Source organism: Dermacentor silvarum, chromosome 2, assembly GCF_013339745.2.
Source record: "Dermacentor silvarum isolate Dsil-2018 chromosome 2, BIME_Dsil_1.4, whole genome shotgun sequence".
In the NCBI taxonomy this organism is placed as follows: Eukaryota; Metazoa; Arthropoda; class Arachnida; order Ixodida; family Ixodidae; genus Dermacentor; species Dermacentor silvarum.
The window spans coordinates 237,463,654-237,732,227 of NC_051155.1; the positions used below are offsets into that span (position 1 = coordinate 237,463,654).

At 45.7% G+C, this 268,574-nt stretch overlaps 6 protein-coding genes across 13 annotated transcripts; 1 reads left to right on the forward strand and 5 right to left on the reverse strand.

The window, feature by feature from the left end:
- Positions 1 to 12,845: 12,845 nt before the first annotated feature.
- Positions 12,846 to 142,962, reverse strand: LOC119442913 (RING finger protein nhl-1). Of its 6 annotated transcripts, none has more exons than XM_037707977.2 (6): positions 142,797 to 142,962; positions 33,573 to 35,679; positions 27,534 to 28,986; positions 18,155 to 18,436; positions 17,273 to 17,715; positions 12,846 to 15,958 (listed from the first exon to the last, which is right to left on the reverse strand). In XM_037707977.2, the coding sequence occupies exons 2-5, from the start codon at positions 35,543 to 35,545 to the stop codon at positions 17,284 to 17,286; spliced, it is 4,140 nt and encodes a 1,379-aa protein (XP_037563905.1). In that variant the 5' UTR covers positions 35,546 to 35,679; positions 142,797 to 142,962; the 3' UTR covers positions 12,846 to 15,958; positions 17,273 to 17,283. The 6 variants fall into 6 exon arrangements, with proteins under 6 accessions (XP_037563905.1, XP_049518412.1, XP_037563904.1 ...); XM_049662455.1 differs by lacking the exon at positions 142,797 to 142,962 and adding an exon at positions 134,637 to 134,765; XM_037707976.2 differs by lacking the exon at positions 142,797 to 142,962 and adding an exon at positions 50,914 to 51,311.
- A 1,055-nt stretch (positions 142,963 to 144,017) lies between these two features.
- Positions 144,018 to 181,627, reverse strand: LOC119442914 (histone acetyltransferase KAT2A). Its single transcript, XM_037707982.2, has 20 exons — positions 181,334 to 181,627; positions 181,037 to 181,234; positions 179,403 to 179,526; positions 178,424 to 178,569; positions 177,784 to 177,873; positions 177,485 to 177,675; positions 176,013 to 176,204; positions 174,069 to 174,178; positions 172,617 to 172,778; positions 169,677 to 169,736; positions 169,120 to 169,193; positions 168,332 to 168,540; positions 165,191 to 165,317; positions 164,356 to 164,466; positions 161,199 to 161,342; positions 160,249 to 160,363; positions 154,698 to 154,728; positions 153,063 to 153,132; positions 152,858 to 152,942; positions 144,018 to 145,228 (listed from the first exon to the last, which is right to left on the reverse strand). The coding sequence occupies exons 2-20, from the start codon at positions 181,217 to 181,219 to the stop codon at positions 145,035 to 145,037; spliced, it is 2,418 nt and encodes an 805-aa protein (XP_037563910.1). The 5' UTR covers positions 181,220 to 181,234; positions 181,334 to 181,627; the 3' UTR covers positions 144,018 to 145,034.
- Positions 181,628 to 198,465: 16,838 nt separating this feature from the next.
- On the reverse strand, positions 198,466 to 202,287 carry LOC119442915 (estradiol 17-beta-dehydrogenase 8). The gene is made up of 3 exons (XM_037707983.2): positions 201,996 to 202,287; positions 199,965 to 200,158; positions 198,466 to 198,948 (listed from the first exon to the last, which is right to left on the reverse strand). The coding sequence occupies exons 1-3, from the start codon at positions 202,144 to 202,146 to the stop codon at positions 198,547 to 198,549; spliced, it is 747 nt and encodes a 248-aa protein (XP_037563911.1). The 5' UTR covers positions 202,147 to 202,287; the 3' UTR covers positions 198,466 to 198,546.
- A 14,588-nt stretch (positions 202,288 to 216,875) lies between these two features.
- Positions 216,876 to 232,465, reverse strand: LOC119442916 (nicalin-1). Its single transcript, XM_037707984.2, has 14 exons — positions 232,165 to 232,465; positions 231,077 to 231,267; positions 230,837 to 230,981; positions 229,168 to 229,262; positions 227,795 to 227,878; positions 227,584 to 227,687; positions 226,620 to 226,708; positions 225,443 to 225,567; positions 224,738 to 224,928; positions 221,944 to 222,064; positions 221,157 to 221,323; positions 220,142 to 220,195; positions 219,969 to 220,047; positions 216,876 to 217,678 (listed from the first exon to the last, which is right to left on the reverse strand). Exons 1-14 carry the CDS (start codon positions 232,337 to 232,339, stop codon positions 217,616 to 217,618), a joined length of 1,683 nt encoding a protein of 560 aa, XP_037563912.1. The 5' UTR covers positions 232,340 to 232,465; the 3' UTR covers positions 216,876 to 217,615.
- Positions 232,466 to 233,158: 693 nt separating this feature from the next.
- Positions 233,159 to 254,787, reverse strand: LOC119442917 (enhancer of mRNA-decapping protein 3). 3 transcript variants are annotated; one of them, XM_049662459.1, is made up of 7 exons: positions 253,792 to 254,119; positions 253,544 to 253,753; positions 253,275 to 253,372; positions 251,244 to 251,612; positions 245,491 to 245,644; positions 240,153 to 240,385; positions 233,159 to 238,052 (listed from the first exon to the last, which is right to left on the reverse strand). In XM_049662459.1, exons 2-7 carry the CDS (start codon positions 253,597 to 253,599, stop codon positions 237,703 to 237,705), a joined length of 1,260 nt encoding a protein of 419 aa, XP_049518416.1. In that variant the 5' UTR covers positions 253,600 to 253,753; positions 253,792 to 254,119; the 3' UTR covers positions 233,159 to 237,702. The 3 variants fall into 3 exon arrangements, with proteins under 3 accessions (XP_049518416.1, XP_037563913.1, XP_049518415.1); XM_037707985.2 differs by lacking the exons at positions 253,544 to 253,753; positions 253,792 to 254,119 and adding an exon at positions 254,174 to 254,787; XM_049662458.1 differs by having other exon boundaries at positions 253,544 to 254,119.
- Positions 254,788 to 254,962: 175 nt separating this feature from the next.
- On the forward strand, positions 254,963 to 261,561 carry LOC119442918 (cyclin-dependent kinases regulatory subunit). The gene is made up of 3 exons (XM_037707986.2): positions 254,963 to 255,156; positions 255,444 to 255,571; positions 261,000 to 261,561. The coding sequence occupies exons 1-3, from the start codon at positions 255,098 to 255,100 to the stop codon at positions 261,077 to 261,079; spliced, it is 267 nt and encodes an 88-aa protein (XP_037563914.1). The 5' UTR covers positions 254,963 to 255,097; the 3' UTR covers positions 261,080 to 261,561.
- The last annotated feature ends 7,013 nt before the right edge of the window (positions 261,562 to 268,574 follow it).

The following is a 268,574-nucleotide window of genomic DNA, read 5'->3' on the forward strand; positions in this document are numbered from 1 at the left end:
GTTGTTTTCGATTAGGAGAGCAAGTGCCGCATTCAGAGCGCAATCGCAGAATAAAGACAAGTTCCCTGGAAGAACAAATTGCGAGACTATACGTTCACTATTTTCTGCGCGACAAAGACCTTGGCCCCTTGTTAGGGAGTGCTGTCGTCCCGGTTTTTCGGAACTGGTGGTGCGTGCTCTGGTCATTTACGAAAAGTTCTAGCAAATTATCGACACATTGGTCTCGTCGATATTGTTCTCCTCTCCAATGCTAGTGCTCAATAAAATAAAGGAAAAGAAAAAGATGAAGGTACACATAAAGTAGGTTGTTCCAGCCGGCGCGCCAATGTTCGATAAATGCTCGCGCTGACACAGGCTGCGCTATCGAGCAGAACGGAGCCGAGACAGATCGCTATTGACCCGTTCCCGTCACTTACTTGCGGGCATTTTGCGATAGTCTCGCGTTAGAGATTGATTCTGTTCCTTACTGAACATTAGAGGCCGACAGGCAGGCTCTCTCAAGGGAAAGGAAGAGCCGGTTCTTTTAGAAGATGGAAGGGCGCCTTGGGTGTGCTTCGCAGCAAATGAGCACCAGGTAATGGCGTAGTGGAAAGAAAAAAAAAGACACGCGTTTACATAAAAAGTAATGAAATAGTAATAAAGAAGTAGCAACGCTCAAATAGCGATTTGCTAGCAAAAACGTCTTGGCATTTCGTGAACAAGAACGAGATCGTATAGATTACTCTGTCACACGCAATGGGTGATTTAGTATTAACTATAGATCGGTTGTACTGGACACGCTCCCTATTATCTCTGTAGGTACTCGCGCTATCCTAAATAAAACAAGCACCTAAGTTCGTCATTATGTCGCACTAGGCGACCGCAAAGGTTCCGCGAATACTAAACTAGGAACAGTAACCCTTGCCCGTCCGTTATGTCCCACTAAATTCTGGCCGTCAATCTATCGTCTGAGAACTGGAGGATGCAGCAAAAGTAGATTTCGTATGGCTATACAGTGTCCACTGTCGCTTGTTGAGTCGTGCACGCCCGCTTATACGGGCTAATTTTTTCGATAAGCACAGTTATACTTTAATTCTGGTTGGACGAAAATTACTTCTGAGGTTTTACGTGCCAAAACTACGATTTGACTATGAATCACGCCGTATGGAGGAACTACAGATTAATTTTTGACCACCTGGGCTTCTGTAACGTCCACCCAATGCATGGTATATACACGGACGGGTTTCGATCTCGCACCCTCGAGTCTGGTTAGATAGCTGATTGTATTCGTTATCTTCAGGTGACGTAAATGTTTATTTTGCGCATGTTAGACCAAATAAGGAAGAGGGAAGTTCTGCTGGCATCACCGTTACTGCCTATAGGCAACTAACTGGTGGCACCTGATAATCATCAGCCAGCAATGGGGAAGGGGTAATTGGGTTAAAGTGCAAGGGCAGAATAGAAGGGAGAGAGAATAGCAAGAAGAAGACAAGCAAGCAGGAGCCATTTACATTATTTAGAACATATACAAAAGCTTCGGGAAGTTCTGCACCCGGCGCTGTCGGAGCTGCGTTTGCTGTCCGTATTCTCGCTGGCGATCACTTTAGGCGACAGTCTCGCTTTCGCGAGATTCCGCGTGACTATAGCACCGGCCGCGTTGTCATATGCGTGTGAAAGTGTTCCTCGCACTGTGCTATAGGGGAGCCCACTTGGCATTCTGTCAAGAACGATGTCACCCGTAGGCGCCGGCGCGTCCGGTGCTAGTCAGCTAGTCACGGAAATCTCGGGAAGGTATCCCCGAAGGTGTTGTGTTCATGAGCAACGGGATATCGAGAGCTTACTGCTCCGAAAAATGCGCACCGGCTGTGGCCTCCTTTATTGTTGTTTATTAACTGCACGCGACAAAATTGGAACATTGGCTACTGGCGAATTCTCTACCCCAAAATCAATTAAATGCTTAGCGTTGGAGTGTTCAGAATCAAAGGAAAAGAACAACAGATGGAAGCCCTCGCCTTTTCTTTTTAATTCTTGTTTCTATGTAAGGCACTTTGTCCTTCGAAGCAAGCTAAACAAATTACAAGTATTGCTAATTGCGGCAGTGCCATACAATCCCCTCCGTTTCGGCCTGCTCACGTTCCCTTACTCCCTATGTGATCTATTAGTACTTATTCATTAACTACTCTGTTTCTTTTTCACTCTCTCTCTCTCTCTCATTGTACATGCCGCCACGTGTTTTTGGTGGCAGAGGGAAGATGTCGTGGTGCATGTATTTTAATTGTTCAGTATGATCACTTTACCTCACCGTCCAGAAAACTGATTCCCAGTTGTGTAAAGAGTTTACTGTACAGCATCGTACATCGCAATGAAAGAGACCTATCCTGTACAGTAATTGTAAAAAAAAGTTAACTGTTTCTCTTTAGATTACAAATGTCGCACATCTTTCTCACTGCACAATTGTTACATTATAAGAATTTATCTTTCTAATATCGCCGCCAAGTGTGTTGACGGCCGCATGTGGCTGGGTTACTGTGTCGCCGTTGTAAACGTCCTCTCTCCTTACATAGTATTATGTTGTATTCAGTTGTACGTACCGCATAGATACACGATAGTGTTTTTGTGGAACGACAACAAGCTCAACTCAGGCCGTGCCACTGAACCATACGTATGCATGCTGAAAAAGTATCTTTGTCGTTACCGTTTGCATAATGCTAACAACTGATCGTTCCCGCTCGTTAAATCGGGCACGCCATTCGTCGTATAGTTTGAACTACCAACGCATAAAGTGTTGTGAAAGATATATGTATGTAAAAGCAACAATATCGATGTGAAAAATAAAAACTGCGTAGAATACCGTGGTGTTCTGCGTGTTCCTTTGCAGTGATATGCCATCCACAGCTCTGTGAATACGTAGGAGGCAAAATCTTAGCCACGTATAATGAGAGCAACGTTAAGATCAGCAACGACTTCACTTCACCCATCGCCATGGTAGCTCACTGGCTATGACGTCGCGCTGCTTGAGCACGAGGTTGCCGGTTCGAATCTTCATTCAAATCAAATAAGTGGAGGCGAAGCGAAAGTACTCAAGCGTTCCACACGCATCTAAAAACTATCCGTGAGGTGTTTTTTATTCCGTTTGCGAAGTAATTATTTAAGTCGCTATAATGCGCTTAAAATTTGGAGTACTCTTAAGCTTCGCCTTAAGAGTGGAACGCGATAGCATTCAAAGATCCCTGGCTGCTTATCAGGCTTTTTTTTTCTCGTATATTCAAATTACAATCCGACGCTATCACGTTTGTAGGTTGTGGTTAAGTCGTACATTACAATTTTTCTGACCAATTTTACTTTGAAATTTTCAATTTTTTGTTCACTAACGCCTTGCGCCACCCGAAGGGCCTGCCCGGTCGGCGTGGTTCGGGGAGATGTGGTTCGGCATGATTATTTTCGCCAGACGCCGATGCTTAACACCGACGCCGACGCCAGATTTTCTGCGACACGGATACAGCGTACTACTTAACATGGAGCCCTTAACGCTGTCGCGTTAAAAGGCAAGCTGAGAAGTGAAACTGCCTTTAGAAAAATTAACTATTTGGAAGTGCGCGGCGTTGCACGCCTCTTTCACCTTCAAGCCTGTGGTTCATTCGACTGTTATCGTCAATACATTTTGTAGCGAAAGCTAGGCCGGCCGCATTCTCGCCGTTTCGCTGTGGCCGGTGGCAGCACCGCGAGCTGAGCCGTTGCCTAGCAACCACCGCAGCTGGCAGCGTTTCTTTCTTTCTCTATGGTCTGACCACCCCGCGGCGTCTTACCGGCGTCTGACCACGCCACAAGCGGCGTCTGACACGCGTCTTTCGCCTGGCAACTGCTTCGCTGGAGAGGGTCCGGAATGCCAAGCGCGCGAAGCTAGCGTCGGAGACTGAGGAAGAACTAGCCGTTGGGCTCGAAAAATGCTTGGACTTGTCGGCTTATAATTTATACCTGGCTTATATCGATATGGGTGTACCTAAGTATAATAATTACAGCTAAATCAAAGGCTACCCAAGTGAAACCAAGACTTAACCAGGCTAAACCAAGCTTTCGCTTTGCATATCCAGGGTTAGCTGAGCTAAGCCGCAGCCAATTTTTTCTTCGCCTTCCTGCCTCATAGTAAGTCCCAACTTGCGGTGGTCAGGAATCGCAGCCCTATGGCGTGTATATTTCGAGGAAGAGACGACGAAAGTGTATGACTGGGTTATATATACTTCGCTTTACATGTCTTGAACGGGGACAACGCTAATAAAAAAAAAGTTGTCGCAGTTTCACCTGAAAGGCGAAGCATCAATTGCGATAGCAAATTTGTAGAGAGCTATACGGAGTAAGGATAGTAGTTTTATCAGCTCTATAAATTTGGACATGCAGCAGCACCAGCAACGCGCAGAACTGTTGTCGACGCCGTCGGCGTTTTGCCCGCGTTCGCACAAAATGCGTGCGGCGTTGGTGACTGTTGCCAGAGCCTCTGATATAAATAGGCACTTGGTGCCGCAGCTAAACGTCGCCCCCCTTCCCTCCCCCCCCCCCCCCCCCCGCACGGCCTTCCCCGCTCGGAAGAAGGCGCGTTTGCTCTACATATATGGCGATTGTAAAGGAGGAAAGAGATGCCTACTTCTGCAGCCCTTAAGGGAGCAAGGCGCAGAACGCGCGTTTGTTCTCCGCCGTGGGTTCACTCCCCGTGAAAGTGCGCGTCCCTCGCGCCCTTTCACGCGCACATACAGCGTTCGGCGCGCGGCGACGATTTCATCTCCATTGACGTCATACGGAACCTCACGGCGACGGCGACGGCTACGGCGACGCCGACGGCAGAAATCTGCTTTGGAGTGTCCATATAATTGCTATCGCAATAAAAGTCAAGGCAAGAAGAAGCAACACCCCTGTGGTATTGTGCCATTGTGCCAGCGACACTTTGATGTGGCGTCAAAACTTGAATGGGATGCTGTGGACCGACACAGACGCGTTTGCATTTGTACACGACAAACAGTGCCGCGCGTCAACTGAACGGCCCGCTCTTAAAGCAAACACCTGTATGGTGATAAATACAACACAACTGACCAACGTTATGAGAAAAACACGTGTGCCACATGCGATTCATTTGGCAAACATCTATAAACACAAAAGAAATAGTTCACAGGCTTTCCCGACATAGTTGTAGTGGCGTTTGGAATGGTAACTTCGTGTTTCCTTTAAAAGTATCCTACCCTACTTTTAGAGATCGCATCTATACTTAACGCGAAGTAACCGTATCTGCGATGGTCGCACTTTCCTTAGAGAGCGTCCATGCCGGTTTTTTGCGGGAGGACTGAATGAGCGTCCTTCTAGGTTACGTGCGCCTCTTCAACAATTTAATTGCGTGTCACTCAGAAGGCAGAGGAAACTAAGTATTAAGTACGTGGCGTAAACACTAATTAGTAATAGCACTATACTTCTCAGAGATGCGCCTCTTTCTTGTTTGTCCATCAGTTTAAGGACTGAGTGCTTCGCAACACCAAAATGCGTTTGATGACACAGAAAGAATGTATCCAGCCAACTTGCAATATAAGCACGTGCGAAGGTCTTCTTAGAGAGCTCTCAGTGGAGGCCTCGGAAATCGGAAATTCGATGCCGCCCAGAACAAATAGCTTGTTTTCGACGCGAGGATCTCATCGATCTTTGGCTGCCATCGACCGTACGTGTCCCAACTACACTAATGAAGTTGACTTACGACGAGGCATAAAATGTAGGGCGCTTGTCTAACGCAGTTGTCTTGTGTAGACATCAACACCTTTGAACAAAGTCAGAGAGACGGAAAAGTCAGTTGCAATCTATCATGAAACTTTTGTTTATTGGCAATAAATAAATAGCAATAAATTAGCTGTCGTTCTTTATATCTCCCGCACAGGCAAGTGCATGCATGCATACAAAATGACTGACGGAACTAGCTATTTCATTAATTGTACGGCGCCAGCCGACGCGTTTGCTCTATATGTTGGATGGTTTATGGACTTACTACCCGTTCCGTGTCGGAAACGGAAGTTGTCACATTCTAAGCAATGACCTTAGAGAGCGCTATTCATGGTCAATAGTCCACGTGGTCCAGGATGCACGAAACTTCATGTAAGCACTTCGATAATCTCTGTGGTATGACCTTGCCTACAGAAAATTACATTTTACTAGGAAGAGCCGTTATCGACTACGATAGGGGCCGAGCCTACTAATTTATTCGGGAGGCATTGTTTCAGGCACTGCATGGAGCATAACGTAAACCAATATTAAAAATAATGAGAGTTATATCCGGGCAGGCACTCATGAGACCAAACAAACGATGTGCTGGTTCAATCTTGAGGCTTTTAGCCAATGAGTTTCCCACGTAATACTACCAGAGAAAACTGTGACGCTATTGCCTGCAGGAGCCGCAAGCCAGCATGCCAACGATGGGAAGTACATAGAATTTGCATAAACATTGTCCTTTTGGATTCATACGGCTTTGTGACTTCGCGAATTGATCGTTTTTAACGAAATATTGCGGTATAAATGCAACCTTTGCACTTTCAGTGGAGCTATTTAAAAAACTGTCGGCCCTTCCACTGGGGTGGAGATGAAAGACCAGCGAAGCTGTACTATGGTGGGAATTATGTATTTCCAATTATGACTATTAGGATGTGATGGTGTAATTGGTTATTTGAACTATTAAAGACTGAGAAATATATATGATCCGGTGGTTTTCATTTATTTTGTGACCACAGGGACCATGGTCTTATGGTCGCTACGGTACACTGCCATAGGGTGTACGGCAAAGGTTGGCACTTTCTTCATAAACACGTCACCAACGCCACGCGCGTTCGTTGAGAACACGAAAACGCCGCCGCCGTGGACAACAGTTATGCGCGTTGTCGCGCGTTATGTGCGAGTTAAAGCGCGCGTCCCTCGCCCTCGCGTCAGTCGCACATAAGTCGCGTTTGCTCTCCGCCGTGCGTTAGCTCCCCGTGAAAGCACGCGTCCCTCGCCCTCGCGCGCTTTCGCTGACACCTACAGCCTACGGCCAATGAGAGTTCTTTTATTGCGATAGCAATTATATGGACACTCCAAAGCGAATTTCTGCCGTCGACGTCACCGTCGTCGTCGCCGTCGCCGTGAGGTTCCGTATGACGTCAACGGCGATGAAATCGTCGCCACGTTCCGGACGCTGTAAGTAGCCGCGTTTAGGTGAACGCGACAACTGGTGCATCGCATCGCATCACATTAACTTTCTAGCGCATCGCACCCATGTAAACGGGAATAATGCGCTATGAAAGCTGCGAGTGAAAGGGCGCGAGGGACGCGCACTTTCACGGGGAGCGAGCGCACGTCGGAGAGCAAACGCGCGTTCTGCGCCGTGCTCCCTGACTGGACTGGACTGGAAAAACTTTATTTAGGTCCTACAGGACGCGCTTAGGGCGTAGCGGGCGTCTCCCACATAGGGACCGACAGGGAATGCCTGGCGGCCGCTTCGTGGGCCTGCTGGACGGCCCATTGCTGGTCGGCGAGAAGCGAGCTTCTGTGGGATTTCTCCCACTTGTCCGAGGTAGAGTCAGGATGAAGGGCTGCAGAATTAAGCGTCTCTTTCCTCATTTACGATCACCATATATGGGAGCAAAGGCGACTTTTTCCGTCGCGCGAAAGGACCGTGGGGGGACGGGAGGGGAGGCGACGTTTAGCTGCAGCACCAAATGCGTATCTATATAAAAACGTTGCGAGGCGAGAAGGTGGGTAAGATTTCCGACGCAGCTCGACGAGTGTCCTATTCTGATCTCGTCGAAAATCTCCGAGCCGCCCCCAGAGGCACCGGCAACAGTCACCATGCAACGCCGCGCACGTTCGGTGCATACGCGGGCAGAACGCCGACGGCGTCGACAACAGTTCTGTGCGTTGCTGGTGCTGCTGCATGTCCAAGTTTATACAGCTGATAAAACTACTATCCTTACTCCGTATAGCTCTCTACTAATTTGCTATCGCAATTGATGCTTCGCCTTTCCGGGTGAAACTACGACATTTTTTTTTTTTTCTATTGCCGGACGCCACCATCGAAGAGTGAGCCCTTAACAGCTTGGCTGTAAAATAGAAACAGCCCTTAGAGCACTCTATTGGCGTGATTTCACGGTCCGGGCCCGCCGTATGAAGCCAGAGCCGAGCCCAAGCCCGGGCCGGGCCCAGGCCCGCCAAAGGAACTCTATGTGCGCATGCCTTAAAGATGTCACAGCTAAGGTGGTACATCAACAAGCACGACAATAAAACTGCAGTGACAATAAAAATTGCAACAAAAATTGGGGCAGAACTCGTCTACGATTACAATATCCAAGTACGCGAATGGCCGAAACGCGTCATGTATCACGCGTGTACTGCAACCGAGTTCCTGCCTCGTGCTTCCTTCAGGACGCACGGCGCCGTCTAGCGGCACGGCCGCGAAGTCCCGGCGCGGTATGCGAGATGCGAGGCGTGCCGGTGCGTGCGAACACTGATAATTAGTCCCTCCCTAGCCGCAGGCATTGGTGGCGCAGCGAGCCAAAGCGTCCCGCTGCTGTGCTTGAGGAAACCGTGTGGCGCAGATTTGGTTCCGCCAAGCACCGGAAAATATTTTGAGCAATTTTTTTTTATTGAAGAGCGCCGTGAACGAGGTTAGGCCCACATTTTAAAAGCGCACTACTTATGGGATCGGCACAAATTTTTTAGACTTCATTATCTTCGGGATGAGCCCGTATTTCTGGTTCGATAGTTATATAGTCGAAAGAAAACTGGTCTGGCAATGCCAAGAACGCTATTCGCGTAAAAAAAAATTTCAACAGAGCAAGTGAGCAGCTTACATGGAAAAGGCGAAAAAAAGCAAAGGCTGAGTTTCTGGCAATTGCTGGCAAGAATCTTAGTTTCAAGCTCCTGCGTACAAATTATCATATAAACGTTATAAAGATACATATTTGTTAAACGGCTTTTGATTCATAAATAGTTCTTGCAGCAAGGAAAAGATTAAAATATATTAGAAGTACAGAAAGCAATATCATCTCAAGTTTTAATCGCGTATATTCGAACTTCAACATGAAAATAATGAAGGCCACGTACACTATGACCAAGCTGCAAGAATATGATGAGACTGTCACAGCTAACAGCCTCTTCTCATTTCGCATTTGCAATTAAAGGCAGCAATCTTTCTTGTACACACAGCTACACGCACGTATCGAAAGCGATAACATAAAGCAATCGCAAAAGCGGTAACAACGATATCGTAACTAAAGCGGCTTTTAGTATGATTTTGTTTTAATTTAGAGAGAAGAAAGTTTGTTTTTGTAGAAGCCTAAAAAAAGAACTAAAACTTAGCCTTTTTTTCTTTTTGGTTATTTAGCTACGATAATTAAGACCCAGTTTTTCCAACTTGTCACTTTAGCTTCGCACAGAATGCCTTGAATATACGAAGAACATTTGCGTATGCTCGAAACCCAACCGAGGTCAATCAGTGAACGCGCCCGCATCGAGCCCGCCAAAAAAGAAATTTTGCCTGGCCATGCCCGGGTTTTCAGGTAAGCCCGGGCCCGTGCATTGCTCCATGCAGCCCTGCAATGTAATAAAATGTGAAATATGCAAGAATGTTCTAGAATACGCCTGTTATTTATCACACAATCTAGTTGTTTCTACAGCAAAATTCCGGCAGTCACAACCCCAGTTGAGCGCGACGTGACGCGAAGATTTGTTGTTTGGTTAGAAGTAGGGTTCTCACGAATGTCGTTAATTTTCTGTAGCAAACATTGACTGCCGTTGTAACGTGTGTCCGAATTGGTGGTATGTGCATCGGGAATGATACAGTGGTTGTTGAAGATGAAATGTTATATTCCATTGCGGTGTTGGATATGATTACGTACATTATGTTACAATATGGTACACATGTACATTACTTTGCTATTCAAATATTCGATGTCCATTAGTTTACTGGTTTCATTGATTTTATTCATTTGTAGCGGTCGCGTTCGGCGATCCGTTTTAGTTCCAACAGAGCAGCGCGGACCTCAGAGCCACATAACGACGACGAGTGGCTTCGGCGCACTTACACTTACGTTCCTTGAACTCGGCTGGTGTGAGAAGCTTCTTGAGGCGAGGCATTTTGGCTGGAAACCATCCGGGAGATCAACGTCAAAACTCCGCGCAGCTCCAATGGCGCACTCAAGCGGCTAGGAGCGAGCCTCTATTTTATAGAAAGTCCTGACGCCACTTGCGCGCGCCTAGAACGTGTAGCGTGAATCATCACTTAGATTGCTAGACGCCTAGGGCTACCGTCAACGTCAACAAACGCCACTTGTGGAAAAACTCCGGTGAGCTTTTGCAGGAAGCCGAGAGCGAACGTGTCACGTGACATGCGATAGCACACTATTTCGCCGGCACTTCGGGCACTATCTAGGCGTTTGATAACTACCTGCATCGCGAGAACGGGTCCGGCAGATGGCAGTAAGAAACGGGATACACTCGACAAAAATAATTCGCATTCACAACTGCTTGATATCAAGCTGTTTTATTTCACTAAAAGGCTTGCTTAAGATCGCATCTTCCATCTTGCATTGACGAACATACATTTCTTATGCCTCAAACCTGTCTGTAACCGCCTTATAGCTGCTGCAAGGACAAATTTAGAAGGTAGCAAACACGCTAGTGGGTGCAACGACAAAAACAGCTTTCGTATAGGGTGCATATAACATCTTGTTTATGTGGTGCTTAAAGGGGGCAACTGGTGCAGAATGCAACCCTTTCGCTGCCGCCTATGAGAATAGTCATGAGTGTTCGTACCAATGTACCGATGACGACTGTACTCTCATTAACAAACATGCCCCACACAGCGAACTGATGACGATTATAGTCGTCAAACTGCGTCCAGTTGCAATTTTGACACTAGGTGACCACACTTTGAACATGTTATGCCATTATGTATCGCCTGACCTTTTACTGCCGCCTCCTTTGACGCCTGCCCCGGAAAACTGGCTGCCTTCCTGCCGCATATAAATAAACATGCGTACAAAAAGAAGCGCTTTGACGACTGCTGGTCTGAAAACAGCTATGTAGATATTTGCTCGAAAACAGAAGGTGGTGTGTTCTCCTCTGACGACTCGGACGATGACGAACCGGAGGTGCCCGCCACTGTCTTTGAGTGGTTTCCCCACCTACTAACTGTGCATTCAGAGCGGCGGAAAAGTACCAAGTATTCATGTACATATGTTTTGCACCTTTATACTATTTTCTTTTCGTTTTTCTTATTGCATGAAAACGAGGGGTGACTACTTCAGGACGTCAATAAAGTTTACTACCTACCTACCTATTGTATCAATCCCCGCAGGGTGCTGTGCGGCAAGACTTAATTGTCGTGCAGAGAAGCCTTATTCCAACTTTTATTTTACGCAAGTTGCGAAATAAAGCAACCTTACTTAATTGAAAATAATGGCACCGTCCTGTTCAAAAACAAAAAGAAAAAGATAGCTCTACAAACTGAGCGAAAAAAAAAAAGTTCTGATAAATTTGGTACCATTTCCGTCATTTTTAGTGGTACAGAAATGTTTAAAAACACTCTTTTAACAGTGTTTATGTGTGTTAATCTCTCTATAGCTTGGTGATATTCTCGCACCTACCCTTATTATGAGATGCTATGAAGAAATTAGGTGCTAAATAGGTGTACTGGGGGGTGAAAACACACACACAAAAAAAAAACGTTCTGTTAGCACTCTCAAGGCTGTTGAAATGCTTAGAGTGTAGTTTTATGGGAGCGCACAACAACGTAACGTAACAAGCCATGGCATTGCTGCGTGTAGAGAAACACAGACAAGATTAACACTTTACAGTATATTTACAAGAAGCAGACACATCAGCGACCGATACAGGAGCCAGTTCAGGGTAAGGTAAAAATTAAGTGCCACCTCACCGTCTTCCCAGCGGCGGTCACTCGCTTTAACGTCTGCAGAATTAGAGCGACATTATTTTAACTACTACTTTAAGAACCGCAATTTATGTAATTTGAACCTATTTCTTGTTAGGAAGTCGCACAGTACTGAACGTGTCGCCTCAACATTTTAAATGTCTGATCATGAACAATGGTCGCTGTTTTTTTGTTGTTTTTTTTTTCTCGTGCCTTTAAGCTAGACTGATATGTCAAGCTAGTTCTTCCAAATATCACAGGAGATGAAGCCTGTTTTTAATCTATTTTAAGTGAAAGATATTATGTTCAATCCGGTTGAACGGTTGATCAAGATCACATCTGCGTTCGTCGTGGTATTTGAACAAAAAAAAACACATGACTAAGGCCAATCTAGCGCTCTGGAAAATAAATGGCAGATTGCCGCAATAGGACCGGCACAGACCCCATTTTTCAACGAGCCAGTGGGTGTCTGGTCGTGGTGGGAGTTGAACCCCCGACCTCCCATAGCCGAGGCGGAAGCCGTCATGACTACAGGTCATGACTGCAGTACGAATGTACGATTGTTGTTAAAATGGTGACATGTCAGCAGCAATATTTTATATGAGCCATTACTAATGGTACCATGACATCAAACTCTTATTTGTCTCCGGCATGCTTGGTTTTCAAAAAGAAAAGACATGCCAAAAGAAGGACCGAAAGAAAAGGACACAAATGAGATGCAGTGGAAAAGTGTATGAACACACCAAAGTACACCATAGTAATACACAGTCTTGCTCAAAAGCTGTGGCCTTGAATCGATCTTGCATGGCACACGTTGGATAATGAATGCATTCACAAACATACATTTCGTCCTCTCTTCATTCTAATTATCATTCAGATGATTCACAAGCACGACTTGCGCCATGCTGTTCAGCACAACAAAAGGAAAGCAGTGGCAGCAAGAATAAAGGAAACAAATTTATTTTCGTACTCACAACACCGTAGTCGTCGTGAAAGACATCAAGGAACCGTTCAAGAATAGGTATTCCGAGAACCCGATCACAAAAAGATAGAGCACACTTTTCTTCGCTCGTTCTTTTTCTCTTGCTTTACTTTTTTTTTCTCTCTCTTTTTGTAAAAGGAAACACTTTGTCAAATTTTGTCCGAATCTGCAGTCTATAGTCTCATTAATAAGAGCTGCCAGCGCCACAACAGGTCGCTGATTCTGCGCGTCGCGCCAGAAGGACAGAAATGAAAAGAAAGAAGAAAAGAAAATGTGAGAGAGAGCCTGCAACGGATTTCAAAGCATCCCGCAAGATCTCCGCGCACAAAGGAAACTCACTCAACTCTTGCCCACACTCATGCATAAATACAAAGAGCTCTCGCCTTTATTTGTTTGAATCGCTCGAGAAAGAGCCGTCCAAAATATACACTCGCACACATGCACGTTCTCTTTGGTGCCTTTCACAAATGACGAACGCCGAGATACCCGTCTTTCTACGAGCTAGAGGAGAGGGTCATGCGGGAGAAGCTAGCTTACTTCCTGGCGTCTGACGTCGCTAGCCCTACTCTCTAGCTCAAAATAAACGGGACGAGGTACTTCAGCATTCGTCAGTTGCGAAAGGCGGGCTGACTAGATAAGGCTAACACTACGCGAACCTAGCGACGTGAGATGCCAGGAAGTGGATGGTCTTACGCCATTTTTTTTATTACACTTATTCTTTCTGACTATGAGGGGGGAATGAGGAAAACTATGGAGGTACCAAAAAAAAAAAAAAAAACTTCTGTAGCGGGTGAAGTTGCAGACACCGTCTTACCGCGGGCGCTATGGCTGCCTGTCTTCACAAGGAAGCATTCACTACACGACCCCTTATTGACAGTCAAAGAAGCCGGTATGTGCCATGCCCAAATGGCTTCCTTGGGTGGCTTCCTTGGGCCGTAGTTTTTTACATAATGACTGAACATCGAGACAAATGGTACCACAGACCGCGTTAAGTCCACTTTCACTCAAGCCGAGTGTTTTGGTTAGCAGCAGCGACGTTTATCTTTATTTTAGATTATATTGTCAAAGAGTAAAATTATCTGCGCTCTAAACAAGATACCAGCGGCTGGGCATTTTTTTTCTCTCTCTCTTTCATATCGATGCGCCTGCTAATGGCTTCACCTGTCGTTGTCCCATCTTTCCTTGTGACGGCTACGACGATTGGCACTTCAGAAGTCCTTTTTATAACCTCCTTGAGTAAAACCTAGAATAATTTATTTGAATCACGTTTGCAACCACTACGTCGAGATCGGGCTCGGTACGGTTGACAATAGCGACGATATGCAGCACCGCAAGCCTCGTCGACGACCAAACTGAGTTGAGGTAAACGTAAAGGAAAAACAGAACGGCACGTACAAAACAAAACAAATAAGAAACAAGATATCTGTGCGTTTGTGACAAGGAGATGATTACATGCGTAAATGCTGTGCAAAAAAAGAAAAACCACAGGGCCGCCGACCGACGAACAAAAATAGAAAGAAAAAGAAAGTGAATCTGAATACTGAATGCGCGCTGCATTCAAGATCTCGCGAACAGCATGCTCGGTTCGTGATCCAAAGTACACCCAGAACGAGTTTGCTCCAAGCTGCACACTGCCTGGCTATGTCTTTCCAGAAAGCGTATGTTTGTGAGGAAAGTAAAGTGAATCAACTCGCTGTTCCATGTAAATGTGTGCGCGATTGTTGGTTTAGATTTACAGAGGAAATATGCTCGCATCATGGGGTGATGTCGAATTGTTAATACTGCGGCAGTGCGTAGAAAGCAAGCGGCGACAGCGTAGATCGTGGATTGATCAAAACAAAACTCACTGCACTCCACTCTAAAAACAACGCACACGGCCAAACCCGACATTCTGTTGCGAATCCACGTGGGAACAACTGCGATACAGCCAAGTCCTCACTTTCGGCGTACGTTTCTGGGAACGCTGCGACATCTCGAAACTGGAGGAGACGACGTGTTTGGTTGTCAAAAAACAAGGAGGAAACAGGTGTCAAGAAAGTCGAAAACGAAGGTCGCTCAGACAGATCACACATTTCAGCTTCTAAAGGTTGATCACTTCCCAAAACACGAATGACGTCACTGGTGCTAGCTACTTTGCGTACTCAGAAAAAGGCAAAGCACAGTTTTGGCAACCAGTGCAAAATCATCAGATCAAAATAATACGCAATATTGAAAACACGCCATAGTAAGTCAAATACAGCGTCACAATACTCAACACGGCAGGCAGCGTACGCTATATCGTACTCAGGTATCATTGATGTCTATAGACATCTGCATACATGTATAGCTAATTTACGGATATGTTGTACGAGATAGCCTATAGATCCAACCTCCTCAGCAGTAAACTCACTTAGCCTTCCATGTTTTATTATCCTTGATCAAAGATGGACAGATATGAAGGCCATACCGACAACCGTTGCGAAATACACAAGAGTCACTCTACGCGGGGCAATTTGAAGTCATGACCCGCAGACTGACTTCAAATTTCTGCAGGAAATTTAAATGTACAAACTTTTCTTTATGAAGCAACAATATTTTGGGTCCCAATTCTTACGCCCATATACTCCGGGGTGTTCTGTCAGCGACGTTAGCAAGCATCCGAAATAAGCACGTCTGCGACAATTCCCTGCCACGCGCACCAATGTGCCCCCATGTATTTACTATTTAGTTTAATGTTATAACTGTTTTCTTTTTCGCCTTTTTATTATAGTTTGATGCCATATACTACGGCGACGCCACGTATACACTCGAGACACTCATGTCTTTGATCACAGCCTTCGCTTCCATCACCAAATAACAACAACAACAAAAGGAGGGGGGGGGAGAAAGGCGAAACGAATTCTCCGACAGAATATGGAGCCAAGGAAAGTACGACTTCCATCCGTGTTTGCTCCTTGCAAGACGGTTCTCCTTCCGGTCTCTCCTCCCGTCCGGAAACAGGCCCGGTCGTGACACCGAAAGCGGCCCAGCGTCACCCCACGACGTGCGACGATTGCGCAGCAATGCGTCTACGCGTAGATCCGTCTTCTGATCTGTTTGGTAGAGACAGACAGCGATTGGTTCGAGGCGTGATTCATTCGTCTCGAAGGCAAATTGATTCAGTCTTATCCGTTTGTTATTTTTTTCTTTCTGCAACCCTCCTATTACCTCATATCGGAGGCAGGCGCGCGTGCTACCACCTTTATGAGGCGTGTGCCAGCTTATCTCCTAGTGTTTTGTTCATGTTTTTCCCCTTCGATAAGAATAATGATACTTCATTCAGACCGAAAAAAATACTAGTGAACAGGTTTTTCTTTCTATAGCTTCCTTGCGTCACTCCTGTATTTACTCGCTTCAAAAAAGCCACTTGCATGTCTGTAGCCCCTAATTTACAACATATACAGTGTGTCCTTCACAGCCATACGACGTCTTCCTTGACGGTGCTTTTGTGATTACCGACGTCATTGGTTAAGTGATCGATAAATACAAGTAGGCTCTGGAAGAAGTGTTACTATAGCATACGCTTCGGTTTAACTTGAGCGTGCTACTCGTTTACCAAATTCCGTAGAAGTTAAGAAATCCTTAGGGCGCTGATTGGCCACGCGTAAGTCTCAACTGGGTTTGTTGTTCACAATGAAATATTATTTCATTCACCCTTTTCGATTGCGCATATCAAACGCCATTCTTCATTTCAGCTGCGGCAACAGTAAGGTAAGTGTATACACACGACGGTTTCATTAAATGCATTTAATTAAATTAAAATCAGCAGTGTGACTTCCTCCCTGCACAGCGGTTTCCGCATTCCACGATGGGCAGAAGACTGAGAAGGGCCCCAGCAAAATGTGGGAGCAGTCTAGCAAGCATTCTATTGTGTGGTATTCCAATCTCCATAGGAACTTAATATTTGCGAAGCAGCCACGCTAGCCTGATCAGCATGACACAAAAAAAAATGAAATTAAAAACATAAGCTGACCAAGGAGCACGATAATTCGGTCAAGCAAAATATAGCACGAGTGGTTTCTAAACAGCTATGATGTAGATTTGGGCAAGCAGGTAGAGAGAGGGCAAGCTGGTAACTCATACATAAACTTGCAACAGGGCGCTCAAGGCAGGACAGCACCAAAGAAAACACACGCAAACAAAGCTCTGCGTTTCTTTCAATTTCTCGCGCAAACGTTATACAGTTACATGCTGACACTTAGCTTCGCAAAACGAGTTACCCACACTTTAACCTTGGGTTGAGAGTGACGGGTTTAAGAAGCGGTGCCGGAACCTCCTCGATCCTCCCACCATCCCTCTGGTGGCCGCGGCATCGCTCTGGCCAGTGCTCTCGGGAGCGGCGCGTAGAAATTATAACGCTCGCTCACCTGCGTTTTGCTCAGAAGACCTGTATGCGGTGGTTCTCGCGGTCGCAAACGACGATGTTCCCGCTGGGCATGACGGCGATGCCCTCGAGTCCCTTGAACTCGCCGTCTCCGGAGCCCCACTGGCCGAAGGCGCGCAGGAAGGAGCCGTCCGGCTGGAAGATCTGGATGCGGTTGTTGCCCGAGTCGCCCACCATGATGTAGCCCTGGTCGTCCACGGCGACGCCGCGCGGGAACTTGAACTGGCCTTCGTCCGACCCTTCGGAGCCGAAGGTGGAGAGGCTGCGCCCGTTCACGTCGAAGATCTGGATGCGGTGGTTGTTCGAGTCGCTCACGATGACGCGGTTCGTGTTCGACACGGCCACGTAGTGCGGGTGCTCCAGGTGGCCCGGACGCGAACCCAGCGAGCCGAACTTGCCCACGAACGTGCCGTCCGACTGGAATACCTGCGAAGACCGCACGGGAGTCATCAGGAACAGAGTACGCCGCAATATAAGGATCAACTTGCGCATCGCAGGCGCATGGCAGAATGCGGCAAAGGCTAGACAGTAAGCTTAACAAGCACCGGTGTTCGGTTGCGATATATCTATACATATATACATATCAAGGAAAACGGGTACAGAGGAAGAAAGCTGTCCCTACGCAAACGTGGAGCATCTCCTGCTCACGTGTCACACGGTCATCAGATCTCCCCACTCCATTAATCCCCCTCTTATACGCACTGGCGGGCGCGGCTGTCCTAGGCAGCTCACGTCGGTCAGTTGACTCTGGTCCGCTTAGCGGGGGAGCACCTTTTAAGGTGTTAATCTTCAATAAAGTCTTCCCTCTCCCCCATCTGTCCCCGCTATCTCTCATCCTGCAGGTCAAGCCAGAATGCGGACTCACTTGGACCCTGTGGTTCTCCTTGTCGCACACGTAGATGAATCCTAGCGAGTCTGTGGTGATGCCCCAAGGGTAGTTGAAGCGAGCGTCCGTGCGGCCCTCGCAGCCGAACGCCCGCAGGAAGCGGCCCGACGGGTCGAAGATCTGCACGCGGTGGTTGTAGCGATCCGACACGATGAACTGGCCGATGCGGTTCACCGCCACGCCGGCCAGGCAGTCGAACTCGCCCTCGGAGCTGCCGTACGTGCCAAACTCGTGCTGAAAGCGGCCGGACGCGTCGAATACCTGCGCCAGGCAACAGAACGTTCGCAAAGCGAAGGCGGGCGCGGTAAAGAGAACAGCACCTGCCCAACTGGGTGTCACCCGGCTGGAGCAGTTTTGTCAGGACTTACTGAAACGGCTGCGTGCATTCTCTACAGTGGCGAAGAAACCGTCGATCACCCCCCAACGCGACTCTCCTGTTCACAAACAGGGCAGTCACGATTGTCAGGACAGTTGCATATGCGCACATATTGTTGAGTAGTCAAAAAAAAAAAAGAAAAGGAGGACTGAAGGCACTGCTGAAATTTCTTTCGGTCACAAGTACGTTTTGCTGGAGTTCATACTTAGTCACTGATATTAGAAAATAATCAGCGATTATAGACAATATGTCACTTCAAAGACTATGTGCCTACTTCGACAGCCTTAATCAAAGGCCTTGTCATTTGTATTTTTTTTTCTCACCGCAGGGAACACAAATGTTTATTGGTTCTACCTGAAAGTGAGCTGTTTGGTTTCTACACTTCACCGTGAGTTAGAGCGTGAGGCAAAGCTTAACATGAATAAAAAGAGAGCCATAAAAGTAAAAGAAAGACATGGAGGTTAACCAGAAGGTATCTGTGGTTGGTTACCCTGCACTGAAGCAAGCGATACGAAAGACGAGAGAAAATAATGAGAAGAAAGGAAAGAACGAACAACAAGACTGTCTGTATGTAGTTTGTAAAGGTGCCACGTAGTCGCACGCAGTGCCAATGTCGCATACAAACATACAAAGTCACACAGTACAGTGTCACCATCACAATTGCTCGGAAAATATTGTGTAAACTAGCGTACAATTTTTTCTTTAATTTTGTGAGTGAGGAACATTGAGAAAGGTCAATCGTATATACCTATGGAGCAAGTGTTGTCGCTAGAGTAGACCGCCATTACTTACCTTACGATTTAGCTATAAGATGTTTACGTTTTACAGGTTTATTTAATTTTCGGTTTAAAAACAGTGGTAAATGAAACAGCGAAGATATTTTCGATCTCAATCTTCCCAATGCAACCGATGCGAACAGCTGCGTCCAACACCAGGTACAGCACAACTATAAAGAGCAACTTCCACGCCTAGGCTCAGAGGTGATTCACACACTGACACGCGGAGAACACGACGCGCCCTGCATAGCCTGCGCACTATACATTCTAACCACAACATGATACAAGGATTCTAAAACAATAAAGGATCATCAAGCTTTGTACAGCACATACTGTAAAGGTAAAAGCCACTGCCGCATAAAAAAAATCTATTTAAATCTTTATGATGGATTTTGCTTTCGCTTTAATAAATATTCGTGATGTACTCAGCACAATATCATGGTCAGCACAATTATTACGTTCTGATGAATAATTCTGCGACGGTCTTTTAAATAAGAACACTATTTCTTAAAATTGAAATGCGAAGTGAAAGCAAGAAGAGGAAACGTTGGGAGGCCGATCACCAGGCAGCATAAACAAGACTATTGCAGTTTTCATCATGAGTATCGTGGTTTACTTATCAGCTGTCTGAACCCGCGAATCCCTTTTAGTCCCGGCTATAAGAAACTTATTTCCATAACCTATGTGAAGAGCTTTCAAACTCGCAAACTTCGTGAAGAGCTGCGAAATTTCTCGGAAAAGCACGTTTTTCTAGAAGTTCGACTTAGATTCAAGCATCTAAATTGCTTTCTTGCTTGGCTATGGAAAAAATAAAGTATCTACATGTTTTCTTATTCAAAACCTGAATAAATTTTTGCGCTCTTCTTAAATGCGCGCTTTACAAGGATTTGTATCACACTTTTCCAGTCAGCCACTTCTAAGATATGAGCGCCCCAGCCTCCTGTGAACGGCGTCAAATTTAAGGACGTGCTCTTCTTACGTCATTACGAGATTCACTCGCACCCTCCCAGCAGCGCCAGAATTCAAAAGCGATCTGAATACTTCAATGCAGAATGCAAAATGACTGTACGCTTCATTTCTTTTTGTTGCTAACTGTAGTCAAGTTATTTCTTGCTTTCTTCAATACATGCTGTAGACACTTACTGCTCGTGGGAAAAACTAAAAAAACAACATACCTGTCATTTTCAATTCAAGGTCAAGTTCTCGTTAACATCTTGGGATAGCAGGCTGTTCATTAGCCAAACTTCCATACTTTCGCAGTCATTAAAGAAAAACAAATTCTCTTAGGACAAAAAGCGATAATGTTAATGGGGCACTTACCGACAGAACAAGCCGGAGCGCGCGGCGTCTGCCTTGCGCGTCTCGCCTTATAAAGGGGTCTTCCAACACGAGAGTTCTTACAGGAGGTTTATGATCCGCGAGACACGGTGTCCCACGTATTGGTTGGCATAGCCTGCGACCGGTGAACTATACCAACCTAACCGAGACTTGCCCCCTGGATCAGCTCGCGATTTTTCCGAAGGCACTAACCGAGGGCAAACAGGCCGACCATCACTCGACGCATACCCGCACGCTCTTAACGTCTCCTAGAGCGGGCGTTTAATTGTAATACGAGTGTGTTCGCAGCTTAGCGTATTCAACACCGACAGCCCGATAACGCTATCCAAAACAGTTAGTCGCGATGTAGCGGTAAATGCGAGAGGAATGCGTTAGAATTACGTCGCAACTCTTTAAGGTCACGCATCCACGATTAAAGCAGCATTCAACACATTGCGAGATGTTGTTCGGGAGCTCACTCGACACGCGTTCTGTCTCGTCGAGGAGCGAAGTGAAACTGACTGTGGTCCAGAGCAGACCACCGTCATTTGTACTATATATGTCACACGCATACACATTTTTTTTCCACTTTGACACTCCTACGCATTACAAAAAAAAGGGCCCTCCCGTAGAAATCCGTAGTTTTCAGTGCGAACGCGTGTCTGGTCAGTGTGCGTGCTATCAAACGGTCTTTTGTTTGACGTTCGAGCAGTATTAGAAAGTGACCCAAGTAACGCTTCCGGTAAATGAAATAGGAAATCTATCTTTCTTATTCGTGTGTAATTCAAGCACGCCTACGCAAATAACATGTTCGAGAATATTTCCGCGTCATAGCGTCTGTATGTAGTGCAACCGGAATTGGCAATTTATCGCAAGCACAGGCGATGAGCTTCCCCGCACGACACCAGCATCTTTCGCGCTTATAACAACGGATTATTCAATCACCAAGAAATTTCTTTTTTTTTCCTCATACAGACTCCCAACAACGCATGTTTACAATTTAAAATTAGCCAAATTGAAGAAGCACCAACCAAGAAAGGTTATTTAACCTAATTAACTTAATACATATTCATGGTTGCGTGGTGCTTGTTTAATTCATCTAACTTCGATTGTTCTTCAATCAGACTGAGTACAGTTGAAAGTTCACCTTTAAGTCTCTAGAGCTGTGCTTCAGGCTTTGCTCGATATTCAGTACTCACCTTTGGAGAGACGTACCTTTGTCAACAGCTGTGCAGAGTTCATATTCGCCACAAATAGCGCTTCAATTTTCGAAACAGATTGGTACAGCCAGGCTGTACGCTCCCCTTCCACGCCCTGTGCCAACATGAACAAACTGAAACACTTAGGTGTTTCGAAAGCAATTTCAGTGAAAGTAAGAAGGGAGAAAAAAAATATTTGTTCAACCGCAGTCTCCAAGAATTCTCCCATTTCTTGAAGCGGACCTCAACAAGCACCCCTAAGGTTCCAAACCCCGAATGTAAGCCGCAAAAACGCGAGTAAATAACTTGACAAGCTAGGCTTGAGACGCGTGTAGTTTAATTAAATAAATGGATAGTCCACCCGGGAGATGGTGCTTGTACTCAAGGAAAGGGATAACTAAATCTGCAGTTGTATTGACGCATCTATATTAAATACAATTTATTTAACAAATAAAAGGCGGTTCTGCAATAGCGTGAAGGAATTCAGCTGAGTCAGTTGGACATCGGACAGTTTCGCGTAGACATTGTCAATTTCCTGCTTTCCCGCAACCAAATGTCACGTGCCTGTCATTAACAACTTGCCGCACAAAATCTGAGAGAGAGAGAGAGAGAGAGAGAGAGTACACCAGGGACTGCTACGTCAAGGGCATCTTGACAATAGTTAAGTCCAAGAAAAATTCGCGTTGGAAGGCCACAACAGCCACAAAAGATGTGTTTTTCTGGCAAAGTTCTTATTTGTTGAGGCCGCTCATGTCAGTACGAACAAAGATTCCGAATGGATGGTTTATTTTGGGTCTATTGTGTATTCTTTGAAATAACCATCGCCCACACAAATGCGTTGCGGATGAAACGCAGGGAAGTTATTTTATCACCCAATCCCCCCCCCCCCCCCCCTCCTGCCGGCCTGAAACAATAAGAACCCATGGTGCAGGGTAAGGGCCGTATAATATGCGTAAGCTGCTGATCATAAGCAGCAACTATAGAAAGCAGCCGAGCGTCACGGCAGCGACATAGCAGGTTCCTTGGTGGCGCAGAAGCAGCCACATTCCCTCTTTATTATTATTATTATTTATTTATTTTATATTTCCGCATCACACTCTCATTAAGACTTGTAAGCCTTTCTTGTCGCTGCTGCTGTGAGTGTCTGCTGTTACATAGCAGTTAATGAGCCAGCATTAGTCGCGCCAACGCGTCTTACGTAAGCGCGGCATGCAGTAGGGTCAAACACACGTTGACACGTCACGTTAGATCAGTGAAGCGAGACATTAACAGAGTTTAAGCCGTAGATTGGTCACGTTTGTTTATTGAGCAAGTATTAAAGAAAGGGGGACAATGAGAGGATCAAGCCGGTAACGCTGATCGCTCCATCTCCTCGGAGGCCAGCTCTGAGGTCCGAATGATATAGAAGACTAGCTAAAATTGAAAAAAGAAAGAAAAAAACGATAATAAAGAAAAAATGTGCCTAGCTAAAGAACTTCTGCGGCAAAAAGAGGTCACCGCAAATGTTTTTTCTTAAGAACTGTATCTCGTCGAGCCTAATACGATGAAAAAATTTATAAGTTGTTTTTCGCGCTCTTCGAGAAGAAGCGCCGCCTATCCTGAAAAATACACGCCACCGGAAGGCCGTTCTCGATTTTCGTTGCTAATAGCGGAGCGCATCCTCTTTAAAACTGGTACGAACGACCGCAGTTTCCTGAATGCATTAATGGCTCAAATTTCTTCTAAGAAAAGAAAAGCAATGTTCCATTTAAAGCACGTGAATCGACTTAGATTACATCCTCTCAGAAAATAAGCACGCGCTCGCTCTGTCTGGTTCCTATAGAATACGTGTCTGTACAAGCCAGTCCTCGTCTTTGGTCGTCACGAGGCGCTCGGAAAAGTGCGAGAGAGAGATATCTTTTTTTTTTTTTTTTTCCTCGCTGGAGGGGGTATCGGAATTCGAGCGAGGTGAACGCAGGGGATGGAAGTCCGGCTGACGTGGACGGTGACATGCCGTGACGGCATTGCCTTTTTTGAGCGTCAAGTTTGTCACGCCGCAGCAGGGTTGCTAAACACACACACACATGGCGGGTGCGCGCACACAAGCCAGCAGGCGCCGTGGTCACTGGGGCAGCCCTTGCAGGCCACTCGGTTATAGGGTGGGCGGGAGCCAGTCCGGGTGTTAAGCCGATCGCTGCCAGCGCTTCGGGGGAGAGGGGGGGACCCGGCCGCGCCCGATGCCGGCCGCTTCAACTGTGCCGGTGGCTCTGAAATTTGCAAAACGACGCAGGCCGTCAGGTGGGGGGCTACATAGGAGCTTCGTACTAAGAATTCTAGAGGGAAACCTGGCGGTGGGGCCTCTGGTATAACGCAGGGATTCCTTTCACTTGGTTCTTTTCCTATCATCCATCGCTCACGACAGGCTGACACTGGTGACGAGATGACGTTGGCGGAGCACTGCTCGGACCATTCACGAAGCGCGAAAAGGAAATAATTGGAATAGAATCGTTACGTTATTCCGGCCCTGCGGGCTTTTGTCTGTGCGCACCGCCAGGTGTGACAATGAGGATATCGTGGCGAAGCTTCGACCTTACTTGCTTAAAACAAGTCTGAAGCTAATTTGTCATCGTAAAGCGTGACAATAGTCAGCTTCATTATCTCTAGCATTCTACTGTTTTAGTAACACTTCAAACAAAGCGAATTGCTTAAGACACCAAACTGTATTAGCAACGGTGCCCTTGTTCAGATGGTCTGGCCTATGCAGTGACCGGCATGCTGAGTTCAGCATGTGGATTCTAGATGGATGTGATCACAGAGCCCTACTGAACTTCGTGCTGCCCAATGCAGGGCGCCATTCATTATATTTTTTGTTTTTCTATTTTTACTATGACGTAAGGCATCCTTTCTCGAAATTAAACAAAAATGAGATTGCTACTGCCAAATTATCGACTAGCTTCATACGACACATACTCTCCACAGCGTCCAGATTCATTTTAAGTGCCCGAAATTACGTGATAAGCTGCATTGGTTGTGAACAAAAGAAATGCTTACCTGCTCTAAGGAAACGCTTCGATGTAACCACAGGAATCAATATCAGAAGTTGCGATGCGCATTCTTGACGAAGTATTCCAAATGGAAGAAAATCGCATGCACTACCCATGATCCTCATGATGGATGAACGACTGTAGCGCCAGGTTTCCCTCTAGTAGCAATCTTAGTAAAAAAACTTCATTGGGAGCTGCGCGGGACAGGTGTATACCTAAGATTTAATATGACAGTGTTGCAGTTTTCAGCAAGAAGAATAGGGGACTGAGGGCTCGATATTGGTTAGTTACTACCATACGAAGCAAACAGACATGAAGCCAGACATTTCATTCAAAAATGAAGAGTTAATTTCCCCTATATGCTATCTCTGTCTCCATCACCTGTGCATAGTTATGGCAGCGTCGTGTTTCTTTTTTTTTTTTTTTTCGCCTGCTGATGATTCCACTGCACCCAGCTTTACAGCACTGCACGGGCCGATTTTTTTTTTCAGCCCGGGCCCGGCCCGGGCCCGTTTTTACGTTGGGCTGCCCACCCGAGCCCGACCAAAAGTTTTATGGCGAGACCCGGGCCCGGGACGGGCCCGGGTCTCGCGTACGCGTGCGCGCTTGGGTCCGTTTGTGGTTCCGCACGGAGTGCGATTGAGGTTCCGCTTTGAAAAGCGCATTCACACCATCGCCCGCCTTCTACGGGTAACCCACCACCCAAAATGAAACATTACGCAGCTCGAATATTGTCCAAGAACGGTCAACAAGTCTGTTTAAGATTCAATTCATTAGTGTTGTCAACTACCGAAGAAGAAGAAGTTGTTCCGTTGAAGAGCAGCGCCCGGAACATGGGTACGAGCCATAAACTGAAGGCGACGACAACAACAGCGCTCGTTCCCCCGATCGACTTGGCCTGTATACCTGCAGATCAGCTTGAGTTCTTTTCCGCGGTAAAACTTTCAATTTCCCCACCGAAGGTGTCACTTCAATTAGCGCTTTACGATTACTTTCTTGCGAAAATTTCGTAATAATTATAATATGCTTCACTGTAGTCGTTGAAATAGGCACACTTGTAGAAAACATGCTACCCAGCCCCGTACGCATCAGTAACGTAAAGCTAACCTGCGCTCAACAAATAGAAAGATCCTCGATCAAAAACAGCTGAAGCAATACAAATAACATTTAGCATCGTGTTATTTCGCTTTGCCCCATTTTTTTTTTCTTTTGCTCGAACTTTCAATGTTTCAAAGAGTTTAGTGAGGACAAAAACAATAGCTTTAGGAGGGAAGTCAGTGAATCTAGGTGTGGGATAATTGAGCAATTGATTAGCACTTAAAGGCTAGGGTTACTTTGTCTATGTACAGACAGGAAGAAGGCCGCCGTCTTTAGGTAACAGTCTCACCTTTTCTTTTGCGAAATCTTGGTCGCATGATCGAAGGTTCTGCCACTGCAATGCTGCACTGGATCAATGCGTGCATTGCCACACCACTTACCTACGTATTGTTGCGACAGACGCCTTTAGCATTTTAGTTGTGCCGGTAGTGCAACCAGAATGCATAAGATTTAACTGAACATACACGCGCCTCTACAAAGAACGGGACACAAAGAATAAAGTTCGGGTATTCAAGGCAAATATGCATGACAAAAGACATTGTTGCTTTAAAGGTCAGTTAATGGAATTGAAAGAAATTCAATTTTCATGCCGGCGATGGACGTTTTTCTTAGTGGACACTGCTGCGCTGAAAACGCTCTGCTTTGAACCAGAATATTTCGTATTTATTGCGAATTTTGCGCAATCTAGAAGTGTGAAATGCGTTTACACGACCATATACGCACTTGGAAAGTGATGCTAGATAAGGTTCGTTGTAATTATGGCGTGATTATCACGGCATTTTAGCATGAAAATAACTGCAGCCTTCCAGCCAAATTGAAGACGGCTTGTAGTGAATGTACCACGTAATTTAAACTGAACTTTTAGATGCTGTTGTGTTTTGCAGATGAATGAATTAAAGCCGGATTGGTCACCGTTGTCTGGAGCGACTCAGAACATTTGTCTTTTTCTTGCAGTGCATTTGTGCACAATTTTACTTGAAAGTTGTAGAGGTCATCTAACAAACGCTTGATCTATAGTTTTCATGAAGTTATCACGCGCGGCTAGTTCTTTCAGGCTGTGAAAAAACGGCCACGAAATACGAAAGTAGGAAATAATAACAGTAACGTGGATATGATCCTATACGTATATAGTAGTGCAGAAAAAGAGGGGTACGCAGTCTCAATCACCTTTCATGGCTGACCTACCTTTGCCCTGACGCAGCACGTGTACGACGGAAATGCTCACACGTACCCCCCCCCCCCCCCCCTCCCAATGCACACTTCCCACTTCATTCATCTCTTCGCTCATCACTCCTACTTAGCCAGGGCGAAGTGGCTGACTCAGTCTACCACCTAGCAAAAATAATTGCATGGCACATAGGTATTGTGAGTTGCTCGAGACAGCTGCACGAAATGCACAGTTGATCTCGTCCATCAAGAACCGGCTTTTCTTCAAAAGCTTGCTTCGAGTTGGCTCAAGCATCCTGTAGACAAATTATGAATTCTCCAGACTTACGCAACTTGCGCCGTCCTTAGCCACCGTAGCCGATAGAGACACGACAACGCCAAGCGTGTCGCTTGCCAACTCACCTGGACCCGATGGTTGCTGCTGTCGGCAACCACGATCGAGTTGTCCGGTCCGACAGCGACACCCCTTGGCCACGTGAAACAGCCGGGTTCAGTTCCTCGCGTGCCGATCTTGAGCTGCATACGGCGCTTTTGAAGGTACATGCTTCGAGGGAAGCCGTAGCTGCCGTACTGTCCATCGTGGCGCGACGAGGCACTGCCGCCGTCCAGGCCGCGACCCCGGGCGGGAACCTCCTCGTCCTCCGAGCTGTTGTCGTCGCTGCCGCTGCGGCTGTAGACCGCGTGCGAGCTGCGGGACCGGGATACGCTCTTGGGCCCGTACCCCGCCGAGGCGCCCGGACCGCTGGCTCCGCGGGAGCCGTACTTGTTGCGCAGGTACTGGGCCCAGCTGGATGACGTCCCGGGCCCACCACCGATCGATGAGCCGCCGTAGTCCCCCGCGTCCGGTGAGCTGTCCTTGACCGCGTGGCTGCTTTTCGAACGGGACAGAGCGCTGCTGCCTGCAGCGGGAGAAGAGGTGCTCTCAGGCTGACCGTAGCGACTTCGGTACGACGGCGACGGCAGGTTGGCCTCGTCGCCGCTGTCGCCCTCTCCAGGCAGCACCTCGTTGGAGCTCTTGCTGCGAGTCAGTCGGCTCCTACGCAGCGCTGCTGCCGAAGACGACGTCGGGTTCACCGCCGTCGACCTCGCCGTCGTGGTGGCGTTCTCCTGCTGACTCTTGCGCCGGTCGGCTCGCGGTTCCGGCTGATCCATGAGCGCCGAGCTCCGGCTGCGGCTCAGCAGGCGGCTTCCGGGACCGCTCTCCTCCCCTCTCGGCGGGTCTTCGTCAGCGCCGCGCCTTCGGCTGGCCAGGAAGGAGGTGCCGCCGTATCGGGAGGAGGACACCATGGTGGGGTCGTCCACCGACGATGACGGCGTGTCTCTCCAGGACTGCAAGCGGCTCCTGGTGCTCTCTTCTTCCTTGTCCCTCGCGTACTGCGAGTGCCTGCCCGACGTGGGTGTCGAGGAGCGCACGTCCTGGCTGCCCCGCCGCGCCTGGGCGCTCCTGTTGAGCAGCGCCGACACGGACGAGGTCATATCCTCTTCCTTCTTGGGCGCCTGTTGCGTCGCCGAGATCTTCCGCGTGGGCGTCGTGGGCGTCTTGGGTCTCTCGGGCTGCGCCGCCACCGTCTCCTCCTCTTCCTCGTCCTCTTCCTCGTCTTCCTCCTCGTCTTCCTCCTCGTCCGAAGTGTCCTCTTCTTCGGTGGACGCCTCGGACTCGGTGTCTTCCTCTTCGCCGATCTGCGCTTGCTGCGGCCTCAGACGGCTGAAGAACGACGACTGGTGCGCGGCAGGAGACGGGCCGCCCAGCGATCCGGCCCTCGTCATCGCTTCCTCTTTCTTCCTGTCATCCGTCGGTCGGCGGCGATCGTCGTGGTCTAGAGATACGGCCTTGGCCAGCGGCGCGCGAGTGCACCTGCAAGCGGCAAACACAGATCGGAGCTCTAACCTGCTGCCAACTGAATCGCCTCTCGCGAGTACTGCAAGCAACTGAGACCCTAGTGGTGCACATGCATATAGGTTGCATTTTAAAGCCGAAAAAAGAAAATTAGTTGTATTATGCTCCTTAAAGGCTATCCTAAAAACTGCTTATGTTGTCTTGCGTGACAAAGTGTCAATATGATCGTGTAAGGCATATATGCCTTTTATTTTTCTTGCTCTTCCAGCAGGGTAAGGTAGCAAACCAGAAGCTTCTCTTCCGGTTAAACTCTATGTCTCCCCCCCCCCCCCCCCCCACCATCTCACTTCTTTCCCTCTACTCTAGATGGTGGAATGTCGGCAGAAGTAACCTTAGTCAAATACCCTATGTGCCGCTTACACGCCGGTAAAATACATTACAATTCCTTGCATACAAAGCTGTAGGGTATTTAGAATAAGCATCAGTGACTGTTAAGTAGAAGCGATTACTTTAATTTTATACTCCCTAACCCTCGAAACACTAAGGGTATTGAGTGAAAAGCTGCTTCTTTATCGTGAGCAATATTATGTGTACGTATAAATACTCTGAGAAGGACTATTTGCGCAGTGGTTCTTGCTTACTAAAAGGCCACCAACTTAGCTTGACAAGGTGTCCTAGTGTGATACAATGTTTTTACAGATAATAGTCAGTCCGTGTGGCTCCTGGAAAAGACTAAGGACTTCTCGTTGTTGTTTTATATTACTTTTAATCTAGTTTCTTTGATACCTTTAGTTGCGAGCAGCTAGTGACGCAGGTCATCATGCCATGCTGATTAATGGTTCACACTTTCGGGGTTTGCAAATAGTTTATTAGTTTCATGTGGTGGAAGCAATACAAGACGCGACGGGCGCCGTGTGGCTCTTGGCCGAGTGTCCGTTGTCTTTCCAAAGCCCGGGGCTGAGAGCGTGTAGAGGCATGCCACTCATGCGCATGCGCGCCAGGCGCCGCAGGAGAGTGAAACAGCCGCGTTAGTGCTATGCCACTCGCCTGACGTCACTCGCTGAGGAGGGGACTGAGACTGAGACTCGTAAAACTCCAAGGAAACTCGTTAAGCAACTGCAGTAGTAACTCCCCTAACCGAGCGTTGCGTCATGACGCAAAAATAGGAAAGTAAATGTGGTTGCATAACTCTCCCCTTTTCTGCCTCTGCCGATATTAGACAGCTGGCGATATTAGGAAATGCTCACGATAAAATTCTAGGCCTGGTGCTTCACCAGACACGAGCAACCTTGCTCGTTAAACCAGACCATTTCCGAGGCATATAGGCTCAAGAATAGTAAGAGCTGAATGTGCGCAATTATTTTATCAATACTATGAGTCTAAGCTAAATAAATTTCTTCTTTAATTAAAGGTAATAAAACAGAAAAAAATGAAGTGAGTTTCGAAATAGAAGATTTGCGTTGATGCGGGAAAGATTAATGATATTTGTGAGCGCAATGTTACTTTATCTAAACCTTTTTTTTTTCGATTTTATTGGCGCAGTACTGTCACTCAAACTGTCTGCTTTAGGGAGACATAGGTTACGACCTGGGCAAAAAAACGCACTGAATTGCAGCAGTTGCAAAGAAACGGATCGTTGCATGTTAAATTTTGACATTCAATCTCTGTATCTTTGTCTTACTTGCATACGTAACGAAATAAAAAGCGTGTAGGCAGAGTAAAGATTCTCAGAAAACGACGGGCTAGCGTTTGCACGCCTTATCGCGTCGCACAAAACTTTTTTTTTTTCGCTTGTGTGTATAATATGGATAGTTCAACGCACAACAGGCAACGACCATCTATTTGAGTAAACAAGTGTACGTGCTTCGGCGGCCTCGCAGAACAGCACAGGGTTCACACACTCGTTTTGATGGGATGGTTATTGAGAGGCAGATTAGGTTATTCGTGTGGCGAGTTAACTTGAACGAAAAGCAGAATTCTTCGATAGCATCAGGGGCCTCTAACCTTTTCGTGTGATGCGCCTTTCGCTTTCCTTAACGAATACCGAAGGACCAGTTGACGAAGACTTCCACTGTCGCCACGGAGCCCGAAGTGTACCTTCCATCTACGAAAACGGAAAGACCACCAAAGACATTCCGTCGGCGTCTTCCTTGCAGCTGGAGGGGTCATTGCTTGCAATGCGTCCACGTAATACACGCCCCATATTCCATGGAGCGTGTATACTTCGCTGAAAGTTTCCGCCTGGAATCGACTCCGTTCAACGCCGCTAACGTTCACCGTTGAGTGGTGGCTTTCTAATACAGCACTCGGAGAAAGTGCCGAGCACGAGCGGCCGGTACGCATAGCGATTTCGGTGTGCTTTCAAAGCCAGCGCGTCAGATGTGTCTGTGGATGAGGAGGCAAAGGCAACGATGACATATGTTGAGAATGGATTGTGAAAGAATGGCAGGAGAAGAAGAAGAAGAAGGAACGTAGTCTACGGAGATTTCCTAAAAAATAACTCTATTCTGCTTTATTGTGTTCTCTTGAGCAACGTCCCTCTGGTGCTTCTATGCGGATGCGCTGCCAAGTCTTGAACGTGGCGGGTTCCGTGGACAGGCGCGGCGCTTTACATTCTCTTCGTCTCCGCCGACAGCGGTGGCAGGACGAAGAGAAGGCCCGTCGCCGAGTTGGCGCTGCGGCATAAGCAGAACGAGGCTCTTACCAAATCGTACTCGACGGTCAAGCACGCGTTTTTTGTGCTAAGGCGCTCGTTTTCACGCAGAATACGTTTTATGCATAAAGGGGTAGTCTCGACAAAAGGAATAACTTCATAAATGCTGCAGAACTGAAGCATTACCGAAACCGGCATGAAGTATATGGAGGCGCCATTGGACATTGCAAGTTTGCACCATCAGCCGACGTTCCTCAAACGTTGAAAGGTTTAGCATAACAACGAATGGAATCATATGTATTATAGCTTCGCGCGCTCTGAACTAATAGACAGGTATATCGATGCTCTCTCTAGTCGGTGTACGCCGGAGAAGCAGTGACACCAAGCTCACCTTTGTGGATAGTGTGACTGAAACACACAAGAGGATGGCGAATATCGAGAAAAATGTAGGGATGGTCGACCGGCCAACAAGGACATGGAAATGCAATCCGCAATGTTTTCCCGTGGAAGCGAGATGAGGATTAAGTTGACGCAGTACGTTCCCGAGGTGCCTGCTGATTGCTAAGCCAAGTAGGCATGTAGCTGCCAAACCAAATATTTGTATAAAAAGTCGCGAAATAGTGACGCATAGTCTCTCTCTCTCTCTCTCTCTAGTTCCCCTAGATAAAACGTTGGCACCCCTTGTGTCGCTGCTTCAATTTATATGTAGCGTCTCTGATTGGGGATCGCAGTACTAAATGCTGTGTCTCTCTTGGGTTACATAAGCACGTGTACCATTTCTGATCCTTATCGCAACGAGAATAAGTCACAATTCTTTCGTAATACCCCGAAGCATAAAACGTATTCTGCGTTTCCTTGTTCCGCGGTCACTCAGAAACTGGTAAGAGGGATGATGCGAGCATTACCTTAGCTTAGTGATTCTAGCTTTACTTTGTAAAATGCACTAGCAATTTGCAATCCGCGCGTAAGGAAAGGTCTCAAGAAAAGTTCGTTTAAGTTGCTTCAGAAACCGCATTTATTTCACGTGCCATCCGAAGATAGCATGCTTGAATCACTCAAATCTGCTTATGGCTTGAAGAATAAAACAACCATGTAGACGTGTTCTGACGCTAGCCTTTACTTCTACTTTATATGAAGCATCGAAGCACACATTTCGATTGCCATCTTACAGGAACCGCCAGTACAGGTTCGTTGCCGTAAAGCATCGAAAGCTTTACGGTTGCCAACCGGTAGCAGACAAAAATGAACATGGCGTGAGTATCTTGGCGACATTCGTAACAGGCTCCAACACTGAAAATTATTTGCATCAGCATTCGCTAAGACAACAATCAGTCCCGACGGCTCTGCGAAAACTTGTCAGCGGTTATTGACGCCAGCCCCTCCCCTACCGAGTGACACAGGACTAAACGACTCGTCGCTGTTGTGGCACCTTCGGCGGCGAGACGAACGCGCGCTCAGCGAACCGCGGCGAACAGCGTCGAGACACAGTTTCACTCTCCCTGTCGGACCACGGCCCGGCACCTCTCGGGGTTAGAATCAGCTCGCCCATGCCAACGGGAGATTATTGCAGGCAAGCCTACTTGGGTCGGCCACCAGCGCCGAGCGCCAGCTTGGGCTTCGGTCTTCCAGGCCGGCACTCGAGCCGAAGCGTGACGTCCGGTAGCGGTAGTAGTCCGGCCTGTGCAGGCTCGTCCACCGCGAGGGTGCCGGGTCGTCGCCGCTGCGACCAGCGCGAGGAGTCCAACTGAGGTCGTCGAAGCAGCGACGAGTCACCACGGCCGGCGGCGACTTGTCGCGCCTCCGCACCACGTAGTCGGTGCACGACCGGCGGTACGGGCAGTGGCGCGACAGGGGACGCGACACTGGCAACACTTCCTCCTCCTCCTCCTCCCCCTCAGCCTCGCCCTGCTCCGCCGAGCTGACAAGGCCGCGAGGCGGCGAAAACACTGACCTGGCGGGCGTCGAAGGCTTGGGCGCCGGCGAAGACAGCTCCCGTCGCGACGGCGGCTCCTCCTCGATGCCACGGCGCTGCCGCGACCGCATCGAGTCGCTGGTCGCCGTCGTCGTGCTGGCCGTCGTGTCTTCGGAAGCCGTGGAACTCCTCCTGGACTGCGTGGGCGTGCTCTCGATGGAACTCTGGCGAGGCGTTGGCGTTCGCGGGGAGTCGGGGGGCGTCGCTCGCGACGAAACGTCGTCCTTGGGCACGAGTCGTCGGAGCTGCGACGGCCTCGTGTCCAGGGGCGGCGGAGGGGACGTCGCGGACGCCGAGGTGGTTGCGGCCGCAGCTTGGTTGGCCGCCTTCTTCTGCTTGTCGACTTCGTCCTCGCTGAGCTGCCTCGACGGGGGCCTCCTAGGTGGCGGCACGGGAACCACCGGAGCAGGAGGCGGCTCGTTTTCCAGCCTCTCCTTTTCGGCCTGCTTTTGCTTCTGTCTGATCTGGTTTTCGTGGAGACGCTCCATGAATTTGGCCGAATCACTAAGCTTTACGACGCCGCTGAGCGGACCGCGAGTGGCGTCATCTGTGTCAAACACTTTCTCCCGCGGAGGCGGTGGTTCCTCGAAGCGCACGTTCCTCGTGTGGCTGCTCAGTCCTTCCGAGTCGTCGTCCATAAGCTCACGCGCGTAACGAGATCTGAAATTATGATGACCTCCACCCGTGCCTTCGTCTCTCCAGGATCGGTCTTCGAACCGACTTCCATAGCGATTTGAGAGTCGGCTGTCTGCACTATCGCTATCCCTGCCACGATCAGGACCGTACCTTCGAAGAATAGAGTTCTCACTATTGTCCCTACCGCGATTTCTAGAGTACATTGAAGAAGGACCCTCAAAGCTGCCATCTCGGTCGGAGTCACTGAGATGGCCGCCGTATCGCTGACCAATGTCTAGCATTGACCGGGTAGAGTCCTGCTTCTTTTGGAATTGCACTGCGAGTCGGTGGTCGCTCTGACTGCGCATCAGTGCGTTGGCCGTGCCGCCTCCGGACGAACCGAGGTTAAGCTGGGGTATGTTGAGACTCGAGGATGACTGCGTGATAGGGGTGTTGAACTTGAGCTCTCCCAGATTGGCCAACGTGCGATGCAGTGCGTCAGGGTCCGTGTGGATCTGGAGCTTGACCCTTCTCGTGAAATCCGACGTGTCCGGATCGAAGTTCCTCAGGAACTCGAGAGTCTTGGAGAATATCTCCTTGTACTCCACGAGCTCCGAGTCAGTCCATTCGGTGTCGTCGTTGACGTACTTCTCGACGACGTCGCAGTTAGATGTAATGTTGTTAACTTCTGTCTCGACATCTTCGGAAAGCGCCGACAGCTGCTTGAGCTCCTGCTGCAGGTACACGTCTATTTCGTTCTTGAGTTTACTGTGCACCAGCTGCAGGTCTTTGATGTAGCGATTGATGAGGTCGTCCAGCTCATCTTTCACGAGCGCGCAATTCTGCGATAGCTTGTCCTGGTTCTTGCTGTTCTGGGAGAGGTGGTCGTTCAACCGGTTCAGGCACCTGCGGACTTGGTTGCAGATGCGGCTGATCTCCCGGCGCATGATGTCCAGGTGCGCCTCCTTGCACGTCTCGCAGACCTTCTTCTCGCAATGCGAACAGCGGCTCACGTAGCTCTTCTCGCTGCATACGTGGCAGCGCTCCATGGACGAAGGCAGCGGCTCGGGTTCTTCGCCCGTGATGTCTCGGTGCAGCTCGAGGAACCGCATCAGCGTCACGTTGGTGGGGAACGTCTGCACGCCGTTGTACGGGATGCGGTGCTCGGCCCGGCATTCGGGACACTTGATCTGCCGCCGCGCGTAGTCCTGAAGCCCTTCCAGGCAAGGGTCGGCGCAGAACGAGTGCTGGCATGGCAGAAGCTTCGGGTTCCGGTATCGGTCTAGACAGATTGCGCACGTGAGCAGCTGGTCCAGCTGGCTCCACGCTGAAGTCATGGTGTCGGCGCTCTCAAGTCGAGTCGGCTTTAAGGATTTCGGCTATTTAGGCGTAGTCGTTCGTTGCTCTGGCCTGAGTGGGACCTGCGTTCATTCTGGCTGCTGTAGCCGAGGCGACGCGGGGTGGTCAGCATCTGGAAAGAGATAAAGACACTCGCGAGATTACAAACCGTGCCACCAACAACGCCGAATTGTTTTCTTTATCGGGAAGAAAGAGTAACTGTTAAGCACAATAAAATAATGGCATTATATCACAAGTGATTTGTTATTCACTTTAAACATTATTGGGTCGATAGCGAAAAAAGCAAAAATGCACTGTAATAGCATTGACAGCATGCTTTGAGGACAGTTGTTGGGCGCTATTATCGTGTAGTGTAATACATACCCCATACGATCCTCTGCAACGAATGTTAGGTAAAGAAGTGTTTTGTTCATATAACTGTTTTTTTTTTTTTACTGTGCCGAGTAAAGTAGTTGTCTCTTTTTTGTTTGCACTGTTGCTTAAAGGATGCCTTTGTAATGTTGTGTTGTTTTGATTTCTATTTAGTAATGACATTACGTGTTCAATAATTCCTACAATCTCGATCTTCTACCCAAACCATGGGCGCAAGCGTATATATACTATAATAGTATATATGTGCGTAACACTACGTGTCCGTGAATACTGAAAGAAGCAATAGCAGCCGCCTATTTGTGCGCCAACAACTCATTTTTATTATGTCAATAAATATCATGCATTTTTACCTTTTTCTTTGTAAACAACACGCATGTTTACGCGCGAATTTTACGAACATGAGCACTCAACCGAGATAGCACGCGTATAACTTGTTCTGTGCGTTCTTCCTATTTCACTTAATATGGCAAATGTTAAAGACAAACGACAAACTAGCCCGACTTCGTATTCTCTTGAGTTTGAGGACAAGACACGAAATACGCGCGGTCGCATATATTGAAAGCATCCTGTTTATATTCGGTTCATGCATTCCATATTCAAATGCACGAATATGCTCTGTGTCAAGTGGTGAAATGTACATGCTACAGCGGGCAGGCCAGGCGCTAACCGTTGGTGAGTGAAAAGGGGGCCACTGTTAATAACAAAAAAAATTATACTGGCCCTATCTTCATCGGGTACCTAATCCACGCCTGTAGAATTATCGCAGGGTATAGATACTTACCGAGAGTTTCTCATTTGAAACTACGGTAAGTATTTAAACTGCATGATTGCATCAGCCGCTCCCCAAACTTGCCTTGCTTAAAATAATTACAATCATCCTCAGACCCACTTCTTTTATAATAATGTCCTCCGTTTCTAATCGGCTTCACGTGCCGGAATATGTCTGTTTGCCAATTTGCTTTCGTTTAACACATTGTTCCTAACTCACTTCAGATAACCATGCGTTTGTTCCGTTACTTTATTTTCCTTTCGGAAAGTACAAATTGTTATGGTTCGTCCTTTTCCAACATTTAAAAGCAACTAGAACGACAAACCGCGTCAAACACAGGGGCTAACAACTTCATATTTTCGTATTCGTTCACTCTACGGACGCCATTCCGAGCACAGTCGCCGACGGAATGTTTAGTGCATTGAATGAGCTGATGTATTTGGACCTTCTAAACTTCACTTAATCCCCGTAGCCAACTTAATCTCTCCGCCACGGTGAAATAGAACGATAATGGAGATTAGTAGTTTTCAATCTGCTGCGCATCTTCTCCGTCCGCAAGCTATCTGCATGCTTCGATTTTCGAGAGGTCTTAAAGAGTATGCAAAAGAGAACTGCGGCTAAATGTGAGCGAACCTGGTCGCAAGCATTTCCTCTCTCACTCTGTACAGACGGAGTTGTAATGAACAAAGTGGTGAGAGCAAGGCTATTCCCTAATACCTCCAATTACCTCCGCGAAGGCCTTCGAGCAAAGCACTCATAAGCGGAGAGAAGAAACATTATACGACTTAGAAATTACGAGAGCCCGAGGGACAAGCGTGTGGAGAAATGCACTGGAGCTGCCTGTATCACGTGGATTGTATATGCTAAAATCTCTTTTGAAGTCTGTAAGAACCTACCTAAGTTGTCGCACATGCTGCCACAACGCAACGCATTATCATCCATGAAAAAGCGGAAACGTGATTGTTTCGCGTGGGATGTCTCAGCAAACAGATCGATGTGGAGCAAATTAACCCCGTACTCCAAATATTGACGTTTCTCTTTCACTTTGTTTTTGTTTGTGTTTTTTATTACAGAATTTGCAATTGCGCACGCGCGAGCCCTTCAGAGAAATCTCCATTTTATCTCGCACCCAAGGTCTACCATTCGACCCAAGGTGTAACAAGCACCGTTCTACCAACGACGGAAACGCTAGCAAAGTACTGAAGTGAAGTCGTAAGAGAGGCGACCTCGTAAAAATATAGCTAGAGGCTTTCGATATATTTGTCGCATAAATCTTATGAAGTACTCAGCTACCCTAAAAAGTTTATATTTTGCTGACACACAACATCTAGACATCCTACAGACAACGCTTAATCCAAAATTAAAGGCCCTTTGTCCACATAGTGTCAAAATACATGTATACGGAGCTATGACCATATATATATATATATATATATATATATATATATATATAATATTAGTTCACAGTCAACATAGTTTTGTATATATACCAATAAGGATTCTGCCCACAACAGCCATAAGAATGGTAATATTGGTCGCCAGGTATTGCAGTATTCACCTTGATTAAAGGGGAATCGTATAAGGGATGAATGAAACCACGCATACAGACAAGAAAAAAAAAGACGAGTAACCTGCATTCGCAAGTACCTGGTTGTCCTCTCCGAGCATATAGTATTCTCTCGTCTGTATTGAGGCTTTAATCATCCTGAACAACGCTGTAAACAGCCTATATAAACCTGTACAAAAGCTCTCTACGTAAACGTCTGCAGACTTTCGATAGTGTACCAAGATACACTGCGCTCATAGGCGAGATAGATGCGCTGCCATGACCAAGCATCCAAACCACGCTTGACAGTAAGGTCGCGCAAGAAAAGTCAACACGACAGCAAGTAGACAGGACCAAGCGTGAGGCAGGAGAAGTGTCGCTTAACGACGCGTGCACTGCTAAGCTAGATCCTAACCGACCCCAGTGTCTCTCCATCTGCTCATCCGAGCCTCTGGCGTTCCCCGCCTTTTGCGCTAGCCTCACATGGTGCGTCATTCAGTCTATTTCAAAGGTGGGCTCACATCGGACGACGGAACGCGCGCGTGCTTGCCCCGCTGTTGCGCTCATTCTCGCGTCTTTTTTTAGGCGGAAGTGAAGCAAGCTGGGCCGAGCTACGCAGCCCGCGAGGAGATGCCAGGCCTTTCTCGAGCGTCTCGTGCTTCTTCTTACTTGGCTCGCGATCCTCTCGGCATGCTCTCGCACGACTCGAGAGGAGACACAGCCGGCAGCGAGGGAGACGTATCTCTCGATGCCATGCGCGCTTTCCCCGACGGGGAGATCGGGACGGGAGCGGCGCACTGCCCGACCCAGAATTTTAATTGCTCGTCTCCGTTCCGGCAAGGAGGCGGCGCACGGAGCGATAACGGAACGAGATAAGTCTGGATTGCTAATCCTGGGGTTATCGCATGTTTCTATGTCTTCTTTTTTTCATGTGTGCGTGTGCGAGAGAGAGAGACAGTGCGTGAGTGTGTGTGGAAGTGGTGTGCATTCCTCGGAGAGGGTCTCCTTTCAAGGGAAGGGTAAAAATAACTGGGCAAACCTAGTTTGGTATGTACAACTTGTGGAGCAGCAAACAGGTCAGTCTTTCCATTGATCGAGGACTCCGTGAGCGAGAAAGGATGCAAAAGCGAAAGGCCACGCGCGTGGCGAGGCCAACTTGAAATTGCCTTCCAGCTATTTGCTGTGAAGCCATCGATTTTGATAGCGCCCGATCAGCGGCTTGTTCGTTGCGCGTCATTAAACAAAAATACATATCGCGCACAAAAAGAAGACACAGACTCAGCCGCCCCGAGTCAGTGACTGTGCTAAGCAACGCCACTGCAGTGCACTTTTTTCATGACCTAGCAGCCCAATCATACAACCGAACAAATGTTTACGTAAGCCATGCCCAAGTTCAGTTCAGTTCATTTTCTTAAAGGCCCCTTTATCAGGGTGTTACATATGGGGTGGGGTACATCATGAAGCGAATAATTCAACGTAATAACTATGGGACATTTTAAAAATGGTAGGTACACTGTGCAAACAAACACACGCGATAAATGATGAATTCGTATAAGAAATAGTAATTATTTTGGCAAAACAGAATAAACATCGGCGATGGACAATTCAACGTGATAACCAATGTAACAACCGAGCGCACAAATGGTAGGCTCGGTGGCTTCGCCACAACGCTGTCATCTAACATGCTGATTTTCACAGTGCAGACGATCACCGCCGTTGTTTGCCACGTGCTGCTGCCTCCATTGCAGACGGCTTGCGCCATGACACCAATGGCGCATGCGCCATCGCTCTACCGATACCCAAACCAGGTTGACGTACCGCCTACCTTTGCTTCGCCGGAGGAACGTAGACCGTCACACTGAAACTGGTTGCTCCAGCCAGCGTAGGATCACGCATCGAAAGGGACACTCTCAAGTCCGTCAACTATGGGGCTGACGCGCTGGAGTTTTGAAAGTACTGTGGCGCAGCCTGGTGGCGTGCAATGAAGTTGGCTGGGTAGGTTAAGATGGACGACGTCCCTTGAGTTACAGAGGTCTCGCTCGCTTTGTGCGTCGTATTGAATTCTTTGAGTAGTTTTCAGACTCGAAAAGTGCTTGAAACGTACGCACGACCTTGTGCGTTGCCGCCTGCATCGTCGCATATGGAAGCCGAGCACTCTGTTTCGACAAACGGCGTCGAAAGCAGGGGAAACCTGACGATTACGCTGAGCAGCGCGCGGTCCCGAAGCGCGGTAGCCGCTGTTATTGCTGCTTGGTAAATTGTCATGAACGTGAGGGTCGTAATCCTGATGTGTGGTTCTATTGGTTCCCCGGAAAGCCGTATCAAGCGGACGACGGAAGCGCTGCAGATACGTGCTGTTCGACGCGTGAAGTACGCAAGAGAAACGTCATCTGCTACGTATACATGTGAGGTATTTACAACCCATACATGTAGGGTAAGCAACGCGGCTCGTTCACCTGCCGAGCGTCCCGAGCGAGTTAATGAGGTTAACCAGGCAATGTTAACAAAGGGCTCCGTCAAGACCAGCGAATACCGACCCAAAGTATTTTCGGAGCGCGCAGCCAACACGGGGCAGATTGCAAAGCCACTGCTGTCAGCATGCGAATTTGCGAACTGCCATCGCGCACATACACAATTTGAAGAATTTTGCGGAGACAAATGTCGGAAATTACGCCTAACTGCCGTGCATATTGCAAAAGTGCTTGCGCGATTGACTGTGCTGCAGAAACGGTATAGACCCACGGCCGACGGCCGCGCGCAGCAGTCGTCGGTGGATCTTTCACGATTCCGTTTCTTCGTTTATTGCAGATCATTTTGGGTTTCTTAAGAGCCATCTCTTCGTCCATTCATTGTCGCTAATCGCGCGAACATGCCTCATAGACCTTTCCTGAATTTCAATGTCGTATGACATTCGCTGAACTTGCGAGTGGCAGCGCGCCGAAATAGTCCCTGCGATCTCCAGCACGTCGTAAACGTACTGGCCGTTAAACAGCTTCCTGCCTTTTCAACGAGTGCTTGGCCTGAAGAATTCTTGCACGCCTGAAATTCGCAGAAATCCAAAGCGCTCCATAGCGCCCCCGAGCTTTCAGGAGCATACGGCCACCTTTGCCACTACTCGAAACCAACGAACTCGTCGTAGGGGGCGCTGTTCAGCGGCGCTATTGCAGCGCCGCCTGGGCACCGAGTCTTTCCCTAGCAACCATCGCGACCGCCTTGTGGGCTCGGTGGCTTCACCACAACGCTCTCGTCTAACATGCTGGTTTTCACCGTGCAGTTTGGTGCGAAATACAGTCTTTTCAGTAAGAAATGCAGCGATTATTGTTTAGTGCAGCTCCTGAGCCCACAGTGCTACCTCGCTCTGCTTGGTGAATGTGTGCATGTCATTCAGTCATTGCTGATGCTGTCAGGCGATGTGGAAATCAATCCAGGGCCTAGTATAAATGACGTTCTCGCTGAGTTACAGAAGCTGAAAGTTGAGCAAACTATATATATCACTGAGATACAAGGCCTAAAGGATCAACTTTTGAGCGCCGATGAAACACTAACGGATTTAAATAAGTGAATGATGGAACTTGAGCAACACTACTAGGCACTGATTCCCCTACGAAGTGTATCAGAAGCTGTGCACGCAGCTACCGCTGAGACTGGTCGCCTGGTATCTAGCCTCGAGAACCGCATAGAAGATGCTGACAACCGTTCCCGTAGGAACAACTTAATGTTGTATGGCATTCCTGATTCCAGCCCTTCTGAAACTTTTGCTCAATCAGAAAAGCTATTTGTTGATAACATTCGTGAGCACATAGGCATAAGCCTCGATCCGAAAGAAATTGATCGCGCCCACCGGTTGGGACGCTATCCACCTGGCCGTAACCGCCCAATCATCGTTAAGTTTGCGTTCTATAAAACATGTTGTTCTTCACTTGAGCGCCACAGTGCACCGCGGTTCGGGTTATCGATGACACGGTGAAATTTGCAGGTCTCCTATTTAACAGATTCACGAGTGAGGAACATCTCCTGAACAGCACATGCAGGAAAGATTGTGACGGCCGCGGACTTTTGTGCGGGGACTTTGGTACGAACGCAGGCATGCGGCGAGTGTCCGAGCTTGAGGTTTGTCCGCGCTTCAGTTATACGCTGGAGGTCGGATGCGAGCATCCAGGAAACCAACATAGCGACGTCGTAAGTCTCGGATGCCATGGATTGGTCTGCGCTCTCCACTTGGTTGAGTACAACGTTCGCTCATTTCGCAATAATTACTACTTGTATTGCTCGCTTATCTTCCTCCACCTTTGAATGAATGAATCAATCAATCAATCAATCAATCAATCAAAAGCAGGCGACATCACAATGACGTGATTACTTTGACTTCGAAGCAAAAAGAAAGCGACTATTTGGAGTTATTCCTTGAAATAATGTTCTGAGCGCAATGTACGTGTCAACTGACTAAATGAAGCTAAACTGAAATCTTCAAGAAGCTGCAAGAAGCGTCCCTACGAGAATTAAAGCACCAGTACGCAACATGGAAGCACCACCAAGTGTGTAATGCGCCTAGAAAAGCTTTGTAACGTTTTCAACAGGAGACTATACTTCGCCCCTGATGAGTGGGCCGCATGTTTAGCACAATATCGATAAAAACGACGAAATGCGCTCCTCTCACACCGGTTGCCCACTTCGCACAAAGAAGTTTTATGTCCCGCTTTTTGACCTCAAAAACATTGTGAACGACGTCGTCCAGCTCACAGCCAAGTTGTAACAGAACCTGATTTAAATATTATCCAAGAAACATCCTTCCTTGATAATCCTCATAATCATTATCCTAGTCGCGTTATCATTATCAGTATCAGTATCAATTTTACGGTGCTAAGCAGTCAAGGGCTCGGTATCATTTTACCCATGGTATTAAGACATTAAAAAACAAAGCACTCCCTCATAGATCATGCATTGCTCAAACTTGCCTATACTATAAAATTATTTGAGCGCATCATTCTACATGATTATCATCCACCCTGGTTTACTATCTTTCCCTTGGCAACCATTGTTATTTCTGTGATAAATCACCTGTTATCAGTTCTGGGCATCATGTGATCTCCCTTAGCTCGATTTGTTCCTTTCACTTTCAACTAGAATATTACCCACACTAGCGTTCTGTCCCTAATCAACACTGCTGTCTTTGTATCGCTTTCTCGATCTCCATACAATAAAGCGTAGCAAGCTCCGAACCCCAGGCCTACACGATGATCGAACCTTCGTTCTCCTGAATCGAGACTTGCGCTGCACCGTATGGGCTACGAACAGCCAGGCTTATGAGATGAATGCAAAATTAGTACGAAAGAAAGAAAGAAAGAAAGAAAGAAAGAAAGAAAGAAAGAAAGAAAGAAAGAAAGAAAGAAAGAAAGAAAGAAAGAAAGAAAGAAAGAAAGAAAGAAAGAAAGAAAGAAAGAAAGAAAGAAAGAAAGAAAGAAAGAAACAAACAAACAAACAAAGACCAACATCGTCGAAAGTTGAGGATTTTGACTTGATGAGATAATAGTTTTTACTGGCGCAAATATTTTTATTTGTGTGGTCGATGACTGGGGTGAGTGACCTCTCAACGAATTCAGTTTCGAAGATAAAGATGAAGCTCACAGCAGGTACTCAGAATAACGGAGTCCTCAATTAATGAAAGGCGAGACGATGTACATTGCTAAGCGCTTAAAGTAACATTTATTCACGCCATAATGTTAATGTCAGACTAATTCAAGTACATGTAATTTAAAGGATTCGTAGCAAACGCAGCAGCAACCCTTGATTATTCATCCCCCTGTGGTTAGACAAAACTCTTTTTTATTGCAGAAATGTCACCGGTTTTTCGTCTCAAGTTATACAGCCTACGCCATCCTACTTAATCCATGTTCGAAAGACGAACGTATTCCCCATGTCAGGAAGGTTGCCAGCTCCATCATACAGCGATTCTTCCTTTTCCCTATCTTTGCCCAGAACCACACACAACTATGGAGACGGTCGAAAACATACAACGGAAGCCTTCACCTCTCGGTCTTTGGCGTATGTTATGTGTTCATATGCCTGACAAAAGCTGTCACGACATGCGTACCAATGCCGCAAAACAGCAAGAAAGAACAAAAAGGGCTATTTACCTACATAAAAACTTTCGTCCCCCGGCCGATGTAGGTATAATAACGCATAAATAAGTAAGAGGTACAGAATCACGAGACATAACCCGGCAGAACGAAAAGAAGAGCTGAACGAGTCGTTCACTTACGCACTAGCTACTCACTCCTTCACTAGTGCACATATTAGCACTATATATGTGCGTCCCCTCCTCCTGTCCTAATCATCATATTTCATTACTCTTCTTGCCCCCTTTCCTTTTTCCCCTGTGCCGAGTAGCAGGCCAGAGCATACAAGCCTACGCCGAAGGTAAACATTCTGCAGATATCTGCCTGGTTGGGGACAACTGAATTGAAGAGTTTACACTCAAGCTCTATGAAAAGTGACTGAGCGCCTGTCAAAGCGCCAACAACGCACATAAGCACTGCTACGCCTCAAGCCATCTCACCCTTGAAGGGGCCGGTCGGGCTACGAAACGCCAGGTTCTATATAATAAGTTTTGTTGGAGCTTTCCTTCTTAGTAATCAAGCTCAGGCCGACCTCTATGCACTTCATCTAATGAACTATCTATCTCTCTCTATTAGTACTAGCTTCGCCGTCCGTTCATGTGACTCATTGTTATAAACGGTCTGGGCTGCAGGGTAACAGCTTCGCACTGCCACTGTGGACTTGCTGAATTGTGAAACTTGGATTCCCGGTGAGCAATTCCATGAATGCAAAACGAGTTAAAAGCTGCCGTTCCCAGGTCTTCCGGTGACATCACAGCGACCGGTCAGAACTGGTGAGCTAGACGTTTAATGTATACATATATACAGGATATTAAAACCACTACGCATCGCTTTTTTTTCTATACCCTGCAATTCAGTGCGCGAACAATTTATTTACGGTTGTCCGAGGTAATATATATGGCACGAAATTTCCTGACCAATACAGAACCTGCGGAGGGTGTTTGCACTCCTCTGACAGTTTATTCACGGAGTGTACTACGTCCCGACAAAGAAATGAGGAACTATTACCATTCGTTTGCATGTCTTTGTGTTCCCTTTTACAACATTGAGGGCAGCAAACTAGATATTCTTTCCCAAATAACCTTCTTGCGTTTTGTATTTCATTTCCGGCCGGCCGTCCATTTATTCATCGATCTCAATTCTGGCACTGACACTGGCGGCGAGCTATCTGTTAGTATATCTAGGTATCTAGTTATATCTATAGCTATGGAAGCCGCCTTTATCATTCCACAGCCGTACTCCGCGTTCGCTCTAAAGGAGTTTGGAGCCCCAACGCGTTCGTTCCGAAACACGCAGCCATAGAACATGATAAATATATTCGTTCGTAATAACCAAGCATTTGTTATAACTCGAGTTGTTATCAGTGGGCTCCATTGTGTATGCCTTTTTCCACATTTAAGCTTCCTGGATCTCTTGGTTCCTGTCGCTAGTCACCCTAAAACTGGCAGGAGTGATTAACGTGCGTTCGTACCTGACCTCTGACGTGACTATTGTACAGCAAGCAACGGCGACAGTTTTGCACATGATAAACTTTGACTCTAATACCAGGCGCAAAACATCGCCAATTTTAATAGAGAATCACATCTTTAGCCATTGACAAGATCTGGAGGAAACCACTGACGACCAAAGATAAATGACCTCCCGCAAATACGCGATACAGCTAATTTTACGACGGCCGAGTGTTCTAGAATTTTCTGAGACGCAATTATAACGTAAGTACGTTTAACAATTTCATTTCAGAATCATTGCAGATAACCGCGGAAACAATACTCTGGTGAGCGTTCGCAAGAACCCATAGATTAAGTTAAGTATACTACGCTAAATGAGTACGATTAAGATGCGTGCGAGCGGCGGCTTAAAGGGACACAAAGGAGCAATGCTCAATCGTTTACACCAATAAAGTATTATTTCAAAACTGTATTTTAATTCATCTAAAGGAAAAAAGTTTGAATATTACTTTTGTGTTTTCTTAGAGACACTGGTCTTGATGAGACACTTTATAGTTGAGCGTTGATTGTTGTGTTTTCTGTATGCCGTTTATCTGTGTTGTGAACTGTGCCCATCATTTCATTTTTCATCCTATTCATCTGAAGTTGCACGCTAGGCATGCCGCCAAAAAACCTCTCCAGGAATCATTAAATCTCTCTCCCTCTGTCTTCTTTTTTTTAATTCCGCGCCAAAACCTCGTGACCACTTCGTCAGAGTTACGTCACCAATTTCAATGTGTTTTCTAGTATTCGGACCCTTTTGGAGAGAGGATATGCTCTCAGAACTTGCTAGGTCGAACCTTTTGTTCCTTTAGAATGCAATGTAATCCTTCTTCGGCCCAATGCAGACGCTTTCAAAATCAGCGACGTAACGGCAAGATGACACCGAAACTCCATGATGGTTCCGTTCATCGTATTTCGTTCTCGGATTCATTTCTGGGTTACAAAGCCTCCTTTCATGGTAAGAGAGGAAGCCGCTTCAAAAGTGTAATTAGCTAGCATAGGTCTTAACTAAACGTCAAGTTTCTCTCTTTCAGAAGCTAAATTTTCTAGGCAACTTAACTTGATACTCCTCTTAAGGTATGAGACCATGTTGAAAACACAATTTTTCTTTTTCAAGATGCCACATTTTCTTGTTTTTATTTACTTCGATGCACAATTCGTCGAGGAGCATTTCGCAGAAAAAAAATGTTATTCCTAATATTGTTTCGTTCAAAAGATATCGCAACAAATGTAACCCTACCCGGCACCTGTGAAACCGTAACTGAAAGTGCCTGTCTCGTGTGAAACACGAAACTGCTCAAATTCTGCAGTTTTTTTCTCGCATTACTATTATGTGTGAACAAGTAATAATGCTCTAAGGGCATCTTCAGCAGGTTTTCATCGTTAACAAAAATTAACTCTCACGAGAGAAACGAGATAATTTGAACACGTTGTTTACGCTCTGGAGGTTCTTTACGGACGTCAAAGAAGCAGCGGATTGTCTTGTTTAACGGTGTTTACACGCTTTCGTCTTCTCTTTCATACTGGTAGCCACAGTATGGGGAAGTTCAGAGCGCAGAGGTGAGGAAAAACAAATGTTTTGCGGTAATCAACACAAAGACGTAACAGCGCACGGCGGACCCGGCGTCACAGTACTGGGCCGCGATTTTGTAGCGATGCCTTCCGCTCGATTATATGCCACTCGTATTATCCACCGTTCAAGGCCGGCTGATCACTTTGATGACGCGGGCGGGACGTCGCTCTGACCACTGACAAAGCGCGAAAAGTGCGAAAAGGAATATCATCGGTGAAGGAATCGCTACAAAATGGCGGCCCTGGGGCTGCAAAACAAGCTAGAAAAAAAATACGAGGTACCACGCAAGCAAAAGCAGACAAGAACAAGACTCAGGACGAAACACATTACAAATATGGGGGATTTTAACTCGCCTGAATGCATTTTATGTGCGATTGAATTCTTTGAAATCTATTTCGTTGATTTTCTCAAACCTATTTTTGTTTTTGCAATTCTTCCATACGCGAAGAAGCGTGACTTTTTTGCAAATAAATATTTTTCAGTGAGACTTTCCACACCTATTTCTCACATTGATTGATGTGCAATAAACCACAATAAGCAAATTCGTGCAACAAGTTTTGATATGGCTCCCTGTTATAGCAAGGCGTGTCAATTGGAAAAGCATATTTTTTTATTTAATCAGTGCTTCGAGGATTAACTGTATCTGATTAGTTTTGATTTATTGCACAACTCAAGGGCTCACCTATATTGCTGCCGAAAATTAGTTTGTTCTGATGAGAGAAGTTAAAGTTGTGCGTGTTGGCGTGAGACCCACATTTACTCATTTTGTTCTACAAAAAATATTTCAAATATTGTTACACACATTATTGTCGTGTGCCTAAAAAAAGTATGCTCTATAACATACGCTAGTAGTCTGTATTCATTATCTTCTGCTAAATGTATTTTACTAGGACTTGGCCTCATACCTTAAGTTTCACTTTAAGCTTCATTATGCTCAGCAGGAACATTTGGGACATCTAGTAATATAACGCCGCAGGGTTGAAACAAAAGTACCAGCACTGGAGTGCACATAAATGAGCGAAGAAGACGAAGAAGGCGCGTGCGAGACAGGTGGGAAGTATAAATAAAGAGAGCAAGTGCAAACGGCGAGCGCGGTTGGGATAATTTTGGTTGCACCGCGGCGGCGGCGACGGTGCTGAAATTTTTAGGCGGCTGCGAAATAACTTTTTTTTTTCATCCTTCTTCACTGACTCAAACGCGTTCCATCGATGTAGATTAGTTACCGATTTTGACCGAAACTTGGTGCGAAGCCTACAAAGCAATTTTGGGTTGAAAAGAAGTACGAGTACGGTATGGAAAGGGAAGAAACTACGGGCATAAAAAGAACGCGAAGAAAAAAGAAAGTCAGTAGAGGTATGAAGTGAAACAAAAAACAAAATAATTAGCCACAGCTTTCTTCTCATTTTTGCATTTTTTTTATATTTCGCTCGTACTGTATTATTCTGTTTCCATTCAGTTACATTATTATCAACATTAAGGGAACTCATACGCGCTGGTAAAACAGCTTGCTTCTTGGCCACTCACCTGTAGCAGGTAAGAGCCATAGTTTGCAAATAAAACAAGACAAAACCGCGCCCAACTGTATAGAAATATCACACTTTCATTCCTCGTGTCAGTGATGGAGTTTCGTTAAACGAAAGATTTTGAAAGGAAATTCGTGAGACACCAGCCCCAAAACACTTCGGCGTTAGAGATCTGCGATAAGGATTCATTCAAAAGAGCTCGTTGGTGGCCTAATTGGATGCTTGCTGAAGGACGCAGTTGCGGTTAAAAGGACGCGCACATAACAGAGACAGAAGAACACTGAAGAAGACGATACAGGCGACACCATGTCTCTGCATCCCTGACACAAAAGCCTACGCGCCTTGAACAGTACAGGTGGTGGCAATGATGTGAACGACGAGCAAGTCCCCGTCCTCTTAGCGACTATTATTCCCCGGCCAGCACGCTGTCAATTCCTTAGCAATTCGGCATATAGATTTCAAGAAAACAAAGGCCTTTATTTGTTATGATAACGGTGATAACTGGACGTTACATACTGTACTTTACGGTTGACTCAGTGGTCAGTGTTCGCCCACATAAATGTGCCGGTCCTTCACGGCTTTCTTCACTGTATAAGTAAATTAAATTCTGGGCTCTTACGTGTCAAAACCACGATCTGATTACAGGGCACGCCATAGTGGGGGGACTCTGGCTTAATTTTGACCATCGTGCATTCTTTAACGTGCACCCAATGCACAGCACACGGGCGTTTTTGCATTTCGTCTCTATCGACATGCGGCTGCCGTGGCCTGGATTTGATCCCGCGACCTCGCGCTTAGCAGCGAAACGCCATCCCAACCACCATGGCGGGTCTCATAGAACAGGCTTGGAACGCATTGACTATTGCATGTGTTGTAATAACAGGCTTCAGGTGCCAATTACTTATGTCCATAAAAAGATTAACTTCGCCACATTCATTATGTCTTCCAAATTATGAGAAGTGTACAGTTGCACAAAGTATTCGTAATTTTAAATTGTTCAGCAAGCTTTTCATTGAATCCTTCTCGCATATTTTTAACACAGAAGCGTCTTGGGGCTAGGTGTCTCACGAATTTCCTATCAATATAATATATCGTTTACCGAAACTCCTTCATCACAGGCACGTTTACAGAATGAGGACTCTATGCGAGAAGTCTCCACGGAAACTTCAGATATCCGAACATTAACTATTTGACGTTTAGTATGCCTGGAAAGCACGTACTGTCGACCAAGAAAGTTTACGGACCACGGGATCTCAGAAAACGCTAAATATCCGAGCAGCCTTTAAAAGTAGCCAGTAAAACCATACATCACAATGGTGTTCGCATATACCGGTAGAGGCTGGAAATGGGAATACCAGGCTGTGTTTTGAGGCTGCGGAGATATTCAGCTATTTGTCAGATCTATTGGTCTGTAAACTTTTTTGGTCGATAGTACATATCCAGCGACTTGAAAAAATACCAAATGTGAAACATAGTAAAACACAAAGAAGTGAGCCCGCTACATTACGACACACTGGCACTGAAAGCAAACTTTCAACTCGTTTTACTAAAAAAATTTATACATATTCTTGGATCTTGCAGCTGAGATCTAATAAGAAATGTTTCAAGATGTATGCTACTCGTTTTCAGTATCGTTACCTTTATCAGTGCTATTGTGTATCACGCACTGTCTTGGCGCCCACAATTGTGCGCACAGTGCGTGACAGGAAGAATTCCTGAGTACACAAATCTCGGTGATGTAAGTACGATTGAATATCGCATCACAATAGTGAATAGTGCCCATGTATATCCCGATTTTAACTATCGGTCGTTCAGCGCTTGCAAGAAGCCAGACAGGCCAAATGACGGCTGCAAGTTCGATACCACGTCCACAAATGCAAACGTTGATCACACTGAACCCAAAATACTTTTCTCATTCGAAAGCACAGGAGCTGGATCTCAAACCCGAGCTGCTCACCAATGGTCACGCTGACGACGTAGCGTCGTGCGACGCGCTCACGGCCAAAGCCACGCTGAGAGGATGTCCATCTGTCGAGATATTCCCGTATGCAGAGCGAATTTCGTTGTCGCGGCACAAAGTAGCAAAAATGGTATACGTGAATCCGGTCACCACCTCCTCGAGGAGGACACGGACTACTTCTGCACAGAGCTGCCGGTGGCCGACGGCCAATCACAAAATCGACACAATCACAGATGAAACGTTGCCTGCTTCACAAAAAAAGCTGCTTTGCAAACTATGTACAGGCAAGGCGCCGTTATTCTACGAGCGTCAACCCGGAGCTCGCGACTCTCTTCTACTGAACGGGCCACAGGAGGCAGCGAAGAGCCGAGCGGCTGTCCTGCCGAGGCTCTGGTGTCTGGTTTCGAGGATGGCGGTGGGAGAGGAGAGAGAGCCTCGGCACTCATTCCTTGCCGTCGTGACGTCACGAGGCTGCGCAGGTCTTCGGGCGCTCGCCAGGAAGGGCCCAAAATAGCGGCCCATACGGGTCAAGTCCCGAATCGCGGCCTCGAGGCTGCAGCCCCGCGCTCTTTCGTCAGCAGCAGCAGCGCCGCCGTCGCAGCATTAGCAGCCGTCGCCAATGTGACCCGTCGCCAAGTGCAAGACGACAGCCACCTAGTAGACCCGGCTGTTCCTATTTCTTTCTTGAGCCTCCAAGCGCGCATCCGCTTCACGCATCGAACGGTCACAGGCCCCGGGTTCACGGCGTGAGTCAAGGCCGCGGCACTAAATCCTGCCGCGCTGTCTCATTATGACGATACTGAACCGCGTGAATCGGAGGATCATCGTCCCACATCTGCAAGACGTAACGGTTGCACCAGGGTCGTTTTCTCGAGGAAGAGAAAAAGATATTGCGCACGGACCTTCCCCCGGGACATCGCATCGCCCTCGACAGTAAACAAAGCCACACTGTGATGAAGCGAGAATTACTATATTCTGTGTTGGCGAAGCACCATCCGCGCATAGTTGCCTGCACGCCGCGATGGCCCAGTAACTTTGTGGTTTGGGTGCTGCTGAGCACGAGGTAGTGGGTCGGATTCCCGACTACGGTGGCCCAGGGGTATGCGGTATGCGAAGAGATTGTGTACAGAGATGTCCGTGGGCGGTAAACAACCTCCACCTCCACAAACAGTCCCTGCCCGTGCATTGCTTTGGGACGTTAAACACCATGAAGCCTTCAACTTATGGCTATCTTAAGACGCTGGATGGCGCAAGAACAACACGCGTTATCAAGCCTACGTCTCGCTGAGAGTGCGAGAGCCAGCAATGGAAATAATTACACCTGCAGGTATGCGAGACAGAGGAATGCAACAAAACTTCATACTGTAGTTGTCGTCGTGGTATCGCCGTTTGACAGCAATGCTGAAAACACGGGTGACATTGTGCAGCAAAGCGGTGGTGCGTTCACGCTCGAGCGAAGCCTGCGCCAGCTTTAGCCTCGGCACCGATCCCTCCGAAAACGTCCTTCGCCAACCTGACGTTTATGCATGCCAAGGACATCTTTTAATGGTGCAGAAAAGGAGCAAGTAAAGGCGGAGGTGACAAACCGTCCGTTTACCACTACGACGCCAAGCTGTCACGCGAGGCGACGACGCGCACCCTTGAACGAAGTTTTCGATCACTACAATGACAAGCAGGAGTAGGGCTTTCGATTGCCACAGCTGCTGTCCTTACTTGGCAATGTCTCTCGAATATTCGCTGTATAGATTAAGGCTAAGTATACTATTGGTTGCATATATTTTTACCTAAATGTGCAATGGCATTATGATACGATTTGCACGAGCATACACGGGTAAATTCTGCCGTAATACCGAGTGTTAGGCGTTCGAGTGCGAACCAAGGTTTTCACCTTGAGTAATCATATATGCTTGATTCTGAGTCTCAAGATCCCACGGTTACTGTTAACCCGAAACCTAGAACTATAACTCAGTGTAACTATGCCTATCTGTGAATCTTCATCTTGTGACGACGAATGAGTCCAGGACCGCAATGGTATTGATGACGTTTAAGCATCGAAGTCGTGCGTGGATACAAGAAAGTCATCAGGACGTAGTGATGGGAAAATTGGTGCACATGCATCGTAAACTATAGCGATACATAGCATACGACCGCCAGAAAGGGACACGACTTATGTAAGCAATTCGGACCACTTGGCGTCTTTTTCTTTCTCTCTTTCGCTCTCTTTTAATTTGTGCTACAGCACCTCTACATCCTGATATTGCAAATAGAATGTGCCTATTACTGATGTCCACCACTGCCGCCATGCGGTTTCAGCCAAAAGCTGTTCCCTCTAATAAAGCGCGATATTCTCACATTTTCACGTCGAAACACAGGTCTATAAGCACTGCTCTGGATGGCATGGGTTCTTTCTTTTTCTATTTTTCTTTTTTTATCACGTAGAGAATCGCCAAAATAAAGAGATTCATTTCAGCCAGCTGAAGTTCCCGTACAAAACGGTACGGAACAATAAGCAGGGCACCCAGCCTACGTCTGGCACGCTAGTGACGTCGCACTGTTCCTGCTTCCAAGAATGGAGGAGGCCTACACAAACCAATTAACCATTTCCGTTTTCAGTCAATCATACGAGCTCCAATTTGCTAACCTACATTAGAGCTAAGGAAAAAAAAGCGCCTTAAGGCCTTAGACGTGTGAAGAATGTTTATCTTGTGGCTATCTCTTGCAGCAAGCTTTCAAGTTACCTTTTGTCTTGGTTTCTTTCTTTCCTTTTCGTTACCGTTGGGGAAGGGGCAATTACGCTCTACGACAAATCATACAATACACTCAGGGTATATATAGCAAAGTTGTTATTGGAGAGTAGATATACCCACGATAACAATGACGCTATACAGGGTGCCCCAACTATCATGCCTACACACACGAATCAAATATAATTCCGCACCCGTTGTATCATACTGCGTCCGCGTATGGAAGTACTTGCGGTCACCTATAATGACATTTACATGCCAATTCATACGCAGTACGTCAGTGGATGCACGAGTTCGCAGCTATAAAGGCAAAATACTTTTCACTTCGCGGTGCTTGCTGATGAACACAGTGCTTGCTGATTCAAGCTAAAAGGCGAGAGTGTGAATTCACAGAAAGCAGGTGAGAAAGAGAGAGAGAGAAAGCATGGAGAGGAAAGGCAGGGAGGTCAATCAGACGAGCCTCCGGTTTGCTATCCTACACTGGGGATAAGGGATAAGTGGAAACGGAAAAAGAGGAAGACAGTGAGCACTGAGTGCCCGTGGAAGGACGCAGAGGAGCGCGATTTTCCAAAAAAACGAACTCAGAAAATGGATGACGGCACGCCTCCTATAACAAACAAAACAGGCCCGTTAGAAACAAGTGCGCGAAGAGGACAATCTGGAAGTGTGTGGCTCAGGTGCCCACCACCAGCCGAACGTTGCGAGGGTGTAGTTAGGTCGCCGCGCGAGGGGTCGACTCGGATCCGCGCGTCCTCTCACGTCGTAATTCCCGTCACGGCCCTGTGCGCGGCGCGCCAACTGTGAGCGACGTGATGTGAGCGACGACCCGATCGATTATACGCCGCAGACCTTATTACCGACCGATGCGTCATAGTCCGCCAGAATAACTGCGTGCCATCGAAGAGCGCATGGAGTGCGAACCGTAATTTACGGTCTCCCGTTACTACACCGCTGCAACTGTCAAACTGTCGTGACGCGCCCGTTCTAGGAATCTATATCTATAACCTTAACACTATCAATTAACTGCGAAACTTTAGCGCATAATTCTTTTTTCCGTGGGCGTGGGATTCTCCCGTGCCAGCAACATCACGGAAAACTTACAGCGGCAGAAAGCCGAGCTAAGTTGATATGACTTGTGGTATGATGTGCGTAGGCGTATAGAACACAGACTCAAAGGAAAATAAATGGCAACACCAGCACCGTCTATCGATGTCATTTTTGTTCTTTATGTTCCTCTCGAGTCTGCATATTGCACGCCTACACTTTAATAAACCCCGAATCAAACTACGTATGCCGGCGTTTGTGCGTGGGTGGTTAGGTTATCTCTTTCATTCTTCTTATGTACACGTTTTATGCGTCTATACCTTGTCACGAATCTCGGAAATGTCACATCATTAACAGTTTCGCATATTGTCATATAAATATGTTTTGTTTTGTTTCCTAAATGTACCTTGCAACAAGTTGGGACACGTGGTATATTATATGGAAGGCTAAAAGTTGAGCTCCCCTGAATCGCATGGCTTCCATTCCAAAATTTGCGTTAGTGCATCAACGTTGTCGCAGTAACAAGACCACATTGCCATGAAATCTGTATTAACCGATGGCTTATTGAATGTTACTACTACTATAACGGGGCATTTTCTATCACCCCTCCCCCCTCCCGCCTTCAAACAAAAAGGAAACGGAGACATCTATAACGATAACGAGAAGTTGTTTTTCCGTGAGCCACCAGAGCGGCAGGTAAGCTTAAACGAAGAAAAAAAAAGTTTCTTTGCAGGCAAGGCACTGCTCCGGCGCCACAATAACTCCAAGCGAGTGCGATTGATTATTTTATTCGCACATCTGCCAGGCATCACATGTCATGCTCAGCGCGACAGCGAGCGATGCTTCGATATTATACCATAAAGTCGTTGGTCGGACGAAATCTCGTCCGGTCAGGAAGTATCACGACGAGAACACGAAACAGACGCCGACTAAGGTGAATTAACTTATTTTTCCTAACTTAAAAACTTAATTTAAAAAATATTCACCTTGGTCGGCGTCTGCTTCCCGTTCTTGTCATATTATATCATGTGTGCATTTGGATATTCAAGTCCATGCAGTCCATGTTTTTAGTCGATGTTACGCCTATCAGTTTCCTTTCCGTCACCCGCTTGGCCGCCCTTAACGACGCCCATTCTGTACAATCCATTACACAGAACCCATTTTCCCGCGAGGACGTCAGAGTGCTGGTCTCGCACATCGTTTAGTGAACGAGAGTTGCTTTTTCTTTTTTTTTTCTTTTTTTTTGGACCTACCGGGATCGTAATGGTACTCCACTCTTTATCGCATCGAGCGTTAGTGCACCCACAACGTCCCCCGAGGACCGGCCAATCACGTTGAGGGCGCCATTCATCGGTTGAATACTTCGTGTGTATATCCTACACCATGCAGATTTCTTTTTTTTTTTATTGTTCTTTTAGGAAAGGGCGATTCAGTTCAGCGCTGTGCAACGAGTGCAAACCACCTGGTAGCATCGTGCCGTAATCAAATACAGAGGCGCTATAACGTAAAGCTATTCCATTCTTTTTCTATTCCATTTCTGCCACTAGCCCTCCACGATTGGTCAAACATTTTTCGGGCCACCTCCACTTCGCCTCTCTGTTACGCGGTGGCATGTAAATACTAAACATTAATTATTATGCCGAACAAAAGTGTATTTCTTTTTCTATGAATAGCCGGAGACTGCCCCGTTCCAAAAGGACTAAAATATGACGGTCCACCCATTGCTTTGGCACTGTATACTCGGATTCCTCAATGGATTCCTCTGCCTATAATAAAAAATATTTGGGTAGCAGTATAATGTTGCCGAGCCCTTTCGGCAGTATACAGCATCGCTCTGCCAACTCTTCGTCGCTGAGAATCTGTTTTAGCAGTATTTTTAATATGCCATTGCACGCCGCCGCAATTTTCGACCAGTCAACCCAAGCTAAGCAAGGGGAAGCGGACCAATCGCAGACGCCGGCACGGTCTTCCTCATGCTGGTATCTACTTTCACTGCGCTTTCTCGGCCCCCACCGAATCCCTCTCCACTTGAACGCGCTCCTCCGCTCTAGTCAGCAAGAAAATAAGATGCTGTCAAAGTAGGCGATGCTATTCGCTTTCAAGGTAAACAAAAGTGACCTCCTATAAACGAGGATTCTGTTTGATTAGACTGATCAAATGACGCTGCGGGTCCCGGCTCGATGCTTGCGTCAGCGGTAACGTAAATTTGACGTCAGGAGATTGGCATAAAGTCAGAATGGAATAGCTTTACGTTATGTGGCTCCAGGCTTCTGATTTCTTAGGGCCCTCCGAAAAAATTGAAAACGCAATCTGAGCCACGAAGGCCCTGCTGGTATACTTACGCCAATCAGGTCCCTTATAGACATTCTTAGATTTTTTTTTTTGTCTTCTCCACCTCTTGTCTTTTTCTCTTTGCGTAATCTCAAACACGTCATCTGATGTAGTAAGCCCTGCGTGTAATGCTGACACATTCAGTTTCCATTAAAATTATCTCTCTCTCTTGCGCGTGCGTGTGCGTGTGCCAGTTTACGGGAACAAGAGGCACGAGACCACGGCCAACACACGAGCCGGCAAATTTTCGTCCATGCTAGCTTTCTTATCATATAAGCACATGTTTGCGAACGTTGCAATTTTTCGCTAAGGCGGCCGCGTTTTTATAGGTCTGCAGACAAAAACGACGTCCAGGTGCTCAGGTTTTGGCACAATCTAAGATAGCCGCTGTGTTCAAAAGTAATGGAAAGCCCTCTATTACAGCTTTTGCAAGTACATATAAGCCACGTCCTGTTGTACTATCACTTTAGAGATTCTGCAATTACCTTAGCAACTGACTTAGTTAGCTTAATTAACTCAATTAACTACAATTAATTTATTAATCAACTTCGCACGGGATATCTTTAAGAAAACAATATGTCTACATGACAAAGGTAATTACTAAGCGATAACTGAAGCTATGAATGCATTCTTTCCTGTATTTGAACCAACTTTCCAATATCATTCCGTTAACAGCAACTGGACACACTTCAAAAACAAAGTGAACTCACAAACAAATTAATTTCAAACGTCACCATTCGTTCCTCTCAGCAAAAACCATGGTTAATAAAAGCCCTAAAACGCCTAGAAAATAATAAAAAAGCGTCTCTATCGCGCCGCCAAGCAAAGGCGACGCCCATGAGCATGGGATAAGTATTACGAACCTGAACAGAGCTACGTTGACGCACTGCGTCACGCTAAACGCTCATTTTACCACAATGATCTGCCAAACCGATTATTTAATAACCCGGGGCAATGTTGGAGAGTGTTGGCTATACTGTGTTCACTAACGAATCTGATGCACCTCCCGTTTCGCCATCGCTTAGTATAAAGTCTTCAAAGCCACCCATCGCTTTCAATGTAGACGAGATTTGTGCAAGCATCGACAAAATCAAGTGTTCATCATCTCGCGGCATGGACGAGATTAACTAAATTTTTTTTTAACACAAAGCGGACTGCCGCAGCATATCTGTCTGATATTTGACCAGCCTTTCTTCAGGTTTCATTCCAGATGACTAGAAAATTGGAAGTCGTTCCTGTCCATAAATCAGGTAACAGGAACTCGTCGCTAAATTACGGCCCCATCTCCATAACGAGCGTCCCTTGCAAAATCATGGAACATGTCATCTACTGTCTTATCATAAATTTTCCGAGTCGAATCACGTTTTTCATCCTGCTCAGCACGAATTCCGCAAAGGCTTCTCGTGTGAAACTCAACTGGACACCTTCCCACACAATGTTCACACTAACCTTGACATTAACATACAGACTGTCATAATTTTTGCTGCATTTTTCTAAGGCCTTCGATAAAGTCCCTCATCGGCGTCTAATATTGAAACTTACAAGACTTGATTTGCATCTAATGTTTTGAATTGGATTATAGACTTTCTTAGTAACAGCTCCCAATCTGTCATTATAAATAATCACCTATCTATTCCTGTGCCAGTAACATCAGGCGTTCCTCAAGGATCGGCTCTTGGCCCTCTTATTTTTATTATATATTAATGACTTACCTTCTCATGTGTCCTCTGACATCCGAATGTTCGCCGATAATTGTCATTTATCGCACTGTACGTAGGCCCTCCAATCAAACAGTCCTACAGAAAGACCTCGCCAACGTACTAACATGGTGTGACGTACGATTGGTCAATGACACTTAATGCAAAGAAATGTAACGTTCCGTCATTTACTCGAAGCAGTAATCCCCTAGTATTTCTTTACCAAATCAGAAATATACCTCTCGAACTAGTAGAGTCATATAACTACCTAGTTGTCACTGTGTGCAATGATCTGTCCTGGCATAAACATATTTCTAATATGATATTGAAGCAAGACAGAAACCGTCTTTCAATAACGCGCGCAGGTTCGTGCGCCCTCCAAGAGGACAACGGCGTATTGGCGAGAACAACAAAGACGATGACGTAATGGAACGTGCATTCACCGCACGCACTCGTATCATACGTGGCCGTTGTCGGTGAACAATATAAGAAAAGGAAGTGAAGCGCCGCTTGAGGAAAAGAAAAGAAGGCTTCTTGATCTATTGCTTGGAACGCTGCAGTAATCTTATTTATTCACTTGCCGGGCATCCCCCATTGTGACCCTCTTTCTTCCCCTCTTCCCTTACGTAGAGTAGCAGGCCAGATGTTCCATTTTCCGGCCAACCTCTCTACATTTTCAAATCATTAAACTACTTCTTGCCGGGCACAAGTTAACCCACAATAAATAGTTATCTTAGGATTCCTTGAACCCTTCGTTACAATATAATCTGCTAATAAGACGCTAGGTTTTTTTAAGGCGTAATCTCCGTCAGGCCCCACAAAACGTACAACTGCTTGCCTAAAAATCCCTTGTTCGATAAAAACTACAATATGCATGTGCCATCTGGAGCCCACATCAAACGTACCTTATCAACTCGCTTGAATCTGTTCAGAGCCGCGCTACTAGGTTCAATCACTCACAATATTCATACGATGTCAGAATCCGGATTAACGCTACTATCTAATCGCCGACGCACTGCTAGTCTTAAGCTGCATATCACAAGTTTATTTTTCAGTACCCTTCATCATGCGCCATGCATCTATCCCGCAGGACACGTCTCTCACCACACCAGTCATCCGCAGCAAGTCGCACGCCCTAGTGCCCGAACTGCCCATTTTTCCGCCTCGTTCATTCCTCGAGCTGCCAAAGACTGGAACGACCTTCCCGCTGACATTGTTGGCATCGCTTACGCGTCTGTGTTCCAACAGTGTGTGATTGATCACTTTGCACATAGCTAATGATGCGTACATAATGTGGAACTTATGTAAAACCCGTCCCTTATGTAATTCCCCCTCCGGGGGTGCTTAAGAACAATAAATTAAACTGAACTGAAGTAAACAGTCAACTATCCCGTGATGCTACGATTCACACATTACAAAGTTTGGGCGCAAAAAACGTTCCACCGCACGGAGGAAGTTTCCGTCAAAAATATCGCCAGTGTTTCCTATTACTGCTTACAGACCCACTGCGCAAGGAAAATCAATGTACTGTACTGAAGGAACTTGCCACAATGCTCGTGGAAGTAGAAGAAGACGACAAGAAGCGCTTGCTCGCCCGCTTCGCTATAGCTCCTATTAAAATACTCTGCAAAACAGACATTCCAAATAACAGACTTGAATCATTTGCTTTACTCTTGGGACAATCAACGGGGTCCCACACGTAAATTGGAAACCTCCCTCACAAAATTACAATGCCATATTCTACCACCAAATTCTTATCTACACAGGTCTGGCCTGGCGCTCTCCCCTCCATGTCATTTCTGCAATAAACCTGGAACCATCGATCATTTTTATTAACCTGTCGTCGATTCACAATCTAGAGAAAAAGATACTTGGAAATTCCAATCCCGAAAATTAGGTATTGCTGTAAACAATAAAAATATTCTCTCCTTTGGGGCATATACATTGGGTTTTAGCCACAGGGACGTATGCAAGGCAAGTGTGCGAGTTCCTTTGTGACACAAGGAGAATTCCTAGTAAATTTACCGATTTATTACTTATTTTACAAAATTCCACTTTAGATAGATTAAAACTTATTACCTTCTAGCTTGGCCCCCTTTCAAAATAGCCCACGTTTTCCTATAAGAAAAATAAATGTATCTAATGTCTAATGTTTGCTTCACTGTATAACTTCAACTGTTCCCTCACATAGAATTTCTCCCTCAAGTTTTCTGTAAGGACCCATGTAAGCGCCTATAATAATTGGGACGACCTGGCCAAGCTCACTAATGTGATCTTTTACTTGACGGACGTGGCGAACCTATGGTTCCGAAATCATGAATCCGATCTTGCCACCTGGTCGGCTTTCACGACACCTTTGACAAAGGTCTTCGGCCGTACCACCGTTCGCCGGCTTCGTGCTAAGCAGCGCTTGCGTGGTCGAGCTCAACGCAAGAACGATAAATTTACTAGTTACATTGAAGACGTGCTCTCGCTGCAAGCGCGTCAACTCATATATATGGACGAAGCAGACAAGATAAAGCGCGTCATGAAAGATATCGATGACCATGCATTCCAGATGCTCGTCGCCAAGAGTTCCCAGATGGTTGCCGAGGTAATTCAGCTCTACCAGCAGTACGACGAGCTGCACAAGCAGCGTGCCTCAACACGTGCTACTCAGCATGACACAGCGGATTTGGATTTCAGCCGCGACGCCGCTGACATTTCTGTTTTAATGCCGCAGAAAAAGCAGTTCCTCCGCCAGGAAGTCGCAGGTCAACTCTCTCTGGCGAATAGCACACCGAAACGTTGACATTCTTGGCTCCTTCACATAGTCACGTAATTCAGACGCAAGTTGCCGAAGCGCTGCCACCTGCCCCTCCTCAGCAGTCAGTATAAGTCACTGACTTATACGCTAACGTTGTCGCCCGGCCATATGCTCCTCCTGCTCCTGACGCCTACCGGACCACGGCACCTTCCATGTACCGCCGCCACCTTCACGTCCGGTTCCCGTCCCCTCTCGCCAACCCGTGGCGAACACCTGATAACCGGCTAATATGCTATTCATGTGGTTTCCCAGGCCACGTGGCACGATTCTGCCGCCGTCGCACCTTCCGTTTTCCAGTCAGTGGGGGCGCCTCAAGCCACATGCTTGCTCGACTTCCGCCTCATGACTCGCTAATCTTCCTCCGGACTCGTCCTCCAGTCGCCGCCCCTTCGATTCACGCCGGACGCCTTCCCCACGTTGCCGATCCATTTCCCCGATGGTTCGCCGACCCAGTCCATGCCCGCAAGAACTGAGTTTTCGTCGAACATTTAAAGACCTAATTTTTCTCCTGCGAACGAAATTGAACTGTCCGTAGACGGCGTCGCCGTACATGCACTTACTGTCACCAGAGCAGCCAGTTCTATTATTAGTGGAAAGCTTTGCCGCAATTTCAACAAAGTGACCACTCCACTTATCTATCTATATCTGGGTACGGCAACCTCGCATTCAGCCTTCAGCATCATACACAGCCCGGGTCGTCATCTAAAGTGTTATGTACGTTGTCGAATTTGTCGTCCTTTCCCGTTCCTCACTCGACGTCATTCTTGGATGGAATTTCCTATCTGCCAAGCAAGCTCTTGTCGACTGTGCTCGTGCCGAACTTGTGTTATCAGTGCCGTGCTTTGACCCTAACGACCACCGTCCTCCTGGCGTTGTTGCCGCCTCTGACATCGACGTCGCGCCTTTCTCAGCCGCTCTGGTCCCTGCGTTGTGTAACTCTGCCGCGAACACATCTGTTTTGTTGTCGCCGTCGACCACTTGTGTGCGCCGTCGGAACTTTCGGCTTCGGTTTATTGTCGTCCCTTTTTGCGACGGTTCTGCTGCCCTTTACGTGTGCAAATCCTTTACGTGTGCGAGGTCACCAGAATGGCTCCTTTTTCAGTGGAGGAGGGGAGGGGGGGGGGGGGGGGGGGGGTGATTGTACTGAAGGCACTGGCCACGGCGGTGGGGAAAGTAGAAGACGACGACAAGAAGCGATTGTTCGCCCGCTTCGCTTTAGCTCCGATTTGTTGAAGCCTACCGCTGAAAAGTACATCAAGTGCTGCTAGACAAACACCCCGATCGAAGTACATTCCTAAATTAAATTCTGGGTTATTAAGGGCCAGAACCACGATTTGATTATGAGGCACGCCGTATAGTGGGTAACTCCGTATTTATTTGGGCCACCTGGGTTTTTTTTTTTTTCGTGCACCCAACGCATGGTACGCGGTCGTTATTACATTTTGCCCAAATCGAAATGCGGCCGCCGCGGTCGGTTTGCGATCCCGCGACCTAGTGCTTAGCAGCGTGACGCCAAAGCCACTGCGCAACCACGGCGGGTAAAGTACATTCTTGATCATATGTCCGGCTACGATTATAAAAAGGTGGCCCGATCGAAACTCCTTGAGCTTGTTAAAAATGAAGGAATCACATTTAGGCTTGCGCGTGCAGCGAGCCGCCAGGTCACGTAATAACCCTGCGACCGCAACCCAATACGCAGAAAATATCTCCTTTAATTGTCGCTTCTTGTTTTCCCGCAGGCAAGAACTTGCAGTATATAAGGTGCTTCAGCGACGACTATGTCTAAATATTAAAAGTAGCGAATTCGAGACATAATGCTCTTGAAGATTGGCAACAAGGGCAGACAAGAGAAAACTCCCTCTTGGACGATTTAGCGGCCTAATTAACTACGATTCATTAGCGAACTAATTAGTTTTCAACTCTAGGCAGTCAATGCCGATGTGACATTTATAGCTAATGGCAAGCTCAGAACAAATAGGTTTTCGAAACCGATCAAAAGCCCGCTGGCACGAAGACCTCCGATTTTTTTTTTCAGCGCGAAACCAAAACCGAGCGTATCAGGAGGTTGCGTAATCATGCGCAGAAAGTACGCGTATTATAGTGTATTGAGTCCCCTATTATAAGCATGAAATGCTTTGAGCTCCCGTTGTAGGCGACCTTCAAGTTACCTTGAGCCAAAAGCCAGAGCCACTATCCCGGCACTCTAAACGAGAACATGCCGGCAAGTTGCGAGAACAAAACGAGATCATCCGCGCAACCATTCAAAACTTAACAAAATGCGGTCTCTGGCTCGCCACCCTTTGTCCAGGTCGTTACTCTCCAAACAATTAAGTTACAAAACATATTGCTTCCGAGTTCTTCTTAATGTTTCTTCACAATATCACTCAAGCTGTAACTTCGAGTGCGCTTAAGTTTTATTTGTCATTTCCAATAGCGACGTTCAAAATGCAGATACAGGGTACCTAAGGCCGCATATTTGCAGCCGACCACTTCGATGCGACAAGAAGAAAAAGTGGCGGCAGACGCTGAGAGCGTTGGACTGGTGCAAGAAGAAACGCGGTTGAAGGCGGCGGCACCACAGGCAGCAAAAGGCGTCATACGGTAGCCATTTCATGCTTATATCTACTCTCGATTACGGGAGAACCAGCAATTTTTCTTTAATAATTAGAAACAGTCGTCGCTGAAAGATGCAGTACATCGGAAGAGCAGACTCTGTGCAAGCAGCAGCCGGACAAGATAAGATAGACATATTGACAGATTTACTTGTCTGATTGTGTTAATAGTTAGTATTAGTAAATAGCACCTCCAACTAAATTTGTGACGGAATCAATGTGTAGGCAATGCTTACTATAGATATATGTATATAGGTAAAGGACTCCAGAAACGAAGTAGTACGTGAAGTGTTGACAAGTGGCTTATAGAGCACGTGAAGGAAAATTTATTAGCGAAGCGCCCCAACACGATTATAATATCCAGCATTTTCTTTTCCTGTTATTGCAGCTGTTAACACCCACGAGCTGCTGCTCTCGAAGCGCGCGGTCTGTCGCGTTAGCATTTGTAAATAATTTATTTGTGATCGGTGTTTGATGACACTTTATTTGTTTTCCCTTTCAGTTCATGGGTGTCCTGAAAGAACATAAGCAACTTTCGGTATTTTTCAGACCCGAATTTCATTGCGTAAGTAGTACGTGCGCCGTGCTTCAGACCCTGGGCCTCGATCCAAGAAACCGGCGTGACGCGTGCGTAAGCAAGGGATCGAGCTTGCCAAAAATTTGACATTAAGAAACACTTGTGCACTACGCATCGTGACGGTCGAGATTAAAGCGAGCCTTCCCGGCCAATTATTAAATAAGAAGCGAAAGGATTGGCGTTGCACGCTGAGCTGAAAGCGCTTTCGACTCGCCACTGCCACACCGTCAGCAGCCGCACCTTCCGAGGCGCTGCCTAACGTTGCTTTTTCCGAAAAACAGAACAACTGTGCAGGTCCACCAGAAACGTTGGAATCTAGGTGTAGCAAAGCTTTAGTGAATCGGTTCAGCAAATGCTTTACGGCTAACTGCGATGCGTACAATTTTGTTTACTTTCAGCCATATGCAACGTGAAATCTTATGCAATGCTTCTGTTCGTGCACCACAAGGGCTTCCAGTTTAATTCTCACGCAATATTTACGTTGATGCTTTACACCGCCCACAAGCTATACCGAAATTCAAACACCAAATCAGGCGGCTGCACTGGCAGCGTGAGATGTCTACGCGGTGCGTCTCGAGGATGTATGAAGCTGGTCGAAGGAGAACAGAGATGACAGGTGTGTAAGCCCAGACAAGTATGACACACATACCCAGCCGCATTTAAGGATCGCGTACTTCTTGCGTCACAGTGACACATACACATTTTGAAGGATTGACCAAGAACGGGCTCAGACACACACAGTGGCACTTACCCAATGGCTAAATAAAAGAAGAAAATCAAGTACACCAATTAATATGTTAAATATGAAGCGCTATTTCATTAACAGGTTGGTGTGCTTTAGAAGATACCTCTGAGCAGGAACTTATTTTTCTGTTTCGAAGAACAGAGGTGCGCTTGCCCGCACTACTTTGTCGGTCAGCGTGCAAGGGTTATGTCCCACGTAAACTTTAGGCAAACCTTTAAAACATGCAAATGCCACGCAGCTGGACAGGACCAAGGTGATGTTGTTTGCCGTCGCTTGGAGATACTCGGATTATTTAATGCATTCCGCCTTATTACATAATTAGTCTTAATTAATTATTCAACTTCTCAAATTTTATAGTTAGATTAAAAGGGTCAATGAGAAAATTGTAGAGCAACATGGAAAACTCCCGATACAGCTTTCTGTTGTTCAATGCGTGCTGCACAAAAGTGTTTTTCCGAGTGTGAAAGAAGCCCGCGAATACACGCGGAATTGCCACGCGACTGGCCGCTCGAGGCACTTTGCGTGTGTTCGCGCGCATACTTTGCGTGCATCCGTAAAGGCTGATTCACACTAGGCCGACACGGCACCGATTTTGGTCTGCCGACTGTTGGAGGTAGCGTTTTCCTTCCTTTAAACCGTTGGCCACAGCGTTTTCCGTCCTGTAAACCTGCTCGTGTCATCAGTCGGCAGACCAAAATGGTTCTTGTGTCGGCGTAGTGTGAATCAGCTTAAGGCTGATTCACGCTGCCATCGCGGACACTGCGACCAGGTATTGAACCCGCGACCTTGTAGTTGATTTCTTTCTTTCTTCCCTCCTCCTCCTTTTTCACGAAGCACGTTACGTAATTGCTTTTTCTTTTCTTGTCCTACATTTTTTTTTCTTTAGCTATCTGAGGACAGGAGAACACAGCACTTTTTGAGCCTTGGGCGTATTGCCTGAGGCTGCATCGGCAGTTGCCTGGAGCCCCGGCGTTGAAGAAAATTGCTTCCTGAACAGTATATGCAAGAGTGCGCAAAGATCGAGCGTATTTGCTGTTCCCGTGGTAGCGACCGTTCGCGAACACCCCCGAATACAAGGTCACCGTCCACCCTCTCAGGATCACAATTCTAGCGTTCGCTTCGAGGCTATTTCGCGACCGAACTGGAGGAGGTGGGAGGCCATCGAAACATCTCGGGAAAGCGCACGACCACTCCTGCTGGCACAATGGCGGTGTCATTTCCGAAAACACGCACTGACACGCCAGACAGCGGGTCTGACGATGGCCAGGGCGACGAGACGTTCCCGCCACACACGACGCGCTCGAGATTTTTCGAGATTTCCAGTGACGTCCAAACGTTCTCGCCTTTTATTGCAGGGCTACGGCGCTGCCCGGTCAAGTTGAATCAAAATATGGAACTGTCTCGAGTCTTCCGTTCTTTGTTCATTTCGTCCATTTCCTCCGTGTCTGCAAAGTGAACGGCCGCTGTTGCCGTTGGGGAGCGAACGTACATATAAGGAAAACGTCAGTATACGACTGCCTCCGAAGAACGGCCGTGCTTTCGCAATAAATATACGTAAACGGAAAGGGGAGAAATGAAATAACATTTCTCGGAGGAAATCCTGACAAGTATTACGCGCGCCGCATCTCGTCTATCTGGCACTGATGGACGCGCCGGGACCAGAGCCGAGAGGGTCCATGTGGCGCTTGCCAGCGGCGAGGGCTTTTCGGGGTCGGTGTCGAAACCGCCCCGCGCAGACGCAGCATCCGCTCGCTCGCACGCTGGGCCGGAGATTCGCACCGTCGAAACTTTCGACGGTTTGAGCAAACAAACTCCTAAGGATGGGAGGGGGGAGTGCGCTGGGGGAGCAAGCTTTCGTAACTAAAACGAGGGGCGGAGTGGGGGCGGAGGCAGCGATAGAGGAGAGGTGCACACGGACGCGCGCTGGGCTGCCAGTGACGTTGGGAGTCCCGGGTTCGCGCTCGCGTGACGTATAGAACGGCTCGAAACCAAAACGGCACCCTCGCTTCGAGGCGTGGGAGGAGAAGGGTGCTGGCGGCCACAATCGGAAGGTCGCGCGTTTCTTTTTGCGCCCGAGATTTGTTTTGGGGCCGCGTTTCGCCACCTCCGCGAGGTGAGCGTGGGACGACGACGCCCTTGGCGGACGTCGTATGAGTGTATACCTTCGCGCCTTCGGAGAGAGAGGAAATTCGAGGCACAGTGTGCACCGAAGAACAGAAAGCGTAAACGTTGCGCATCGCAGGCACACGCTAGCGCAGCTGAATCGGAGCGCTATGTATATAGGTATAGCCGTCGAAGCGACATTTCGACGACATCACGTGATAACGTGACGCCGGATGTTAGAGGGCGTCCCATCGGCGGTTTCAGCGCGGTTCTTTCGACACATACGCAAAGAGCCAATTTCTTCTTTCTTTCAAAGTTCCTCACCGTTGTTACTTTTCTTTTTTTCTCTTTTCCCTTCGGGCCTTTTTGACGTCAACACGAGCTACCGTTAAGGCGCGTCGGTCCTGTTTTTCAGCCGGGCAAACGCATCTCTCGACGACACTGGGGACGCTCCTGCCACTCCGGTTTGCTCTACCAGACAGTTTATGCCCTGGCTGTCCGCCGCGTTGGCATTCTCCGCCCGACTCGTTAACAAGATTAGCGACGTACCCACGCTGGCGCTGAAGTGATATTCCCTTGCCGTATCATTGCCGAGAACGTCAGTGACAGTTGCGTCATGTCGGCTCTAGTTATATACATGGAGCTGCGCAGGCCTTCGTGCAGGCTGTGAGAAGTTTGCGCGTTCGACGTCAAGCAACCTTACTGCACGCGCACGTGAAACACGCTACACGCGCCAGAAGTTGCGCGAAGATCGCGAGAAAACGCGCTTTGAATATTTTGCTCATGCCCGTCGCGGTGTTTGACATCCAGTGTTCGAAGTGCTCCCCAGCTGTTGAAGTTCGCGCAAGCTGATATGGCATAATGTTCGCGTCCATGGGGAAAGAAATTAAGCGGGGAAAAAATATGTTGAAGGTCTCGGCCTGCGGAAAAACCCTTCAGCGTACAAAATACAAACTTAAGACAGCCCGCTGAAACTTACTTGTGTAACTTACAAGACATGCTTGCAAAATAGGTATCGAACGAGTCATTGTAAGAACTTGGCGTAGAAGTAAGTCGTAGTTCGACCTTGATAAGCGAAGTATCTGTCAAAGCTGCTGTCTAGACGAAAGTCTTACATATGCTTATGAAAGATAAGTATTGTTGAAACGTACATATAAGATGAATGTATTGGCCCGTATAAGTTTCCAGCATGCAATTCACAACGTCAAAGAGGTCAGAAATTATTTCTTTCGCAGAATATAAAACAGAAAAACCGTGCGATATTAAGACGAAGAGCAAAGTAAAAGACAGTGCGAGTGCTTTGTCCTTAGTCTCTCGCTGGCGCTGTTAATTTGTTAACATCAGTTACCAACTAGCCCAGAACAACACTTTGCTGATTATACTTCAGACAAGGCAAAATCCTTTTAGTGCGCAAAACGTGGAAGTGAGGAAGGAGGCGACAGGACGGAGTGCACACTAACAACAAAGTTTATTGCTCACATTGCGTAAATTTAAGTAGCGTTTGAGGGAGAGGAGGAGAGGGGTATAGAGGAGGTCAAACTACTACGTAGTTCCCGCCATCTGAGTAATAAACTTGTTTGTTAGTGTGCTTGTCACCTTCTTTCTTAATTCCAAGTTTTGCGCAAAAAAAAAAGTAGTTTTCCTTGCCTGAAGCAATCTTTCACTAGCCAGCCCTAGCAATCAACCTCACCCTTTTTGCTATGATTAGAGTTGAGATCTCCGGGAGGCATGTCCCGGTTTCCCAAAATGTCCCCATGTTAGTGTCGGTTATATACGTAGAAGCACCTACAAACTGCTTGCACCAAGTTTTAAGCAACATTGCTGTCCCGAAATGCTTCGAAATTACTAGGGTGTCCCGGAAAATCATATATTTTGATTATTTATTAGACGTTCTTATACTCGCTTTGCCATTCAACTACTGGTAATATTTTAGCCGTGTCAGGAAGACCTAGGTGCTTCCCCTGCTTGTGTGCCCATGGCGTCCCCCCGAATCACTGTGCTGCAAACTGACTTTCATTACTTCAATATTGCAAGAACTGTGAAAGTACCACATTTATTTCACGTGGCGCCTACTACAGTATAGTTTATGACAGGTATGCGTCCGCTTTCAGAGCAACTCTGAAACTGGAATGTCGACTTTATCGTCACTACATAACTTCATTTTCATTCCAGGCACTCAACTATCAAATGCCAGAGGTTTGCCGTAAACGCATCCGACCAATGCATCTTGGCCCGCGATGCTTTAAAGTGTCCTGTAGTGTATGCTGCACGGAGTTCTATACTATACCGAGGTGTGAAGTCATTCCAGAGTTTTCGATGGGGCTGGCAATGAAGTCCCGCAATGTCGCATACAATTATCCCATGCGAGAAACAAAAGCAGCATCTGTTTGCAGACTTCTTAGCTCCCCTCCCTCCGAGCATGATATCCGCTCGACGTGTGCGGACACACTTATGCAGCTTCGCGAACAATCGATGAGTGTGGATTTACACCGAGTTCAACTTCGAGGCTGTAAACAGCGGGGCTCGATGTGGAGGCGCAGCTTGAAATCTTAGATTATGTAGCAGACAAGATTAATGGTCCCGGTAAAGAAAAACTCAGGAGGAACCCTGACACTGAGTGGGTGCGCTCGCCAAGAACAGTGAATAGGGATTACGACTTGCACGTAAAACGAGCACTCGGGTTTTTACGTTTCGGCTGTGTAGAAACGTAGCTATATATATATATATATATATATATATATATATATATATATATATATATATAAAGGTTGAGCGAGCAGCCGCTTGAGATGTTCTTGACAATTTACGTCAATGGTAGAGAATAAAGCATCCGATGTTTCGGCGGCCAGAACTTGGAAAACATCTTGAAGCCAATAAAAACAAACTGAACTTATTTTGGCACTCGATGCATTGTCCCGAAACGTGCCCCAACATTTTTTTTTTATTTTATGTCTAGATTTTGTCAAGATTTTAGTAATGTTTCTGTCCAGGTTTCCCCAACTCTAGCTATAACACACAGAGCGTGGGGAGTGAACCAGTACGTTAAAATACACATGGTGGAAAAGCTCCACATTACAGAAATGAGAATATGCGCTGCGGCGTACTCACACAGATCGCCCTGGACTAACAGGTCAGGCGTCCTTTTCCCGAGCTCATTCTAAACGGGTCGTCTGAAAATCATTCGCATACAGAAAACAGGACGCGACGTCCACTTCTCTACAATCTTCCTTATCGTTGCTGTTTTTCCTTGTCAGAAAGTCGTATCGCAATAACACCTTGTTTCATGTGTTACTTATATGACAAGATCAACTCATCATTTGAAGCCATTGTCAGGTCGACTATCAACTTATCAATATGTCAACTCATGCTGCCACATAAGTTGTTCTACACTTTCTGTCACATGCGCGATACAGTTTTTAATCCGCCAAACCGTTTTTCCCGTCGCCTTTCTAACAGTCTGTGCTTTGAACGTTTACACTGTACTACCACTGCGTTTAGCAAATCTTTCTTTACCCTTGAATAGAGCAGTGAAATGCACTGCCAGATCAGCTCGTTCACGAGCGTGACTTAAACAAAAAATTAGAAAGCTACTATTACAGCCTTTCAACCCTTAGTCGCCATTACAACGCCACCAGAAGTACTCACTCACCGCGCCAACTTACATAGAAATGTCGTCTTTTTGCGTAATTGGTATAAGGAACGTATTCTTTGCGGTTCGTTGTAGTGATGACCACGCGTATTACTGTTCTTGCTCCCCTCTACGTAATACCCCGCAAGGGGTCCTTAAAAGTCAGTAAATGATGATGATTGGAAACAAACCATGGTTCTCCTCGAGATAAGGAAGGATGCGAGACGCCCTGGAACGGTGCAATCACCTCACCGTGTTTTTCTTCGGTAACGCTCCCTCCCCTCCATCTCACGAGAACGCATGCGCATACATACACTCAGACATAAAAAAAAAAACACTCATGCACACGAAGAGAAAACGCGTAGCGGAAAGCCAGGAAACTAAAAGCGCCCTGCGACATCGCACGGCCCTGTGAGGGATGACAAGCCGCGCGGGATTCCAGCAAAGTGTGTTCGCAATCGTCGCACGTGGCTCTGCCCCGACACAACAACCGCGGTGGCAGTGCGAGGACAGAAAAGCGGCAGCGAAGGAGGGCCTCGAGAAGTGGGAATCTCGAAGAAGAGTTTCGCAAGCGACGGCGACCGGACGGCCGTTGGCCCCGGCGACGAAGCACATGCAGGGTCCCCGGGAATGCATAAACCACAAAGTGGCGAAATATGCGCGCCGTGACGACAGGTATCTCGTCGGCGAAGCCAGCATGACGGCGCAGAAAGGCGCCTCAAAACAAGGTCTAGCGGGGACGCACATCTTTCGACAAGCCAGACGATACGCCGAATATAACCTCGTGGGCGGCCGGGGGTGTTATTCTGGACAATGGAGTTTGTCTCCCTTCTCCGTGTTCTGGGCGCTGTCAAATTCCTCCATATTGTGGAATCCGCTATCTTGTCAGCTCCTGATTGGTTCACAAGGCTGCTATGGCCTCTATGATTGGCTCTAGACGCTAACGTACCAGAATCCGCTAACATGGAGGAATTTGACAATGTCGAAAGTAGTACTGCTGGTTCGTCGCTCGGATTCGTTATTGGCCAGGGCACTCGCTAATTAGCCTAATTAGCACTATTCGCGGGCGCTTGTATTTTTCGATGTACACGTGTGCTCTAGTTTGTGAATCATAGCTGATCGGCAGCAAACTACAAGGAGATGATGAAGTGGTCCCCCTGTTTGTATACGCACACTGAAAGGGAACACGCCGAGAGCTTCATTGATGGTGTCGATCAATGATCTGTGGATATCGATCATGACACGCAGTGGCAGAAATTTAAGGGCGTTCTACCGTTTAACATGCACCTTTCGCCACGTGCACTTTTGTAAGTTGACAGCGGGCCGATAAATATATCAATGCGGAATGTGCTACGTTAGCTTATGTTACGGCAGCCGATGCCTCCTTTTTCTTATATGGGGTGTCCCAGCTAACGTTAGCCAAGCTGTTCGAAGAAAAAAAATTAAAATACACTGTGCAAGATGCGATTTTAAGACCTGCGATGTTGGGTCATCAGACCTCTGACGATCGAACCCCGTGGGCCTTATAATCGTATCTTGCATGCACAGAGATTTTTTTTCCAATAGTTGGGCTAACTTTAGCTGGGAAACACGGTATATCAAGCCGCGAATGTCGGGATGTAAGCGTACTGTGCAACATTCTCGGCGGCGAACTAGGAAGATTTACCTGCCGCGCCTGCAGTGTATATACCAGCTGCCTCCCCTCCCTTTCCCCCCAAACCGCTCTTTTGTTTTTCTTAGCATCACACTTTGCTCTAGCTTTCAAATTTGGCCACAGCGCATCTTCATCGGTACAGAGCGAGGGCGCTGGCGTGTTATCTTTCCCAAAATTCATGACTGTACGTATGACCACCACCGTAGATTTCGCAGCAAATATTTAATCATCGCAGCAATAGGCATAGTAAACTTCGTTCTTAAAGGCAGCGCCCGGACTGAAACAGGCTCGCGAACGGTACTGAGCCGCATAGCAACGTCCTGCTTTCGAAGGCAAGTGTTACGTTCAGGGAACAAAGATGGCATTGTAACGAAAAAAAAAAAGTATACGTGTTGCGAAGGCCACCTCCTCATCGCTCTCAGAATTCGTTTGACGGTCGCGAAACAGCCTGTCGTCCAATGTTGCTACACTTCTCGCCACCATTTCGTGCCTTGCGCAAGCATCGTGCCACCAGAAAGAGCGAAAAAAAGTTCAACGTATTCGGCCCGCCTATAAAAGCGCCTAGGCTCTCCTATCCTATGGCTCAGCGATAAGCGCTTTATTTTTAGCCCACAGGCAACATCGCTAGAAGGATGACGAGGACAAAGCTCAATGACTAAGGGCGACGCCAAGCTTTCACTTCCCGAACGCTCCCCGATACCGCGCATCAGCGTTCATCGTTGTCTTGAACGGTGACGTACGCGGTTCTGGCGCCACGTTAGGTTTCGGGCACTTCAAAACGGTCTTGTGCTGCAGCGTAAACTTTGCTTACACGAACGCCTCGGCGACATAAATATGGCAAGCGCAAATACAATGTCGTAAACAGCGACGTCTATCCTGGCGGACAACTTTCCATGACAGTGAAGGCAAATCTGCGGAAGCAAAACGTGAACGAGTAAGCACGCTTCTGATAAAGGTCCCGCATTTTCGTCCGCGTCACTTTAAGCTGCGGTAGAGAAAACATAAATACCTGGTTTGCGACACCGAAAGATGACGAAATACGCCATCTGAGTGCTAAACTCGACTTATTTTTCTGCATTTCTCTTTCGCGCATTGGGAAAATCCGACACCAGTCGCAAGTGAAAGCTACGCTGATTTCATGATGATGTCATGGTGCCACAGGATAGATGAAAGCAGTTGCTTCTCACACACAAGCTTCTCATTTGAGAGAACGCTCATTAGCGAACGAGGTTACGTGCATTTAAATATTCCTGCAAGTAAGCCATGTAAATAACGTAAATAAGCCTTTTTCACCTGGAGGCCTCTAGGCTGACTTATATTTCACAGCGTTCATAAATAAAATATTCGCCATTCGATTAAATATTCGGAGGTCGTTTTCATATGTTATTAATATTCGATTTGATTCGGAAATGTCACTATTCCAACACGCCTAGTTCAAACCTAATAGCGAAAAAATAATTTGGCGTATACGCTTTACGGCATTTTTATGTTTTAACGTGAAACTAAATCTTATAGGCGTATGTCCAGTGCCCTACGCTGTTTTATGTTCGTTATGAGTCTCTTCTACGTCGTCCTATCTGTTACGTACATTTTTTTTCAATCTTCTCGGCTTTATATACCTGAAAACAGTGGGCCTTCGTGCCACGAAGACCATCGGACTACTATTCTTGGCTCCAAAGGCCCAACCACCAACGCCTACTGACATATTGCCGAAACTGGCTTAAACTTCTATATATAATCATTTATGCCGTTGGGCGTACTTCCGAAATACAACGAATTATTTAACTGAAAGAAAACGAATGTGAACGTGAATGGAACACGAACACGAATAGAACTGTCTACTGACATGTGAGCGCGATGTGAACGCGGAACGGGCGTTCCAGATTTTATTTTGTTGCTTCAAAGCAGCGCGAGCAATGAAAAGAAAGAAAGAAAGAAAGAAAGAAAGAAAGAAAGAAAGAAAGAAAGAAAGAAAGAAAGAAAGAAAGAAAGAAAGAAAGAAAGAAAGAAAGAAAGAAAGAAAGAAAGAAAGAAAGAAAGAAAGAAAGAAAGAAAAGCCGAAGTAGGCTTCCGCACTCTCGTGGCCAATTCACATTCGCCTTACACGCACCCCATCCTTCACAGACTTTTCGTGCATTTATTTTTCAGCGCTGGTTGAACTTGTGTGCGAGTCTAGACGTACATGCTTTCGAAACTTTTGCACCGGGAAAAGAAAAGATGCTTCCAGTCTTCAGAAGAAGTTACATAGGCAGGCAGATCAGTATGCTATGTTTAGAGCCCGTCACCGACTATACAGGGTATTTCATTTTAGCTGCACAATTTTTTTTAATTGTCTGTGGCAGATAGGACAATTATAATCATTGATCTAAACTACTCGATGAGGTGGCCATTACTTACACGAGAAATAAAAACGCCTAATTGAATAATTAACATAATCACGCTAATTAACTTTTAGTTATTTTACGGTACATCTTTCAATCTACGAATTACAGCCGCTGAGTTCACGAGGCGTATCCACTTGGAACGAATTCTCAGGACGGAACCTGTTTCGAGATATTATTTTGCAAAGTGTCCGTCGAAATGCATGGGCGTTCCAGTTAACTTTTTGAAGAAAACGCTGTTTTACGCATCGAAGCACAAGGTTAACTGGAACGCCCATGCATTTCGTCGGACACTTTGAAAATTAATATCTCGAAACTGGTTCAGTCCTGAGAATTCGTTCCAAGTGGATACGCCTTGCGAACTCAGCGGCTGTAATTCGTAGATTGAAAGATGTGCCGTAAAATAATTTAAAAAGTTAATTAGCGTAATTATATCAATTATTCAATTAGGCGTTTTGATTTTTCGTGGAAGTAATGGCCGCCTCATCGAGTAGTTTAGATCAAGAATTGTAGTTGTGCTATCTGCCACAGGCAATTTTGAAAATTTTGGTGCAGCTTAAATTAAACACCCTGTATATACTGCCCATGCCATCGCCCCGTGTTTATATTGGACAAGGGAAACCAATGCCCGTGGAAGAGCTCGTATTTTCGATTGGAGACATTGTGCTGGTGTTTTTTGTTTGTTTGTTGCTGGTATTTTTTTTTTTTTTTTTTTTTTTTTTTTGCAGCGAACGTCGAGCCTCGGCTCAAAGTTCGCCGTCGCCGTAACGCTGCACCAGAGCACGCTGCATGCAGGGCGGGCACAAGTGGGTTTGAATGCCACCCAACATTTCCGAGAATGCGTGGGCCCGCGTCGTCCCTATAAACGGACAATGCAAACGCAAGGCATTCATTCCTAATGAAAGCACTCTACCAGGAAATAGCTGAAGGGCACGTCAATTCACTCAGTGCACCGTAAGAAGGCCATTTTGTTTGCTATGTGAAGCGGAGTGGCTTTTCAGATGTTTTGTTCCGTAAATACCAACGGGATCCGAGATTATTATCGAAGCGTGGACGTCGAACTTGCCCTAATAACGGCAGTACAAAAGAGAAAGTGCCGAAAACGCCCGACAAACTTGTGGCGAAAATCGAAGGGAAAAAGAAAGCTGCAGATCCATCGAGTTATAATCTATATACAGTGAAGCTTTGGGTGAGTCCATAAAGAGTCGAAGCACGAGTTTGTGTTTATTGAATGTCCGCACAAAGTGACACAGAAGGCTTTATTCGGGCATTGTGGAGATGCTAATGCAATGCCTCCGCCGCTGCTGCGGACGCGCAAAGGCGAGCTTTCTGGTTCTGTTTAATGCGAAAACATTATTGTTTGAACAGTTAGCAAACAAAATCTTCGCAAGAGAGATGTTAACCGCACTTCTTGGTGCAGCATGTTATTAGCAACAATCCACAGCAGGGCCAAAGAGCCTCCCGTTCCAACAGGACAAGAGGCCGAAATTTATAAGCTGCTGCACCAGAATATAGCACCCATACAAATCCTAAGATAGGGCGTATATACATTTTGTAAATCATTAAAAGCAGGGCTCTTCGCATTCCTGATTGACTGTTGCATAGTTTTTGTAACATTCTAACCACTCTCACTCCTTTTTTAGCTAGTATAATTAATGTGGCCACGCCAGCTAAGGGAGACGTCATAAATTACACCCAGATACCTGAGTCTACTTGTGGTTATATTATCTAGGCGATAGGTAAGCGATATGTTCACCGGATTTCTCACAGGAACAAAACTAAAGTAGAACACTTCTTAACATTTATGAAGAGCCGATTTTTTCTAACCATTCTTCAATGGCACACAAATAAAATAAAGGTTTTGTAAACAGCATTGAAAAGTATGTGTGTCATAACTCACTTTGAAGATCAATGTGCGTAATGGGCGCACATCATGGGATCGGTGTTTGACAAATCGCACTACATTAGGGGCCACATCCACTCCTGTGAAGGTGATTGGTCAGCGAATTGGCGGTGACATTTTGCGCAATACATTGATCAGGCAGACATACGAGTACGTTTTAAACGTATTGAAATTATTGAACGATTTTACCATTTCACCTTTTGAAATTATAGAGCGTGTGACTTCGAACAATGTCTTGTCTTCAGTTGTCTGCTTCTTCAAATTATTGGGTTCACCCCCTACGGGGAACCGAACAAGAGCGCATCTGTTGAAGGGTGGTTTGTAAGGTTTAGGGGAACGTTCGTATAAAACGTTTTATTCAACGTAAAAACTTGAAATAAGTCGATATTCATTGTAATAATTAAAGTTAAATATAATTGTGCGATAGTACAGATAGAGTATTTTGGATTATAGAAATACGTTCTTGTTCTTTGTGATGTACGCAACTTACTTTTTGTATGATATAGTATTTCATTGTTGAATATAACGCCCATAGACAGTGTTTAGCACTTTTAGACTCCCCCTTTTTAAGTGAGATAGATTTATTAAGTTGAAATGCATAGCTTTACGAAACCTTTTATTCGCAGCTGTATGGCCAAATGCTTATGCGAATTTTTTTCCCTGAGGTGGTTATATACATTTTAGTATTTTTAAATATATTTGATTCGGATACTATTGTTGCATCATGTTCATTTTCATTTGCTTTGTGTAAAACAGTCCCATTTGTTTGTTTCCATCGTCCTGTAGGACAACGTCCCAGCACCTACCTGCCTAACGTGACTGTTTGAGATTATACCTTCAAATTTGAGGTCTCCTGGCAACATTTTTTTAATCAATATTTAGGCCACAGCTGAGGAGGCAGTTGCTGTGCTAAAGGATTCATGGTTTTCAGATTCGATTACTCGTTGTGAAGGACATGCATGGGGATTGATCAACTCCAAAACTTCTACAACTGATGTCACGAGCGCAATAACGCAGTGCCACCCAATGATACCTGAGCGATTTCATTTTACCAGTACATTTGCGGTGCTGCCATATAGGGCACTTGTCTGCAGTGAATCCTGTGTTAAACAACGTGACGTCGTGGTTGCGTCGTCGTTGTTTTCCAGCAACTACCTTATTTTTGGCGCATCATCTGTCGTGGGCATGTGCCATGTTTGAGTCACATCATCGTCATTGTCATGTACGCCTCCTATGTGTTGGTGACGCTGTTTTCACGAGCACGACAAAAAAAGCATTGCACGCAAATATACGTACAACCATAGTGTCAAGAACAATTTCAATGCGATGTACTAGCGTAATCCTCATTTACTATAGCATTGCTCGTTCCGGCCCCCGAAGTGCATGCAGAGACGCCACTGCTCTCAGAGTCTGCGGCAGCGCAAAGCCTTGCACTAATTGTCCAGCACTGTCGTTGCGCTAAGCTCAGTGGTTAGCGCGCTCGACTCCCAAATGCACATTGCTTCACTGGCATGGGCTCAAATCCCAGTGGAGGTGGTTGACGACAACGGTCAGCGTAACAGAACGGACGGATAGACGGCGCAGACAGACTGACAAGGCAAACCCAATTTCGAGCACTTAGCTGCTGTCGCAGTAGAAGAAAGTGGCAATGAGAGGGCGTAATGAAGCACATTTATACAATATGACATGAAAACGTTTCGAGACTGGCTCGGTTTTGACGAAAGTAATTTATTTATGTGCATTATAAAACACTGACCTCGTTAGTAGCCCCATTACAGAGCAAAACAGCGCACCCAGCGTTCATGGCATAGAAATAGAAACGATTGCTAAGGTTAGCGAGAACATTACCTAATGTTGGTGATGCAGTCGTATATACGTTTGGAGCCTCTTGGGGCTTCCGGCATTTCTGCTATTAATATTGTTAAATATTATTTATTAATCAGCATAAACGTCTCAGTTCCAGCTTATTCATGTGCGTCACACGTCATGTACACTGCGTTCAACTGTTAAGGGGAACATAGGAGTGCACAACATGAGTGAATTTTTCGCTCTGATAACTTAACAATCATCCGACTTCGCAGCAAGTGACTTGCACCTGGTGGCGCTTGCACCTTTTTACGCTCCATTGCATTCCCGTAGCTTCCGGTGGCACTTGTGGTTGAAGTGTCATAAATGTGCGTGCCGGAGTGTTCCCTTTAACAGCGGACGGCGACGTACATTTAAATCGGGTACGTAGTACGTCAGAGCATGGGCTACGCTAGATCATCCAGCTGAACGAATTGATTTACTTGCGGGTTTTCGCCTCACTTTCCCCTGCTTTACAGGGGCTCGGTGAAATTTTTTTCGTGGGTCTATTCGCAGTCTCGCGAGTCGGACGAACACCGCGCTCCTAAAGCACACAAGTGAGCTTTGTATTGTTGGATTCTTGCGGTAGTGCGGTTACAACATGCCCAGAATAGCGTTAGGCCTTCATCCGCTTCGAATTATCCGCCAGCCTACTGCTCAATCCACGTAATTTAATACCACGCTCCCGAAACTCGCCTACGTGCCTTGATTCCAAGATGAATGTCCTCGTTGTATAAGCGGATACCTTCGTCTGTTATTTTTTAATGTTTTCTTTATATTAGTGTTACCTGCGTTGATTTCATTGTGTTCCTACTTGCGTACTTTGTCGTTGTTTTACTTAGTCCTTGGGATGGGTCATCTTGTCTTTTGTTCCTTTCTTCCTATCCTCAATACCTATGTTTATATCTCCTACTTCCTGAAGAATATATAAAAAGGCGGTGTGCCCCTTTCGGTGGCATTTGCTGGCCTGCTTATTCCTTTTTTTTTTAATCATTCAAATGCATCTATGTTTCGAACCGAATAATAATAAGAATAGCCCTCACACACCTAGTTCTGTGCCCTCCTTAACGCATTTTTTTTTATCAAAGGAAATGTATTCGGCGCAGTATGGCAGCTTTGTTGTATTAGATCAGGTGAATATTAACGAGCAGAGATGAATGGCACGAATATTAGCCCAAGATGTATTTATTGGCCTTATGCGTACACTAAGAACCCGTACACTCAAGAAGCGATGGCGATCGTTGTTATACACGCACTAACAAGCTCGATACAGAGCGACTGACTCAATGCTTCCGTCGAAAAAAGGCGCCACTTTGAATTGAATTGCAATTGTTGTTGTTGTTGTTGTTTTTTTTTCACGTTAAACGTATGAAGGACGATGGGAGGGAGCCGCACTAAAGCAGCTAGTCTAGCTCCCGCCACCTACCCATAAGGGCAACAAAGCATTGGTTGTTCGTAAAAAGAAAAAAGAAAAGAGAAGAAATGAAGGAAAGAAAGAAATACGGGTCATGAATTGAACAGACGAATAGTACAGTAAAAAACAGCGTCTCTCATAATCCACATAACCAGGAAACTGAGACGTGAAGCTCGCCGTAAAAATTTCCTCAATATGATGGTTCTAAATGACCAGGTTCCTTTGTTCTTTTTCTCTTATCATTCACCGACACGACGAAAACCACTACACGCTTTGCATTTCCACGTATACGACAACGTTCTCAAGTCGACCTATGCCACCACATTGATTCGGGTGCACATGGCGTGGCCGGGTGCATCAGTTATCGCCACTCGGCGCCAAATCGGACAACATACACTCCAGAACATACGTGGCCGTTGGAATAGCGCCCCAATATTGCTCTTATATACCGACTTTCCCGGAATTCAGTCGAACACATCATACGCACTCGTGCATTCAGAAGAAAACTAAGGCGTTCCGTCAAATTAATCGTCTTTTTTTTTTTTGTGACAAATGTTCCCAGCGTCCGGCGGTCTTAGCGGGGAACATGGTACAGCAGCTGCGGCTGTCTCATAAATATCTGCAGAGAATTGAAGATGGAGGGCAGGATAACCCGCTTCTAACACCGCCATCGCTGCATTTCGCGTTTTGAAGTGTTTGCCGCGCTCACTGCGTCCGCACCGCCGTGTGGAATCCCTGTTCCTCGTGTGCGATCAATGATTCCGTTCGGTGCCATTCGTCTTCTACGGGGATTCGCGAAGCGCAGCTGCTCGCGGTAGCCGTTGCGCAACACCGCCGTTCACATCCCCATCTTTCTATGCTTGCTTGCTCTTTATGCCGTGGCGCTTACCCACTACGAGGGATTGGCCAATAAGCCGGCGGGTAAACGGAGCAGGGGAGATAAGAGGAAGTAAGGCTCGGTAAGGCGGAAATTCTACGAATAATATTAAAATAGGCGAACTTTAAGAAGACAGATTTTTTTAAGGAAATGTATTATTTACATGTTGAAATAAGTTAGGCATAAATTAGGCATAAATTTGGCAGCGTTAAAATGATTTCGAATACGCGATATAGGCAATTTCGTCAACAATCCGGATATTATTTCAGGAATTTAGCCACGCATTCGTTTTGAGCGAGATCTATTCGCAAGTGGCCATGCATACGTTCCTGTGGTTAAAGCCCAATGCAGAGGCCCCGAAGGAAAGAATACGCTGAGAATTTTTCGTTCGGAACAACAGGGCCCGTTACGCGTTGTGTTTGGATCTACCGAAAAGGTTTCCATCGATTCTTCTGAAATTTCGAGCCTTAAACTTTTATCTCGTCATTTCTGCTTGGTCGCTCGGACCGCGCCAATTCAGGCGTTAAGCTCATTCCCGAGAGTTCAAGAAGGGAGAGAGAGAGAAAGAAAAAATAATGCGCTGCAAAAGCGCAGTGGTTCTGTCCTTCCATAGCGTCGAGACGTGTTGATTATTACGCGGTCTCGTTGTTCTTATGTATGCGTGAAGACTCGTGTGGACTCTTCCACTCCTAAGCAATGGGTGCCGGTGCCCGTAGATACATTCTTCGTGCGCTTTTGTCCGTGCGTGTATTGTGTTTTTTGACATTTTCTTTTCTTCCTTTTTTTTTTTTTTTTTTGTTGTTGCTCGAGTAACGAATATGAGATTTTGGGTTAGTCCGCTCTGTCGTAGACTACCTTCCCATGCCTCTACATCTAAATAAAAAAAGTACGTGCTTTATTCTCGAAAATACCGAACAAACGGCAATAATGAGCGTCGCGGTGAGAGATAAGAAGACGGCAGTGTGATCTGGAGAGCAAATGCGAGTAGCTGAAACCTCACTTTTTAGGTCAGGAAAAGGTGCACTTGAGCAGGTCCAGCGCATAAGAGTTTTAAAGTAGACAAAATATATATTATTGTCGTTGTCGCAACCGATGTCGAGGGTTGAAAGATGTGTCCGGTCCATTTCGCCGGTTTCTTTATTCTACGGCCTGGCCTATAACGACATACATAAATGAGGTGTTACATCTTATACTACATATACATGCAAGTAGCTTTTGTAAATAAACCTTCACTGAGCACCACAACGCGCTTGCAGATGGGGACAGGCACGCTGTAAAGTGCCACGCCTTTCGGGGTGTACCGTTTGCCGTGCACCAATAATCGTCATTTTTACGGGCATATTGAATTTCCGTAACATTCTGCGCTTGACGCCATCCTCTAAAGAAAGGCGGGTAGCCATGCGCAACCGACCATACACAAGGCATCACAAGGCACACGCGGGACGTCAAAGATTTTTGTAATTTGCTCAAGTTCATCTGAACAAATATTTACCAAATTTGCAGGCGTTTAGAAAAAGCGTTCCTTATTTTCCCAATAAGCTTAGTTTGAAAATGTTGGGATGTGTTGTAATTCTAACCTTTTATATTTATCCATTCTAATAATTTTGTTAAGGAACATTTAAAAATTACTTAAAGTAATTAGTGCGTTGAAACTGCTGTCAAATATTGTTCACGAAGTGGGATATTGACTGAACTAAAAAAATTAACGTTCACATTGTAATTCGCTTCAAAATAAAATTTCAATCTTCACAGCCCCATATAAGGGCAGTTTGGTTGCGAACATTTGTTTATTTAAGAAATACAGGAAATATAACAAGATTGTTTTAGTTTAGTATATGCATAAGACAAATTGCAAGAATTGGGCAAAATCTAGCGCTGAACGTTTTGTTAGTTGCGGAGATGTTAGTTGTGTCAGCAAAAGCTGCGTTTCCTGAAATCCCAGCATCAAGCCCGAAATTCATCAGCGTCATAATTTCCCACATCATTTACAATGCATTCCTTTGCAAAATCATTCTTGGCAATTGCTCTAGCTTTTGTTTTTGGATTGCTTTTGAGCAATTGAGTGAAACACCAGCGATCCTCATCGGGCTCGCCCTCGTGAACGCGGCTTGACCACTTTGTTGACGCAGATAGCCTACCGGTTGCCGCATCATGTTTTTTTTTATATTTTTCAGGTTTAATGAGAAATGAAGTATTGCTGTCTCAAAAGACAGCAATACTTCATTGAGGGTTGCATGTGAACCATGATAAAAATAAATTACTGGTGCACAAACCAGCGCGCTGCCGCCAACGGTCACTAATGTCATTTTCGGTGAGTGTTCCAAACTCTGAAAAGTTGAAACCAGTTCCAAAGCCACAAATCTTAATTGTAAAATGAAATAAAAATGTTATACATCCTTCTAGCTCATTTAAAAAAAAGCGTTGCGTGAAATCGCTATTAAGCTAACATCATTTTCATATGGTGGGGGTTACTTTGGTGTCATGTTTGAAGCACTTCTAGTGCTCGTTTTTGGCATGAAATTTGGAGCACATATTCTTCATTACGTGAAGTATATTGGTATCAAAATTATAAAAACGCTTTTCTGAAGGTAACTGCCCCCCCCCCCCCCTAAATACTTCATTCCCGCACACTAGAACGTGCAAAGACCTCTACTGCAGCTCTAGGCATCTTGTATTGGGCGAAGAATGACAGGCGTAAGCTTCAGCCGCAAAAATCATTGTTTTCCAAAGTGAATGCGCGCGAGCGATGTTTCATGACTGCGAATGAACCGTGTCTCCACTTGTGGGACAACGATAGTAATTAAGCAAGATGGCGTGGTAAGGGACAGCGAGCACCGTTGTTCTCTGCTGACATAAAAACTTGAAGCATCGTCGGGACTCTGTATATAGGTAGGACAGGGTAGTCAACCCTAGAAGGCATAGCTTATTTTTTCATCTAGTGTTACATATCGTAATAGAAGCTGAAGCGCTCTCCAAGGCACCTTTTATTTTCCGAAACGCTCACTGAAAGCCTCCAAGCAACAGCGTAGACAACAGTAGATAGTGCGAACGTATGTTACACGAACTGCGCACTGTTGCAGACGCACAGAAAGGCCAAGGACTTCGCTGTGAGAAAACCGATAACAATTGGATCATGCTTACTTGTATACCTTATATACTGTAATCTACATTAAAATGACAAGAAGATTACTGCACCCCGGGTATAGCTCGTACGGTCACGTCACTTTAGCAGAGAAAAGCGGGCATTGTTAAGTTGGCTAAATAGAAAATTCGACGAAAACGGCTCAGCTGGCCCGTCATATCTGTTGCAACACGCTGAATGAGATCGTGAATGCGAGCTCCCCACGAGCTTTGCCTATTCTCCGGACTTCGTCCCATAATGCAACTCTCGTTTCGTCATTTCCTAGAGCCACCTGTAAGAGCAACAGTTTCTAGAATGCGAGGATCTGAAGGAGGCCCGCAGTTACACAATATCTTCAGACGTATAGCAGAAGGCTCTCGTGCCTTCAAAAGTTGGAGGACTTTCGCAAACGACATCTATGGCGATTTGCAAGGGCTTCGTCGCAGACGTTTTTGCAATAGGTGATCGGTTATTTTCATATTCGTTCGGCTTGAGTTTTTGAGTTCTGCTGCACAACCTGAAAATGGAAGGTGCAGCGAGGCCGTCAATCCCGTAAGTTTACAGAGCTCGGCTTTTCCAGGAAACAGGCGCTTACTGCTCGAAACAAATGTTTTGATAGTGCCCTTTTTTATGACTTCTCTGTTTGCTGTCTGACAGGAATACGAAGGAATGCGATATTGTGGTGTACGCGCTATCGCCCCCGAGCATGCGTGTATAGACGAGCGTAAGTGCAGACATGTGCACGTTGCTTTTCGCAAGCGGCGACTTGATAAGCGCCTTCGCTTTGCTCAATCTGAGCACTATTAACCAGAGGGCGCTATTGACTGCATCGGTTTAAAGTCTTTACATCGCTCTCTGCCGCGCGGTCTGATACCCCATGGGCCGCGAGCAATATATCGCGCACTCATTGAATGTTTAGATATGCGGTTACCTGACAAGTGATAAAAGCAAAGTGCGAAATTATTCTGCAAGTTCAATATCACTTCGTGCGCATGCGTGCGTGCGTGCGTGCGTGCGTGCGAAAAAAGAATCGTGCAAACGCATTCTTGTTGGTCTGGGTGCGCTCAACTTCAAGTAGTTCGAGTAGTTGATTTAATAGTTTCATGCAGATGATGATATATAATAGGGCGCAATAAAACGCTTTGACCTATGTGTCTCTCGTGGTTATCTAGTGCCTGGTACCTGGTGGCAGCAACAACTGCGGTGAGACGATCAGGCATCTCGTCTGTCACTGGCCTCGCTAAAGTGTGCCAGGAAGAGCTCTAGAGTGCGCTTGATAGACTGGACTATCACCTCTTGTAGGATGAGAGAATCCCGGGATCAAACCGCCCTCAGCACAGAAGGACATAGTTGTTCCACTTATTGAGGACAAACGGATTTTGCGATATACCTTGAGTAGCCGCGCGTTGCGTCCCGCTTTATGCGCACATTTCTAACGTGATAGCGTTAAGGGCCCCGTGTCACAGAAAATCCAGCGTCGGCAACCGGCGTCGGCTTCCGATGCGGGTGGCGGAGAAAATCATCCCCAACCACCCCGACCACCAAAACCTTGCACGTGGTGCAAGGTTTTGGTGAACAAAAATTGAATTTCTCGTAGTGAAATCCGTCAGGAAAATGGTAAAGTACGACTTTACCATTGGGCGTCGGATTCGCCGTCGGATTGTTTACCAATCGGCGTCGGATTGTAATTTTAATGTACGACAAAACCTAATTCTGCTACGAGGAAACTCAAGCACAAACCCCTTTTCCAGCATTTCTACCAGACCTATACAGCCGCGCGTTGCGATCCCCATTATAACGCTATCGCGTTCTACTCTTAAAGGCGAAGCTTAAGCGTCCCCCAATTTTTCTTTCTCTCTCTCTCTCTGCTTATACCATTTCGTCTCTCCTTCTATCACCTTCAATTTCCTTTACCCCCTTACCTCAGTGCAGGGTGCCCAACTGGCTAACCTCCCTGTCTCTCCCTCATATTCTCTTCTCCATCCTCCCGCAAGTGCCGAGAAAGAGGCGCAGCGTGCAAAGACTCTCGGTGCACTATATACTTCAATTCGTGAGGCGTAAGAACGTTGCCTGTGTTGCTTCAACGATTGAAGACTGCTTCTCGGAAAAGAACTCGACATTCTCTCCGTCATCCGTTTGAAGCTGTCGCTCGTGGCTCTTCAGAACTGGGACTGTAGGCTGGAACCCAGAGGCCGGGACCCCCAGCCCGCCTCCCACCTCCCTGATGGAGAAGACGTCGCTCACGTTGTAGTCCTCTATACAGTCTTGCCATCTTGCCCTTGTCAGGCAATGCCCTTTACTGTGTGCTGGTCTCTTTTCCAACGTGTCAAGGTTGTTCCATTACGTAGTCGTGACGTGCTACTGCTGGCTGTCGCCTGCGGCGAACAAAGTGGGTCGCGAACTCTGCGACCGAGGGTCGCCGACCTTCAAGCGACAAGTATAGGCGCGAACTTGGACCTGCATTCGGGTCCACCTGTATCGCTCTGAGGAAAACAAGAAGAGCGAGAAACCGAGAATAAAAAGACGTAGCTAAGCGACGTAATTAATAACAAAAGCGAGAGAGAGAGAGAGAGAGAGAGAGAGACGACGCTAGAGCACTCCATCATCGCCACGCGACCGCAAGCTATATAGGTCTATTGTCGCATGGTGCTCCCCCCTCCAGGGTGAGTCTATACAGTACACGAAGCTGCATATTTCACGCCATGGTGATATACGGCGCCTCCGCCCTGCGAAAAGGAAGCCGTTGCGCCACCCGAGAACCTCCCGCGCTTCTTCATTTGTTTTCCCTGTTTACGCTCGCGTCTTCGCGCCGCTCAATGCTCGTTTCTTTCCTTGCTGGTATTTTCTCGCCGTTTGGCGCTTGTGCGTATTATTTTATAAGCGGCCCTGTTATACCCACCGCGTCTTTTTTGGTGTCCGTGTTAACCGCTCCTATCCGTGTATATGTTTTCGTTACCGGATCACGCAACTAATTAATGGCCTTGTTTATATTGTCGCGCGTACATAACTGAGCACTTTGCCGGTGGCCGTTTTTCCTTCCCCGGATTATCACAGTAAACCAGTTATCGCTCGGCGCAAGACGCGCCTAATGTTATAGAAATAATATTTGTTTGTAATTTTGTACAGCCCATTTTGTAACTAGAAGTCTTGCCTAATTTGATTGCTCGCAATCAAATTAGGCAAGTATCAAAGTATACCCGACGTGTACTTGTATACTTGTATCAAAGTATACCCGACGGACTTGACCCGCGAGTTCAGATTCGATGAGCGATGACGGTGCTGATTACTAATTTGCATGGTATACATGAAGCCCTCAAGGAATACGCCAAAGCCATCACAAAAAAATCACATTATAGCGTATCAGTAAATACCGGGACACTGCAATATTCCTGGGAACACTGCAGCGGACGTTACTGCCAAACAGGGGCACGAAAATGATTATACATTAAATCTCCCTCTTAACCATGGTGAAGTGCTTCTCACTTTTTTTGTTCTTTCAGTTTTACTTTCCCTGCGAAGAGGAATAGCCGGCGGCAATAAAGATACCTACCTTCCCTTTTAATTACATATGAATGAAGGATAAATTGTGTTTGCCACTATCATTGTGGTCGTTGTATTCATCGTCTTTCTGGGCGCAAATTGGCCCAATAACCAGTTAAATTTTCAACTCGCATGTCCAGCAGTTTTGGCTTGCTCTCCACCACGATGACATGACAACATATGTATACTTATATACGATCGTGTCGAGTTGTAGATTCACCTTTGTTGGAACGTTTTATACGTATACGGCGGAAATGAGAAATTCCAACAACAGAGTTATACTTTTCCTTACAAACCTACATTCAATGGACGTGTTTGCTGGCGCCAACACCTGCGTCATCCTAAACAAACCTATAAGTTCCTAACCGAGTGACAGAAAGAATTAATGAACGCGCAAACTGTACTAAAGAGAAACAGTTTACCTAATGAACTCCTATTTACATACACGGGAATGGAAAAGCCGTTTTGTTCGGCATCTACTTTACCAAATTTGACAAGGTTGTTGGATATATGAGAATTATGTAAGTTGCATCTATTGATAGATCTAAATCAGGAAAAATTAACGTATTATACGCAGTTCTGAAATATTTTACTAATGTGTGAGTAGCACTTTTCCGAAACCCTCGTAAACTCTAATAATTCAGCGTAAGCTCTAATTTCATAACACTTAAGTCCGCTTAAGATGCTCTGTAACAGAACTGCACTATAATGCTCTAAATCACTGCACTATAACAGAAGCAGTTTGGAGAACTACAATGTCTATATTTGGTGCCTAGTTACGACTTTGTAAACTCTTTACCTAAGCTCTTTTCTTTTTCTTTTAACTTGCCAGTTTTACGGTAACCTTTGCTGAAACAGTATAAGGCCTTAAACCAAAATCCTGTTTCCTACAGTGGAAAGAATTCAACTTTATCTCTTCAAGCTTCTTTCAAATTGGTTCCAGTGATAGCGTCTCTGCGTTCCACATCTATTTGCATGGAGAAATTGGAGTTGGTCTCGAGGGTAAAGCACCCTTTAAAAACCCATCCCGTTTTCACCCGCGTTCACGGTGCTTTTCATATTTCCTTCAATGATGTAATTATGGTGGGTTTTGCAAACATCCTCCAGAGATAAAAAAAAGAGTTTAAATATCATCATTCTGTGCTGGCAGTGTGCGGCCCCTTACATCGCCAGCAGTCTCTTAACTTTGTTCTCTCTCTCTCTCTCTCTCTCTCTCTCTCTCTCTCTCTCTCTCTCTCTCTCTAAAGCGATACTATGGGCTACCCCTTCCTTCAGCCCAATGTATGAGGACGACACTTAACCACACGAATGCGTCCACTACCTCGAAGAAATTGGGGTAATATGCTCCTGAGACGTCCTTGGATGGGAACGGAAAACAAAAACGCAAAATCGCTCTGTTCCTCAGCGACCAAAGTTCTCGCGAAATGTAAAAAAAAAAAAAAAATCACCGCATATCCACGGCGTGAATGATGATGAGTGGGCGAAGCTCCGGAGGGAATCATCGGTAAACCGTGAATCTTCCGTGTAATTCGCCCAGTCTCGCCGCACTAAATCGAACGATTGACTTCCACCAATGACACGCGCCATATGTGACGTCATTCCTATTTTATAACAGCGCCCTTCATTATAATTGCACCATCTCCCGCTTAAGGGGACGCTAGCACAAACGCGTTAGAAACGTGCAGTACTCTCTAGTAAGGGGGAGAGGCCACAGCGTCTTACGCAGCCGTTTACACATGCCGGAACGTGCACCGCCTTTGCCGACGCCATCACATGACTGCTGAGAGAGTATAACCCCCGTATTCATAAACGCTCCTCGACTTGAACTTGACTTGCCACCGCCTTCAACGCGTTTCGAACGCGCTGCCCAAGGCGGTGGCAAGTCAAGTTCAAGTCGAGGAGCGTTTATGAATACGGGGGTAAGGCGGAGAGGCCACAGCGTCTTACACCAGCTTCTTACACGGGCCGTAACGCGCTAGCACAAACGCGTTAGAAACGCGCAGTCTTTCGTTAATGTTGGGTATTTATTGTCATCGTGGTGCGTGAGTCCATGTGTGCTTCGTGGCGTAGTGGTTAGCGCCGCGCGTTCGGAAGCGAGGGGTTCCTGGTTCGATTCCGCGCTACGGACACAACTTTCGGAATTTTTTTGTAGCGTTAGCTACACTGGCCTAGCCAAGCCCGTTTCGCGCGGCACATCAAGAGCCGTGCTGCGCATGCGCAAGGATCAGTGATGTCACACGGCTTGCGCACCGGAGCCACCGGAGCCGGCACCTCTCGCGCACTCCGCCGCCGGTCTGCGCATTCCAGAGGAGTGACGTCGTAGCCGTGGTAGACGCACTGGTGCCGGCGCGCGCTCGCTGTGCAGTCGCCGTTTGACACTGCGCTGGAGCCGCTGCGCTTCTGACTGGCGTTTGTGTGTGTCATTGGAGCAGCAGTAAGCATGACAATCAAGCTAATCCTTGACAATCTAGACAACCAGGAAAGCTAAGAGTAATCAGCTGAACCTTTGCTAACGCTACGTATATCCTGGCATAGCCGAGCTAAGCCACTGCAACATTTTTTTTTTTTTCATAAAAGTAGACGTGGCTACCTACTACTACTACATACTACAGAGGAGGGACAGACCCACACCCTAAGGAGCTTCGCCCCTAAAAAAAGCCAGCCGAGAGAGAAGGTTGTCTCTCCCATGCGCGCCGTGAAAGTTCATAGGGCAGTGAACCGGGCTCCGCTGCGTTATGTTTTCGTTTCACGAGAAGCAATATTGACTTGTCTGAGAATCCCTGACAGTTCCCACCCACTCCGGCGCCTCAGTCTCGCTCCCTCACCCGTTCCTCTGCAAAGGGACACGCGTATAACTTCTCGGAGAAACGTAACAGCGTCTGCATTTTTATTACCGCGTGCGATCACTTGACGTGTTGGAGTAAGCTACAGGGGGATGCGATCATAACGGTCGCCATTGGAAGCCAGCTCGTTGTCTTAAAGGCAGAACGCAAGTTCGCGAGTTGGAGCGGAAATCGCGCGTGATGTTCACCGTTTTTCTCACCAACGCGCTGTTCCGTCTACAGAATGGGCAGCCGTCATGAGTGATACTCTCGAAGATTTCAACAGCGCTCGGGCGACTAAAATCGAGGCGCAAGAACTCGAACGCGCGCGCGCGCATTTGTTGCTGCGCCGAGCTCGCGAAAGCTGTAACTGCGCGACCATTAGTATTATTACCATTATTTGTTTTGAAAACACGTATACGCTTGACAGGGGAGGGCAAAGCGAGGAGAAGGCTGGCAACGTTGACCGGAAGGGGCACGAGGCCTGCCTGTACTCTTCAGAAAGGAGGAGACATGATCATTCTCAGAGGAGATCCCCTCACTGCCACTCCCGCCCTACATATGAATTCGCCGTGTATCAAATAAACGACCCGGAAGTGCAATCACTGCGAGGGCCGTCCCAATCCTTCACGGCGAAAACAAATCATTGCATAGCAATGCTATATCGTACTTCACCCATTTCTTTACGGCAGGGTAACTGTATAGACTTAACTTTTTGTTACCGCCTTCCCATCTAAACGCCTTTGCGGGAAATTTTCTACGACTGATTCTTGGAGACACGAGCAACACTCTGCTTTTCCTTTTTTTTTTTTCGTTTTGCTGAGCGTGAAATGAAAACGGGTATCGCCTGCGCATAATGCGTCTGACTGTTTCAAGCGGAGCTCCACTTTGAGACGCTCCGTTATGCATTTCCTCGAAGCGAGCGCTCATGCCTTCCGTCCTGTATTTCTTTCCCAACTATTACACGACGGCAAACTTGAATCTAGGATTTTCTTTAGTACCGGAACCGCTGTATACCGCCTGACGCAACAGTCATCAAGGCGAAATTGTATCCGGCTACTTTAAACTTTCGATTAAACACTTCAGCTTTCGTACTATCACACACAGCGAAACGAAAAAGCGCAACGTAACGAAACAGTTACCCTCCGAAACATGAACGCTGCTTTCATATACAATAGACCGCCTCTACAACGAAATGACCTGCATAACGAACGAATACTCGTAATTCTGTCCCGGTTCTATTGTGAGCTGTGGAATGCACGACCTTTTTAAGATAAAGTTTTTTTTTTCATTTTTTTTTTCATTTTACAGCTAGAAGTTCCAATCGCAGTGTTTGAACTGTAAGCCAGACGAAACACGCAGATGAAAGTATCGCAAAATTCCTGATTATAATCCTTTCTTGTAGCGCCTTGTTTGCTTAAACATGCAAGACATTCTACGTAGGAGCAATAATAAAAGAGAAAAAAAAGAACGACTCGTTCAGCAGCACCACATACTACGACGCTTGCACCTGCACGCGTCTTGGCGAGCTCCTTAAGAAACGCATCGTCTGTCGCTCGTATGTGAACGACTTGGCAAACAGTAGCGGTATGAAAGGGGGCACGCCACAGCGCATGTCGTACAAGAACACCGATAAATTCGCATGATTCGGAAGCTGATGTACTCTTGCCGATTTTATACTGTGTCTGAGCACGTGTGCATACTTTTCTTTTGTTTCTATCTCTATATACAAATGCTGCACGACTCCCAATTGCCAATACGTACTAGGGTGAATCGAGCGCGTCGGGGCAAGCACAATGCACAGGGACAAACTTCACTCAACATCAGCGTGGAAAACGAAGGGAAGGCTCGCCTCTTGAACTTCAATTTTGTTGCAGACTCGAGCAGCCAGGGACACCGTCGTTTGCGTTTCGTTAGGTACTCGTAAATAGCCTGAAACGCGCTTCTCTTGTTTGACGTTCTTTTTCTTCGACCGTTTTCCTCTGCACTTTATTTTACTATCACCAATACTCGCTGAAGTAGTAGAAAGGGCAGCCGACGACGTTTCGTTATTACTCTCGGCACGCGTTTTTGTCTCTCTATATGCCCAACTACGTCGCTATTTTTATACGTGACCCCGCTAGAAAATACTTCGCGCAAGCAGCCGCAATACGCCCGCCCAAGATGCAGCGCTGTTGATGCCCTCAAGGTGCGCTCTTAAAATTAAAGCACAGCGCTTGTTATAAAAAATTTCTTACTGCCAGTTGTCATCGTCTCAAATGTTTTCTGTTACATGCAAGCTCACTCCCTTCTATACACGTCCATGTACAATGGATTCCAGGCCATCAAGGATTGCGAGGAAATTTAAGAGCACACCAGGTCTCCCGCGCAGAGAATCCTGGACCTCGTATCCTTTGACCTGTCGAACACACTTACAGCACCAGAAAAGAGCGGAAGACGCAGTGGAATGAGAGGCTACATATTTTGCAGCCTCGCAGGGAAGCATCGACACTTCTCAACACAACATTCTTCGCGCATACGTAAGAAGATGCCTCGACCATACGACAAGTACAAACACACACATAACTCGCACCACACTATACGCATTACATATATTAACAGGGACCCAGACATTTCAGACAGGCAGACCACTTGAAAACACTGATGGGCCTATCCATCAAATAAACACACCTTGTGAGAGTGCCCCGCCAACTCCATCTTCAAAAATACAATACTTTTGAAACTACCACCCGATCAGCGTCTCGGCAGCTGGCAGGAGTGGACCACTCCCCACGAAAGTTTGAAAAACTATGGTGGCCGCGTCCAGTGCAGCACGTCAAGAACGTGCAGGCGGCATGAGCCACCTGGAGGCCCGGACTGGGGCCTTAGTTCCTTCGGCAATAATAAATGTTAGTTCTCTCTCTCCAAAGGTTTATTTCAACTAGCAAAAAGAGAACAATTAAAGCCGATCGTTTACTTCGTTTCATCTAAACACGTGGGCGTCGTTCGCTGGATACATATTTCAGAGTTATTCTGGTTAACCTCCCTGCCTTCTGCCTTTCTCTTTCCTCTCCCTCCCCAGAGTTATACGATTCAGCGCAGCCCTGGCTGTCGGTCTGATCCCGTACGAAGCAAACACCTTAAAGGCACAGTAAAGGGCATTGTTAACATGCATTCGTAAATTACACTTCCGGATTACGACATACGTCAGTCTATACCATGTGGGAACATGGTTAAGCCAGAAAAGTCGCAGTAACGAAAGACGGGCTTAAGTTACCGCGGGGGCTCTTCGTGACGCCACGAGATTTGGATAGCGTCTGCTTGGGGCATTTAACTATTTTAACTACAAATTATTTAATATGTGATAGTTTTAATCAATAGGCAAAAGAGAGAGAAGAAAGGAGAAAGGCAGGGAGGTTAACCAGATGGGAAGATTCAGTTTGCTACCCTACGCTGGGGAGAGAGGAGAGGGGGTAGTAAAGTGACAGGAAAGTAGAGCACTGGGGCTATAAAGGAGCCACGGACTCAGCGTACTGAATTTCGGGAACATTAATTTCTGAAAGAGAACAATAATAGCATTCCTTATATTCTAAAAATAAAAAATAAGAAAATACAGCCCTAGTGTGCGAAAATTCTTTGAAATCCGTGACATCATACTAGCCAACCATCGCTGACAGTTCGGCGCGATTCAAAAAATTAAAGTTTGCCAATAATTTCATCAGCTGTTAACTAACCTTCATCCATCAAATGGATACAGGTCGAGTCACGGAATATTACTTCATCAAACTGATCCAACAGAATAAAAGAGCGGCCATTGTTGCTGTCTCTCCGTAAACTAATAAAAATGTTTAGGTGTATAGATGTGAAGAGCCTTAATCTTTAACCAAAAAGCAGCAAAACAAACGACCACAAATAGAGGGCACAATGAATGAATGAATGAATGAATGAATCTATAGCTCAGCTTACCATACTCTGAAGCCATCATTTGGAAGCTTTGTACTTTTACGACAACGCTACGTGGGTGTCAACAGAGATAGCAACACGTTCTCATCATGATTGGGGCTTAGTCCGAGCACATCGATTTCCTTTAATAACTGCTGAGCGGCGCGCAACATGTCGAAATACGAAATGCCATCAGTGTATAAAAAGGTGTGCGCCCGCGAAGTCCCAAAGCTATTTCCTTAATCTGCGAAGTTCGAAAAATATCTATGACTTCTGAGCTGTAAACGGCAACTGCGTGAGCGGCTAGAACTGGGCTTTCCAACAAATTGCTTCGAAAGACTGTGCATATATACCACTCGTTCGGCGCTGTCGCTTCAAACACGTTTTCCATTCAACCTCGCCGGTCTGCTTTGTCCAAATGAAGGTGCAATTAGCGCGAAGTCACCGCGCTCGAGACTCATTTCTGAGTTGCCAAACACCGCCACCTTGTTCGCCGTCGCGCCTGATTCAACATTTCGTCACTTGATTTTCTCGCCGAACGTTTTCGTAATTCTGTCGGTCATTGGCGTCGCTTCATTACCACTGATCAGCTATATCTCTAGTTTATTTCTAATAAGGGCCCGTCAGGAATTACATGTGGGGAAGCAAAATCAAGAAGGGGGCAGACAGATGGAGTAGCACAGTGTGGTGTAGAAGTTACATAAACAGGGATAAAGTGGCCAACGTTTCGATAGATACGTCCACCTATTGAAACGTGGGCCAGGTTTTCTGAAGCACTGTATCTCTGTTTTATATAACTTCTATACCACAATGTGGAGAACTAGCGTTGGCCAGGAGGCGATACGGCAGTTTGAGCGTGCAGCTAGAGAGACAGAGAGAGAAACGTTAATTACAAGAAAGGCAGAGAAGCTGCACCTCAGGTGCACATTCTTCTAGACAGCTACTCACTCGATGCTCGATCTAACCAGCATGTCGCGTATATGCTGGTTGCCTGGCCATAGATGTATTGAGGGGAATGTGCTAGCAGACCAAATGGCCACATCAGTTACATCGCACGCTATTAATCCTACAGCTGCTGTTCATGCAACAGATTTGAAACCTTCCTTGCTGAAAGAAACTTCGAAGCTACTGGCAACGCCTTTTGGGACGCCGAAACAATAAGCTCCACTTGATTAAGCCACAGTTAGGTTTCTGGACCCTCTGCAACGAAAACACGACGAACCGATGTCCTATTCTGTCGTCTCAGAATAGGACACACATATGGCACCCACATTTTCTTTCTTTTTTTTTTTTTTTTTTTTTTGACTGGCGATGAACTACCAACCTGTGGTAGATGTGGTGAGAGGCTGACCGTCCTCCACGTCCTCCTGCACTGTCGGGAAGCCGAAACAGGGAGAAAGAAACATTTTACTCTAGCATACCGCTATCGTGTCCCTCTCCATCCCGTTATGTTTCTTGGTGAAGAACCGTTTTTTACCACCAACGCAGTTATAGAGTTCTTGGATGACGTCGTATATTACACGTAATTAGCCCGAGAAATGTGTAGCACATCCTCTCGCCAGAGGATGCTGCTGCTATTGTGTTTAGTATAGCACGTGCCTCCAGGCCCTTGTGCTTCAAGGGCTCTGCTTAGGCAGTAGTGCTTCGTGCAAATTTTAGCATCCGACATATTTTATATATCGGAACATTTGTTCGCAATGTGCATTTATAGTTCATAGCGCACATCATTAGTCATTGCCATAATCTTATTACATGTAGATTTTACACACTTTACAGCGACTATTTTTAGGCCCCCTTACAGCCACGTCATATCCACCACTCGTTATCCATCGCTCCAATTCGAACCAATAAACGCTGGCCTGGCACTCTTTGGCCGGGAGGCAGGGAGGCCACTAAAATGGCATTTTTGGGACGATAAATGACGCGCGCCTGTATATCAAAAGTTTGCTTTAGTCTGATGCATCCAGCCTAGCTCAGTCCACGGTCGTGAGAGCAGCAAGGTGCGCATGTACTCCAACACTCTATCCTGCCATCGGACAAATTTAATAACGTTTATAATTTATAACGCAGTATTTTCTTAAAATGGTCGCTTTGCAATGTCACCAAGCCGTTAAAAGCCAAAAGGACGAAGTTTAGGCAAATTCATGTACTGCCCATCATTGTCACGCTTGCAGATCCCGTAGACACTAGCGACACAGTTCCCTCTAGTAATTACTGTATGAAACTATGCTCTGGACATCATAAAATTCCGCCATATTGTCAGCTCTAATTGACCCAGAGGCCTGCTGCGGCGTCTCCAGTTGGCTAAAAATGCCGCCATTACAAAATGCGACAATATGTCAGAATTTGTCCGTGTCCAGAATAGTACCCAAGCACCAATAACTGTTTGCTCCTAGTTTTCGGGTGACAAGCACGAATCAAGGGGGATGGGGCCGCCAGTCGATTAGAGACGTTTGGTGCTGCCGCCGGCGCGACATGTCACGTGTCCCATACGTCACGTGCCTGTGACGTAAACTTAAGGCGGAATTACGATTTACGCGCGCACTTGGTGCGCTAGGTTTCGGTTTCGCGAGCAAAATGAAGCGGAACTCATCGTGCCTACGTGCTTAAAAAATGGCTGTTGATCCGTTTTGAAGACAAGGTATTCTTTTCAGACTTCAGATCGACTTGGGGTTTGTGGAATCTGGGTATCCGGCTGCCACTTTGTGACCACCATCATCAAAATAAGGCGATTCTAGGCCTTCTAGTGCACGTAGGACAACGAAAACGGCGTTAAAATGAAACTTTGAACAAAAAAGACGCACCAAGTTAGCGTATAGAGTCGTGTACGGAGCGGTAATAATGATTAATTAGCGCACAAATGCCGGAATTAAACCAAGATGCGCTCGTTCAAACTGCGCGCGCCTAAAGCCAGAACAGGCAATGCGGCTTTACTAAACGAAAAATGTGGGCTGATCTGGGAGATTGTGCAGACTAAACAACAAACCACGTGGTACACTAATGCGCCAAAGGAGATCTTGTCTTTCTTCGATGTCAACCAATGTTGACTCGCCCCTTTTTTTTTACGATTTGTGATGACCTCGCCATAAGTAACAAAGATCCGATCGATATTGATGGCCAACTTTGATAGTTAGAACGTTAATTAGCGAACCTTAGTTCATTAGGCTATTATACATGATCATACATGGAGTTTTCTTTTGTCCACCCATGTGGCGAATCTTGACCAGCAAGAAATATCATTGTGTCTAGAATCCCCTAGTTTTAATAATTAGAGACCGTACATTCCATACTACCCGCTCGTGCTCGCGGATATATGGAGAATGTACAACACTGCTCGCGACGTGCGCACAATCAGGTCATACCCGCCTCCTTCGCTATAGAATTGGCAACCCGTAATAAACCCGAAGACATTTCGGGCACTGAAGCGCGTCTTGCGCCGAGTGACAACTTGATAACAGTGATAGTCTAGTGAAAAACGAACATCGGCAAAAAAGAAAAGTAAACCGACACACGGCAATACGACAAAGAGATTTTCAGAACTGTCATGTCACTACACAGCAGCAAAATGAAGGAAAGTATAAAAACTGGGGGTCCCCAAGGACACCGCAGGTTCTAACTACAGCTCAAATCACGTACCGCAGCGCACGAACGCACAGAAATTGAATAAACGCACACATTTCTTAGAAAGCGCCACTTCGTCTCCCCCCCCCCCTCCGCCCCCCCTCCCCCTCTCAAGGTATATACACTCCCCTCCTTCTCTCCAGTGCGCTGAATGACGTGCGCATCTGCTGCCATGACTCGTGGTATAGGACCGCGAGCCAGGAGAGCCTCGAAGTCGCGGTGTCGCGGCCAAGCGGCAAGCAGTAGCTGTTGCGCTCACTTTGTGAAAGCGCCCTCCCCCCCTTTTAAACTGCCCCGCTTTTCCCGAAGCCCTCTTGGCAGTGCTTTCCGAGGTGTGCGGCCCCCGGGCCCGCGTCGTGCCGGGCGCGCGTTGGGCGTGACGACCGCGACGTTCCCCGAGCGCTCGCGCGGAAATGAAATGACGGGACTCGATTGGCTCCCCCCGCGTACGCTATTTCAAGCCTCTCTTCTCTCCGGTGCAGAGGTGCAACAGCAAAGAGAGCGCTGGCCCATACACCCTTCCCATCCGTGCCTCTTTTGTCTAGCGTCGTATTCGTGGAAACCCGCCTATATAGAGGAGTCAGGGGCCGTCATCTGTCACTTGCGCGCCATTCTTAACTTATCGACATTTGTCTATGCAGGTGAGTGCTTGTACACGCTCCAGTGATCGTGTCGTCAGAAAAGATATTACCATAACTCGCAGATGTCACCATTCACAATCCCGGTAACGCCGAAAAAGAAATGCGTGCGTGCGTGCGTGGGTGCGTGTTCAATCACGTCCACCCCAATGCAGCCAGTACATTTGCACATTCGTCCACACCTCTATATTCACAAACATGAACACTTCAGAATTCACAGCAAATGCTGGGTGCCTGGTCGCCTCCCGTAAGGGCTTTCTTTCTTTGTTCGTACATATCCTCCCTCCGTGTCACTGTTATCTCGCACTGGTTACGCGAGAAAACGAAAGAGTATGCTGTAGCCAAAATGAATGCCTATCATTTGGCCGGTTAATAGCCAGCTCGTCGGTGTCTACATTATGGTGTAGGAAAACACTCGCCTTGGATCTTTCTTGGTGCCATTCCACTGACATTCAGAAACGAATTCCAACGATGTCCCTTTATTACAAATATGTGACGCCTGAGGCTTTATAGTTCTTGTACACTTTCGCCGAGTAAATATGTCCAACGAAAGGCCTGCAGACTGCGCAGCATGAGCGCACACAGAGGAGTACGCGAAGTCCACGTGATTTCGTGCTCGAGATCGAGCATAAGCCTCCAGCCGAATCGTCGCGTCGCCATATCGATGAGATGAAGGCGAAACTAACCGGAGAAATGGAGCAATAACCGTCACGTTTCTAGAGCATGTGTCTAGAATGTCCCATGCAACGCGGCTCGCTCGCTGCGGTCGTTTCCCCTCCACTCACACAAACTACACGTTATCCTATCGCGCGCGGTGAAAAAAAAAAAAAAATGAGGAACTCGCATCTCATTTGACGCTTTTATTTATTTATTTATTTATTTATTTATTTATTTATTTATTTATTTATTTATTTATTTATTTATTTATTTATTTATTTATTTCACATACCCTCAAGCGCCAACGCATTATAGAGGGGAGTGGGATACATGCGAATAACAATAACAATGATTACTACGGATTTATATAATGCAAGCGACATGTGCAGTGGACGGAATCATTAAGAAATCAAATAACAAGAATACTATGATATTCAAATTATATAAATCTAGCGACATATGAAAGGAACAAATTAAAAAATAGAAAAAATACGGCGCAACAGCGCTTGCGCAAATACAGCGCATGTGGCCACCTGCATGGTCACGGTTGAAAAAAAGCAAACAAGGTTCGGCGGAAAAGTGCGCTGTCTTCGATTGACACGATAGCATCAGGAAGGTGGTTCCAGTCATTCGTTGTATGGGGAATAAATGAATGAAGAAACCTGTTTGTGTGACAAAAAGTGCCTCTTACTTTATGACGGTGATCAACTCGAGATGACAGATAAGTAGGTGCTAGAATGAGCTCATTGCTAAGAATATGATGATGAAATACTTTATGAAAAAGGCATAAGCGAAAAGCCTTTCTGCGCAGTGATAAAGATGGTAGAGACAAGTTGCTTTTCATAAGAGTTATGCTAGAAGTACGATCGTAGTTTGAGTGAATGAAACGACTGGAATTATTCTGAATCATTTCAAGAGAATTAACAAGAGTAGCATTGTAAGGGTCCCAAATGGCAGCAGCGTATTCCAGCTTAGATCTGACTAGTGTTTTATACAATAGTAGCTTCATTGATGAAGGGGATTTGCTAAAGTTTCGCCGCAAGTAGCCTAACATACGATTTGCGTTATTTATTATGGAGTCGATGTGACATTTCCAGGATAAGTCAGATGATATAGTTACACCTAAATAACGGTAGGATGAAACATGTTCTAGCTGGACGTGGTTAAGCATATATGCAGGCACACACACGTCGCGTCTTGTAACAGTCATCAGCTTGCACTTCTTGGGGTTTAGTTCCATGGGCCAGTTTTTACACCAAGCGGCGATGTTATTTAGTTCAGTCTGTAGAATTTCCTGGTCTTTATCATCACGAATTTCACGATGCAGTACACAGTCATCGGCGTATAAGTGAACTGAAGATGACACACAATCGGGCAAGTCGTTAATGTATATTAGAAAAAGTAATGGACCTAAAACAGAGCCCTGCGGAACTCCTGATGCTACGTTAATTAAGGGTGAATCATGACCGTTGACAGAAACATACTGTCGGCGATTGATTAGGAAGTATTCAAGCCAGGTAAGTACATTATGGTCCAGGTTTAAAGAGGAAAGTTTCTGCATAAGCAGCACGTGAGTAACCTTGTCAAAAGCCTTCGAGAAGTCTAGAAAGGCGCAATCGATTCGGGATTTCTTGTCTAGTATAGAGTGCAAGCGGTGAGTGAAAAGAAGTAATTGAGTTTCACAAGAAAACGAACGCCTGAAGCCGTGTTGTGATGATGTAAAGAAAGAATTTGATTCCAAAAAGTTAAAGATATGACTGTACAATACGTTCTCCATCAGTTTGCAAGGGATACTTGTTAGCGAAATGGGCCGATAATTTAATGGAGAATGTTTGCTGCCTGATTTATCGAAGGAATCCGCAAACAGCGCTGCCCGATTTTGGCGCGCACGTGCGCGCCGGTGACATGCGACCGGTAATTCGCCGCTCGAGTCGACGACACACTCGCGTACGCATCATCGCGTCGTTACCCAACGCATTCCCGCGAAACGCCGCGACAGCGGCCAAGAAATCGCGATCCAATCCCGTGATTCTCACGGCTCAAACTGTCGCGCAAGCACGGGACTTGGGTCTAGCTCTTCCTCCGTCTGTTTCTGTCACTCTCGCCGCTCATGAACACGTCTTCTCCTCGATAGCAGTTCCCCTAAGCCGTGTCGAAATCCCACCCCCCTCTTTTTTTTTTTTTCTTCTCCGAAGTGGCGCCGGCAGTCTTAATGATTTCAAAACGGACACGAGTGCCGGTCTTCGCATTAAACGATTTGCGTTGCCCGGATTACCCGCTCATCAATCTGCGGGGCACGGCAGACAACCCGCGTCATTGCAAAGAGAGCTTTGAAAGGAAAATGCCGACGGAACGCGTATTTGTGCAGGGCGAGGACGGACGCATTGAAAACGCGGGCGATGGGCTCCATTGCAGAAGCGACAAAAACCTTTCGGAACACAAGCCGCCCACGCGTCGTCTCGTCTTCGCTGCAGAACCGCGAGCCACCCGATATGCGCCGGCGGCGAGCTTTTGAGGATTCCCGCCCTTGCAAAGCATCCGTCGAACGTCGTCGTTTGTCTCCGGGCCGCGTATCTCCTTTCTTTTTTTCCCGCCTTCCGTTTGGAACTCTGTCGCCGCTTTCCAGCGTCAGGCAGCAATCGACCGTGTGGGAGGAGGATAGTAGACAAGCGCCTGGCCTATCCGCCCGACGCCCAAAGGGCGGCAGTAACGAGGCGCCCTGCCACTTCTAATTCAGTAAAATCACTGATGGCTACGAGGACCAGGAAACTTCAAGAACCCCGCGGGCACCGCGTCCCTTCAGACAGAGAGAGAGAAAGCGTAATAATATAACTGGATAGGCTAGCCTATATAGCCAGAGACTTGGCAGGCTACTTCAGATGTGTATGCACAAGGGATGAGACAGACACACTCACAAAATCTAACGCACACCCAGACACTAACTCGGGGTAATTTACTGTCTTGTCAAAACCTGCATTCTGAAGTAATGGTTAGAGCCTTCGTATAATTATTTGTGATTTGCCATGATACAACAAACTAAATAGAGGAAGCAGGAAGCAAACAGGCTACAATCGAGTGCTGATTGAGAAAAGTGGCAATGGGGGGACAACACAACGCGTGCCTCATAAAAATAGACTCAGTAAAAATGCAAAACGCGCGCTGCATGTCTGCACAATTGAGCGTCGCACGTGCCCAGCAAGCGGAAGCAGGGAGAGGGAGGCCCTTGTATACGTTTCCGGGCATCGCACAACATTTGCGCAGGGGCATATGTTTGAGTCTCATATATAGGCAGCCCACTTGATTAGATTGAAAACTACAAGCTTTGATAGTTCCACCAGTGAAAAGAATGTGGTGTAATATGTCGCCTGTCTTGCGTCGCGGAAGGCGAAACAACGCCTACGGAGGTTGAGGAATGACCTGACGGTCCCATCGAATACATCGTCAGCTGTGTCGTCCCACATAGTCTTTATGAATCATAAATTGAATTGACTATAGACTACTTCCCAGCTTTATTTATTAGCTACCTTTGTGAGCTGATTTCATGGCGGCATATACTTACTGTCAACTGACCGCTTGAAAATTCTTTATGGAGCAAAACTGTATACCCGCTCTTGCTTTCTGGTTCGAAATTGATTTGAAGTATAGTGTTATCGGCAAAGCGATTGATTGTGTGTCCTCGTTAGCCTAGCAATCTAGAGACATATTGCTCGTGTCTTGCTGCAATATTGCAAGTTAGCTGGTGTTAGCTTTCTTTTTTTTTTTTTTTTTTTGCTGTTAGCTGCAATCTATTTCGGCAGGCATATAGCTTGTCTTATACGATATATTACTGTCTTCTAAACGGCTCTGTGATTTCTGTCCAAAGGCCTAAAATTGGTTCAATCTCTTATCTGAAGAAATTCTAAAGTTGACCACCCCTTTCCTAACTCCTGCCCCTATTGAATCGAGTATACTTTGTAGCCAAAGGGAGTACCACTGGATTAGACAAGGAACGTCGGCTGACCTATTTTGTCGCTTACCGGAGCAGCCGGCAAGCATTGTTCGCGATTACAGCTACGTACCTACTAGGAGAGGACAAGCGGGTTTGTTAACTTCACAGTTATTCGTCTCATCGGCTGCATGTGCAAAGTTTAAAATTTAGAACTCGTTCTCTCTTACTTCCGAGCTGTGTACAAAATGAAACTAGAGAGCTCCTCCACATCACAAGCAATACCGCTTTGTTTTATGAGTATTATTTAGACGTAGAACCATGGTAAGGAATACAGCTCTCGCGCATAAACATCGCAAGTTTTCTATACAGGAGACTTGCATACTAAACCATTTTAGGTTAAGGTATACAGTCAAGAAATTCTACGAAATAAATACTCCCACACACATGAAAATTTTTATGAAGCATCACATAGCCTCTATCAGCGTTTATTCCCGGGTGCCTTATCTTGTGTCGTACTACTTCGTTTCGAATAAATACGAGAAATCATCTACGATGGCTAATAAAGTAAGCGAATAGCAGTCTTTAGAGGTGAAAATGAATTTAATCTACACTATATGGGAATTTATTATATGTACACTTCATACAATCTGTATATTTTATTAGCAATCTATCTTATCATGGCTGTGTAATTGGTGATCTTTTATACGTTTTATATCTTATGATGACTATTTTCATAGCGGAACATACCCTATGCCACCTATAAAGTGACCCAAGTTGGCATCACAGAAGTTCATTCATGAGTGACGCAAACCCAGTGACGCATACAAGTTGGTGTTAAGGAGGATCAATGAAGAGCGGCACATGACCTAGGTGGCACATTACCAGTGACCCATGTTCGTTTCCGATTGGATAGCTAGATATATCCGGAAATAAAACTGATCTGACAATGTCAAGAATGCTATTCGTATTGAAAGTCATCAGTAAGATCGCGGTGACATCTATCTAGAGCAGCGTGACTCGTAGGGCGCAGGGATAGGCCTCTGAGATCTCCGCAGTTGAGCAACGTTCCCGGCCAGATGTTTAGCGGATAATCTCGTAGGTGGCTGGGCAGATTTGTGCGGCACCTTGCGGATCAGCTTGAGGGCGAGTACTCGTGTTGCACGCGGCGCACTAATGTTCCAGTCCTGGCGGGAGTGAGATGAGCGATAATCCTGACGTTATTTATTATGCTATTAGCGAAAACTATACCGACCGATGGTAAACGACACTTGCGAACGAAAAGCTTTGTGAATTCTGCCTATGGGCCCATATTCACAAAAACGCGTTAGAACTGTTCGTCACCGCAAATTCCAGCAATTCTGGTGTTGCACGTAACTATTGGTGATGGCAGCAGGCCAATGGCAAAGGGTATGCATACTAACGAAAAGCTTTGTGAATTCGGCTCCTGTTTTGTCCCCGTTGTTCCGTTTTACTCTGCAGCTTGCTCATTTTCTTCCCTTTTAGTCTTCTCGTAGCTAAGATTGCGGGAATGTACCGTCCCTTTAGTGGTCAGACTTGCCATATTCCGCAGATAAACGTAAACTTTGCATACTGTACGTTTGTGGGTATGTTACAATTGTGATCTTAAATACATATATGTGCTGTGAACGTTGTATGCTGCCGATGTAAGGGTCTTCAGGGACTCAGTCAAGCTGCCTAGAGCAGCTTTTAGCCCTGAAGACCATCCAGAATTTTCTGGTGAAATAAACTTTGATTGATTGATTGATTGATTGATTGATTGATTGATTGATTGATTGATTGATTGATTGATTGATTGATTGATTGATTGATTGATTGATTGATTGATTGATTGATTGATTGATTGTAAAACAAGAATCTTGCGAGGCTCAGCGCACCGAGCACGAAAGTTCTCCAACCGTCTTCCACCGAGGACACCAGCAAGGTGATATGGCAAATGGTGGCACGGTCCCGACGTTGCCGTACTTGTCAGCAAGCGTGAGATCCTCGCAGCGTTCTCACCGCCAAAGCGCCGCTGTGTTATTCACTTCGCCAATTCTGTATGCGGTCAACGCCCGCGTTGTGGCCGCAAGCGACAGATGGTGGCTGCCGTTCGGAGAATAACACCGCCGGACAACGACAGCCACACAGTGGAACGCAACGGGAAATATAAGTGGACCCACCAACACCGCCGTGCGTGTTGTCGTGCGTGCGCATTCATTTCTTATACTCAGGGGACGGGTGCCCATAACTCGGCGTATGGGTTCGTCCCACACCACAGATATAGTTCGACTGTCTCAATGTTCGCGTCTGCCAAAATGCACTATGTATGCAGAGTGCATCTGCATTGCTTGTATCGCAGAATCAAAAAGCATGTTCTCTGGACAGCTGTATAACCGTGCGAGGAAAGTTAACGGTGCCATTCTGTTGGCGTTCTGCGCTTTTGCACGCTCGCAGAGAGACCAGTAAACTTCGATATGCATAGCTGCAATGCGAACAATGTACTCGCCGTACACGCTATGCTTATAATATTCACAGCCCATACGCGTATTGTACCACGAGGCGTGAACGCAGTGATTGAAGTCACAACTGAGTTGAAAAGAGTTGTTGAGGACCAATGGATCACTGTTTCATTTATGTATATTTAATATGTGTATTTAATAAATTTTACTACAAGGACCAAGAATCTGGAGGAGCCCGTAGCTTTGAGCCGATTGGACGATAGACTGGACAGGCATTTCTTCCGAAGCTAAGATCGGCTTTATAGTGCATGGTTGTGCACCACGATTGGCTCAAGTATAGCCTTGTTTGACGCAGGCCTGCATTGGCGGTGTTCCGTTTGAAGCGGCCACGTTGAAGTATAAGGTCAGTCGACTGTATCAAGATGAAATGATCAGTCACACGTCAGTATCGTAAATTTCAGTGCACAAGAGAGTGGTCTCGTAGTATTTCTAGGAGGCCCACAGATTATCATATTGATAACAGTTGGTCAATATTAGCTCGAATGCAACTTACGAGTAGGCGTATACTTTCGCCAATATTGACGTGGCAAACACTCTCCTCGGACCACGTGCTGTACGCGGGTTACTGACGTCAAAAACATCAAAGACGCTCTCCATCCTGTCGCCGGGAACACGAGTCCACCTCACGCGAAATCCACGCGTGGCACCTTCTGCGACAACGTCGAGCCCACCTGAGCTTCGCTGTCTCAAGCCACGCCTTATATTAAAATTCACAAAAGTGAGTTATTTTTTTTTCACCGGGGAGGTACTAAAACATTATGGTGCAATCGCACAATGCCGTCCGGAAACAGTATTTCGACCGCAAAAGCCTACAAGCTCCTCTCCATCTGAGTCCTGTTCTTTAGCTGCTATATTACCCTCCTTTCGAAATACCACCGAATGAGAACGTATCCTACGCATCGCTAGCACGGAATAGGTGGCCTATTGTGTTCCCGATGCTGCCGTAATTTTCCGCGCCGTCGGAAACAGCTAGCTTTCAACGCGCGCGTAGTATATATACGCAGGTTTTCGATCCAACGAAAGGCTTCTGCAAAGCCAGAACAAGCGCGTGGGTTGATGACGCAATGAGCGCAAAGCCGAGCCGAGTTACTTCATTGTCCGCAAATATGCGTGTCGCGGACAATGGAGGACAAACTCACGATCAACGTAAACAGGGTACAGAACAAAGAAACCTGCCGTACAGTAAAGACGGGGACTAACAATTGCCAACTATACTCGTAGCACGCACTTGCGCTCGTCACCGCGGTGGTATGCCGCGATAAGCAGCGCATGTTATGATGCAGTGAAGCAGGCGTAACTACCACGTCTATAGGGATCACAGAAGGGACGTTTCTGATGAAACGATAATTATGTGTAGTTGTTTTGATAAATTATCTTACAAAAAAGGTTCAAAAGGAAAACAAAACTTCCGCCCTACATCTCAAATGATTTTTTTTCCCTAAATGACCATTCCTTTTATTTCTACGCAGGCTTCTTCGCACGGCAACTATTACAGAGCATCACGCATGCATCACCCCTGTAATAGCGCCGGCACCCGATGTCACCTCCTCTCCCACGACCCTTCTTCGTGGTTTTGTAATTGCACGACTTCGGTTAGAGTGTCACGATAAACATTACTCATGTGCGTGCGAGCGTGATTATATGAGTGCGTACGCACGTTTCAGATCTTAATGTATAAGCAGAAAAGAAGCGAAAGGGTGCTAAAAATGAAAACCACTCTCCTGTGTATCAGATGAAAACAAAATTCTGGGGCCTTACGTGCCAAAAACACGATCTGGGTATGAGGCAGGCCATATACCGTGGCGGACTCCGGATTAATTTTGACCACCTGAGGTTCTCTAACGCATACGTAATATATCAGGTACGCCGATTGTTCTTGCATTTAGCTCCCATCGAAATGCGGCTCCCGCGGCTGGACTCGAACCCGCAACCTCGAGCTCAGCAGTGTATAACGCCATAGCCACTACAATAGCGCAGCGGTTCTCTCAATCAGGATACTGTCCATGACTGTGAAGTATCGCGTGCGAAAATATAAGGACTGCCCCGTTTAAAGCTTGCCTATACCAAAGAAGAGCGTCAGAGTAGGAGCTCCGATGGGAAGTTACACGTCGCTTATGTCACAGACACGCAATTATAAGAAGGTGAGTAAATAAAGCCAGAGTTTACTTACTCGCCTCCTCTTTCCCTTCGCCCCGTGTCCGCTCCGTAAACAGTGCGGCGCTTTTGCCTCTGCGCGTGTGCTAACAAAGTGACGCACGCCGAGGCCGGATATAGCGCAGCGATCCATGCCCGAGAGGGACGCCCACGCCTCCTCTGCCCGCAGGTCCGCTCAATCGTATCAGCCCGTCCTGATCTTTCGCTTCACGTTGCGTGGCACGGTTCAGTGCACCGCGAGGGAGCAGACATCCCGCAATCTCGCGTACTCATACGTGATGCGACGTTGTTTGCGATTCATAAGTAACGCCCGGGTCAGCGGACCGCGCGCCGCGCAGTACATTTATTGTTGGCGGCAGAGACAAGGCGAGATCAGGGCTCTGCACTCCCTCCCTGCGTGCGTCCTGCGTTCGCCATAGGCTGTGTATTACGGCGCTGTATAGCATACAGGCACGCAATCTTTCAGCACTGGCGGACCAAGGCCCAGGCTTTCACTTTGATGCCGTGTATATACAGTTTGAATAAAAGTCAAATTTCGGGAACAGTAAAATGGACTAATATTAAGGGACGAAGCTTCCCTCCCCATTTTTGTCACTTTAAAACACATTCAATTAATGGCAGTAATAAAACACTCAAGAACGTTTATGTAATCTTCCTCCGCGGGTTGTTCGCTACTCCTACTTTTTTTTTTTTTTTTTAAGAATGACTGCCTGGAAATCGCATAAGCTTTCTTGTCACAAGTTAGCAAAAAAAGTAACAGGAAGAATTGGGAGGGAAAAAACGTGACCTTCTTGGAGGCGGTAAGAAAACCCAAGTTAGTGCCACCGTCGCCATGTATAGTTCCATAAATGTTACATAATTACGGACTTGGAAACAAGTGAAGTTGCATCCCCCGCTTGTCTGCAACAGGAAACATAGGACTGCTTCAACTATATACCGAATTAGTCGGCTTCGTATACATATATATACACTTCAGCTATGAAAACAGACGATATCCCTTTTGTAGAAGATTGTAGCGCACTGGAAGCGGTAACAGACACACAAAAAAAGCACAAGCTCTAACCACTAACGAAGCTTTATATTCAATTGAGCCGAATTTATAAAACGTGACAATAATTATCGCCACGTGACAAACATGAATGACCGCTTCAAAAAATCTGTTAGCTCACTTTCGGAATAATATGCACAGAGGGGGAGTAAAGTTTCGTTGGTTCGTTCTTCTTCTGCGTTCTTTGTTGGAACGTGAAGTCTCTCGTGTGATGATCGGCAGCGATGATCAAACGCAGGCAGGAAGCGAGGCAGACCAGATGAACACGATGTTTATAAATAAACTCTTCTATACTGATACATGGCAGATAAAACAACTTAATTACATATCGAACAGTAGAGAAACAATGTCTCACTCTTCGACTGTCTCAATGACGATTAGAGCCCAGACTACTGTACGGTGCCTCACTGATCTATCAGCAAATCTGATTACAGCCCAGACTCCCTTTAACGTGCATTGTACGGAGCCTCATCGATCTATCAGCTATCCTGATTTCAGCCCAGACTGAGGGACAGGATATCGTCTGGATTATTAAAGCCCAAAGCGCCAAAGAAAAAGGGCGGTAGGGCCGTTGGCCCGTCCCACATGCAGAAGCGATTGCCAATGAGAAGTAAGCGTTTGTTAAGCCCAAGGGATGGGCTTAATGTTAAAAGTAAACGACTTGGAAAAGAAAACTGTTTTCCTTCTTCCTAGAACTCCGTTTCCCTTTCCTACTTCCGCGTAGCGTGTGACGGCCTCAGTGCAACACGCCAGGCACGCACGATTTATCGCTAGGCCATCTCAAACCTTGGTGGCGTTTCCATCCAACAAAGGACTCGGGCGCCGGTGCCACAACACCGCGTCCCGCAGTCTCACTCAAGGTTTGTCCGCGTGGAAAAAAATAATGACCGTCGGGGGCACCCGAACTCGGTGTTTCCCGTTCTCCGAATGTGTTCCTCGCATGCGTTCCGCGCCTCTACAGCGCACACCGTAAGCCGTCACTCGACACCACGCGGGCCCCTCTCGGCGCTCTAAGGACAAAGGTCCAAGTGGCCGCCGCCCGGACGCGTGGGGGTGTGAACCCCCTCTTCGTACACGCAACACGTGGCCACTCTAAACCCCGGCGGCGTTCGTAGCCAGCGCAGGACCCGGGAGCCAGCGCCACAGCACCGCGCACAGTAGTCTCATTCAAGGTCCGTCCGCTTGGACCTATTATGACCGTCGGCGGGATGCAATCTCAGTGCGCACAAGCCGGCGTTCTCCGAACCCGCTCCACGCATCCGCACCGCGACCCCCTGGCGCGCACCGTGGCCCGTCACCCGACACCGCGCTGGCCTTCTGACCCCTCTAGACAGAGACGGTTATAACTCGGACGCGTAGAGGAGTGGACCCCCGCTCCATACACACAACACGTGGGCAACTCGCGACACTTCGAAAATATATACAAAACAAACAGGCGGCCTTACAGGGGGGTTCTCACAAAAGCAGGACCCAATCGAAATCCGCAATCTCTTAACATCTAATCACAACGCAATTAGTTTTTACTTATGCTATTGGCACTATGTGTACAGCATACATCCTTGCGCGAAAAATGGCATTCCGCAAACTGGCCATTGCATCAATTGGCAATTGTGACCGCACATGTAGCAACAGCTTTAACGGCACGGTTGCTAACATTTCTCGCTTCCCAATCCCTTCCGGGGGAGTACGAAAAGTCCACAGCGGAAGTCTTCGCAGAAAAACAAAGCCGAATGAAGGCGTAATCAAACAAGCAGTAACTGTCTTCCAACCAAAAGGCACGCGCGTGCAAGCCTTTTATTGCGATAGAAATTATATGGACACTTCAGGCGCATTCTTGCCGTCGGTGTCGCCGTGATGTTCCGTATAAAGTCCAAGGTCGATCACACCGTCTCCGCGCGCCGTGTGTGCGAGTGAAAGCGTGCGAGGCTCAGCCGACGAACGGGGCTCAATCTCGCACGCACACGGGAGGAAAGCAGGGAGGAATGGGGCCGTCTTCCATCGCGCGCGAGGCAACGGTGGGAGGAGAGGGAGGGGAGGGCGGCGCTGTACTCCGACAGCAACTGCGTGTAGTGAAGGTCTTATCTTGACAACTATCTGCCTTGGGGTAAGAGTCTAGCTAAGTGCAGCCGACGGCTCATATACCTTTGTGCGTGCTGCGTTCTCGCCGCTCAGTTTGCGTTGAAGCGATGGACAGCACGTTGGTCACTTCGCTCGCTGCTGTAGCCGCGCTTCCTCACGCCAGCGTTTAGACAGCGAGTGTCCGCGGTCATCGAGTGTGATGTGTTCATGTTTGCTTGTGCGCGCTGACAGCATGCTTGTTAATGTAATTAATAAGCGAATGTTTGCAACCTTTGTGCGAACAATAAAACTACTATTCTTACTTTGTATAGCTGTCTACTAATTTGCTATCGCAATCAATGCTTCGCCTTTCAGGCGACACTGCGACTTTTTTTTACAGCGAAGCTGTTAAGGGCTCAGTCTCCGATGGTCGTGTCCGCGTGTAGAAAAAAAAATGTCGCAGTTTCACCCAAAAAGCGAAATCAATTGCGATAGCAACTTAGTAGAGAGCTATACGGAGTAAGGATAGCAGTTTTATCAGCTGTGTAAACTTGGACATGCAGCAGCACCAGCAACGCGCAGAACTGTTGTCGACGGCGGCGGCGTTTCACCCGCGTTCGCACTGAACGCGCGCGGCGTTGGTGACGTGTTTATGAAGAACATGCCAACCTTTGCCGTACACCCTATGGCGGTGAACCGTAGCGACCATAAGGCCATGGTCCCTGTGGTCACTAAATAAATGAAAACCACCGGATCATATATATTTCTCATTCTTTAATAGTTCAAATAACCAATTACACCATCACATCTTAATAGTCATAATTGGAAAGACATAATTTCCAACATAGTACAGCTTCGCTGGTCTTCCATCTCCACCCCAGTAGAAAGGCTGACAGTTTTTGTTTCAGTGACATTATAGCTGTAGTAATGAGGAGCAAGGATCACAAGGCATGTGGGACTGCACAAGTCTTCCACATCTTTAAAAAAAAAAAAAAAGCCATCGGCCCCCATACATTGTAAAGATTCCTTTATCTTGATTCTGTTTCTGTGTTGTCACACAACGCTCATGAACGGCCAATCCAGATGATAAAGTAGTCGGAGCGCCGATCGGACCATTGGCGGAGAGGAAGGGAAGGAAATGGAGTAGAATCAATAACTTTATTCCAGCACTTAATTCGCGGGTGTCACCATCGTCGACATTTTTTTCCTTAACTACGAAGTAGGATTACTTGTACCTTCTCTTCTCTCGTAATTCTCCTTTATGTTGGAGTTCTTGAAGAAACAAAAAGAAAGTAAACAACAAAATCCAGACTGTTGCCTTATCTTCTTTAGCCCTAGAGTGGTCTTTGCGGTAGTTAGCACGCACTTCTTCATCTGCTAATCCGGTCAGCTCTTTGATAAATGCAGCGAGTTTCATTGGCGACAGTCAAATAGCTCCCCATTATACGTGTTAACAGAGTCTGTGAAATACAGAACGCGAAATACTGGAGCGAGCGCTGCGTTGAACGATTCAGAACAACCCTTTTGTATACGTTGCGCACTTCTTTCTCAATAATACTTCATGTGTCCCTATAAGTTGAATATATCCATCTGCGAAAAAAAAAAGGGGGAAACACAGCCAATCTCCTCCTCCTCCTCTTTACCATCACCTTACTTTATTATCATTGTCATTGCTCTTACTTCGCTGCCAACGTAATCGCGATATCGCGCTGGCCTTCTGTTTCTTTTTAAACTCCTTCACGGTATGCTCACCTGCCCCGAACTCCCCAGTTGTATCATGTTTCGTATACCGCGCAAGATCACCAGAGAACGTAGACATCTCCCCGTTCCTGCCTGGCATCACCAACACTCAACCGTCCACAGAATACAGTCTTTACAACGCTTATTTTCATGATCTCGATATTTTTTTTAGAACTTGCTGCCATTGTTCTTTCCCGAGTTTCACACGTTGTTCAACTGCCCTTCTTCTCTTTCTTTTGTATTCACCTTGCGCTTTTTGGATGTACTCTTAATTTCAAGCTTGTTCTCTTTATTCTGGTTTTTTTTTTTTACTTAAATTCCCCTACATTTTTATTGCGATAGCAATTATATGGACACTCAAAAGCAGATTTCTAACGTCGCCGTCGCCGTCGCCGTCGCTGTCGCCGTCGCCGTCGCCGTGAGGTTCCGTATGACGTCATTTGGAGATGAAATCGTCGCCGCGCGCCGAACGCTGTATGTGCGAGTGAAAGGGCGCGAGGGGCGCGTCTTTCACGGGGAGTGAACGCGCGGCGGAGAACAAACGCGCGTTCTGCGCCGTGCTCGCTTAAGGGCTGCAGAAGTAGGCGTCTCTTTTCTCCTTTACAATCACCATATATGTAGAGCAAACGCGCCTTCTTCAGACGCGCGAGAGGCCGTGGGGCAGGGGGAGGGAAGGGAGGCGACGTTTAGCTGCGGCACCAAGTGCCTATTTATATCAGAGGCTCCAGCAACAGTCACCAACGCCGCACGCATTTTGAGCTAACGCGGGCAAAACGCCGATGGCGTCGACAACAGTTCTGCGTGTTGTTGCTACCAAAGCCGCTCACCTTACTTCGTATGACATTGCTGTGTTGCTATCGCATTCATTGCTTCGCCCTTAGGGCGAAACTGTGACATTTTTATTGCGATAGCAATTATATGGACACTCAAAAGCAGATTTCTGCCGTCGGCGTCGCCGTCGCCGTCGCCGTGAGGTTCCGTATGACGTCATTGGAGAAGAAATCGTCGCCGCGCGCCGAACGCTCTATGTGCGAGTGAAAGGGCGCGAGGGGCGCGTCTTTCACGGGGAGTGAACGCACGGCGGAGAACAAACGCGCGTTCTGCGCCGTGCTCGCTTAAGGGCTGCAGAAGTAGGCGTCTCTGTTCTCCTTCACAATCACCATGTATGTAGAGCAAACGCGCCTTCTTCCAACGAGCGAGAGGCCGTGGGGGAGGGGGAGGGAAGGGAGGCGACGTTTAGCTGCGGCACGCAGTGCCTATTTATATCAGAGGCTCCGGCAACAGTCACCAACGCCACACGCATTTTGAGCGAACGCGGGCAAAACGCCGATGGCGTCGACAACAGTTCTGCGTGTTGTTGCTACCAAAGCCGCTCACCTTACTTCGTATGACATTGCTGTGTTGCTATCGCATTCATTGCTTCGCCCTTAGGGCGAAACTGTGACATTTTTTTTAATGTATGCGTGCGCCAGCACTCAGACCTCGTGGTTGTTCCTGAGTAAGGTGATTAAATTAGATTAAGTTAGACAAATTAAATAGATAGACAAATTAGACAAATTAAATAGATAGACAAATTAGACAAATTATATAGATAAACAAATAAATAGATAGACAGATAGATAAATAGATAGATAGACATATAGATAAATAGATAGATAGACTGATAGACAAATAGATAGATAGACAGATAGATAAATAGATAGATAGACTGATAGATAAATAGATAGATAGACAGATAGATAAATAGATAGATAGACAGATAGATAAATAGATAGATAGACAGATAGATAAATAGATAAATAAACAAATAGAGAGTTAGATAAATAAATAGATAAATATACAAATAGACAGTTACATAAAGAAATAGATAAATAGACCGATAAATAGACAATTGATTGATTGATCGATTGATTGATTGATTGATCGATTGATTGATCGATTGATTGATTGAACGAGATAGATAGATAGATAAACTTTAATTCAAAGATAGTTTTGTCTTGCCCCAATGGGGCATGGCTAATGGTCGGGGCCCCTAGTCCAGGGCTCCGCTGGCTCTTGCCATCTTCTCTGCTCTCTGGATCAGCTCGAGCTGGTCGTCGAGGGCCGAGCTGGACAGCAGTGCCTCCCATTGCTCCCTCGTGGTGTTCGTGTCATGGTGTTCTATGTTGTGTAGCGTGCACTCCCACGTAATGTGGTATAGGGTTGGTGTGGCCCCACACCACGGGCATTCGTCCCTGTAGGCTGTGGGGTGCAGGCGATGTAATATGCGTAGGTTCGTGTAAGTGCCTGTCTGGAGCCTACGCCAGGCAGCGGCATCCTCCGTCTTTAGTATTCTATGGGGTGGGGGATATCGCAAGCGACTCCCTCAGTGGTAGTTCAGGATTGCTGAATACTCGGTGTCAACTGGGTCAGGGTCATCTGCAGTCGGCGTGATGAGTGCTCTGTTATGTGCAAATTCTCGAGCTGCTCTGTCGGCATACAGGTTACCCGTGATGGCAGCGTGACCCGGTATCCAAATGATGGTTGTGATGGTGTTGTCGTCAGTGTCCTCCTTGGGTATTTGGGCTAGGACTTGTGCCGCAGGTCTTGCGATTCTTCCCTGTAGGAAGTTGCGGCAGGCCTGCTGGGAGTCCGTGAGGATCGTCAGTGGTTTGCTTGCGTGTTGGCCTTCGCGGATGGCTAACGCGATGGTCAGCTCTTCTGCTTCCGTGATCGTGCAGGGGCGGGTCGATGCACTGGAGGTGACGTGGCCTCGGCGGTCGCAGACCACTGCCACTGCGCCCTTTTATTGCGATAGCAATTATATGGACACTCCAAAGCAGATTTCTGCCGTCGGCGTCGCCGTCGGCGTCGCCGTCGCCGTTGCCGTCGCCGTCGCCGTGAGGTTCCGTATGACGTCAATGGAGATGAAATCGTCGCCGCGCGCCGCCGAACGCTGTATGTGCGAGTGAAAGGGCGCGAGGGACGCGCGCTTTCACGGGGAATGAACGCACGGCGGAGAACAAACGCGCGTTCTGTGCCGTGCTCCCTTAAGGGCTGCAGAAGTAGGCGTCTCTTTCCTCCTTTACAATCACCATATATGAAGAGCAAACGCGCCTTCTTCTGACGCACGAAAGGCCGTGGGGGGGGGGGGGGGGGGAAGGGAGGCGACGTTTAGCTGCGGCAACAAGTGCCTATTTATATCAGAGGCTCCGGCAAGTCACCAACGCCGCACGCATTTTGTGCGAACGCGGGCAAAACGCCGACGGCGTCGACAACAGTTCTGCGTGTTGCCGGTGCTGCTGCATGTCCAAGTTTATACAGCTGATAAAGCTACTATCATTACTCCGTATAGCTCTCTACAAATTTGCTATCGCAATTGATGCTTCGCCTTTCAGGTGAAACTGCGACTTTTTTCTTCGTTCCGTACATAGCGACGTCCGTAAAACGGGCCGTGGTATCGAACCTGAATGTTTTCTCTATGTATTGGGCCCTCGCTTTCCTCCTTCCGGAGTGTAGGTTAGGGTCCATGTTGCGTGGTATTGGGGCAATGTGATACCTGTCCTGGACGTGACGAGGTATCGTGCAGGTTTCTTGGGTTCGTGTTGTTGTGACTTTGAAGCCCAAGGTTTGTAGGGCCTGCCGGCCCGTGTGAGTCCGCGCAAGTCTCTGTTGTTGTGAAACGTGAAGGGCTTCTGTGAGTTCGCTGAGGGTGTTGTGTAACCCCAGCGCCAATAATTTCTCAGTCGATGTACTCATCAGCAGGCGGAGAGCGGTCTTGAAAGCCATCCTCAAGAGCGTGTCGGCCTGTTTCGTCTCGGATTGTGTGAGATGGTAGTAGGGCAGGCTGTATGTGATTCTGCTCACCACCAGGCTTTTGACCAGTCGGAGTGTGTCCCCTTCCTTCATGCCTCAATCAATCAATCAATCTATTTATCTATCTGTCTATCTATATATTGATCGAACGAGAGAGGGCGAGAGCCCGCATGGGAGCATCCTGCTTTACTATAAGAACAGCAGCGTGAAGAACAACACTGTCGCTGCAGTGCATAAAAGGACCTCCGAGGTTACCGACTTTTTTTCACCAGCTGGAGCAAAAGGACTAGCGACGCTTGGCTAGCGACCGGCACGGCGCTCCTTTCCTCCTCGGCTGTTCTCTGCCCTCCGAGGCACACTCCGACGTGACCTCCTCCAGCATACTCGAGGGAATTTGACGCGGCGGAAGCCGCAAAGCCCAAAGGTTAAACGTGATTAGCGCGACCAGCGGGGCGCGGCGTTTCCGACTTTGTATCCGTCACGCCAACTCTGTGCAGCACAGCGGAACCCGTCATCCAACCAGAATTATCTGTGTACAGTCTCAGAGAAAGACAGAAACCTTTTCAAGTAACGGCACCTTAAAGAGAAAAGTAAATTGAGCTGTGTTAGAGGGAGAAAGAGTCAATAGTTATAAATATATATACCGGGTGTTTCAGCGAACATCTTCAAAAATGTTTAAAGGTTGCCTGTGACAGATCGCACAATTCTAGTTGATGAGCTGGTCTACTCGAAGAGGCGGACATCACTTGCACGAAAAATTGAAATGCATATTCGACTGAATAACAAAAAAATCACTAATCAAGATTTTACCCAATTGCAATTTACAAATTCTAGCCGGGCAGTTCGTAATTAAGGCGGATCCACTTGAAACGAATTCTCAGCATGATAACAGTTTCGAGATATTAATTCCCGAACTTTGCGGAGAAATGCATACCGAAAAAGTCACTCTCACCGCGAGTGGAGAATTGGTAAGCCAGAACAGACGAAAAAAGCAAATACGGCTGTTGACGCCGTCTTAAAACTGCCCGCACTATAGCTCACCGTCACGTCGTAGAGCTTGAAGGCATCTTAATTTTCCACCGGTAATGATGGGCTCAACTACATTCCAAAAGATCCTTAGACTGAACTCAGAAACTTTCAAGAGCATTTTCTGAGACCACAGTGGTCTAAATACGGGATAATACTTTAAACTCCGTGATGTCACAATAACGTACCGGCACAAATGTATCGGCGCGCAATTTAAAAAAATTGAACTTTGACATTCATATTGTTCTTTAATTGCCAACCTGCTACCGCGAGATTAACTAAAATGTAGCTTTGAAACAATACAGGACAGACCAGATGAGCTCTGGTCTACACGCCGTACGCGTGGCTGTTGGCACGTACCGTCCATGTAGGAGGGTTCCCCATTGTCCATCGCAATTCCGCCAGTCCACAACATTGGCTCAATTGTACACTACTGTACAACACAAAAGTGCACCGCTACAATCGGTGCTCCTTAAGGTTACTGTTGTAAACGCTCATAAGGTTCGTTCTCATAAACGTATCACGTATATAAACATCCCGATCATTGTATTGTGCGGTGAGTTGTTGCCCTGTGTGGTTCGTTTCTTTTTGTACAGTGCAGTTTATTGAACGCAACCTAACGTTCCTGTCATGGCCCTCATTACGTGCCATTATTTAATGGTGCTATAGATATCACTAAACTGCGTGGCAATCCGGTCCTCGTTTTTTCTTTCATCTCTTCACATATGTTTATAGTAGACTTTTGGAACAGAATCGACCTAATTATTTCTTCGCAATGGAATCGCCACTTGTAAGCCAGACATGCTCCACCAACTTGACTGGGTAGCAAATACCACTATATCGGTGCCATTACTATCGTAAACTGACTACCTGCGCTAGTCGTATGTAGCCCTCCTTTGGATAGTGATGCATCTACGAGCGGCTTTATCAACTGTCCTTAGCAGAATCTTAGTCAACTTTGTGACAAGCACTTACTATATTTCGGTTAGTAACCGACGCGACCTTTTTTTCTGTAAGAGACATGTAATACCACGAACGAACTTGCGGCGCACAATGTTTGTTCTCATAGAAACGCGGTTCTCGTTCAGTTGACGGTACCCTTCGATTTCGCTGCACTGCACGGAGTCGGCGAGACGGAAGTGCAAGTTTGGCTTTCTTATCATCGTTCAGCGTCTATTCTCAAGTGGCGTCGAAACAGTGGCGTTGCGGAAATGCCAGTGGAGCGGGTGAAAAAAGTATGTCCTCCTTTTGTTTGTTTTTTCGCCGGAACTTGCGGTATCTTTAGGAAGCAGGGAACGAGGCAATCGTCCAGAGGACGCGCAGTCCGTTGGGATGGGGACTGTGCACGTCGTTCGATCCACCTCATCAACCGCACGTTCCCGCCGCAAGCCTTTTTGTACACTCACGGGCTACTCTTCGAGCTCCTTGATGACCATGATGATGATGATGATGATTTATGATCATCCCCTTCGAAACGGCGCGACGACAAAGAGTCACCTAGCCTGCTTGAGCTAATCAAGTATATATTTCTAGATCTAGCCCGATGCCGTGGGATCAAATCCTAGCCGCGGCGGCCGCATTTCGCCGGGGGAGAAATACAAAAGCGTCAGCATGCCGTGCACTGGATGCACTTTAAAGAACCCCAGGTGGACAAAATTAATTCGGAGTCCCCCACTACGGCGTGTCTCGTAATCTTTTTTTTTTTTTAACTCAAGCCGATTTCCGGTCTCGCGCATGCGCAATTTCGTTTACACTATATGCCTACGGCTACGCTAATCCACTTAGGCTGTGGTAAACGGGCTAGACTGTAAGACCCTTTTCCGCGACAAACATTCCTGGCCCATGGCGCCATGCATGCGTGGCAGGCTTACAAAGTGACGCGGGCGTTACTACACTTTATGAAATTTACTGGCTTCAGTGACCGCTTGCAGGCGTGATGGGCGGCCCCGTGTGTTTAAACTGCTAACGAATCCCCTCCTTCCACGCTATTTCTTTTTTTTTTTTTTTTCAGGCAAACCGCAGTAGGTTGTCCTTCCTACCTCGCCCCCTCTCCCCTCTTCCTCCTCTTAATCCACTTGCTTCAACCATTTTCTCAAACTCTTTAAAGCACTCTATAGTGCCATGTAATGTTATATATGTTGTTAAGCCAAGAGTGTTAACAAACTATGCAAAGAAAACAAGAAATTATTATGTCCCCGATATTTTTAATGAACTTGATGCAACACTGTATGATATAAATTCAAAATTCAAAATCATGAAACAAATGAGGAAGTGTTATTCAACTGTTTATTGTAATATGAGATTTTTTATTTGTATTCTTACGTGACTGGAAAACATAGTATTTATTCTTTGTGTGTTGGAATATTTTCTTTGAAGTTGTATAATTTGAACTAATTCTGTAACGCTTCATATCTCTATTGAAAGATGTACCACCTGCTGCTTGGTCTTCTAACAAGCACGATGTGCTTAGATTGAGCAGTAAACATTATCTGTCAAAATGTATTTGAAATAAAATCTGATTTGATTGATTGATTGATTTGATGTGAAAATAAAGTCGATGGAAACGCTGTCGCCGCTCGTTTAGACTCAACCATGCATGGAGCTCCACTGAATTCGCGGATGAACGCTCGGCGGAAAGACGCGGAACCGATATCCCACTAAATGATCGATTGAGGACGCGACGCTGGCAGCTGACTAACCACGCGGCAAAATAGAGAGAGAGAAACGGTGTGGGAAAGGCAAGGAGGTTGACCGGAAGCGGCAAGAAGTGATGTTAATGGTATGGGAAGAAATGGAATGTGAAAATAAATGGCCCATGGGAATTACACGAAAGCGCCTTCTGATTACGATAACTCAGCGCAAATTGACGGCCAAACACATACAAAAAAAACAAAAAATACAGACGAGGACGAGCGCTACTATGAACTGTTTATTCACAGGCCAATATATATATATATATATATAATATATATATATATATATATTATATATATATCTTATATATCTATATAGTACTGTTTGGTTGCACATGCGCCCCGTCACGATTAGTAAAACAGCTAGGACACTATAGTCGGAAGTCTAGATACCCTACTTGCTCGTAAACAAGAGCACTACCCCATCGCGATAGAGCACAGGTTCCCAAGGGCAGAAAAACAAACAATAAAACAACAAGCATGCAAATTTCCAGCAAGAACACTGGCTGTTCTGAAGCCCTTTCAAGCGGTAGTGGTTATATATTCTGCGGCTTTCACTTTATTTTATTTTGCGTGTGGTGTGCGTGTGCGTGTGCGTGTGCGTGTGCGCGCGTGCGTGCGTGCGTGCGTGTGCGTGTGCGCGTGGTGCTTGCGCGCGCGCGTGCACGCGTGTGGTGCGTGTGCGGGTGCGTGTGCGGGTGCGTGTGCGTGTGCGCGTGCGTGTGCGCGTGCGCGTGCGTGTGCGCGTGCGTGTGCGCGTGCGTGCGTGCGTGCGCGCGTGCGTGCGTGCGCGCGTGTGTGGTAAGCAAGAGTATTTACATATTTCTAGGACGCGTAAGTGCAGAGTAGCTAATATATAAGAAGAAACGGGAATTCATCTATTCATAATATGCGTAAAAGTGAAGGAATGCGTCTGATGTCGGCCAACCATGTGAGCTCAGTGGCTATGGCTTTGCGCTGCTAACTGCGAGGTCACGGGTGGGGACTGAATGCAAGAAACATCTCGTATATCATGCTTTTAGTGCACGTTAAAGAACCGCAGGTGGTAGGAACTGATTCGGGGTCCCCCACTACGGCGTGCCTCGATCATAATCGAATCGTGGTTTTGGCACGTAAAACCCAAGAATTTAAATTTCAGTCTGATGCCCTTTTTTTCCATTGGGGTTTAAACTATGTCCTACATCAATGGCGCACGAAATGAAAAATGGCACCTCATTTTCTAGAAAACGCGTTTCAGTCATTTAATTCTGTCGTCGGTCATGAGTCATCGGTTGAAAAAAAAAAGAAAAGGGCGCAACAACGAATGATCGGAGTTTTATTTTTACGATTGTCTAACCTGGTATAAGCCATTTAGAGTATGCATCGCAACCCGGCCGTGCGGTATGCTAAATTACATCAGGCGTAACTTCAGGAAGGCACCACCGCACGTAAAAGAGCTTTAGACAGACTTGTACGTAACAAATTACGCGTAATAAATTGTAATCAGTTACGTCTTTGGGTAATTTTGTAATTTAACTATTGCTTTGTTGACTCGGTAACGCCTACTGTAGTTCAATTAGAATTGTAGTTAGAGCGCCGCTCTTAGGCGCCCGTCCCTGCGGCAAATGTCGGCGTCGTACCTCGTAAGCAATCGAACGAGCGCAGCGAAGGATGAGAGCGAACGCGGAGAGCAGCGGGGGATGAAAGACGGCGATAGCGAAGAGAGCGCGAGGAGGAGTGTGCAGCGGAACCATGAGCGGAACCATCGACTGAACGCGGCAGGCTTGTAGATTCGCATACGTCTCTTGTAAGTCCGAACTCTGAGCTATTCTCTTATAATTTTTTTTGCTCTCTCTCCTGGAAGCGCTTTTAAGTGAACTTCACTGGTCGCAAGAGTTGCTGCTCAATTTTTTTGCGTAGTGCCGTCTATGACTTTCCTGGTATAGACAGAAGTGTTTGACAGTTAAACGCGTATGTTTCTATCCGTTTGATGTATGCGTGATTCATACACACACATCTTTCGGTGATTGTGACACACGGACGGTATTCTTAGGAATGAATATAGTGCAGCTGTATATTAAATTACATTACAGATCTGGCCATCTTTTCAAGGAAGGTGAACGTTTGCTGGCGTTCGTTACAGTGAACTTAAATGGCCGACCAGTGACGGTCGCTGGTTGGTTGCGATGGCCATTTCAGACGTTTGTGTCAGGGAATTACCGATGGAGGACTTTTCAGTTTTTCACTGGCCCTATCGGAAGCGCATTCCCCTAGCCCCAGCAACAACGAAGCGCTAAGGTTCATAGAGGACCCACACCTGAACATCGCGGTGTTTTGACAAACCACAGTTTTGTGAGCAAGGTGTTCGTACGTTACAACACAGACCTTCCCTCCGTCGCGCACATTGAGCGAGCTTTCAGTGTCGCTGCCAGATATCTTCACAAGAAAAGGAGAGAAAATTATGAAAGAAGATTTTGAAAAGCGATTCTAACTGAAGTTAAATAACGTGTGAAGGGCTGCAGATGATGCTTTGAATGAGCTAGGCGAGCTCATTCTATATATAGTCATATATTTGTGCAATGTTAATAATGATGGGGAGGAAAGTAACGCTAGTGTATAATCGCTTACTTTTCAGTAATTACTCGATTACTTTCGTGGGACAGTAACTGGTAACTGTAATGGATTACATTTTTTGAAAGAATTAATTGTAATCATAATCGCTTACTTTCTGTAACGCGTACAAGTCGGGTTTTAGATTAGGGTACCCAAGCGTTGGGGCACGAAAACCACCGGGTGTGTGCAAAAGAACCCAAAGCGGCACAAAAGAGCGCGAAGGGCCCACAATGGTGTTTGTGTCCCCTAAAGCTCGGCTGTGGCTTGGGTACCCTATTCTAAAGCTCTCTATATTATAAAGTAACATCCGGCCATTCTTAGAATAATGCCTTCGCAGCGTGCGAGCGGCCTGCTTCTGCGTTGTCAGTGACGGTGGAACGTGTTCAGGACTGCGCCGCCCATTTCGCCAAGCCACTACGACTATTGTGGGAGTGCGTCCAAAATAAAGCCTAATCTACCCGACGAAACCATAGAGAAACGTCGCGTGCTCACGTAATTTGAACATTTCTTTCAGATCTGCTTCGGTAAAATGGAAATCAATAAAAACATTCATCTGTAGCTACTTCCACAGCATTCCGCATCTGCCCATCGAGATGATGCTATAGAGGTTCGCGAGTACTTTTGCCGCGCCAATGTGTTTAAACGTGGTTCTTTTTTCTGCTGTCTTTTTTTTTTCTATTTACATACAATTACAATGTGGAATAAGTTGATCCAAGCCGTTAGCGACTGCCATTGTATGCCTACAAATGTTCTAGTTTTCTTGGTTGTGTGCGCTTTGTAGCTTTTCTATATAGTGCATACGCTGGTGTATTTCTATATCTGTTTTCTCGTATGTATTTTCTTTTCGTGTTAGTTACTTGTGTATTCGTACGAAATCTTGTACTGGCCTCATAGCATTTGATACTATATTTCGAGGCGAAACTCGCGGTTCTCGTTTTCTTTGCAATTGTTACCTGTATTCTCCCTATACAATAATATTTGTATGGGGCTGCAGGCTGTCTGTAGTAAAAAAGAAAATAAATAAACAAATAAATAAATAACAAGCGGGTTTAAACATTACGCGATGCTAATTTGTGCACCTAAAATTCCGAATAAACACCCGATAGCGGCATATCAATTCAAATCGTAAATCTGGATTCTGTCGTCCGTACAGAAGTGGAGTGGCTGTTCTATTCGAAAGGAAGGCAGATTTCCGCTGACACCTTAAGAAAATCAGCCAGTGGGGACGAGAGTTTAGTCCTTTTGGAGACAAACCACGCTGCCACAGTTATTGACTTCTTTTTTATAACTAAAGCTTAAAACGCTCACTGCTCTGGTACTTTGAGAAAGAAAACAAAAAAAAGAGACCAACAAGGGAGGGGGGGGGGGGGGGGGGACGCTGCAGCACGTGCTTGTGTTTATCTGTACGGAAAGAGAAGGATAATATACTACTGTATTTAAAATTTGCCGATGACTGCCACTCCATTCCGGAGGCTTTAGGGCCAAATGCGCACAATACTCCGGTTCCGCGGCAATATGCTTTGAATGCAGGGGATAAAGTTAAGTGTTATAAGATTCCGCGACGCAAATAAAAACGAGGACACGTGAACACATTCCACGCGCAGACACATTTACGTGAGCTGTAACAAAAATAAACAAAGATAAAAACATTCCCAGCCCAATCAATGGGAGGCGTTTTATGGGGCCATGGACACGAAGCGAATGAGGCCGTCAGAGGCGCTGTCCCTGGGTGGTGCAAGCGCTTCTCACCTTGGCGACGGCTCGAAATAAGCCCAGACTTGACAGGCGCGTTCACGCTGGCAGAGCTCTTCAAGGCTTTCTCCAATATATATATATATATATATATATATATATATATATATATATATTGTCCTCACCTAACGCTCCACGACGTGGGGCAGAGCCGATATGTTGTGCGGCGCGTGGACGATTGAAATGAGGCAGCTCACGACACATCTATCTATCTATCTATCTATCTATCTATCTATCTATCTATCTATCTATCTATCTATCTATCTATCTATCTATCTATCATATATATATATATATATCCATCTACCCATTAACCTAGCTATCTAACTATCCGTCTATCAATCAATCAGTCAATCAACCAACTAACCAACCAACCAATCATCATTACACCACGCTCTTTCTTCACAGTCACTTTCGCAAGCAATGCGAATAAAGTTTTCCTTGGGCACCACGCCCTTTTCTTAACTCAAATACAAGAAGAAAGAAAGAGCATTCTAATTAGTCAACGGCTGAATTGATTTGAATGAAACGATGCCGGCGTCCCAAGGAATTAAAATCCTGGTCATTTTGCAAAATCGCGCACAAGTTGTTTTTTTTTTTTTTTAGGAACCATAAAGTTCACAGTTACGCGACACCTCAACAAGAACAAACACGTCTGTTTTGTAGACTGCATTTGGAATGAATAGTGGTAATTAATATGTACATTTTTACTAGAAATGGTTTTTAGGCGCAAAAAGTAAGACTCGGGCGACAGAACGAATTCTCGGGATGACGTCAGTTTCTAGAAAGTTAATTCCCGAACTTTGCGGAGAAATGCATTGGCGTTCCAGTTAGTTTCTTAACAAAACGGTTTATGCATTGAAGCACAAAATTAACTGGAACACCAATGCATTTCTCCGCAAAGTTCGGGAATTAATATCTCAAAACTGGTGCCATCCTCAGAACCAATTCCAAGTGGATCCGCCTTGCGAACTCCACGGCTACAATTTGTAAATTGCAATATGGGCCATCAGGTAATTAGTTAAAACCTTAATTAGTGATTTTTTTTCATTAGTCGATTATGCATTTCAATTTTTTGTGGAAATAATGTCCGCCTCTTCGAGTAGACCAGCACATTAACTAGAATTGGGCTATCTGCCACAGGCAACCTTAACTAAAGTTTGAAAGTGTTCGCTGAAACACTCTGTATGATGTCCTCTGCTAGTTCCCGTGCCACCGTATCCTTACTTTTCCGTAATATGCATGTGTTTTCCAATATTACGAAAATATTACGGAAAAGTATAGGATACGGTGGCACGGGAACTAGCAGAGGCGATGTATGTAATGATGAGCGGCAATGCAGCCAGCTGTGGAAGACGACGACCACGAACGCGGGAGCAGAGGCACGAGCGCGTGCCGAGCACGAGCGCAACCCGAGGGGCGCCAACGAGCCGGCTGCGGAAGAATACGACGACGCTCGAGCCAATGCTGATGATGAGACAATTTTCAGTACACAGACTACTTCGCCTAGGCATATACGATTTCGCCTAGACATATAAAGTTTCGCTTTAAATACAGAACCTACACTCTCGGTGGGAGTATAGTTAGTAGCCTATGATTCTCCGTCGGCGATTTCTGAGAAGTTGCCTGAGAAACACCGCTCGATCCGGTGCTTCGGAGTTCGCGATTACGTGCCACCAATAATTGCGCAATCCTAGCTCAGGATACGCGGATGAAAGAATTTGTACTGAAGACTTTATCCTAGCACGGTATACTATACTTGCTTGCTGGTTTCGCCACAGCGCGGAAAGATTATTTGTGGAAGCAGCTGATCATAAACGACAGGGGATGATCGTTGTGCACAAGGACTTGCGCAAGCTTTATCGTAGCTTACAAAATAGCCGATTTTCCGGCGGGTTTCTTACCGATCGATACGCTGAAAATGTGTGTGTCCCGTCTGGCCTCCTCTCCTCTATCTAGCGCCTTCTCCGCCCGCTGCTTTGCGGCACTTCCACAACTTCCTGACCACTGCGTTGACACTGGAAAAATGTATTACCAGCTCCCATGACGTACAATAACCTGCTTATATTTGGTAAATTTCAGTCAACTGCTGTAAGAAAAAGGCCTACTACTCTGCCTTATCACTTGAAATAAGATACAATTGCGCTCATTTATTGTATATTACCACAGAAGTACTCACTGGTGCCACTAAGTAGCACCCTCAAGCCGGCCCTATATTTGCGGGAACGTGGCGCGCTCATAATGCGGGCGTCTAGCCGACTACAGCCCGACGGAGGCTCCGAGAGGGCCGGAGCAGATTAGGGTGCCTAACGTATAAGTCATCCCGTTCGTCGCGGCCTATTCGAACGGCGAAAGAACAGCGTGGCCTCTCAGCCACGATTTTCGCTGCAACTAAGCCACACAGACCTTTCGATGTTTCTAGAACGGCAATATCGGAGATTTATTGAATGTCCGCCTTCAGTGACCCGGCCCTTAATCCGTCTGCCTTAAGGGAATGTCTGGATCCAAATTCTCGTTGTCAAGACAAACTCCTTGCTTTTCATTTCAAAGTGCTCGGTCCTTTGGAGCGACAAGCTTGACGCCATCCTTGCAGCTCCAGGTACCCCAATTCGCGGAATGCCACTTCTGGCCAACTTGCCCTCCACCTCGCATCATTCTATTTCTTATTTCTGTTGTGGTGGGGGCCTTCGCGAGGCCCAGCTGCTCGTTTAAAAGCTATTTATAACTCTTCAAAACAGTCGCACCTCTTCCGTTTCTTTCACCTTTCTTTCAAAAAAATGCGGCGAAGGGAGTCGTTTATAAATAAGAGCCTCAGGAACGAACCAGAGCGTGCCCGGGAATGACAACTGGTGACGTCACTACAGCCGGACGGCTCGGCTGTTTATCCGATCTATACCGCAAAGGCACGCGTAATATCCGCACCGTCGACTTGGAACCCATGCAGAGCAGCGCGAAAAACATTCGCACTTTTTCCTAGCCGCAGGCTAAACTTTAGAAGGTGGAAAAGCTTGGGAAAGAGCCGTATATATCCCAGCCAAGCCACAGAGGCACGCTGTGGACTTTTTGTCCTGCGTAATCCACCTCAGCTTGCGAGAGTCTAGCTGTAGTTTGATTTTGTGAATAGAGGTTAATTTTCGCGGGGAAATCTTTCGAGGACATGATTCGGGATCGTGCCATGGTCTCAGAGGCTACACGTGCGCGCAGCTCGACATCGGCATTCATGCCTCGTGCCAAGGCCTCCGCGGTAGTCCTATCTGCCCTATCTCGGATACCACGCCCATGAGTGTGTAATTATCAAAAACGCCACCACGTGCCTCAAGAAATTCAAGTCCGGTTTTTCTTCTTCCCAAGTTGGATGGAAATATACGTTTCTACGCCATTATCTGGAAACAGATCCTCCCGCAACAGTAGTGGAAGATTCTGCGCTAGATAAAAAAAAATCATAGTATAATTGCTTATAATTTTGCAGTGGAGTCATTCCAGCGTCTAAACTACTGATTCGATATACAGGGTGTTTCAGCGAACACTTTCAAAATTTATTTAAGGTTGCCTGTGGCAGATAGCCCAATTCTAGTTAATGAGCTGGTCTACTCGGAGAGGCGCACGTTACTTGCAAAATAAATTGAAAAGCACGACCAAATCATTAACAATAATTTACTAATTAAGTTTTTAACTAGTTACCTTATGGCCCATATTGCAATTTACAAATTGTATCCGTGGAGTTCGCAAGGCGGATCTACTTGGAATTAATTCTTGGGTTGACACTAGTTTCGAGATATTAATTCCCGAACTTTGTGGAGAAATGCATTGGCGTTCCAGTTAGTTGCTTAACAAAACGGCGCTTTATGCATTGAAGCACAAAATCAACTGGAATGCCAATGCATTTCTCCGCAAAGTTCGATAATTAATATCTCGAAACTGGTGTCATCCCGAGGATTCGTTCTAAGTGGATCCGCCTTGCGAACTCCACGGCTACAATTTGTAAATTGCAATATGAGCCATCAGGTAATTATTTAAAAACTTAATTAGTGAATTATTGGTAATTCTTCAATTATGCATTTCAATTTCTTGTGCAAGTAATGTCCGCCTCTTCGAGTAGACTAGCTCATGAACGAAAATTGTGCTATCTGCCACAGGCAATCTTTAAGAATTTTTGAGAGTGTTCGCTGAAACACCCTGTATACCGCCAGGGCGCCGCAATCTGAGCCATTCTATAAGCTCCGCCGTGGCGCCGAAATCAGCGGTTAGTTGAGAGGTGCGTTATTAAGAGGTTCATAATTTTATCTGCGTGCGATGAAAATGTTGCTATGTTTAATCAAAACGCGTGAAAGCTTTCCACGATCAATTGAGAAGTGTGTTGCCCACACACTCGTGGGCGCGCGTGAATTGCGCTCTTTCGTTGCTCCCTTTCGTTATTCACTTACACAGCGCTGCGAACGGCCGGGAGATAGCGCCACGAGATGCGTGAACTTAAGAGTTACTGTATATGCTACCAAAGATGCATATACAGTAAGTCTACGTGAACTACAACGAATATAAGCAACAGGGTGAGCAATGTGTCCGCACGCTGCAGAAAAAATCCCGAGACAACTCGGGGCATTGTAATGGAACGTCAGATATTCACCCAGCCGTAACCGTTGGGAACGCCTACTTTCAGGAGGCGCTGCATGAGGTTCAAAAATGTTAGGAGCATTAACAGGCCAGCAGTAGAGATAAGCAAAAGACGTTTAGAGTATTCGTGAAAAAATAAAAGCAGCCAAAGCATCGTGTCGGAGTCTTTACAGGCATATTGTAGCGACTTCAGTCAAGACGTACAGGTTTCGAAAAATTTATTTAGGGGCCAACTTGTGCCCAGAGCTAAAGCGGATCACTCTGTTGCCTGCGCAGCAAAGGTACAGTGTACTAGAATTATTCTAGTACGCTGTTACAGTGTGCTAGAATAGCAAAGGTAGTCGAAAACGTTCTCTGTCGCGTGCCGCTGTCCTCGAACGCCGCTCACAGCCTCCCTTGATGAAGTCACACGCTGTCGTTTCCCATTGGTGGGGCAGCTTCTCGGTGGAAGCTCGTGCGCACGCAGGCTGGTAGACAGGCGCACTCCGCGTGTCGTCATGGACGCTGTTGGTGCTCAAAGCGGAGCCCTCCACTGCGGCGTGCCTCATATTCAGAACCGGTTTTACCGTTTTGGCACGTAAAACACCAGAAAGAAGAAGGCTACGTGGCAATATGTAACAATACAATATACAGTATACAGACAGACAAAGCGCTATATTTCAATAGATACACCCGCTTAAACGGGGTGTCATTGCACATCATCATCACTGGAATCCCCACTTCAAGATGATGGCTGAGAAAACTTTTTAGACAGAAGAAGCGCCTTTATCTGTGTAATAGCCTACCGTAATCATACCGCAATATACTGCAAAAAAAATATGCTGCGGCTAATACAAGAGTTTGTACGGTACGTAAAGCAGAAAAACAAGAAAAAACTAAAAGAAAATGAGAACCAGGACCAAAATAGCGATTTGAGCTGGCTTGCGATCTTGTTTGCAACATTCACCTTGCTTCACACACACAACACGCCCATGGTGGCAAAATCACCAAAGGAGCTACAAAAATAGGCGTCATCCACTTCGACGAGGCCCTTTTCGACTTTCTCACTTCCTTTCATTTCAGTCTTCTTGATTTGTTATCTTCTATTATTTTTACCCGAAAACAGTCATTAGTCAGACTCTCACGTCCACGTTAAATCGCTTGTAAGAGATTTCTTTGTATAGAAAAATGAAAAGTGCTCGTGCATACACCACGGAAAACGAAAACGCCTGCATGAGCATAGCTTTACAAACTCTGGTCCTCGTTTCGACTTCTTTCATTGCCTCATCTACATGAGAGTCTGATTCAGATTGTGTAATTTGATTAAGGATTGAAACACACAAACAAAAAGACATTGTTCGCATTTTACGCTCCGGTAGTGCGAACACGCGCGACGACTTGCGTCGGCGTTTTAATAAATTAGCAGGGCGCCTTGGTTAGAAGCCTGTCAGCGCCACCGCTAAGCTTCCCATGCATGGCATCACAGGAGTTGTTGCTACGCGCCGGAAAGTATTCTCTCGCGGTTTTCGAGCAAGCAAACCTGCGAGCACCAGCGCGGCTGATGAATGAAACGCAAAACCAAACAAACAAACAAACAAGGCAGACTGCATGTGGTTTTCATATACCTGCGTGTGTGCGTGTGTGTGACACTATTACGTGATTCATTTACGGGCTCGGTGTGCTAGAGTTTACAAAGTTTAGCGGCCAGCTATACGAGTATACAGTTAACTTGGGCCAAACTTTAAATATACGCAAATACTGCGTAGCTGGACAGAACCAAGGTAATGTTTGCCGTCGCTTGGAGATACTCAGATTATTTCTTGCATTCCGCCTAATTACACAATTATTCTTAATCAATTAATCAACTTCTCAATTACTATAATTAGATTAAAAGTGTCAATGATCAAATTGTAGAGCAACATGAGAAACTCCCGATACAGCTTTCTGTTGCTCAATACGTACTACATAAGTGTTTTTCAGAGCATGAAAGAAGCGGCCAGTCGCGATTGCCGCGCGACTGGCCGCTCGAGGCACTTTGCCTGTATTCGCGTTTCTCATGTTGCTCTACAATTTTCTCATGGACACACTTTTCATCCAATTATAATATTTGAGACGTTGGTTATTTATCTAGTTAGGCGGAATGCAAAAAATAATCTGAGTATCTCCAACCTACGGGAAACAACATTACCTTGGTTCTGTCCAGCTAGGTAGCATTTGCATATATTTAAAGTTTGGTCCAAGGTAACTGAAACACCCTGTATATACAGGGTGTTTTGGTTAACTTGGGCCAAAGTTTAAAAATATACAAATGGTTCGTAACACGACACAACCAAGGTCATGTTGTTTGCCGTCGGTTGGAGATCCTCAGGATATTTTTTGCAATCCGCTTAATTAGATAATTAGTCCTAATTAATTAATCAACTTCTCAATTACTATAATTAGATTAAAAGTGTCAATGAGAAAGTTGTAGAGCAATATGAAAAACTCCCGATACAGCTTTCTGTTGCTCAATACGTGCTACATAAAAGTGTTTTTCCGAGCGTGAAAGATGCCCGCGAATACATGCAAAGTGCTTCGAGCGGCCAGTCGCGCGGCAATTTTGCGTGTATCCGCGAGCTTCTTTCACGCTCTGAAAAACCCTTTTATGCAGTACGTATTGAGCAACAGAAAGCTGTATCGGGAGTTTTTCATGTTGCTCTACAACTTTCTCGTTTACACTTTTAATCTAATTATAGTAATTGAGAAGTTGATTAATTAATTAAGACGAATTATCTAATTAAGCTGATTGCAAAAAAAATAACCTGAGTATCTACAAGCGACGGCAAACAACATGACCTTGGTTTTGTCGTGCTACGAACCATTTGTATAATTTTAAAGTTTAGCCCAAGTTAACTATAAAGCACCCTGTCGACACACACACACGGCGTTGCGATATTACATCGCCCTTTCAAGTAATTACGTGTATACGGGATGCTGCAGTGATTTGATTGTCTCGGTTCACAATTCCATTCCAGCCTCTACGCACTTGCGATGACATCGTCACACTCAACCAGAGCACGCTTTTAACGAGTTCTCGTCTCTCGTACAAACGATGTTCGTTTTCCTTGGTGTCGGGGCTTTCGAAGCACCGCCGTCTTATAATCCGTCTTCTTCCCAAGGCCAGCGATGAGCGTGCTTCACGGTTGGGCCTCTCGATGGTTATGCCACGTGTGTATAAAATGACGCACCCTGTTAAGCATGGTCTTAAGTAGCGCTAACTTTACGAAACAAGAACGAAGAAGGGCGACACACACTTGCAAGCTCTACATTCGCCCTGCTTCGCGGTACGCACCCTGAAAACTGTATAGGAAAGCTGCACTGTCATCCCGGATAGAGCTTAACGCTAATAAGGGTTGTTAAAGGGGCAGTCAGTATATAGACAAACATTAAATCAGTTTAGACGGATAGAGTATTCTTTCAAAACTCCAGGTTTCGTAAATTTTGCCGTAATAAGTTGAGCATTAGAATAGAAAACGGAGACCAAAGTTCCTGTTTCTTGAATTGCCCGCCGAAACCGCGGCACTGGTATAGATAGGTCAGTGTGGAAGTTAAGAAGTTAAGTATTTCTTCGTACTTGAGCTGGTGTGTTTCAGTAAAATTTAATGAAGCTTGCCAAGTTCCGCCTTTTGTTCTTTTAAAATACGATGTAGTCCACCTCTACCGACAAAAAAAATAACAATAATGACCTGCGAAGACGCCTTCGTAACTTATGACGTCACGGCGATCTGGTGCGGGAACTTGAAGGCGCCGCCGCCACTCTTCCTTCATTTCTGCGTCATTTCTACCATAGTCATACTTACCGTTACCAGGTAACGGTAAGTATGACTACCAGGTAACGGTAAGTATGAATTTATTGGTATTGTGCAGTAAGTTAATTAACTAACATAGCTAATCTTTTCTCTCTTTAGTGCCCTTTTAAGGTGCACAAAAACATTAACAAGAAAAATTGACAGTCACTTAAGTATCCTTACGTGATTTGAAGCGAAAGCATGGGGACTTGTCTAAGTTATCAGCTTAAATTAAAGCTCCACCTTAATCCACGTTGCTCTTATTTCTACCAACCTTAATCCACTTTAATCTTTGGGAGTTGGCCAGGTTCGACGCCGTGGCTGTTCCCCGTGGGATTTCGCAGTGCGAGTAGCAGCAGGTCTAACGCCGGGAACGTGACGTCATCACTTGGTCACGTGGGTTTTGGTACCATCGGATGATAACAATGGACGGCGGATTTTCCGCTTCATGGGGCGTATAACGCTTTCGCATTAAAAGCAAATTCTAAGGAAGACGAAGGATCACAGAAACTGAAACAATCACCAATTTCTTGCGAGGCTAGCAACGCCATGAAGTGACGACGAACGGCATCTAAAGAGCACAGCTGTAACGCGTTCAGTTGTCCCTCGGTTCTCAGCGCGGATTTCTTTTCACACATCTATAATGATCAAGTAAGGAACATAATTGTTTGTACTGGAAGCAAATTAGGAGTCTTTGTTTGTTTGTGGGACAGTCTCGTTCACAAAAGAGTGGAATAGAACTTCCTGCAAATGCGCAAGTGAGCTTAGCACACTACACCTTCGCCCAACAACGCCCGCGGAACTCGTTGTTTAAATGAAGACAGAGTGCAATTAATCGCGAGCTAGCACGCGTGCCTTCACTGTGTGAGCAGCGTCTACATTATCCATCTCATAATATACAAACACGCGCGTGCGCGCATGTACTTAAAAACTGGATACACCACCATTATTTTGGCAAACTGCCTAGCAGAAGTGCTGGCTATTATCAAACTATCTAAACTGTGATGAAAAATAGGGTAGCCCTTCAAGAGAGCTGAAGAAGTCACAAGACACGATTTATTTACGTGCAACTAAATGCGTTGCTTCTCTAAATGATTTACCACTAAACCCGTTGCAGTTCCAGTGCTTTCGGAAAATTTAAATGTGGCACGAAAGAAACAACAACAACGACATACACACGACGTTACAGACGCCAAGTCGCATCAAAAGTGTAGAACTATTTACCCGTTTACACCTTATATATTCGAACCGAATGACCGGCCATCTGCAAAGCGGTTCAACGCACCAAAGGCGTCGAGCAAAGGAAGGTGGACTCACACAATGCGTCGGTCAGAGGCGCAGGACTTCTAGGTGCAGTATCGGCGAACCAGCGGGTCAACGATTCAGGGTAAATGAGACAATAGCGGCGGCAAACAATGGATGCGCCAAGTCCAGCAGCGCGCGTGCGCGTCTTGTTGTGGACGCAGCTCCGCATTGCCGCCCAGTCGCGCACACGTGCCACAGGAACGCCTCGTGGCGGAACGCCGGACAGAATGAAGCTCCCTAGAAGGAAGGAACACGTGCGACACCACGCGGCGAGACGTAAGCATGACCTTACGTTCACGAGAACCCGGCGTGTGATAGACGCGAGCTGCGTCTCTCGGCACGTATCGCTCAAAAGACCCGCTGATTGCGTCCAGAGGCAAGCGTATGCGTGCCAGCCGTCATTTACTTCCGCCGCGGGACGCTATAGTCTGCTGGTTTCGCAGTAGCGCAGCAGCCAGTGCTTGTTGAATAACGTGCCGATCGGACGATGTCCACCGGCGAGTGCATGCCACAGAGTAGACGGTCACACCCCTCGTCATAAGTTTGCAGATACGTTACTGCAGTGCCTGCACGGTGCAGAGTTACAAGCTTTGATTTGATTGTCTTTTATCCCGCGCATGCCCTACGGCTACGGTGTAATCCTCCCGAAATAGATAAAAAAAAACGGGCAAGTTCGCACTCGGTCGTGCAAAGCTTAGGCACAGCGAAGCTATCGATCCTCAAGTCTTACTGGATGCTACTGCTAGGTATTAACTTGGTTTAACTTAACGACGCATGTAGAAAGGTATTCTCGAGCGATCATTTTCGGAGGTACCTTCCCTTTCGCGACATTTCGCGTGACTAGCGCTGGACGCGTAGGCGTCTACGAGCGACAGCGTTCCTGGCGTGCCACAAATGCAGGCAGGCTAACCAAGGTTGGCAAAGTGCCAAGAATGCTGTTGCTTGCCGACGCCGAACGCGTTGGAGGCTAGCCGCTCGATATCAATCGGCCAGCTTTTTTTTTTTTTTCTCTCTCTCTCTCTCTTGGCTCAGCGCGCCGCGGAGAGAAGAGAGGCGGGGGTCGGGAAGGGAGAGAGCTGGAGAGGAGACCGCGTGCGCATGACCGCGTCTCCTCCTCCTCCTGGTTTCCATGGCTACGGCGCGGCAGTTTCTCGATACGAACCACAAATTACGGCTGGTTTAAACAGCTTCGCTGTTGAAAAGATTCCGGCGAAGCTAGTTTTTTTTTTTTTTTTTTTTTTCCAGCAGTCGCGGTGCCTCACTTCAGCATTTTGACAGCGAGTGTGCGCGGTCATCGAGTGAGATGTGTTCATGTCTGCTTGTGAGAGCATGACACCATGCTTGTTAATTAGTTTAGTAAGCGAATGTTTACAAGTTTATGCGGCCGATAAAACTGCTATCCTTACTCGTATAGCTGTCTACTAATTTGCTACCGCAATCGATGCTTCGCCTTTCGGGCGAAACTGCGACTTTTTTTCTCTTCTTCTCCTCCATTCCATATAACCTTTCAACAATGTCGAACAACCGACCTGAACCTCATAACTCGGCCCGATCTCCCTGTCTTTTGCCCAATGTACATATACCTCTTTCAACAGTGCCAAAATGTGTAACTGTTTACACTGCCTAATTATTAGCTTCCTTCCTGCTTCTCTTACCAGAAAAGAAGCCGTGAATCAAGCCGAATCTCGAGATGTCCCACTCAGCTGCCGCAGAAACGTAAGGAAACTATCTCTCGTCACCAAAAACTGCACAACACGCCGCGGCTGGGCATCCCCCGGGGCGTCTGCCTATGACATCATGAATATAAACATGAAGCTCGTGACACGTGCTCCCTTAAGTGCTCGTAAATCTTTCGTCAAGTTCGCAAGCAACTACCGTTGTTTGCGTAGGACATTTGCAAATAAATAAAAAGAAGAAAGGAAAAGAAAAAAGAAGACGAAAGTGGTGTGAATTCAATTTCCACTGTGCTTTCGTGAATGCATGCGCCGGGACCGGGAGACAGTCGGGAGCACGGACGAGCCACGCGGCAGCGCTACCAGAAAAGAGAGAGCAAAGTATAAGATCGAGCCGCTCTTTTCACGAGCCAATGCTTACGCGCGGCTCGAGCCAAGACGAGGCCCGTTAGACGTGACAAGAAGGCTGCCGTGCCTTCGGACTGTCTCCTGCGGCTTAAACCAAGCGAGTGTGTAAGGCGGGGCTAATCTCGTTTGGAGCGTGCGACCTCTTGTCCAGCTCTTCCCCTTGGGTATCCCCCGGACGCTCGCGCGATTACTGGAGCGGCACGAGTATTTGCAAGTCTAATCTCGGTTCTGCTGCCGTGTCTGGCACACGTTGTCTCCAGCCGACGCTCGTTGACACAAAATATGAAAGGGGAAAAGAGAGAGAGTGCTTAGTTTGCCGAGGAGCAAGAGGAATGCTCGAGTACAAACGACAAAGTGCAATTGTAGAGGTACTGAGTGGCGTTTGAGAGTATAAGCCACAACGGCGTGTTAGCGTAGGTTGGCGTAGGTTGTCGTTGTATTGTGTCGGCAATTTAGTGCTCCTTGCGGAATACTGCTCCCCGATATGCTACGGGAAGTACCGGCACGTATAGAGGGTGCGTCGCACTGGCAGAATCTGTGACTTTCCCGCAAGGGCAAAAGTCGGTGCTTTTATATCGCTTTTCGCACACGGTATTCTCCGGTTCTTGAACTGCCAGTTGACTGCGCGTGAGGCATTAGATATATAATAATAGTTCCAGCCCATGACATAGCGCTCGACTCAGTGTGCTTTGAAAAAGATATATCTTTCTCTTTCTCAATCGAAAAGCTTTAAAAGCATTGTATTCACGGGCTATATATACCAAGGCCGTAACGAGGAGGCTTAGGGGGCTCTGACAACCACGAAATTATCACCGCGGCGTTATACTGCATAGCATAAGTTACATACCGTATTTACTCGTGTAAGGACCGCACTTTTTTTTTTCTTTGGGAGTTTTACTGGGTGCGGGCCTTACACGAAGCAGGCTTACAGATACTCAATGAAGCCTCGAAATGTGCTCAGACTGCCGCAATCACTTGCGGCCGACTATGAATACATTTACAGTCACCGACCGATTTCGATCGAACCCCAAAAAATACCGCGAAAATGTCCGAGTAATCGCAAAGTCCGAAAAAGCGAATTGTGGCGGTAAAATCGATTTTGTTGTTTTTAAGAGCGCCAGCACGGTGGAAAACTTCTTCAGACTTTTGCTATAAGAGTCGTACTCCATTAAAAATTCATGATGACCGAGGCCGCAAGTGCGTTACGCGTTCACCCGGCCATCGCGGAGCCCGATGGGCGTCGCAATGCATGCAGATACCGCACACGCCACCGTGATAATTCTCGCCACTGTCAGCTTATAGACTGTGCCCCGCACAATCGGTTTGTAGTTGTATGCCCACACGCGAGCGTATACGCCGATCCGTCTAGTAAGCGCACATATACGAAGTTGGAAGGCATTCGCGGAAGGTGTCGGCTGATCACCCGCGATACCTAACTCCGCTTTACGCACGTGGCTGTCAGGCCTTGCCCACAGACGCCGACTAGGCCTAACGAGCGCCGCTTCGCCGTTTCGTTGGGGGCCATAGTTGCGGTTTGATGCCGAGTGGGGGATGCGGTGACAACAATGCTGTTGTCGGCACAACTGCAGTACAATCTAGTATATCCGGTTGCGGAAATTGGAGCAAGCTCCCCGTACAAGCCACATCAACTTTTGGTTTATGTGGCTTGTACGGGAAGGGGGGGGCTCTAACCCCCCTCCCACGTGTCCAGCCCCACCATTTCAACATATACCTTCAGTGCTCTGTTCACATTGTCATTACAATTCAGGGGGTGGCTTGAGGTCTATCATTGTCCTGTACTTATTCATTCACTCTTAAATTCAAGCAGGACCAACCGCGTGTTCGATGGTTGCGGCGTTGAATTCCACTGAAGCAGCTCTGGGCGAAAAAAAAAAAAAAAAAAAAGATGCAATTTGCAAGACCCCAGTCTCTGCTCCCTTCACTGTGTCTGCTTACGTACGGAACGACCAAACCCTGCTGTCATTTAACGTCGCCGCCTTCGCGCTGACGACGCGTGAGTGACAGCATGTAACATACACATTATTTTGGTGCTCTAACCACGCTTTTACTGACATTCCTGAGTTCTCCCACTCCATCAGTCATAAGTGAGTGACCTCCTCTGACACTGCCACCACTCACTGCTGCCACGACCGTTTAGGTAAGAGCAGGGTGTATTGAAGGACCCTCGTAAGAGCTTCAACGGATGACCACGTGCACTGCTCTGCAGACCGGCTTCTTGGCCCTATGAAGCTCTTTCAAGACTTGAACTAAAACGCTGAATAAATAAACATCGTCATCATCCTTGGTGTCGTTATTATTATAATTATTAGGCATTCTATGTGCTGTTGGATTCCTCTGGCTAAAGCAAGGAAATTGCATTTATGCAAAGTGCTTGCCCCCCCCCTGGCAGCGATCCTGGGTGTGCTACTGCTGTGACACGACGAATTTCGGCTATCAGAGCGCACGAAACCGAAACTGGGATGCTGCAGCGAGCCTCGAGAAGACGTTCTGCTTGCGTCATCCAGTGGCGGACAGCGATAGCACGGAGCCTTTGAAAACTTTGAAACTGCCCTGACGAAGAGAGTTCAACTATCGCAACTGTTGGCATAAACTTTAAGTTTTCATTTACAACGCCTCCACTGTGCCATCATTTATATCTGCTATATAAAGCTATTTAGGATAGTTGTTACAAAGCTTGTAGAAAAAAAAAACTGTGAGTAAGTGAGTTGGTGAAAAGACAATTAGGAGAAATATGTGTGCATTGACAAGTTTATCAGGTGGCGTTTCCTTACGAGAACCAACTATCTAGACCAGACACGAATTATAGCCGAGAGTGAGCCCCGACGGGACTCGTCGCATTGTCACTTCTTTGTTGCATGTAGAAAAAAAAAAAAAAAGCTATCGCGCCGAAGAATGTAGTAACATATATATATATATATACCGCCCGACTCCACTGTAGCGAAAATACAGTTGCGATAATTGTGGCAAGGTTTACCTAAAGCAACGGGAAGATAAAGCCGCAAGAAAAACTACAGAAGGGATCGAAATGAAGTTCGTCTTTCGAAAGTTCGGGCCAAGTACTGGTGAGAGCTTAACGAGACGCACGCTCTAGACGAGAACAGAGGACTCCTGACGAGCTGTTGCTATATTATATAGTATTGTCGACAGCGCATGCTGCGTTCCTGCGTCATATTATTGCGTAACCGGCGAGGTAAATTCTGAATGCCGCATGTAATCAATCCTACATACCGACGATTCAAAGGGCAAGTAGAAAGTCTGATTGCGACTTCTCATCTTTTAAAGACTGCACAATCAATCGCCATGCATCACAACAATATACCATATAGCTATGCCAACGCGAATTTATGAAAGTCTCTGAGAAGTCTCAAAAGTCTCTAAGAAGTGGAATGAACGGTTGCATGGATTCGGGATCAAATACGGGTTATTGTCCAGAAAGAGAGTAAGGAGTTTAAGTTAAGCAGGTGATGCAATGCGCAGAGCAGGTTGCCAGGTGGTTAATTGTACGATAACGCAATGGACACCCTATGGGAAGAGAAAAGTTGTCTGAACCAGCACATAATTAGACTAGATGACCAGATTGCGCAATTCGCCTATGTTGGGTGGGTGTATAGGTGACGAGGCAGGGAGAGGCGTCTTATAACAGCATTTAGTCCTGCAGGGGACTCTTTAATTAGGATGCTGCTGCTGCCGTGGTGGATGGTGATCATGAAATATTAGTGATGACACAAGTTGTTATCATCCTTATCTATATTTTTTCAGCACTGTCACAGTTATCGCGAACCTCAAACTTAGCGAAGCCAGCAACAAAGTGACGTCACGAGCTATCTCAGGATTGCAGTTCGCGCATCCTTTTATGCCGTCCGTTCGCCGAGTGATGCTGACGATGCGTGAGTGACAGCATGTAACATACACATTATTTTGGTGCTCTAACCACGCTTTTACTGACATTCCTGAGTTCGCCCACTCCATCAGTCATAAGTGAGTGACCTCCTCTGACACTGCCACCACTCACTGCTGCCACGACCGTTTAGGTAAGAGCAGGGTGTATTGAAGGACCCTGGTAAGAGCTTCAACGGATGACCACGTGCACTGCTCTGTTCTCGTCTGTTCTCATTCACTCTTAAATTCAAGCAGGACCAACCGCGTGTTCGATGGTTGCGGCGTTGAATTCCATCAGTCATAAGTGAGTGACCTGTGTGAATGAGGCCTCAGGCCTCATTCACACAGCCGTCAGACGCTCCGTCACGTCACCGTCACGGCATCCGTTTTCGTCAGGGGAGAGGGTTTCCGAGAGAGTTTCCGTCACCGTGCTGGCGACGGAAACGTAGAGCACCGCTCTGCGTCGCCGGCGAGCAGAGGCGTGCTCACGTTCCGTGCTCACGTTGGTTTCGACGGGAATTCAGGGCGCAGGCTCCTTTCCCAAGCGTATCACCCCTGAAGGAAGCCGAACGCCAGGCCGGGGTACGCTTGTAACCGTTTGAACCAGTGGGTGCCCGGCGGCGGTGGGAATCGAACCCACAGACGACTCGGAAACCCTCTCCCCTGACGAAAACGGATGCCGTGACGGTGACGTGACGGAGCGTTTGACGGCTGTGTGAATGAGGCCTGACCCCGCGTAGCATATGGAAATCGAAGTGATAAGCGAATTCCGATGAAAGAATGGAGTTCAGTTGTGCTTCTAAGTTTATAGACGCAAATTTTCACCTTTGTAGATTAAATACAGCGACTCCCACAGGCACCTTTACACATTATGCGTATGAGCAGCCTGTCGAGAAATAAACTTGGATTTTGACACCGTCGACTCAGCTCTCGTTATCTGTCGGTAAATGACTACATGTGCATTTTAAAGGTACTAAATATTCAACGTGCCAAGTTTCAATAACTTTCCTGCGCCAAAACGGCCAAAGTATGTTAAAATACCTTGAAATATGAAATCCGTGACGTCACACAGACGTAACTGCGCTCAGGTTTCACCGCGAAATTCAAGTTCCGTCTTCATTTTCTCCTGGAATAAAAAAACATTTTCCCGCCAAAAGAATGATGGCTTAGTCTTGATTGATGAATGGGTCTTAATGGCGCAAGGGATAACTTAGTTTTGAAAAAAACACTTTACCAGTCTAAATTGATCTAGCGTTGCTTTTTAGTGTCCCATTAATGGATAATTAAACGATTGATTGATTCGTGTGGTTCAACGTTCCAAAGAAACACTGAGGCGCGAAAGACGCCGTAGCGAATGCAGGACCGCGGTTACCCCGCACCTTTTAATCCCCCATTAAGCCGGGAGACGAACCCACTACTTTGTGCTCAGAAGTAGAATGCCTTAACCACTGATATACAGCCTCGAGTTATGACCTGACTGATTGGCTGGGCTGATGTGCACGTCAGGAGACAGGTGCACCCAGCCAATCAGCACTTTAGCAGCAGACGAAATGGACGCGTCCACTGGGACACGTCTATTTAGAGTGTTTTACTGAATACCCCCTGACGAGCACTGCAGCATGTTCCAAACACAGCAGCGATAGAGAAACGGCTGGAAGTCTTACACGAATTGACCTTGAACGACTCTTATTAAAAAGATCATTCGAACCCCATCTACCAAAACTAAATAAATAATTTGTTGCAATCTAGTGACAACGGCCATTGCATGGGTACAGAGTCAACGAACGCCTTGAAGCAATGCCAGTAATTAGCAGCTATCATGTCCAACCGGAAAAAAATAAATAGTAATGGTTCTCAATTTTGCCAGATTCAAAGTGCTTGCGCTTATTAATTTCTGCAAGATATGCTAAAGTAAGTTTCTTATGAATGTTGACGCGGTTTATGTCTATTACACGCAGTACTGCACACGAAAGCTTGATGGCGCGTTTACCGCACCTATCAATAACTTGGAGAAACGTGTTGCCGAAACCACTTGAGGGAGAGAGAGAAAAGGCCTGCCCTGTTTGGCGTGCATGTGCGACACACTGGCTCGTGACCTGCGGCCATCTATTTCGCTGTGAATTCAAGAGTCTGCAGAATCGTACAGCGTTCCACCTCTCATATTCTGCAAAAAAAAAACCAGGCTACATACCTGCTAGGTGCTCGCGCACGCTCATAGGGTTCCTCAGTCAAAGCAGTCGTCTTTGTAGTTCGGCGGCCTATTCACCTCAGGTCCACCAGCGTAAGCCCGTTGTGCATGTGGAAGCGGGCCAGCGCGCAGGCAGGCGAGCAGTGAAAAACGAAAGAAAACGAGGCTCGTATGGAATCTGACAGCCCCGGGGCGGCTGGTAGACTTTGGTTTTATTCTTCCCCTGTTTCCGTCGGCGCTTGCAACGGAGGCACGCGTCGCGTTCTAAATTTGGGCACCAAGTCTCCGAGCACGCCTGCCCTGCAACATGATCCGAAAAGGAACAGCAAGGCGCCTCTTGCGGCGAAAAACGGAAACAGACGTCACGTGGAGGAAAGAAAAGTCGTCTGCTTTCATTTTCGGCTCCGGTTTACCCGGTTTTTCGGCGTTACTTGCGCTTCCGCTTGCCATCGGTTCTCCCGTTCTCTCCCGTTGTTTTATGCTTATCTCTCTCCTCTTCGTTTTAAAGGGGTAGGGTGTGGAGATAAGTGCTACACGTACTCGACGGCAAAACTACCTACCATCGGTAGCCGAAGTTCTGTCGCTCACTTTCGGTTGTTTCAGCTTTACCCCGGCGATTGATACGCGATGATCTCCGCGGAAATGGGATGCCTTCACTAATTACTTCAATAATGGAGAAATCACCGCTAGTGAACGTTAATACTAGTGGGCCGTTGAGACGTGAAGTTAACGCAATCTGCGAAATACGGTAACCTTAATAACTGCTAGTCGACAGTAAAACTGCAGTTAATATGGGATTGAAAGTTCCCTACATAACCCGATGCAAGGGGACTTTACAATGTGATTTTATTTGGGCGAACTGAATATTGTATCTCGCCTAGTTTATTTCTCTACTGAAACCCAGGTGGAAAGAGTTGCTTAATTTATATGGTGACAAGAGCTAATGGCACCGCACGGTTGGCTATTATATAGTGAGAACACATTGCCGAGATATGGGGCAAAAACGCCTGATGGAGGCTTCATTACAACCATAACAAGCACCGGCACTGTTTATTGTGCAGTCTCATTATCTTAACAGCTTTTGTACAATGCATAGGAGATGTCTGCCGTCTATAGGTCTGATTTCAGTGTTACGTCCTCAAATCCCATTTTGTTATGTTCAGTAAGCGTAGGATACTGCCCAAACAGTGCAGCTAAATGCCATCATAAAAAACCCAAAAAAAATTATTCAACATAGTAAACATTTATTCGCAAAAAAAAAAAAAGTTGACACACTTCCATTTGCTGTAACTTCACAAGAGAGCAAATTAAATCTTGAAAGTGAAGATACTGCCATTTATAAAATGCCATGCTGAGCTCAGGGCACTTCACAAAATCGGGAGAGATCAAGCAAATACATTTTTTCACCCAGTAATAATACCAGGAATAAAGACAGTATTTAAAAAACTGAATACATGGACTAACTAATGTAACAACATACAAGAATAGCTATATTCATGAGGACATAAGAAAGTACACTGAAAAATGTTTTTATACACTGACAGAAAGGTACAAATGAAATGGGATGGTGAATAGCCAATATACAAAAAAAAAGCATTTGCTATATAATACAAGCAACATTCGAAACAGAAATCTTGCAATCAATAATTATTACAATGTGAATCCCCTCAGTATGAAACAAAACTCTGCACTGGATACTACAGTTCCTGCTAACCAATTTCCAGCCTGCAAACATAAGCTGTCGACACTATGCATCGGTGCATCTATCATAATATCTAATGGAAAATAACACCGGTGATACACATCGTCATGCAAAGCTATAAGCAAAGCACGGCACTGTTCTAAAAGCCCATGGGTGCACTCTAAACAAGCAGCCTCCTCTCCTCATAAGCACCAATAAATGCCACCGACTACTGCATAGTGGATATGACTTGGTAGTTGTAGTCAAAGTTAAACAAACAAAAAGTCAAGCAGCACAGACCAAGAAATTTGCAACGAATCTGCTGCCTAAGAGAGCTTCGTGAACTGTTGCACCCCAACCGCTGCTACATGAGGCTACAAAGCTTCACGAATAGATTAAAATGGACATGAAGAAAGCAATATACAACATTGTGAAACTATACGTAGTTTGCACAAGGCTATGCTACCGTACCCTGTCAGTTACTAAAGAGTGCGCGTATAGCCCTGCTTCGGACACTGCACGCAACTAAAGCTCATTGTGTCAAGCAGAATGCCGTGCTGTCACTTGTCCCAGAGACCTGCCTCCTTCATCTTGTTCTGGAAGAAGCGGTCCAAAGTGTTGGCACACTTGTAGTACTCTGTGTCGGGGCTATTGTAGGCACGACAGTTGCTGAAGATCCGCTGCATGTCCGCGATAAACAGCCGCTTGTGCACGTAGTAGTGGTTTTTCAGTCTTTCTGCCATAGTCTTTAAGTCTGCAAATGAGAAGAATGCTTCAGTAAACTACTACAGTCGAACCCGGGTATATCGAACTTGCCAAAAAATGTTTATTAGTTCGATAGATGGCATAATTCGATATAGGCCCGCTATAGGATTTGATGACGCAAAGGCACATACCAATAAGAAAAGTACTTTATTAATATGGTGGCTTACTTGCGTGCCCTACTTTGGAACAAAATAGTCCTGGATTTTCTGTTTCAACGACTTCGCTGCCTGCGACAGCACGCACGCCTCCACGTTGTCCAACGAGTCGGAGCAGCTGAGGCCGCAACCTTCTATATTCATGCAATAGCGCCGGACCAACGCAAGTGCACTAATCACTTCGGAGGATGTAGGCAACGGGCCATCGTCAATTTCCTTATTGCTGTCGCTTTGACTCGTGGTCGGCACGACGTCTGCAACGTAGTCCTCATCTTGTAGCTGGCCCATGATGGCGACATCATCGTCCACACTGACCAACTCGTCGAATGTCGATCCGTCGATAGCACCCGGGAACTCTGCCAGCTCGCTCCAAACTTCGGCGGAAACACCTGCGGTGTCAGCACGACGGCCTCAAAGCACGACTGCCTCTGATTGGCTGTAAGCGCTGCGAGCAGGCCAGGATAATTTTTTGCAGGGGGGTGTTCGCCCGTGCACAGCCGGGTCTAAACCACTTTTTCTAGGGTGGCGCCGGCAGTTTTCCCCGCCACCGCGAGGGAAAGCCAACTTGCTGGGGCACTTGTGAGGCACATGGAGTTTGATATAACGGTTGTCGTTGCTATTTCCGTTCGATGTAACAGTAACTTTTGCTATATATTCTCAATGCAAATTTACTGTGTTTAGAAATTGTTCAATATATGGGATAATTTGATATAAACGGGTTCGATATAGTCGGGCTCGACTGTACATTATACAGAACAATAACAAAAGAACACAGAGGTAAGTGAGCACAGTTGAAGCATGGTGCTTTCTGCACAAGAAAACAAGAAGCAACTGCACAAGAAAACAAGAAGCAACAACAACACAGGTCAATGAATGCGTCTGAAGGTTGAGCATAAATTTATGGCTGTAGCCATTCGAAGAAGGCTTGCTTCAGTTTTAATCAAAATATCTCTAGATCGCAGCTCCGCATTGAGCGTCAACATGCCTTGGCAACCCTCGTAACCGAGCGAAAGAGCACAGTGAAGGATGAAAGAGCAAACACGGAGCGCATCGGGGGATGAAATAAGGCAAGAGCGAAGAGACCGCGACAAGGGAAAGCGGAGGAGGAGAGTATGGCAAGAGGGTGACGAGGAAAGCGAAGTGCTGCACGAGACATACTCCACGACTGCGACCAGGCATGCGGCAAGCGCTATGGAAACAAAGCGCTGGTGTTGGTTTCGGACCCACTGCGCATGCGCTACTTGGCCTGCACCGCCGCCGCTAGAGAATGCGCTTTGCGCGAGCCACGCGTTCCCGTATTAACGCTTTCTTTTCGAACAATGAGCGACGCAACCGGTGGAAATGCTTTGTCTGCCGCTGCTGCTTAACGAGATGCCTAAGCAGAGGCGTAGCGCCGCTGCCAAGAGGACCTTGTCGTTTAGAATCAAATTCTATGCCACGATATATCGCGAATAAAAAACACCAAAACGGTCGCGCTCAAAATTCGCATTATGGAGTATCGTAATCGTCGGTGAATTTCTTGCCTATTTTTTACGAATGCACATTGCACTGCTAAGATTTTGGCCTGGACCATCCAGCAAACAAAACATATCAAGTACAGCAAAGTGCCGTTAACACAAAGCTGTAACAACCAGAAAAAATTTCGAGATAAGCAGAGTTTCCAGATAAGCGAAATTACAAAAATAGAAGCCTGCTGGTGGCGCACAGAGCACATAGTCTTTACAAAATGCCACTTGGTCACTCTTGGTCACTTTCGTGCCCACGAGCACCAGACACGTCGGCGTCTATGGGCAACGGTGTTACTGGCACTGTGCCAATAAGACGTACGTGCTTGGCAGATTCACGACCATTGATCCTTATGCCACTCATCCGAGCATAACCGGTTCCAGGCATCAAAAAGGCTGATGCAGCTACTTACATCATAATGAATTCCGGACAATTTCACTTCGAAAACCTAAACTGAAATGTGGGAGCGTGCAATTGTCACACCTTTAGCAGACACCCACGAGTGATGCAGCATTTACGCCTCACCGTCAGTTACGGCGTCGCCGTAATGTTCCGTATAACGTCCAAGTGCCATAACATCACGGACGCACGCCTAAGCTTGCAAGGGTGATTCGAGAAGGTTGGTGGCTCGATGTGGCAGTGTCTTTTTGCGCTCGCAAGGAGGTGGATATGGGGGCAGATTAGCATGCACAGGGGTGGGACTGCCCAAAGTCATTTTGGAGCAATTTTTGGAGCAAGTAAAATTAGGTTTTGTAGCAGTTTGGCGCAGACAAAATTGCATTTTGGAGCAGCTTGGAACAGGCCAATCTGCATTTTGGTGGAATGATGGAATATGGCAGCGCACTTCGAAACCACGGTGAAACAGAGAATAAACCAACACAAAGCGCATACCAGAAGCACGCTTTGTAGCTATAGCATAGCAGAACATGGAAGAGTGGGTCGAGCAGCGGCACGGCGCATGTTTTCATGTAAAGCAGAAAACACCAGTGGGAACTACAATCCAACTGTATATTTCCCGCGCCAACACTCATGATAAGAGCGGAAAATGTTCTCAAATTATGCGTCCAATCGATGCGCTAAGATAATTTCTGGGTCACGATATGCCACCGCAGACCCAGTGAGCCACAATCAACCCTGGGCTAGTATAACGTAAAGCTATTCCAATCTGTCTTTATTGCGATAGCAATCATGGACACTCCAGGCGCATCTCAGCTGTTGCCGTGATGTTCCGAATGAAATCCAGGGGCGATAACATGGTCGCCGCGCGCCGTATGCTGTATGTGCGAGTGAAATCGTATGAGGGTGAGCCGACAATGGTGGCTCAATCTCGCGCGCGCAAGGGAGGAAAACGCGAAGGAAGCGCACATGTATTTCATCGCACGCAAGGGACCGTGTGGGTAATGGAGGGAGGGAGGGGGGCTGCTGCGTATGGCGCAGCAGCGCGTGGCCCTATCTTGAAAGCAGTCTGCGATGGGGACAGAGTGCGAGTGCTCATAGCTTCATGCGTGCTGTGTTTTCACCGCTTAGTTCGCGTTGAAGCGAGAGACAGCACAACGGTCAATTCGCTTCGCTGCTGCTGCTGCCGCGCTTCTTCACTCCAGCGTTTAGATAGCGAGTTTCCACGGTCATAGACTGCGATGTGTTCAAGTTTGCTTGTGCGCGCGAGACAACCTGTTTGTTAATTTAGTGGAGATGGGCAAATATTCAGTATTGTCGAATATTCCATCCAATTATTCTATATTCGTTGTTTGCTCCGATTCAAATTCAGGTATTTGATATTTTCGAATTATTCGGCGCTCCCGAATAGGCAGCCAGAAGCCACGGATGGCCGGTAGAAAAACACATCTCGGAGGCAATCCTTTAAGTTATGGCTGCCATACATCAACCATAAATCTCGAAGGCTATACGATTTTGCATTAAAGAGCCAGAAATGTGCGACGCAAAAGATCAGAAACGGTGCTAGCGTACAACCGAAATGAAGCGGCGGAGTACGCATCGCCATAGTCATCAGCGGAAATCGTACGTCAATGACAGCAACGACGGAACGCCTTCGTGCCTATTTGTGACTTTATTGCATTTACAGCCGCGCATAACAGCACGTTGGCCGCGGGATTTCACAGTCGCCATCATGATCGCGTCGATAGCGGCCACGGTTTCTTCCGCAGCAGTTGCGGCAAAAAGTAGTTTCGTTTTGACTCAATACGCACGTTGGCCACGTACCTAAAAAGCTGCGTAGTCGCCATCCATGATCGCATAGACAGCGACCGCGATTTTGTCGGCAGTTGTTGCAGCGAACAGTAGTTTCGTTCCGACGCGGTGCGTGTGTCGGCCGTGTGCCTTAAGCACCGCAAGTCGCCATTCATAATCGCGTCGATAGCGGCCGCGGTTGTGACAAACAGTTGTTTCGGTTTGACTCTGTGCAAAGCTGTAGAGGATAAAGAGCACCGGCTACATCGCAATGGACATGCGATCTGTTGGCGATCAGCTTACTGGCGAAAAAATAATCGGGATGTGCACACAGCAGTGCAAAGCGTGTCGCAACTGAAGGCGCGCGCCGCGGCCGTGCTGCAAAGGAAGTCTCGAAGCCTCGATCGTCGCTGCAAGAGCCAATCAGTCACGAGATGACGAGAATTGCAGCTTCCGCACTGCTTTTGTGCAAAATAGCAAAAGTACTTGATCATCCGTTCCACTAATAAAATTGTGCTGATGTAGTAAGCATTTGCTAATTCTTTTCTGGATGCCCTGATAATTTGGCATTCAGTTAATTCGGACATTTTTTTTTCAGTCCCGTGAAATTTGAAATAATTAGGTTTTACTGTAATAAGTTATATATACTATTTGAACTATTTGATTCGAAATTATTTGGCCAAATCACTATTCGCTTCAAACCTCAAATTGACCATTCGCCCATCCATTTAGTCAGCCAATGTTTATACGGCCGATAAAACCACTATCCTTACTTCGTATAGCTGTCTACGAAAGTGCTATCGCAATCTATGCTATACTTTCGGGCGAAACTGCGACTTTTTATTCAAAATCCGCCATTAGCCCTTTGCGATGTGTCAAAATGGCTCAGGCCTCACCCATATGGGCTTAAAAACAGATTGGAATACCTTTACAGTATACTGGCCCTGAGGATAGAGATGCCCGCCCGCTCAACCCACTACGCCTCCCTATAATATCTAGTTCGCTCACAGTGCTCTCAGCCTACTATTCGTTGTTTTTCGCCTCAGCTAGGGAGCACCGCGCCGTCTGCCCAATCAACCGTGTTCTAGTACACTCTAAATACAGCCGCCCTGGCCGTTCCGACAGCAATGAAAACAGCCGGGAGTGGCCGCGGGCGCGCCGGCCACTTGCCGTAAGCGCCGAAAAGTGCAATGTTATAAGCGCGAAAATCATGAGAAACGGAGGGAGGCGCCATCGCGTGGTCTGCGGAATGTGATCGGCTGCACTCTAGCGGAGAACAAATCCGTTCGCTGTCTGCAGCCACTGCCGGAGCACGCATGCCAAAGCCGTTCTGGCGCAGTTCGGCGCAGGAATCTGCGTTTGTATCAAAATGGCGCAATTGGCGCACGAGTCCCACCCCTGCATGCATCTCCTCTCCTACTCCAGATGCGGCTGCTCAGTGAGGCCACACACATCCTATATTGAAGGCAATCTGCGCTGAGTTCGAAGGCTAGCAGACCTGAGATAGCTTCATGTGCACTGTGTTATCGACCACCTAGTTCATGCTGAAGCGAGAGGCAGCTCGAAAGGGAATTCGCTCGCCGCTGCTGCTGCTCTTCATCACGCCAGCATTCTGATACTGAGTATTTGCGGTCGATTGAGATGTATTTGTGTTTGCCTGTGCGTGCATGACAGCGTGCTTGTTAATTAAGTAAGTTACCTTGCGTAGTTAGTAAGTTACGTAGCGCACATGAGAAGACGGCGTGCACCCTCCCTTCCTCCCTCCCTTCACGTACACGTCACGGCGACGCCGATGGCAGAAATTTGCCTAGTGTCCATATAATTGCTGTTGCAATAAAATGCAATGCTGTTAACTACAAAAAACACTTTATTCAATCTATACACTAATTCACTGTCAGAGACGAACACCGAATGTGAAGTGTTAAGATTCTTGTCGGGGGACAGCTGCTAGTCACTTATGACATCCCACAGCGCATCAATGGTGATGTCCAAGACATTTGCTATGCAGGACTAAGTACATGCAACACTGTCATTGGGCAATGATTGGCACGCACTGCGCATCCGAGGTACACAATGCTCACAAATAAATTCCACCACAGTGTCTACAACGCGCAGCAATCGCTGAAAGTTTTCAATAAAATTCAACAATTGCACCCGCCATGGTTGCACCATTTTACAACCAAGACGCTTGGTAAGTGCCACCATGCTCCCATTCACGTTTTCACATTTTATCGTATCGCATCGTTTTCAAATGTAGCACTAAAATCATGCCGAGACCTGCTAATGTTGCATCCCGAGACAGTAGTACGACATGTATGCACATTGTTTCCAAAGTTCGCGCATTTGCAATGGCAAAGATAACAAAATGGCAACACTTTCAGTTCTTTTTTTCTGTCCCATTGTGGTCAGACAACAAGTGAAATTGTGCCAAAGACAGCTACAGTCAAACCTCGTTAATACATACCCGCTTAATGTGTAATTGCGGTTTAAACATAGAAGCGAAGATTCCCCCACCCAGCCCCCATTGAACCCCATGTATTGGCTGACCACCAAACAGTTAGTGCGTACTATTTTTCTTTCGTGTTCTACATGCACAGGCACAAAATCGGCAAAATCTCATGTGCGCAGAGGTTCGATTCTCGAGTTGCGACACCCGGACGACAGTCGCCAGCGATAGTGAACTTACAACATGGCCACCATGACGTATTTCCTGCTCATACAGCTGTTGCCGATTGTCGCGCACAAAAGCGTGGCCTTCGAGATTAGCTCCCGGTAATGTGGAGAAGCTGCCGGTACGGGGTGCGAATTCTCTATCGCTGTCGAATCAAATTCAAGTAGTAACTGCGCAGAAGCACATTTTATTGCAAAGTGCATTTCTGCCGTCACCGCGGATGTCGCTTTGAGGTTCCGTATAAAGTCTGAACACGACAACATCGTCGCCGCGCACCGTACGCTGTGTGGCCGAGTGATAGCTTGCGAGAGTCTGCCGACTCAATCTCGTACGCGTGAGGGAGAAAGGGGTGGAAGCGCGCGAGAAAGAGAGGAGTTTACTTCGGCGGCGGCCGCTGTATCTTGAAAACGATCTGCGACATGGAAAAAGTGCACGCCCATGCGGGTCTCATCTTCAAAGCGATCTGCAAACAAAGTACAACTAGTGCCGGTAGCTTCGTATGCACTGTGCTTTCGACGTCTAGTTTGCGTTGAAGCGAGAGACAGCACGCTCGCTGCTGCTGCCGTGCCTCCTCACTCAAGCGAATTTCCGCACAAGACATGTTCATGTTTACCTGTGCGTGCATTACACCGTGCTTGTTTATTTAGTTAGTAAGCGGAGCCTCATGGACAAACTGGCTCGCGGCCTTATCGAGTTCGAAGATGCTATCGTCGTGGCAAGTGAAGATTACTCATTTTTTGCTACCTACCTGCAAATAAAGCCTGTCTGAGTGCGTCTGTTTAAGAGCATCGTGACGTAGTTCTTTTCCCCGGTCGGTAAGTAGGTGCTAAATTGGCATTCGTGGTTAATTCGTATATCATTTAGTGTCTACCAAAACGTCGTTCCCGGTCGACTACGTATTAACGGGGTTTGACTGTATATAAGACGAGGAGGTACTTTTCCATAAATGTTTTTTGAAAAAGAAAACTACCTATATTTCAGTTTTTATGGCAGATAAAATAATACAGGCTATTACATCAGAAAAGTAGCAAGATGTTTTTTATGTAGCTTGTTACAGAAGCTTGATAGCTTACTTAAGTAATCCCGTGATGTCACTTACCCATTGGATACTTGATGTGATCATAGTAGTCAGGTGCCTCGGATTTTTCCACTGGCTTTGTAAAGGGCCATGCACTACTGTGATTCTGAAAGTATAAAAAATGAATGAGTACATGAATAAAAGAAGAATAGGAAGTTCATGCAGTGTCTCAGACTTCTTTCTGAAACAACTTCGTCTAAAAAAAAAAAAAAAAAAGTATTCTTACCTTAACTTGTATCAACACAGACTTCATGGCTTGATATGCCTGATCGGGATCCATCTGCTCTTGCTTGACACTGTAAAAAGTAAGAAAGAATGTGAGCACCAGGGTGGAGTTACCCAGTCAAAGCACACTCACAAGAAGTCAATGACATTGTCTACAAAATAGAAAACATGAAGAAACAGCCTACATGTCCTTCCCATCGAGGGAGCTCTGCTTCAAGCCTGAATCAAGGTCACACACTCAAATGCCTCTACTGCCTAGTACCTCTTCTGCCACAAATACACTGCCTAAGGCACATAATTTCGGTAAATCATCGAATAGGGAATGTGCAATATCGTTACTAGAAGTGCACTGCATAATAAAAAAAAAGGAAGAAAAAAAAAACGGGAGCCAGGGCTCATGACATAAACGCAACGCATCCTTCAGCTCTGGTATAGAAGGCAGAGAAGGAATGTAGCTTGTGAACGCTAGTCAAGCCAAAAAGGGTGTGTCTACATTGGCAGTGAAGTTAACCCTTTGCGGTCCAGTGTCGGGCAGGGCCCGACAACGCAAGACGCCCGTAGTGGTCCGCTGTCGGGCACCGCCCGACAAGGGGGTTCGGGGGTTAAATTTCGCGGTTTTTCTCACTGCGATTCGTGTGCATGCTTTGTATACATGATGCGCCATCTCTTGAGGGATAAATAAACTTTGTTTGTTGAAGTTTACTTATCTTTGCTCTAGGATGCAGCACAATGTTCAGCATGGCTTCTGGATACCAGAGCGTTCTCACTTGCACGCGGAACAGCACGTTCGCGCGGTTCGCTGAGAAGTGTGACCACTTTTTCATCGCGTGCGTTTTACGGTGGCGCATTTAGTGAAAGCTTCTAGATGTTTCCATTGTCAATAGCTTTATTTTGAGGCGCACACAGCTGCAGAATCATGCTAAGAAAGAGCAGCGACACCTGCAGTACCGCCGCAACCTCTTCCAGCAGCTGGTGGGTGACGTGAGGGCTATAGAGCCAAAAATCGGGGCCTGTCTGCATGGAAGGAGTGCGAGGAAATGCTAGATGGGAGGAGCCATTTCATCTACAAGCTCCCAGGCCGAAAGAGCAAAGACTGTGCTGTTTGTAGCGATCGAAAAACAAACGGAGGCAGGAGGGAAACTGTGTTTTTCTGCAAAACCTGCAGTAACAACCCTGGCCTGTTCCAGAAAAATGCTTCGAGCGGCATCACACGCTGCTCAATTATCGGAAGAGGAGTTGCCTGCAGAATGCAAAAGAAAAAATAAATATCCTATGAGTTTTTCGTCCACAGTTTGTGGTTTTTCATCGCGGCGCTATAAACTGGCAAAATAGTTTCGGACCGGGACAGCCGGAAAGTGGGTAAAAGTTTCGGACCGCAAAGGGTTAACCTACTGGCCGGCATGGCAATGCGACATTTCACTTTTGTGTCTACATTGGCAGTGAAGTTAACCTACTGGCCGGCATGGCAACGCAACATTTCAATTTCTGCTATCTCCTCTAATAATGAACCAATTTGAAAAAGCTATTTCGGTAGATCTCTCTCTAGACAACACCTTACAACTTCCAGTCTATCATTTTCGTCCCCGTAATTGTTGCTAGGTCCTAAAAAGCAACACAATGTTGTTGCATTACTTACTATTTCTTGTCCGGTTTCCAGCCTGCTTCTCCTACAAAGAAAAAGAGATTTGTTACACAAACATGATGAGTAGTAATTCAATGCTGAAGCTGAGAGCCACTACAGTTGAACCAACTTATAAGGACCCCAGATACAGTTGAATCCCGCTGATACGTTTTTCACGGGACCGTAAAAAACTAACAAAAAGACATAAGAGCCGGGAAACGCAAGAGCCGAGAAATATAAGAAATTTAGAAATGAGAGTAGTGTTGAATTGCACACATTATTATTTTCATTCTTACATGTGAAAAAAAGTCGTAGTTTTGACCAAAAGCCGAATCATCAATTGCATTAGCAAATTAGTAGACAGCTATACAATGTAAGGATAAACCTGTAAACATTCGCTTATTAACTATATTAACAAGCATGGTGTCAGCGCCCACAGGCAAACATGAGCACATCACACTCGATGAGAGCGGACACCCGCTGTCAAACACTGGCATGAGGAAGCGCCGCTGCAGCAGTGAGCGAAGTGGCCTTCGTGCTGTTGTCTATCGCTTCAACGCAAACTGAGCGCCGAGAACACACAGCACGCACAAAGCTATGAGCCACCGACGCACCTACACTGCCTAGACTCTGCCCCCAACACAGATCGCTTTCAAGATACAGTCCACGCAGTACGCAGTTGATGCTAGAGTAAGCCGCCCCTCGCTATCCCTCCCTCTCACTTCCTCGCCGGTGCCTCGAGTGCAATGGAAGAAGGCGCGCTCCCTCCCTGCTTTTAGGTACGTTCGATTCGCCTGCACCACCTGAACCAGTTCACGAGGTGCTGCACCTTGCCATTCGTTTCAGCGGTGCAGCAATGGCGCCCGCTGAACCACGCCGTTCGTTTCAAAAGGTGCAGGAAAGGTGCAGGGCTGGTTCATGATTTTGCTGCACCCACTCCACTATCGGTGCCGCCTTGGTGCAGGCGTACAGGTGCGCGGCAGCAGCGCAGCAGACGACACAGCACATGGGCGCAAGCGCCGTTAAAACCCCGCTTATGCACGTCTGATGTGTCTACGCAAGTGTGGTGTGTATTTACGCCCCAGAATTCGATCATATCTGCAGTTCAGGACCTCTCAAACTTACGCACTCCGTGCACATTAGTCGGACATAACATAACGCCTGCACCGCGTCTGCACCTTGGCATTCGTTTCGAGTGTCGCGCTGTGCCTGCACCACAGAAATCGAGCTGCACAATTTCTGAACTTCTCGTGAACCACCATGAACTGGTTCACAGTGGTGCAGGCGAATCGAACGGACCTTTTGTTTCTTGCGCGCGCGAGATTTAGACGCGGTCGTTGGCTCCCCTCGCACGCTTTCACTCGCACATACAGCGCGCGGCGACGGCGTTCTCGCCCTTGGACTTTATACGGAACATCTATGTGCCAAAACTAATTTTAGGGCCACAACGCTTCATAGACACCATCTTTACATAGCAAATACGGATCTCAAAGGCCATACATTTACTGGCGGAAACCGAAAATACATCATACGTGTCACCCCCGGCACTTTGGGCGGACAATGCCACCAAGCCAAGCGACATGAAAAGTCAAAATGGCCACTCGGGGCGGCGCGGGGTGGCAGTTCGCAACGTATGATGCGGGAACAGTCCCACAGTTGTGACGCAACAGTGGGGTTACTAATGCATTGGGTTCTATGGGAGCTGTGCCGGGACCGGCCGAAAACGACGTAACAGCCGGGAAAACGCAGCACCCAGGAACGTAACAGCGGGGTTCTACTGTACAACAAATTACCGGTTAGAGCAACCTGATTTCTCAGCATTTACGATATTTCGACCCTGCCAATTGAAACTGCATCCAGATATAATGAACATTTTCAAAGCGCAATACTGTTACAAAGAACACTTCATACCCGGCCGCAGTAAAAGGAGGGTGCACATGAAGTTCTGAAGCACTGCAGCGCGCCCAATCGATGAAGATACGACCGCCAAAATGAGCAATGGCATGTGGCTGTTACGGAGGTTACTCCGAGAGTGCTATCTCGGAGGTTACGGCGGCGGCACTCTTTGCACAGTTCTCCGTGCAGCACCACATGCAATCTCGGAGGCCACGACGGTGGCACTCTTTGTGCAGTTTCCTGTGCGGCATTGCGTGCACTATGCCTATTTGGAGAATATGGACCAGTTTGGACTAACAGCTGCTAGAGTGTCGCTATCTTATCGTTACTGTCGATATGCCCCCAGCCAGGGTCGGTGTGAAAATGGCACTGCAAGCCAGTGCCAAGCAAAATTGCAGAGCCGGCAGTTACTAGGCAGTTATCGGGAGATCACGGTTCTTCAACGCTTTGTTTACATCATTGCTGATGGCATTCTACATGCCAAATTTCGTACTTCTTGGCTGAAGCGACGTAGAAAACATAACTTCGCAGCTCTCGGCGCACGTGTGGCTGATGCTGCAGCCCTAAGGGCAAGACCTTTGCATAATTGCCCAGCGTGCCACAGTAGTTCCCGCTTCCAGACAACATAAATGTTTTGCTATCATATTCAGAATCCACTCCTGTCCCACTGATGGCAAATTATATCACAAGCTCTCAAAAAAATAAAATGTGGCGCTGGCTGATCTCGAAGCTTTAATGTGATCAGAACCGGCCAGGCAGCGTTTTGAAAAGTTAAAACACCGCATTTCGTTTTTAACGGAAACTAGATGGGAAACTGCCAGGAGCAAAAATTTGGATACTCCGGGTCAAGAAATTTGATCCCAGTCAGGCTCGATCACAATCGAAATTGCCCGTGGCACACTGGTATTAGTTTCCGCAAAATCTCATATAAAGGTACATGCTGTATGCACTTGCACCTCGTTATTATGAGATAGGATATAATGAAATAATGGATCTAACAAAGTAAATTCAGTTCCCCTTGAAATCACCATAGAGGTCCATGTATTTAACACCTCGTTTTAATGAAGTAAAATTGTTCTGCCGATGAATATAACGAACTAGATTCATCTCTGAAACCAAAAATACTGACCATTGCGCACCGAGCATGTCGCTTTCCGCCGGCTTCTGCATTCGTTCAGTGCAGCAGTTCAAAATTCCATCGTCAAATACATCGTCACCACCCGCCTAGCTGCGCCTCGCCACATACTGATGATGCTTGCACGCAGCATGCTAAAAACCAGTGCCTCTACTTGTTTCTCTCGCTGTGGGGTGTCGTGCTGTGCTCACACAGCTAGGTGTGACCTCTGCGATTGCGTGAAACAGGCACGAGTCGGCCAAGCCAAACCAGCGTGCTCGCACAGCGGAGCTGTGATGCCACAAGAAAGTGGCGGATCAGATAGTTCTGCTTTCAAGCGCCGAATGCGTCAGCGGAAATGTCCGCATTTCTGGCATTGTGCCAAGCTCTGTCGGCCATATATGTAGACTAGTTTGCAAAATCTTGCAAAAGTGAAACCATCTCCAAAAGTCATGAAGTCACCTGAGAATAACCGCCCCAGCTGCGTACTTAGTTGGCGGACTGTGTTTTGTATCACGTGCTGCTTGAGCACGACGGACTTCGGTGTTCCCTTCGACCGCGTTGCTATTTTGCCGGTTTCCCGACAATATCAGAGAGCCAAGTGGAAAGTGGAAGAGAAAGACCATCACATTAGAACATAAGGATGCCATCGTAACAGCTGTCGCATCACGTGCTGGAATGTTGCATGTTGCACACGCCGAAGACTCTTTTGCTGTTGTTTTATTGAATTTTTATTGCGTACGCGGCCGCGTAGCGATCCGGCGGGCCGCGTAGCCGTAGTAACCTTTGCACGTTCAAAGTTGTACATACCATTGGACATATATTCCAGTAAAGGGCAATAGTCGGTATAACGAAGTAATGGATATAGCAAAGTAACTTCAGGTCCCCCTTCGAATTTTTTGTAACGAGGATCGAGTGTATTATGTTAGCAGGTAAACATTACTCTCCATATTATATCGAGATACAGAATTTTTTGGAGGGGTTTTTACAAGATTTCTGGTCTTACGTAATCAAATTAAGGTGTTTTTTTTTATGTGCACCACATAATGGTGTTAATTTTAGTTTGCAGCAATAAAATTGCCCTTCGCACAATACTGTTAAACCTCGATATAACAAAGTCGGCAAAAGTGGCGATTTACTACAGCACATCGAAATTTCGTTTTATTAAAACTCGACCTTTTATGCAAATATGTACAGTTTCTAATGAATTTTTCTTACATGGAAGGGGCTGCAAAGTTTTCCAAATTATCGTGCAATCGGAAAAAGAAAAGTTCAACAAGAAAAAATTCATATTGTTGAATTTGAGATGCAGCGATGAAATATACGGTTTCATGCTGTGTCGACGATATTTTCACATCAGCGGTACAAAGCGAAGCCAGCCACGCTTATGCGTCCACTCCACCTCCACGGCTGACACTGTTGCCCAAAGTGGGACGATGCCATCACGATAAGCTCAGGCAGCTGGGAGCGAATGCATCGTCTGCTTCTCGATTCAATGCGTCTCCGAAACTCGAGATCACACAACCTCCAGTAGGAAATGCATATGATGCCACGCCATCTTGACACGCCCACACTTTTCATAAGCGACAGATTACCTCTAACAGGCTGCGCAAGCTGTGTATGCACTCAGCCGCTATGACAGCCCCCCTTACCCCCCAACACACACTCGTGCATGCTTGATCACGTCTCCGAGAGCTCGCTGTCCTCCCTCCTTTCCCCCTGTTCGCATTGGAAGGCAGCGCTCATCGAGCCATCATCATTCTCAGCTCACCTTCGCAAGCTTTCACTCACACCCAAAGCATACAGCACACGGGGCACAACAGGATTTTATCGCACTTGGACCTTATACAGAACATAAAAAAAAAATTAAATTATGGGGTTTTACATGCCAAAACCACGATCTGAATATGAGGCACGCCATAGTGGAGGACTCCGGAAATTTGGACCACCTGGGGTTCTTTAACGTGCACCTAAATCTAAGTAGTACACGGGTGTTTTCGCATTTCGCCCCCATTGAAATGCAGCCGCCGTGGCCGGGATTCGATCCCGCGACCTCGTGCTCAGCAGCCCAACACCATAGCCACTGAGCAACCACGGAGGGTTTATACACAACATTACGCTGCTCCCCTTCTAGAGGCTGTTCTCAGCCGCACGACTTGAGTGGTGCGCTTGCAAGCAGCCGCTTGTAATTTAAACCATTTTACTATCTGTGTCCATGGAAGCATCCATTTATTGTCGTGATATTCCTTCGCAGCGGCAGTGAAATCTCTTTATACGGTGAAATCGTGTATAAAAGCACGTTATATTGATGTTCTAAATACATGATGTTCTATGAACAAGAAGTTATAAAATGTTAAACACGTTGTTATATCACGAATTCCATTATATTGAAGTTCGTTATATGAAGGTTTAACTGTATTAGGCAAATTAGGATTAAGCAAATGTGTAACATGTGCACACATCAATGACACAAGTACACTTAGTATACAGCTTAAACTAGAAAAGTAGAAGTGCAAAACTCAGGAGCAGAAGGTAAATAAAGAAGCATATGCTTACGGAGGCCTGGAATGCTCTCGAGAGGGATCTCTCTCACGCCCTCCTTGAAGCAGGGCACACCAGGGTACACTTTCTGCATGTGTTCCTGCTGTTTCTCGATGAACTTCTTCACTATCTACAGCACACACAGAGAGGGAGACAAATAAAATGTTCATAAACAGGGGCAACAAGAAAGGCATTAACTCATTTAAACACAATTTGTATGGCAGAGCTTCAGTTCCCTTCACTGGTTTTCTAGACTTACACTAAATTACGCAAAAAACATGGTGTGGAAACACAAATTCACCTACCTAACCCCATTCAATGCTTGCGATTTAGCCCAAGATCATGCTGAACAGTCTCTCTCTGACCTTTGAAAATTGTGCCTCCTGTTGAGTCACCTCTCTTCCAATGAAACAAAATACTACAGCTAATTACCCACTAAGTTATTCACTTACATCTTTACTGTAAAGGTGGTTAGAATATAGTCGTGCTTAAGTAACATCAGCAGTAGCCTCCTCTCCAGCACACTATTTCAGTGAAATGCAGTGTAGATACACGCCTACCTGCTATGCCTTCACAACAGTGCAGTATTAATATCACAAATTAGGACGACGTGAGCCACAAAGTCATGAGATTACAATATAGCCCATAGATGTGCCTTTGAACTTGAGTGTGAAACATGCAATATGTATATGTTTACAACTTCCAGACAGGCAATTCAATTCAGGGCAGCACAGAAAGGACATGAAGAAATTCAACATACTTTTCATTTCTTCTATGTTTCGACTACTTTAAAAATTAAATGTGCATTAGAACGAATAATGTCAACTGATACTCATTCAGCCATGACTGGACATGTAGAATTGGTTCAAATTATGTGACCTTGAAATAAAACATACGGGGTCGTTAAAACATGGTCAAAATATAATGCAGGTGTATTTAGGTGGTTTAGTAAGAACATGACCCACCTCCTTCTGCTTGCGGATAACGTGGCTGAAGGCTGTGTAGGATATGCGCTCATCCAGCTCGCAACCCATAAGAGTGGCCCCCTCATAGTCCTTGATGTACCCCGTGTACACAGATTTGGGCAGCTTGATGTCCTTGGAGAAACCCTGAGGATACAGAGAGCAAGAATACATGCTGATGAATTCCAAATGCCCTCTTCCCACAGTCAGTGTAGTCATGCTACAAAGAACAAATTGTTCTCTTGGAATTCTTGGGCATCACATAAACGAACAAGCAGTTACAACATTTTGTGGCAGAAAAAAAAATAATTGCACAATAAGGTTTTACATTTTTCAGTATTATTATTATTATTATTATTATTATTATTATTATTATTATTATTATTATTATTATTATTATTAAAATTTGGCATACCTTATCTAGTTTCAATCGACTATTCTTTTTTCACTCATAAATTATCCTGTTCATATAAACTTTATCAAGAGTGAGTGAAAAAGGGAAGCCTGAGCCTTATTAAACCCAATGTGTCGCAGCCCCTTTCCTTTTTGTCATCAGCAAAAAAGAATATTGGGTGAGTTGGTATAGGTCGACCATTTGAACAGAAGGTTTCCCCACTGCCATGCCTTCGCAACACAACACCAGCTGCCCATCTCCAGCGTCAACACTGCCACCCCTTCTCTCCTCCTCTCACCTTCCCAATCGGTCAAGCATACTAGAAAACAAGTTTACCATCCCGAGTGAAACTCTCTCTCCCCGTCCCCTATTAGAGCGAAACCCCTTTGATACATTTCTCGCTATTGCATTTTCCAGGCAGCTATGCCACATTTTTGCGATCCCGACCTAAAGCTCATTGAATCCTATGCATTACATTCGGATTTGATATGTCACCATTCTGTAAAGTTCTCTCATCTTAAGTTGCGTTTGAACACTGCTATCACTTAATTTTGCGGTGTCACGGCAAATTCGCTCTCATAAGGTTGCTTCAAAGATGATAAATGTATATTTGCGGTTAAGCCTGTCAATTCTTGCCCATGGCCCTGCCCTGAAATGGCGGAAGTAAGGGATAATCAGTCCTAATAAGCATGTCACAACGCGATTGTGGTTTGTGCCCGTTTCCTAAAGTCAGCTTTGTCACAATTTTATGCAGTGAAGCATGTAAGAGTGAAAAGGGGCCGCTGTCACAGAACATAATACATGTCCCTTAATCATACACACACACAAGTGATGTCTTCAGTCACAATATGAGCACCGGGACAGTTTTTTTTTTTTTTTTCACAGTCCTTTGAAAAACGTGTCGTGGGGGTTCTACTGTATTACAAACTTCTAAAAAGCTACACCATCCATCAATTAATCCTTAAGGAAGGAGCCTAGCTGGTTCCAGAAAATGGGGTTTAATAAATGCCACCTCTTGATTGGAGTTGTTCACTTCTTAATTAAATGAACTTCATGCTCATTTTTCGTGCTCATGTTGATAAGACAAGTATTCTCGCCGAAATGTTGGCTCTGGGATAATGCTCCCCTTGTTCATTCACAGTTGATCAATTAAATTCTGGGGTTTTACATGCCAGTACCACGACTTGATTATGAAGCATGCCACAGTGGGGGGGCTCCGGATTAATACCGACCACCTGGGGTTCTTTAATGTGCTCCCAATGCATGGTACATGACCGCTTTTTCATTCTGCCCCCATCGGAATGCGACCATAGTGGCTGGGAGCGAACATGCGACCTCAAGATCCATGGACACTGGGCTACCGCGGGGGGTCACTGTTGATCGATTCAAGTGCCTATATTCCCGTGACCCACCCATCTTGTTTGATGAAGCACAATATATGCACATGAAAGTTGATGTGCACCTCTGATAATACAAGCAACATTCAGGTGATCTGTTTACTGCCTTTGTAGGTTTAATCATAACACTATAAGCCTTTTATTTCATGAAAAAAATTACAAACACATTGTAATAAAGTGCTGCTTTAAGACAAATGTACATAATGGTCACATTTCAAGGAAGTGAATTTTCTTACACAAGCATAAATTTTATAATAACGCTAATGAAGTAACTTTGTTGACATAAGAAAGAGAAACTCTAGCACTCTGTCAATCAGCTGTTAATACTGTACAAAATATCAGAAATAGCTTCACAATTTACATTACACTTTTACATTTACGATAGGATGGCACGCAATACCAATTATGCGTGGCCTCAAAACAGACAATAATCTAGTTCGCAGTATGTGCATTACAGCCCTCCCGTGACTGTAGGTAACCACATGGGCAATAAGCCATTCTATGAATGCAATCTTTTTGTAAACTGCCAAACTCACTATAGTCGGAGAGCATGAATTGTAGAAATCCGCAAAAATACACAATAGCGTGCAATCTATCCTGCAACATCATACATAATCTGTATTGTACCGCCGTATTTACCCAATTCTAACACACCCCCGAATGAAACATGCACCCAATTTTTGTGGGTTAAATTAAAAAAATAAAAGTGTACCTGAATATAACATGCCCACATTATATTAAGAGAAAAATATAGCATGCCTCCATGTTTGCAATCAGAAATAACGAGGCTTGCAAAATTTGCCTCTGCAGAAGAAAACTATTCTTTTTTTTTTTTAAGTGCTTTCATTATAAAAGTGGTGCATCATCATTACCATTTGTACTTCATTCTGCACAGATGTCAAGCACACAGGGTAGTACTCCTAAAGATACTACTATCACTTTCAAGACATTTCACGTGACTGCATCGGACATGCCGAAGTATGCAGCCGACAGCGTTCCTGCCATTGTGCACAGATAGCAAGCTTGGCACAATTCTAGAAACGCTGGCCCACGCATACGGAGCCAAGTCACGCGAAATCTCACGAAAGTGATAGCATCTCCAAAACTGATTGACCAAGAATACCACTCCAGACTGTAGTCGAGCACAAAATGAACTCACAGCATGACCCACAGCAACCTTCACGAAAACATGTTTTGTCACCATCTTGAGGTGGTGATCACGCTGCGACGGTCGGCTGTTGCTAACGCCGCCAATTTTCGGACCCATTTTCTCAGAAAAAAGGTACGTGTTAGATTTGGGTAAATACAGTACTTGCACTTTTGAAGTTGCCATTATTAAACCAATATCCACAATGGCTTGCACACAAACCTGCTTCTTGAAATAGCCGATGGCAAACTCATCTGCAAACGTCAAGAAGTGGAGGATGTTCTGCTTGACGTGGTAATCCTTGAGGTGGTTCATCAGGTGTGTTCCATAACCCTATGCACAAAAGAAAGGATGGCACACAAATGTAAAAGGTCTGCTGTTTACAAACATCCAAAAGTGAAGGCCTTATCCACTGCTTCACATGAAACAGCAGTGCTACTTCCTAGCCAAACATGCCGAAGTGTCCACAGAAGCATAGTTTCAGTTGTGTGTGTGTACTGCTTCACATGAAACAGCAGTGCTACTTCCTAGCCAAACATGCTGAAGTGTCCACAGAAGCATAGTTTCAGTTTTGTGTGTGTGTGTGTGTGTGTGTGTGTGTGTGTGTGTGTGTGTGTGTGTGTGTGTGTGCGTGAATGGAAGAGGTGTAAACACCTCTTCCATTTTGTTCTCTCATGAACGAATGTCGCCTAATATAATTTCTGTCTTTCTAAGCCCTTGGTTGTGCCTGCCAAATACAATGTAACGAGGTATTATAAATACAATGGCCTTTATTTATTTTTTGAAATGGGAATAGTAAGCCCCATATTATTTTCATAGTCATGTTATATTAATTCAAAACAGAAGCTTCAATGATGTTCTCGTTTTAGAGATTTCGGCAGTGAAAGACACCTGAATAAACAAAGCAGTGAGTTGAAAAACATAAATTCACATCACAGAAATTTGTGCAATACCTGCAAGTGGTAGCACATTTCCTAACCAATGGCATATTATGCTGTTCCTGTTCACATGCAACATGCCAACATGCAGTTGCTCTGAGTGAATTCCAAAAGAATACCTTGACTTGCTCGTTGGAAGTGACAGCACAGAAGACGATTTCCGTGAAGCCTTGCCCCGGAAACATCCGAAAACAAATACCTCCAATGACTCGGCCTTCCTTCACCAAGGCAAGCGTGCGATGCTTCCTAGTGAAAACAGAGATGATGGGTGTTTTGGCAAACAGGTTTGCAAACTTCATGTTCATGATAACTAATAATCAAAATTCAGTCATTGTACAGATCCTATCTTTAAGACCTCAGTTATTAAGCACAGGCAACACCAGAATATGATGTCACCAGAGCGAAACATGACGCTCACGTCGCGACGCCTGCAGCAGGGAACGGCGGCACATTTGGGTTATTGTCTATTAACACGTACACTGCGCCATGGGTCACTCACCGGTGGGTCAGGGCAGTTATTCAAACTGTGCGGCTGTGCAGGACTTTCTTGCAGTGTGCAAGCAACATCTTTGCTACAAATTTCAAACGTATACAGAGGAATCTCATTGATACAGTCCACTGGCCTGTGTGAACGTCTGTGATTGGAACGCCTCCTTTGTTACCAATGCCTGTGTTTTTTTTTTTCTGTTTTTTTTTCTCGCTCTCTCTCTCTCTCTTTGCACTCTCTCCAACCCCTTTATCCCCCACCCCAGTGTAGGGTAGCAAACCGGAAACTGACTTCTGGTTAACCTCCCTGCCTTTCCTCTCTCGCTTGCTCTCTCTCTCTTTGCTACAAATCAACAGAGTGGAAAAATCCTTGTTGCTTTTATTCTGACATGTCGTGGCAACATCTCCACATTGATAAAGTTTCAAAGGGGCAAATTCCTGGGTGAATCACCGGTGGGTCACAACGCACCTGAAGAATATGAAAAGTGACCCACTGGTGGGCCACCACACACAGGAATCAAGACTTCAAAAAGTGATGCCGCAGTGAACGTGTTAAAAGCGTGCAGTACGCTTCCAAATGCACTACGCCACAAGCACTATGAATCAGATAGGTGAAGATGCCTATTGCAATAAGGTGGCGGTGATAACTGTGGATGAAACTTGCGACAACCCACGAGGAGATTTGCTTGTACCAGAAAAGAAAATAGAGTGCGTGCTGGCATTTTCACGTGACATGGGAGTGGCGAGGAAGCTGCCGTGGCAGGTGCCTATAACATTCAATCACGTTTGCCTAGCCCCTTTTTTTGTTTGCATGGGATCTGGCAGCCGGAAAACGTATACAGAGGAATCTCATTGATGCGATCTTCATGGGAACCGGAACATAAAGCGTACCATCCGAAAATCGTATTATCGAACATATTACCCAACCAAATTGTATTGCAGTTAAACCTGGAATGTGAAAACGCCCGTGTGCTTGCGTTGTAGTGCACATTAAAGAACCCCAAGTGGTCAAAATTTATCCGGAGCCCTCCAATATGGCGTGCCTCATAATCAGAACTGGTTTTGGCACATAAAACCCCAGAAAAGAAGAAGTTAAACCTGGATATAACGAAATTGACAAATTCCCGAAAAACTTCATTATAAAGAGCATTTTGTTATATGCAGGTTCGGCACGAAAATTCGGAAAAGAAACGCTTACCATATTTACTCGATTCTAACGCGCCCTCGATTGTAACGCGCACCCGTTTTCCGCGACCAAATGAGAGGGAAAAAAAATCCTTTACAGTACCACGCAACTCATGCTTTCATACAGAAATGCAACTATCGCTCAATATTTACTCCCAATACACTAAAGTTGCAATGAACAAAAAAGTCCCAGTTTCGCCCGAAAGGCGAAACATCGATTGTGACAGCAAATTAGCAGACAGCTATACAAAGTAAGGATAGTAGTTTTAACGGCCGTATAAACTTGTAAACATTCGCTGCTTAACTAAATTGGTAGACTAATGCCTAAGCACTCGTACTACAGAACATGGTCGAAGCTACGGGAGCTAGGCTCGAAGTGCGTAGGTGGCCATATTGAAATGTCGATGGCGATATGGTAGCGCAAATTTAGGGTCGTACTCGATTCTAATGCGCAGGCAATTTTTGGACCCGTTTTATCGACGTCCAAGATGGCCATTTTGTCCTCAAGAGTCAATATCTTGCGTTCTTTTTTTTTTCCTTCGGCAACATCAACTGGAAAAGGAGAGTGGCGGCATGGCGGGCTAGGCCAGCTGCAGCAAGCGGCGGGATCAGGTTTGAATGAAGGGAGGGGGAAAGGTCACGCCCACGGCGGCAAGATCACCGGGTCGAGGGATGCAGGCCCACCTCGCGCACGCTCGCACGCATGCACACGTGCGCTCGCTCTCGCCTTGCAGTCGCCATGAATTCGAGCGCGCCAAGTGCGCCGCCGCCGCTTCGCATTTCATCGCGGTGGAGAAGGTGCTTCAGGTTGCTGCTCGCGCAAAAATGACAAAATTTGGGGCGAAATCTCTAGGTTGTCGGCAGGGAAAATTCGTTATTTCGAGGGGGTCTCCCGCTGCCACTTCTTTACGTAGAGGTCTCAAATACATGTGCTTCTATGGATTAACGGCGGGGAATAGAAAAACTTCGTTATATATAGGAATTCGTGATATGTTATATGGAGGTTCGTTATAAGCAGGTTTAACTGTATCGGGAAAAGAAAAAGAAATGTATTATCCCGAAAAATGTATCATGCAGAATCGTATCAACGAGGTTCCACTGTAATACGATTGCAGTTTGGCAATGTACTGAACGTTAGTGCTGAAAGATCCTGTTTTCCGGGAATGTATTAAATGGTAAATAAAGAAGCGTAACTGTATCAGGTAATTTTTTGTGTTCTCAATCACGATTGTTGGTACTGAAAAATTGTACAAATTGTGATCGTGTTAACGAGGTTCTACTGATATCCATCACATGATCATTTTTTATGTATCCTTTTTGTATATATTTTATTATCGGTGGTTGACTTGAATTAGTGAACAGAATCCGAACATGTTATCTGATAAGAACTGGTACCACAATTTTGCAGTGGAGAGCCAATCATTTTACACTTTCACCATATTATAAGTTACAAAAGCTGCAGTTCGCAGGACAAGTGATGTTATGAAAAAACTGCACATAACATTAATCTATCACTTGATGATCGGCTAAACAACACTAGACTGTGCGAGTCTCAAAAAGACAACTGCAGTTTTGAAAGGCGTCCTCACGGGTCAAAGACGAGCCTGGTGATGTACTCCTTGGGCATCCTTGGCAGCTGGTGGGAGAAGACATTCTGCAACCCCACCAGCCATACCAGGGACTGCTGATCCACCCGCCGGCTCAGAGAGTTGGCCACCAAGTGGAACTCAATTACCCCGCGCCGCTCTTCAGCTCGCGCCGCTTCGTCCCGCGCCGCCAGCTCCGAGAATGCATTGTTCTGTGCAAAACACATTACCAATGCAAGCTACCAATAATGCCAATATTTTTTATATGTAATTGGGCTCGCCTTAGCATATGAAAGTGAGCAACAGCTATTTCAAACATAACATGCAAAGATTTTGGGTTAGACTCAGCTCGATCATTGACACTAAATGCTAATTCAAAGCCTCATATTAGCTTTTTAATTCAGTCAATGTCAATCTTCCCTGGATATTAAATTGATAAATGGTGGCAATTTCATTCATTGGCTATCACAAATGACATACTGCATGTGAAACTTTGCATCAATCTGATAAGTCAGATAATGAATTCAATGTCTTTCCTTGAAGCTGCAAACTAGTACAAGCAATGTAACTCCATGACAGCAGCAAAAAGCCTACCTCAGCTTTTAAATATGAAGGGCACAGAAAACAAATAAATTGCCATTAACATGTGAAGTGCACATGTTAAAAGCTTTAACACAAATGTATGCTACTTACGATAGTTTTCACCTGTTAAAATGTATACAATCAATAAGAAAGAGTGTGGGATATACTCAAAATACTTATGAAAACTAAGTGTGAACAGTAAGGCTTACCTCCGGGCCGACCATTTCTTTTGGATCAGTGATAGTGGCAATCAACTGGGTGAGCACCTCCTCTGGAATGTCACCTACAAGGAAGGAAAAGTAGAAAAAACATGCTCACAAAGACTGGGTATGACTAAAGAGTGTGTTGGAATAGTTACATTCACAAATCTCTACATGATGAAAGCTTGTAGCATGAAACTGGAGCTACCGATTATTGTAAATTCCCCCATTTGCATAAAACAATAATGTGCAAACAAAAAAACAGGGTATCCATACAGATTAGAATAAACTTGGCTCTCTGAGAAAAATAATGAGATACATAGGATTTATGCCACCCTATGCAATGTGCAGATGCTAACAAAAAGAAACTATTCTTACTACACAAGAAAAGTGATCAATAATAACTTTAAAAAAAAAACAATGCACTATTCACATGAAAACTGCTTGCAAAAGAAGGTAAGGTGGGTGGGACAGGGGAGGAGGGACACTATCAAATCACTTTTCCGCAATATAATCATAGAAATATGTGAAGTCTTCGCAACAATATAGAATAAGAATATGCTTACCTTCAATCTTGCGTCGCTTAGGCTCTGGCACGCGGTTGTCTTCACTCAGTCGTTTTTCACCTGCATATAAAAAAAAGTTGACTCAACACAAATGATACAATAAATGCTAGCTATACTGTTTTAATTATTCTTCTCTCTACGCCCATCTCATTGCCCTATTTCTGGCACATTTATGCAACTTGCCGATTTTGCACTGCCAATCTACAGTAGAATGCTGTTAAACAGAACCTCGAGGGCCCTACCACTGAGATATGTGCTGATAAACAGGAGTTCCATTTACCAAGAAAGATGAGCAGGGGTGTAGCACTATATGTCATACACCGTCATAATACTGTTGTCAGATTTGTTCAGTATTAAAAAGTGAACACACCAGCTAGTTAAAAAGAACAGAAAATAACAATGTGCTTAGCACTTATAACTTTATTATAATTCGGACATTCGGACCAATGATTCGGACTCAGCAGAGACCGCCTACAACTCCAAATAAACGGAATTTCAAAATAAATTTGCCAGAAATTAAGTGAGTGAAATCATACTCTGTGGGGATGCGCGACTCTCACGCGTCTCCTGTGGTCAGGCTTCACCGCGCGGCTGGGTGCCGGAGGCGGTCGTAGTGGTCGCGGCGCGTTGCGAGAGATGGCGCGAGTGTCGCGATGCTAACGCCACCGAATGGCGGGGTGACTTGGGAGAAAAAGGTCGAAGGCGCTTTCTCTTTGGATTGGGATTGGCGGCGAACATGCACGAACGCTTCGTGCGTGCACCGGCCCGCTTCGCGCAACCGTCGCGCGAGGCTAAGAGCAGGACACCGGTATGGACGAGCACGGATCGTTCGAGCGCGCCACCGTTCGCGTGACTGTACACGTGAACGACTAGGCGATGGTGTCATAGCATGGGGCGAACGTACAATAAACAGAAGAAAACAAGAAGAAAAAGGTTGCCATACACGTTTCCGCACATAAATATGCTTGCGTGCGACCTGGTCAGTCTGTACTTCAACCATCATTGCGCACTGCCAGTACAGATAGACGGAAGTAAGTTTAATGCATGCACCAAATCTGCATTCTCTGAGAGAGGTTGGCCGCACTCTGATAGCTGTATAATAGCAAGTTCTTTTGCAACAGTGTTTCCCACCCTTTCCCTGCTTCATCACCAAGGTCACTGGCGCAGTTTGAAGCTGCCCGATTCTGAGCAACAAAAATTCTTAACAGCTGCCAAAGAAATCGCCTGCCCCCATCTGTGTCAATTGCTGGACACTTGGCACATGCCACGCGTTGAGCAAGAAATGATCTTTTTTTCAGAGAAAACAAATGTTGAAACAAAAAAAGACATAATAATAATATTAAAATTCTGGTTCTCTCTGAAAAAGGAGGACACTTAAGCTTTGCCTTTAAGAGTGGAATGCGGTAGTGTTATCGGGCCCTTCTCGCATCACATTTTTCTTTATGAGTAGGCTTCACTGCAACACACAATGTGGGAAAGCCAGCTTACAAAGACCAAGCTTACATCGATCCCCTTAAAGCTGGCTTCACTTTTAAACATAAATGCATTGCTGGGAAGAGATTTTTCCAGGGGCAACAGAAGCCATCATATGTCAAAATATGAGGGCCCTAGGACCTTTGTTTTATTATTTTATTAATAGTTTGCTGTTGCCCCGAGGCGCACACGTGTCCAAAACGCATTAGGCAGGCTAAGTCCCAGTTTGACCTTGGCTGAGCCTAAAGGTCAGATTTACGGAACCAGGTGTTTTCTGGGTTTGTACCTGGAGTAGTAAAATTATTTCTCCTAAATAAAATTCTTCAGAGGCTGATTCTGTAGTTCCATTTACAGGGAGTCGGGAACATTTCTGGCTCCAATTAGCGAAAGTTTTTTCACTGTTCAAATATAAAATCAATCGAGAGCCTGTTGTTTCATCTGGCAATTCTGTTTAAGCAATTTCCATTTACTGAGTTTCTACTGTGTTAACACCTTCCCTCCCATTTCTGCTATCTGTCAACCACTCACTGTAACCATCAAAATGTATTTGCTTCTCCACAGAGCTTTCTTTTGAACTTTCTGTCCTTGGCATCTTGGCTTCAGCCACACTGCATCAATGACTGTGTTTAGGTTAACACCTTGATTTTAGGGGCTTAACATCTTGGCTTCAGCCACACTACATCAATGACTGTGTTTAGGGTAACATCTTGATTTTAGGTGTTTAAAACAGTGCCTGCTTTTATAGTTGATGTCAGCTTTCAGTAATGCCCTAAAGTCCAACATTATGGCCCCAATGCACGTCCCATCTAATGCAGCTGCATATCATGCCGAAGTGCAACTTTATTGCCTTCGACCCTCATGTCGTGCGCTGCAACACAATGGTTGAAAACAATGAAAGGCACCTCAATGTTGTGCAAAGTATGCAGACTGGTAAAGCAGCATGGCAGCCCCCCTCCCCCCCACACAAGCCATGCCCCCGGGCTCTGCATTACCCTGCTCGATCAGGAACACACTTCAACTGCTGCCATATGGCGATGCTCAAATTCAAACAACTTTTAAAAAAAATTATGGGGTTTTACATGCCAAAACCACGATCTGATAATGAGGCAGGCCGTAGTGGGGGACTCCGGAATAATTTGGACCACCTGGGGTTCTTTAACGTGCACGGGTTAAGTCTAAGTACACGGGTGTTTTCGCATTTCGCCCCCATAGAAATGCGGCCGCCGTGGCCGAGATTCGATCCCGCGACCTCGTGCTCAGCAGCCCAACACCATAACCACTGAGCAACCACGGCGGGTAAATTCAAACAACTTCTGCACCAACTAACATTTAAAAAATACCTGTGATTTTAAGACAGTGCAAACGACTGGAGTCCAGACGAAGAAAGACACAAAATACCTAAACAATATTTATCTCATTTTACGGCAGTAACAATTGTAATGAAAATGAAATGCGTAGATGTCTCACCCTGAGCCTCAGCAGTGCTGATGGACTTTGACGAGCGACTGGCCGCATGCGCACCGGGACTCATGTTGGCGGCGGTACCATTTTCATTAGCAGAGCTGGGCGAACTTGCAACTGACAACTTCTCAACAGCTCTGGCAAGGGTGGTTCCATTGCTTGTTATAGCTGCAGGTATTTAGTAGAACCATGCTAAAGAAATCACACACACAACAGCCAAGTTTGTGGTTCAGGTGACTGTATCACATTGCCAGCATCACAGTTTGTGCCCTTAGCTTCCATTAATTCAACCATAATGGAATATGCAGCGTTAGTTTGGGAAATCAAATGAGCCTATAAAATTCACATCAAGAGCTAACACCGATGGTGCTCAGCACTTGGAAAAGTGTGCTGTGCTGCACAACTGATCTTGCAAGACCGAAACCTTGCTCTTGATCATTCTCGGCATTCTTGTAATAACTAATCATCTCTGAAACTAGGCAATGCCCCAAAGGCAAATATTTGACTGTGATCAGTCTAGTTGCAAAACTCTCAAACTTAGACCAACTATACATGCACATCAAGCAACTAGGATTACTAACAGAACCCATTTCGTAGTCAGTCTGACTTTTCAGTAGGGGTGACCTCAACAAGCTGCAGCAGCATGTTATGGATTCGACGTTACCTCTCACAAAAATCACTGCCAGGGTGGCTCGTTTGATCCATAAAAAGCAGCCACAGCTCACTGAAGTCACCCTTATGAAGGAGTCTGAACAATTGTGAAATATTGGATTGAATTAATAAACCTAGCTGCTTGGTGTTTGTGCAATTTGTCTGGCGGAGAAATTCCTGCTCCATTTCTAGCCACCAATTCGAAAAGCAAGACAGATGCAAACGAAAAACAACATAAACGTGCAGTAAGCCCGCTGCATACAATTACTGTAACATTGGTTTGTAGACTTCATCAATGTAGTTTACCATCCCAAAGCAAGGCTGAATTATGAAACATGCAATAGGGAAGAGCTCCAGACTGATTTTGATGGCCTGGTGTTCTTAGTATACCCCTGACTCATGAGTCTGTCCGCACCTAAAACTGCGGTCAGTATGCTCGCAATGGCCAAATTACATGCACGACCTAATGCAAGTTTTCTTGTCTGAATCAAATCACAGTTGACCTTTCAAGGTTTAAATAAGAAGCTCTCTCCCCATTAATATGCATTAGTGCCTACTGGGATAATGAAACGCAATTGCAGTGAATGAGGGGTCAAAATAAACAATAACAGATCAATGAAGATCAGTGATAGTTGTTCTGTGGCAACATTCCAGGATATGGTTATTGTGCGCATAAGCATTTTCCGCACAACAGTTAAGGTCAACTTTTCTCAGTTCCTTAGAAAAGGTTTACTCAAGTGCATTTCTTAATTTCACTCATACTACAATTAGGCTCATGCTTATGAGAACCAGGGAAATCAAACTCACCTCTGTCAACAGATGTATTAGTGGAAGAGTTCAGAGGGGTTTGCTTGAAGTCTGGGTCCCATATGGGGGAATTGTTTCCATAAACTTCTTCCTCAAGCACCGATAGAAACCTGCGTGTAGCAGAAACAAAGGAAGTCTCAATTTTATGAAGGGTGTCCCATTATACACAGTTCTCCGCTTGACGAATTAATATACGTGGGTGTGCACAGATACCCATGACAATCTGGTATCAACAAAACAGCATTAACACAAGACATTTGGTTGTGCATGTCTTTCATAAAAACAGCATAGAAAAGTAAGAAGAAAGAGATCTGTGGACTTTAGGGACTCCCTGAAGTAGTACGTTCACTTTTAGTTTGTGGTGATGAGCTCCTAAGAATCATGAACCGAAAGAAACAGAAGGAACGCTGTCTTGTAGAGGCCACGCTACAGGCACAATATACTTCCTTCTACAGTAAAGCCTGGTTGAAAACATCCTGTTTCGAAAGATTTACTGGCGTCAACGTTCGCGATATACGGGAAAAAAAGAATGAACCTATAAAGTCGTGCTTCTTTTTACCGTTTAATATACCCCTGACAAAAATAATTCACAAACGATTGCGATACTCCCTAATGCGAAACTTGAGCGCAGCTCTATACGTGTTTTCGTTTCGCGATATATTGAAGCAAGGACTTTGAGAGAGACATGTAGCAGAGTTGGCAATTGCCGTATATCTGATCTGCGGGTCAAGCGCGTCAGCTTTTATACATGACTCATCAAAGGTTCCGGTGTAATCACTGGTGCCGCTTGGCTTCCAGAAAGTACTACACAATTTGCCTCGCACATACAATCAGATTACAAAAGAATTGCAAACCATGACAATCAAAACAAGCACGAACAAGCACGAACAAGACCAAACCAAGAAACCAAACAAGCACGAGCGAGAGCTGACGTGAGCAGACAATAGTACGAAGCTAGCTGTCCGGCTGAGACAAGACACAAGTACGCATCGAGTAGTCGGGTGGGTCTGCATGAAACCAGTTTCTCGCGCGCACGTCACTGAAGGGGCCACTCTTATTGGCCTCCACCGTTCGCAGCTCGCGTCTTTAATTTTTTGCGCTTGTGCTCGTTCGCCCGGTTACGCCGCCGCCAACGTTCACCGCAGGAACAAGCCATTAATAGGTGTGCTCTAAAACACCATCTTTCAGCACAAACGTTCAGTACATAGTCAAACTACGATTGTGTTATATGTGCCCCTAGATCCCATTTGAACAAGAAAAGGCACGAGGTACGCGCGATCGAGAGCAGTAGCCACCCACGGCAGCAGTTTCCTCGTAGTACTCGCCCACTCATGTCGCGTGAAAACGTTGGCACGCACTCAGTTTTCTCTTTCGGTACCAACAAATGTCCTTGTGGCTCACCCCACATCGCATTCTCAACTATCACCGCCAATCCTAAGCATGTTCACCTTTTTTTTTTTCACAGCGCATGTTTCACAGTGCGCGTGGCATCATTGTGGCATCAACCCACATCTTCCGCATTACGTGTGCTGTGCTTTATCAATAAAGCTACTGCCACAGCCATTCTCCCGCCTACTTTTCTGGGCATTTGTGTACAATATTTGCCCTGTGAGTGTTAGCCAGCTTAGCCAGCATTGCTCACGGCCAAGGCGGCGGTTGTGGAACACTATTTTAGCCGCAGGTCTCACGTAGTACATGTCAAATGGCCAATAAGATCTCATGGTTATTTAGCATTACCCAGTATCCTCTAAGTTGAGAACAGACAGAAGAAAAGCAAAAAGAACAGGCCTGGTGGTACCAGCTGCCACGATATCTCAAATGAGATGCTCATAAGCCCATCCGTCTACTCTCGGTCAACAAAGACTTCACACAACGAAAGGCCACGGTCCTCCCGGTCAGTCTGCTTTTCTCCCAAAGACAGCCCACCACGAATAGCACACATACCGTGGGAAATGAGTGAGCACAAGTGTCCTCTTCTCCGGTGGCATCTTGTCCTTCTCGGCTCGAAACTTGTCCAGCAGCTGGCGCCGCATTGTCTGGAACACTGAGCGCAGCAGCGTACGACCGAAGATGATGGTTGTCTCTGAATGGGGCAAGCTGTCACAGAATGCCGGCACGTGGCAGAAGCATAACCACCTGAAACAGGATTAAAATCATATGTTCATACAAAAAATATAGAAAAGACCTGTTTTAAGCCTGCTTTTGCTTGTAGACATCGATCATGCTTCTAAACAAGAGCAATACGACATGACTTGTGCATGGGTACACGAGTAGAAAAGGCAACCTGCAGTTTTTCTGATAAGTCCCTTTACATGGAGATCCCAGTAACCTCTGCTTTAATTAAGTAGCTTTTTCTTTTATTCCACTAAGAAGCTTTGCAAATGTTAGGTGACATGTTCATTGCAGCACACAGCAGTGGGCACCCTCTCTGTGACACCACAAAGTGGAGAATGTCTATATGGTTACGTATGAGGCACAGCGTAAAACCAAAGCAAAATAGCATACATGCAAGACGGTAAAATACAACGGAGGTTCATCTAAGCACTACCTAAAATTGCATGTTCTAAAGTCATTCAATTCATTAAAACAACTCACTCCTCAGTCATGTCACGTGTTAGTGTTACCAATATGTCTCACACATTCTCCATACTTTCTCTATCTTTCAAAGCCACTAACTAGTGGTGACCACTCATTGGGCAAAAAAAGTACACAATTTTGGCCAAATAATAAAACACAGCTCAATTTCAAGCTTCTATAAAAACCACATAAACATATTGTGAAGAAAAGTAATAATCTTGAAGTAGCACTCTTATTCCTTAGTAGCTGCAACACTAGGCTTAATGTTATCCTCTCACTTATTTCTTCCTCACAGTGGCACTACCCATATCCATAAATGCAACCACACTGATAAACGTACTGAGTGACAAGCTCAAGTGCTATGTAATTCAGATGAGCTAAACTCTCTGCAGAAGTAAGACTCCTTCATGCAGTGCTTGTGAGTTTGGATACTGCAAGTGGCAATGATGTCCTTTAGAAATTTACCCGTTCCTGCTTTACTTGACTTCACAGATTGTTGGCTTATTTGGTAGTTACTTCACTCTGCCTAGCTTCTCAATACAATTTACCCGAATACTTTCACGCACAACTGTTGGGAGCACACAGTTTGTTATGTAATTACTTCGATAATACTTTCCTTTTTCCTCGCACACACAGCTTTTGAGAACAATACCAAGAATTTAGGATCTGGGAGCAATGAAGCGTATTAACATAATGTTGAGGTGACAAGGACTACCAAAATCACAGCAATGGCAGGCTGATCACATATTCTGTTACCCAACATTCAATTCTTCTTTGGAATAAAAAAAAAAAGATTTTGCAATGCCAATAAGAGTTTAAAAAGTTTTGCATTCACTAACCTAGTATAATTTATCTTGTACGCAGCTGCATCTTCATTTGATGAGTGCTGCCGCTGCTGTTTTCTAGCTGACGGCGTCTCCAGCTTCCAGTGGTTGAGGCAATGCAGAAACATCTTGGCAAGGTCGTACATCGTTTGCCACTCCTTCTGGGACAGGTGGCCAAACTTGTACATCACAAAGTTTATCACCGCCTGTTCAAGAAATGTTTAAAAATAAGTCAGCTCACCGCTGCTAGTGGACATTTACAAGATGTAGGATTAGCTGCAAGAGGTAAATATAAATGCACAAGACATAGTCACCTTAGCAATGCTCGGTTTCTCAAAAGGCGGGTTTCCCAAGGGGCCTTCTACAGTTGGGCGCGTCATCAGAAGGATGCTTTTTCGCAGAAGCTGCAATAGAAGGACCAGCAGTTCAATAAAACCATACTGCTAAAATTCACCTAAATGCCAGATAAATTTAAGATTAAGAAAGTCTATGTGGCTTCGTGTTTCTGGTCACTGCTGAATGTTGTCTTGCAGTGTCTACTGTATCTTGCCTTTCACGATGCTTCATTAACTTGGCCAAATGCCTGTCTGTTCCATGTAGCCCAGGGAATTACTCAAAAAAGAACCGAAGAAAACACCTGTATGTTAACTATTAGCAGTATCCTCCATCATGCACAACATAAATTTAGAATGCAAAAGCAAAATGAAAGGAAATGCTACACTGAGAGACATCACACAGCAGTGGCTCAGTACAGAAACATCCAGCCATCATGACAAAAATGTCTGAAGTAATTGTGATCGAAATGTTGAAGATCTATGTTCTAAAATCTGCATGTGCTGGATGCCACAACTGCTAGCCTTTCATCATCCAAAGGTTAGAAAGCAACTTTCCACTCATAAGTGAATACCAACATTGAAACTTAAATTAAGTTATCAAACAAAAGGAAGCACTCACCTTGAATAAATAGTAGTATACTTGTTTCGTGTCTGCATCCTCTTCCCTATGAACACACATGAACATGTTTTCAACATCAACAACTATCCCAAGAAGCCTGTTGAGCTCTTCATCGGGAGCATTTTCAAGGTGGGACACATGTGCTCCTGCAAGAGAAGATACGATTCTATTAGCAATGCATGAGGTTATCAGTGATAAATTTGTGACACGTGCATGTGTAAGCAATGGAACATCTTCACTAGGGATGCGTGCACAGTTGAAATTTTGAACACGAATTGCATAATTTCATTTCAATTATTGAAATGAATAATTTCAATCAAATTAATTTTTTTCAAATACATGGGGTTACTACAAGCTGCTCAGTCAACTGGACTCATGAATAGCAATGTGCTTAGTGAAGGAAATAAACAAGACTTTTCTGTGCAATCTTCCCGCTCTATGTTTCATCCTTTTAGCTTGCAGAAGCACAGAATATTCTATTGAAAATATAATGTTCAAAGCCAGCGTTTTTATGATATTTATACGCAACTGGTAAACTTTGCTGTTCAAATGTCTCTAATTTGCACAGACATTAAAAGAGGCACCATTAAATAAAATTGCACATGCCTACGTTGGAACCTAAAAGATTTACTCTGCTTGAAGCAATTTTAAGGTGTTTATTACATCAATACTGTGGCAGTAAAACACCATGACATGCGATGCAAGCAAAAAATTTTAATGTGACCACTTAAATGCAAATCTAGTAGAACAAATATAAGTAATAAAATAAGGCATTCTTCTAAATGGTGCCTCATGGCTGCTCTCATAACTTATTTTGGGACAGTAGCTGCAAGTAGATGTGGCGGAGCTGGACAATGGGCAGTATGTGACCACCATTCGGTGGGAGATTAATGACTAGTAAAAAAAATATATCCAAGAACTCTGCTGCACACAACTACACATTATTTAAAGACAGGCTCTGTGCAGAAGCTACACTTACCTAATATGTGACTGCAGCTACGACATGGGTCATTTAGATTTGCCAAGGGCTGTGGTCCTTCAGGGCGCTGTGGTGTCTGTGGAGGGTTGGGATTCTTCCAACCATTGCACTTGCAATCATCAGCCTGTAGCATGAAAAACACCAGGTTTGTTACAGGCATTACAACCATGATTGAATCATTTTCCATACATGAAATCAAATTACACCACCAGAGAATATATAAGGAATGCATCCAAGTTATGTTGCATTATATAGACAGCCAGCAATGTATTTCATAGAGTCAGTATGTGCCCATAAAGAAATGCTGTACGGCCTAAGTGCATGACATGGGTGGACAAACATTTATTGCGTGTGTGAGGAACCTAATCGACCTGGGCCCACAAATTATTGAGACTTGCGTACAGACTGCTGCAACCTTGGTAGCACAACATAATACAGTTTAGATACTGGTGTTTAGATTCACAGGAACGCTTCTAAATCGTACGACACAGATGTGTAACACCGACCAACTTAATCGGGCAGGCCATAGTCCCAATTACATATACAGTTTTTCTTTTTTTTTTAATGAAATAAAACAACATTATATGGGTCCTTAGGAAGCTATGTCATGATCGAAACTGTAGCACCAGCATGGTGGAATTTATAACTGCTGGGGTTACAAGAGAGAGCTGGAGCTGCTAGGACCTGCAGCTGAATTCTGTCTCACTTAACATTCAGGACCTAACCCCCCGTGGTTGCTTATTGGCTATGGTGTTGGGCTGCTAAGCACGAGGTCGCGGGATCGAATCCCGGCCACGGCAGCCACATTTTGATGGAGGCGAAATGCGAAAACAACCGTGTACTTAGATTTAGGTGCACATTAAAGAACCCCAGGTGGTCCAAATTATTCCGGAGTACCCCACTACGGCGTGCCTCATATCAGATGATGGTTTTGGCACGTAAAAGCCCATATTTAAAACATTCAGTACCAAAACTTAGAAGGCAGAACGAGTAGGTTGCCTGCCCAGGGGTCTACAGCGATCCCACCAAGTTACATTATTATCATGATTAAAACGTGCAGTGCAACAGGACTAAGAATACAGCACACACACAGTGCTTCTGCATAGTCTTCCTTCTCAGTCTATTGACACTGCACATTTTAAAACTGAACCCGAATTTATTAGCCTGTCAACATGTTAGCCAGTACGTTTTTATTTGTTGCCACCGATTTCAGCTACGTACTCCTGCATCACATTCTGGAGATTAGGTTGCGTAACCTGTTTAGTGTCCAGCAGAGTTTTTGGTGATCAGCTACTTCGCATGAAAAATGAAGGTTCGTCATAACGATGCACATAGGTTCTATATATATATATATATCAGGAAAAAAGACTTGCAACATGCCCCGGAGCTCATTATGCTGCCAAGGATTAGGAACTAAGATTTTTAAAATTTGAACTTTTTCATATGATTATCAAACAAATAACGGTTGCCTCGAACTAATGTCAACCCCCGTTACTTTCCTATGCAGACATCGCAAGGCAAAAGCAGTGAAAGCAAGAGCCACTTGAACAATTAAACGTCTTTTTTTTTTCTTTTTTCTTTTTTTTTTTCCCCCCAGTTCCGCGCGGTGAGCATGCAGAACCGAAACAACGAACCTTGCACGAGGAATAGATGGCAAGCTTCTCAAGTTTTTTGTTAAGCGGCCAGCTCTTGACTTGGGCCTTTTTCTGCGCAATCCGTTGCAGGTTGTTTTGGCGGTTCGGTTCGCCACCCGACGATCCTTGCTGGTTATTCTGGCCCGGCGCCGCGGCCGCGCCAGCTGCAGCCGCGGTGGACATCGCCTGCGGTGTCCGCTACGATAGAAGCAAGCGTCCGATTAGTCACAAATAGGACGATTCATGTGGACAGCTCGGCACAACCATGACAACCGACTAGGAAGTGCAAACACTTACGTTTCCTCAGCGTGGCCCACAAGTTTTACGTAAGTGCTGTCGAAACATAGGAAGGGCTAGTGTATATTTACAGCCGTTTAGCATGGAGGAGTGCAGCACTCCACCTTGTAACATACGCTATCCACAGAGGGAAGTCATAACGGATCTCGAGAGTGCGGTGAAGCACGAGTCCGATGTTTACATTGGGTTCCAGGGACACACAAGCCACGCGAACTTCGGAAGCTAAGCTAGGCCGCTCGCCTGACTTGGCTCAAGTTAAGCCAAAGCAGCCAAAGTACAGCCAAAGAGTGCTGAGCGCTGCTGCGTTAGCTGCATTCCGCGTCGGCTTAAACAAAAGGTGGCGCCGCAACACGGCGTGATTTTTCAGGCAACAAAAAAAAGTAACAAAATGAAATGTTAAATATTACAGTAAAAATAATAAGTATTTTTATGCTATAAGCTTATACTAACTAGTCGCAGAAAAATTTGCGCATAAGTAGCGCTGTGATCCCAACGGGAGGTAGCGCTGTCGTACTGCCGTTTATTCAAAAATTTGGGCGCGCAATTGCAACCATTACAAATTTGGGAACCTGACCGTTTGTCATTTGTTGATTTTACATCTAACGTCCCTTGTAGGCCACACGTCGTTGTACTTAAAGTGGTTTATCTCGCACGTACACCAGCTGTATTTATGTACCCGCATTCAAACATTTGCGTTTTTCTGACTTAAAAATTTGCATTCACGTTCGTGGCTTCGAATTGTGACGTTATCCAGGAACAAAATTCCTTCATCAACAAAACACCAGAAACACCTGGCACGCAACATGATGGCGGCAGGAATGTCCTAAACAGCGCTTGGTAGATGGATCTAGACATTTCAAGAAGTGCCGAGCAACTAATTCATCAACTGCGCCTTTTTACAGCGTATATATACTTTTCCGTGTACCGTGTAAAAACGTGTGTTATATCCGGGCTTGTTCCAGGCAACAACGATGAGACTCAAATTGACGATGACAGAGTCACAGGCGTCTTAGACAACACAAAAAGTCCCACATATTCCAATGGACGAGACGTACAGTGGACAGTATTACAAGCGACGTCCTAACCGGCCAGTTCCGAAAAACGCGCCATCACGGACGTGATTGGGATGTGTAATCAGCATGCGAAGTATTTTCTGCGAGTCTACGTAGGGACGGTAGGGAGACAGCGTGCCAGATTGCTGTGCGTTTGCGGCGGAGAAGTCCGCACGTGGCCTTCGATACGAAAAGCGTGGCGCGTCAGTGGCTGCAAACACTGAGCGCGCGCACACTCATTGGCGTATACAGGGTGTTCATTTTTAAGTTTTACAGAATTTTATAAATCACCTGTGGTAGGTAGCATAATTCGTATCATTGAGCTGGGTTATTCGATGAGGCGGACATTAGTAGCACGAGAAACCAAAACACATATTCAGCTAATTAATAAACAAAAATCCACTAATTAACTTCGTAGTTAATTAATTTACGACACATTGCAGTTTGCGAATTGTAGCCGGTGAGCTTTTAAGGCGTAACTACTTGGAATGAATTTCCAGAATGACAGCCAGTTTGGAGATATGCGCCATCAAACTCGCCGTAAAAATGCACTGTTGTTCCACTAACTTTTTTACCAAAATGCTGTTTCATACATTGAAGCACAAAAGTAACTGGAACGCCCATGTATTTGGTCTCGCACTTTGGGAAATAATATCTCGAAACTGGTGTCATCGTGGAAATTCATTCCAAGTGGATGCGTTTCGCCACACCTGCAGTGCCCCAGGCAGGCGGGAAAACGGTTAGATACAAACATAGATAGATAGATAGATAGATTAGATAGATAGATAGATAGATAGATAGATAGATAGATAGATAGATAGATAGATAGATAGATAGATAGATAGATAGATAGATAGATAGATAGATAGATAGATAGATAGATAGATAGATAGATAGATAGATAGATAGATAGCCTCCGGAAAGTGCGTAAAATACGCAAAGAATGCTAACGCATTAAAAAAAATCACAGCATATCCACGGGGTGAATGATGATGAGTGGGCGAAGCTCCGGAGGGAATCATCGGATCTCCCGCTTAAGGGGACGCTAGCACAAACGCGTTAGAAACGTGCAGTACTCTCTAGTAAGGGGGAGCGGCCACAGCGTCTTACGCAGCCATTTACACATGCCAGAACGTGCACCGCGTTTGCCGACGCCATCACATGACTGCTGAGAGAGTATATACCCCCCGTATTCATAAACGCTCCTCGACTTGAACTTGACTTGCCACCGCTTTGGGCAGCGCGTTCGAAACGCGTTGAAGGTAAGGCGGAGAGGCCACAGCGTCTTACACCAGCTTCTTACACGGGCCGTAACGCGCTAGCACAAACGCGTTAGAAACGCGGCCTTTCGTTAATGTTGGGTATTTATTGCCATCGTGGTGCGTGCGTCCATGTTCGCTTCGTGGCGTAGTGGGCAATAAAGAAAAAAAAAAAAAAAAAAGCTTCGTGGCGTAGTGGGCTAACGCCGCGCGCTCGGAAGCGAGGGGCTCCTGGTTCGATTCCGCGCTACGGACACAACTTCGCAATTTTTTTTTCTCATTTTTCTCAGACTGGTTACACACTACTACTACGACGACGGGGACGAACGGGTGCCGCTATAAGGAGCTTCGCCCCTAAAAGCACTTGTTACAGTGAGAGGGATAGCGGCATCTCCTGGCGTTTGCATTTCGTATATTCCTCCCAATATGTGGCGTAGCCAGGGGGTGGCACACCGGAAATCCCCCCCCCCCCAAAAAAAAAACAAATTTTATTTGTTAGTACGTCCTTACCAGCCCCCCTTCCCAGTCAAGTGGACGTCCTCCCCTTCCCCGAAAAAATTTCTGGCTATGCCACTGCCTCCCAACGACATACCCAGAGACCAATGCGGCTTAGCTTTTGTGATCTCACAAGTATACTTACGTGCTAAGAACATTCAACATGACATATTGGCGTTGAATTAACCCAAAGATTCACCTGAAAAGAACGGATCCCTGGCATTCTTTGTGACAAATTGTTATTATTTTTAAAGCGAAGCCTCTTCCCTCAACGTTTTCACTGCTGTTGCTGCTGTCTTGCACGCCGCGCCCTGGGTTGGTTTAGAATGTGTATAATGTAGTATATATATGGTAAGGACGCGGGGGAGGCGTCTGTGAACCCTTTCCAGTGGGAACTTGGCGGGCTTCGCCACAATTAAATGTCGTCTGGGGCTTTCTGGTCGCTATCACAATGCCCCCTGGAACTCACTGGCCATCAACACAATGCCCTCTGGACCAACGTTACTAGTAACGTTGCTCTGGACGGCTTACGCGTTAGGCCCCGCAAAATCATTGCAGGAGACATAGAATGCGTAAAGCCAACGCACTGACGAAATGGGGGAATAATAGCATATAGTCCTTCCATGCAGCATGGAAGAACCATGATGATAGCCATCCTTCGCTCGTGGCCGCTTGCATATATGTATACATCGGATGACCGCGGGAGAAAGAAAAGGCGCGCCGTCAGAAAGCATATGCTTCGTTTGGGGTCTCTTCAGTAAAAAAGAAAAAAAAAACGCTATAACTATAACAGACATGACAACAGTCGCGAACAAACTGTAAAAAAAAATTAATTCAAGATATGATACGGCACGTTTCTGCTGTTTCTAAAGAATAAACACCGTGCAAGCTTGTACATGCTGACAACTGACGCAGAGCGTGCAGGCGCAAAGCCGCACCGCAGCGTCAAGGCGACAGCAGGCAAGCGGCTGTCCAGCAAATCAACACTTCAGCCACGATGCGATGGGCCCGTGTGAGGGAATGACAGTGCTAAGTTTCTCGCAGGCTACGAACAATGGCGCACAACAACGCCTCGAGCTGACACGTTTCGCCGTGTGTTCTGTGTATTACGTAGATAAACACAAGTGGTGCAAGCAATGTATAACATTTAACAGCACATCATAACTGTCGCATGATGATGATGATGATGATGATTTATTGGCATCCCCTTTGAAACGGGGCGGCGACAAATAGTCACCTAGCCTGCTTGATTTAATCAGGTATACTACAGATGTTCTTTATCTTGCATTTTTGTATACCTATCATTATTTTTATTTTTCAAAAATTTACCTTGTACCGCTGCCTATGATTTTAAGAGATCAGGTCGCATCCATCTTTTCCCAACTTTTTTTCCACCAGTACTCTAATCGTCTCTTGCTGATCTCTACGGCTGATCTGTTTATGTTTCCTTCCACTTTAAACCCAAGCGCTTCTGGGAGTTGCCCGTTACCTACGGTTCTCGCTGGGTGGATCCCGTCGCATTCCATTAGGATGTGCTGAGTGGTCTCTGGATCTTTACTGCAGCATACACATGTCTCATCTAATTCCGAATATTTGTTCCGATATGTTTTCGTCCTTAGGCAACCGGCTCGAGCCTCAAATAGCAAGGCACTGCCCTTTGTGTTATCGTACAGATTTTCCCTTCTAATTTCTTTCTTCTCATTCTTGTAAATCTCCATTGTCCTTTTCGTTTCCATTCTTTGCATCCAATTTACGGTCTCTATTTCTCTCACTTTCTTTCTGATGACCCCTGGTTGTCTGTTTACAGTTTCGATTATCCTGTACTTGGTTGCCAACTTCCTTGACCTCTTCCTCCATTCTGTGTCCACGCTTTTCATGTAGAGATACTTGTGCACTTTAGCCGCCCATTTATTTTCATCCATGTTCCTGAGCCTTTCTTCAAAACTAATTTTGCTTTGTGCTTCTCTGACTTCAAAAGAGGCCCAACCCATGTCTCCATGCACTGCCTCATTTGTCGTATTACCGTGTGCTCCCAAAGCCAACCGGCCTACTGATCTTTGGTTAACTTCCAAACCCGCCAATATATCCGATTTTAAGCATATAATGGCATTTGCGAATGTTAGCGCTGGCACCATTACTCCTTTCCAGATTCCACGCACCACCTCATACTTATTGTGGCCCCACAGTGCTCTGTGTTTCATTAATGCTGCATTCCGCTTCCCCTTTATTTTCAGATTATCTTGGTGGTTGCTTGAGTAATTCTTTCCTTCGTTTATGTGTACGCCGAGGTACTTATATTGCTTCACTATGGGTATTACTTGCTGTTGAATTGACACCACGAAGTTACTCGTGTGCTCATTAAAGATCATAATCCCTGATTTCTCTGTGCTAAACTTAAGGCCTAGATTTGTCGCTGCGTTCCCACAGATATTCGCAAGTATCTGTAAATCTTTTTTATTGTCCGCTAGTAGCACAATGTCGTCTGCGTACATCAGTCCAGGGATCTTCTGTTGCACCATTTGTCCATTACGCATGTAGGATAAATCAAAACCTAATTCGCTGTTTTCCAGTCGTCTTTCTATGCCCTTGACGTAAAGCGTGAACAACAATGGTGACAGAGGGCATCCTTGCTTCAATCCTTGGTGAATTCCCACCATTTCATTTCCTTTTCGGCCTTCCCATGCCACTTGTACTTGGTTGTCTCGATATATCTCTCTCAGCAGCTCCACGAAATCGTCATCTATGCCTTCGTATTGAAGAATATCCCACAACAATTCCCTGTCTACGTTGTCATAAGCTCCTTTAATATCTAGAAATGCTATCCATAAAGGTCTTTTCTGAGCTACTGAAATCTCTATGCACTGAGTTAGTACAAACATATTGTCTTCTAAGCGTCTGCCTGGCCTGAAGCCATTCTGTAGTTCCCCCAATACACCGTTTTCCTCCACCCACTTCGACAGTTCTAATTTTATGGCTTGCATTGCCATTCTATATATCACCGACGTTACTGTAACTGGCCTGTACGAGCTCGTCTTATCCTTATCTCCTTTGCCTTTGTAGATAAGATTCATCTTGCTTTCACGCCATCCAACGGGAATATTCTTTGTTTTAATCACTTGCTCTATGGCATTAGTCAGCAGTGCCTTGCTTTTTGGACCGAGGTTTTTGATTAGCTGTATTGGGATTTCATCGGGTCCTGCTGCCGTGTTGTTAGGGACATTTTCTGCTGCCTTTTTCCAATAAAAGCTTTCTATGCTGAATTTTGATCTCTCAGGCCTCTCTGTTGTTGCTGGATCTGTTGTCTGAACTACGCTTTTTCTCGTACCGAAGTTATGCCTGATAACGTCTGTGATGTACCGCAGCGCATCATCGCCTTCATAGATGTTACCGTCTTCATCCCTTATAGCCGTTTGCGAGTTTCTAGTTGGAGCTCCGAGTGCTTTTATATGGTTCCAGAATCTTTTTGGGGCGCCTTTGTCTCTTTTGTGAATGTTATGTACCCAACGTTCACTTGCGCATTTAATTTTCTCTTGCACGAGCTCACTCGCAACCTTTTTCTTTTCTCGGTATGTATTCCATCTAAGGAGCACCTCTTCTTCTTGTAATCCCAACTTTTTGGCTTCTCGATGAACCCTAGATGCCTCTTTACGCTCTTCTATAGCTTGTTTAATTTCCTTGTTCCACCACTTACGTGGTTTCCTCTTTCCAATCCAACAATTGTATTGCCGTGTCCGCCTTATTTCATGCTGCATAACCTCCACCAGTTCCTTATATTCCCAGACTGCTGTAGGAAAAGCCTCAATTTTCTTCTCTATGTTGTTTGCGATCTCTGTTATTTGCTCGTCATTCATTTTTAAAAACTCTGAGGCTATTGGTTCATGTTCTGCGCTGGTATCTCTCCCAAACTTTAATGCTAAACGTCTATGATCGCTTCCCAGGCTATTTTTTCCATTTTCGTCTATTATCATTTGGTCCAGTTGTTCGTAGACCATTTCTGAGACTAAGGCGTAGTCGATACATGACTGCCTGTTTCCGCATTGCCACGTTACCTGTCCATGACACTTATTCTCCCTGTTAACTACTATAAGGTTCTGTTCATCACACAAATCCAGCACTAGAGAGCCGTTGTAATCAGTATATCCGTCTAAATCGTCCATGTGCGCGTTCATATCTCCCACTAATATCACCTGGCCCGAGTTACTGAACTCATTAATATCGCTTCTAATGCAATCGACCAATTCCTTATTTTTTTCCCTGCTATCACTACCTGTCCACAGGTAAGCTACTCCCAGCCACGTCTTTTTACCTTGCCATGTACCACTAATCCATAAATGCTCTTTACATGTCTCGTTTACCCTTCGCCACTTCAGACCTCGCCTAATTAGTACGCCTACGCCTCCGCCTTTCCTTGACCCGGTCATTCTGTTGCACCCTTCCCATACAAAGTTGTCAATAACAGGCGGCTGCTCCAAATCTCGTAGATGCGTTTCGGTCAAGGCGTACACACTAATCGCTTCATCATTCAGTTGCGTTTGAATTTCCAGCCATTTTTCCTGCTTACGACCACCCTGCATGTTAATGTAGCAAATTTTACCTTCTCTATTCTTATCCTTTCTGCGTCTTTTCCTGACTCCTGGTCGCCTAATTCTGCCCCTTACTGGTGTTTCGCTATGTTCAATACTTAATCCTGCTTCCTGATTGCATGGGGCCCGCCTAAAAAAGCTACAGCTCGTGCCGCGAATCGATTTCCGACCGGTGTTGCTACGTCAACATCAGCGCCAAATATCGTCAATGAAAGCAAACAGCACAGAAAGCTTCGCTTACATCGAATCCCACAGTGCGCGGGATCTGCCTTTTTTTTTTTTTTTTTTTTTTTTGTATCGGTATAACCCGCCGCTTATCATAATAATTATGTACCCACTAATAAGAGGAGGTCCCCCTGACAGTTTTTTTTTTTTTTTTTTTTTTTTTTTTTTTTTTTTTTTTTTTTACTCTGCGACCTCCTAACGCGCTAAAATATTCATGTCTTTGTTTGCATTTGTACTTGAAAGGATAGTAAAGTTTGTATGCATTCCTTGCGCTTCTGTTTTATCGAAAAAAAAAAAGAAGAAAGATTGCGGGTTTTACATGCACCTTTGCTGTTTCCGTAAATTTTGCCGTGAGCTAACGCTAGTACCGTGAATGAAGAGAAAGTTCGAGTTATACATACCCATTTCTTCCTGTACCACAGGTTTAGCAGCGTAGCGATTGTGAACGGGGACGATGAGAACGGTTCCATGTTAGGATCCATGTCAAGTGAGGACAGGTCTCTGGTCACGTGCTGAATGCGATTCAATCTGCTTGTCATGTGCGTGCGGCAACCAGCCCGAAGCATGATCGCCCTTCAGAGCCCCTTTGCTGCCGGTACAAGAGCCGATCGGTGGTGGACAGGAGACATTGAGGCTGCTGGGAGCGCGACAAGCAGCGAACCACGTATTACTAGAGACCACGCGATGGAATCTCTCTCTTTCCCTTTCAACAAAAAAAGGGAAAGAGAGAGAGAGAAATATTCGACGGACAATGACACTATATTTGCTTCCCCAGTACGGAGCACTAGCTCAACCCCCAAATTGTAGTCAGGTCCTGCGGTCGTAGCGAGACGAGGACCATTGTCTGTCGATGCAAGTAAAAAGTTCTTCCGTGACTCCACCCTCTTTTTTTTTTTTTTTTTTTTTTATTTAGTCCCCTCGGATAGGACGACGATTCGAAGAAATTCATTGACCCCTCCTGACTCAGAGCGCTTGATTGCTACGTCGTATGGCGATTTCGAAGACCCTGTAAGTCACAGTACAGCCAAGTTAATAATCTCTTCTGAGCGGTACAATGAAGGATAGGGTTCGTGTCAGTGATATAGTGAGAGAAAGGGAGATAGCTCGCTCATTGTGCTCTACTAATCCTTCTCTGAAGTTTCCATGCAGTTGGTATCGCGCGGGAAGCGATTAGCGGCGGACAATGGAGAGACCCAGTTCCCTTTTCTGGTGGATGACACCCTCCGACCCGATGCGCCCCCTGCATCGCACGCAGTTGGTGATATGGAATGCGCGCCGTTCATGTGCAGGCGTGACACCTCCTTAATCCGCGAGTGTCCCTATACAATGTGCGTCTTTTCATTCTTCAAACATTTTTTTTAATTGCATGGAGCATATATATAACGCAATTCGGCCAGTATTATAAGAGGCGGACGTTACTTACGCGACAAATCACAATGTCAGGGTGGCTAATTAAAAAGAAAATTTCTACTAAATAACCTTTTCATCATTTCCTTTAGGGCGCATGTTCCAATTTGCAAAAATGGTGCCGCGCATGCGCTATAATAAGGTATTTTCCAGCCTAGTGAGGAGAGGAGTGGGAGGGCCCATCCTCTTCTTCCTCAGGCGACGGTCATGCCTTGCGCATTGGCGCCTTCTTCGGCCATCTGGACGACCCGGAGTTGGAGATCCCGGTCTGAGCTGAGCAGTGCAGTCTCCAATTGCTCTAGGGTGGTGATGAGAAGGGGCCGGAACCAATGAGCTGATGCTTTTTTCTTTTTTTTTTTTTTTTTTTTTTTACTTATCAGGGAACGCGCCCACATGATGTGGTGAAGATCGGCTCTACCTGCGCATAATTAACAATCTGCTGTATATATAGCCCGGGATAGAGGTGACTGTATATGTCACTGGGTTTGGGAAAGTGTGCGACTGTAAAAGGCGCCCGGTAACTGATTGCCTTTTATCTAAGTTTTTATGAGCGGCAGGGTAATGCCCCCTGCCCAGCTGGCGGTAGAATTGTAGAATTTCCTTGGAGGATACCATCCGGCCCCTGCCTGAACGGCAGAGGGATTCGAACTGCATGCTCATCGCTAGAGGTTGTCGTGAAGCCGCGGATGGTCAGTTCTCGGGCCGCGAGCAGCTTTGTTTCCCGGAAGACCGGAGTGCGCCGGTGCCCTAACGAATTGCGTCCATATGCGCCGGGTTTCGGGGACCCTGGCCAGAATTTGGAGGGCTTCGGGCGAATTGCACCCTTCTGCGAAGTTTAGTATGGCTGTCTTTGAGTCGCTACTATGAATTTGGCTGCGGAGGAGGCGTACGCCAAGGCGATTGCGACTTCCTCCCCGAACTCCGGCGAGGTTGTAATGACTGAGCTTGCAGCGATGATTTGACTTTGTTGATCTAGTACAGCCGCTGTCATGGCACCTCGATCACGATACTCGGCCGCATCTACATAGGCCACCTCCTTAGCGTTTGCAAAGCGTTTTTGTAAGGATTTGGCTCTTTCCTGCCTGCGCTCTTGGTTGTGCAGAGGGTGGCTGTTCTTAGGTAATGGTGGGACGTGTATGTGCTTTCTGAACTCTGTGGGAATGTCCCGCTTTGGTCCGAATTGGATGCTGTATGCAATCCCGAGCGATTGGAGAATGTGTTGCCCCGTCGGGGACTGCGAGAGTCTCTCCGATTGCGCGATTCTTTGGGCTTCCATGAGCTCGTAAAGAGTATTGCATATTCGAGCCTCAAACTTTTCGTTTGCGGTCGTTTTAGGATGAGATCCGGGCCTCGACGCACTCCTCGCCCGGAGGACATCAATGAGAGTTTATAGGCTACGTTTAGGGGAAAGGGAGCCTGTAAAGTACCTCTAACATCGATGCACCCTGGCCACACTGTATTAAAGGGCGACAATGCCGAGGAAGTTCTTAGAAAGCCTACAAGAAAAAGTAAGTGAGAAGTGACATTCCAGAAGGAAGCTTTTTTTTTTTTTTTTTTTTCCTTCGGAATGCGGCTTCCTTATGTTTCCTGGGAGCTATCAATGCGCGCATAATGCAACGAACGAACAGAAGACACTGAATGCCCTTTTCAGCTTTTAAGCCAAGCTTTATAGACCTTTTCATCGGGCGAGGCGGAAAGGGCGCCGGCGACGAGCCTTTCCTCCACTCTGGCTTGTGCGAGCCGGCGCGGCGCGGTTTGAATGTGTTGCCGGTCGCGCGCTGCGGAACCATTTGGAGGTGTTTTAGCTAGTTCTGAGTGCAAGTTACGAGGTGTCAGTTCTTACGAAGTCGTCGAACAACCAATATGTAGCCTTTAGGTGCAGCAGTCGCTGCAGCATCTGGAAATTTCTCTTGGATGTGCAAAAATGCAACGCGCATCATCAGCCGCGGTGTGTGTATGTATTGTGAACTATATGTTGGGTGTATCAGTTTTCACTCGACGAAGAGTTGTTGTAAAACATTTGCATCAGCCACGGGCATCGTTCTCACGCATTTTAAGTCTAGTAGACTTCAAATCACTATGTCTACGTTAGCCTTCTGCAAGAGGCCGAAGGCTCTGCTCAACACAAGGAGCACTGCGGTTGGCAAACCAACATAATACACACAATTGCTTCGTGCTTAGATCGGCATTGCCTTTCTGCCCTGTAAGGCACAATATACAAAGGGGATCGCATAAAGAGAATTCAACAGCTATTTGCAAGAACACAATTTCCGTCAGATGCGTGAATGCGTCGTAGATGACTGAACTTACGAGACTGAAAAAAAAAAAAAAAAGGGGGGGGGGGGGGGGAGTTCATAAGTCCTCCGTTTGCGGCAAAATAAAACAGAACACGGGATAACGACGCACTAAGACTTCCCATGGTCGTGCCGCATGCTTGGACCACTTGGACCATACGCTATATAGAAACAACAGATCTATAATACAGCATTTAGTCCCGCCTCGGACGCTCGCGCAGTCTGCAGCTGGTCGTTCGACCACTCGAAAAGTGTGATTCACACTGTACGGTATGCGGTTATTATTAACGAAACTATTTTGTTTATGGGCGGAAACCTTGCCCAGTAAACCAGGCAGTCGCCCAGTGTATCTACAGATAACAAGTTGAACGCTTGTCAAAGTAAACTGCACGACTTATTCTCCAGCAGAACGGTACTCACGCTGTTAGGATCGTCAAATGTTTCGTAACCACTAGTTGCAGCAAAACCAAAGCTTATAATTACAGTGCTGAGAATTCTGCATTAAGTTAACATTCGTGAAACGAATTTTCAGAAATACCTAACTGATATCCGAGGCTGATTGTAAGCTCAAACATACGCGCACACCTCGCGTTGGGTGCTCCGTCCGTCCTAACGCCAGCAGAAACTCCAGCCGCTTAATTACTTCAAACTTAAATTCCTTCACTACGCCTCACAGGACCATTCCCCACGTAGAAGACGCGAGTGCGAAAAAATCCACCACAAACTGCCGCCGAGCGTATTGACCCTTTTCGCGGCGATCCCAGTGGGCGCTGCCATGTTTGATCACGTGGTGACGCGTCCATTGCTTGCCTCAACTGCCTCCGTTGCCTCCTTGTTTACAATGAAAGTGTACGACGCCGCCGCGGCTAAGAAAACCTCTGTTTTCGGTGATATCGTAGACGGTGACTAGGTGGACGACACGAAGCTTCGATCACAGCTTCAGAGAACATGCAAAAGCGCTTTCGGAGCTGATTAAACTATGTCCAAACGGCACAAGCAGCGTATATGGTGCTTGTTCTAAAGGCGGGGCTAAATATGTATTTCAAGCTATCCAAGCTTTCCGATTATGAATTCAGTCAGGATTAGTGTGTTTTGCTTTTTGTCCTTTAATCGGCAAACATTTTGAAGCAGTGGCTTGTCAGTTTCGGACTCAGTGAAGTTCCTCGGTGCGGCCACTATCTGATTATTTTCTGCCCAATCGCTCGCGGGTGGGCTCAGTTCCGATAGATTTGTTCTTGCTGCGCACAAGGCTTGAAACGTAGCTGTTTTGTACATTGTAATCATCATCATCATCATCATCATCATCAGCCTATGTTTTATGTCCACTGCAGGACGAAGGCCTCTCCCTGCGATCTCCAATTACCCCTGTCTTGCGCTAGCGTATTCCAACTTGCGTCTGCAAATTTCCTAACTTCATCATCCCATCTGGTTTTCTGCCGACCTCGACTGCGCTTCCCTTCTCTTGGTATCCATTCTGTAACCCTAATGGTCTACCGGTTATCCATCCTACGCATTACATGGCCTGCCCAGCTTGTACAAGGTACAAGGTACATTGTAATACCTTGTAGCAAATATATATTACAGCTAGTAACTCGCTTACTCTTGTGGACCGTCACGAAACATTCAGCTTCGACCATTCGTGCGCCATCGGTGTAGTCATTTATTGTGCGTATGCAGTGCGCATACATTAAAGTGTGCGGCCAATCACTTATTCTCGATACGTCGGCGATAGAGTAGGCGTAAGTTTTCCTGCCGTTTGGGACAAATGTGTATAGATAACGTGCGCGAAACTTACTATGACAGGAAGCGGCGCGCTACTCCCTTTGTCATTGTTTAACGAGTGGTACTCACTCTTGCCGACGTTCTGGGGATGAAGCCCTTTCTTTGAAGGTTAGCGATACAAGGATGGCGGATGAGCAAATTTCTGTATCTTCGAGGAAAGCCGTACGTACATCACGAAGTGCCGGTAACACGTTCAGTTGCAGCAGCGGTCCGCGAACTTGGCCACGCAGATTCATTCTATTCCTTAACATGCCAGTCACTATTTTTGCAACGTCTAGAACGTCTTTAAATGCACACGTCTGCAATCCACACGAGTCAATCTAGCATGATTGGAGCATAGTGTGTTAGCGAAAACTCAGGTGCATTTCCGACAACTGATCGCACAGAAGCAAGGTAGAAGCGGTAATGGTTTCGTATTCGTGCGCGGTCGCCGAGGAGAGGTATGGCGCGTAAAGCCCCTAATGGCGCGCCGCCGTGAGCGCCATCTCGTTTCTCTAAAACAAACTGCTCCGCGAAAAGGGTCAATACCATAGCATACAACACGAGCTTTCGCCCAAGCCAGCATGCCAACTGCCCATAGATGGCGCCACTGCCTGCGCAATGGCGGCGCCCATGAAAAAACGGTCTATAGGCTCACAAGTGTCGGCGGTGGTGGTGGTGGTGGTGTCACGCTGAAAAGTGGGCCGATCCTGGCGATAGTGCAGAAAGGGTCCAAGCTCAATGGCACATATCAGTGACAAAGGAAAACGAAAGAGAGAGAGAAAGAGTGAGAGAGAGATAGATAAAGAAAAAAAAAAGAAAATCACCACGAAGGTCAGATACACACACGACAAGCTTCGCTTACCCCCATTTTCTCGACAAGCAAAGGGCTGGTGATTTTTTTTTTTAAACGGCTTGTGCGAGAGACTGACTGCGTGGTGCTGTCCACGCGCGCTGACGCATTCACCGCGTCTAACCTCCCGCCTCTAAATTCCATCTCACTCAGAGCAGGGTAGGGTATACCACACCCAGTGCTACCAACCTCCGAAGTCAGCTTTCCCCCTAAATCGGATAAAGAAATTCCCTAGATTTCTCTAGATTTGTGTAAGGTGCGGTTGATCATGAAAGAGAAACTTGTCATCCAACTTGCGGACTTCCGCGGAACTGATTTGCCCACGGATTTGCCATACACGGTTGTTCAATACGGTTTCTGCAAAGATAATGTTTGGTTTGAAAATAGACTGCGCATCTATAGTTTAAATTTATTTGCAAGCGCGTTTCAAAATATTTAAATAATGAAGTCACTGCCCTCAAGCTGAAATGATGACACATGCAAATTGCTGTGCTGACAACACAGCCCATTGTTTGAAAACATAATCTCAAAGGAAGAATTGAGCACCGTTTCTACTTTGCTTTAAATGCAAAACAAGTTTGGACAACAATAAAGTGCCAATATTGACATGGACACATAATCAAATTGTAAGGAAAGTGGGCGCCGGACCCCACTTACATAATGTAGCAGTGCCAAAACAGTGCGCCGCTTCACGATACCAATGTAAAATATGTGAAAATAATTTTTCTTGCATGCCGTTACGTGATTGATGCGGCACCACCAGGCACGTTTACGCACTTACACGTCATTTGCAGCGAATCATACAGATTCGCGGCCATGTATTTTATTTCCTCCATTCCAAAACTCACCCAAACACGTGATCACTGGGACTTTATACAACGGGACTCAGTCCAAGGTTGTTTTGCTTTGGGTGGTTCCTGGTAAATTTGCGAGCATTGTCGGCTGCGCAGCGCTCCAACCGCCTTGTCATGCTCAGAGCTGCATATCTGTGTCCGCCTATGCCGAGATTTGTTGGTGCTATTTTCTTCGGTGTAGCAGCATACGTTTGTTTTGCTGGTAATTTGCGGTGACTAAAACCAAAACACGCCATGCATCACGTCAGCAGCTCCACGTATTGGTCATCGTGGTGTCACAGCGCTAGCTACAGTTTCTCATGTCAAGGCTTTTCTTTCCTCCACGTTTTAGGGCAGGATATCTATCTATCTATCTATCTATCTATCTATCTATCTATCTATCTATCTATCTATCTATCTATCTATCTATCTATCTCACGTACGTTTTAGCATAAAATTTTCCTAGATGTAGTCAATTTTCCGTTTAGAATAGCGCCGAGTTGGGCAAGTTGGTTAAAGTTCATGTTTAGCGGCAACGCAAAGGTCAAGGACGAAGCGAGACGACAAACACAACCCTGAACAAGGCCTAAAATCTCTATATCTAGGGAAATTTTTCAAGGGATGGCAGCACCGAGCACACCAGACGTTTTTTCTGGGTAACGTCCCTGCCTTCTTCCTTCCTTTTCTCTCTCTCTCGGCGACAGCGGTAGACTTTTAGTCAAAGGTTCTTCGTCAAACTTTCCACATCCAGCAGAGCCAAGAAAGTGTGTACACGAGTTCGACGAAACTAGAGTAAACTACAGCAACTCTAGACCATAGACAAAACCGCAACGTCACCTCGCAGAAATTCCCACAAGTTCTTCCCCTCGTATGTTTCCGTTCTAGTATAGTAAGTATCTTATATAATATATAACTCGTTCACACAAAAGAGATGCCATAAGATGTAGCACATCATGAGCACAACGAAATGGCCATGAGAGTATAGCGTGAAGCTACAAAGAAAACCCACACAAGTTTGTCACAAAGAAAGTTTCGCAATTAAAGAAAAAATCGCCCTCGTCCGGCGACTAGCTGAAACAGGGAGCGAGACCCTTTCCGACGCTGTCGCCCGACTAGGGGTAGAGCGCCAGTGTCGTAAAGGCGCAATTCCGGCAGAAACCATTTACACGATGAATGTCGACATTCATGCGATTAACACTAAAGCAATGTATAACGACATGCCATATTGCCAACGACGAAACGCGTCATGTGTGAGGCCAGCGCCTCCTCGTGAGGCGAGGCGGGGCTCCTCTCTCGCGTTTCCCTCTTAGGGTGCCTCGATGCCAGCGCCGGCGATGCCAGCGCAGGCACCCTATTCCCTCTGGACACGCTGCGGCATCTATCGGCGACGCCGAGAAGTCCGGGTGTGACCTCCGAGTGTGTGTCGCGCCGGTGCGTTCGAACGCTGAGAACACTTCCCTCGCCGCCCGTGCGCATTCGTAGCGCAGCGCTAAAGCGTCGCAGGCTGCTATGCTTGAACTATAGTGTGACGCAGGTTTTATTCTTCCTAGCACCATTCATTGAAGAGCGGCGCGCAATGGGTTACGTAGTCCGTACCCCTGACGTACGTACGTACAGTCGCGAGCAAAAGATTGTGGACCAAAGATGCCACGATTTTTTTTTTTTTTCGCAGCCTGGGAATTCCGGCTGAAATCAAGAGCGCACGCCTACGTGAACGTGTTTGAACAATACAACGTATTAAGCCAATTCAAGGCCGCGGAGCTGCGCTTGAATATATAGATATATATTTTTTTGCTGATGCCGTGGTCTCCAAACTTTTGCTCGCGACTGTACATACACATGCTGTTCTTTGCGGTGTCCGAGGCCGCCCTTGCCACGATCATCGGAAGAAGCAGCAGTTGGAGCCGTTGGCGTAAACGAAGCACCATTTAACGGACCAAATTTATGAAACAACCTTAAATGCGCGCATAACGAAACAATAACAGTACTCGATAAACGTTCGCTCTTACTACATTCGTCACCGAGAGCTCGCCGATCAACCCTGGCCCCGGCGAAGCGCAGGTAGTACGCCTCGCGCACGCGCGCTTGCCGCAATGACCTGAAGCAATTTGATCGAGAGTTCCGTCGACTTATAAAGACTTGGCGGCGCATGCGTCATGGTACGTCCGCAGTGCACTACGTGGCCAGTTTGCCACCATCACAGCTGTGGCGATGTATCGATGCATGTGGCGAACAATCGACGGGACCTCGGCAATCCCCGCAACACACACACACACACACACACACACACATATATATATATATACCAAAAGTTCGCCAACAATGCTAATAACATTAATAATAACAATGAAAGAACCACTCGCATTGAACAGTGTCGCAGCATTTAATAGATCTTTGGCGACGTGAGGGGCAAGCTGGGTGCGAAACGAACAATAACGCTCGCCAAGGCCTTCACATGCCGAATCCACCGGTTACTTCGAGGGTAGCGCCTGTCATGTACGAACTTTGCGGGCTACAAAGGAAGAGGATGGCCTCGGCCACTTCTTTAGGCTGGCCCACTCGCCGCATAGGTGTGAGGGCACAGCACGTCCTCTGGCTCTCTTCGGGCAGCGCATCGGTCATCGGAGTCTGCGTCAGCGACGGCAGCACGGCGTTGCAGCGGATGCCGTGCGGCGCCAGTTCCTGAGCTGCCGTCTTGGTCAGAGCCACGACGCCGCCCTTGGAAGCGGTGTACGGCCCCGAGCCAGCGAGCCCGGTCTTGCCCAGGATGCTGGCGATGTTCACGATGGCCCCCTCCGTGACGCCGGAGGCAATCATGGCGCGCGCGGCTGCCCTTGTCACGAGGAAAGTGCCCTGCGGGAACCGCCATGCGAGACAAGCGATAACAGAAAGGCAGGCATGGTTAACTAGGACGAGGCGGTTGTCCACCCTATGCAATTCATTTACGTTTAACGTCACATAGCAACACTGTGGGCTTGTGACCCGGTTGTCAGCTGACGTTCTCACACAGTCGGTTTTCAGTCCACTCTCGTCATGATCGAGCAAGCGCAAATTCTGATTGCGTTTGTTTTTTCGTAATTCGGCACACCCGAGCTTAACGCGAGATATGGGTCAACTCTTATCGATATCAAATACAGTATTTATGAACGCGTACGTGGATCGCACCAGAAGTTCAGTGAAATAAGACGCTCCCCTCGTTTCCATCTCCACCTATCTAGCTAGGGGGGGGGGGGGGGGGGATACACACTTAATTTACATATACAGTTTTGTGCTTCAATGCTTAAACCATCGCTTTCCTTTGAACAGTAATTGAAACGCAAATGCTTTCGTCAGACACTTTGCAAATTAATATCTCGAAACTGGTGCAGTCCTGAGAATTCGTTCCAGGTGGATATATATATATATATATATATATATATCACCTGGCGAACTCGCTAGCTACTATTCGTATATTATAGTATATATGTTGCATAAAATAATTAATAAAAAGTAGACTAGCGTAATTATGTTAATCATTCAGTTACGCATTTTGATTTTTCGTAGAAGTAACGGCCGCCTCATCGAGCAATTTAGATCAAGGGTTGGGATTGTGTTAACTGCCACTGCCAATTTTTACAAATTTGGTGCAGTTAAAAAAAACACCCTATATACAGGACCACCTTTCACAGTGGATGATGATCAAAGGCAGGCACATGATTTCATTATCAGAGGAGGCCATTACACAAAATTTTAAAAAGGCTTAAGCCATTACAATTAACGCGTTGAGGTTGGAAATTTTTAGTTGCTTCAGAACAGCTCTGTAATCACTACGGGGGCTTCCGGTGAGAGTGATGTGATTTTTTGTATATAATCGCTGTGTGGACGCTAACCTTGAGATTGACCCGAATGACCTTGTCGAAGGTTTCATCCGTCGTGTCGACGATGGGCGAGAGCCGAGCTATGCCAGCGCAATTCACCACAATGCTGAGTGGAAGCGACTCGGTGTCCTTGATGTCGGCGAACAGCTTCTCCACAGATTCCGTGTTGGCGACGTCCAGGAAAGCTTCCTTGTGGGTTGCAGGGCCTGCCAAGAATGAGATTTGATTATTCGCCCCATGCATTTGTTAATTGCACAATATTAATGCCACTATACAAATCAGAGTAGCTACGAGGAGTCGCTTTCTGCACCCTCTGAAGATGTATGCAAAACAATAATTGGTCTATACGGTATAAATGCCACGAGTCGAAAGTCACGAAGCAAACAACTAAGCGCCACGGGCGAAATTGAAAAAAAAAAAAATAACAAAATCTTTGTTAGAAAGTGAATTGCCATCTCTATAGATAGCCTTTATAGATAGTTTTACAGACATAGACATTTTATAGACTAGTCTGCAAAAAGTGTAAGCCATAACTCATTAGAATGTTACGTGCACTTTGCTATATTGGCCGGCCACCTTAGCTAACATTATCTCAAGGCCCACGATTGCATGTACGTTCCGAACAATTCTAGCGTAAGGGCTTTTTGTGAATGCGTGCCCTGTGGTTTGCGAATGTTGGCCCCTGCCTACAGAGCTGTTCGCGTCTGCTCTACGGTCCGTACCCTAAGTCCAAGCTGTACGTACAATTATTCATCACGAACAAACCGGTAACTTTCAAGGCTTCTGAAGCGCCCGACGGGTAGGGTTGTATACTTGGCGAATCTCCTTTTCTACTCCAGCTGCGGCGGCTTGAGCGCGTCTTATCTTGGAGGCAATCTGCGCTGGGTCCGAAGGCTAGCTGGTCTGAGCTGGCTGATGGCTTCGTGTGCGCTGTGTTCTCGCGCGCCTAGTTCGCGTTGAAGCGAGAGGCAGCACGGAGGGAAATTCGCTCACCGCTGCTGCCACTCTTCATCACGCCGGCATTCTGGCAGCGAGTGTCCGCGGTCATCGAGTGATAGGCGTTCGCGTTTGCCTGTGCGCGCGTGCTTGTTAATTTAGTTAGTAAGCGAATGTTTACAGCAGTTTATGCAGCTGACAAAACGACTGACCTTCGTATAGTTGTCTAATAATTTGCTATCGCAATCAATTCTTCGCCTGTCGGGCGAAACTGTGACTTTTTCTTCCGAGCTTCATACTCTATTATACATACCCTATTATACACGAGTCTAAAAGTAGCTTCTTTGTTTCTACGATAAGCCTTCATAACGGCCACCCTCTCTCGGCGCTTATCGTATAAATAAGATGGCGCGTCCACAACGGGCCACATGCGTAAAATGGACGCACACGTTTTGTTCTCCTGCCCTCATACGACTCTGAGCTATACGGAAACGACACTCAACAGGCTTCACCCTCTGTCACTTTAAAATATATATAAATCTGAACCAAATCCTCGATAAAGCCTTTCAATAAATTTCAGTCATGCAAAGTTAGTAGTACTCGGCCTATATCGGCAGCAGAAATTTTGTTTTCATTTTGTTTGTGTTCTTTTAATACAGAATATGAGCAACACAGGCATGCACTTATGCGCTGTAATATAAACCGCAAAGATTACACACATCATGCAAACGCGCCTTAATTGTCAACTTCCAAGGATTACATTTCATGTGCCCCTGACGTTACCCCTCATATCATATGCCTCGATTGAATATATAGATGCCTTTGAGATGCGAGAAATATATACATAAACACAAGCGCATATCGTGTCGAAAACGCGCACAATTAAACTTTACACCACAAGAGCGGCTCCAAACAACGCTAGCCTGCATATATAAACATTTCTTTCAAACCAAACTCTCGACTTCTTCCCTTCAATAAAAACTCTCCCCCTCTCTTTCTCTCTTTAGTAATTTCATGTTTTGAGTGTGGAAGAGGCCATGAAATGCGCTAGTTGAGATTATCGCCAACCTAGGCCTAATTCAAAGACTTGGTACAAAGAATCGGTACCTGGTAGCTCCTCTGCCACGATTTTAGCACCCTCCACATTGCGATCGGCGACAATGACTATAGCTCCTTGGCAGGCCAGGGCGTGGCAAGCCGCTTTGCCTATGCCGCTGGCGCCTCCAGTCACAAGGGCTAGCCGACCTTGCAGGGACATTACTGTGCTGCTAACGCCGGTGAACTTGAAACGGGATCTGCGGAATGCCCATCCACTTCGATGTGGACGCCCCTCTCTCGTCACTTGTCAGGTGCACGCCTGCACGGCGCACACTCCAGATAATATTTCCCGCAAATGCGCTGAACGATATCACCGCCGCTAGATATTGTGTGCGCGCTACTCGATGTATCTGTTTATTGGCACAGTTGAGTAGATATCAGCCAGTTGTCATTTCTGACACATTTATTGGCGAAGGCGACCGGCCGATGAACGAAAAGATTTTTTTAATTCGGTCCCTGTTTCTGGTTCGCTGTGGCAGTTCTTTGCATCTGTTCCTCTTTTATCTCGGCCCAAAGAATTCCGCTTAGGCATCGGCAAGCGTCAGGAGGAATAACACGAGCAGTGAGAAAGTCCCTGACCGTAGCTAGACCGTAGCTCACGCCTACGCTGTTCTGAAAAGCACTTCTAAAAAATGTTCACTGCATTCCTCAATGGATCGCAAGCGGTACAGTGGCGACAACTACAAACCAAATCATAAAAGAGTCCGATATTAATGCACGCTATTTATCCAGAAATATACACAACAGATAGATGCAAAGTGTGTGGCACCAGAGCCACACTAGAACACATGCTAGCTATGGGAATGCCAGGGACTAATACACGATAATGAGAACGAGCCCTCCACCGACAGTCTCCGCGCGCGATGGCAGGCCGCGCTGCTGAGCTCGAACCTGGAAGACCTACTCTAGGCAGTCCAGCGGGCCAAGGAAGCCGCCGGGAGACAAGGACTCTTGACCGTAACCGCAGCGGGTGCCCCAACCCACTAACTCGCCGGACGCGAATCGTTCTGATTCGAAATAAAGTTTTTCTCACTCACTCCTCAATACCGTCCCTCATGCCGAATCGGTTAATTGTATTGAGGAATGCATTGATAAATTCTAGAGAAGTGCTTTTTCAGAACAGCGTAAGGCGTGAGCGCGCGAGGCTTTCTCGATCTGTTAGCACCCACACGTATCCTACTTCAACATACAGGGTGTTTCAGCGAACACTTTAAAAACATTTTCAAAGTTGCCTGTGGCAGATAGCACAATTCTAGTTCATGAGCCGGTCTAGCTACCCGAAGAGGCGGACATTATTTGCGCAAAATATTAAAATGCATAATGAACTAATTAACAAAAACTCACTAATTATTTTTAATTGCCTTATGGCCCATATTGTAATTTACAAATTCTAGCCGTGGAGTGGTTAATGATTTTCAGTAAGCTCTTCCGCTCCCTTGTATAAATTCGGTGCATTGATAATGAAACTTCATTTGGCACTCAGCATTTGTCCCCGTCAGTTAATTGACCTTTTTCGCGGTGCTCCCGTGGGCGCTGCCATGTTTAATCACGTGGTGACGCCTCCATTGCTTGCCTCAGCCGCCTCCGTTGCCTCTGCGTTTACAATACAAGCGCGTGATGCCGGTGCGGCGCATCAAATATCCGTTTCGACGCATATCGTAGACGGTGGCAGTGTGGACGACACTAAGCTTCGGCCACAGCTTCAGAGGACATGTAAGTGCTTTCAGAGCTCATTACGCCTTGTCCAAACGGCGCGAGCAGCGTATACGGTGCTTTTACTAAAGGCGGGGCTAGAAATGTATTCCAAGCTGTCCAAACTGTGTGAGGTTCGTTATTTATTTGGCAAACATTTTGAACCAGCGGCTTGTCATGTTCCTCAGTTCCTCGGTGCGGTCACTATCTGATTGTTTATTTTCAGCGTAATCGCTCGCGAGTGTGCTCTGCTGCGATAGATTTGTTCTTGCTGCGCACAAAGCTTGGAATATAAATGTTCTGCACTTTGCGGTAGCTCGTAGCAAAGAGGTATTATCGCTAGACCCTCGCTTACTCTGTGGACCGTCACGAAACGTTCAGCTTCCAACATTCGTGTCTTGTCGGTGTAGTCGCTGTCACTCATGCTTCGGCACATTGATTCAAGTGAGCGCCTATTCACTTATTATTGATACGTTGGCGATAGGGTAGGCGTAGGTTTTCGTGCGAGTAGGGGTGGATGTGTGTAGATAACGTGCGAGAAACTTACTATGCCAGTAAGGGCACTACTTCCTTTTGTGACGAGCGGTACTCACTCTTAAGTGCCGACGTTCTGGAGTTGAAGTCCTTTCTTTGGAGGTTAGCTATACAGCTCAGGCGGATGAATTATCTTTTTTCATCCTTGAGGAAAGCCGTGCATCGCGAAAGGCGGCAACACAGGCAGTCCTTATGTAGCAGCGGCGACACAGGTTGATTCCATTCCAAATATGCGAATCACTATTTTTGCAGCGAACTGCCGCACACGTCTTCCCTTAATCGTTACACATTTTGCAGCATGAATTGGGCAGAGTGCATTAGCGAACACTCAGTTGCATTTCCGACAGCTGATCGCACAGTAGCAGGGCAGAAGCAGTAATGGTTTCGTATTCGTGCGCATTCGCTGAGGCAATGTATGGCGCGCCGCCGAAAGCGCCATCTCGTTTCTCTAGAGCAAACTGCTTCGCGAAAAGGGTCAATTGTCTCGTCCACGTTTAATCTTCGCGCTGTACACCCACGACATGGTCATATACTGGTCATATACAGTCACACGGGAACGTTATCAACCCAATAGCAAACGATGCAGGGCTGCCATCGAATCGGTAAATGTACTCCATCGTCGTGGTATTTTTTGTAGATCTTCATGAATCATGCGAAGTGCGCTGCGAAGTGCAGCAAGCTCCGCAGCAGTCGACGTTGTCTGGTGAGAGGTTTTAAACTGAATGGCTACGTTGTGGACCACAAGACCAACTTGTGCTAGAAATAAAGTAGCTATATCATAAGCTAGCAGAGAAAGAACATTACATCATTTTTCAGTGGCTCCCAGGCGACTGCGGCATCATCGGCAACGAAAACGCCGATGAAGCTGCTAGGAGGGCTCACGAAGATGCCGTGAAGGAACCCATCCCGCTATCAAGAACTTACGCAGCAACAAAGCTTCGCACACTAGCGCGTGATGCCACACGATCCATGTGGAACACTCCAGGTTTCCGACATACTCGACTGTACCACCTGGACCTATCCCTCCTACTACGCATTCCATCTGGACCCGAATCAAGACAACTGTTCTCTGTCGACTGTGGCTTAGCGTGTCTTTCACGAATGCATTTGCTTGCCGCGTCGGAATAACTGCCCGCGCTGCCTGTGATAGTTGCGGCAGCGAGGAAACAATCGAACATATTGTAATGAAGAAGAACGCCTGGACTTAGGCAGCAGGATTGCCAACAGCATCGCGTGCTTCGAAGCTCGAGCTTTGAGATTGTGCTCGGTCAAACGCTCGACTCTTCATCGGCCCTTCGTCGAATAAACCTCCTTTATAATTGGTGGAGGTGCCGGGGTACCCCTCAACTCTACTATCCTGGAACTCCGCACTCGGACGCTACCTTCCACCATGCCAGACGCCGAACCGCAGACGCTCCCGTCACCGCCCGTTCTCTGCGCTGGCACTATCCGCCAGCGGGATCCTACCATCTTCAGCGGGACCAACGACGTTGAAGATTGGCTTGCGTCCTACGAGCGGGTAAGGGCTCATAACAAATGGGACGACTCGACCAAGCTAACCAACGTCGTTTTCTATCTCGCGGGCGTGGCCAATATCACTGTGAGGCGGATTTCCGAACGTGGTCTACGTTCAAAACAGCCTTTACATAAGTATTTGAGCGTCCCAACGTCCGCAAACTTGAGCTGAGCAGCGCTTGCGCACACGCGCGCAGGACACGGGTGAAACATTCACCAGTTACATCGAAGACGTTGTCGATCTGTGCAAACGCGTCAATGCCACCATGTCGGAAGCGGACCGAATTAAGCACATCATGAAATGCATTGATGATGATGAGTTCCAAATGCTCGTGGCCAAGAACCTGAACAGTTTTGCCGACGTGATTGCCCTCTGTCAGAGCTACGACGAGCTTCGCAAGCAGCGAGCTTTGACGAGGCCTTCTCCTGCAACCGATGCATCAATCTCTAGCCTGGCCATTGGTTCCGACCAGGCGTCGCTACTCGCACAGATCAAAGCCTTTGTCCGCGAAGAAGTCGCACAACAGCTGTCCCTCGTACCCTTCACCCAGGTGCCTGCTAGTCCTTTGCCTGTCACTCTGTGCAACGTCATTCAAGGAGAAGTCGCTGAAGCACTGCCGGTTACTCCCCAGCAACCGCTTGTGGCCGCTTCGCTCACTGCCAGGCTGCCAGGCCACGCCACGAGCGTGGATGTTTATTCGATGAAGGGCCGATGTAGGGTCGAGCGTTTGAACGAGCACAATCTCAAAGCTCGACCCTCTGCGGCACGCGATGCTGTTGGCAATCCTGCTGCTCAAGTCCAGGCGTTCTTCTTCATTACGATATCTTCTGTCATTGTACCCGCTACAGCTCCCAGAGACAGTCGCTCGTGACGGAGTTGGCACGCCTCGACGACCGGCCGCTTTCAGAGCAGATGATCTTGGAGTGCCAGCTGATGCGATCTTTACACCAGAAGGCGATAAAGGCGCTATATACTGAGGTTCCTCTGGTCAAGCGACCTGCTTGAACGATTGTGACACTTCTGCGTTCCTTTGTCTGCCTGTGTTCTTCCTTTTTCCCTTCTCCCACTCTTTCCATGTGTGTGCTTGTTCTTTTTTTCTTCTTTCTTTTAATATATCTTTCTTCCTCCCCTTACCCCTTAATTCCCCAGTGCAGGGTAGCAAACTGGATATCTACCTTCCGGTTAACCTCCCTGGCTTTCTCACCTCTTATCTCTCTCTTTATTAACCCAATCAGGCTCTTTTCGAGTTCTTTTGTGCGTATCAGCCTCGATTGGCACAATCATGCACTTTGCTCGTTCGTTTGCGTTTACACGTTAAACATGTCATTTTTATGGTTTAATGACATAAAAGTCACAGCCGCCAAATGTCCAAAAATTTGCAATGAGGCCTGTGGTTGGGGTGCTTGAAGTGCGTTAACGCAGTTGCGAACTTGCGATACGGTAACTCGACAATCCCTTTGGTGCAGCTTTGCACCAAAGGGAATTGCCGTTAGCTAAAACTCCAGGCCTTATTTCAGCCAATGTATACCTTTGATATAGTAGTACCCATCAGGCGAGAGGAATTGATTTGACAAAAGCGGTAACATTATTTCGATTTAGATTCTTCATATGACTTCGAAACGAATGTCATTTTAGACAGCCTATTCGAAGCTTCCGCTTTTACATTTTACAACGCGTACTCGCGCCGCCGTAAGCGAAACGATAGTGCATGTAAAATAAACAAATTGCATGATTTAAATGTTTGTTAACAATTCTCACCTGAAAAGTCATCCAAAATAACTTATTAAAGTGTCTCCCGACGCAGGGTGACCACGAGCAAGGAGTTCGCTTTCCCCGCTGGCAGAAATGATCGCGCGATGATCCTCTTCCTCCACTACTGACCGTGCTTCATGTGTCAGCAGACTGCGCTAGACATGTTGCTGTTATTTATATAAACAACCAATTGCTATTACTACTACTGTTATGCCGTTGGCATCTCACGGGATAACTATATGAAGATAGGCAATTCATAGTTCCTCAACAAAACTCAAACACGGTTTCACAGTCACGCTAACATGATCGCGCGTTATCACACGTATATGCATCCAGACCCACCGCGGTGGCTTGGCGGTTGTGGCGCAGCACTGCCAAGCCCGAGGTCGCGGGATCGAATCCCGGCCGCCGCGGCCGCATTCCGAAGGGGGCGAAATGCAAAAGCACCCGTGCATTGAATTAATTCGGAGTCCCCGACAACGGTGTGCATGTCTTATAATAAGATCGTGGTTTTGGCACGTAGGACCCCAGAATTAAACAAATAAAAAGTATATACTCCCATGGGTGTATAGACCCCAGAATTAAACAAATAAAAAGTATATACTCCCATGGGTGTATAGGCTTACACGAAATTATATATCGGGTGTTTCAGCCAACACCATCAAACATTTTTTTAAGGTTGCGCCTGTGGCAGATAGCCCAATTCTGGCCCACGATATGGTCTACTCGAAGAGGCGGACATTACTTGCACAAACAAATTGAAATGCATAATCGACCAATTAACAAAAATAACTAATTAAGTTTTTAACTAATCACCTTATAGCACTTATTACAATTTACAATTTCTAGCCGGGAAGTTCACAAGGTGGATCCACTTGGAACGAATTCTCAGGATGACATCAGTTTCGAGTTCCCGAACTCTGAGGAGAAATGGCATACGCACTTGTGTGCTTCAATGCATGAAACGACGTCTTGTTAAGAAAGTATACATGGAACGACAGTGCATTTTATTGCGATAGCGATTATATGGACACTTCAACCGGATTTCTGCCGTCGGTGTCGCCGTGAGGTTCCGTATAAAGTCCAAGGGCGATAAAACCATCGCGTGGAAGCGCGCTATCACGGAGAGCGAACGCACGGCGGAAAGCAAACGACCGTCGCGCGAAAGGCCGTGGGGGTATGGGAGGGAGGGAGGCAGGCCGACGCTGTGCTGAGGCAACAAATGCGTATCTTGCAACCGAGCGCAAGGGGAACTGGCCACTCAATCTCCAACGCGAAAGCAAGAAAGCGGGAAGGCAGCCCGGGAGGGGGGGGGGCACCTTCTACTCTGCCAACTGGGCTTGTACTTTGCCCGCTTGTGGCGGTCGCCCGCAGCACCGTCTCTCATCTCCACACGGCTTTGACCTTTGTATGCGCTGTGCATTCGCCGCTCAGTTTCCGTTGAAGCGATAGACCGCACGAACACTCGCCCGCTGCGGCGGCTGCGCTTGCTGCCAGCGTTTTGACAGTCGTTGTCTGAGGTCATTTAGTGTGATATATTCATGTTTGCTTGTGCGCGCTGACACCACGCTTGTTAATTCAGTTAGTAAGCGAATGTGTCCAAGTTCATGCAGCTGATAAAACTACTATCCCTACTCCGAATAGCTCTCTACTAATTTGCTATTGCAATTGATGCTTCGGCTTTCGGGCGATACAGCGACATTTATCGCAAGTTTGACGGCGCATATCTCGTAAATGGTGTCATCCACACAATTCTTTTCAAGTGCATATGCCTTGCAGTCTCACCCGCTATAATTTGCAAATTGCAATATATGCCATAAGGTAACTAATTAAAAATTAGTGATATTTTGTTATTTAGTCGATTATGCATTTCAATTTATTGTGCAAGTAATGTCTGCCTCTTCCAATAGACGAGCTCATGGACTAGAATTTTGGTATCGGCCACAGGAAACTAAAATAAAAACTTTTTGACAGTGCACGTTAACACTTTGTAAAGACGACTGCGGCGACTCCCGATATCCTCAAGATGAAGTTGACAGTATTCAGGCTGTTTACCTAGCTTTCATTTTCCTCTAAAGCTGGCTTAAACACGAAACCGCAGTGTTTTGGTGCAGCTCTAGCACAATTCGAGGCATTCTTACGGTTTTGGTGCAGCATTTCGAAAGTGTAGCACTGGTACCATTGGCGCAGCTGTACCACCCCTGAAAAAAACATTTTACAGGTGCCGGAACCCACAGAGGAGCTTTGGTGGACGTCAGTGACACAAATTCGCTAGGCAGACTGTTCGCTGACATCAAGGACACCGAATCTCTCCCTGTCAGCATCGTATAATGAATATCACTTGCGTAGCCAAGAGTTCGCCCCTTGTGGGCACGGCGCATAAGAGCTTCGACAAGGTCATTCAGGTCAACCTCAAGGTTAGCATCCCAAACGACTGCGAAGGATCTGATATTAATTTCTTTAAGATGCCACGACGAAAATACAGATGCTCATAAGGAACGGCAATTACTGCATTCACCTACAATGTAATGTCATTGCGCATTTGTGACACTTCTTGCAATGAAAAGGCTACAATGCCCTTCCATCACAGTTTATATAACGAATGTTTGCATCTCTTCTGAGGCTCTTACTCGCCCGAGGCAACTTATTACTTACGGCAGCCACGCCCAGAAATGCGAAATCCTATGTCGTTAAAGCTGCAGTAAATACAGTATAATGCTCGCTATTTTACATGAAACCCTCAGTGTGAAATTTATTCGTCATGGTCACGTTTTTTATAGACTAGCCCAGTGGTTTTCAAATGGGGCTCTGCGAAGCCATTTTACAGCGAAGCTGTATATACCTAGGCTGAAACGTTTGTGGTCCGACCACAGAAACCCTCCGGCGAAAATAAACCTGTCGAAAATGCGCGTCTCGTTCACTTGGTATATACCAAAATTGGCGTGGAAGGGTACGAATGTACGACTAACATGATTGATAGGTCATGACATCAATAACATCACATGCTCGTCAGTTATGTCATGATAATAAATCATGTGTGGCACATGCCCGCATTGGATATGCGGGTATGAGCCAGGGCAAGAGAGAAAGAGAAGAAAAGAAAAGAAAGAAAAGGAAGAAATCACGTCTGGGTCTGGCTCATACCGGGGCCGCACATTTCAGTTTCCTTGGTTTATCATATGTGCGGGATGCATGGCTGGTGAAATTTTCTTTATTTGGGGTCCGCGAAACCCACGCCCACAGATTCTCGGACGATGACGAGTGACAATTAATCATCTCTGGAATGGCATTCATGAACTCGCTGAGAACGTTCGGGCCACTCATCAAACAGCCCGCGCACTTAGGGGCTCACCGATAACAATTTGTAAATTGCAAAATATGCTGTAAAGTAATTAATAAGTTAATTTGAAATTTCTTGCCAATTAATTATGTGTTGCAATTTCTCGTGCAAGGAATGTACACCTTCTTGAATAATCCAGTTTAAGGACTAGAATTAAGCCATCTGCCACAGGCGATAAAAAAAAATTCTGTAAATCTTAAACATGGTCACTCCGTATATAGAAGGGACAACAGCAAGAATATCCAAGAATATTCATGCTGCCGCACATCTACGTTTCAAAGTGTAATTTTTTCCACATACAATTAAAAAGCCGGACGCCCTGCCTCTTACTGTTATTTCTGTGCCTTCTCAAATATTTGCGGCTGCGTTCCAACAGCACTTGCATACCTGCTCAACATGACAAACTCTGCGCATAAATTGTCGTTCTATGCCGCTGTAGCCATACTATGCATTGAATCACTATTTTTCCACCTGCTCATATGCGTTGTTCATGCATGTTTTTTCCCTTCTATTTGCGATTCTGCTTTGTTTGCTTTGTGCGTTTTCCTGTCCAACACCCCCCTACAAAAATGTCTCAGGGTGAATGTAGGTATGTAAATAAATAAATAAATAAGCGTGTAAGTGCAATAAGATCCTATCGTGTCCAGCGTGCTGTATGCTATGGAAGCGAGGCGAAGCATGCGAGGATGAGCCGAGAAAGATGGTGGCTTGATGCGCGCTGTCTTCCCGCGTGCCCAGTATTGTAGTTCCGTGATCAAGCGCGCAATAGGGGAGGGCAGGTGATCGCGCGTCTTCTCTGGGCCGGCCGTAGCTGCACATGGCTGTCCACGCAGCTCAGCGTTTTGCGGCCCGCATGCCGTATCTTGGAGGTAATCTGTGGCAGGTGCAAACAAAAGGCCGAGCCGAGATGAGCGCTGTCTTTCCGATCGCCTAGTGTTCAAGGTCGCATAATCTCAAGTTTCGGAGATGCGGTGAAGTGAGATGGCAGCACAAAGCGTTCTCTCCTCGCTGCTGGTACTTATCACGTCAGCACTGGGACAGCGAGTGCTCGCGATCATCGAGTGAGATCTGTTCATGTTTGCCTGTGCGCGTGCAACGCCATGTTTAATTTAATAAGTAAACAAATGTTTACTGTAATTTATACGATCGATAAAACTACGAACCTTCGTGCAGTTGTCGAATACTTGCTATCGCTATCAATGCTTCGCCTTTCAGGCGAAACTGCAACTTTTTCATTCCGTGCAATTATCGCATGCAAGTGGGGTGGTGGTGGCGTTCTTGTGTGCATTTGCTGAAAAAAACGCACACAAAGACGCCTACGCGTGTAGAAACGCTCAACCATGTTTGCCACAAGACAACAGGGCTTTCGACGTTTCGAAGCGTCCGAAACGCCTTCGCCCAACACAAATGTTCACTCCAGAGGCGAGCCATAGCAGCGGATGAAACGAGTTATTTGTTAGCAGCCACCTGAAGACGCCTTCAGCATTATTATACTTAATAGACTAGTCTGAAATGCATAAGCTAACATTTTATATTTTATATTTACGGCTAATAAAGTCGAACCTTCGAAACATGGATATAAAGAAATATAGGATATAACAACGCCAATCAAGTATTTCTCGTCGATAGCGTGTAACGAATATATACTAACAAAAATAAAATATAACGAAGGTAATTTGGTGTCGGATGCGACTCCAACGAGGCTGAACTGTACATCACCACTAGGTTTTAAGCAGAGTTGTACACGTTACAGGAAACAACTGATTACAATTACTTCAATAAAAAATGTAATTGATTACAGTTACCAATTTCTGCGCCATGAAAGTGACTGCAATTACTAAAAAGCAGTAGATTACTTTTACGTTACTTTCCTGCCAGCATTTATTAATATTGTGCGAGTACAACAAATATACAAAATGAGCTGGTTTGGCTCTTTCTGTGCATCGTTGCAGCCATTTGCACATTCTTTAACCTTACTAACAATATTTACAAAATTTTCATCACTCATCTCTCTTCTTCTAAAGACATCAGCAGTGACAAAGAAATCTCGCTGTATGTGTGCACTGGAAGGAATGGCTGTATGTAACGAATGAACAGTTTACGCACGACACTGTGGTAGCACAATGTCGCAATGCCAGCGTCTGGATCCTCGATGAATCATAGAGCTTCATAGTTGTTGGAGCTCGGAGAAGACACTCCTGAAAGGCAAAAGCTATAAGAATTGTCCAAAGGTGATTTTCTGGCAACAACTTCCGAAGTGGCCATCGGTGTGGAGTCGCAGCAACGCCAGTTCAATCCGGTGGCCAACATGCGGTGGAGCTCTTACCGGCCCCCTTCACTCATTAGCAAGAGACAGCAGCAGAAGTTCACATTCCTCGAAAAGGTGGCGAAATCTTTAATGTAATTAAAAGTATAACTGCTTATCCTTCAGCTCTCAAAACACTACTGTTTCTATTAAATTTGCAAATTAAGTACGTACTTCAGCGGCCCGAGTGTTATGAGACGCGTCTCGGTTTCGCTCAGTGAAAGCTTCAACACGTATACGTAGCACCCATCGCGCAAGAAAGTGGCCCGAGTGTTATGCGACGTGTATCGGTTTTGCTTCGTACTGTCGGAGAACTGGGCCCACACAAAGCACGTGGGTTATGAAGCAAAATTACGGTACTACCGGGAGCTGGGACAGTGCGCGCGTCTGGTAACTCTGTGTGCCTCGGAAACGGCGTGAATGCGGTCGCTACATTTGATTTGACGGTGTTTTTCCCAGTCAAATTTGGCCGGCAGTCTGGCAACATTGACCCCAAAGTCTTGCAACAGACTTCTACAACACCAGTCAGAACTTTGCCATATGTACACTTAACAGCCAAATACTTGTCTATACGAGAGAAATCGGAGACTGTGCTTGGTGAAGATTTGAGTAGTAACTCTTGCAGTAGAGTTGCGATCTGGGTCAGTTGATACATATTCTCGAGAATTCTTACTGCCTATGGATGCTGCTTAAAAGCACCACCAAGAGAGGTGTGCGCAACATGGGTTTGCATATCGAAACAGGCACATTCACAAGGCTGCCGCGTTAGATGACCTAGTGTAGATCCTGCTAAATCAAAGTGCTAAAGCTGAGTCTCCTGTTACAGCTTGTCCCGCCATTAAAGTAACTGGTTACATGCAATTGGTTACTGAAAAACAAATTAAAGTACGGTGACTGTTATGGAGTAAATAACGTAATAGCTAAATTACAACATTGCCAAGAAATGTCACTGATTACAAGTAATTAATTACATGTAGATTGTTACGTAGCAGTCTGGTTTTAAGGTACATTAAAAAAGATCAGTTTCAATCGCACTGCCTTCCACGTGAATTTTCACTTCATGTTTAAACGCCCATGAAACCCGAAAAAAGCCATGCTGCCTCTACCTCGCACGCCACAGCAGTACAAATGAACTAAATGTGCTCCATGCCCAATCCGGCGATCGGATCTATTTAACTGCGACGATTATCTTGCTGTGGTTGCAAAATTTGTGCGAGTGTTTAGCCTGTGGAGATTGAGGTATACCCCAGCGCCTTTGTGCAGGCATTCAACAGTTTTGTTGTCCCAAAACATCTCCCCTTTCCACTCGCAACGGTTGTCGAGGGTGTTTTGCAGTGGGGGCACTCACGATGCCGGCGGCATCTCGCCACTGTCCGCAGAGCGAGCACGGGGAAGATCTCTCCAGGACAGCACTGGGTACGTACATACTTTCCTTTTGTCCACCGGCCCCTTTGCGTCTCGGATTTAAGCTCGCGTACGGTGCCTTTGCACGTACCGCTAGCGCGTATCTTGTGTTTATCCTTTCCGGATGCTAAGCCAAAGAGCGGTGCCTAGTGCTTGCACGTGGCCGTACTGCACCAAGAAGCACTTATCGGAGGCCCTAGCCAAGGGACATTGCCCGAGCTCTCACGAGTAGGCCCACTGGTTATCACGAGAATAAGCAGCATAGCCGAGGGGCTTTTCCCAGCTGCGTGTTGCGGGGAGCCATCCTCTCGCAGCAACATGCTAGTGGCACCCCTGTCTGTATTTTCGCCCTTTGCGTTGGAGCCCTTTGATTCTTGCACCAGCCCGGGATCGGGCGTTTGTACAGTGTTGGGTGCCGTCAGAGACAAATGGTTTCCGCTAGCTCAGAGCAATACTGTGTTCTCTTGCGTGCATAGCGCTCGGTAGGCTCCCTTTGTAGCCCGAGTGCACGTTCAGTGGCATGCTAGAGTATGCAAGGCAATGGCTGAGTGGCCCAGTGGCTCGCTAAGCTCGAGCCCACAGTGGTCGGTACTCCTGTGATGAAATGCAAGAGCCCCCACAAGCCTGAGTGCATGACAGTTTGTCAAAGCAATACGCAGTCTGTGAAAGCCGGGTTATGTGTTACAAATCGCAGTGTTACCTTGGACCTGTTGGTGCCCTGATGCGATCACACTTACTATGGTGATATTGATCAGAATATCAAACATAATTTATGAAATTCTGGTGCTTAACCTGACAAAACCACAATCTGATTATGAGGCACGCTGTAGTGGGGGACTCCAGATTAATTTTGACCACCTCAAATGAATTTCACCTCCATCGAAATGCGGCGGCCGCTGCCAGGATGTAACGCGTGACCTCGAGCTTAGCAGCACAATGCCACAACCACAGGGCTTACCACGGTTGGCAATATATCAAACACATAAGGCAGCTTTGCGGTAATGGCGATACCATGTTAAGATACATGCTTGTGCTAGAATTTTTTTATTAATACTGCTAGCGATCTTTTTTTGACGGCGAGAGCTTTAGAGACAATTAGCAAGCATCTACGCAGATACCCAAGGTCCCTACGGAGGCTGTGTAGACAATTTTACTTGTAGCGCAAAATGAACACAAGTTGTGTACGTAAACAATAACGAAGGTCACAGGCAGAGTAGTTTATTTTGTAGTGCAGCCTATGGATGTATGAATTCCTAAAGAAAGTAGATGACTTAATTCATTGCATACCTGCCAAACTAGCACCATGAAAATCCGGGAGTCCACCGCGCTAAGGGGGGGGGGGGGAGTAAAAAAGCTTTGACCCCCCCACACAACTTTTTTTTTTTTTTGCCGCCATGCGAAACGGCACACATGGTACAGAATCCATACTTGTCACCACTCCGCAAAGTGAGAAAGCACGGAAGCTTAGTCGTGTATGACCTCAGAAATACTTGCAAGTACTTATTCTTGGTTTTTGAAAGCACCATTGATCGTTCCAAACTAAACTTGGCGAAACAAATAGTAGTTCAGCATTCCGCACTTCACTCGACAACATGACAAAGGCAACTGAAGCCTAGGGCATCCGCACCCATGATCATATGGCGACTGGATTGCTAAAAACATGCAAGCCAGCTTGAGACTAGCCAATCCGGAAAATCCAATATGGCAGCGCCCATCGATTGCTCGCGTTGCACAAGTTCGTGGTGGTGCCGGCAGCCGCTACCTGATTCAAGTTGCATACTGGTGACTAAACTGCTACCGTGCTGCTTTCTCGCATGGTTATATTACAGGGTGTAATAGGATTATAGCGATAGGGCGTTAAAAAAAAAAAAAAAAAAGAAAGACGCTGTCGCTGTGCTGTGGCGGCCACTTTTCGGGAGATTTGAGGTCGCGTCCGTACAATCGGGAGATGTGATCAAAATTCGGGAGGCACAATTACATTGTGCGTCCTTTATGTGTTGCATTATTGCTTGTTTGAATGCAAGGAAGGAAAAAGGCAGAATGCTTCTAAAGCAAATGTAAATGGCATGCAGTTACTTCCTTCCATATGGTTACAGAGATGGTGAGGCCAGCAGTCAGAGAGATACAAGGAAATTGGGGCAGCTCACTGTAATGTTGCCTTAGTTAAAGCCATATATGCACACCAAACTAGCAATTAGAACAACATAATTGTTCATCACACCACCACAGTACGAGACAAGCCAAAATGCAAACACATTAGCTTAATTCATCTTCTCAGCTGTCATCTATTTCTCTATACAAAAATGAGACCTCCATTTTGTCGAGAAGAGTACAAATAATGCACACGCAGCAACATTCAGAGCAATTTAATAACTAATATGTATGACAGTCACAAAAAGATTTTTAAAAATGAAACAATGGCAGTTGTTTCACAACTCTTGAGGCAACAAACAAATGGACCTTGCATCGATTAAGCCCAGACTATGCGGTACCAACAAGCTTTTTCGACAGTCTACCTCTGGGTCCCACTGTGTTGTCATTTACTACAAGGTACCTCCTACACGTGCAAAAAATGTGTGTATATACATTACATTACTATTTACAACCAGACAGCACACACAGAGAAGAAACAGCATGAGCTACAACTACCATATCGATGAAAAGGCATGACGGCTTGCTGAAAAAGGCAGCACTGCCTACGTCACCACCAAAACCATTTACGCACAACACACAGTGTCAAGTGTGGCACAATGCAAGCTGGCACAATTCAGGGCTCTGTCCAGGACAGAGACAATCGCGTTCGCCATTACATTAGACCCAAACAACATGTGTATGGCAGCTGCTAAGACACAAAATGAGAAGCGAAAGACTGACAAAGGCAATGGAGATACGACGGTGCTACACGGTGAGGTGCTTCAACAGGTACTGATCAATCGATGAACACATAGGCATGTCCTCAAGCATGAAAAGTTTCTGAAGGAAGTCACCAGCATTGACACTGGTCCTTTTCTAAGCAGTCTATGAGATGAAGGTGGCAGGCAAGATGGAAGAGCAGCACTGAAACCAAGTGGGTCAGTAGTTGACACTTAATTCACCTTCGCCCTCGGCTGGGAGAACAGGCCCACAACCCTTTGCAGGTGGTGGAAGTTCTGCAAGACAAATAAAACCAAAAGCAAGAACTTTTGTATTATCAAGCCTAGCATCAAAAACCAAGCCTTAGTATGTCAAATATCAGTTAGATATCCAACTTTATCAAAGGGGCCGGCGGCGCTTTAGAATCAAAAGCAGTGAAGACTAGCCGATTCAGTACTAGCCGAGCGCACCCAAACCACTGGACAAGCCAAACTACTAAGTTGTAAAGGCCAGTAAACACTACATATGTGGTTTGTCATGTGGGTCCACCATTCGTTCATTTACATGTGAAATAGCCACACATTCCTGACAATTTTTTTTATTGCAATTATGAATTTTTTCACTCGGGAACATCAAGTAGCTACAAATGGCAGCAACTACAACTTTGATGGGTGCACCAAAGTGGGTGGCGATTATGTAATATAATGACTTAATTTGTGGCCACTTAAGACATATTTTCTGGCGAATCTAATATTTCGGACTCTTACAGTCGGCGAATAACCGGTTCCTTGTTACTGATTGTATGCAGGAAATGACATGAACGCCGTCGAACTACTACTTACAATGTTTATGTGCACAATCTATGATGAGTAAGTGGAGTGCATACTACAAGCTGCTGCCATTGGCTCTGCTAAGCCACCAAACCTCCTTTTTCCTAGCAACACTGCCCTATTATTTTTTTTTTTCTATGTGAGGTAAGGAAACTTTCAGCACCAGTTAGCAAATCAGGAGGTGCCAGTGATGCTGCTTATACGGCAGCAGATTTCTAAATGGTCTTTTAAGAAACATGGCATGATTGTTAACTTTCACTTTTTTTTTTAGTTGCACATCTTGCAGGCAATGTAGTTTTAGCCCAAAAAATTGTTGACTGTTAATAATTTAGCAATGTACACTAAAAAAAAAAATAAATCAAGCAGCATGTCTCTTTGCTGAAAGGCATAGTCACCCCAGCTCCAAACAACAACAACAAAAAACACTGAAACAACAAAGCAGCATGATCATCAATCAGCATTTATCAGTTACATTTACAGAGGAATAGAACTCATTGAAAACATACACATAGGGTCCTTCATTTTCGGGTTTTATAAATGTGGTAAGTTTTAATTTTAACTTTTAAAGAGGAAAACCAGGATGAAATCGGGGCTTTTTTTTTCTGGCGGCCCAAACTTCAGGATTTTTGCAGTAACTTTCACAAACGATAACACAGGCAACGGTATTGTTTTGGACACAAACTTTATATTTAAACAAGCGACATCACTCACAGGAACATGTAATGAAAAAGAATGCTGCTTGCAAATCATTTCACTAACTTACCTATACAAATCATCGTTGGGAGGCATTATTAATAATTTAAAAAAAACCTCATGAACAAAAAGAACAGATAGAGACATGTTTGGTGATCCCTTCTATACTTTGTTAGTATCTTTACTTTTTTAAACAAAGGAGAAATGTACAAACAGTAGTGCACACGGGCATGCTTCGCACGAGGTGTGATGCTTTCCTCATCTTACAAGCCCTTGTTGTACATTATGATATACATTTTGAGCATTCTGTGTCCAACCTAGACCTGTCAAGGTCTGGATGTTCTTGTCTGTTGTCCTGTTTTACTGGTTCCCGCCATAAGTTCTTGCAACAAAATTAATGGAATAACAGCTAGCCGAACCAGTCACCCTTGTTTAAACGTAACATAGTTGGGTAAATATCCTTTCAATGTTACATCTACCGTTTGCAGTGCAAGATCAGCACTGTTTTCGCTTCCTAGAGCATTACCGTCATCTACACGTACATATGCGACATGCCGGAAATTCAACGCAATGCACCACTGTTGTATTCATGTAAACGCGGCTACTAAAAAAAGCAATAAGCTTCCGCTAACTCAAGGCCAGCAAGAGCTGAATATACATTATATATGCCGATTTTCCCTTGAATGTTAAGCAAAAAGGAGGCATACACCATGTTTATATACCTAAGCATGCTATTGTTAACATGATATATCCTGACCATTTGGGCACACAAGGTGGGCAGCATTAATTAATTTGATAACAACTGCACTTATTATCCTTTGCAAAAGGGCAAAACATTGGGGAGAAATTGGGTGGAACCCAAGTTTCATAAAAAATTATTCAGGGTGTAAAAATCTGGAATTATTGGGTTTTACCCAAAAATGAAGGACCCTACATATACTCGATCCAGTATCTGCTAGGATGAGCCAGCATCTTTCTGTCACACTTTGCTTTAAATTATGCTTATCATAATACGTATTATTCACACTCAATGATTCTGAAGCTTTAACCCAGCAGAACTTACCACAATGACAAGGTACACAGTTCCCAGGTAGGCACCAATAAGTGCTGCCAGGAACAAGTCAAACACAGCAGGCTTGACACTGCACGTTGGTAGAGAAGAGAGGGTTTTCTTCATGTTGGCTGAATGCTAACAAAAATGTAGACCACTGACAGACAACAAGAATGTGCACTAACCTGTATGCATTCATGACAGCAACTGGAGTGTCGTAAAAGACAACTTCAGGATCCCTGAAACCAGACATGAAAAGAAATTTGCTTTCAATGTGATCTACATTCTGTAATGCTACAGGGAAACAGTAAGCATTTAGAAAGGTGTCTTATACAGTCGACTTCCAATTAATTCAATGTTGTGGTTTGCAGACAGCAATAAAGTGCTGTCCAAGAGTGATGACGATCAACATTAGGTGTAAATAAATTTTCATTCTGTGAGGGTAAAATTCACTGGTATCAACTTTTCGTTATTGCCAAAGTTAGAGGCATACTATATGCCAAAACAAACCACCAATTCATTTGTCAGTATATGCCTGAATCTAACACACTCCTGAATCAAACGTGCACCCACTTTTTATGGGTTCAATGTAGAAAACTAACATAGAAACAACATTTCAGCTCCTAAACATTTTTTAGCAAGAAAAATGCAGTATGCTTCCAATTGTGACAATAATAATAATAAAAAAAAAAGATGAAACCAGCGAACTAACATTTGTGCAAAAAATTTTCATTCTATGAAGGTAAGCTTCGTTAGCATTTTGTAGTGTTTTTTTAAGCAAGCAAACAGCAGGACTTAAGTTTCTACCAGTCTTGCTGCATACATCTACATAGACCTAAATGCAGGATATCATGTTGCATGTTCAAGCCCTGCACTGAAGCATGCAGTCAATTTCGCCCATGTGCTTGACCATTTGGAAGAATACCTCTGGTTGCGTGACTGCAGAAAGGGCTCGTACTTTCAATCAATCTTCCAGGACTACTTTCACTTTTTAGTTTTTACTTGATGTAATGTTCAGTGTAATGTGCTGGGCAATGGTAATCCTCTTAATGCAATTGAACTATGCAACCCAACAATACTGCAAATAGAAGATGGGTCATTGCTTTTGTCACATCCATCCTTTGCCAGTCAGCGTGCAATGAAGGCGATATCCCCAAATGCAATATATTGAGATGAAAAGAACAAGAGCAGAAGTATCACCTCTTGTCTGGCCGGAAGGCCGACAGACGCACTTCCTTGAGGTGCCGTGAGAGTGCTTGCTCCAGCATGGAGACCAAAGGTGCTTTGCCCTTAGCCATCAGCTGGGCACCTCGTGGTTCACTCGACAGTGTGTCAACCCAGGCACTGAGGTAGTCCTCCTGTAGCCCCTGTTCAAGGTCACAAGAGGACGAGGGAGGAAGACAAGAGTATTTAAACACACCCACAACTGGGCATGCGTAGTGCAATCATACTTTAACACCATGAAAATGTAACAGTAGTTTATTTAATATTAAAGATTTAACCTTCCGTTGTCATTAGACAAGACACTAAATGCACAAACCATAGCACTGAGAAGACACACTTTGTAAATTATTTTTTTTTCTATTCATTCCTTATGATCTGTCATACCAAATGGTTAATCAAGACAATAATGGCAACATGGTATTGTGAGAGTCAGTGATGAGGGGCTATGCCAGCAATAAAAGCACCAACATCGCACTGCCTGCTTGAATATGCTATTGGATAGCTCATAAAAGCAGGATATCGTGAAAATTGCAGCATGCCATCACTGCTGCTTTTGCTGCTCAGCCAGTTCTAAATTCACAATCATCTGAATGTGAGAAAAGCGAAGTGGCATTTCTTTTTTCCCAATAGCAACAGATTCACATGAACAAGGTTTAACTGCAGCACACTGCTTAAAATTACACAGCGCCAAAGTTTGCGTAAAAATTATAAAATTGGGCAAATTTTCAGGTGTATGAATAACAAATGCAATGTTGAAACACACCAGGCTATCACGGAAGACTTCCAGACTTGATTCGCTGTCTGTCACATTGTAGAGGATGCGAGCCAAGGCTTCAGCAATCACCTTCACATTCCGAGCCAACTTGGTTTTTTCAACCTTGTCACTGGAGAAAATGCCAGATTAGCTACATCAGAGGTGCACTTGAAAGTAAGTGAAGCCAACAAAACCAAAAATGACTCGAATGCAAGGCTGTTGCTGCTGCACTAGCATAGAAAAAGGGCTAGAACATCATGTATGGGTACAAGAATAGTACTTTCTGAAGCTGAAAGGAACACTGAGTTTTCTAGTGGTGGAAACAAATGAGACATTTTTCAAAATGGTAATGAGAAGCATGAAGCTTGTTCACAATATAGACCTATTTCATCACATTCAGAAAGAATATGCAGGAGCTGTCAATGCGATGACGATGGTAGTTATTGGTGCTCTCTCACTGTGCTTGGGGGTTCAAGGCACCAATAAAGGGAATACCGAGGACAATGCCTTGCAATTTTTTTGTGAATTTTATAGGAAAGTTGGAGGGTGCATCTACACACTCTTATTGCAGAATCTTTATTCTCACTTCAATACCTCGACTTTTAATATCGAAAGGTAAGAATGTTTGTCAAAGCACAAACACAGCACGTTGCTCATGATAGTTGCTCTTCAGCCTGCAAAGGTGTACTGGCATGCTTTGCGATGGGATAGTGAAATTGATCATGAAATCACTTTATTAGAAGCACATTAAATTCATTAGAAGCACATCAAAGCTGATAAACAATATAAAAAGTCCAGCTAGCCCGAGACAATGAAATAATATGCAAGTGACCAGACGGGCCAGGACCAAGATATCTTACAAATTATACATAAAATTTATTGTGGCAGGCATAATACAACAAAATACGGTAAGACTGGCATAATTCAGGAAAACTCAACTGTATCGTAATTAGATCCTGAGAAAGCAGCAATCAACAATTTTCGCTAAATATTAGGGATATGCAATGTACAATATGCTGAAAACCAACAATGCTACTTGTAGGAGCAAAACGCACTGCTTTAACAACCTAGAGAGAAAACAAGCAGCTTAACAATGTCACAGAAAAAAATGTCTACTGATGAGATGCAACGTTCATGTAAGAAGGCTTCAGCTTCCTGGATGATTACACCATACTTTCAGACAAATGGGATGGTAGGTACATTTGTGCTTTCACCATAGTCTGCCACGAACGGAATCAATAACCAGCATGAAACAAGTTTCTCTGGACTATGTATATGTAAAAGCAGTACTTGTCCAGCTTGGCCAACACAAGTTTCCAGAAAACAAAATGTGTATAAGAGACAGGACAATACAACTGCACACAAGATTTTCTACTGGTCCTTTTTTTTTTCAATTTTATGTAATTATCCAGAGCTTTAATGAGCATTGCATTTTTTAATGGGGCTGTGAAACAATTTTCAAACATAGTATGAAAATGTTGCCGATCTGTAGAGGAGGCTTCTGTGGACATTTGAGCCAAACAATATATTACACTGCATGCAGCAGGGTATTTACAATCTCATGTCAAAGCAGTGAAACATTGCTTGTTCTCGCCTTCGCAATGTCATCGCAAGCAGCGAAGCCCACTAACAGGTATTGGCTGCTTTCGTGATCGTCAGAACATTTAAAGTAATACTATTGATAATTTTGAGGTAAATATATATGTCTTATGTCTGCGATATAAAAAAGACCGAAAGTGCATTTCATCTTTGCAATGCTGGTCTAGACACAGCAGCTGTGCATAGCCTCTGAGATAGCAGTGGTGTGCAGCATAGAGCAGAAACCACAGCCGCCACTGGGGTGCCACGACCAGTCCTCTCGCCGGTTAGACACTCAACTTTTCGGCAGAGCCTTGCCCCCTTTCCCCTGCATAGCTTCCAGCGTGCTAGTGGAGACGAAATCAGAGAAAGCCGCACATCGGTACAGTAACTACGTAATGTAACTCAGTTTATACTTCAAGGATTTGAAACATTTCTGCGGCAGGATATTCGTGAGGTGACGTTCTTTAATAGTGAGGCCATTCCATGATTGGTTAGAAAAGTGTTTCAGGGCCCCTTTAATGTATAGTCATACTGTGGTATATTATATGACAATGTTCCATAAAAGATTGTACTTTAACTGCGGGAAATGATGCAGTTCAATGGGCAGTGAAACCTCCCTTTTCTAAGGGGGGGAGGGGAAAAAAAGGCCCGGTAGAGTTAGGAAAATGCAAGATCCAGGAAACTACCAGAGTAAGTGAAAGCAGTGCAGTTTAGTTTTAAACAGTATGTTTAATCAAATTTGGCCTTCAGGGCTTAAATAGTATCGGAATGACTATCAGAGGCATTACCTGAAAGAAATCACCGTCATGGAGAGGAAGTTATCAATGTGACAATCAGATTACTCAAAAGCAATAAAAAAAGACAATGATGTCAAAAAACAGAGGAGCAGGATACGTGTCCACTAAATGGAGTGGCACAGTCACAGTGAGAAAGGAGACAATAATGGCACTCAGCATGGTAAAGACACACGTTGGCAAAGTACTATAAACCACTTTGTGCTAACTACCACTTATTTCCATACGTTAGATGTTCCATACGTTAAAATTAATATTCAGGCCCAAAAAAATATGAAAAACAGCAAAGAAAAAAGAAAAGAACACCCTGTGTTGCATTTATGTAAACAAAGTACTTGCACAAGTGAACTTCTGCTTTATTTTCCTCACGAGATGCCCAGACTGCCATAACAAAAAGCATGTCTTCATGAAAAAGAACTCTGTCTTACCGCGTGTCAAAAATGGAGCTGCGGCTTGGTGACCGATGGCTGGGCAGATGCGAGACAGTGAATGCTGGCAGGCGACGCATGCTGAAGCGCTCATGCTCCCAGGCCAAAGTCTCGTCTGCCAAGTTGATTTTCTTGTGCACCATCGATACCCGCATAGCAGGCGAAAGGATTGATGACACTCGCTGCAGCTCCTACGTGATTTCGCATCGACAAAAGAGTCACCGCTATACCACCAATACAAACTTTGCAGTTCCAAATTATAAATGTTTTCAGGAGATTATGCCTGATGCGTAACTTTTGAACACAATAAAAGGCACAAGGAAATAAAGCCAATATTAATCACAGGAGATATGCAGCTTTACAAACATACCCCCCCCCTCCTCTCTCTCATAACAGGCGTGTCAAACAAACTATTTTAAGCTTTATGGTACCGACAATGCACTATGCACAGTTCCTAAAGCATGGTAAAAAATGACTGCCCACAAGTCAAGCAGCATGAACCATGTGCAACACCCCAACATATTTCCTTTCTTTGTTAAACATCCTGCCCTAAAAAAAAAGCTTTTACACTTAGCCTTTTAGCAGTACTAACGACGTATTAAACCAGCATCCACTCTTTCCAAAAAACACTATTAGAACTACGATAACCACAGCTCAAAACCACGGGACTGAAAATGTTCTGCCCAAGACATGAACGATGCTCACATTGAATAAGTTGGAGGTTGTGCTGCCTTCCTTCGGAGGCTTCGACACATGAACATAGAGGTCATCTCCGCTTCCGATTGAGTCTAAGCACATTGTGAACAATGAGTCAGCCAGGAGGCTTCCCTCTGTAATGGGAGAGGACAGAGTGAGCCGAAACTGAAAAGGTGTAGAAGCAAACATATTCATGTGCTACAAGCTGAAACTTTGCTTCACCTTCACAAGATGTAGAGCAGTGCCCATAGCAATGGCAACAATGGCATCACACCAAATAAAATAGACTTCCTTTACCATCATGCACTGCAGTAGCCCAATGGTGTTCTGCTGCTGAAGATGAAGCCACGGGCTCAATTCCCTACTGTTGCCGCATTCCAATGGCAATGGAATGAAAAAATGCTCATGTGCTGACCATTTGGTGCATGTTATAGGTGGTCAAAATTAATCTAGTCCATTCCACTATAGTATCTCACATAGCCTTTGTGTTACTTCAGGATGCTAAACAACATCAATTAATGATCAATCTATCATAACATCAGGGGACCTTGGATACTTCAAATTATCAAGAGCCCACAATAACAAAGCAGTTAACTGCATCTATGCAAAACTTAATGTCCCCAGTCTGTTCTCAAGCCACTTAAGAGTGTCTTCAACTGAACACAGCTGTGAAAATCTAGGCATACTTCATAGCTTTGCCTTCAGCCCCACGTTATCTTAAAGTGGCTTGTGCACAGTGACTTGTGCTTACTTTTCCAACACTTCCAGCCAACTATGACAGTGCCCAGTGATTAGAGCTCAAAACACAGAAGGCACTTCATGGAGCCTACCTTAGGGCACTACTACTTGTGCACAGGGAAAGTTACATATTTTTAATACTGTCTCCCCCCCTCCATCCCTCCCTCTTCCCATATTGCAGACTCCTTGTAGCTTATGCTGGCAGTGCATTTCCCACAGGAGACAAATATTATCTGACATCAATCCAAGAAAGACCTGATGCTTATAAGGCTTGCACAATATCGTGGATAGTGTGCACAACTTCATGAACCTGATTCTCATAAAAACAAATTTTATGTGAAAGAAACAGTAGCTACCAATAACATAGCCATTTTTTGTTTTGACATATTCGTAATAATAGTCTCAAACCAACATAGTGTAAATCAGTGCAGAATTGTGAAGTATTCACCTGTGCTGTCTATGTTGTCCTCTATCCATTTCTTCGTTCCGTGATAGTTGAACTTGCCTCCAGCAGAAATCAGAAAAACAAGATTGAACCTGAAAGATTACCAATTAATACAGATGTTTTATTTACTTTTTCACAGGTACTTTCTTACACTCCTTGCAAACTAACTCATGTAAATCAAAGAATGATATCATGTGTCTAGGTAATTATTACAGCTGAAAAGACAAATCAAAGGCAAATGCATATTACACTACAATAATCACACAAAGGGCACTTTTTTTTGTCACTAAAACTAACACAAGTTGCCAACTGCTACAGTTAACATACAAGTTAGAAAAGTGCCAACTCTGATGAGGCAAAGGTTTAACTCCTACGGCACCTCTCAAGTAGCAAGACAACTTGAGTGCCGCACTGGTTTATTCTAGTGAGTGAATGCTTTTTGACCGCACTTGTCCTAAACTGGAAATGGAATAACCTAACCGATTGAGTTGGCTGGCTTTGAAGTATGTTGTGTGAAAGCGCAAAACATTTGACAGCGAGACAAGAACACAAATACACAAGGAAGATGCGTGATGGTCATCAGCTGGAGTGGAGCCAAGCACATCACAAGCAAGCCACCAAAGGCGGGTATAATATCGTAAGAAAGTAAAGGGAAGATGAAGGCCACTGACTAAAGAGCGTGATGCACCCGAGTCCACAGAAGCACAGGAGGCATGTTCTGACCAAAATAGAAAAGTGGACTTGGCTTTTCTGCGAGAGAGCCACAATCAAGTGGTGCCCCAAATTTTTGCTTCAAAAACAAGACGTGCCACAATGATAAGGGGTATTTAGGTGTGCAGGGAAACTGACTGGAAAGCTGCGCAGGTGGTTTATGAAACCAACATAAAATACTTCAGCACATTACAGGCTAAATCGTTTAACTAGACTTCACTGAAAATTTTTATTTCCTCCTCCTTAGTGCACTTACTGTGGATGTGTCCTTGAGTTAGTGTACAACCTTGAGAAAAGTCGGGCCAGTTCAAGAAGGGCGGCAACCCCACTGCCGTTGGAGTCTGCGCCAAAGGACAAAGCCTGCAGGGGAGAGGGCGCCACAGTTGATCAAAACGTAGACAAAGTAGGAAGGCATAGCAACTGTGCTGGCAGTATTTCTTTTTTCTTTTGAGTCAAATAGAACTCACCGGACTAATTCCAAATGCATCATAGTGAGCCACAATGACACCTGTTGGCAGCTGCTCTTCAACACCAAAACCAGAGAGCTTTCCCTGAAAAGAATAACAAGTCGAGTTGAACAGGTCATATAATGTGCAGAACAGGTTACCACCACTCTATTAGAAAAACATAATGGGCTCCAAGGGAAAAGACACGGGAAGCATATGCCTCAAGAGAGCTGTGCGTGTTGAAGTGGTTCAAAGAAAGCATACGGAATTGCTCTTATATGCACTTGATCCTCAACTTGAGTACCAGATGAATCCCGAACTTCCATGGCACATTGGCACACTCTTTCGTCTGCACCTCGGAATTGCTCACACCAAGCAGTTCCTATTTGAATGAGGCAGGTGTCCTCTCCAGCATGAATGTGCAGCCGATACAACAAGAACATATACTAGTTACTCCTTGACTATCTCAAGCACATTACATGTAGACAGCGAATTGTAGCAAGAACTCCAATTTACTTGATCCACATAGGCCTTTTTTCACTTGCCAAGGTGCTGGGTTTACGACCATCAAGTGTAGTGCATCGAAAAGCAATGAGTTCACTTCAACACTTATTTGAAGACACAGGCAACAAGTGAAGAATATTGAATTAACAACACCTTGTATAAATGTGAGTATCATTTGAGCATCTGCATGAAACATACATGTGACTTCCAACATCCACATGCTTGTTTAAACTGCAGCTTTTTATGGAGGTCTCCCACTCTTGCACTGGTACATTTCCTTCTCTTTAAATCTAACTTGTGCAAAAGTCTATAGTATAATATTCTTTAGTTTTCCATATCATATTATTCAATAAATAAGTGAAAGCAGTAGACATCACTTGAACATGGTGACAAAGACTTTATATTTATTTTTACCTTGACGTAAAAAAAAAAAAAAAGAAAGAAAGAAAGACTACCACAGTTAGTGGAGTGTTGTATTCTTTATGTGTGCCAATACAGATGATAACATGCTAAGGTTGTCATAAAAGAAGGTACACTACTTTGTAGCATAACTGATTTGGCTAGTTGGTGTTGAAACTCTTGTGTGAAAGTGCAAAAGTTTAACAGTGAGACAGCAACAAAAAAACATGAGAACAAGCTTATCTTTTCTTTTTGTTCCAATCTTGCTGTTAAATGTTTGTTCTTTCACACAAGATATATATCGCAGGGAGTTGTCAACAAGCTGCATATCAGTTTGCTCACACATAGTCACTAAAACAAGATAGCAAGATAGCTAAAACAAGATAACAAGAAAACAGGATGCTGATAAGCTGATAACTGCACCATTTGGTACATTTTTGCCTAATGACAATCATCACACTGTTTGTGCGATGGTGCTGAACTGAACTTACCTGAATATTCGAAAGCTGGATGTCGGGAATTACTTTGGCCTGACTTCCCAAGATCACCAGCTGAAATCCACTTGCTTTCAACATGCCCCACAGCTCTGCGCAAGTTGAACAGAGTAAAAAGCCCTACTGTTTTAAACATGCATCAGAAGTACAAACATTTCAGTAGCAGACAGAATAATTCATACTCTGTTTGAAATCCAGCAAGCCATAATATTGAAAGTTATGTCCATTTGCAGAATAGCTACAGTAGTTGGAAGGATGCAGCCTTTTAAGCAACTTGAAAAGATGCAGAAAAAAAGCATGTCTCTATGTGAACCAAATTTCAAACTTGTTTTCAGTTACAAATGTGCTTAAGAACGATCATTATTTGCAAAAGAAAAAAATTCGAAAGCAAATAAGCAGTAGTGACATTTCACGCCACATTATTTTTACCCAGTAAAAGTCTACTGCTGTCTATAATGATACAAATGTGAATACAGCAGGAAGGCAGTGAACCTTGCTACTCTTATGTAAGAATGAAATATTTAGGCTTTCAGTGGTTTAGTCAGGTTAGTGGGGCAATATATTGTAGAGGTGTAGCAATCATGCCAATCGGCACAGCTTTGACTACACAAAATTCAACACAAAATACAACCTTGTGGTTGGCGCACGATAGCCTTAGTTGCTTATGCGCCATTAAACACAACACAACACACAACAAAATGCAACCTGGAATGCACATGATAGACCATATAGCAGTTATTTACACCAGCCCCAAGTGGTTTCTTCTTTTAATGACAACTACACTGCAAGACTAAAACCAATCTCACTGCATAAGAATCCAGCAGGAATGATATTGCAAGGGCACATAGATTAAGGGTATCTAAAACTCACACCAAACATTTCTTGAAAGCATTATTGTGATTTAAACAACAAACAAATAATATCGGAAGAAATAGACCTGAGGCTCAACCAAGCATTTTATCCTTGCAAGGTTCTGAAACTAGACCAGCTAATTGACTTCTTTATGTGACTGAACCCAACTATAACACTCCACCTAAATGCTGTTATTACAAAGCTGCAAAAGGCAAACAGTTCAGACTAAATGCACTAAACTGACAAATTATTTGGTACAGAGACTTACTGCCATGCATACCCAATTTTATCCTTAATTCACCCCCATATTTCACTCATGCAACACTTAGCATGCCATGCTACCTCATAAGGGGCAAGCTTTGCCGGAGCTACATCCCAGCAAAGGCAACAAAATGTTACTGAAGCTTTAACCCCATAGAAAGCTTTGCAGACAAGAACTTTCAACCAGGAAAGTATACGAAATATATAATCCACCCAAGCATCTCTGGCACACTAGCAAGTACAGGTTTGAATGAAGTATTGTTGCAGCAGTAAAAACAATCATTGTAATTTTCCACCCTTCCCTAAAGATTTTCTGTCCCTTCCTCAACCCCACCCCTGACTTCCCTCATGGAGGGATAAGGAAGTGCATGAGACAATTATCCTGCGCACAAGAGCATTTCAGTAAATGATAATTATAAGGTTAGTGACTGCAACAAGGAAGTACCCTTTTTTTATGAATAGAACATGCTTCAATGTGCCCAACACTATGACACCGTCCCTTGGCTGCTGCTTGCTAAGAATTCTTAACACTGCACGATCTACACTTTTGTACCTTGTGCGACACTGGTCGTTCTGCCATTATCAGATGTCCTCTGGACACTTTTGTACATGTCTTTCAGCTCGTCTGTCTCATATGCAAAGTATACTGGCACAGGCACAGCATCCTCTTGTATTGCATGTTCCAGCTCCATTAAAGCCTGGAAAATAAAATAAAAGCAGACCAGACAATAGCAATTTCTCCAATACTAACTTGCGACTTGTGTGCAGCATGTGGATGTGGCATTGTCCTTACCTTTAGCTTGTCAGGAGAAACATCACTGAAGTTTTGTGGCAAGAATATAAGAACACCAGCTGCCCCTTGCTGGATCACTTCATTGAACTGCCCATGAGTGAGGTCAGCAAGCCGTGCTATGACAACTTTTCTGTGGTAAGATGATGAATGTAATGTTCTAGCTTCAGTGTTCACAACTGAACTCCTAGATCCTGAAAGAAGAGACAAGTCTATAGTTACTCAATGTTGTTTCAGCGAGGGAAATAAAAATGCTTCTGATGTCTTCCCAATGCTCTTGAATGATGCTATTTTCTAGGCTCTACAGCCTTGCAATAACAGAGGTGGCTGGTCAGTGTAAGCGACACAACCAAGGGGGAACAGCATCTGCGACGTGCACACAATTTGTATATAAAGAAATGGCAAAGCATAAAAATACAGGAACCTCTTATTGCCAGAATAGTTCTTTCTTGCTGTTAGTTACCGTGAGTGAAGTTTCTGAAGATCACAGTCTTGTGGTTTGAGAGTATGCAGAATCTGCATGCGTGCTGTGAGCACAGTAAACATTCAAAGCTGCTGGAAGTCGTGCCTTCCTAAAATTCCAACTGCAAGACCAGCAGATGAGGGAACCCGTGAAAGCTGTGGCCCCACTCCAGCTCAAGCTGGCCTACAATTTCCGGGTAACCACTGACGAAAGCAAAAATTCTCAGGTTTTGAGACAGCACATTTTAAATCTTAATGTGACAAGAGAACAATATAATAAAGCCTGCGCTTTTAAGACTGCGTAGACTAAGTGAGCTTAATCTCTGTATCTGCTGCTCTCGACATGAGTTTCCCGCAGCTCCCAGTGAAAGCACGTGATCGTTAAATATAAGGGCATTGCCACCTGCCGCATGCCGTGAAGGCCGTGCCACAGTCAACGAGGATGTCACATGTAGCGACGAGGTTAGAGCGCGCTTAAGAGCTCGGTACGTCCGTAAAGAGGAAGTTAATTTTTCGGCACCTTCTTAACCACTGCAAAACGGTTACACGCCCCTCACTGTAGGCGATTTCTTTCCAGAGACACCAGTCTTATTCAGCACGCAGCTGGGCGTCTCCCGCGCGCGACCTACCGTGAACAGTTCCCTGCAGGTCGTAGTGCTGCATGCGATAGACGGTGAACTCGTGCGATCCGAGCACGGGGGTGACCGGCGAGATGACGATGAGAAGCGGCACAAAAACGATCACGTAAAAAGGCAGGTTGCCTCGCAAGAACTCGAAGACTCCTTCAGCTCCGTCCAAACACATCTTGAAGCAGCAGCACTATTTTTTAACAGAATCAGGAAAGTAGAGACCGACAAACACCTAACGCACTCCGCAGGATACCAAGGATACTAATGAAAAGTTGGACCTGAAACCCCTCGCCAGGAAATTGCAGCAGCCGCAGCGAGCACCGCAGCACTCCAAGTGGTGTCAGAAGAAGTTATCTTTAATTTTATAATATTATACTCGCTGGTAGACTTTTCGTTGTGCTAAAGTAGTTCAGTATTTGTGAAAGTATGACCGTAATTAAATTATTTTCCCGAAGCAGCAACCTGGTTCTCCGGAGTTCTCCAATAGCACGTTAACCTATCACTACCGTATTTTCCCTGTTACAACCACCCAGGATCTCTGCCAGGAGGGGGGTGCTATTTCCTTGCTTTAGCCAGAGGAATCCAGCAGCAAATAAAATGCCTAATAATTATAATAATAATGACGCCAAGGATGATGATGTTTATTTCGTCAGCGTTTTCCGCAAAGCAATTTAAGAGTGAATGAATAAATACAAGAGAATGATAGAGTGTTTTTTGTTAATCAGAAAAATTCGAACCCAAGCCACCTCCTGATTTGTAATGACAATGTGCACAGAGCATCTTCGGTACACGTTGGACTGATGGGGCTGGACGCGTGGGGGGCGGGGGGTTAACCCCCCCCCCCCTGTCGGTGCGCCACTGGGTTTTACGTGCCAAAACCACGATCTGATTATGAGACACGCCGTAGTGGGGGTCTCGGGAAGTATCAGGTCCCTTCTGCAAACGCTACCTCAACACACCACACGTGAAGGAAAAAGAGACAGAACACAGCAAGCCATGGTGCTCTTTTAAATTTTTATTATGCAGCCAACTGATGCATGATACCAGAGCCACAAGCTATTTAACCCAATGCTTCCATCGAATATTTGATCACAATGCTTATTCTCAGCATCTAAGGAAACTGAACATGAGATTACACTTGATTTGCCGACAAGTTTCTGTCGCAAACATACCATGGGCAACCCTGCAGAACCAGGACAAAAGCCAAACAGTACCAATTTTACCCCATGCAGAAGTGTGGTCGCCCTGTATGTACATACTTTTACCATTTACATCCCATTGGCCTCGTCATGAATCCAGACATACTAGGGCCCCTCTCAGAATTATTACAGTAGTACGCCAACCACAATCCCATAGGATGTACTGGTTGTATGAAAAACATTACGTTAACAGTTCAACTGAGCCCAATAGTTTACAATACACTGCCCACAAATAACTTGTTGAAAAAGTTATTGGTGAAATTAACTAGTGGAGACAAAGAGCTCCTTTGTGCATTCTTTTAACCGGAGAGATAATCAACTGAAAATTTGAAACCTGATGACAGCAAAAGGCAACGACACGTGAAGTGAGGTGACCATAACAGCCTGTATCCTGTTACTTTATTTTTTTTTCTCACAATTGTGTCAAAAGCTACCGAAATGATCATTTGGCTATATTTAATAGTGAATAGTGTAGTTTGTGTCAGTGCATCAGTAGTAGGTATGCCTTTCTCAATTATCTTTTCAGCACTTCCAAGTCCAAACAAAAAAGGGAAAGAAAATGCATATACCAGACATAATGTGAATTAATGCACCAGTACTTCTGATGAAAAGCAGGTCACCAAACTGAGAAGACAAATTAACAGCTAATGACACCCAAAGTAACATTACAACAGGCACAAAAAAATATATATAAATTTCCTGGCTTGGTGCCACCAAAAGAAGACTAGAAATTAAAAAAAAATTAAAAAAAAAACTGCTTCAAGAACTTGCTTCACCATTCTCAGAATGCTAGTCTGCTTCAGGAAGAAAAAAAAGTAGTACAATGGCATTCTTCAGCAAGTTCTCTAATTGAGTGCAATTGAAAAAGAAAGTTCTTCATTAGAGCCAATGCTGAACAAGAATGCTGTCCGCTCTAGGTGCTGACGTGTCGACAGGGAAGCGTTGTCTTTGCCGGCCCTCACGATGACAAGTGCCCAAATGCACAAAACCGAGGCTCCACCCTGCTTTAGTTCTAGCAAGTAACCATTCTATTGCTATCTTATAGAGCTTTGTATTCAGAGAGCATTTATTTTATATACTCAAAACAATTCATACTATTGTACCCAACCATTTTGCATTTCATGATAGCACCAAAAAAATGCCAGGGACTATACCTGTCCCAGAACTTGCCTCTTGAGCCTCGGATTTAAGTGCCAAAACAGAGAAACACCGTACCACAATTGCCAAAGAAATTACTGTGACATGGACTGCTGTGAGGCTTGGCACACTGTTAATGAGATCAATGCTGCAAAGTGGAAGTACAGGCGTTTCCATATATGAGCGTCACATGAGAAAAGTGAACACATATTGCAAATGGTGTTATATTCAGCAAATGAAAGACCCTGCCAGTATTTGCATTAAAAAAAAAAAATGCCATAGAAAGATCTTCATGTCTGCAAAGATAAATAAGAATGAAACCTGTCTCTTCTCCACCATATGTACCTTTAAATCTCGGCCTGATACTAACACAACACACTTTATGAGTCTTCATGACAAACAGAAGCACAGTTGGGAAAAAAAAAAAAGGATGTACACAGCTGTCTGCTGACTGTCACAGCAAGGTGTGCAGGCAGGTATGCCTGTCAAGCTGCTCACTGACAGTCAGCGCTATCAGCATTATGACAGTTTATGATCTCCCAGTCATTCGAAATCTCCAACTCATGACATAAATGATGACAATGCACTTTCTCCCACAGTGGATATTTGACTTGTGCCGAACTTATGAGAACACACACACCATATGATATGACAGATGAAACTTACCAGAGTTATGTTTGCAAAATACGTCTAAACTCTGTACAATGCTCACATACTTAGAGGAAACATGTAAGCAGCATGAAAGCAGCCGAACTTAAACACGAAGGCCTCTAGAGCACTCTTTTTCGATAGATATTTACTCAATGCATCACATTAGTCACCATGGCTCAAAAAATTAATTGAAATGAGAACCTGTCTTCGCATGAATACTACACGTCCTCCACAATGTGTCATGCACTGCACATGGCTCACACCTTCCAATCTCTTAAGAATAACAAGCAAGCATCAACCAGCAAGTAAGCAGCACCTCAATGAAGAGCAAGGCAGCAAGGTCAACTGAAGTCAGCACATGCGCACACAAAGCACAGGACAATGCGAATGTTCTCAGCTTTATTTTGTGAGATGGAACCAACACCAGTCACATTTCCACCGATGTCTGCTTCCTTCATAATTTAATACAGCATGCTACTTGACATGCTTAAATTTTTTTTTTTTCAACTTTTCTCAAGAGTCACCATTAAATAGCACAACTGAATCGAAAACGCAAATCACGAAGTATTAAGTTTAGCACTAAAGCCCTAATGGCACCATGTGGTAGCTCACTTGTTCTCAGTTGCTTCAGAAAAGCAATGAATGAAGACTAAGCACAGAGCGGCAACAGGCACTGGACCCTTCTTGCAAAGCAGCCAAGCAGACATGCAATGAGAGATCATGCAGAAGGCACCTACTAACCACCTGGTTGATGCTTGAATGTTATTGTTAACAAATGCTAAAGTATACCTCATCACAGTTTTAATCACATGCTACTTTTGAGTTTGCAGCCTCTTATACAGAGGTACAAGCACGCATTTACAATGCATCATGTTAGGGCAGCAAAAGAACTAGATGCATCAGGCTTCTTTTCTGTACTTTAGTAACACTATACCTATTATGATACCAGTACCAATGCTTACAGAAAACTAAGTGTAATGGTATACAGGCACTCAAACTGCATACCTCAGCTGAAACAAAAGCAACTCAAACAAAGGAATGTAGAGCTTACATAAGAATCACGAAACCTTGCGTATTCTATAGCAAAATAAACAAGGGTGATGACAGAGAATAGCCAAACATAAGATGCCGTTTCTTCAGCAAACAAAGTTAAGACCCTGTGGCTTTCCACTTCCACTACTTGGTGAACTCTGAGTACGCTGGACTACAGCAGGAACATACCAAGCAGTGCTTTGCCGTCCACATACAAGCACATGTAAATAACAGGAAGTCAAAAATGACTCGAAACAGTTTAGCAATCAACATGCGATGACAGACAAACAATAAGCCATGGTGACAAAGCATGGGCTTGCTGAAAGCACCAGTAACAGCCCAAGTTTGATGCAAAGTTTCACTCATTTTGAAACGAAACAGCAACCTAGGTCCAAACAATTAATTATATCACCAATCCCAAAAGAACACAGGTAACAAGGTTCCAAGAAAGATCCCTTGCAAGACAGTGGTGTGAACGAGACCACTGTGCTCAATCTGATTAAAAATTTGTCCTTAGAATGACTTCTATAAATGCCAAATCATGTCAGAGCTGCAGCCATTCCTTTAACATGTCATCTCTTCTCTTGTGGTCAACGTGTGATGAGAGCCAGTACAGCTATCAACATCACTGGGGAATTTTGAGGAGTGAGCCATGCAACTAGAAAGTAAAAGAAATTTTTATGAAATCTCAATACTGGTACTTAATAGATTTATATTCTTTTTCACCTTCCTCTCTTCCCCAAAGGCAGAGTTTCAGTCTGTTGGTCTACAGTAGTTAATACGTTGACACAGAAGCTCACCAAGGGAAATTTCGGTAATGAAGTTTACAAGTCGACCGAGAAATTACTCATAGTAACAAAAGCATTGGCAGCTGATTTTTTTCTTGCAGAGATGTCAATGCCAATTATAATAATGAAAATATCCTGCAGCTAGAGATTTTCTTTCAAAGTTTTAGTCTGTTAACTACCAACCCTTTTTTTTTTCTCATCAGGTTCAAGGTCAGCATCTTAGTTCGGGGCAGCAATTGGTACTGTACTCCTTGTCTCCTGCATTTGTGACCTAATCACTGGTTTTTATGTCAGTTCAAGTATGATGCTACATTTTGAGCACATTTGTTTGCTGTTAATGTATCCACATCCTTCACAAGTCACTGAAAGCAAAACACATAATTTTACCAAACTGCAAAAGAACACTTATACCTGAATGTACACAGCAGCAGTTCGAGAGTCAATACAATACAGCACACAAACAGCCTCCCCACAGACACAATCACATAAAAATATTAAAAAAATATATAATAAAGAAAGAAAAAAAAATGGGAGGAGGTCAGCACGCTCAATCACTCGCATTCATCACTGTCTGTTCCGGTAGTTCATCCTTCGTCTCACTTTTCTTCTTTAGCCTCACTCTCCAATGTCACTTTTTTTTTTCATGAGTGACACGACGACTGAGCAGTTCCTTATACCTGAAGAGTAACGTACCTCAGCAGCTTGTGCAAAGTGACATGCTTGCTGAGCTATCACGGCTTTTTCGCGTGGAGCACTACCACAAACTTTGATCCGAAGGGAGATGCGTACTGAACACCCAAATCGCGGAAGACGCGACAGGGCACGCCAACGTCGCATAAGTAGAGACCCGTCGAGGCGACAATGCGTTCATCCATTGCCAGGGGAAGGAGGGGCATGAGCACCCACTGGGGAGTTGGTGTAACTGTGCTGCCATTTGGTGGCGGGTCAACCCACAGCACCGGAGCTTTACTTTGGTTAATCCAGTTTGCCATGGTCGCAACCGCCGTCGGATCGGCTCGGCTCACACCGTCTACAGAGTCCAGACTTGCCAGCACCATGTCCACTCTGCTACTGGAAAGCTCTATGGGCAGAGAAAGAGTGGAGCAGGATGAAAAAGCAGTCATAGCGCAGAGCCACAAAGCTTGAGATGAGCGAAGAAAAAGTTTATGTAAAAACAATGTTACAGTCCCCATTAAGCACCCAATTTCAGTGCTATTTGCATACAACGCTGACTGTTGACAGCAGCTAATGACTCTCAGCTCACTCATTACATTACTCTATCTGCCCAATAGTATATGATAATAGAGTTATTGTGAGACATTTGAAAGCAAGAAATACATATTTACCCTAAAAAATTTTGTTCTCCAGCAGAAAGGCTTAGATTTTTTGCAAGACCATGAAATTAGGGCTGGTGCATAATAGTACTATAATCACTACTGTGATACGGGGACATGTCAGCGAAGAAGCAAGAATGCAGAAGAAGCAGGGGAGCAACAGCACTGAGCAATGCAACTGATTTCCATTCTAGGAGAATGGTTGTCTGGTAGGTTAATTGGTCTAAACTGCAGCCACAAAGAATGTGTCTTGCCCCTTGATGCACCTAATCATGGTCAATATTTTAAGAGCAAAGCGAGACATGTCCACGATGACCCAGGCATGGACATATCTGTCTGCAAGCACGGGCAGCTCCATGGAGCATGCATCACTTCAGCAGATTGTGATTCATGTGATGCCCAAATCACCATTTTAAGCCCATCCCTACTCTCACATTGTGCATTTAGCTTGTGGAAAAACTGTATAATTAAAGTCCTCTTTCATGTTAAACTTGTGTTAGATTCTATTCCTGCAAATAAGGTAATTGCTATGTGCTTTTTAGCAGCCAAATTAATGTTGTCTAAAGCAACAGTTGAATTTATTAAAAGCTATTAATGGAAGCTGTTAAAGCAGTCTTCCTCAATGCACAAAATGCAAAAGAACTGAGAACACTTGCTCAGCGTTGCACAAACAGAGAGATGTATGAACTCTGCACTTTCAAGTTATGACTGATGATTCAAGAAAGGTACCTAGGTGAAACTGAAATGAGCCAAGTTATGAGATGACAGAAATGTTAATGTGCACCAGAGGCTATGTCATCTGTAGCAGTGCCATTTTGCAGGACCTCAAAATAGACACAGGCACAAGATCTCCCTCTTTTAAAGGACACAAGTGAGACCAGACAGTAAGGAGTAGCCAACACAAAGTGTAATAGCACCGTGGGAGGTGTAATACCAAGTGAAACAACTGCTGCCCTGAAAGTATTCACTACTTTCACCATCCCATCTGGCAACACAAAGTACCCTTTTTTAACACTGTTCACAGCAGTTTATTCTTCCTTGACGATCCACATCTGTGCCAGTGGTGACTTCACTTAAGTTTGTTTCGCACGGTGGAAGGAAATAAACTAAGAGGGAACATTACATCACACAGCAAGCCTTTGCAAGCCAGCTCTCCATTAAGCCATCCCCTTCACTTTTTCTCTCTCAAGAAGTAGGCCCAGCATGTTATCCTGCGCTTGGTGAACTCAGCCTTGTACGTATGCATAATTCCCAATAGGTTATAAGCAATGTGCACTTGTTCAGTTGCTTTGCCAAACACTGTGCACATTTTCTCCTGATATGCTTGACCAACATTTATTGCCTTCACTGAAATATGCAAGTGCGGCAGCTGCACATTGCTGACGCATCCGTTGTCGTTATGGAAAAGCATGCACTGAGTGCAGCCAGCACAGCGGTAGAGGACACTAAAGCTTAACATGACATCCTCAAGCATCAGGCCAACTTATTCTGGCTTCAATTTTATCCTGTCCTCCAAGTTCTTTTCTTCCTTCACAATAGCTGGTGGCAACCTAAGAACGCTGTGGCACGTACACTGCTCTCTAATGCAAAAGAAAATTGTTACTCAAAAGGAAAAAGAAGAGCCAGCCAATAATGCCCGCTAATTTCCATGACGTCATGGTGGAGATGAACTTCTTTGCAATATCAGTGTCTCTGTGATTATGTTTTGGAGAGCAGAGGCACAGAGAGCAAACACGGTGCCACTTTGTGGTTGGAGATTATAATGAATGTTCAGGTTGTCACAGAGTACAGAGGCCTAGGCATAAAAATTCTGCAGAGAGAAAGAAAAATATCAGGTGCAATCTTACCTGCTATAGTAAGTCGCACTTTTCCCCCACTTCTGCGGAACAGAGCCATCTCGGCTGAGAACAGCGAGTCGACAGGAGCCAAGCCACCAGCCAGTAGAGGTAGCTGCCAGAGTATCACCTCGACGCCATGATTGGCCAGCTGCCGACCACAGCACACCACCTGGCTGCCTTGCCGGTGGCCCCCACACACCAGCACCACTGTGGGGCGCTGGTGGCTGTTGGCTGGATTTAGCCTGCGACAGAGGTACCACACTGATGCGCATGCTCAGCCGTAGGATGGCAATGATGACAAGGCCCATGCCCTAATCAATAATGGTGAACCACATGCAGGCATACACCTATTCACACCAAAAATTCACTGAAACTCTGAACACTCACAGCCGTATCAGTTAAAAACACTCCACATTTCTAAATATTGCACCAGTGATTGTGCAAAAACTGGAGGACGTCTTCTGACTTGCAAAAAACAGAGAAAGAAAGCAAACAAGTACAGAACACTTTGCCCTTAAGAAAATGCTGAAGAGACTGAAAAGACCTCAGTCCCAAGAGAAATACCTTCCCTACTGTTGCTATCAATAAGGTAGCGCTGACAATCCAGAGCCCTGGCTACTTGCAAATGCAAAGGAAAAGCTATATACAATGACTACTGATTTGTAATACAGCTAAATCTAAATATAACTAAAATTGTATAACGAAATTCTCAATATAGTGAACTGTTTAAGTTATTATAACTTCTTGTCCATAGAACACCATGCATTTGAAACCCAAGTATAATAAATCATGAACTCTTTATAACATTTTTTCCATAGAACACCATTTAAAACCCTCAATATAAAGTGTGTTTATACACAATTCAATATAACGAATTTTCACTACTACTGCAAAGAAATACCGAAGCAATAAATGGTAACTTTTGTGCTAAAACTATTTAATTAAATGTAGCTGCTTACGACCGCACCTCTCAGATCACACGCCGCGCAAACAAGAGTGACCGCTGAAGTGGAGCAGCATCACATTCCATATGAAGTCCAAGTTTCATAAGATCTTACATATCGCTGAGCACATATGCAGCCCGCGTGCCCTGTTTTAGGGGCAATCTTCCATGAGTGCAAAGACTGGACTAGACGAGAGGAGGGGGGGGGGGGGGGCATCATGCGTGCTGTCGTCCCACGCTCGGCTCGACGGAGCAGAGCGCCGACAGGAAAAACCTGCTGCTGTGATAGCACACCAGGTGTTGCGTGAGGGGAGAGGGCGTCGCCACGACATGTTACTCTTGCTCTCGAAAGCCTGTTATCCACGCGTTCCTTGTCGGCGCAAGCTCTCACCTGCATTCTAAATCTGCATTCTGCACCTCGGTAAGGCCAAATCAAAACGTGCCAAGCAACTCAATGAGCTCGCTTGCCTGTGAGGAGTTCCTAACACGAAGGACGGTTCAGCGGCATTCAAATGGACATTAATGCTTTCGCATTCACAACTCATAAGAAGTGCTTAGGCATCCTCGGATTTTTCTTTTTGTCACTGAAATTAGTTTTCTCCGAGTGCCTGATAATTCTGACATTTTTACGGCCACTTCCATGGAAGAAAAATCTGCTGGGAACTGTACTTATTTGCATAAAAGGACGAACTTCAATACTATACTAATAAAAATTTAATATAACAAAGTAAAGTGCCGATTTTACTGACTTTGTCATATGTATCGAGGATTAACTTACATAAACCACAATGCCAATGTTCAGTATTAGCAGTATTCCTGCTAACATAGCGTGTTGTCAAATAATTTTTTACTGTAGTCAGCTGCCTTTGTTATCAAGTTATGCAGTGTGAGTCAGTTGTCAAAATCTGTGACATCACAGGGAGTTCACACAGAAATATTATGAAGCCACCGCTTCTACTTGGACTTTATATCCTCCTCTGACTTACCGTATTGACTCGACTGTAACGCAAGTTTTTTTCCAGATTTTTGCTACCTGAAGTCGATCCTCGAGTTACAATCGAATACCGAAAGTCAAGTTGTCTAAAAAGTGCAATGATGCACCCAATTCTAATGAACGAGTGAAATGTGCGAGTGAAAGCGCGCGAGGGACGCGCGCGCTTTCACGGAGAGCAAACATACGGCGGAGAGCAAACGCGAAGTCTTCCGTCATGCGAAAGGTCGTGGGGGATGGGAGGGAGGGAGTGAGCGGAGGCGACATTTAACTGCGGCACCAAATGCATATCTTGCGACCGGGCGCAAGGAGAATTAGCGACTCAATTTCCCACACGAAAGGAGGAAAACCAGAAGGCAGCGCGGGAGGGAGGGAAGGGGCGCGGCTTCTACTCTGCCACCAGAGGCACCGGGCGGCCGTCGTAAGGCGCCAGCGGCATGCCAGCGAACAGCGCCGCGAACGGCAGCTGTCAGAGCACTGGCATATGAAGCAGACGACGGGGCGAAGGTGCTCGGTGCTTCCAGTGATTTCGCACTGCGGGTTTTAAGGGCTGACGCACCGGAAAACGCATTTTCGTTTGTCTGCTTTTGAGACAGGTCGTCACTTGTACGAGGCAGATCAGATTCATGGCATCAGGTAGTATATAGAGCATAAAACGAGCGCAAATTGCTATGCAAATGCACCACGCGAACGGAGCTCACCGCGGCAAGCCAGGACGTGGAACTCCAGCAGTTATATTCCAGATGTTATTTTGCTGTGCGCGTTACCATTGTCGCGTATTTAATCATGCAAATAAGCAAAGAACACAAATTATGGACAGAAAAAGAAAGGAGACGTACGTCTCCCTTTTTCTGTTTCTTGAGCTGCTTCGCCGATCGCACATCTGTCATTAAGTTCCTGTTCTCTGTCCATTGTAGTTCTTTTATCTTTACAATGCTTCCCCATTCTTAATGTCTTATAAACTAGCCCAACCTTCAGTCATGGCCCATTTTACACAGCTTAGCGCGACGGCAGCCGTTGGTGGCGGTGAGTGTGAACATGCTGCTGCGCCTGCGTTCACAGTCGATGCACAGCAAACAGTCATGTGCCGGACGCAACCAGAGTTGGGAAGTGCTAGAAAGGAAAATACACCTTAAAAGGAAGACTGATACACTGATAAGACGCAAAATGACTAGAAATCTGAGTGTTCACCTTAGGTGCCCAAGCTCCAGAGCCGTTACACTGCGGAGGCGAAGACTGCGCGCGCATGCAAGTGGCACACGAAGCTCTTTCGTATGAACGGCTCTTTTATTAATGTTAGAACAACTAGACCATAGCAAATCAGCATCAGAAATGTAGTGCTCAGTGATTGAAGCGCTGGCCGAGCACAGCTGCCGCCGTTTTCTTTTCTTTATTTTTTTTCGCGCCACAGGTGAGCGCCGTGGGACCAAATGCAGTCATAATGCGTTACAAAGGTTCGCGCTTTCACTCTACCCCACAATGCATCCATTTGGTGTCCCGAGCGCTTACAGTCAGTGCAAAAAGCACTGGCGACCATGCGTTTCGAGTATCGCGTTTCAATTGCTGAGCACGTCTGTATGCACTGTTGCCCACAGACCGCACATATACAGACTTTCCGCCTGAAAAACGTGATGCTGCGATGAACAACGATTGAATTGAATGGCCTAACCACCTTCAGTCCTGTTTCAGTAACTGTTGGTGCACCCAAAAATGCAACATGTTTGATCAGACTTGGTTTCTCGGCGTCTTCATGCGGCGGCGTGAGGCGCCGCATGAGGCGCCACCGGTCCAAATTCATCCCACGCCCGGTGCCTATGCGTGTACTTTGCGCGGCTGCGGGCTGTCGCGCACACCGTATCTTGAAAGCGATGTCCACACGGCTCTTACCTTTGTACGCGCTGTGCTTTCGCCGCTCAGTTTCCGTTCAAGGGATAGACCACACGAACCTTCGCTCGCTGCTGCTGGCGCGCTTGCTAACGCTAGCATTTTGACAATGGTTGTGCGCGGTCATCGAGTGTGGTCTAGTCATGTTTGCTTGTGCGCGCTGACACCATGCTTGTTAATTCAGTTAGTAAGCAAATGTGTCAAAATTTACACATCCGATAAAACTACTGGCCTTACTCCGTATAGCTATGTACTAATTTGCTATCGCAAATGATGCTTCGCCTTTCGGGCAAAACTGCACCTTTTTCATGCATCCGGTGGTATTGCATTACTTTAGCGGTTTTCTTCTGCTCTCTCTCTTTCTCTTTTTTTTTTGCTGGATGCAACAAAAAGTCACCCCTTCGCGTTACAATCGAGTAAATATGGTACAGACATGACATAATGGATATTTCAAAAAAGTAATTCTTCTGTTTAACTGGAGCCTAAAGTTTTGTGTTATTGTCCCTTCAGTCTTGATTAGGAACATTCAACCTTACAAGGTTTGATGACTGAGCTAGCTGATCTGAATTTATACTTAGAAGCACATAACGTAAAAGACGTATGCTAAAAAAAAAAGGAAAAAAAGGCATGGATGCTGTGCAGTCTCACAGCTAAGAAGTTAACCCCCGGAGAAACAATGCAAGTAGTATACACAACAGATATTGTGCACACTACAAAGCAGCTGATACATGAGGCATAGAAAATAAAACTAACTATATGAGTAATGCAATGAGAAACCTGAAAGAAATCTGACAGAATATAATCAGAATGACATCACGAAGAGCCACCTCTTTATCACTTAGAGCATTTATATTTGTAAGATAAGACAAGCATATGTGTATTAGTGTCCCATCAGTAACTCTAAGACTTCTAAGTGATAAGAGGCAGGTTTTCTCAATATCAGTTTGACTACTATATAGATTCGTGTAAGGGCTGCACTTCTTTTTCACAATTTTGACGAAGTGTGGCCCTTACGTGGGACTGAGCCTTTTGGTCAAAATGGTGCCAAAGCAGCCGGCGACAACTGCACACCCCAGATCCCCGAATGTACCAGGGTCAACATGCAGCTCTCACCATCTAGTAGGGGCACGTGGAAGTGCGCAGCGCACGAAAATTCGCCGATGAGTGCGGGAGGCATCGGGGCACCAAATGTGATTGCGTTTCCGCCGGAAATTTTTTTCCACAAATTTTCGGCTGCCAAGTTGGAGGTGCGGCCCTTACACGAGTCTATACACTATATCTTTTCAATTTTCCTTCTGGTTTTTCTTGTTTTTACTTGCAGTGTTTTTTATGCATCATGTATCAGCTGATGTGAAGTGCACGCATTATCTGTTAGGTTTACATTGTTTTTTCCTGAGCACGCTTCTAAACTGGAAGTAAGTCACCACTGCATCTGTGTCTTCTTGAACTTTCATGAGCGTCTTCCACACTGTATGTTTTTAAGTATCAATCACAGCCATGCAAAGCAAGCAAGAACTATTATTACACACCGGCGGCAACCACCAAGCAGCTGCAGCACCATCTCTGATGCAGCACGGCCAATCATCTCCAGCTGTCGCTCTGCGCTGTAGCCACACTGTACAGCAGCCTCCAGGATCTGTTGGCGTAGCTGCAGACTCACACTTGGCACTAGCAGCCCCGTGTCTAGATTGTAACATTGAAAAAAAAAAAAAAAAAAAAACATTGCCAGTTATCACCACAGTGAAAACAACCATAAAAACAAACCATGAGAATAAGACACAAACAGCTTCGCTGATTATCTTTGGCTGCTACGAATATCTTTTTTTTTTATCATTAATATTCTTGGTAATTTTTTTTTCTACACAATGCTACAAATGAAGGAAACATATCAAAAACAGCATCCTCGTATAAAATGAAACACAACAGTCCAAACAAATGTATTCATTCCCTTAGAATCGAACAAACTAATCCTTATATACCTTAGAGTTCTATTCTGGCTCGAAAATATATTGTGCTGGAAGGATGGGGGTTAATTTTCAGCACCCAAGAGTACTCAACATGCACCAAAACCTCAATATATGGACATATTTGAGATTACACTGAAAGAATACAGTCACCATGGTTAGGAACAATAAAGTGACTGTTGGGGCTAGTTGTTCGGAACATGGAATGGAGTTTATTTCAGCCTCAAGAGAGCGACTTGGGCGGAGTGCGGTCAGAAGTCGTCTCCTGTTTTTTTCTGAGCCGCCTGCTCTCCGTGTCTGTCGGGAGCCGCCAACAGGGAGAGTGAGGAAGGCTGGAAGGGTGTGTCATTGGCGGCTCGTGCGAGCAGAGCGAAGGGGGTTATCAGAGACATAGCATTCTCGTAGACATGGAACATACTCAAAACAATAAACGGCTGAGCAAGTTGGTAAGCATAAATGATTTTAAAGGGCAGGTATCAAAGAGACTGACTCACCTGTGAACATGTTTAGGATGCAGGAAGAATACAAACAGTCATTTTGACTGTTTGTATTCCAAAACAGTACAGTCTGCTCACTGTTGCTTACTACCCAAGATGACTAGCTTATGCACAGGGTCAACACAATAGGCTAGGCAACTTCTAATAGTCAAGATAAACAAGCATAATTGAAAACAAGGAGAACTTTTCATATGGCTCAGCATGTCTGTGCAGCTGACCAAGGCAACCATTAGAATAATTGTTCCAGCATGAAAAATGTTACAACACAGGAATTCCTGTAAGTTTATTTGGCTAACGGCACATTCAACTAGTCATTTCCAAGCACTCCTGCGAAGCTTCAAAGCTTGCTTAACAAGGTAACTAAACTTTAGAGAAACACTAAGCATGCTACTATATTGTTAGAGGGACACTAAAGAGAAACACTAAATGAGCTTATAGTGAAGAAATGTTAGCTCAAAAGCGTGCCAGGTGTGTTTTTTTTTTTTTATTGCAATAGCAATTATATAGACACTCCAGGTGAATTTCCGCATAGACATTTTTATTAACTGGAAAGCTGAAAACCAATCGAGGATGAGAACACAAGTGCAACCGCATTGCCAGCATCTTTTCACCCATAAATTGACATCATCGTGAGGTTTCGTATAAAGTCCAAGTGCGAGCTGCACGCCGTATTCTGTGGGTGCGGCGGAAAGCATGTGAGGGTGAGACAAGAAGGATGGTGGCTTGATGTGCGCGCGCCTGCTTCTTTAGTCCAGTCGCGGCTGCGCATGGCATGGCTGAGTGTAAACCTGAGCATGGCTGCGTGCTGTAGGAGTTGGGAGTCGTGGCCTTGCCAGCAGTTGTAAGAGTTGGAGTTGGGCATATCCAAACTGGTAGCTGGCCCATGTCGTCGCCCGCCTCATCCACGTTGAAGACGTTGAAGGGAGGAACAGGTTCTCATCGAGAACGAGGAGTACTGGGTTTATTTACATTATTTACATGAGAAGTAGGAGAACGAGACGTTACGTCTCATCAGTCTAGCATGACTGGCTCGAAGCACCCTGGATCAAAGCACTGCCTACCCCCCCCCCATCTCAGGGCAGATGGGAGAGCACTCCCGATGGCCCGCAAAAGTTCGCTTAAAAGCCCTCTGTCCAAGCTGCGGTCCCACCATCCTCCAATCGGAGCGTCGAGAGTCACCGAAGGGTCCGCCTTGACGGCGAGGGTACGTATAATCCCCCGGCGCCTTCATTTCCCGACCACATTCGGAGAAGTGCCCTCGGGCACACACTGCTCACTCCCCCACAGAAAGGTGGGAACACTCGTAGACAGGTGGCTTCGCGTCTGACTTGAACTGACGCGTCTGTTGTTCCTTGAATGGCCAGCCATCGACGGGTTTGTTTGGAGAACGGCCTTGGCGGCCAGCTGGTCTGTCGAGCGGCCGTGAGAAAGCGTCGTAGTAGCGGCCCTTTTCCAAGAGTCTCCTCTTCCTCGCGTCGTGGTCGGCGCCCGGGCGACACGTATTCTTTGAAAGGTGTAGAGGCATGGTGTCGCCACTCACCTTTCCCAGCAGGACATTTTTCAGCCTCCTGTAGCGATTCCGTTACAGGCAATCAAGAGATACTTCAAGATTGCTGCCCCCGCTGGTCGCCGAACGTAACAGCGCGCAAAATCTTGGAGGTAATGTGCGGTGGGTACAAAGACTACGAGAGCCAAGATGGCTGATGGCTATGTGTGCACTGTGTTCTTTATGGCACACACAAATTTTACGGCACAAGTTATTTACGAATTGTAGACATATCCATTTGGAATGAATTTTCAAGATGACACCAGCTTTGAGATGTTCATTCCCAGATTGTGTGACGAAATACATTGGCCACCCATTTGTTTTGTGTGTTTCAATACATAAAACGGCATTTTGTTAAAGAAGTAAAACAACAGTATTTTTAATGCAAGTTATCTTGAAACCTGTGCCATACTCAGAATTCTTTCCAAGTGAATGTGCCTTGGAAACTCACCGGGTACAATTAAAATTGCAAAATATGCCATAAAGTAATTAGCTAAAACTTGAGTGATCGTTTGTTAATTAGTTGATTATTTATATCAATTTCGCATGCAAATAATGGCTACCTCGTCAAGTAATCCAGCTCAAAGACTAGAATTATGTTATCTGCCACAGGCGATGTTTAAAATACTAGTCTACAAAAAGCACCTCATATTTTCGTTAATCTCATGGTAATAGGTTGATTTTAGAAGAAAAATAAAGGACAAGGTTTCTTTTTTTTTTTTTTTTTGCACAAATACCCCAGCGCCAGTACTTCGGTGTGACATCACGGATTTCAAACTACTTTTGCGTATTTGGACCACTGTGGCTCGGTATAAGTTGCTCAACAAGCTAAGTTCAGTTTTGTCTCATTTAGAATAAAATGTAGCCCATCTTTACAATAGGCCCGAGCATCAAAATCAATGATGTCACAGCGAGCTGGTGCAGGAACTTCAACGTGGTAGACTTGAGACATTATTAACTAGTACAAGAAAGACAATGGATGACAAGAAGCACACAGCACAGAACGCTAGTCTAATTGTTCAAGATGGCGTCGAAACATGGCATCTCCACCAGTCTCGTTTTTTTTTGCACTTTTTCTGGCTTACTAAGCCTGTTCTCACCATAAAGTGTGGATTTCTTTGGTTAGAGATGGTCAATTTATTCATAACTCAGATTACTTTTCTCTTTAGTGCCCCTTTAACAAATTCAGAATAATGCTACTACTATGTTGTTTGCCTGTGTAATGCAGCTTCACTTTTGTTGACATGACTATCTGAGCACTCTGACAGCATCCTGAAATGGCCAGTTGAATATGACATAACTTATGCTTCCCATCCTCGGCCTATCAGTTTCACACTGCCTTTCAAATAGTCTCCTGGGCATCTCACTTCATGAAGTCACAGTCATATTTTGACAGTAGCCTTGGACGATTGCAAAACCACACAAGTGCTGGAAATTCATGCAAATAAATTTACCAAACTCCTGCAACTGGTATTATTAACTACTAAGGTCTGATATACGAGGGACATTCCAAAAGTAAGTTTCGTCATTTATTTTCACACGGAAACTTTATTGCCAAAAAAATGCACCTAGGCATCATGAACTATATACTTTGCACTATTTTTCCACATAGTTGCCACTGACATTGAGACATTTGTCATAGCGTGCAATCAGTTTGAAGAAACCACCCTGGTAAAACTTGGTGCCTTGCAATGCAAGGAATTGTCGCACAGCCTGCTCCACCTCAGCATTGTTTTGGAAGTGACGTCCCGAGAGTGCGGCTTGTCCTGTAGTCTACTAATGTTGTTTTCATTTGTGGATGTGAAGAGCCCACCCACTGCAACCTTCATCCTCCGCACTCTGCCTTCCTTCACTGAACGTGCAACACCAGAGACAATCATTTGAGGAGACATGACCTCTTCACCATACACAATCTGTAGGCGTTCGTGGATAGCGGACACACTAGTCCCACGTGCCCATTCATACCAGATAACAGCATGCACTTCCATTGGTGACCACGTTGTCAGCACACGCCTGTCTGCCATCGTGATTTGTACTTGAATAACCTAGAGCACGCCGGTCTGCTGCTACTCTTCTTCTTTGGTTAGAGATGGTTAATTTATTCATAACTCAGATTACTTTTCTCTTTAGTGCCCCTTTAACAAATTCAGAATAATGCTACTATGTTGTTTGCCTGGGTAATGCAGCTTCACTTTTGTTTACATGACTATCTGAGCACTCTGACAGCATCCTGAAATGGCCAGTTGAATATGACATAACTTATGCTTCCCATCCTCGGCCTATCAGTTTCACACTGCCTTTCTAATAGTCTCCTGGGCATCTCACTTCATGAAGTCACAGTCATATTTTGACAGTAGCCTTGGACGATTACAAAACGACACACAAGTGCTGGAAATTCATGCAAAGAAATGACGCATGCGCAGAATGCTGCTCTCTTCTTCAGCACTCTGCGCATGCGTCATTCCTCCTCCACTGAAGCTCCTTCCGTTGTTGAACCAGCAATGGGTGTGCATTCTTATGGCGATTGTTTGTTTCACCTGGTGTACCATATCTTCTTTTTAAAAAAAATGACGAAACTTACTTTCGGAACGCCACTTGTATTTAGAACATAAAGAGATATATTAGACACATTAGAACATGTTGCTTAGGTTGCTTAGCATAAAAACAGGCTTAAGCACAGTACAGAATGACCCACTTGTGCCCATACTTCAATCATGTAAATTTCAAAACTTTCCACTGGCACCAACTTTCAGACCCTGGACACACATGACGAATTGTGGGGGTCATCAAGCTTTTACATCCTTTGTGGAACAAAACTGGAACTAATCCCAAAGCTGGGTACAGAATTGCATGCATTTTCTAGCAGCTGACAGATGACAACAGGGGATATGCGAAATACTGGAAGTAGGCGTTCTCACACTGTTAGGCTGTCCTACACAAGATGGCCAACTTCCTGCTCGTAGCACTATTGAGTTGAATGTAGGCTTGCAAGCAGCAAGGATGTAATAAGGAAGAGATGGTGGCTAGGATAGCTGCACCAGTTTTGCACCCTCCTACTTTATTTTTATTTCTAGGGCAATGTCCGCCATCTTGTGTGGGTCGAATGAGATGTGTACGGAAGCGCACTTGCAGAATTCCACGTGTCCTCTATTCACATGTAGGTGAACTAACCCCATAGATTGATAGCCGAAGTTTAATGTGAAGCTTCAGATTGGCAATCATGGCATGATTGAAGAGCTCTTGCTTGTCCCCACCAGAATGCCTCACTCACTCACCAGTTACGTAATTCATCTCCTGCTTGCCAGGCACTCGGATACGGCACATGGACTCCAGTGCACTGCCACCCAAGATGTTTTCGTCACAGCGGTAGCTGGGTGGCGTGCACACCATATGCCCAGACTTGCTGGCCAGAGCCGAGTAGTCATTGCATGGTGCAGGCCGCGAGAGTGCAGCATCAATCTCGTTAAACACTGCCCGCTTGTCAAACAGGGCCAGGTTCTTCTCAAAGTCAAAGTCCTGCTCCAGCACGGCGGCGTCAACAGGAGCACTAAAACAGGCGTCGTCACGACACCTCATGGCAGCTGTCATAGCCCTCCGTGGCCCCTCGGCTTTCTTAGGAGTGACCACGACCTTCTTCTTGGCATCTGTGCAAGAGCAGTAGTGTTATTGCACACAACCACAGCTTTAATGTTTTGAAATGCCTAAGTTTTGGTCAAGAAGTTCACAGCAGAAGCAGTTCACCAACAGTCTACGAATCAAGGTGCATAGCTTTTTTAATTTGATTTCTTCTGTTGATTAATTCATTCATTGATAAGGTCCAACACCCCAAAGTAGCATATAGGTTATTTGCTGTAGTGGATAGAGAGCAACGGATTAATCTAGACTATGTGAGTCCCTCTAACATGCACTCAAAGCTTGTTACTCAAATGATAATTTATTATTTAATTTAATTTAATTTAAATGATAATGATAAGCTGCATTTCATCCACATTGAAATGCAGCTGTAGTAGCCAGGAATTGAATCCAAGACCTCATACTTAGCAGCTGAATGCAATACCCATCGTGTGACTGCAGTAGGTAACAAAAGGAATCAGTTGAACCATTACAATTATCAGTAAAGGCACCATGCAGCTGGTTAAGTGGGAAATTTGTTGTTGCACTGTTGCTGCCAACTTTGAGTCATGCAAGTTTTGCCACTACAATTCCAAGTCCTTGTCGGCTCCTCCATTCATGCCTTTATATTTTAGTAAGCTCCTACTGTCTGCCATGTACAATGTGGTCCAAGTTTAATCTAATAAGGTAAAAAAGTTGACTAATAAGAATTAGGAAAGTGTTTGAAGCACATGGCATTCTGAAATTAATACCATTGCTTCTTTCTGCAACAGACTGACACAAAATACCCCTTATGTCTTGTTTATTTTTCCACCTTTTTCTCCCCATTCTGAGCCTAATATTAACATTACTAGAGACAGTTCAAATAATTGAGGTTACTGTACAAATTGATTTTATTTGATTCAAGATCTTTATAATTCAGTTCCTTGCATATTAGTTATGGAAAATATTTGATACCTGAAACCAGTACTTAGATACTTGAAACCAGTATTTCCAGACTATTCATAGTCAATTTGAAAATTTAACTTTTAAAGAGCCTTATGGTTGACTATCGGCTTGCTTTAAAGCCCAAACCGCAGGAGAGCGATTTTGTGCGTGACGGCGACGAGCGACGAAACGGGCCCCGTCGCACGAACAGATCGCTCGTTCTGGTCGCTCGATCGCTCAGTTCTGGAAATCTAGAATTCGTCGCTGGTCACCCGGAAGTGCTACGAGCGACTAGCCAATAGCGCGAAGCCGGAACTGAATATACATCAGTCAAGTACTACCAATTGTCGCACGGAACGAGAAAACGACTAAATTTTGATACGTGCAAGCATAAGAAGGTAGTGCAAGACCTTTAGAAATATTTATGCTGCACTTTACACTAAAAAACATCAACTTAAATTAATAAAGCACGCGTCACGCCAGTTTCGGCGAGTATTTGCTGCCCTCATGCCGGCAACACCGCGGAGACGTCGCTCAAAGTCATCGCTTTTCTCATCGCTCGCATATGGTACGACTTGGAGGCGACGAGCGAACGCGACAGCCATCTCCATCGCGTCGCTTGTCGCTGTTGCGCGCAAGATTGCGTGAATGGGGTTTATACTTTACAACCCCAATAAAATTCAGTGGCTGTGAGAAACATCACATAAGTTGGCGAGGTACACTTGCCGCAGTGGCACATAAATATAGGCATAATTAAAGTGTTGTACCTTTCCGAGCGCCATTGACTTCTTGCAACACGACTGGTGATTCACTGCAGCTACCATCAGATGATTTGATGATGTTCAAATCCACAATGTCCTGAGCACTATGGCAAACAGAAAAAGAGATTATTTAGAAAAATCCGAGTGTACATGCACATTACCACAATCAACTACACATTTGCAAGGCCATTGTAGAAGATGGGAGGGGTGTACTAATATTAAGTGACCTATGCACAGTGATTGATGCACGCACCAGGAAACAAAAGCATACTGACTATGAGGCTGCAATGAGATCACCTTGTGACCACCATTTATGCACAGTCCACAACATCAGACTTGTATCTATGCATAATGAGAGTTTCAAGAAGCATGTATATCTATTATTTCATCCCGACTCTACTTACACTGCACTATCATGAAGAATCGAGGCAACGTGCTTAGTTCAGAAAAGCGAAATAACAAAAAAAAAGAAGTCATTCGAACTGCTACATGTTACATCGATTAGCAGCAATTGTATGCTAACATGTGCGTTGGTGTGTACACCATATAATCTGCTAAAAATCCCACTGCACTCAAACACAAATGCTCAAAAGACATTTTCACTTCGGTAGAAAGCAATAATGGACACCAGTCCTTAACTGCTTGAATTGTGCCCGCAAATTTCAATTCTGTGGTATTGTAGCAGAAATTTTACATCACGGCTTACCGAACACATCAGTTCATGCGATGTTCTGTAAGCCATGCTGCGTTGCACGAAACAAATACAAATTTCTCTTTAGACCTGTCAGTGCATCTTTCCATGCACCTGTTTGTTAACGAAGTGCAAAATAAGCAATTAAGTCGTTTCTGTCGTGCCCCGCCACATTCATGAGGTCTCGAAGGATCCCACGGGAAAAATTGTTTACCAGATGGTGACTTGTGGAACGTGACACTTGACACCATTTCGAGATGCTTGCGACAGTATGATCTGCTGCTTGTCTGTATCGACACTTTCGATCTTGCCTTGGTACGTGCCAAGGATGTCTCCGCACTCGACGACAACAACGCATCCAACCCATTGGTCACCCATGGCTCACACCACAGATTTAAAATTTTCTTTTCTGATCCGGTGCCGTCGCAACAAGTTTCACTAACCACAAGGCTTATCTAGCTTTTCTTGCTGTATTGTTTCTGAAAATTTCGATCACACAGACACAGTGACAAACGCTGCGTCAAACGCAATAGGTCCACTCGTGGTGGAACAGAGCACGGTGACAACCAACTCGGCTGTTTGGTCCAAGGCTGCCGCACAGCTGCTACACTGCTGAACCAACAGTCACAAAACATTGACGATCGAAGAAGTTGTTCGTCTTCGTAACTGCTTCAAATGCCAACAACACCGTCCTCACTCTCAGCCATGTATCAGCGTTCTTAGCTCTCAGGCTGAGATCGCGTGCGTTCCGCAGTTGCTTTATTGTTGCTTTTTATGCCTTTTTTATATTTGTATCATTTGCACAGATTTTGTTATTGTTTATAATCTGGCTCATATTTATGACGGATACCGTTTGTCCTTACATATTCTGATAATTATTACCAATATTGAGGTTACAAATTGCATTGAAGACAGCGCGCAAAATGCCCTCAGTAAGCGGTGAAGAGGGTAAAGTGATAGCATGACGTCACGTTCGCCGCACTCACGAGGTCACGCGGGCCTTGCGAGCCAATCGAAGCAGCTGTGGGATATTCAAAAGTTCGGTATACTCACCGCAGCTGTTGACGCTTGCTTGGCGCTCTCGATTTTCCTGCTTTTGTTCTGCGGGCATTACTACGCTAAATAATTGCTGCTCACGATGGCACACAAGAACATATACTACTCGGACAAGTATTATGACGAAAAGTTTGAGTACAGGTAAGGAAATGACAGCTTTCCGTGCTTTCGAACGCCGGCAGCTCTGAGCTGACATGGCGGACCAGCGTTCCACCGCTGTTTTACGCGCCACTTTACGTGTCATGCGGTTCTCTACTTGCACTGAAGCATGCTTCGCCAGTTTTAATTACGTCGTCATGATTTATGTGTCGCCTGAGCCTTTTTGGCCGCCCGACACACCCAGAGGCGGTGCAAGTGCTCGCGGCAGCAGACTACGGCAGTCTTTCGCCACCAGCAGTGACGACAGCCACGATTGACTTCTCTTACAGACATGTAGTCCTGCCAAAAGAAATCGCCAAGCTTGTCCCCAAGTCACATCTGATGACCGAAAGTGAATGGAGAGGAATTGGTGTACAGCAGAGTCAAGGATGGGTGCACTACATGATCCACGAACCCGGTGAGTTCTCCGTGTGCAATCTGCACCATGACTCACGGTCTCAAGATCGTGGCTATGTAATATCATTCGCATTGTCATTAAGATGTTGGTGGAGTTTGCTATTTTGAAATTTTTACTGGCGTAGTTGTTCGAGATGGTGTAGTTGCTGCTGCACACCACGGCAGTTGTCCGAGATGCACTAGCCAGTCTTGTTTAGAGGCAGTGATCGCTGAACTGCATCGAGGTCCTTGGCCCGCTAGCTAGGTTATCGCTGGCATCGTCTCAAATACCGCACTTTACCTGTTCTCGTGCATGGTGCACTGTGTTCCTTTCATGTATACGTATGTAAGGTAAAATAGCACTAGGAGTGAATAAGCGGAAATGATAGCACACACACACACACAAGCAAGATTAATCCTGCGGTAATTCTCGTGTAGCTGTAATCGGGAAAACGATGTGTTCTTTCCTATATTGAAACAATAAGATTTTGCAAATCACATTGTCTTATGTCTGCCCATATATGCACTCTGTGAGACATGAATATAATTCTGACTTTACGTCCAGGCTGGTATTTCAAGAATTCTAGGTCTGGTCCAACTGCATGTGTTAGTGTGGTCGGTTTCGTATTTGCGAGAACAGCCATTTGACACCACAGAAGTGCAGTTTTGTTTGGCCTGGACCTGTTTGTTCTCAACAATTAACTTGTGGACCATGGATACTGCAAAACTACCAAATTTTCTCATGCTTTTAGCTTAAAGGGACCCTGCAAGATGTTTTTTCTTCATAACTGAGAACGCACTGCAGTGGTGAAATTTCTTTCATAAATATATTTGTGCAGAAATTTCTGAAAGGGACAATAATAATGGAGATATAAAGAGCACAATGTTTACTTTCTGCAATCCTTTTCAACGTGTTTCCTCTATGTTGGAGTGGTACCATTAGCAATGCCCTGCCTATTGCTGATTACTTTTTGTTCTTTCCGTGGTGTACTTATGGTAACTCTTCAAGGTTCACATCCACGAAGTAAGATAAACAGGAGTGCCGACTCCGCCGCCGCGCAACGCATTCGCTCGGGACAAACCGTGCAACGCAAATTATACATCGCGTAGCGCCATCTGTCGAGGCGCGTGGAAAACACTCAACAGCTTGCTTCCATGTGCGCATGCGCTGAGTGGCGGAGACCGGCGGCGGCGGCGCAGAACGGGCAGCGCGGTACCCGCAGAGTGTGTCATCTGCTACAAACGTGGACCCTCGGCTGTCTCAATTTGACAGCAATCAAACAGAAAAAAAAATATATGCGCACAAATAATAAAAGCGCAAATAAACACACGGTAGCGCTTTTATGCACGCATACGAAACATTTTTAGATGTCTTTAGAGGAAACAGACGATAAATGATGCTGTACAAAAAGACACAACAGAAGTACTTGTTTTTCACTCCTCTACGTCTGCGCGGAAGCGAAGGTGCGAAATTTTCGTCTTCTTCGCTTTGTTTACCATGTCTGCAGTATGTTTATTCATATAGGACTTGTTGCTGGGCTAGTTGGTTCATCTTATTCCGTAGTGTTTAGACGCAACCAAGGACGGAAAAAAATTCAGGACAGGAGACGCTCTTTCCTGTCCTGAATTTTTTTCCGTCCTTGGTTGCGTCTAAACACTACGGAATATTTATTCATGCCTGACGGAACAAGGTATCTTGATACTTGTGCGTGAGGAGACTGAGCAACAGGGCAGTGTTTTGTTCCCGGCTGTAAATCTGGTTATGGCAAAGGACGCGAGAAGTTTTCGCTCTTCACTTCGCCATCTGATCTTCAACTACTGCACCAGTGGCGTCAAAAAATTCCTGAAAGTAAGCGAGCGCTTAAAGCAATGGACAAAATATGTGCGCCACACTTCGAGAAGCAGCTTATTTTTGATAGTTACTTCAGCAAAGACAAAGGCGAGGTCCTACTAGATGTAAAAAAAGTGCGTGAACTTCGAAGCGGAGCCGTTCCTTCAATTTGTTTAGGGAAGCCTGGCGTAGCTCAATGATGCTGAATGCCAGGAGGAACCAGAAGACGCCAATGCGGAAGGGCGGGAGGAGCCCAATTTAAATTTGTCTACAACTACACACAGTGCAGGTGCCTTTCCTTGTCCAGAGACATGTCGTAATTTAGAGAGAGAGAAAGAGAAAGACAAGGAGGTTAGCCAGTGTAAATATACCGGCTGGCTACCCTGTCAATTATCTGACTTGCCTTGGAGATGATTGCCCCAGTTATGCAGACACATAATCAGAGCTTCCCTTGTGAAATATAGAGCAGGAAACACTGTCAGGAATTCCTAATTATTATGTTTAATGAGAATGGCGATTCTGCTCGCAAGAGAACCGGGCGACATGAAAAGCACCGCGATAAACAAAGAAGCAAGCGAAGTATCTTAGCACTTGATGCGTGCTACAGATAAAAAAGAGTGATAAACGTCAGCTTTTCCATAAAAACTTCTTTTCGGTGTCGTCTGTCATTGCTTGAGACCACCCGAACTGCCGTTATATCGCCTTACCATTTGCTATAGCTTTTCTTTCCGTCTTAGTTTCCGTAATTTGTTTATTTTTCTGTTCCTGTGCCTTGTAAAGTTCCATGTAGGCCACCTGACAAATGCCCTGCATTTGGCCTGTATAAAATAAATTAAATAAAATGATACATGACTTGTTTTTCCTGCTAATGTCACTCCGTGAACCGCAAGAGCTATGCGTGCTACAGGCGTCAGGGCGTGCGTGGAGCAGCTGACAAACAGGTGCCGCGAGAGACGTGCCTTTGCTCCTCTCCGCTGCAGTTTTTCTTCATTCGTAGCGCCATCTGGCGAACGCGCTGTGCAGCAGGAGCCGGCGTTGCAGAATGTGCCCCTTCCAGACGAGCGGAGTCGGCGCTCCTGTCTTATCTTACTCCGTGTTCACATCTGACAAAGGTGACGGAGGAGCAGTGACAGGACAAGCAGAACACTTCTACTTTGTTGTAGCGCAAACAACAGGGACATGTTAAGAATTGCTGCTTCGCTTTTTCTACCAGATTAGAGGGGTGTGCATATGAGGTAACTTGTGATTGTGAATCATTGCCCACTTTCTAGATAGAATCTATGGCCTATTGCATGGGTCTGACATTGTACATGGGCCATATTGAGTGTGGCCTCAAAAGCCTCGGGAGAGAGCAAGCAGTACTTCGTGCAAAATTCCCTGCTGCCTGCTGCATGCATTGATACAATATTTGACTTGCATGTTCACGGCAGCAGTGCGTGCAGGTAGTGAATGTTTTATTACTGTGTTCAAGAAGTGTTGCAGTGCTGCTTTAGTATGCAGAAGTGCAGCCTAACTATGGACTTTGTGCTTTGTAGTGCAGCCATCAATTACAGGCTTTGTGTCTAGGCCACCAAATATTTAGTTTTTACAGCAAAGCGGTTGTCGCGATTCGATGTGCATGAGAATAGTGCACTAAAAATTTTGACATTTTCATTGAGAAAATCATGTGAGGCAAGTCTAGAGTGAAATTATATGTGGGCGAGGTTAAAAGTGTGCTGCAATTAGACGCATTACGAGAAATTATCAGTATTCTCTCAATTGTGCTTTCAAGATCTCGGGGTTATGTAACATTGTCAAGGATGGGTGCACTACATGATCCACGAACCCGGTGAGTTCTCCGTGTGCAATCTGCACCATGACTCACGGTCTCAAGATCGTGACTATGTACTACTATTCGCATTCTCATAAAGATGGTGGTGGAGTTTGATATTTTGAAAATTTTGTGGCGTAGTTGTTCAGTAGGTTTGGTAGAAATAAAGTGTCCAGGGAGGAACATACTGGAGAGATTTTAATATTGTAAGTGCTGTAAGTGTGCTGCAAGGATTATAAAATGTTTGCTAATTGAGGGGTTCTTCTTTAAGCTTGCTGAGAGTGCTAAAATGTTTACTCTTGGCCAACTGCCCTGCATGTCGAGATGAAACTTCTTAGAAATAAGGTGTGCATTGGGGAGCAAGATTGGAGAATTTGAAAAGTTGTCAAAAATTCAGATTGCTAGCTTAAACAAAATAGCTCAAGCATTAATTGTACATTCCATGCAGTAAGTGGAGGCAGTGTGCATGCGAGCCAACAAAAAGTTTCACAGGAACCAGAAACATCTTTTTGCCTCCAACTCTGCTTTGCTTGAAATTAGGTTGTTATTCTGTAATCTTTTGCCTCCAACTCTGCTTTGCTTGAAATTAGGTTGTTATTCTGTAAGGTTGCACAAGTCTGCCATGCATATTACTCCCCCTTTAACATAGTGCTTTTGGTTGGGGGGGGGGGGGGGGGGAGGTGATGTTTAGCTGCGGCTTCAAGTGCCTATTTATATCAGAGGCTCCGACAAGAGTCACCAACGCCACACGCTTTTTGTGCGAACGCGGGCAAATCGCCGACGGCGTCGACAACAGTTCTGCGTGTTGCCGGTGCTGCTGCATGTCCAAGTTTGTACAGCTGATAAAGCCACTATCATTACTCCGTATAGATCTCTACAAATTTGCTATTGCAATTGATGCTTCGCCTTTCAGATGAAACTGCGACAACTTTTTTAATTCATCAGCCATACCGCACACCAATGTAGAAATGCAATGTGTACCATACAGGAAGCCTGAAAGCATCCTTCAGAGAAAGTTGTATGCCTATATTCTCAAATTAGTGAACATTCAGTGGGATGGTCTGGTTTCTTGCTGTTAGTCACAAACCAATGTGAACTTTTTAGAACCGTCAATCAGAGTTCTCTCTTTGAAGCTGAATCCATACCGCAAGCGTTTTAAGTCTACGCTCTAGCTTGGTCCTTTTGATTTACTTTTCACTTGCAACATTTTTGAAAGCAGGTTACGTAGAGCCATATTCTTAATCACTCTTAGAAATACTTTTGCATGATGTGGCATTGTGTGTGAAACATCATTGGAGTGATGAGCATTGTAGCTAACATCAGCATTTGCTGATGCTGATCGACTCAGAATACAGCCCATGTGCCATTGTGGACAAAGGTGCACAGGATATGCGACATAGGGGTGCTTAGCTGCACTGTAATACACGCACACAACATCAGCAACTTGATCAGCAACTTTCGTTGCTGATCAAGCGGCAAAAAATTTTTTAAATAGTGTGTAATTTCTTGATCATATGAGACAGTTGAGGCATTTTCATCGTTACTACAACGATACAAGATTCCCAAAATGCTAACCAACAATGTCATCTTGATTCCCTGATGTGGCCAATGAACCTGTGATGACTGCAGAAAATTTTGTTCTGCAAGCTTGCTCACTTACCTCGATTGTTTTACTTCTAGGATGTTTACAATGTGTAAATGTTCAAACATGATTGCATCCGTGGACACATGTATCCCAGAGCTATAGGATGTTGTTAAAACGTCTCCAGCCTTCATCTGACATAGCGTTTTCCCTTCCCATTTCTGCAGAGCCACACATCCTGCTATTCAGGAGGCCACTCCAGGACAGTGCCCCAACTCAGGTGGAACAGATCAAGAGTGACATGTGATTAGATGGTGTCAAGTATGGTGTCCTAGTGCTATGCAGCGGTTGCCACCATTGCCCTCTCTGTATATACTGTACAAATCCAAAGTGGATGAAAAGAGGTCTGCGGCAGCTTGGTGACCGGAACAGGCAGTGGCGGAGCACCTTTCCACCTTGAAAGTTGTCTTCTGAACACTTGTTTTTTTTCTCCATCTCGGCACCGTGTGCCATCTCCACAAGTCTTTCACTGCCTATGGACACTTGGCTTCCAGTGTGTTTTGTCAGGCCGTTGAAGGATGTTTCTTTTTCTTTCCTTCCTTCCTTCTCTCATCTTGACCTTCTCAAGTTCCTACATGTCACTCTTTCTTTGCTGCACTCTGCAATGTAGCTTTTTAGCATTTTATTTTCTTGCCCCCTCCCCCCACGTGCCTCTCTCCTTTTCTTTTCTGCAGGCTACAGTGCTGTATGGATGAGTGAGTGAATAAATTTATTTTATTGGTTGTCAAACTTGATTGTGGAGTTAATATGCAAACAAAATGCACTTTCCTGCCTGTTGCAACTGTGGAAGGAATAAATCTACTTCAAGAGGGTGGCTAAAGGCCTAATTGGCAGAGTGGATATACAGTTGAATGCCAGTACAACAACATGACCTATATAACGAAGGAATAATTCTGTCCCGGTTCTATTGTGAGTGGTGCAGTGCGTGACCATTACAACGAAGGGACCTCTATAACGAATGATTGCGGAGGCCCCAAGCACTTCGTTATAATGGTGTTCAACTGTATTGATTTGAAGTGGTTGCAGATGTACTATATTGTGTGTGAATGTGCTAAGGCCTCAACCAATGCTACACATATCTGCCAAGTCCCCTGAATCTTTTGCAAAATTTATTCATTTGTGTTTGTTCTATGATTTTACTTGTGTTGCATCAAGTTTTATGAAACCAAGTTCTGTTTGCAGAAAGTTGTTGAAAGATATGGGGCGGTGCAAGGTTGCAAAAAAAATGCAAAAATGATATTGTGATTGAGGGGCTTTATTATGATCGTGCCTATGCCGCCCTCTTGTAGCAGTTCAAGACTCCATATACCAGAGGGCTACCTTCTTCAAGCAAGTTTATTCAGACAAGTTTTTAAAGCAGGCAAAATCAGCAGCAGCAGTGTAACTGATTAAGTCACTCATCTCGAAAATGATGCCAATATCTGCTGATCCAAGTATGCTGCCACTTGCGTGCTGCGTCTAAAGGTAAATCATCGTTAATAAAGTGTGCATCTGTCCAGCAATAGGTGTGTGCTGCCCCTCTACTTGCCCTCTTCTTCTGCTTGCAGGATTTTTACGAATTCTAAAGTTCACAGATTGGCAGATATGCATACATAGTTATAACTGAACTGCTTCAGCAACCTGCCATTTTGTCTTGCTTCCTTATCACCATCATCAGCCTGTTATGTCTACTGCAGAACAACGGCCTCTCCCAGCACTCTGATTACCTGTCTTCTATCTGGTGACTGCAGCCATTGCCTATAAGTTTTGTAATCTTTGCTTGTGTCATGCAAGTATGCTGCTGCTCCTTGTTGCATAATAAATGTGATAGCACATCCAAAAAGCTTGAATTATATGTTTTTGCACATATTCAGGAGTTTGAACGTTATCTGCCATATTTATCTGACAACATAAGATTGCGTATCCAAAACGTGATTGCTTTGCAGAGACAGAGAAATACTACTTAATATTTTTCCTTTTTGTTTAATTGTGTTGGGGCCCTTAGTCTGCCCATAGGTTGCTCCACTTTGAACTTGGCCCAACGTGGTGCAGCAGTGTAAAGTTAAGTTTTCAGGCCACTTCTGACTTGGTCGTGTGTCGAAGCGCTTCATTGATGCATGCAGCCATGTAGCACTTGTCCTGATGACTGGCGACTGTAGTCACCCATACTTCTTTGGTTTCATTTTGGTACAGTACACAGAGTACGGCAAATCGCATTCACACATGAACTACACAAGCTATCCCATCTGATCACTAAAGTACAATGGGTATATGGACATAGTCTTTTCTACTTGACCAACCAGAGGGCTTGCTTGCCGTCATCTGAGATGCCCATCAGCTTCCCCCCATTCTGACCCTTGCGCTTGCCTCCAAACCTAAAAATGCTCTAAGATGCAACACATATGGCCTAAAACACTCATGTGTCTGCTCCCACAACCTTAATAACCAGGCGGAGATAGAATCTCTTCAGAGATTTTCAGATATGGTTGCCTCATAGCCTTCACTTGAGGCTGGGCACCACCATCTAGAGACCCTGTGACATGTCTTATGTTCATGCCCAGTTACAGTGGATACAGCAGCTATGCCCTGGCATTCAGACTATAAAGCACAAGATGCCAAAGGGGACCAGACACAAGCCCACTGTACCAGAAAACTAAATTGGTTGGCTAAACAGATTATACGTTCACAAAACATTGTTGCAATATGTGCACAATAATGCAGAACTGTGTGCATTTCATCTTTTTCTTCGAACTGCTTGCTGCAAACGGTACAAATAACCATTAAAGGTACAGATGTGGCATCTGGCTACGACTTATTTTCAGAGGAGATGTTAAAATCGAAAAGGACTTTCCCAAGGGTAATATTGCAATTTGTGCTGTCTGGAATGGCTTTGTGGCCCTTGAGGTCTTATCTAGACAAGATATCAGCCCAAGCTTTTACTGCTTCGTTGTGTACTTAAATACAGCTTTGGGTTGTTAAGATTATCTGCCATGGCTAAGTTTGCAGAGCATGAGAGTCAACTAAGAGAGCCTCCAGAAGCTTGTCAACATTGGTGGTAGGCAGGCCTGTTAGCAACCTCAAATGATGCACACATGCAATGGCAAAAAGTGCGAGCTCAGTGTCGTCTATCAAGTACTGGGAACGAAAACTCGCACACAGGAAGTTCTACAAGAGAGTTGGCTTCATAGCAGCTGCAGTGATCCTGTGTGTGTTGTGTGCACTAGTGCTCCTGCTATTGGTTGAAGTGTACATAATACCATACTGCATTGGCCTCCGAAGCCCCTGTGACATTGAAGTTAAGTTCAGGTAACTTAGTAGCGTATGAAAGTTGTACCAGGGCAGCTTGCACAAGGTGTTCTAGCTGTCGGTAAATGCACCCACAGTTATAAAACTTCATGCAAGTGGCAAAGTCACTAGTGCAGTCACTTTGTCCGTCATCTTCTAGCTCTGTGGCTACTTACTGTCACTTTTTCTAAGCTTATTTAACAGTGGGTAAAACACTCAGTAGAAGCAGTGTCATGTGTTCTGATGATAGGTGTTTCCACGTGTTATGTGTCATTCTTTTTTTTTCCCTATATAATTGTTTTTATTCAGTTGAACATGGCTCACAAACTTTCACTTTGCTTCAACATTGTATAAGCCATTGTAGCAATGCATTGTATAGCATTGCATGTTAATTTTTTTTTCTACTTTATATTATACCTGTACTAGTTGAGCAAAATGCTTGTACATGCATTATTTCTTTGTTACTTTTTTGCGTGCTGTAAATGGTTGCTGCCCAAGCGTACGGGGCTGAGAACCCGTCAAGCTGCCTTATCGGCAACTTTTTCTTTTCACCCCTCCATGTACACTGATACATGAATAAAATGATTGATTAATTGATTAAAACAAGGCATCTAAGACGAAATAATTTTGGTGGCCAAGACTGACAGAAATTATGGACATTTCAAATTGTGTGATAATTATAAATAGGGTCATTTATGAATAAGCTTTAAGTAATTATTTTAGATTTGTGGGGTCTCACACATGCTCTTGGGGCAAAGGAACGACAACACAGAAATGCAAACAATCAAAAGGGCATTTAATGCACCTTACATACACTAATACATTCTAGCCGAATTACTATGCATAGAGCCTCGCGAGATGGCCCCGCGAAGCGGGCCGGGGCTCTTGGGACAAAGGAACGACAACACAGTAATGCAAACAATCAAAAGGGCATTTATTGCACCTTTCATACACCAACGCACCAGTGGCGCACCGACGGGGGGGGGGGGGGGGTGGAACCCCCCCCCCCCCTGAGGCTGAGTTAACTCCTCCTTTTGTTTAACCCCTTTTCTTTCCTTACGCATTTGAGTACTGCAACTAAGATGTAAGACGCGCAATCGTCTGCACACTCGCAAAAAGCGCATTTTTTTGACAATCTCCCGTGAAGAAATCGAAATTAGTGCTGTTTAGATCGTATTGGCAAACTGTCACCCCCCCCCTGGCAGAGATCCTGGGTGCGCTACTGCAACGCACACTAGCCGAATTACAACCAATAGAACATTCACATGGGCGCGCGACAAATCAAGGAAGTCCGACCCGACTCACCGCGACCCGATAGCGAGCGAATATGTTCGCCCCATGCTGTGACACCATCGCCTAGTCGTTCACGTGTACGGTTACGCGAACGGTGGCGCGTTTCGAACCATCCGTGTTCGTCCATACCGGTCTGCTCTCGCGAGACGGTCCCGCGAAGCGGGCCGGCGCACGCGCGAAGCGTTCGTACGTGTTGGTCGCCGATCCCAAACCAAAGAGGAAGCGCCTTTGACCTTTTATTGCGATAGCAATTATATGGACACTTCAACCGGATTTCTGCCGTCGCCGTGAGGTTCCCTATAGATAAAATCTTCGCCGCGCGCCGTATGCCCGAGCGGAAGCGTGCGGGGACGCGCGCTATCACGGAGAGCGAACGCACTCAATCTCCCACGCGCAAGCAAGGAAGCGGGAAGCCAGCGCCGGAGGGAGCGGGGGGGGGGGGGGGGGGGGGGGGGGGAGCGCACTTCTCTGCCACCAACCGCGCTCGTCGCTCGCTCGCACCGTCTCTTATCTCCACACGGCTCTGACCTTTATGCGCCGTGCATTCGCCGCTCAGTTTCCGTTGAAGCGATAGACCGCACGTACCTTCGCCCGCTGCGGCGTATGCTTGCTGCCAGCGTTTTGACGGTCGTTGTCTGCTGTCATTCAGTGTGATCTCTTCCTGTTTGTTTGTGCGCGCTCACACCACGCTTGTTCATTCAGTTCGTAATAGTCGGGCCACATTTTCCAACGCACGCTACACATGCAATGCTGCCCGGATCGGCAGTGCAGCTCTACAGGTGTGTCCCGTCGCACGCGCTGCCCACGGGCAGCGCTTCTCATCAACACCACCGTTTCACACGCGCCTTCTCGTGGTCATCGAGTCGGTCTACTTACGCCGCAGCACACCTGCTTACATCAGCACATCAGCTCATGTTTACTACAATTCATATTGCTACCAAAGCCGCTCACCTTACTTCGTATGACATTGCTGTGTTGCTATCGCATTCATTGCTTCGCCCTTAGGGCGAAACTGTGACATTTTTCTCCCAAGTCACCCCGCCGTTCGGTGGAGTTAGCATCGCGACACTCGCGCCATCTCTCGCAATGCGCCGCAACCACCACGATCGCCGCCGGCACTTAGCCACGCGGTGAAGCCGGATTACAGGAGACGCGTGAGAGTCGCGCATCCCCACAGATTAAGCAGCCCAACACCATAGCCACTGAGCAACCACGGCGGGTACAGATTAAACTTAGCTAGGGTCATGTTGCAATTGTGAAATTGAACCCAGTTCAAGGCATGTCCACTTCGTGGAATCCTGAGACTATGCCATTTGCTTTTAAATATTCGTCCCAAAATCCTCCACAAGAAATGTCGGTGTATTAAATGCATAGGTGCTGGAACTGAAGTCCTGTTTTCAATGACAGGAGACAGTCAAAATCAAAACATGCTATACTTGTGTGATCACTGTGATTATGACAATGTAAATAAGTGGTGACTGACCATATCTGTTCAAAGTTCAAAGCAGGAGCTTGTTACAATGCTAACCCATACTTGAAGACCGTTGCACAATTAAAAAAAATGAAATCGAACTTTGTGCCACCTTTTCCCGAGGAAGAACAGTGATAAAGAATGCATTACAAGAGCCAATATTATGCAATGATATTATGGTGTTAGCTGGTAGTAGTGGTGACAAGTATAAAACAGTGAACTAGTGCCCCCTAACACTGCTAGGATGCAGTATTTCATTTTATTTCCCATCTTACAATACAGATGGAGGGGTTGTAGAAAAAAGCTGCGCCAGGACAGCTGTGCCTTGTGCAGTGCAATACCAAAAAAATGACAATTTGACAGTGCCTACTGTGTTCAGAGTATGGCGATTGTGGGGATGCGCGACTCTCACGCGTTCCTGATGTTGTTTTCCCCGCATGTCTCCTGTAGTCCAGCTTCTCCGCGTGGCTAGGCCCGGCAGCGGTCGTGGTGGTTGCGGCGCATTGCGGGAGATGGCACGAGTGTCGCGATGCTAACGCCACCGGGCGGCGGGGTGATTTGGGAGAAAAAGGTCGAAGGCGCTCTCTCTTTGGCTTGGGATCGGCGACGAACACGCACGAACGCTTCGCGCGTGCGCCGGCCCGCTTCGCGCGACCGTCGCGCGAGGCTAAGAGCAGGACACCGGTATGGACGAACACAGATCGTTCGAGCGTGAACGACTAGGCGATGGTGTCATAGCATGGGGCGAACGTATTCGCTCGCTATCGGGTCGCGGTGAGTCTGACTTACTTGATTTGTGGCGCGCCCATGCGAATGTTCTATTGGTAGCAATTCGGCTAGTGTGTATTAGTGTATGAAAGGTGCAATAAATGCCCTTGTGATTGTTTGCAGTACTGTGTTGTCATTCCTTTGTCCCAAGAGCATGTGTGAGACCCCACACGATTCATATACTGCCGTGCAGTTTGCGCATGGCTGTTTAATAATTCTGTCTAGCACAGTATCTGTGCCCTATTGTTGTATCTTCTCAACAACACACTCGGGATCTCTCATCCTGAAGCAATAGAGGGGCTGCGAGAGGCACCCTGGTTAAGCGCTCTAAATTAGTATGCCCACTTTGGCTCATTTAAACATAACCCAGTGCTCGGTACACGAGTGTTTTTGCATTCCATACTTGTCGAAAATGTAGCTGCTGCGGCCACGATTCGAATGTGCAGCCTCGCGCTTGGCAGCAGAATAACATAGCTTATAGGCCACTGTTGCAGATTCCATGAAACTCTTTTTCAAGCACTGTAGGCAGGAATAACTGAGGATGTGCATGTGCATAAAGGGGTACCTGCAAAACCTTTTGAACCATTAAACAGCAATAAACTATATGTATCATTTCACAATTGCCAAAATTAAGATGTCTCGTGCCATTTTACTTTGCGACTGCATTGCCTTCAAGTACTTTCCTGTTTCTCAGTGTGGTTCCAGTGAACAGTGCCCTTTGTATCGAGTTCCCACATGACCTGAAGGCACTGAAAAATTGCTAGAGTCATTGTCTGCCGTGCTGCTTATTTGGTGTACTGCATGGCTTGTATTGCATTTTTTTCTTTCTCCTCTGTACAAGTGGTACTGGGACAGTTATACCCACAGCATCATCCTAAGCTCCCTTACATTTACACATATAGAAGCTTTAACAGGCCCTGCAACACCTTTTCTTCAGAACTAAGAA

What these genes read in the sequence shown, in the direction of transcription:
- LOC119442913 (XM_037707977.2), bottom strand. Translation starts at nt 35,545, where the DNA reads ATGACTTCAGCGTGGAGCCAGCTGGACCAGCTGCTCACGTGCGCAATC. An exon ending in AAGCCTTCGACGCCCGCCAG is followed by an intron (nt 28,987 to 33,572) that starts GTCAGTGTTTTC and finishes TGCCGCTTGCAG; the next exon opens with GTGCACTCGCGCGCCGCTGG. An exon ending in GCAGCAACCATCGGGTCCAG is followed by an intron (nt 18,437 to 27,533) that starts GTGAGTTGGCAA and finishes TGCCTGGCGCAG; the next exon opens with GTATTCGACGCGTCCGGCCG.
- LOC119442914 (XM_037707982.2), bottom strand. Translation starts at nt 181,219, where the DNA reads ATGTCCACCGCGGCTGCAGCTGGCGCGGCCGCGGCGCCGGGCCAGAAT. An exon ending in TAGCTGCAGTCACATATTAG is followed by an intron (nt 178,570 to 179,402) that starts GTAAGTGTAGCT and finishes CTTCTCTTGCAG; the next exon opens with GAGCACATGTGTCCCACCTT. An exon ending in TACAAGATAAATTATACTAG is followed by an intron (nt 176,205 to 177,484) that starts GTTAGTGAATGC and finishes ATCCTGTTTCAG; the next exon opens with GTGGTTATGCTTCTGCCACG.
- LOC119442915 (XM_037707983.2), bottom strand. Translation starts at nt 202,146, where the DNA reads ATGTCCCTGCAAGGTCGGCTAGCCCTTGTGACTGGAGGCGCCAGCGGC. An exon ending in CGTGGCAGAGGAGCTACCAG is followed by an intron (nt 200,159 to 201,995) that starts GTACCGATTCTT and finishes CATTCTTGGCAG; the next exon opens with GCCCTGCAACCCACAAGGAA. An exon ending in TCATTCGGGTCAATCTCAAG is followed by an intron (nt 198,949 to 199,964) that starts GTTAGCGTCCAC and finishes CGGTTCCCGCAG; the next exon opens with GGCACTTTCCTCGTGACAAG.
- LOC119442916 (XM_037707984.2), bottom strand. Translation starts at nt 232,339, where the DNA reads ATGTGTTTGGACGGAGCTGAAGGAGTCTTCGAGTTCTTGCGAGGCAAC. An exon ending in TCCAGCTTTCGAATATTCAG is followed by an intron (nt 227,879 to 229,167) that starts GTAAGTTCAGTT and finishes TATTCTTTTCAG; the next exon opens with GGAAAGCTCTCTGGTTTTGG. An exon ending in CTGTGTACCTTGTCATTGTG is followed by an intron (nt 217,679 to 219,968) that starts GTAAGTTCTGCT and finishes TTTGTCTTGCAG; the next exon opens with AACTTCCACCACCTGCAAAG.
- LOC119442917 (XM_037707985.2), bottom strand. Translation starts at nt 254,337, where the DNA reads ATGGGTGACCAATGGGTTGGATGCGTTGTTGTCGTCGAGTGCGGAGAC. An exon ending in AGTCAATGGCGCTCGGAAAG is followed by an intron (nt 251,613 to 253,274) that starts GTACAACACTTT and finishes GCTCTTGCACAG; the next exon opens with ATGCCAAGAAGAAGGTCGTG. An exon ending in AGTGCGACTTACTATAGCAG is followed by an intron (nt 238,053 to 240,152) that starts GTAAGATTGCAC and finishes CTCTGCCCATAG; the next exon opens with AGCTTTCCAGTAGCAGAGTG.
- LOC119442918 (XM_037707986.2), top strand. Translation starts at nt 255,098, where the DNA reads ATGGCACACAAGAACATATACTACTCGGACAAGTATTATGACGAAAAG. An exon ending in GACGAAAAGTTTGAGTACAG is followed by an intron (nt 255,157 to 255,443) that starts GTAAGGAAATGA and finishes CTTCTCTTACAG; the next exon opens with ACATGTAGTCCTGCCAAAAG. An exon ending in CTACATGATCCACGAACCCG is followed by an intron (nt 255,572 to 260,999) that starts GTGAGTTCTCCG and finishes CCATTTCTGCAG; the next exon opens with AGCCACACATCCTGCTATTC.